This window comes from Leucopleurus acutus (assembly GCF_964270905.1).
Source record: "Leucopleurus acutus genome assembly, chromosome: 1".
NCBI classification, from domain to species: Eukaryota; Metazoa; Chordata; class Mammalia; order Artiodactyla; family Delphinidae; genus Leucopleurus; species Leucopleurus acutus.
In genome coordinates, this window is record NC_139142.1 from 37,459,899 (window position 1) to 37,725,466 (window position 265,568).

Below are 265,568 nucleotides of genomic sequence, written 5' to 3' on the forward strand. Positions count from 1 at the left end.
CGTTAAAACTTCCGCTAACGTAACGTAAAGGGCAGTGCTGTGCAGCGCTATACGGAAGCTGGGTCTACGCTGGCGCAGATATCTTGCATTCGTCCAATCCGGAGAGAGGCCACTCCCTGGCGCTTCTTTGCTCCCCCCGCACAACCTCTTTCCCTTCCCCTGGGCTATGGCCCTCTTCTCTGCTGCTGACCAATCCTCTGCATCCTCCTTTGTGCGTTTATCCAATCAGAGAGGTGGAGGGTGGAGTTCCGGCCGACCGGTCCGCGCAGAGGCTGTGCTCCGAGTTCTCTCCTGCAGCAGGTGTGGGCTCTCTGATGAGGTATATTTCCCAGACTTGCGTTGTGCAGGTTCCTGGGATGGGCAGCTCTCTAGACGGGCAGCGACAGTGCCGGTTGACTGTAGAAAGCCGAAGCCGCTGAGCCTGTAGCACGAGGAGCAGAGGGAAATGGGGAGGAGCTGGGAGGAGAGAACCACGTGTTGGGGCTTCTGGTGCAGTTGTCGGAGCCCCTGGGTCATGCCCGTGCTGTCCCTGCCCCGCGGACCTTCCAAGGGTTAGGTTGGTGTCGCCGAAGCCGCCCCCAGCACTCCTCTGGGTTATTTTTGAGTAAAAACAAAGCGCCTATTCGTCAAGTGTTAGAGGTAGCCAGGACCTATTTTTCCCCTACCCTCATTCCCATCCCTCGCATTCTTAAATTACCCACCTCCTGGGTTGGTTAATTTTCGGGGTCAGAAAGCAGATTTTCCTTGGGGAAGAGACGTGCTGGAGTATATAGTACGAACTCTGAGACTAGCTTTCATGATAGGCACTTTACGTGTATTATCTCATTTAATCCACACAGCAACATCTAAAGGGTTAGGTACTGTTACGGTTCTCATTTTCATGCGAAGAAACAGATATGTTAAGTTACTCGTCCACGTGTTCTCTTCAGCTTTTCTCTGACCACTTAATTGAGTGTGACATTCGGCTTCCACGCACGTAACATTTAAATATGGTATTGCTTGTAAAATGTTGGTCTTGTTTTCTTTCCTAACTTGAAGTTATTTTAGAATTTAATAAAACATACCTAGAAGTAAATCGATTGATGTTATCGAGGTAAAATGATCTAGTAGAAAGGCATAAGAGTAGGAGCCATTTACTAACCTTTGGGCAAGTCACCTTCTCAGCCGCCGCTTCCTCCACTGCAGAATTGAAATCAATTCCAGACTTGTCTACTTCCTTCCTGGAGTCGTGAGGATTAAATGATATAATATGTATAAATTACTGATGTTAACTACATATGACAGTTCTATGCTTTTCAAATTCCTGTGGCAGCTAGACTATCATTAATATGCAATATATATTATAATTAAAGTATTCTGTATATACACACATACAGTGGATAACATGCAGCCTTGTACCACTAGAGTGTGAAATACCTTTTAAGCGTATGTGGCCCACTTATCTGCTTATCCAGGGTTCAGGATAGTATTCCCTGTGAATGCAGAAGTGGTACTTGTCGGTTTGTATTCTTTCCTCAGACTGCTGTAGATAGCATAAAGCAAAAGTAGATCAGCTCATTTAACTGCTTTTCTGAGTTCTGATTACTTTTGGAGACTCTGAAGGGAGGTCCCATTTCCTTGCCTTTTTCAGCTTCTGGTAGCCTTTTATATTCCTTGGCTTGTGGCTCCTTCATTTTAAAAGCACATCACTTCAATCTCTGCTTCCGTAATCATATCACCTTCTCTGCCGTAGTCAAATCCGTCTGCTTTCGTCTTAGTGGGGGCACTTGTGTTTATACTTAGGTCCCATCTAGATAATCCGGAATAATCTCTCCATCTCAAGATCCTTAGCTTAATTATAAAATCCTTTTTGATGTATAAGGAAACATTCATAGGTTCCAGGAATTAGAGCTTGGATGTTTTGGGGGTGCATTATTTTTAGCTTGCCACAAAGGGTATAAAGAAGGGTAAAACATATCCTATCCTAGTGCAGCTTAAAGTCTAGTAGGATATGCTGTAATAGAAAAAAAAAAATGACTTCTGGATTGCTGTGAAAAGACCCTTCTAAATTACCATAGGTTGGTACTTCAGCTTTTCCCCTGGAAAACAGAAGAGGTAAATGAATATTCCTGTGATAATGTGGATACAAAGCCTGAATTAACCCCTTAGAAGAGTGAAATTTCTTTATATTCTAATCTTCTGCCTTAAAAATTCATGTGAGTATTACATTTAATTTCATATTTGTATTTGATACTATTTTGAACTATTGCCACATCATAACATTGCTGTTCTACGGAGATAGACAGTTTATTTTGTGGCTTCTTATAATAGCCAGTTTACTATAGTCATAGGTGTGTCCCCTAGTTTAAGAAGCATGACCTCAGATGATGGGGATTTATTATAAGGAAGCCATCTATGCAGCTAAATACGCTGAGTCTCATTGCTCCTAAGGCTAGAATATGCACTAGGCTTCTTGGAGAACTGGACTGATAGTCCCTCATGATTGATATCCTCTAGTCCCCCCAGCAAGGACATAGTAGCTCTGATGACTTCAGTGTTTTGTTGTATCTTCAGAAGGAGGTAATATTCTGTTCCTCTCATGTCTGGCTGGAATTAATAATTCTCAGGAGACAGAATCTGATGAGTTGGGTTTGTTACCATCCCACCCAGTGTGGATATGTTGGAATAAGATAAAATACGAAAGAACCCAGCTTCAAGTAGGCATTCAGTACATAAGAACTACTCTGTAACAGTCTCTGTGCTTTTTGTGTGGAGATGGAAGGGTAAAGGGCGAGGAGAAGCACATGCGGGACATTTCGGTGGGCCAGCCCTAGAAGTGACATACATTGCTTTTTCTCAGGTTCTTTTGGCTAAGACTGTGTCACATAGCCACACCTAACCAGTCTAGTTGTGTGCCTACCCTAGTGATCTGCTGATGAGTTAGCAGTCTGCTACAATGGGCAGTACCTGTAGCCAACTTCTTAAGACTTGTCCTCAGCCCTTAGTTTCCAGCCTTTAGTTTCTTCACCCTGTGAACTCTGTTGACGTCCAAATGCCTCTAGACAAACCTATTACACAAAGTTCTTTTTTTTTGCTGGCTCCATACCTTTGCCATCATCAGGTCCACAAGAAAAAGTCTCACATCCTTTGCTCTATAAATAACAATGCAGTGCGATGCACCCATTTGTCCTTGTTCTGTTTGAGCAGGTATCCAGCCACAGTCTCTTGGACTTTTCCAGGCATGGCTCTTGTATCAGCAGTCTACAGGGTACCAGATCAAGGTCTGAGTTTGACTGTAATGGCCTATATGGGAAAAGAATCTAAAAAAGAGTGGATATATGTGTATGTATAACAGATTCACTTTGCTGTACAGCATAAAGTAAATCAACTCTACTCCAATAAAAAATAATAATTTTTAAAAAGAAATTTTAAAAAAAGGTCTGAGTTTGAACCACTCTCATGCATGGTAAAGTGGGCCCGAGGAAAAACTTCTGTAATATTTTTCCACAAATAACTTATTCCAAAAAAATTCTTTATCAGCTTCTTTAGTGCTTTTATTCCCTCAAAGTGGTGTCAAGCTAATGATTACAAGACTAGTTTTAGGCCGTCTTCTTTGCAAGTCCAATGTGGGTGGTCTACCACCTAACTTAGGGCTGTGAGGGTATAGTACACAGTTTGTAGCTACAACATTTTTATTTTTGTGCACTTAAGGTACAGTTTATTGGGTGTTTTCTCGATAATTATATAACTGATAATCCAAACCTAAGCTATATTTCACTTATTTGTTAAATGTTCCTATTTGGTTCACCAGCCTTCTCTGTTCCTTGGCTGGGTAGTAATTCAGGTGAAATAGATATAGAGGAATGAACATTAAAAATTTTTTTAAAAATAAATTTATTTATTTTTGGCTGCGTTGGGTCTTCATTGCTGCATGCAGGCTTCCTCTAGTTGCGGTGAGTGGGGGCTACTCTTCCTTGTGGTGCGCAGGCTTCTCATTGCGGTGGCTTCTCTTGTTGCGGAGCACGGGCTCTAGGCGCACGGGCTTCGGTAGCTGTGGATCGCGGGCACTAGAGCGCAGGCTCAGTAGTTGTGGCGCATGAGCTTAGTTGCTCTGCGGCATGTGGGATCTTCCCGGACGAGGGCTGGAACCCACGTCCCCTGCATTGGCAGGCGGATTCCTAACCACTGCACCACCAGGTATGTCCCAGAATGAACTTTTTTTTTTTTTTTTTTTTTTTTTTTTTGCGGTACGAGGGCCTCCCACTGCTGTGGCCTCTCCCGTTGCGGAGCACAGGCTCCGGACGCGCAGGCCCAGCGGCCATGGCTCACGGGCCCAGCCACTCAGCGGCATGTGGGATCCTCCCGGACCGCGGCACGAACCCGCGTCCCCTGCATCGGCAGGCGGACTCCCAACCACTGCGCCACCAAGGAAGCCCCGGAATGAACATTTTTAAAAACGATCTTTGCAACGGATAATCTCTGGGAAGCTAGCATTTAAGTGATTGAGATGAATGGTAGTTAGAAGTGATTTTTTTTTACTTCCTGAAAAATAGTATTATTGTAGAGTTACGTTATTTCACATTTATGCATTTAAAATTGGATTGTTACCTTGTTTGTGTGTGTGTGTGTGTGTGTGTGTGTGGTGTGTGTGTAAGTAACTCCCTATCACTTAGCTTTAAATGCAGATTTTTCTTGGGTTCCAAGTTCATTTTGGCTGAATTAACTTGTTCATCATTTCAGCTAGATAACTTGTACATCATATAATAATGAGATTTTTAGCAAATCTCTTTACATTTTAACGACCATAAAACTTCATTATGTTTTCTGCTATATATTTTCCAAATTTTCTTGGCTGTGAAACAACTTGAAAAGTATAAAGCTTAAAATTTTGGCAGCATGATGTAATAGAAGAAGCACTTGGAGTCAGAAGGTATATCTAGACCATGCAAAATATTTAAGTTTTCTGAGCTTAAGTTTCGTATTTGTAAAATAAGAATAATAGTACTTCTCCTACTTAACTCTCGGAGTTGTGAGAAACAGATGAAATAAGAAATACTGTAGTCCTTTGAAAAATGTAATTCTTTCATAAACAAAATACAAGGTTGTATTAAGTATCTGTTATACCTTAAAAGGGTTCAAATTTAGCATGAATTTTATTGTGAAATCCACTAGTTCATGTGATTTTTTTTAAGTTTTTTGCTGCTTCATAAGATGCCTGGACCAAAAAATGATAAAAATCCTGTCTATCAACTCTTTAAAATTAATATTAGTGTTAATTAATATTATTTTCCCAATTTCATTCCTTTGGTTTGCTAACAGTACAATTTCATAGGAAAATTAAAAGAAACCTCTTCTTCCAAAGACTAATAACTTTTCCTGATAGCATAGATTAGTTTACCATATCAGTTAATATATTTCTTTTACATGTTCCTTTGTATTAGTATGTATGCTGAGGTAAGTGATGGCTCCATTCTCTTTGTGGACATTCATCCTGATCATTAGTACTTTATATTGGCCTAAAAAAAAAAGAATTTCACCATTTCTTGAATTGCAATGGAGCTAGTGGTTAAGAGCACAGATCCTTAAACCTGACGACCTGAGTTGAATACTGGCTCCAATTATAAATACTTTGTAGGCTGTTAGGATTAAATGAGTAAATATTTGTGAAGTGCTTAAAACAGTGCCTGACAAATACTATTAAATAAATTCCTTCCTTAATGATTTTATTCAGTATCATTCATCAAGTATTAATGTGAAATAATAGCTAAAAGAGAAAAAGCTCTAGGGGATGGCTTATATTTTAAATTATATCTTGTAGCTGATACTTTAAGTCTCTAAGCCTATAAATACTTGGAAATTTACACATCCATTCAACTAAAATTTGCACTGGATTTCACATCATTGATATTACCACTGTCTTAAAAAACTTTGTTAAGGCCTTCCACATATTCATGCTTTAAATATTTTAACTTTATGTTGCTTGGTTGTATGAAGTCATTTTGATTAGTGCAAATAAGAATTATAACAGGACTTTACATTTGAATGGCCATTTAAGAATGCTTTGTAAAATATTTCCTTTATATCATTTGAGAGGCAGTATAAGAAAGTATTTAAGAGTGTGGGCTCTGAAACCAGTTTTGAGTTCCAGTCCCTGCTATGCATTTGTGAGCAAAGTGACCTCTGGTGTATCACCTACCTTTTCTAAGCTTTACTTCCTAATTATATAAAATGGGAGAAGTAAGTGTACCTATTTTGTAGGGCTGTCTGGAAGGTTAAATGAGATACAATGCATATAAGGCATTTAGAACAGTGCCTGGATTATAACAAGAGTTCATTATGTCTTAGTTACTGTTAATGTCACTGATGCATACAAAAGTATCAGTAAACAGAACAAGTGGAAATGTGAGGCAACCAAGATTCAGATTGGATCTGTGATTTACTGAAGGTCACGGGCAAAAAAAAGAAAGTAAGCCTCCTTACTTCTAGTGCAGATCTTTTCCCATAAAAACACTGCCTTCATTTCCACCTTTAACACCTTTCAGCTCACTCATATTGACTAGGTCCATCTCAGAGGCACGTTCCTTCATTTTCCATTGTGTTTCCAATTCTTGGCAGCTTGTTAGAGTATTTTTATCTTGGTTCTAATTCTGTCAGACTGCTTCCGTTTCTTCATGAATCCTTCAGCCCTGTATTACTCAGACCTAAAGTTGTTAGCATGCATGACAGGCATCTATTTTCAAGAAAGGAAGAAAGAATAGATACTGAAGCTAAATTTTTCATAGTGGTTAGTGTTTGTTGTTGTTGTTTTTTAATTAATTATTTAAATTTTGGCTGTGTTGGGTCTTCGTTGCTGTGAGCGGGCTTTCTCTAGTTGCAGTGAGCGGGGGCTACTCTTCGTTGCGGTGCACGGGCTTCTCATTGTGGTGGCTTCTCTTGTTGTGGAGCACCGGCTCTAGGCACGCGGGCTTCGGTAGTTGTGGCACGTGGACTCAGTAGTTGTGGCTCGCGGGCTCTAGTGCGCAGGCTCAGTAGTCATGGCGCACGGGCTTAGTTGCTCCGCGGCATGTGGGATCTTCCTGGACCAGGGCTGGAACCTGTGTCCCCTACATTGGTAGGCGGGTTCTTAACCACTGCGCCACTGTGATTTCATTAGCCTATCATTAATTTGTATTTAATGTGGCACTGAATTATTTTTGCAGAGCTATTTTATTCTTTCCAAACTTTCCCTTCCCCTGCCCCCACCCCACCCTGAGGTTGTAAAGTCAAATTGAAGTTATTTCTTAGGAACTAAGAAGGGAGCCTGAAAATCACACAAATACCCTGAGCCATTATAAAAATAGGAAGAATACAATTTTATGAATCACTGGGTTATTTTTTAAAATCTTTAAAGATTATAATGTGGATGTATCTTCTTGGCATCAAAAGCATGTTTGTATCATATAAGCAAAGCACAAAGTATTTAGTGCATTATACTGGAATTTTGAGTTAGTTTGATCCCGTAAAGTATTTTGTGAAAGAAGAGTTGCATTTTGAACATTCTGGTCTGAGATTTGGGTTTGCAGATCTAGTTATTAAATTGCATTCAAACCATCAGGTGTTTGTTGAATACTTTCTGCCTGTAGGGTACTGTGTAAGATGGTAAGATGATGTTCCCAAATCCTAGCCCTTTCCTCAGCTTCCTCAGTTATGCCTTCCTGGTGCTTTCTATGATGTTAGGATGTTGAGTGAATTTACCTCTAAACTGTGGTTATGGATGTTTTATCAATATTGATAATATTACTACTATTTAATTTCTCCACAAAAGTGATAGCTTCTTCTAAAGCTTGGTGTGTGTGTGTGTGTGTGTGTGTGTGTGTGTGTGTGTGTGTGTGTGTTTGTGTGTTTCCTGTCTTTGACTGTCATTGTTTTACATCTATGTGTAGTTCCTTATCTTTGCCTCCTGCCTGCCTCTATTGAGTGTGTTTTGTGTGTGTTTATATTTTTATACTCCTCTTATGGGAAGTAGCATTTCGTGAGGTAAGCTGTGGAGTTAGTCTCAGGCTGGTGGAGGATTGATATTAGAGAATTGGGAAAATACAGCTCCTGTCCTTAAGAAGTTTATACTTTACACTGAGAAAGAAGCAAATATAAATATATAAAACATAACTAGAGATAAATAACACTTTAGTATATTTGGTATATGATTGCTAAATGAATAACAGTTGATCTTTTGGCATTCAGAGGAAGTAGAAACTCACTTTAGGCTGAGTTAAGAAGGATTTTGTAGTACTGGTAGAATTTGAGCTATATCTTGAAGCATGGGTATTATCTAGATAACTCAAGAAAATGATGTAGGGTTCTTGGAGAGAGTAGCAACTCTTTTGCAGTTGTATTGTGGGGAAAATATTTTGCCTAGCCTATTAAAGTATTGATGAGTCTGGGCTTGCTATAAAATATAGTGTGTAATTCACATGTTCAAACATCTGCAGTTCATGCAGAAACAACAAAAGAATGTATGTCGTACTTTATAAAAATTAAGTGTTTAGTTTATATACTTAAATGTTTGTGAAATCTATATTTGCTTTTATTTCTGATATACTGAGTGTCAATATTTTTTACAACATGAAGTTGGCTTCTAAGAATAAAACTCTCACATGATATTTCTCGTGTGGGCAATAAGAAATTTTCCCGTTCTTGACATCTTTGGCCAGGAATCAGATGTTAAGTCAAGTGTTTCCTGTCATGCTCTGTATCAGGCACAGAGGAGGTTATTGCAGTTGCAGGCGAGAGGTAATGGAAAACAGGAGGATAGTGGCAGGACGAACAGTGAGGAGATGGATGTAATGGGTGATTTTCAAGGTAGGCTTTATTAGCGAGGAGAATCTTGTCGTTTGCCTCCTTTTAATCAAAGGTAATTCTGAGATTTTGAGCCTTGGTGACTGAGAAGATTGTGCAGTTAACAGAGATGAGGAATATATGTTTGAGTTACATTTTGAGTATATTTAATTTGAAGTTTTGGCAGCACGTTCGAGGGTAGAGGTCTAGGCAGACATTAGAAATATGGGATTGGAATTTTGAAGAGAGATCAGGGTTGAGGATAAAATCTAGGAGTTCACATAGAGGTAGGAATTTATATTGCTAGGTGAAGAGGAAAAAACAACTTAAGAAAATCTCAGTTATCCTGGGTAACAGTGGAAATTTATTCTGTTTAGAGACTTTGTAATTAAGTCCTGAATGATGTTTTTTGTCATCCTCTAATTTTTGCACCTGTTGCTCGATGGCAGTAGTCATCAGTGCCATGAGCAAAGAAGGCAAGTATTAAAAAAGAATTTGGTAGCTTAAGTCTTCATGTTTAGTAAAGTTAAACTTGACAGTACAATATTTCCAGTCCTTTTTATCCTTCACATCAGATCTATACAGTAAGTGTGGAATTTTTTTTTCCTCTTAATATCCGGCTTTTGTAGCATGGTTCAAGAATTATGCCTTTTGTTGGTTATTTCTCTGATATCAGGATCTTTCACTGTGTTCAGAGGAAAGGAAATGAGTTTAGAACTTAACTAGATTCTGATCTTCCCGTGATATGGCACAAAGTTCTTAAGAGAACTGGTCTGTCCTATTGAATCTTTACACAAATATAAAGCTATAAATATTTATGTTTAAGGGTTTTTACCACTGTTTTGATTTCTATTTCAATAGATCCCTTTTGGATACTCATCTTATTTGGAGTAGTATATAGTGAATCTATACTTCAAAATGTAAAAGAAGATATCTTTAACTATCTATTTATAAATATTTATAAACTGTTGCCTTTTGTATGAGAGATATGTGGACATGATTATAAGCTCTCCAGTATTAGGAAGCCTCATTCTGGCTTAACCTTATTTCAGGCACTGGTTAACAGTGGAAATTAAAAGAATTATTAGTATGTTAAAGTGTTAAAGCATCTTTCTGTTTGGTGACTTTTGGGGAGAACATTTCATACTGTGAATTCACTGTAGAAGTATCTAGTCTGCTTGTCTCCCTGCCCCCACTGCCCCCAGTGTATATATTCAGTTTGATGTCAGTTATCATGGTTAACAGCATGGGGGATATGTGTGTGTGTGTGTGTGTGTATATATATATATATATATATATATATATATATATATATATATATATGTAAAATCTAATAGGTTATTCTGCAAGTTTATCGTTTGACACTTGCATTTCTTTGAAATTCTCTGTGCTGGCACTTCCTGGTCTTTCGGGCCAGGCATCATTCTGAGCACTTAACATGTAGTAATTAGTTTATATCTTATAACAACCCTGTTAGGTTGGAACTGTTAACCTCTGTTTAAAGAATAGGAAGCTGAAACACATAACTAGTGAAGCCAGAATTTTCTTTTTTTAACATCTTTATTGGAGTATAATTGCTTTACAATGGTGTGTTCGTTTCTGCTTTATAACAAAGTGAATCAGCTATACATATACATATATCCCCATATCCCCTCCCTCTTGCGTCTCCCTCCCATCCTCCCTATCCCACCCCTCTAGGTGGTCACAAAGCACGGAGCTGATCTCCCTGTGCTATGCAGCTGGTGAAGCCAGAATTTGAACCCTGACAGTCTGGCGGTATACCCATTCTCTTAACTACTGTGCAATACCTATTTCTCTAAGCCTCAGTTTCCTCACCTAAAAAGCAGCAATAAAAAGATTATCTTTCAGGATTATTGGTAGGGTTAAATGAAGCAATACATGTGAAGAGACTGATACAGGAACCTAGTTATTAATCAGTTAATACTAGCTGTCTATTGTTTGGACACTTTTCTGAGGTTCTTCTGGTTCTTTCTTTGTCTCCTTTATAGTTTTTATTTTTCCTCTGCCCATTCCTTTAACTGGTGTTTCAGGGTTCCATTCTTTTTTTTTTTTTCCTAATTTATATTTATGTATGTATGTATGTATGTATGTGTGTATGTATGTATGGTGGCATTGGGGCTTCGTTTCTCTGCGTGTGCTTTCTCTAGTTGTGGCGAGTGGGGACTACTCTTCGCTGCGGTGCGTGGGCTTCTCATTGCGGTGGCCTCTCTTGTTGTGGAGCATGGGCTCTAGGGCGTGCAGGCTTCAGTAGTTGTGGCTCACGGGGTCTAGAGTGCAGGCTCAGTAGTTGTGGCGCACGGGCTTAGTTAGATCCCACATGCCGCGAACTTCCCGGACCAGGGCCCGAACCCGTGTCTCCTGCATTGGCAGGCGGATTCTTAACCACTGTGCCACCAGGGAAGCCCTCAGGATTCCATTCTTGACCTGTTTTCTTTGTTTTTTTTTGTGGTACGCGGGACTCTCACTGTTGCGGCCTCTCCCGTTGCGGGGCACAGGCTCCCGACGCACAGGCTCAGTGGCCATGGCACTTGGGCACAGCCGCTCCGCGGCATGTGGGATCTTCCCGGACCAGGGCACGAACCTGTGTCCCCTGCATCGGCAGGCGAACTCTTAACCACTGTGCCACCAGGGAAGCCCTGACCTGTTGTTTTATATCATTCTGTATAATTCCCCTTCGGGAGTTTCATCCAAGTCCCTAGTTTTTAACTACTGCCTATTTCCTATAGTCTGATGACCCAGTTTTATACTTTCCTCCTGAGCTGTAAACTGCTGTATCCAAATGTCTATTTTACATCCTCCCTTGGCTACCCCCATATGTCCCTCAAGCCTGATGTGGATAAAACTGTAAAAGGATTTTAATCTAAAATGGAATTGAAAGATATGGAATGGAGAATCTCACACTTGTGCTCTCAGAACAGTGAAACTTAAAGACTGATCGAGACTGATTTCCCATAAATGCCTGATTTACAAAAGAGTGAAACTTAACCTCTGACCAATGAATCTCTCCCCATCTTTGAGCCAGTGAACTCTGCATGGCCCCTAATTGGACCCTCCCCTTTTGCACTCCTTGCCCATAAATGCAGCCCAGCCTAAACCTTCAGTGGACTCACCTGTAGCTTACTGCAGCATGCATGTCCTGAACTGCAATATCTCTGCTACTCCAGGATAAACTCGATTTTCGGTAACTCAGCTTACCTCTTTTCTTTTAGGTTGACATTGCATGGTGTCATAAGTGATCTGAAGGCGCCAACCACTTGAACTTCCGGGATCAAGTGAGGTTCCTGCACTTGAGTCCTTTGCACTGTTTGCTTCTGTGAGTCGCTGTAACTTTCAGTTTGGTAAGTCTCCTCTCAGATCTCAAGCTACCTCCTTTTGGTTGAGCTGTCTTACTTTATTCAAAATCTAGATAGAGACAGATTGTCTTTCTGGTAAGTACTCTTTTGTTTCTGATAATTTTATCTAGTCATCTGAATGTACTAAAGGTGGCCTCCCCCTTGGGGAATCCTAGCCAGTGCGGTACGCGGGCGTCTTACTGTTGCGGCCTCTCGCGTTGCGGAGCACAGGCTCCGGACACACAGGCTCAGCGGCCATGGCTCACGGGCCTAGCCGCTCCGCGGTATGTGGGATCTTCCCGGACCGGGGCACGAACCCGTGTCCCCTGCATTGGCAGGCAGATTCTTAACCACTGCGCTACCAGAGAAGTCCCCACTCAGGTGGCTTTTAATTCCATGTGTATAAATTGCCTGCACAAGGACTTATCCTTGTTGGTCAAAAGAACCTGTATCGAATGGGAGACAGTAGACAGTGTTCACCCCTGACCTTGTCAATCTGCCTAATAAATTAGCTCACACCATAGAAGGTGACTCTAGAAAAAAGACAACTAAGATTTTGAATCTACAACACCAACGGATAGAAGCTCCAAAGCAAATCCGTCCTACAGGACTATGACATTATTGTAAAAAACCTGACCTTGGTAAAAGGATTGCTACAAATTGAAATCCAAATAGTCACAACCTTCTAAGAACCCATGGCCAAACCCACCCCCAATGATGGGACTCCAAGGACACACAGGGACTGTTCCTTGTTCTGCCATTATGTAGACTGGAGGAAACTACTCTCCAGATCAGGGACAAATTCCTTACAGTATTTTTTTTTAAATACACTTATTTATTTGTTTGTTTGTTTGTTTATTTATTGCTGTGTTGGGTCTTCATTGCTGCGCACGGACTTTCTCTAGTTGTGGCAAGCCGGGGCTACTCTCTCTTGCCGTGCGTGGGCTTCTCATTGCGGTGGCTTCTCTTGTTGTGGACCATGGGCTCTAGGCACACAGGCTTCAGTAGTTGTGGCGCACAGGCTTAGATGCTCTGTGGCATGAAGAATCTTCCTGGACCAGGGCTTGAACCCATGTCCCCTGCATTGGCAGGCGGATTCTTAACCACTGCGCCCCCAGGAAAGTCCCACCTTACAGTATTAATTGACACAGGAGCTACTCTTATAAGTGCTCAACCCCACTACAATTAAACAGTCCCTTTCTTGGAGTAATATGTATGTTCAAATAGTGGGAGTCTTAAAAAAACTGCAATGTGTCCATATTTCTCAGCCCATATTTTTTTGTCTGGACCTTTGCAAGATAAATGCCTGCTCCCAAACGTTTACTGGGATGAGATTTTCTGGAGAAATACAATGCTGCCTTTTTTTTTTTCTCTCAAAAGGCAGAAATATCCCTTGAGTTTGAATTCTACACTTAGGAAAATTTAACCCCTTTTGCCATTATTGGCACTCTACAAACCAAGGCAGTCCAAACTTTGTACTCATCTGTCCTATTAAACCTGGTATTCCCTAATATTTGGACAAAATTCTTAACAGAAAAAGGCACAATTCATGGTGCCCCTCCCATTATGATCCAGATTGACCACACAAAACCTCTCCTAAGAATAAACAAATATCCTGTGAATAAAGAAGGTTGACAGGGCATAAGGCCCATTATAGAGGACCATAAGGCCCAAGGGCTTATTATCCTTTGTGCTAGTCCTTGTAATACCCTTATTTTGCCTGTTAAAAAAACAGGATGGGGCTTTCCTGGTGGCGCAGTGGTTGAGAGTCCGCCTGCCGATGCAGGGGACACGGGTTCGTGCCCCGGTCTGGGAAGATCCCACGTGCCGCGGAGCAGCTGAGGCCGTGAGCCATGGCCGCTGAGCCTGTGCGTCCGGAGCCTGTGCTCCGCAGCGGGAGAGGCCACAGCAGTGAGAGACCCGCGTACCGCCAAAAAAAAAAAAAAAAAAAAAAAAAACAGGATGAGGATGGAGATTTGTCCAAGACCGTAGGGCAATAAATAACATCGTAATTCTCTGCCGTCCTGTCTTTTCTAATCCCCACATGCTGTTGGTATCCATCCATACTGGAAGCAACTTTTACATTCTAGTCAACTTATACAGTGGGTTCTTAGTATCCCTGTTGAAGGGGGTAGTCAGTGTCTCTTTGCCTTTACCTGAAGGACAACAGTATATCTGGACAGTCATGCCTCAAGGCTTTACTGAGGCCTTCTGACTTCTCACAAGTTTGAAAGACTGATTTAAATGACATAAAATTCTCTGGAGGCTTTCTGGGACTAGCTGGTCATTCATAATTGGATCCCAAATTTCTCCTTAGTGGTTCAGTCCCTATATGCCTTACTAAAGAACACCAACCTGACCCCATTGTTTGGATGATCAAGATAGCTTGGCCTTTCAGATCTTGAAGGAAAGCCTAATAAATCCACCTGCCTTTGGACACCTAAATTATCAGCTACCCTTTTTCCTTTTTGTATATGGAAAGGAAGTGAATGCCCTCGGATTACTTACCCAAAAACATGGGGACTATCACTGACCTTTAGGTTTCTACAGCCAACAGTGAGATCCAGTGGCCTGAGAATACTCCACCCCCACCCCTTAGAGCGATGCCCGCTTCCACTCTTTTAGTAAAGGCTACCGAAGAGACTGTTATGGGATCCTCCTTGATCATCTTTGTACCTTAGCCTGTTGAGCCTTTCTTAAATTTTGCACCACACTCAACACCTTTCAGCGAGATGTCTTACCACCTATGAAATCCTCTTACTAACCTCCCCTCATATGACTCTTACTCATTATAACAGTCTCAACCCTGCTATCCCTCTTCCCTCTTGCACTGATGAAGTTCCCCATGTCTGTTTGACTTTGATGGATCACCTCTTGACCCCTCATGATGACTTACAAGAAACCCCCTTGGTGAATGCTGATCTGGTTAATTGATGGTTCCTGCCTAAAAAGTGAGAATGGCAAATTCTGTGCCAGGTATGCAAGGTCATTGAGGCTGCACCCTTGCCTTCGACCACTTCAGCCCAACAAGCGGGCTTACATGCTCTCACTCAAACATGTGTTTTAGCCAAAGGCAAGACGGCAAATGTCTGTACAGATAGTTGACATGCCTTTGGGATAGCCCATGACTTTGGAATGTTATGGAAACAGTGGGGTTTCCTTACTTCTAGTGGAGTTAAAATTAAGAATGGCCCTTATGTCCAAAATTTGTTGGATGCCGTACTGCTGCCAGCAGCTCTAGCTGTCATTAAAGTTCCTGGGCATTCCAAGTCTGGTTTTCTGGAAGCCAAAGGAAACCACCTCACCAGGAATCCTGCAAAAAATGCCACCCTTCTGAGATCTATAAACCAAACCTCTGTCATAGTCCAGAAGGCTACTCCCCCTGGCAAGGACCTAAGGGAACTAGCCAGGGAAGTACAACAGTTGGCCTCTGAAAGAGAAAAACAGAATTGGAAAATCAAAGGCTGTTGGTACTGTGAAGTAAAGGGACTCTGGTTTGGACACAGTAATAAATTGGTCCTGCCAAAAAAAATCTAAAATTTCCCTTTTTAACTACCATATATGAATTAAACCATTGGTCCAGTGAGAAAATGGTAACATTTATGAATCAATATTGGTGGAGAAACGTCGGCAAGGCCACAAAAAACACATATCTTGTCCTAAATTCAACCCAGAGGAGACTATCTACAGTGCCTGGGGACATTTTGATTTATCCAATAGACCATTTGAGGTCTGGCAGATGGATTTCATACAGTTGTCCCTGTCTCATGGATATAAATATATTAGACTAGTAATGGTGTGCATGTTTTCACATGGACTGAAGTATTTCCATGTAGAAAGGCAGCTGCCTCTTCTGTAGCTAAAGTCCTTTTAGAAAAGATTACTTCCATTTGAGGAACCTCCCTGGAACTCCATAGTGACTGGAGAACCCACTTTACTGGGTAAGTACTTTCACAAATCTGTGCCATCTGGCCAGTTCTACAACATTTTCATTTTGCTTATCATCCTCACTCTTCAGGACTGGTTGAACATACAAATGGAATTATCAAGATCCATTGGCTAAATTAGTTAAAAATCTCCAGATACCTCAACCAAAAATATTTCTGCTGGTTCTTCTAAATCTTGGACCCGTTCCATTCAGGATTCATAAGCTCTCACCCTTTGAAATAATTATAGGACAGCCAACGCATTTAGTCCCTGCTTCCTTTGACCTACAAACAATAAAAGGGGATATATTTCAGTTTTGCAAAGGTCTGATTAAATCCATTGACAATAATAATGCTTTGGAGGAATAATCTTTCCACAGCATGCTCCCAGGAGACAAAGATGTCAAACACCACCCTTTGCAGCCTGGTGACTTCGTCTGCTGGAGAAGACATATCCATAAAGTTTCCCTCCAACCTTGTTGCAAGGGCCCCTACCAGCTGTTGCTGACTAACCCCTGTGTCACTAAGCTCCAAGGGATGGACTCCTGGATTCATGCGTCTCTTCTGTAAAAAGGCCCCCAAACTTGAGTGGATCTGCAACCTAACTGGTGATTCAAAGCTAAAATTTTCTACTGAACCAGATGACATCAGAAGTAGACAGCTTTCCCAAGATATCCAGACAGGCCTGTGTCATGCTGCTTAAAGTTCTAATTGCCCTTTCTTTGGCTTTCTTGCTGCTCTCTTTAGCTTTAGCGCATCCCTTGGCGCACCTTACCAAAATTCCCTGATTCTGCCAGCCTTACTGATTGTTTGATTTGTGCCAGAGCTAATAACATTCATGATGAACCTGAACTGGTAACCTGGCCATTAACCTTAGAAGGATGGAGAAATCTGTCTGGCAGAGATGTAGGATTTTCCTTTGGTACCTTTGAAGAGGTGCATGTTCTTCCTTGCAGCAAATTGGCACCAGACATAACAGCATTCCATTGGGTGCCCCCTGCCCATAAAGGAATACCCCTTAATCAAGTCTGGACTCTTACCCAAAATCTTTCTTTGTGTTTTGAAAACATTTATGGTACTGGCAAAACTCTGGCCTCCCTCCCACTAAACGCTTGTAACTATACAATTCTATATGACTCAGATGATCATGAATTCACTCCCTGCTGGAATCAAGAAGACTAAATGTCTCCTCCATTAATGTATCTCTGTGGTGGGATAATGAAAATTATAATGGTACCAGGGAATGGGAAGCGGATGTGCTTCCTTTCAATGGTACTTAATAGGGAATTGATCAAAAATCTGGTGAATGGTGGGAACTTAATTCAACTCACCTTCTCCCTAGAGATTCCCCAGACCTCCATGAGAAACTCACCTGCAATAATCAATCTCATCTATTATTCCAAATGTATAGAAATTTAAAATGTTCTTATAGCCATTCCCACCATGCTGACTGTCATGTGCTATGTGTAAATGACCATGTTTTTGATCCTGAGAGCTCTTCTTTTATACCAGGAAAAAAGGGGCCCACTTAACACCCTGTCTTTAGAAAACACTGGTTATTTCTTTCTGTGCAGAAACACTCCTCCTTAAATGGAAGGGACGTTGTGCGGTTGTTGCCCTTCCGCTGCCTATGTACCCGGTCGGGGTTCTTTCTCCTAACAACTTAAAAGAGCACGTCAAAGCTGGGATGGATATAATTTTGGATGGATGCCCACAAATAACCCCATAGTAGATAGAAAGGGGTTTGGGCGTGCCTTTGCCTGAGTCGTCTTCCCCTTGGGTTGGAGTAACGGACTTGAAAAAGCAATTTGAAACCTCTCCGTAGTCATGGCAACTACCTTTAATGCTTCTCTTAGAGCCTTTGAAAATCAACAAACCCAAACAGACAGCCTAGCGGAAGTAGTCTTACAAAACCACAGAGCACTACACCTCCTCACTGCACACTAGGGAGGAACCTGTGTCCTGCTTGGGGAAGAAGGCTGTTTTTATGTTAACAAATGGGGAAAAATAATGCAAGAAATAAAAATGATGGACAGTATCAATCTGTTAACTGAAATAGGCCAAGCTCCAGGACTTGGGACATTCTCAACCTATTAAATATTAGGTAGCTGGGGAAACTGGTTGAGAAGTTTGTTCCAGTCAGTAACCATAACTGGACTTCTGACCCTGGGTGTCATCCTCCTAATGAAATTTCTGCTGTCTTATTTCAGTAGGCAAATGTCTTTCCCTCAGACGTATGTACAAAATAAAGTTCCTAAGGCTTATCATGAGGCTCAATTGACCATGGAAATCAACCTGACCACCTTAGAGGACTATGACTGAGATGCCCCATGTTGTTCAAATGAAGCCAAAAATCCACTTGCCATTTCCCTCTTCGGTGGAACAGAACATCTTAGAATGGTCCTCTGCAGCTCCAAGGGACACACAGCCCAACATCTAATAACATCTCTGACTAAACAAATACCCACGCAATAAGGTTGATCAGCGATACTGTCTGTGAAAGATCCTGCTCAAGCGAGGGAAGAGCGAAAGGATTTTAATCTAAAATGGAACCAAAAGATATGAAATGTAGACCCATTCATGTGCCCTCAGAAAAACACAACTTAAAGACTGAGAGACTGATTTCCCATGAATACCCGATTTAGAGAATTATCAAATTTACAGATTTATCGAAACTTAACCTGTGACTAATGAGCATCCGCCAAGAATCTCTTCCTATCTTCGAACCAGTGACTTGCTGCATGGCCCCCAACTGGACTCTGCTTTTTGGCACTGCTTGCCCATAAAAGCAACCCATCCTAAACCTTCAGCAGACTTGCCTGTAACTCGTTGCAGCTTGGCTGTTGGGAATTGCAATTCCTCTGCTGTTCCCAAATAAACTTGATTTCTGGTACCTTGAGCTTCACCTCTTTTTTTTTTTTTTTTTTTTTTTTTTGCGGTATGTGGGCCTCTCACTGTTGTGGCCTCTCCCGTTGTGGAGCACAGGCTCCGGACGTGCAGGCTCAACGGCCATGGCTTACGGGCCCAGCCGCTCCGCAGGATGTGGGACCAGGGCACGAACCCGTGTCCCCTGCATCGGCAGGCGGACTCTCAACCACTGCGCCACCAGGGAAGCCCGCCTCTTTTCTTTTATATTGACTTTTTTCTTTTTTTGGCTGCACTGCAGCGGCATGTGGGATCTTAGTTCCCCGACCAGGGATTGAACCCGTGCCCTCTGCATTGGAACCACAGAGTCTTAACCACTGGACTGCCAGGGAAGTCCCAGAGATTGACATTTTATTTTCCTAACTGATCAGAGATTGACATTTTATTTTCCTAACTGATTTTCAAAAAGCAGAGAAGTTTAAATTTTTAATTAATTCAAGTTTTTCTTTGCTGGTTTGTGCTTTTGGATTCTAAGAAGTCTTCACCTAACCCAGGGTCATAACTTCTCTGCTTCTTTCCTAGAAGTTTTGTAGTTCTTGCCCTCATTTAGTTCTATGATAATTTTGAGTGAATTAATAGTGCTTGTTCAGACCTCTCCTTTGTTTGATGTTAATAAGCCACTGCAGTGTTGGGCCTGGGATGCTGGAGGGCTTTCCTCATTGTTCTTCTCCACTCGCAACTTTTAGCAGGCACTGCTGGCATGTGCCAGATAGGGGATTTCTCACCATGCTGTTTCTCCTCCAGCAGTAGACTGTTGATGCTTTTTACTCAGTGTGAGAATCGTGATGGAGGCAGAGGGTCATTCTCCTCCGTGATGATTTGTTTGTTTTTTCAAATGTATACATCTGTGCATAATCACGACTCACAGAGTTCTCTTGCTTTCTTCCCCAGTCCGGATTCCCCCAAAAGATAACCAGTATTCCGATTGCCACCATTGTAGATTTGTTTTACCTGTTCTTAAACTTTGTATAAGTGAAATCCTGTAGCAACCTTTTGTGTCGGGCTTCTGTCACTAAACAGTTCTGAGATTCGTCCACCTTGTTGCATGTACCAGTGGTGTGTGGGTTTTTGTTTTGTCTTTTGCTGTGTATAATTTTATTGTATTAATATACCACGGTTTATAAAGACTGTTTAAACAATTGGATAATTGTCTAATTATCTAATTAATCATCTTGTAATTATCCTGAAAGCTTGTAATTATCCTAAAAGTAACATGCCAATGGTCTATTCACTTTGTGGCTGAGGCCAGAAACCTAAGAATCATCTTTGACAATTGTTCTCATACCCCTCTTGAAGTCTAATGAGAAAATGCTGTTTATTCCTCTTTCATAATTGTGGCCTGAATCCAGCCACTTCTCCCTACTCTCGTATCTCTTGCCCAAAATTGTGCACAAGCCTCTTTACTACTTTCATTCTTGCCCTGGGTCTGTTTTCCAGTCAGCAGCTGGAGGAATCTCTTCACAGACGTTTCTCACCTGCTGTCAACCTGCAGTGGCTTGCTTTCTCTCTTGAGAATAAAATCTGAAGTCCTTACCGTGGCCTGCAAAGCTCTTATCTGACTGCAGCTACCCCTTCAACCTTATTTCCTACACCACTTTCTTTCTCTGACTCAGTGTTAGCCGCACTGGCCCACTTGCTATTTTTCTCTGCCCAGGAGAGAAAATTATCTTCTGCCCATTTTTGGATTGGGTTGTTTGTTTTTTTGATATTGAACTGCATGAGCCATTTATATATTTTTGAGATTAATCCCTTGTCAGTTGCTTCGTTTGCAAATATTTTCTCCCATTTCAAGGGTTGAATTTTCGTTTTGTTTATGGTTTCTTTTGCTGTGCAAAAGCTTTTAAGTTTAATTAGGTCCCATTTGTTTATTTTTGGTTTATTTTCGTTTCATTATTTTTCTTTTGGTTCACACGGTCCAATACTTTGCTCCCTCATTTTATTCTGGTATTGGCTCAAATCTCACCTCATGAGAGAGGCTTGCCTTTAATGACCAAATCTAAAAGGCTATTCCTGCCCCATTTCTTGCCTTACCCAATATTATTTTTTATAATACTTATCACTATTTTCATTATTATAATTAGTTATTTGTCTATATATCTGTCTGTCTCCCCACTGCTCTTTGTTGAGAGGAGGGACTTTGCTAAATCCACTGTGTTTTAGGCCTGTCATGTTAGCCATTTGAGAATCATTTCTGAATTACTGAATAGGGATTTAATGATTTTTTAAAAATATTTATTTATTTGGCTGCGCCAGGTGTTAGTTGTGGCATGTGGGATCTTTAGTTGCTCCATGTGGGATCTAGTTCCCTGACCGGGGATCAAACCTGGGCCCCCTGCATTGGGAGCATGGAGTCTTAGCCACTGGACCACCAGGGAAGTCCTAGGGATTTAATGATATTGCTTATCAGTTTTTAACTATAACATAATATTCAAGTGGATTGTTCTTTGATAATGTTAACATCATTCTATTATAGGTCACTACTCTTTTTATTCCCCCTCCAGTTATTACAGAGAGCATCTGCAGTTATTACAGAGTTATTGCAGTTATTACAGAGAGCATTTGCTTAGTTTTTAAAAGCATCTATTGAGAATTAGAAAAAGAAGTAGTAAACATAGAGTACCAATTCAAGAATTGGATTATTCCACATTGCTACTATCTGTTCCAAATTAAGACATCTGGTGACTGAAGAAGTTTGGTTTATTCTCTGTTTGGTTAACCAGCTGGTTGTTTTGGAAGGGCAAAGGCAGTTCATTGTTCTTGTTGAAAGAAGCTGGGTATTCATAGACTTACTATAAAGGGTGACTTTTGGGTGAAAGATTTACTTGAGAAACTGGATATCTCAAGATGTTATTGAGGAAAATGTCTTTGTTTTTTAAAGATACTTTGAATGTTATATCTGGAACCTGAAGGATAATCTCATACTGCATGAGAAAGTGTGTGTGTGTCATTCCTTCCCACCCCCTCCCTCTTTTCCTTGGTAACAAATTCCTGCACTTTAAAAACTGTGCTCTCCCTAAGCATTTTAGTGTATTTAATGCATGAAGTGCCATATGTTGCTGCAACCAGTATCTTGAACATTCGTGTGAACAAAAATAGTATATTCAGGCTCGCTAACCAGGATTAATTTACAAAGACATTGTCTCAGTCATTAATGAATATGATATTGAAAATTACATTGAAATTGTAGCAGATGTCAGTTTAGCATACCTTCCACTAAATATGCAGCACTTCTGCCCAATTTAAAACAAATTGTTCTTTGATAGATTGTTTTAAGGCCAATTATGTGTCAGTTTAAAACATACACACAAATTTCTCTAAATTTTTTTTTTTTTTTTTTGCTGTACGCGGGCCTTTCACTGTTGTGACCTCTCCTGTTGCGGAGCACAGGCTCCGGACGCGCAGGCTCAGCAGCCATGGCTCACGGACCCAGCCGCTCTGCAGCATGTGGGATCTTCCCGGACTGGGGTACGAACCCGTGTCCCCTGCATCGGCAGGCGGACTCTTAACTACTGTGCCACCAGGGAAGCCCTCTAAATTTTTGATATAAAAGTTTTCTTAGAAATGTTCTGCAGAAGTTAAACCAATGCATGCTTTTTATCCCAAGGTACTGATTTCTCTAGGGCATACTGGTAGTGCATATGAGGGACTGTTCTTTAATGTCCAGTATAGAACTTTTGTAGCTAACATTAGATTTTTCCCATTTGCCACTGACCTTGCCACTAGCACATGACATTAGACATTAGCAGCTACTGCTTCCAAATGCTCTGCTAACACGACTTTGAAACTTGAAGAGTACTAGCCAGGTATTTGTAGATTGTCCCTCAATTGAGTTTGTTTGATGTTTTCTCAAGATTAGGCTGGGGTTATGAATTTTTGAGACGAATGCCACAGAAGTAAGCTATCTTACTTACAGAAGTAAGCTATCTTTCTCATCACATCACATCAGAGGGCAAGTGACATCAACATGACTTACTACCAAAGATGCTGACCTTGATCAGTTGGTTAAGGTGGTGTCTTCTGATTTTCTCTAGTTGAATTTACTATCTTTTTACTCTTTCAATACTCTGTTCTTTGGAAGCAAGTAATTAAGTCCAGCCTATACTCCAGAAGAGGAGAACTGAGCTCCACCTCCTAGAGGAGGTTGTATCTGCTTATATTAGTTGGAATTTTTCTGTAAGGAAGATATGTCCCTTCTCCCTCATTTATTTACTTACTCAATCATTTATTTTTATCAGTATGGATTCATGGGTGTTTATTTTATTGTTTGGCTGCTTTTTTGCTCAAACTGGTCTAGAGTGACCAGTGGGAGATCTTGGCTCTTGCGTCTTTTTTTTTTTTTTAAGCACTTCTTTACTTTCAGGCACTATTTGATGCTGTAGGCTCATCTTGTATTTTCCCTGTCCAGACCCAATTTCAGGCCATTTGTCCAAGGAGGTCAAAGGGTAGTTTTAATTTTTTGGGGGGTATAGTTGATTTACAATGTTGTGTTAGTTTCAGGTATACAGCAAAGTGAATCCGTTATACATATACATATTTTTAGATTCAAGGGTATTTTTAATAGGGTAGATCTTAAGCCTTTCTGATTGGTACCTAACTAAAAGATAAGAATTTTGGAGTTCACTGAGAACTTGTTTCACTTCAGTGAAACTATATCATCTTCTAAAACATACTGAAGTTCATTTGCTCTTTAGAAATGTATTTTTCATTAAAAAATTAAAAATTAAATCTTAAAAAGCACCCACTCGGGCTTCCCTCGTGGCGCAGTGGTTGAGAGTCCGCCTGCCGATGCAGGGGACACGGGTTCGGGCCCCGGTCCGGGAAGATCCCACATGCCGCGGAGCGGCTGGGCCCGTGAGCCATGGCCGCTGAGCCTGCGCTTCCGGAGCCTGTGCTCCACAACGGGAGAGGCCACAACAGTGAGAGGCCTGCGTACCGCAAAAAAAAAAAAAAAAAAAACAAACACCCACTCAATTTGATATGTCAGTGGTTTATTCAGAATTGAGAGTTGCTGATTTGATATTCATGTTCATGAAATTTTGCATATTGTTTCATTTTTTAAAAATAGTTTTAATATAAAAGTAACAGAATGCTTTCATTTTTAAAAGCTGTAGAATGGTATTTTTTAAAATGTGAATGTGAAATGAAATAAGGCAAATAAAATGAAGTTATTAGAAAGAAAGGAAATCAATATTTGCTTATTTTCTTTATGCCAAGAATTATGCCCACTACATCCTTCTGCTTTGTGTTCCTGTGTCATCTGATTATCTCTGTCCTTGTACCATCACCCTATAGTGTAATTGTTTACTGGTCTTTCTCCTAACTTCTTGAAGACAGCAAGTATGTTTCTCATCTGAATCTCCAGCATTTAGCACTGTACTTGGCTATAAAAGGTGCTCAATATCAAGTATGTCCATTTCTATCCCCATTTTAAAGATGAAGAAACTGAGGTTGGGTTAATTTGTACAATGATGACTTTGCTAGTTTGTGGTAGAACAAGGGCGTGAAATTAGTATGTTTTTTTCTTAAACGTATTGCTTTTTTATTGTACCACACTGACAGATTATTGACAAGCTGAAAATTACTTCACTGCATTATTTCCAAATTGACAATCTCTGAAAACATTCATAAGAAACTGGTAACATTTGACGACTCCTGGGAGAAGAAAGGGGCTTGAGGACAGAAATGTTCTAAGATATTAGTTTTGGAACCTTTTGAATTTTGAGCCATGGGACTATTTTAGAAATTCAAAAATATAGATAAATTTTAAAAATACACAGAAACTTACCAGATAGAGTGTTATATTAAGTTTTAAAATATTGTAGCATTTCAGAGTTTTGTTTTTTTGTTTTGTTGTTGTCTTTAGAATGAGGGATCCTACCATTATTACTGAGCATAGGTTTTTATAGTCTTCTGACAATTCCTTTGTGTATCATATTTTTTGGAAAAGGTGGGAAAGGGGAGAGGATAGAATGTTCTAAAGGGAACAAAAGATCAAAGTCCCCATCTTTAATATGAATGACATTTGACTTTTTAAAGTATGTTCCCTAAATCTTTATTTGTAGGAGCCTCTTACATTAAGTCAGTACTTGGTGATAACACCCAAGACTTTATTTGATTATCTCTAATTAGTTAGGCTGGTTCTGGCTGCATTAACAAAAACTCCACTGCAAATTGACTTAAATAGTCAGAAAATGTTGAATCTTATACACATGGAATTATAGTTCTTTCCATCAGTTGGATTGGGTACCCTTTAGAATTAGCATTCCACATGTGAACAGATTGTAGTTGGGAGGGGAATACATGCGTGGACTGGCAAAAATGTAAGGTTCCTGAACAATTACTGGTTTAAAAGGATGGCATTACTATGGTTAGGTTAATCAGGATCCATCCCTGGTGCTACAGGCAACTGAAACAATGTTGATGCCACATGGAGGGGGAAGAGGGGTGAGCTGGAGGGGTTCCATCATACTAGATGTCCTCTACAGTTTCTTAATTGCCCTTCAAATAAAATACGATATATGTTTGACCCCTCCACTGCTAATAATAAGTTTTGAGGAATGTAATTGTTCGTGGTGGATAATGGGTTGCGTAGGGGTTTCTTTAACTATTCTTTATTCCATACAAATTCCATAATAAAAAATGGGACACAAAAAAATTAAAAGTGATGGCTGCTTACTGTAACCTTTTTCTGTGTTTGTGTGTTTTTTCAATCATCCTGCTCCCTTTTTTTTTTAATAGATTTATTTATTTATTTATTTATTTTTGGCTGCATTGGGTCTTTGTTGCTGTGTGCAGGCTTTCTCTAGTTGTGGTGAACGGGGGCTACTGTTCGTTGCGGAGCGCGGGCTTCTCATTGTGGTGGCTTCTCTTGTTGTGGAGCATGAGCTCTAGGCGCGTGGGCTCTAGAGTGCAGGCTCAGTAGTTGTGGCACACGGGCTTAGTTGCTCGGCAGCATGTGGGATCTTCCTGGACCAGGACTCGAACCTGTGTCCCCTGCATTAGCAGGTGGATTCTTAACCATTGCTCCACCAGGGAAGCCCCCATCCTGCTCCCTTTCTTTCTCCTCTGCTTATATGTAGAATTAATATGTAATTCTTCCTCTCAAAGCCTAATAGGCATATTCCTTAATTAAAGTTGACACTAATATTTTAGTACTTACATGGAAAAGGAATAGCATAGAATTGAAATGAACACATGTTCACAGGTTTTAAAGTTACAATTTGGGTTTCAAATCAAACTCCCCCTGTTATTACCTATGAGAGCATTGGCAAGTTGGTTTCTCTGAACTTCAGTTTCCTCTGAAAAATGGTGATAATAATACCTGTCTCATAGGGTTAAATGATTAGGGTAAAAAAATTAGATTTATCAATAAGTTTCTAGCACACCGCCTAGCATTTGTTGAACTCCAATTATGATTATTTTCTTCTCTGTGAGACTCAATCATCCTAGCCCAATTTGATAGATATGTTAGCATTATTGTAGTTAAATTATAAGTGTGGATTGTGAAGTTATTAGAGCCCATTCCTGAATGACTTTTCCCATTTAGCTTCTCCCTGCATTGGGAACATTAGCCGAATCTCTGCATTGTGCAATCATCAGAGCTAGTTCCTTGCGGTCAATGGGCAGTATTAAATTTCAGCTGTGGGGAAGTAGTTTTTCTGACCCAGTCTGTTAAATTGTTTCAAAAGAAAACTAGTCCTTTATCCAATGTACAGTTCAAATACAACTCTTATTCTTTAGTAGTAAAAATGTAATAGTATTTGTTAGTTATGCTGTCAGATCTTTCAAGTATAATGAACATTTATTCATACCTGAAAGACAGAAATATATCTATTTCTAAGGATACTGCTCATTTCTGACTTCCTACAAAGTAATATGCCAAAGACTTTTAGTATAGTGCCTTTTGTAATCAGTAGTTTCTAAATAGGTATAAAATGTGTGTTTTCATTTAATGCATTTTTTCATCTTGTTTAAATGAGAAAGAAAGCTACTTCCTCTTCCATCATGGAATGATTTAAGCTACCTAGGCTGTCCTTCAGATTTCATATTCAAACTTGGCCAATTCAGGAATAAGAGCAACACCTAGTTGCGGCTAGATGTATTTAGGATGTACTTTATATATAGAAATAACATTTTATTGGGTTTATTTTAATAGGAAGTAAAATGAAAGAATATTTTGATTGATAAAGATAACTTAAATTTTACTAAGGCAAAAGCCACAAAAGAAATACTTATGTTTAGGGATTTTGTTATCAAGTAACTAACTCTTTATTACCTAAGGACATTTCTTCAGATTAGAGATTAGTCAGCATTTCCCTTCTAATGTGTTTCAAGGTGGCAGTTCACCAAGAAGTTAATATTTTCACCCCCTTGAAGCTTAGCCTAAGGTGTTTGTTTCAGGGTGTCTTTCTAAACATCTTCCAGCTACTGCATTATATTCAGACATGAGAATTCTGTATCCCAGTAAAGACCACAACAGCAGTGGTGGTGGCTCAATGCCAGGACACTGCTGGGGGTCTGCTATTTCCTGATCTGTACCAGGTGGGTCAAGATGAGATATTAGTAATTTTTTCAGAACAGTTAGGCCAATATTTAAATTGGGTTATGGTTGCTTGCTACATCTACTAACTCAAGGACAAGGAATTTTTTTTAATGAAAACTCTTTAGCCAAATGAACCAACATAGCTTCAGACTCTACTAAACTTCCTTTACCTGGACCTCTTCTCCTTGTCTCATGTCAGTGTTGGGAAAGTAAGAACTGTAATATGATCCAACAGGTAGTGGCGGTAACTCCATCCATTACTTTCTCTTTTCTCAGCTGTTCTCTTTTGGCTTATCTTCATTTCTCCTCCCTACTCTTTGCTTTAGTACTCTTTTCCGTCCCTCTCTTTTTGTCCCCTCTTTCATTTGTGTGTGTGTGTGTGTATGTGTGTGTGTATTAATATAAGAAAGGCTCACTCTACATCCTCAGCTCTCACTAGCCTGTTGAGATCTAGAATGCTAACTAAGCTTCCTTTTATGCATCTAACAGAAATAAATAGAGAAAAGATTAAAATTATGGATAATCTTATTTGTTTTCTTTATATGTTTTTGTTAGGTTGAACTATATGAAGTTGTCAATATTGTTTTGATCTACAGAAATAGATTGAACCTTATAGTTCAGTATACTCTTAGTAGCCTTCAGCAGAAGTGAGATTTAGAAATGGATTGGAAGGGAGATCAGCTCGGTGCTTTGTGACCACCGAGAGGGGGGGCGATAGGGAGGGTGGGAGGGAGACGCAAGAGGGAGGAGATATGGGGATATATGTATATGTATAGCTGATTCACTTTGTTATAAAGCAGAAACTAACACACCATTGTAAAGCAGTTATAGTCCAATAAAGATGTTAAAAACAAAAAAGAAAAAGAAAAAATAAATGGATTAGAAGAGAGCCCTGAGTAGGAGAGTTGGATATTCCCCAGAGGTTCTGGCTTAGAGAACTGGGTGGATCAGAGTGTTGTCATGGTGCCAGTACCATTGACCAACATGGAGAACATTGAGAAGCATATTCTGATTTTGTTTTTAAGGAGAAGGTTGGTGGGGGCATAAATAATCAGTTTTACTTTGAGGTGTAGTGGGACATGTTCGAGGAGAAATGGCTAGTAGACACTTGGAAATATGGACTTGTAAATAGATGAGCCCATTGGCACTTGGGTGGCACTTGAAAACATGAATGTCAATGAGGTTGCCTTGTGAGAATGTCAAGTGATAAGAAAAGAGAGCCTATGGCTTATCTTGAGGACTGGGAAGTGGGTCATACAAAGAAAACACAGAGAAGGGCATACATAGAAGTAAAAGGGTTTATTCATCATTTTAGAATGATCCATTAGTATATTAAATTAAAATTAACTATGTAGCCTTGGAAGTTATATTTCAAATATGATTCACTTGTATATTAATGTGTTAAAGCATAAGCCAGAGGTTTTCATCTTTTCCCTAAGAGATTAAACTATTTTACTCTTTGTATCTATGGACAAATGAATATGAACTCTACAGCATGAGAGTGTTGTAGGAGCTACCTACCTTCTAACATCTATCTTTTTTTTGAAGTACTATGCTGCATTTAAACAGTGTGTCAGGTGGACAACCATTGAGATTGTTACCATTACTACTGTCTTAAAAGTGTTTGTTGTAGCGTTCCATCTGGGCCCACTCTGCCTGCCTCATCAATCCCCAGAATCCTTGCAGGGGACTGTTCCGGTGTGAAACAGACTCTCCAGGCAGCACTGTGGAGGGAAGGAGTACTGCACTACTATCCTGCTTGGGGGTAGCAGTGCATAGTCATAGTCCTATAACTTACTATTAGCTTAAAAGTCACATTAAACTTTCTTATTGTTTAAAATCTGATATTTAATATGCAGAGATCAATATGAAGCAGTAGCAAAGAATTGTTTCTTTTGTAATCTCATTAATACTTTGAGTAGTATTTCAAGAATGGGCAGTTGTTTCTATCTGGAATTAAAAAGGATTTTTCCTTGAAGTGTATAGGCAGTACACTCTTAAGTGAACACACATTTTAGGATGTATTTGGAGAGCTTGTAGTAAAAAAAAATTAAGTTAAATAAGTTTTTTTTTCACAAATACAAATTCTTTTTCTATATTTCCTTTTTGTACTTTATTTAAAGTACTGCTAAAGAATGCCAGGGTTTCCCTGGTGGCACAGTGGTTGAGAGTCCGCTTGCCGATGCAGGGGACGCGTGTTTGTGCCCTGGTCCGGGAAGATCCCACATGCCGCGGAGCGGCTGGGCCCGTGAGCCATGGCCGCTGAGCCTGCGCGTCCGGAGCCTGTGCTCTGCAACGGGAGAGGCCACAACAGTGAGAGGCCCGCGTACAGCAAAAAAAAAAAAAAAAAAGAATACCATTATTTTACTAATTTCCATAAGCACAGCTCCCCCTGCAAACACACAGACACATGCAATATCATTTTAGATTTATTCTGTTTCTCCTGGAAGAACTCTTCAGCTCTTAATGCATGAAAGTTAAATCAATTATTCAGTCATGTATTCAACAATCATATTGATAACAAAAAAGCAAGAAAGAGTCAGGTAATAAGTTCACCTCACCAGTAAAATCAGGTTTTAAAAAATACTGAGTGAAAAGAGCAAATTGCAACAAAGATACATATAATTGTGATGCCACTTAAAAAATTTCTTAACCATAGGAGTTGTGTCTCTAAGGTTTCATTTCTTTAAATAAAAACTGAGGCAAATGTGGCAAAATGTTAAATCTGGGTAATATGTACAGTACTTGGGTGTCTGTTTCCTTTTTTCTACACTTCTTTGTATATTTGAAATATTTCATAATTAAGCATTTTTAATTTTTTAATTAATAAAATGGGCAGTATGATAGGGGGTGACAGGCTACTTTAGGTTGGTTGATCAGGGAAGCTCTCTCTGGGGAGATAACATATTGAGACCTGAATAACAGGAAGGAGTTACACAAAAAAGGTACAGAAAGTATTCCAGGCAGAGAAGCAGCTATTGCTGCAGTCCTGAGACAGAAGCAAGCGTGACATGTTGAAGGAGAGAAGGCCATTTTAGCCTATCTGGTTGTAAAACCAACAGTTATGCTGTAGAGATAAATGGTCATTTAGTCTCAGAATACTTGAAGCATGCTCACCATTTTCAGACTTATTCTTGTACAGAGTTGTTCCATTTAGGGCTTACATACTAATTGTGATAATGACATATCAAAAGCACACAGAAGCTGGCTGCCTGAGGAGTTTCTCAGTGGTCAAGTTGAGGACAGTTTGAGCACCAAGAAGAATTTAAGTAAGTGATCAAACTTGTTATTGTGAGTCTCTATGATGTGATGCAATAGGAAGTACCCAGGGCTTCCCTGGTGGCGCAGTGGTTAAGAATCTGCCTGCCAGTGCAGAGGCCATGGGTTCAATCCCTGGCCCAGGAAGATCCCACATGCTGCAGAGCAGCTAAGCCCATGCACCACAATTTGAACCTGCACTCTAGAACCCATGAGCCACAACTACTGAGCTCACGTGCCACAACTACTGAAGCCCGCGTGCCACAACTACTGAGCCTGTGTGCTGCAACTACTGAAGCCCACGTGCCTAGAGCCTGTGCACTGCAACAAGAGAACCCACCGCAATGAGAAGCCTGTGCACCGCAACGAAGAGTAGCTCCCGCTTGCTGCAACTAGAGAAAGCCCGCACACAGCAACGAAGACGCAATGCAGCCAAAAAAAAAAGTACCCAGCATCACCTAAATTTTATCCCTGATAACAATATTAAACTGGAATCTAATCATGAGGAGGAAGCAATTAGAAAAATTCAGAATATGGGACATATTATCAGACAACTGGCCTGGACTTTAAAAAAAATTCAGTGTTAAGAAAACAAAAGATTAGGGAGGTGCTCTGTGTTAAAGTATTTAGAAATGAAGTGATATTTTGTCTGCAGTTAACTTTCAAATAGTTCATCAAAAAATGTGTGTGTGTGTGCTTATAGAGATAGAAGAAAGCAAGTTGTTGAACCTCGGAGGTGAAAGGCTATGTGTGTGTGTGTTCGTTGTACTATTCTTTCAACTTTTTAAGTTTTTAAATAGTCAAAATTTAAAGTTGGGGAGGATGCTTATTCTTTTTTTGAAGCCCAATGCAACTTTTAAATATTTTTTGCTTTTTGGTTTAATTGTTTTGTTTGGAGCCACTCTGATAGATCCAAATTCTTCCCCATGTGGTGTTAGTGGTATTGATAATGGTAATACTGGTCATTTTTACGTAACATTTGTTGAATGTGTATCATGATATGCCAGACACGTTATTTCAGTTAATCCTTCTAACAACTCTTGAATTAGTGTTCATTTCTCCTTGTAAAGACGAAAATACAGACGGTTAAAAAGCTATCACTAAAGCAACAGAAAAAAAAGCATTTCATCTTAAGAATGAAAATGTGAATTTGTGAGGCAGGCTAGAATATTCATTGGTGAAAGCAAGATAGAAAAGTTTGTGATAAAGTCACTAGGCATGCATATTTTTCTGGCCTTGAACTTGTTCTGTATACAACCTACCATTGAGAGGCAATCTAGCGTGGTGGTTAAGAGCAGAGTCCCTGAAGCCAGAATGCCTAAGTTCAAATTGCATCTCCAACATTTACAAGCTGCTACTGCCTGAGAAGCACATCTCCAGAATTCCTACTGGGTACCTCTATTAGTTTTTTATTGCTGCTGTAACAAATTACTGCAAACTTGGTGGCTCAAAACAACATAAATTTATTATAACTCTGGAGTTCAGAAGTCCAAAATGGGTCTCAATGGGCTAAAATCAGGGTGTTAGCAGGGCTGCACTTTCACATGGAAGCTCTAAAGGAGGCTGTTTCCTTGCCTTTTCAGCTTTCTAGAGGCCACCCAATTATTGGCCTCCTTTACCCAAACCAGCAGTGTGTCTCCCTGAACCTTTCTTCCATAGTAACATCTCCCTCTGACTCTCATATTCTGCCTGCATCTTCTACCAGTACTTTTAAGGGCACTGGTGATTACTTTGGGCCCACCCAGATAATCTAGAATAATCTCCCTATTTTAAGGTCAACTGATTAGCAACCTTAATTCCATTTACAACCTCAATTTCTCTTTGCCATGTGACCTACCACATTCATATCCCAGGTTCCTGGGATTAAGGCATGAACATATTTTTTTTTTATGAATTTATTTACTTCTGGCTGTGTTGGGTCTTCGTTGCTGCACGCGGGCTTTCTCTGGTTGCGGCGAGTGGGGGCTACTCTTCGTTGCAGTGCTTCTCATTGCGGTGTCTTCTCTTGTTGTGGAGCACGGGCTCTAGGTGCATGGGCTTCAGTAGTTGCGGCACGCGGGCTCAGTAATTGTGGCTCACAGGCTCTAGAGCACAGGCTCAGTAATTGTGGTGCACGGGCTTAGTTGCTCCACGGCACGTGGGATCTTCCCAGACCACGGATCGAACCTGTATCCCCTGCACTGGCAGGCGGATTCTCAACCACTGCGCCACCAGGGAAGCCCCAAGGCATGAACATCTTTGAGGGACCATTTTTCTGCTAACACATCTATGTTTAGATTCTATAGTTGTTAAGGCAGCTGGGGCCAGGTGAAGATGATCTCAAAGTGGAGATCCTGGCTAATGCGGAGGACTGTGCGTAGGACCAATTATTAGGTTTGAGCTGAAAGGAATTACTAAGCAAGGTATGTACATGTTTTAAAATTCTCTTACTGTCAGTAGATTCAGTATATAAAAAGTGATTGAATTAGAAGTAGGCAACTGAGTTTTAGTTACATCATGGTAGGGAAATGATTAAACTATTAGATTTTAGTTCTGTTGTTTTGTGCCAGCTCTCAGAGGGAAATGTTCTTGATTTAATCACAATGTAGAGACGCTTTGGGTTTAATTTTAATTTTTGTTTTTATTACAGATTTTTACTACCCTTGGATGCACTCCTGATATGGAGAAGATTGAGGAACAATTTGCTAATTTGAACATTGTTAAACGTTCCTCAGAAACTAAAGAGCCTACTTATCTGCTTGGCATAGACACATCAAAGACTGTACAAGCAGAAAAAGGAAACTTGGTTGCTGTTTTATGTTCTAATGGATCAATCAGAATATATGATAAAGAAAGATTAAATGTACTGCGAGAATTTAGAGGATATCCTGGACTTAATGGAGTCAAGTTTGCAAATTCCTGTGACAGCGTGTATTCCTCATGCACTGATGGCACTGTAAAATGTTGGGATGCTCGATTAGCCAGTGAAAAACCTGTCCAGCTGTTCAAGGGTTACCCTTCCAATATTTTTATCAGTTTTGATATCAGCTGTAATGATCATGTCATTTGTGCTGGTACAGAAAAAGTTGATGATGATGCATTGTTGGTATTTTGGGATGCAAGAATTAATTCTCAGGATTTGTCTACTACTAAAGACCCACTTGGTGCATATTCAGAGACACATAGTGATGATATCACTCAAGTATGTTTCCATCCCAGCAATCCCAACATGGTAGTCTCAGGTTCAACTGACGGCCTGGTAAATGTATTTGATATTACTGTTGATAATGAAGAAGATGCACTGGTTACAACCTGTAACTCAGTTTCATCAGTAAGCTATATTGGTTGGTCTGGGAAAGATTATAAACAGATTTACTGCATGACACATGATGAAGGATTTTGCTGGTGGGATCTTAATCATCTGGATACCAATGAACCAATTACATGTTTGAACATCCCGGATGTCAGAGAAGTAATTAATGTGAAAGAAGGGATTTTGGACTATTTGATTGGCGGCCTATATCATGAAAAGACAGACAAATTGTTTGTAGTTGGAGGAACAAACACAGGAATTATTCACATAATGAGCTGTACTACATCAGGATTGGTGCATGTGACCAGGCTTCAGGGAGGGCATGCTGCTACAGTCCGTTCTTTCTGTTGGAATATGCAGGATGATTCTTTGCTAACTGGAGGAGAAGATGCACAGTTGTTACTTTGGAAACCTGGAGCAGTAGAGAAGATGCTTACAAAGAAAGACAGCATGAAAATAGCATCCTCTGTGTACCAGCGAGTTCGAGTTCATAGTAATGATTCTTATAAGAAAAGGAAAAAGCAGTGATGTTACATTGGGAGTTTACTTGACAGGTTTTATAGTTGCAAATAATTATTTCTGTGTACTACCTGTTGTAGACATGTTTAAAGCTCATATGTAAATAAAAACAAGCCAGTTAGCAAACAGTCCTGAAAAAATGTTGAGAATGGTTTAATTCAGGTCTTTGTGTATTCCAAAATTATTTTTTTAAGCCGCCATTTGAGTATGTAATCAGTGAGTTGAAAGTAAAATTACATTCCTCATTTTAAAAACCCATCTGTTGAATTAGTAAATGTTGAGTTTGAAGAAATAGCTTTGATAAAGGCTTTTTAGAAGTAGATGGCTGGTGTGACTTTATAAAACAGGTGGTTTGGGCTGTGTTTTTTAAGCTCAATTTTTTACATTTTAAATCATCTTCATTATTTATAAAACCAAATCAGACTGTTTCTTCATTCGAGAAACTCCTACTTGCTTAATACATATAGATTATGTTGGCATATTTAAATATAAATATTCTAATGAATTTAAATAGAATTAAACCTTTTCAGAAATAGTGACTTGCATTTATTTGAGAAAAGTATATTTAGTAAATATTTGCATCCACACTTTAATATTGTTGGTTAAACAGTAAACAGGTGTTTCACTGATGAAAAGGAAATTACTTTGCAAAATGCTTTTTGAGACTCAAAGTGAATATACAAAAACAAAAGTATTTATAATAGTAGAATGACTTTTTATTTCAAAATATTACAATATTTTGTGATAAATTTTTCTTCTATAGTGTTTCATCCATCCATAATTTTAAACTTGAATTTTTGTTTACTGCTAATTTTCCATCCTTCCTTTTAAATATTTCTCTAAAGAATCTTAATTAAAAAGTTGATCCCTCTAAAGGTTTGGTATCTTATCTCTGAGACTGTAGCACTGGGGGAAATTTTTATTTTTCTATAGAACATTTGTAACTTATATTTAGATATGATTTAGCTTAACTCAAATGAGACTGAACAACAGGTAAGTTGTTGTTATATTAAATATATTAAAAATACATGTTTCTTATTTGGAGAGATTCAGCTATTCTTGGTATTGTCCAAACCATAAACCTGAGGGTAATATAGTACTTTTCCTTTTTCCCTTAACCAGTCAATCGCCAAGTCCTGTGTCATTCCACCTCCTAAAATCTGTCAGCCTGTTCTTTTGACTTTACCCCCACCCCCACCCCCGGCACTACTGCCTTAGATAAGACTTTCATCATTTCTCTCCTAGATTACAGACTCTAATCTGCTCCAGTTCATTCTCCCTACAACTTCTAGACTGAACATCGAAAACACAGATTTGATAATGCCTCATGCTGCTTAAAATATTTGATACATTTTGATCTTTTGATAGAGGACTGTTTAAAATGAAAAACCATGTTTTCAAGATATTTAGGATATGAGATAATGCTGACTATGTTGTAAGTGGGAAAAGTTGGTAAAAAAGACTTTCAGAGACGCTGCCTTTATGCAATAACAGGAAATGCAGCAGGAGTTATAAAACAGCAGAGCTCTTGAAAATATTTAAAATTCAGAAGTAATTATTAGAGCTGTAAGATGCAAGTGAGGAAATACCTCTGAAAGAGACAAAGTGAGAGAAAAGATAAAGGCCGCAGGAGGGGTCTAATATCAGACTGATGGTGTTAGAAAGTGAAAAAAAAAAAAAAACTTTTTAAGGGGTAGGAAGGGATTATTAAAATGAAATAACATAAGAGCCTATCCCAGAACTTCATTCTTTAGGTTGAAAGGCCCAACAAGGGTGTCAAGTGTAATGAATGAAAAAGACCCACACCAAGGCATAGCACTGTGAAGTTTTAGAACTCTAGGAATAAAGAGAAAATCTTAAAAGTTTTCAAAGAGAGGGTGAAAAACAATCACTTAGGAACAAGAATAACATCTGCACTAGACTCAGCATATCTGGATGACAAAAAATGGTAGATCAATGCCTTCAAAGTTCTGAGGACATATTCCTGCTATCTGAACTTATGCTCTCCAAATTCATGAAGATTACAGTAGATTCAAACTATTCAATCTAAACTCGGATTACAATAAATTTTTTTGACACATCCCTTGCTAAGTGAACACTTCCTTCTTGCTCTCTGAAACTCAGGAACCAAATTTATTTAGCTAACAGTATTCGTTGCTAACCAAACTCAATGGCTGAACCTAGGAAATAAAAGAGATTTGGATTTCAGGAGATACTTGCTTTTCCATCCTATAATTCTGTGACCAAACTACCCTCATGTTTTATACTTCAAGTTTAAAACATGAAGAGAAGTTTAAAACATTTAAGACATACAACATTTTAAACTTTAGTTTCTATGCAGCATTTCTCCAAAGAAGATATACAGATTGCCAACAAACACATGAAAGAATGCTCAACATCATTAATCATTAGAGAAATGCAAATCAAAACTACAATGAGGTATCACCTCACACCAGTCAGAATGGCCATCATCAAAAAATCTACAAACAATAAATGCTGGAGAGGGTGTGGAGAAGAGGGAATCCTCTTGCACTGTTCGTGGGAATGTAAATTGATACAGCCACTATGGAGAACAGTATGGAGGTTCCTTAAAAAACTAAAAATAGAACAACCATATGACCCAGCAATCCCACTACTGGGCATATACCCTGAGAAATCCATAATTCGAAAAGAGTCATGTACCACAGTGTTCAATGCAGCTCTATTTACAATAGCCAGGACATGGAAGCAACCTAAGTGTCCATCGACAGATGAATGGATAAAGAAGATGTGGCACATATATACAATGGAATATTACTCAGCCATAAGAAGAAACGAAATTGAGTTATTTGTAGTGAGGTGGATGGACCTAGAGTCTGTCATACAGAGTGAAGTAAGTCAGAAAGAGAAAAACAAATACCATATGCTGACACATATATATGGAATCTTAAAAAAAAATTGGGAATAAAGACGCAGACCTACTAGAGAATGGACTTGAGGACATGGGGAGGGGGAAGGGTAAGCTGGGACAAAGTGAGAGAGTGGCATGTAGATATATACACTACCAAATGTAAAATAGATAGCTAGTGGGAAGCAGCCGCATAGCACAGGGAGATCAGCTCTGTGCTTTGTGACCACCTAGAGGGGTGGGATAGGGAGGGTGCGAGAGAGTTGCAAGAGAGAGGAGATATGGGGATATATGTATATGTATAGCTGATTCACTTTGTTATAAAGCAGAAACACACCATTATAAAGCAATTATAATCCAATAAAGATGTTAAAAGAAGTAGAAAAAACCAAAACTTAAATATGAACACTTGCAAAATAAATAAATTATTAATTATGGCCAAAAAAAGGCTCATCTAGGAAAAAAATAAATAAAAGTCTACTATAAAAATAAATAAAAGTCCACAAAAAATAAGGGAGTAAATCAAGGGAGGCAACAGATACCAGAAATCAGTGCCCCAACCCAGTATAGTGGCAAGATAACATTTGCAGCAGGCCCACAATATTCAGTCCAGATTGGAGGAGGATGAGCTATGGGGAGGGAGATGTCCAGGGAGAAAAATGAACTGACAGGTTACCCAATGCATTTGACCATGGGGAAAATGGTATAAGCGGATTAAACTCACCAATTACAGGAGATCCTATATTGAAAAATTTTAAGTGAAAACCTTTAAAAAATAGAAGTTTTTAAAAGATTAAAAAATAAAAGCAATAAATAAGATTCACTTAAAGGCATAAGTTAAAACATAAAAGGATGAGGAAAGGTAGACCAACCCACAGAATGGAAGAAAATATTTGCAAATAATAGATAAGAACTTGTATCAACTTATTTAAAAAAATCAAAAAAACTTGCCACTCAGTAATAAGACCACCCAGTGACTTCCCTGGCGGTCCAGTGGTTGGGACTCCATGCTTCCACTGCGGGGTGTGCAAGTTCAGTCCCTGGTCAGGGAACTAAGATCCCACATGTGGTGCCTCCAGAAAAAAAAAAAAGAAAGAAAAACAAATCTATTAAAAATATAATAAGACACCAATTTTTTGACTGGTCAAAGGACCTGAATAGACATCTCTCCAAAGAAGATATACAAATGGTCAGTAAACACAAAAAAAGATGTTTAACGTCATTAGCCATTAGGGAAATGCAAATTGAAACCACAGTGAGATACCATTTCACACCCAATAGGGTGGGTATAATAAAAAAATATTGGTGAGGGTGTAGAGAAATAGAAAGCTTCATATACTGCTGTTAGGAATGCAAAATGGTATAGTTGCAGTCTGGCAATTCCTCAGACGATTAAACAGAGTTGCTATTTGATGCAGCAGTTCCACTCCTAAGGCATATGCTGAAGAGTGTTGAAAACAGTCCACACAGAAACTTGTACGTGAATGTTCATAGCAGTATTCATAATAACCGAAAGGTGGAAATCCAAATGTTCCGTCAACTGATGAATGGGTATAAGTATATACGTACAATGGAATATTATTCATCCATAAAAAGGCATGAAATACTAATACAAGCTGCAGCTTAGATGAATCTTGAAAACATGCTAACTAAAAATAGCCACAAAAGACCACATGTTGTATGAGTCCATCTACATCAAAGTTCAGAATAGTCAAATCTATAAAGAGAGCATATATATATATATATATATATATATATATATATATATATATAGTGGTTGCCTAGGGCTGGGAGGTGCGGGGGGGGGGAATGAGAGGGTGTGAATGATAGCTAAAGGGTATAGGATTTCTTTTGGGGGGTGATGAAAATATTCTAAAATTGATTGTGGTTATGGTTGCACAACTCTGAGCATATTAAAAACCATTGAATAGTACACTTTAAATAGATGAATTGTATGGTATGTGAACCATATCTGAATAAAGCTGTTGCCAAAAAAAGTATATGCCAGACAAATATGAACCCAAAAGCCCAGATTGCAATCTTAACTATTGACAAAATAGAATTTAAGGCTAATGTTGATTTCAAAACCAGATGAAAATGAAGAAAAAAGGCCCATTTTGTTTATGAATATATATTCACAGTTAAAAATACTAGCTACCAAATCCAATGGTGTATTTTAAAACACGTGACCGAATAGGATTTATCTCAGGAATACCAGGATGACTCCACATCAGAAAATCTATCAGAATAATGGACAAAAAAGGGAAAAAAAAGTGTGATTATCTTAATTGATATAGAAAAGCATATGATAAGGTTTCACACCTATTTATGAAAAATACAGCATCAAGCCAGCAATGGAATAATTTTTTAACTTGGTTAAGGTTTATATATAAAAAATCTAAACTAAATGTTATTCTTAGTGGAGAAATGTTATTAGATTAAATGCATTTCCTTCAAGACCAAGGCAGTGGATAAGCCTATAATAGTATGGATTCTGTCTAATATCATAAGGAAAGATTTAAAAAAAAACTATAATATGTAAGGATTGTAAGAGAAGAGGGGAAAAAAACTCTCCTTTGCAAAAGATAAATACCTGAAAAAATCCAACAATCAACAAATTATTTGAACTATAAAGAGGTTCAGCAAAGTTGCCAGAAGAAAGTCAGCCTATAAAAATCCAAACATCATTTCACAATAGCAAAAGTTAAAAACTATCAAGGAATTAACCAAGAATATAAGAGATCTATTTGCAGAAAACTCTAAAATTCCAATAAAGACATAGGAAATGATCTAAGAAACATTCCATGCTTCCAGTGAGATGACAATATTAAAAAATTGAACATTCTAAATTTAATCTTTAATCCCAACCAAATTCTAGTTGAATTTTTTGAGGAATCCAAACTTACTTTAAAATTTGTATGGAAGAATGAGGTCCACAAATAACTAAGTAAACTTTAGAAAGGGGGATTTTCTCTATCAGATATTAAGATATTCCACAAACTCATAGCAGTAAGAACTGATATGGCCATAGAACAATGCAAACGAATAGAGCTCAGAGACAGCATGGATATATGGCAACTTAATATTTGTAAAGGTGACATAATAGAAAAGGAGAGTTTTTTATTAAGTGGTTTTGAGCATACTAGCTCACTATTCAGAGAAAAATAAAACTAGATTCCTTAAATGATAGAATTAAATGATAAAAGGTTATAACTATAAATTTACAAGGAAGCATGGGAGAATATCTCTAACCTAGAGGGTGGCAACTGGCTTCTTAAACTTCAAAAGTATGAAGTATAGGGCTTCCCTGGTGGCGCAGTTGTTGAGAATCCGCCTGCCGATGCAGGGGACACGGGTTCGGGCCCCGGTCCGGGAGGATCCCACATGCCGCGGAGCGGCTGGGCCCGTGAGCCATGGCCGCTGAGCCTGCGCATCCGGAGCCTGTGCTCCACAACGGGAGAGGCCACAACAGTGAGAGGCCCGCGTACCGCAAAAAAAAAAAGTATGAAGTATAAGACAAAAACAAAAGGAATTTGATTATATCAAAATTAAGCATTTCTGGTCACAGAACATCTATAGATAAATGACAGAATGGGAGAAAAGATACTTGAAATCAATGAGTGATTAAATGTAGACTACAGAAGGAATTCTGAAAATCAATAAGGGAAAACCAATGGAAATATGAGCAATGAATATGAAAAGGCAATTTCAGAAGAAACCAAAGAAATCATCAAACTCTTTAGTAATTAGAAAAATGAAAACAAAATAATCACCTTGTATCTTTTAGAATTACAAAAGTTAGGAAATTAAATGATACCAAGATATTGGAGACATGTGGGCATATAGGAACCCTCATGCACTGCTGATGGGAGTGTAGACACACAGATACAGCTATTCTGGAGAGCAAAAACATGTGTTCATCTACCCTCTGACCTAGGAATAACACTGCTTGGTGTGATATTCCAAAGATATTTCCATACAGGTCCATTGTCGGTCATTATTTGTGATGTCATGGAGTTGGAGACAACCTGGATATCCATCCCTGGGAGACAGGTAAAAATGTGGTGGATGTACACAGTGAAGTACTCTGCAATACGTACAAACCACAGACTAGATGTACTTTAGCCATATGGCTTGATCATAAAAATATAGTACCAAATGAAAATAGTAAGAAATTGAATACATGTGTGGGGAAAACCATTTATATACGTTTAAAATATACAAAAAGCAATTCACATTTTGCAAGAATATACAGACAATTATACATGTTAATCACGTTAGGGTGGTTGCCTGGTATGGGGAGAGAAGGGAATGGAAGTGGGTTTAGAAATAAAAGAGGAAGGGAGAATGAGAGAGGAAGGAGAGAGAGATAAGACAATAATTTTAATAGGAAAGAAAAGAAAATCTCTTTGAAGGGATAGTACAACCCCACTGGAGAGTTTGAGAACTAATCATAGGCATATGGAAAACCATGCAAATGAAGAGGCGGGGGATAATTTTTAACTCCAAGGGGGGAAAAATTGTATGAGAAAAGAAATGGAATTGTAGTATACTGCTTGACCCCGTGGCGAATAATATTTATGTAGTCATAGTGTAAGGACAATATTGATTTAATCAAAAGTTGTAAAACTATATTGAGAGCAAGGAAGGAAAGTGAAAGGGGTGTGCAAATGCTTAGTTTTCCTTTTCCATTGTAAAAAGTCAGCATTCTTTCTATGGATAAGTCAAGAAAATAGCCATATAAGCATATTTTTTAGAAGTATGTAAGTAAATCACCTGCCAAAACAGAAGAGTTGAAAGTGGTTCCCTCTGGAGAAGAAAGGCAGAAAAGAAAGGATAGGAGACTGCTGTTTTTGTTGTTCTTTGATTTTTGTTATATGCATACCTTCTGGTAGAATATCAGGATACTTTTGGCTGCAAATAACAGCTCAATTCAAATTAACCAAAAAAGGAACATATTACTTTGCATAAGTTCAGAAGTGAAGCATTCCCAGGGCTGGTTGTTAGCAAGAATGCAAATTCTTTCCATTTTTCTGCTCTGCCTGTTTTCATCTTGTCAGGTTCAAGTTCACAAGATGACTACAATCAGCCAATGAGCACATCCATACTCAACAAAGGTTTTTTTAAATATATAAATTTATTTATTTATTTTTGGCTGCGTTGGATCTTCGTTGCTGCGCGTGGGCTTTCTCTAGTTGCGGTGAGCGGGGGCTACTCTTTGTTGCAGTATGCGGGCTTGTCATTGCAGTGGCTTCTCTTGTAGCTGAGCACGGGCTCTAGACGTGCAGGCTTCAGTAGTTGTGGCTCATGGGCTTAGTTGCTCCACGGCATGTGGGATCTTCCGGGACCAGGGCTCGAACCCTTGTCCTCTGCATTGGCAGGTGGATTCTTAACCAGTGTGCCACCAGGGAAGTCCCCTCAACAATGTTTAATGGAGACATTTGCTTGTGATTCTTTTTATTAACGATTAGACACACTTTCTGAGAAGCTGTGCAGCAAGTGTCATTGGTGGAAATTTCATTATGTGCCCAAGCCAAAAATAGTCACTAGCCAGAGAAATACAGTCACCACCAACTGGCCCAATCATGATTCACTGCCTATGGTTTTGGAGATAACATATCTGAAGCACATGGGTTCAGAGAAGGGTATGGAAAAGTAGGTTGGGGTTGATGAATAGTTCTTCTGCAGGTACTAACTACTTCAGTTATGTGTATGTGTTACTTCAAAATACTTTTCACTTTATCATTGAATCAAATAAATAAATGTAAGATATTTGTGAGGGGGAAAAAATGGTTCTGAAGAACCTAGGGGCAGGACAGGAATAAAGACACAGATGTAGAGAATGGACTTGAGGACACGGGGAGGAGGAAGGGTAAGCTGGGACGAAGTGAGAGAGTGGCAAGGACATATATACACTACCAAATGTAAAATAGATAGCTAGTGGGAAGCAGCCGCATAGCACGGGGAGATCAGCTCTGTGCTTTGTGACCACCTAGAGGGGTGGGTTAGGGAGGGTGGGAGGGAGACGCGAGAGGGAGGAGATATGGGGATATATTTATATGTATACCTGATTCACTTTATTATAAAGCAGAAAGTAACACACCATTGTAAAGCAATTATACTCCAGTAAAGATGTTAAAAAAAATTTGTGAGATGATTAACTTGCACTGTTGTAGTGATCAACATGCATTAAATGCAAACTATTATATCTATATATCTATTATATCTTTATTGGACTATTGTTTAGAAGAGAGGTAGACATTTAAAAAATGGAAAGGAAAACTATTATATATAAAATAGATAAACAGGGACTTCCCTGGTGGTCCAGTGGTAAAGAATCTGCCTTGCAATGCAGGGGATGGGAGTTTGATCCCTGGTCAGGGAGCTAAGATCCTACATGACGCAGGGCAACTAAGTCTGCGTGCCACAACTACTGAGCTCCTGTGCCTCAACTAGAGCCCACATTCCGCAAACTACAGAGCCCATGCGCTCTGGAGCCTGCACACCACAACTAGAGAAGAGAAAACCCACATGCCACAGCTAGAGAGAAGCCGGCGCACCACAATGAAGAGCCTGCATGCTGCAAGGAAAGATCCCACGTGCTTCAACAAAGATCCTGCGTGCCGCAGCTAAAAATAAAGTAAATATTTAAAAAATAGTAAAGTAAAAAAATAAAATAAAGTCCAACTGTATAGCACAGGGAACTATAATCAATACTCTGTAATAAACTATAATGGAAAAGAATATGAAAAAGAATATATATGTATAACTGAATCACTTTGATGTATACCAGAAATTGACACAACATTGTAAATCAACTATACTTCAAAAAAAAAAATTAAAAGAAAAATTGAAAAATGTGCCAGATGATTTTTGTTGTCTTTTTCGCAAAGTTTATGTAATCTTCTGCCACTGCAATCAGTAATATCATATTGAATTAATTTATTATTCAATTACTGTCTCATTAGTAAATCCATCTCTCGGATCCACAAACCAACTCTCAATTGTCTGGCTTTGAGATTACTCACACATTAGGTCTTCTGTACTTTAGTGCTGCCTGGGTTTTGTGCTTTTCACTGCCCATTATCTTTTTGATCACGTGAAGTGTCAGAATTAAAATCATACGACTTTGCAGCCTTATCACCCTCCATTCTTCCCACTCTTAAACCTTATGCATAAACCAAAAGAAATTACTTGAAATCCCTGAATACCCCATGAAAATAATGCAACCACACTTTGCATCAGTTTTGTTATCTGAAAAAGAAAGATGAGTATGTGATAGAACATGCTAATTGTCTCCCATTATCTGTTCTCCCTTTCCATACTTATGGAAACCCCACATTTCAGATGGGGATGTAATGCCCGGAATAAAGATTATATTCTCCAGAGTCTTCTGCAACTGTTTGTGGTTATAAGACTATGTGGGGTTGGGAGTTCCCTGGTAGCCTAGTAGTTAGGATTCTGGGCTTTCACTGCCATGGCCTGGGTTCAATCCCTGGTTGGGGAACTGAGATCCCACAAACCACATGGTATGGCCAAAAAAAAGAGACTATTTTGGGTTAATGAGATGTATGTAGAACCTCCATAAAATGACCGTTGAGTTCCCTGTGCTCCCTCCTGCCATCTGGACTGTGGATGTGATGGCTGGAGCTCTAGCCAACGTCTTGGACCAGGAGGATGATGGCCACAACTAGCTTCTAGAGTAGTTGGCTAAAAGGAGCCTGGGACCCTGAGGTTTTGTGGAGAAAGGAGCTATTAAACTACTGCTTAAGCCACTGTTATTTTAGATTTCTGTTGTAAACAGTGGAACCTAACTGATAACATTGTATAAAGTTTTTAAGATTGTTCAAAACATTACGTGAACTGATATATGTCAAAGCTCTTAGAGCATTATCAGCTTTTAGAGTGAGTGCAAAGTAATATTTATAATGTTATACTATTTCCATGCTTTGGTAAGGTTGTTCCCTCTGTCTAGAGGTTTATTTGGCAAACTTGTATTTGTCCTTAAGGCCCAGATTAATCATTTCCTTCTCTCTGAAACTTTTTCTGATCCCCACCTGGGGAGTTAATCCTTCCTTTGCTTTATACTGGTTCTTAATCTTGTGTATACTTTTATAGCAACTTGATATTTCAGTTTACACATTTGTCTCCCTATTAAACCACTCTTTCTCATTCAAAACAAAACAAACAAAAACAACTGGAATTCTCTCTCAATAAACATAAAAATCTCATGTAGATTCTGGTACTGCCCCTAAACCTATTTAATAGGTTTAGATACTGATAGATACTGATAGATACTGCCCCTAAACCTATTTAATACTTTACAATATGAATATGCCAATCCTGCAAACCCCTCCTCACTCCCCACCCCCAGACCCCCGCCAAAATATCCTGATGCACCACCCTTAGAGGAGACATACCACTCCTTCCTTCTCCTGGCCGATTCAGTTGATCAGTTAGGATAAATATCTGTTGGACCGGACACTGTAGTAGATGATGCTGGAGAAAGAGATTTGGTCTCTGTCCTCACAGGGGCTGCAATGTGCTAGATGAGAGAGAGTCTCTAATAATAATAATACGATGTACAGAGTGCACAAGTAGGAGGGATGGGAATATGATTCATTCTGTTTTCAGGCACAGGTTAAGAATAGATGATGCCTGGACTGTATTTTGAAAGAAAAATAGTTTACCTGATAGACTGGAGAAAGGGGAGAAAAGAGCAACAGAAGATAAGATGGGCAGAAGGAACAACATGTGCACAGACGCAGAGGCATAAAATACGTGGTTAATTTTAGTCACGAGCATCGGACTCAGGTCTTCCTGAGTTTCTCTGCAAACACATTCACAAAACATTTCTTAGGGTGAGTTACCTCCGCACATGGCTCATCGCATCTCTTATGTCTTGATTGTTCACTGTTTTAATTCTGAGGACTGTGTTTCCCTGAGCCTGTTTCCTAGCGTCAATGCCACTGGATAATAAGTGAAGTTGTTAATATGACTCTTCTGGAGAAGTGTTCCTCAGTGCCGGTTCAGGGCCTCGCCGTTGACTCATCCTGCAACTGTGCACATTCAGAAGCTCTTCCTTCTAAAGGCTTATGCTCATCTCTGACATTCAGAACATTTGCAAGATTGCTTTGTAAAAACTTCCTGGTTAGTTTTTAGCTTTTCGTTTCTAGTTAACGCCAGGTTTGTTAGTTTTCTACCCTCTGTCTTTAGTCCCTAGCCTAGGGGCAATGCTGCATTCATTTAGATTCAGTCTTCTTGTTTATTTGTTTTTTGGTTCCAGTAGCCTCCTCATTGATTAAACTAGACTGTATTTATGAAGTGGCTTCTGTTCTGAAAACGGGTGACATCCTCACGGTTGTCTGTAGGAGGCAGTAATGTGATCTGTGTGGTTAAGAGTGTGGACTCGGCTTCCCTGGTGGCGCACTGGTTGGGAGTCCGCCTGCCGATGCAGGGGGCGCGGGTTCGTGCCCCGGTGTGGGAAGATCCCACATGCCGCGGAGTGGCTGGGCCCGTGAGCCATGGCCGCTGAGCCTGCGCGTCCGGAGCACAGCGGCAGAGGCCACAACAGTGAGAGGCCCGCGAACCATAAAAAAAAAAAAAAAAAAAGAGTGTGGACTCAGATGTCAGATTGCCTGCGTTTAAGTCCTAGCTATGTTAATTATTGCTTCTGTGGATTTGGGGGGCAAGTTACATAACCTCTCTGTGCCTGGGCTTCCTCATCTGAAAAAAATGGAGCAATTAATAGCCTTTACCTTTTGGGTTGTTATAAGAATTAAATGAATTAATATGGGTGAAGCACTTAGCATAGTACTTGGGACAAGAAAAGTCCTCGATAAGTGTTAGCCGTCAACATCATCATCATCGTCATCACTGGAACCGAGTTTGTCAGGTAGCAGAAGTCAGATAAAATGAGGCCCACGACCATTAGTCACTGATCACAAAAATTTGTGCTTGCACAATGTTTTACAGTCTTCGAAGACCTTTCACATTTATTATCCCGCCTGATTCCATCACTCTATTGGCTGGTATAGCCAGTTATGCCATCTTCATTTTATGGATTCATTCAACACTACTTAGAGAGGCCTCTTATGTGCCAGGCACTGTTACGTTCTGAAAATTCAAAGATGGAAACGTATGGTTCCTGCTCTTTGGTTATCAAGAGCTATCTTTGGGAGTGGGTTTTGGGAGGCCATTTTATTTTCTACACTTTGTTTGAGTTTATATGATAAAAGTATATTAATTTTACAGTCAGAAAAGTAAAAGGTGTGGTGCAAGGGAAGAGTCTAATGGTGAGGCAGGGATGCAAATTAGTAATTATAATACAGTTGTCATTGTGGAGGTACAGATAAGGATCAGTGGACATACAGGAATTCCAGGAGGAAAGTCAGAGGAAAGTGGCATTTAAGCTGGGACAGGAATGTTGAGAAGTTTGCCAAGTAAATGAAGAGAGGAGGGTATTCAAGCAGAGGAAGCTTGAACGACTATGGTGTATCTTGAGGAAACTACGGACCATTCAGTGTTGCCTGTCATGAAGTGAGGGGCAAATGATGTAAGTTAACGTGGGTTAGGTAAGCAGGAGTCAGATAATGAAGGGATGTACTAGACAGAGGTGTTCAGAATTTGCCCTATAGGTGATGGGAGCCCATAAAGAATTTTATGTTAGGGAGTGACAATGATGAGATTTGTATCATTCTGTTGGCAGTGTAGACAAGGGGAACTGATAATTCTCTGAAAGGCTAAAGTGGTCAAATCAATACCAATATCAGAACTCAAGTGTTTTTGACCCAAGTTTAGCAGATTTTCCATTAAACCATGCTGACCCCGCTATAGAGCAGTGTATACAAGGTCCCACTATTTACTGTATTGATTTACTAGTGTGAATTTAAATTCTTAACTAAGAGAATGGGAAAAAAATTCACAAAATCACTGAACAACTTAACCTTGTCTTTCCTCCCTTTGGAAAGACATGCCTATTAGAAGATACTTTTCTGTTGAATTCCATCTCCTCATTAAAATGGAAGAGAGCTACAATTCATTCATTCTTCAGATATGTACAGAGCACAGATTCCACTGAGCAACTTGTTCTGGTGCCTATATCCTTTATAAATTCATGTAATTTTTTAAGTCTAAATTTAATTTTCATTGATACAGTGTAATCCCATTTCTCCTTTCATAAGATTATATATTAAGTCCAAAGATGTATGGACAGCAGCCTTTAACAGGAGAGCTTGCTTTCTCATTGAGACAATAACTACCCTCAGTGTGTTTAATCCTGTCTTTGCTTCTACACCCCTGTCCCCAATAGAGGGCATCAGTCAGCCTAATGCACAGCAAGCTGGCCAACAGAGCATCTTCCACTTGAGGTGACAATGCTTTTGCTTCTGATGCTCTCTACCCACGGCGCATGCTGTCTGGCAGAAGAGAAGGGAAATACAGTCCTGCACTATTAGCGCCCTTTCTTGGCTTTTCCTACCTAGAGCACTGTCTCATCAGTCTGGCAGACCTTAGAATTCCAAGGGTTCTCTGAGCTCCCCAAATCCTCTGAACGCCCCAGATCCTTGTGGTTAGTATGATCCTACATTATCAGCAGAGATTTAGTCTTATCAGCAGAGATTTAGTCTGAATTCATCCTAGGGATGTTACCATTCTGGCAAAATTCATGTCATTGAGTGTTTCTTTACCATCTGTGTTCTACTTCCTGCTTGCTGGAACAAGAAGTGCTAAACTATTCTCTCTCATCAATGACAACACCCACTTCTGGGGTTAAGTTCAATTTTCAAACTATACCCAGAAACATGGTCTTTTGTTCATGTACTTATTCATTTATCCATTTTTTTTATAACATTCCGTTTTTGTTTTTTTAAAAATTTTATTTATTGATTGATTGATTTTTGGCTGTGTTGGGTCTTCATTGCTGCATGCGAGCGGGGGCTACACTTCATTGTGTTGCGCGGGCTTCTTATTGTGGTGGCTTCTCTTGTTGCAGAGCATGGGCTCTAGGTGCGTGGGCTTCAGTAGTTGCAGCATGTGGGCTCAGTAGTTGTGGCTCATGGGCTCTAGAGTGTAGGCTCAGTAGTTGTGGTGCACGGGCTTCGTTGCTCCGTGGCATGTGGGATCTTCCCGGACCAGGGCTCAAACCCGTGTGCCCTGCATTGGCAGGCGGATTCTTAACCACTGCACCACCAGGGAAGTCCCATTTATCCATTTTTTTGAGTGCTTATTCTATTTCAGAGACTGGATTAGTTACTTCAGGCACAGTATTGGACAAAACAGATAGGTCCTTCCATCATGTATCTTCTGATCTAGTGACCCTGATAATTGGGGGGTGGGTATTAAAAGTGAAGAGCGGCTTGTCAACTGAGAATGGGAGGAAATGGAAGTGTCTACAGTTGCCAACATTGTAATTGATGCATCTTAAGTAAGAAGTTTAAACATATTGTAATGGTTGTGTATGAGCATGATTGCTATTTTCAATTTAATTAGAGGGAAGGCAATATGCCACCTCTTAACATGTTGCAGGAGAGTCCGTGAGAATGGGGCTATTTGTTTAAAAGATAACTGGTTCCTTAAAAAACTAAATATAGAATTACCATGTGATCCACTTTTGGGTATATATTCCAAAAGAATTAAAAGCAGGATTTTGAAGAGGTATTTGCACCTCTGTGTTCATTGCAGCGTTACACTATTGCCAAGAGGTGGAAGCAGCACAAGTGTCCATGGACAGATGAATGCATAAAGAAAATGTGGTATAAACACACACTGGAATATTATTCAGCCTTAAAAAAGAAGAAAATCCCATCATATGCTACAACGTGGATGAACTTTGAGGACATTATATTGAGTGAAATAAGCCAGTCACAAAAGGACAAATACTGTGTGATTCCTCTTATATGAGGTATCTAAACAGTCAAAAATCATGGAAACAGAAAGTAGAATGGTGGTTGCCAGGAGCTGAGGGCGGGGAGGAATGGGGAGTTGTTTGATGGCTAAAGAGTTTCAGTTTTGCAAGATGAAAAAATTCTAGACATCTATTACTGAACAAAGTGAATACAGTTAACACGATTGAACTATACACTTAAAAATAGAGGGAAAATGTTATATTATGTGGGTTTTTTGCCACAATTAAAATTAAAAAAATAGTAATTTTAGGGGACTTCCCTGGCGGTCCAGTGGTTAAGACTCCATGCTTCCACTGCAGGGGGCATGGGTTCGATCCCTGGTTGGGGAACTAAGATCCTGCATGCCTTGGGGCTCGGCAAATAAATAAATAAAGATACTTTAAAAAGTTAACACAGTTATCATGGAAACAACCGTCGGTGTGATAAAATGAGTGGTGAGAGGGCTTCCCTCGTGGCGCAGTGGTTGAGAGTCCGCCTGCCGATGCAGGGGACGCGGGTTCGTGCCCCGGTCCGGGAGGATCCCACATGCCGCAGAGCGACTGGGCCCGTAAGCCATGGCCGCTGAGCCTGCGTGTCCGGAGCCTGTGCTCCGCAACGGGAGAGGCCACAACAGTGAGAGGCCCGCGTACCGCAAAAAAAAAAAAAAAAAAAAAAAGAGTGGTGAGTAGGTTTCAATTAGAAGGCTGGAGTTGTAGACCTAGCACTGCCAATTCCTAGCTGTTTGACTGTGAGCTTGGAATTGCATTTAACCTCTAAGTCTCAGTGTCCTCCCTGGTAAAATGGAGATCATGTCACTACTTCAAAGAGTTTTTCAGGGTTAAATGAGATGATGTGTGTGCAAGTTGGCAGACCCTAAAGCACTGTTTTATGGTGATGATGTGGATTTCTCTATTATCTGGCTTCCCCACTCTTGCATCTGGCCATACCCAGGCAGGGTGGGATGTTGAAGCACCATGAGAGATGTTGAGCTTCTGTCTCCCATTTGTCCTGCTATTTTCTCCACCTCCAGATTACAGGTTTTAAAAGTGGAATGCCTAACCTGGTTGCTGATCCTCTTACCAGCAACTGTTCTTACCAACTTCTCTCCAGGCAAGTTCTGCTTGCTTCTCTTTTCTTATTTTAGTTAACGCAATCATAGAATTGGAGAGATTAAATACAAACACGTGAGAAAATTGAATTGCAATGCAAGATAGTGGGATAACTCCTGACTAGGACTCTTAGAGTAGCTAGGACCCCTTCCTTCTTCTTTGAAGGAAGGAAAAGTCTTGAATAAACAAAATAAGGGAATGGAAGGAAGGGTTAGCATTTCTGGCAGGAGGGAACCTCATGAGCAAAGTTTGGAGATAAAAATAGATGACGAAAGCTTAGGGGACAAAGAGGACACAGGCCTGCTTGAAATGATGAGCCTGAAAGTTGAGAAGAGGATACAGATATTGGGGGGACTTCAGTAGTGGCTGAGGATACTGGATTTTGTGCAGTGAGGAGTTTAGTCATTTCAGTTTGACAGTGGAAGAATGATCAGTCCAGTGTGGATTTTAGGCTAAAATAATTCTTGGGCCTAATGCAATTGCAATCAAATCTCAGTGAATTATAATACTTAGGAGAGCTCTACAACATGATACCAAAATTCAACTACACGAGTCATCAGGTGAGAATAAGGAAGAAAAAGACTTAAAAGTGTAATGAAGAAGGACTTGTTGTAATAATAAATGATGGTGGGAAAATTGATTATTTATAAAAAATCAACTTAGGTTCTCATTTTACACCATACACCAAAATTAATTCAAGCTCAATTAAACAGTATAGTGTAAGAGAAAAATTAAAAAAAAATAGAAGATAATGTAGATAAATGTCCACATTCTGGATGAGGAAGGATTTTTTTGGACATCAGAATCTCCTATATACTGCTGGTGAGATTGTAAATTTGTACAAACATTTAGGAAAGCAATATGCCCCTATCTTGTGAAGTTGAAGAGCTCATACCCTATGACCTGATGCCACTACCCACACTGGAGAAACTACAGTACACAAGGAGATGTTCACAGCACCACTGTTCAAGATAGTAAAATGCTGGAAACAACCCAAACATCACAAAATAAGAGGATGAATAAACTGCAGAACATTTGTAAGTAGAATGCTATATAGCAGGGAAAGTGAATGATCCAGAGTACCTCTATCAACATGGTTAAGTTAAAAACACATCATATTGAGTGAATAATTATGTTACAGAAGATAATGTACAGTATAACACCAATTGTATGCAATCATAAAATATGAAAAAAGTACTACATGCTGTTTAGGAAAATGTACTTATTTAGTAAAAATATGACATCATGGGAAGAATAAGCTCCAGATTCAGGGTCATGGTAACCTCTGAGATAGAAGGGATGTGATGGGGGACTGTTACATAGGAGACTTCCACCACGTTGGTATTTATTTCTAGAGTCGTGTGGTTATACTATTGTTATATTACTCATTATGGCTCTTTGTAAGTTTAAAATGTTTTGTTAAATAAGATTTAGGAGATGCATATTCCTTATACAAATTGAAACAGTATCTCAGTAATAATTTAATCTTTACTACCTACCTCTGACTCATGCCCCCAAATATTCACTGTTAACAGTTCCAAGTATATTCTTCTAGACTTTTTCTAGATATTTACCTTTTCTAGATATCTATATAGCTAACTATACATCAGGTTTCTCCTAATATAGAGTACTACTTAACCTAAAATTTTGTAATTCTTGCTTTTTTCACTTAATGTCATAGATACCTTTCCATATGAGTACATATACTTCTCCTGTATATTTAACGGCTACATAATGTTCCATAGTATGAATGTACCATAATTTATTCTACTATCCCTCAACTGATACATATTTAAGTTGTTTATATTTTTTGTTATTAAAATTCTTCAGTGAATATCCCTGGTAAACCTTAGGAGTATTTTTGTTTGAAATATTTCCAGGGGGAGGAATTTTTAAGGCAAAGACTTTCTGAGAATTTATGCTTAGCAATGAAAGAAATCCCAAAGGAAATCTGGTATACTCCTGTATGTAAAAATCAATGTGCAGAAAGCTCATGTAAGTAAATCACAAAAGCATTAGAACTGTAATAGAAAAATAAGCTATGAACGCTAATAGACAATTTGCAGGAAAAGAAATATAAATGACTACTAAACATGTGGAAAATATTTTAACTATTTTAGCTCTGTAACTAAAGAGATAAAAGTGATGATTAGTTTCAAATTTGGGGCCTATCAACTTAGACAAGATGAGAAAGGGAGTGATAGTGTTGGCAATGTGGCGGAACTTAATCAAGGACTTAAGGAATATTCTTATCCCTAGACCATTAATTCCACTATTATAAATTTAATTTGAGGAAAAAAATCAAAGATGTCGTAAGTAGACAATCATTGCATGTGTTCTGGGGCAATGGCTCCTTTTCTTCTTTTTCTTTCCCAGCACACATTGAAACAGCAGAGAGCCCCAGTCACTCATTTTGTGCAACACGCCTCTGATGTCCTGACCATAGTTGATTGGACCAGACATGGGTACCTGACCTAGGCTGGACCAAAGCCCCCTATCCAGGGATTCTAGCCTAACTTCTGGATGCTCTCTTAAAAGGAGCCAATGAAAATGTGAGAGCTTGATCTGCCGTTTTGCACCACGTAGCCTTGTCCTCAGAGAAAACCCCTCTTTAATGAGAGAAAAAAATAGAGTACAATCACAGCAAGGGACAGAGACAAAAAAAGACCTCAGGGCTTTCCTGTCCTGCTGCTAGTCCCTGCTTGCTGATGCTGTGTGTCCCTGCCCAGAATTCTAACAATTCCTCCCCTTCGCTTACACCAGCTAAGTCCCTGGTAAGGCTCCTGTTGCTCTGACTCAAGAGAGAGACCCCTAGATTCTGCCCTATCCCTCAATATCCCAGCACACAGAGAGTGAAGGGTAATGAGTATCCTAATTCTTAAATCTGAAGGTGGCCTAGGGAAGATGTGAAGGAATGGAAGGAAGAATTCAACCCCGGTTGAGCACTTATTAATAAAATGAAAATAATCTATGTGACTCATTTGGATAGTTCCTGGCCTATAAGTAAAGAATAAACAAATGAACAAATAAGATGTCAAGCCAGGAGGGAATGAGAGCTCTGAGTGTCACAAGGTTCAGCTTATATATCATGCCCTTTTTTTCCTTTAAATTTTTTTTTTCCATTTCCCCCTCCTGGTCACAAGGTATTACACTGGGCTCTGGGCTCCCATAATAATTAGCTCTTGATCATAACATCTTGTAATACACTGGAGTGATAGTACTTATTATGTCTTATTCATATTTGAATTTTCCCAGAGCACAGAGTAGTTACTTAAATGTTTGGAATGAATGCATGAGGGAATGATTAAGTGAAATAATGAAAATTTTGTTAGGAAAGTTCTCTGGTATTAAGTGTTTGAAAGGCTTATTGAAATGTACTCACCATGATGATCATGATGATTTGTCTTGAAGCTGAGCACTTGCTCCCATTTGCCTTTGAAGCCAGTGACTTTTAGTTAATTATAACTTTTTTCCTCTAAAGGTCAAGAGAGCTGGAATTTTATACTTTGAATGAGTCTCTTCCAACGCTTGTTCTTCAAAAATACTTTTTCATAAATAGTTTGTTCCAGTTGCCAACTGGTTTGTTAACCGGGTCACTAACCATCCAAATCTGAGAATAGAAGTTTGTTTTGTTTTGTTTTGGTTCTTTTGGCCGCACCGCGTGGCACGCAGGATCCTAGTTCCCCAACCAGGGATCAAACCTGCGCTCCCTGCAGTGGAAGTGCAGAGTCTTAACTACTGAACCTCCAGGGAAGTCCCAAGAATATAAGCTTTATTGACTTTGAAACCCACCCGACAGAACATTTTCAAATACTACAGGTGGCTGCTGCCATTATCCCTGTTTCAAAGCTCTTTAAGACTAAGTTTTCCAAAACAAATCTCTTCAACAACAAGAAGGTTGATTTGGATCCACACTGCAACCTAACTCCACCAGCAAAGTGTGCTTCTCACCAAAGACATAATGGGGCTTCTTTGTTATTTTGGGAAAAGGCTTAAATATCAAGGGAAATGAGCTAGAAAGGTTTCATGTTTTCTACATATTCTACACAGCACTATATACAAACCAGATTGTATAGACCATTTCCCAGGGGGGACAGGCAGTAAAACAGTTTTGAATTTCAGTGCCTGTCTTCTAGTCTTAACTCCTGCCCAAATTCTGCCACTTACTAGCTGTATGACCTTTGAAAAGAAAATAAGCTTTCTGTATCTTAGTTTCTGCACCTGTAAAATGGGATAAAATTACTTACATTAACAGGTTATTTTAAGAATTAAGAGAATACATGTAAAATGTCTGCCATTGTTCCTGGCTTATAGAGTGGGAGTTCATGTTGATGATGATGGAAGACTTGGCCCATCGTTTATGCTTTTTTTTTCTTCTTTATGACATTGTATAAGACATTTAAATTCTGTATCTTATTAGTCTTTCCTTCTGTAAGATGGAGAAAAGAGTAGCCTCATATTCAATTACTTGGCCATATCATTAGCAAACAAGGATTTAAAAATAGAGGTAACTTGGTACAGTGTGAAGAGGACTGTCCCTTGGAAGAACAAATTGTGGTTCTACTAGTTACTAGCTGTGTGGCACTGGAAAACTTCCCTGATACTCACTTTTCTTATATAAATAAGAAAATAAATAAAATGGAAATAATATGTATCTACAGAATTAAGGTTCAAATTAAGTATTGCATAGGAAAGTGAGCTAAATTGCTGTGCACATGTTTGCAGTTATTATTACCAGCACCATACGAGATTGGATATATTGTCCTTATTGGTTTTTTTGTTGTTGTTGTTGCTTGCTTGCTTGTTTTAATAACAGTGTATTCAAATTTAAGTTCTCACCCTCTTTTGGTTGTCTTGCCCCTTGAGAACATTTTAGCAGTGATTTATCTTATGTTCATAGGTTTTACCCAATTTTATTGATATGTTAAAAGCAATGTTTGCTCTTTATGATAGATAGATAGATAAGAACCTTAGATGCAATATTCAGTCATAGGCTGCACTTTCTAAAATATGGCCTTGGTGTTTTAAGTGACACAGTAAAAATGACCTAGTGAAAAGCAGCAGTTTGCTAAGAATAAAGCTTATTTTCGTGTTTGGTAAGTCACTTCACCGTCTCTCCTCATGTAAGTGTATTCTAGGGGAACTTAACTCTGTAGGTGCAATTCTTAAGAATATCTGCCTTGAGTCTTAAAATAAAACCCAACAAATAAATTCGCCTTGATAAATTACATTAGGAAAGAATTTCTAGCAGGATCACTTTAAATGGTTTTCTTTCATGCTTAGGATTAGATTTCACCTAAAGATTTCATTTAGTTCAACCAGTAGAAAACCCCAGATTCAGGGCCTAAGAGTAAACTGAGGTTTGGAGAGGTTTAGTGACTTGGCCATGCCTTATTAGTCAGGATAGTTTTTGGTGTAGGTTATAGACATTCGACTCCAAAGTGGCTTAAACAAAAAACGGAATTCACTGGATCACACAACAGAAACTAGCTTCCAACATAGCTGAATCCAGCAGCTCCAATCATGTTCTTAAAACCCAGCATTTGCCAACGTTTTTCCCACAGTATTGGCTTCCTCCGGGATGGAGGAGAGGGAGGGAGATGATCATAAGTAGCTCCAGCTTACATCATTTCTATGGTTTATTATCCAAAAGGAAGAGAGGCATCTCTCTCCCAGCTTTCACAGAGCAAATTTTGTGGAAGATCCAAGCGATCCCCTTGGATCCAAGAGAGATAACCCATCACTCTTGGTTAACAGTCCCACCAGGATCACATGAAGTGAGGAGTGTGGTCCTCAAAGGGAAAGTGGGGATGCGTGGGAAGCAGATATCCACCACACCAAGGCTAGGGCATTATTAAGGTGGGGCTAGGACTCAGTCCTAGTGCCGTTCTGAAGGTTGCAGTGAGAAAGAGAAATAGGTAAGCTTAGAGCAAAATAGTTTAAGCCTCTCTTAAAGGTGTATAAATTAGAAATGAATATAAAGCTTTGAAGTGATGTTAAGTCAAATGACCATTTTTTTTCTTTTACTTTCAAAAGTATATGGATATTGTAAAATGCAAATCCCCGTTATTGCTAATGAACGCTCCTACACGCACTTGATCATTTAGTGTGGAAGTGGATTGAAAGGCATGCCTCTCATTTCCTTGCTCCTTGTTTTCTTCCTGTCACAGAGGGGTATTCCGGAATATAATTTTGAGGGGAAAAAAAAAGACAAAACTTAAAGAAAAATTTCTAAGTGGATAAAAAGTATTAAAATGTGAAGAAAGTAGATGATTATGGTAATAACTAGTATTTACTTAGCAGTTAACATGTGCCAGGCACTATAGTAAGTGCATAACCTCATTTAAATCTGATGACCATCCTATGAGTTAGGAAGTGTTATTCTGCTCATTTAGAGGCCAGGAATCCCAGGCTGTGAGGAGTGAAAAATTTGCCCCAGCTCCTGGCTCTCAGAGCTGGGATTCCACCTTGGGTATATCTAATTCTAGAGTCTGTGTTCTCATCATTATGCTTATAATTAGTTATAACTTTAATTCATTTAATTGTATAAGTTGACTATTTTACCAAGAAAATTATTGCTTGTGGTGCATTATTTTGTGTTTTATCCTGTGTGAAATAAAGTGCACTTGAAGCTGGCTTTCTCCCCCCCCCCCTTTTTTTTTTGGTCCATTTTCCTTCCCCATCAGTGACATAGGGTCCCTGTTCCTGCCTTGATCCACTAGTGACCGAGGATCTCTCACTGCTAGGAATGGAACTGGAGCGCCTAAACATTTTAAATCTCAAGCTATAATTATACACATTAATCACATGGAAAGCCATGCATGACCTATGACTTTTGAGGCACATCTGAAAATGCAACTGTACTCTTTAAATTGTGACCCAAGAAAATGTCACTGCTGAGGGTGTTACCTGTGTAGATAAATGTGGCTCGAAGAAATATAACACCAAAGTCCCTTGTCTACACTAGCCATGTATGTAATCTTTCATTGCTTTTCCTAAGAGAGCAGCTCTTGTCTCAGGCTTTTTCATTATTCTTCCCTCTCAGCTCACAACCAGTTTAATGTACCCTCCACCCGCACTCACAAATTGGGCTAGTCTACCTCTGATGATGTCGTCTTATCAGCATAGGTCTTTTCCTCCTATACTGGTTGATAATTGTTTTGATGATACTGCTGCTTATTATCTTATCCCTTCTTTAGTTCACCAGTCAGCTACCATTTGATAGCCTACTATGTCTTCCAGTCTCATCACATGACCAGTCTGCCAGTAGGTTCGTGATAAGCTCAGCCTTGATGTCTGGGAAGTGAATGCTTTCATCTGATAGCAATGGACAGTGTTTTGTCACTTGATAATGGCTTCCCAGATGGCTATAATGTATTTCTTTTTGTATTATCTAGAGTAGCAGTCTGCAAACTTTTTTGATCATTCATTCCGATCAGTGTATTTTTGGGGAGCAATTCTTAACCAAATATATGTATATTTATTTGTAAAGTATATATCATCATTAGCTTATAACTCAATTATAATATATGCTCAGGATGAAGTTCATTGTTTGTTTGTTTGTTTGTTTGTTTTGCGGTACGCGGACCTCTCACTGTTGTGGCCTCTCCCGTTGCGGAGCACAGGCTCCGGACGCGCAGGCTCAGTGGCCATGGCTCACGGGCCCAGCCGCTCCGCGGCATGTGGGATCTTCCCAGACCGGGGCACGAACCCGTGTCCCCTGCATCGGCAGGTGAACGCTCAACCACTGCGCCACCAGGGAAGCCCTGAAGTTCATTGTTAATAACAGTGGATATAAATCCACATTCAAATAATCTTGATGAATTCGATATTTTTTAAACCAAAATTTGATTGGATCGTTAATTTTGAAATGTGCTGTCAAAAAACCTGATACTGGGAGAAGTGTCAGTTCCACCATTTGCTTATTTTCCTGTGGTTTCTTTGCAAAGGAGTCTGGTAAACTAACTTGCCCATTTTCTATGGGTTAGTTTAATTAAACCTAGATAGTCAGTAAGTCCACTTAACCTAGCAAACCACAATAAGTCATTACATGTTGACAAGGACTGACTGGGTGGGACCACCACTGCCAACCCCTGGAAATGGGTAACTCCCACCTTTCCTTGAGGACATCTCCTACGATGTTATGGGCCAAGAGACCATTCCATGGGCTGGGTCCCTCATTATGTATATAAAATATTATATAAAATATTTTTCTTTTTCGATTAGAACTAAGCATAAATAGATGTCCTCATATTTTCTTCTCCTGCATCCCAAATGGACTGACTTGCATTCTTCCTGGAATATACATACCCCTGGGATGCATTGCATGGACCTCCTTTAGAAACTGTTGGTCCAAGGAAAAATCTCTCACATAGGCAAGGATGTTTCCATTTAAAAAGACCTACTCATTTCAGTTACTCAGCCATTTTACAGAAAGTGAAAGAGTTCTGAAATGAATCATCTTTACAGATTCATAATTTGCAAGCAAAATCCCCACTCTACAAAATGTGAAATGTTCTAAGCAACAGCTGTGAGCATTTCAAACGTGCACTACTCTTGGACAATTCAATTGTTGCCAAGGGAAATTGAGTTGGCTTTAAAATCTTCCTTGGTTTGAATTCTGCATTTACCCTTAATCAGAAATTGAGCAAACAAGTTCTGCATGGCTGGGGCACTGAACTTTTCACGAAGACTGGTATGGGAAACTGAGATGTGGAAATGTAAGTTTCTTGAAGGTGGGAAGGAGACTGGTATTCTAGCCAGTTTTGTAAGGCCTAGGGGAGGTGAACTTTTCAGAGCAAACACAGACACTATCTATACAGTGACCAATCACCTGGAGTCAGTAGAGGAAGCCTGCTTCCATATAAGAGCACCATCTTTTCCTGTTTCCCATTTCAGTTCAAAACAGGAATTAAAAAAAATTTTAATGGCACAAAAAAAGACCCATTCAAGACCCATTTCTGGGGATGTGCATAGAAGTTTGCAACACTTGAGTGCTAAATAACACAAACAAGAGAAATAACAATGCATATTTTTGTTATTGTCAGTTGTATATATGTTACAGTTTTATTTATACATAGTTCTATTTCCTAACTGTATAGAAAACATGATATAATGCGAAGGGGAAAAACTACAGAACGGAATACACAATTTTAAAGAAAAAAAATACTGGACAGAAGTACACAGAAATGCTAACAGTGGTTATCTCTGGGTTGAAGGATTATAAACGTTATTTTTTGTACTAAGCATTAAGAATTTCTTTCTTCCTTCCTTCCTTTTTTTTTAAACCCTCTCAAAAGACATACGTAGAATCCACTCAAATAGAGCAAGAGTCCAAGAATATTCTCTGGAAATGCACCACTTGGCCTAGGACTCACTAAGGATGCAAACATATCTCTAAATATTTTATCACTTGTTCTAGCTAGAGTTAAGTGAAGCCTTCTCCATAAACTCTTTCGGATCCAACTTTCCAGTGAAGAGCTCCCAAGCTCCCGCAGTTTGAAGCTGGGTTTCCCTGCGCTCTGTACAGCGGGTGGGCCCAAGAGGTTATCTCAATAAATGATCACAGAGCGTGGAGACCGCGTTCCCACCTGCACAAGTTACACTGAACCGGCCCCAACCAGGCTTGCAGGAGCTCCAGGGAGCTGATATTCAAAACAGAGGTTTAGGGAAAAGGAGACTAGGCGAGAGAGAATTCGAAGCGATACCCAACCCTTGGCCGGGCCCCAGGGGTTCAGATTTCCGTGCCAGGCCTCCCACAAGGTGGAGCGGAGAGGACTGCGGGGGGCTTTACAGCCCCGGGCTGCGAGGGGCCCATCTACAAAGGCAGCGGTGCACAGGCTGCCTTTCTTTCTTTCTATGCGGCGCTGGTTCCCGTCCGAATGGGATTCCTCGAGTCCAGAAGGGCTAGCCTCGCCGCTGAAAGGGGCGGAATCAAGGGCCAGGGACGCCCCCACCCTTAGCCGACCCTTGCCCTTGGAATCCTCAGGTTGCAGACGACCGCCGCCCAGAGGATCCGCACAGCGCGGAAACCCATCGCACTGATGTCACGCGCACCCCTCCGGGTTTAAGGAGCTCCTCTCAGGCCTGGCGGCGGCAGCGCATCCCCACTTCAGCCTACCCCACCGCCTGGCGGAAGCGGCGGCAGCGCGGCCGGAGATCGCGGTTGCATCCGGGTCCCTCTCGCCTCAGCCCAATCCTCGGCCTCCTCTCTTCCCACCCTCCTGTTTCTCCGCCCCCCCGCCGCCAATCCCCGATCGGGTCTCAGCCCAACATGCTGACAAGGGAGTGAAGGCGGACGCCGGCCAATGAAGCCTCGCTTCCCGTTTGAAGCCTCCAGTGAGTGGGCGCTGGAGGCGGGCGCTGCTGGCCAGAAGGTTCGGTTGCGAGTGTGCCATGGACTCAGCTGCCCGGTGATATTGACAATAGGAGAGAGAAAGGGGCATTGACGGGGACTCACCGCGGGCACTGAACGGCGGCTCTGGCAGCGGCGGCTCCAGCCCCAGCGGCTCCTTCTCCTTCCTTCTCCTCCTGCTGCCTCTGCGGATCCAGTCTTCCTCCCTCCCTTCCCCCCTCCCCTCGTCGTCGCTGCAGCCGCCGGGTCCGGGGCAACGAGCAGAGGCGCCGCCCGCCGGGAATGTGAGCGAGGAGCCACCGGCGGAGCCGCAGCGGGGTCGGTGCCGATTTGATGGGACGGGCCCGCGGGGGAGGATCGTGAGGCCGCCGCCGCCGCCGCCGGAGCGCTGAGGTTCAGGTCCGGCCGTGAGGCCTAGAGGCGCCGCTGCCGCGGAACCGGAGGGACGCCGCGCCGGACAGCCGTCGCCCCGGGCTCCCTGCCGCTGTCCGGACCTCCCCCCGCACGCCCCGGTCCCGCCACCCGCCCCCGCTGCGGCCCTCTCTCCCGTCTCCCGCCCCTCCGAAACCACAGATCATCTTCGGATTCTTCTCCAGAAGCTTCAAGGTAACTTCGTCCCTCCAGCACCGCGGCTCGTCTGCTTCCTTTCCTCCTTTCCTGCCTTCTACCCGACCTCCTGGGGAACCTGCGGGGCACCGGCCTGGGGAAGGCCTGGCCTGGGCCGGCGAGGGGTGCGATGGGGTGAGGTGCGGGAGAGGGAGCGCCGGTCCCACTTGTCTGATTTACCTGCAAATGCTTCTGATGATGCCTTTCATTCACTCTGCCCTCCACCCCCCTTTTTCTCCACCTTCCGGCATTGGAGGCGTATTCTTGTCCCCCTTTATCCACTGACGGGGGCGGGGGGGAGGAAAGGGGGATTGGTGTAGTGAGAAGGATTCTGTAGCAGCTTATCTTCTCCAGGGCTTGGGGTGGCACGGGGTGGGGTGGGGTGGGTGGGAGCAAACGGAGTATGTGAGCATCCCTACAGACCAACCTTTTCTCTGTCTTTCTCCTCCACCCCAGTACCCCCTTTGGGTTATCCTGTGCCTTGGAAATGCCCCGTGCCCAATGCTTAGAGGATGATAAAGCTTCGGGCGTCCTAGCCCACGGCGAAACCTGTTTCCCCGGGCTTTGTACGGACCCGCTGCTACTGCACGTTCAATTCTGCAGCGCTTTAGGGTTGAGATCCTTGACGTTTATCCTGGGCCGCGGGCAAATGATTAAAACAGAATTTGTTTTTGCTACCAGTAAATCATCTTTAGAGATGGGAGATAAAGAATAAAGGAGAGACAAAAAGAGTGGAGGAGGAACAGGATTTATGGAAATCTTGTGTTGTGAGGGTTAAATGTAGTCTAAATAATTCACATACCAGATTGGAAAAGCAGCCCCTAAATTTACAACATACAAATGTGCTGTGGAGCTTCTTGCAGATGCAGTTATTATGAATTTTTAAGTCATCTCACTTCTTCTATAATCATTCATGGTTTGCAATTCCTTTTTATCTATCACATTTTATTTAAGGCTAAATTAGATTGTTAAAAACTTTTTTAAAAAAGAGTACCAAACAGGACTTCAAAATTCCAAACCTCAACATCATATGGTTTTGTTTGTTTTTTGTTTATGTTTTTATTATTTTTACTTTGTCAGAATCCAGCTAATCCAGGTAACTTTTTATTCTCAAACGTTCAGGAAAAAACTCTTTAACTCTTTTAGAGGTTAAAAAACACTTATGTTATGTATTGGAATGACAGGTGAGTAATTGCATTTCAGCATTTCCCCCATGTGCGTTATTTCTATTCAAGTCTGCCATTAATCTTCCATGGAGCATGGAGCCTCAGTGCCATAGAAATGATGGCATCTGTTTAAATTGGTGAATGAAACTGAGCTTAATCCTTGTTACTTTTAGGAAATAGCCTTCATTTTAATGATTTGAGAATGTTAAAAAAATTCCCAAATAACTGTTCAGTTCCATTAGTTTGATAGAATGAAAATTAATATTTGATGATGAACTTCAAGGGAACTCAACTTGGTTGTCTAAGTAGGCTGTGAATTTGTTTTTATTTCAACTTTGGTGTACCATTTCATCATAGTTTTGTTTATTAAGCTTTAGTAACTTCAGATGGCTTCATTCAAAAAGAAGACTTCTTTGAAATGATTTTAATTATGCCTTTTATGTGTTCTGTTTAAAGTAACCTAGCTTGTCCTCCTTTGTGGTGTGGTGTAGTTTATCATAGCTAACACAGCACATTGCATTAAAAGTCATGTCTTGGTAGGTGAGAAATTGTAAATTTCACCTGGCTGTGATACAGTGGTGTAGATTCTTGAAGTACCATAAGAGTTTCAACTCTAGAGCCCATTCATAATATTAACTATCTTGGGAAAATGTTTGGATGGAAATTTTGTAGCTGTAGAATAGTTCCTCAATTACTTCTGGATCTCAAGATGAGAAGAGCTGTGCAGTTAGAAAATGAGTACATGTTCAAGTATAAATGAACATCTTTTTTGTTTGTTTGTTTGTTTGTTTTGCGGTACGCGGGCCTCTCACTGTTGTGGCCTCTCCCATTGCGGAGCACAGGCTCCGGACGCACAGGCTCAGCGGCCATGGCTCACGGGCCTAGCCGCTTCACGGCATGTGGGATCTTCCCGGACCGGGGCACGAACCTGTGTCCCCTGCATTGGCAAGTGGACTCTCAACCACTGCGCCACCAGGGAAGCCCTAAATGAACATCTTTAATGCATATCGTAGTGGGAGTAGCACAATGCATTAGCATTACAGTATTGCTTATATAGTACTTATATTCTATTTTCCACCAAGTTTTTCTGTTTTCCCATTGAACATGTGACTGCTCTTAATTGATTTTATTTGCTTTCTTTTAAACATACTCCCATTTTCAAAAACTGTGTATGGGAATTTTAGAATTTGAGTAACTCACTTGTATGCTTCTACCTCGGGAATGTGTTGATGATACTTCTTTCTTTTCAGTAGGGATATGTCCTCAGCACCAACTACTCCTCCATCAGTGGATAAAGTAGACGGATTTTCTCGGAAGTCCGTCAGAAAAGCCAGACAGAAGAGGTCGCAAAGTTCCTCACAGTTTAGGTCTCAAGGCAAGCCTATTGAGTTAACACCTCTGCCGCTGCTAAAAGGTAAGGCTCATGACCAGGTGATGGATTCCTTTTCAATTGATCTTTTTGTATCTGTATATAATTTTCGTTTTTGTAGAGTTCCATATTTGTTAAAATTCCGTGTTGCAAATTGAAGAGATGGGAGGTTTCCGACATGTTGAAGTTATTGGTGTGTGATACACCCACTCCCCCTTTTAAAGGGTTCAATTTAATATAAATAGCCATGGACAAATGAAAATAAACTTATTATCAGAGAATCTCTCACATTGATAAGTAGAAAAACTGAATGCCACAGAAACTTTATGAGGTCTGGGTCTGTGTTTTTCTTATTGTCTTCTGTTGACATTTAGATGTATACATCGTATTGCAGTGACAACTACAAATTGTACAGATTTAATCACAGGAGGTAGACCTAGTAGAGGAGATGGTGCCATTAACTTACATATAGAAAATGATGTTTGAAATAATTCATTTTTTAAAATTGAGAAAAAATGGTCAGTAATTGATTACATGCATTTTTGTTTTCAGATAGTACAAATAGAAAAAGTATTTGATGATCATATTGTTTATGGAATTAATGTGAGAACTTTTTTTTCTAAATTAAACCTTTTACCTTTTGTTTGAGTATGTGGGTACTTTTTGTTCCTTTTAATTTTTATCTATTTGCTTTATGTTTATGAACAAGCATTGTTTGAAATGTACGCGAACATAGCATTTATAGCATGGAGCTATTAGAATCTACCGTTGAAGGTAGAATTTTGTCTGCTGAACACTTAAGAGTGAGGAGAAAGGGGACGTGAACAATACAATACACTTTACTGGCTCAGAGGAAATCAAAAAACTTGGTTGCTAGTTAGTTAGTGAACATTTATGTCTGTAACAATTTGTGAAATTGGAAGGTATTAAAAGAAAAACTGGAGTGTGACTAGAAAAGATCCTCAAAATGTAGCCTAGGATATTTCAAACTTCTGTTTTTCCCGTATGAACATTTTTTTTTAAGGGAGGAAGATTCATAAATGAGATTTCCATGTTTATACTTGAAATTGGTAAACATGAAATGAATAGTATTACTGTAAAGATGATATATCTACAGTTAATGAAGATGAGCTCGTATGAGTTTGGGGGGAGAAAATTTTGACTAAAGTTTTTGCTGGTAAAAATGAAAATAGTCTTTATGAGGCTTTGGAAGAAAAATGAAGGAAAAACTCGCTAGGGATAAAAGTAACTGTACTTGAAATACAAAGTTGGGAGGTATATTGGATTCTTTAGTAGTTTATTTAATCTGAAATAGACATGTAATAGCTATTAGCATCTATATCTGGCAACGGATTTTATTCTGAGGAAGCAGTTTAAACTTTCTTAGGGTTAGAACAAATTTAAACTTTGTTATATTAATTTCTTGGGGCCCATGGTAAACATTTAAATTAGAACTTAACTGACCACTCAGAGCCATGGTGTTGGTTTTGTGGGTAGTGAAAGAAGCATGCATGAGAAGAATTTGGCACATGTTTTAATATTTTGTTGTTTCTTATCTCATTAAAAAAAAATTGTAATATATATATATAACATAAAATTGACCATTTTACCTATTTTTAAGTGTGCATTAAGCATGGTATTAGGTACATTCACATTGTTGTATGTCCATCACCACCACTCATCTCTAAGACTTTTCATCTTTCCCAGCTGAAACTCTGTATCCATTAAACACTAACTCCCCATTACCCCTCCCCCTAACCTCTTTGCAACCACTACTGTCTCTGAATTTGACTACTCTAGGTATCTCCTATAGGGGGAATCCTACAATGTTTGTCTCTTTTGTGGTTGGCTTATTTCACTTAGCATAATGTCCTCAAGATTCATCCATGTTGTAGCATGTGTCAGAATTTCTTTCCTTTTTAAGGCTGAATAATATTCCATCGTGTGTGCGTGTGTGTGTGTGTATGTATATATATGCCACGTATTGTTTATCCATCTGTCAATGGATACATGAGTTCCTTCCACCTTTCAGTGATTGTGAATAACGCTGCTATGAGAACATGCTTTCACTTGGGTATATACCCAGAAGAATTGCTGGAGCATATGTTTAATTTTTTGAGGAACTGCCGTACTGTTTTCCACAGCAGCTGTACCATTTTACATCCCTACCAGCAGTGCCCAAGGCTTCTTCCAATTTCTCCACATTCTCACAGACACTTGTTATTTTCTTTTCCTTTTTTTTTCTTTTCGATAATAGCCATCATAATGTGTATGAAGTAGTATTTCATTGTGATTTTTATTTGCATTTCCCTAGTGATTAGTGACATTGAGTATCTTTTCATGTGCTTTTTGGCCATTTGTATATCCTTTTCTCATATTTTAAGTGGAGTCTGATAGTATTGTAAAATTTCCAAGAATTCTGCTCTCCAAGAATATGATTTTTGTGAACTTGTATGTTTTGCCAGCATAGGAGCATTGGAGAGCAACAAGATCATATAATACTAGATACATCCACAAGCTTAAATTCCAGACAGACTAAAAGTGATTCTTGTGTAATAAGCACGTTCTGGGAAAATATTCCGGGAAGCATTCCATAAATTAGATTTCCATATCTGTAGAATAACAAAGAAGTACAATCATGTATAGACTTTAGAAATGTGTATTTGTTCTTGATTATTATAGTGAATGTAAAGAGTTTGTTGAATAACATTTGTTTTCCTTACAATGGATTGACTTTTATTTGTGTGCCTTCTCACAACTTTAGGAGGTGGTTTATGAAATATAAGGAAAACATAAAAGGAATTTTTTTTTTTTTACCATTTCCTTAGGAAAAACCAGAGTAAATTATATATGCATGCCAAAGGGTAGTTATTGATTTAATTTTCTATAGAATTGTTTTGACTGAATTGGAAGGTTTAAGATAATTTTATTTGGGGGTACAATATAAACTGTAGTCGAATTTTGGGGGTTGCTTTAAAGAGTAAAGAAAAAACATGTCCTTAAGGTCTTTAATTTTAGGGGAGTTTGAAAACAGAAATTGTGTAAACATAGTAATTATGTAGCTCATCTTTTTAATATGTAATTTTTGAAAGCTCACAAATTAGGTATTCATTAATCACTTGTTTTGTGTGTTTGCCTTATAAGAATGCTTATTATATGCATGGTAATATTTGACTGACTTATAAGTAACACTGCCATTATTTCTTAGCATTTTAAAAGTCTCTTCACTTGCAGCACTGTAACAAACTGAAAGGAAAGTTTCATCTCCTTTGCTCTTTTCCTAATAGGTGGGTTTTTGAAATTTGTATCAATGATGTTATTTTTCTGTAGACAGCAACACCAGCATGTAGTTTTGTGTAAATATATCAGAGTGACCTGGCTTTTCCTGCAATTGTGAAATTGCAGGATAGACCTTGACATGTAGACATTTGAGTTTTCTCCATAAAGTACTTCTGAAAATATTTTCAGAAGGTCCTAAAGTTTTTGAGCTTGAAGGACTTTTACTCATTTTCTTGATAAGGGGAATTCAGTAGAGGCTGAGTGCCTTATGTGCTTGATAAGAAAGTAAAGACTTGGATGCTTTCTGGGTGCCTGCACAGCAGGACATAAAGCAAGCTTGGACAGTTACCTAGGTAAGTCGCTGAATAAGGACAAAATAAGGACACTTAGGCAAATGGACACACACACATTAGTAACAATAGCAATAATAATAATAACTACTAGGGGTAGTCGTATCTGGTTAGGTGGTTTATGTTTTCTACCCACGCCGTATTTCCTTCTCGTTTTAACTTTAAACGATTATATAAGTTTAGATTTGAGTGAGATGTTTTTGAAAGCTACCACCTCTTTGAAAATGGGATTATAATGAAAGTGGCATCATTGTTGCTAGCCTCACAATTCATCATAAGTTTCTAAAGCATTTTGCTCATAGTTTGGACAGTCAGTATCAAACATTCCAAAAACTTTGATGGCTGGAGGTGCTGTTCAGCAGAAACTCTTTGCCCCTTGGTGTTGAAACCTTTAGATTGGTAACGTATTTCTGTAACACTAATTCTCTGATGTTTTTTTAACTCTACGCTTACGATTCAGCTTACATTTTTATTTTATAGGGTGACAGTTTGTAAGGACTTGAAAAATTCCAAGTTAAAACTAGTTTGTGTGCTTTTAAAATTATTGGATGGGATAATTCGTCTCTTTCATCTTTATCTGCTTTGTATAGTGTAGAGGAGCATACAGATAGAATTCCCAGTTTTATAATGGACTAGTGCTCTAAACTGTATTTATAATGCGAATGATCTCCTAAGAAATAATGTCCTCGATTTTGGTGTTCACTGTCTTCCTTATAGGTTATGCCGTGGTGTCGCATGGGAGGAAGTACACGGGCTTTGTTGCCTGCAAGAGTCCTGGCTAGCTCACTAGCTGTGTTGCCTGGGGCAAGCGAGTTAGCTTTGGAAAGCTTGGTTTTCTTGTCTGTCAAATGGGGATGATAATAAAAATCAAGAGACGCAGCAGTACCACATTCAATATATTACTAACTGTTGTCATTTAACTGGGATTTCAGAAGTTACAATATGAATAATGTGAAATTATTATTTGACTTTTTGTATTTTCCTAGCAAAAAAGTTGAAACTGGAGATTTCTCTGAAAATTATGAAACAAGAGCATAGTTTTGAGGTCATGAACCTTTTTCAACCCCCAAATACGAAGAAACAGTGTGCAAATGTGTTGAATTTAGTAGACTAGTTATTTTAAGCATCTTTACGTGGCGGTTTTTCACCTTCTGCATTGGTATCCTGCCACATTTTTTAGTGTAGTGCTTTTTGACTTATTCGTTTTTTGAATAGATAATACAGTTATATGGTTCAAATTCCAAAAGATACAAAAGGATGTATAATGAAAAATCTTCCTCCCAAGTCGGTTTTCCTAATTAGCTCCCCTTCCCAGAAACAGCCAGTCATAATATACTTGTATTGTAGGTATAGGCATTCTTAAACCCTTGAATGAATTTGAAATGCATTGAGCAGGCTGAAATTATATGCACATTTTGTATGAATTTGTCCATTTTTTAAGTGGGATAATTCCATAGCATTTTTCAAATTCTCAAAGGGGTGTCTGAATCAAAAAAGTTAAGAACCATTGATCTAGTTTGTACCTTAGATTAACGATGTATGTTCTATTTTTTTCTTTCCCATTATAGTTTATTACAAGATATTGAATATAATTCTTTGTAGGACCTTGTTGTCATTTATCTATTTTATATATAGTAGTTTGCGTCTGCTAATCCCCAACTCCTGCTTTATCCCCTCTCCCCCCACCCGTCTTCCTCTTTGGTAACCATAAGTTTGCCTTTTATGTCCGTGAGTCTGTCTCTGTTCTGTAAATAAGTTCATTTGTAATTGATGTATATTCCTTAGGCAACTAAATTGTAGTGTGAGTGTGTGCGTATGTGTGAATGGTTTTAAAAAAATAATCGTAAGCTTTGCTTTTGAACCAGAAGAACATCTTTAAGTTAATAGGTGTTAACATACAGCTTTGCAGCCTTTGAAGCAATGTGGTAATATATTTCTTTGGGGGAAGAAATTATAAGATCTTGCGCAAAACCAGTATCAAATGACACTGTTATCATGTGCGAAAGATTATACTAGTTGTAGTGCAGAGGCATTTCATTCACTTTTAGGTGAGAATTTTATATATCTATATCTATATCTCCTAATAGTTTGTTTCTGTAGCATAGAGAAAATTCCCATACAAAGTCTCATGTGGGCCAAAATAAATTGAGAGTAAGCGTTCCTGATTCGTGAATCATTTAAAAGTAGGGTAAGCAGCTTGCATTCATATCCGTCCCATCTGAGTGTGATAATTACTGCTTAGTTCTTAACTTAGAGTTCATGGATTTCTCGGGGATAGGGTGTGTGCATCGTGGATGGGCTTCAAGTTTCTAAGAACCTCCAAAAATTATATGTAAAGTTTCTGTGTAGGTGCATTTGGTTTTTTTTTTTGGAGGATAGAGTTCATTGCTTTCATCAACTTCTCAAAGCTTTAGCTCTACCATTCCTGCTCTTTCCCCAGAGTTAAGAGCTTTTGGCTTAGACCAAAAGATTGGGAATTATTATTATTATTGTTTTTCCTGAGTATCATGTTAGCTTTATGTGTGTGCAGATGCATTGGATACTTACCAATAAATATTGTAAGCTTTAAACAGAATTCATCATAAAATGGGTCTCTCCAGGATATAACCCATCCAGGGCATAAAAATGTTAAGGTGCCAAATGAAACCTCTCCTAAGGTGAGGTGGTCCTTTTCTACTTAGAACTTTCTTCTCTTGACTTTGTATCATTCTTCAAGTTTCAGCACAAATGGGACCTTCTTAGGGACCATCCTTCATCACTTTTAAAAATAGTCTCCTTTGACGTTTCTATCACTCTGTTGTTTTTTGCATCATATTTATAATCTGAAATTATTTTATCTTTGTTCACTTGTATGTTATCTGTTTTTCCTCCCCCATGAGAATATAATCTTTGGTGTAGAAACCTTGTTTCTCTTATCTCTAGGGGCTAGATCAGTGCCTCATACATAGTTGGTATTCAATAAGTATTTGTTAGTAAATGAATGAACATTGTTAGTTGAAAACATCGAGGTTATTAGTAATAGCACTATAGACATTTATTTTTCCTTTCTAAATATTAAATTTTGCCCCCCAAACCCAGGCCATGCAGATTTTAACTAGTAATTTACACACATTTTTTTTTTTTTTGCGGTACGCGGGCCTCTCACTGTTGTGGCCTCTCCTGTTGCAGAGCACAGGCTCCAGACGCGCAGGCTCAGCAGCCATGGCTCACGGGCCTAGCCACTCTGCGGCATGTGGGATCTTCCCGGACCGGGGCACGAACCCGTGTCCCCTGCATCGGCAGGCGGACTCTCAACCACTGCGCCACCAGCGAAGCCCTACACAAAATTATAAACTTGTTTAATGAAGACTTTTTATTTTTAAAGGATCAAATTGCTGAGTGTTCACTTAAAAAGCTGAGAGTGGTTTTCTTCTCTGGTAATTCTGCATGTTTCAGGTTAAAAACAGAAGTGACATCTTGTGGAGAGAGGATGGAGTGGATTTTATGTATGACAGACATTCCTTTTACTTAGGAGATTCATCACTTTCATTTTGTAGAAGTTAAGACATTAAGTATAGTGAAATTTCTTTTTTCTGCTGGTGTTTGGGGACTGAATTACAGGCTGATCAGATCACCAGGCTTTCTTTCTTTATATAGTTTAAGAGAGAATAGCATATCTGATATTATAATGGACTTTCAGAGCAGTGTTTTATGGTCAAATTTTCTCTTGTCTTTAAAACTTTTATAATAATGTAAGCTCTTAATATTAACTAGATTTTGTAGTGCTTGGAAAAAAAACAGTAAAGTTTCTAGATATTACAAAACGGCTAACTAAAGTAGTTCTTTGGTTTGTTTGCCAGTAATGACATTCTCTTTTACCACTTAAAAATATTTTTCTACCTTTTGTATTGTAAGATTTCATAAAAACAAAACAGGGATCTTATTTTTATATTATAGTAGAATTATGCATAAAGGAACTTATTAATTAAACAGTATAATATTATTATATTATTACCTAATAACAGTATATACCTAATATATGTAACATATTACCTGAGGGAGGCAGGTGGCCTCTCTGAGGTAAGAATGGAGGCTCTGGGGTAACACACACGTAGGTTCGAATTCTAGGTCCACTCACAGCCATGTGACTTCTAAGCACTGGTTTTTTTATCTCCAAAACTGGGAGAGGAACCCACTTCGTAAGGTCAGATTAAGTGCCATCAAGCAGGTAACATTTAGCTCAGTGCTGACGATGTTGTAGGAATTGAAGAATATTAACTATTATAATTATAGGAAGAACTGTGTAGTGTAAAATGTATGCCAGTGTTGCAGTTGATTATTTCTTTAATACATTACATGAATTATTTACACTTAAGGAAGAAAAATATGGAGTATGTGGAGCTGTGAGAATTAGACTTTTAAAGCAAAAAGGAGAACTGGTTCTTGTGGAACAATCTCAGCATTACTGTTTAGTCAACATTAGTTTGAAACTGACTTCTCATTCCAGGAATAAGAACTTAAGGTGGCTAATGTGATTATTTTCAAGGGAAATTCCATTTGTGGAGAGTTAACCAGGAGAAATTATTGTTAGGTAAACTCATTTTGGAAGTAGTCTAGTAGGACAGGATCTGCAAACTTGTTGTGATTGCTTACTCCTATCAGTAAAAATAATGTATATTTCTGTTTATATGTTGTACACATGTGCTATTATACGAATATATAATGCATGTTAAGAATATACACAGACATAGAAAGTTAAAAAGGATGATACTGGAAAATAAAATGCGTAGATGTTCTGAATACTTAATTTTTTTACCTCCTTTTCCCTTGCCCACCTCCCAGCACATTCACTAACCCTAACACATCTTTGTTTTGACATTTTGCTTCATAGAGAGAACCTTCTCTTCAGGTTTTGAGCCTCGTTAATTTTGTAGCATTTTGTTTTGAGCCAGAAAGAGTTGACATTGGAGCCAGATGCGAAGAGTGAATGAGAAAACTTCTTTCTTTATCTTATTGAGGTTTTTGTCCAGGCTTTTGAATTTATTGCACCTTAAAGAAACAAAATCTGAATTGAGGATTTTGCCAGTTTAAGGAGTATCATAGAAGGTTCTTTGTTGAGGGCTCTTATTTTGCTGTTGATGGGTGGGTTTCAGAGTGTCCTTAACCCTCTTGAAATTCCAGGCAGTTTTTGTGTCTCTGTGCAGATTGACATTTTTTTTGGGCAGAGGGTTTAGAGCTTTCATCAGATTCTCAAAGGAGTTTCCCTAAGGGCTAGCAACCATTGCCTTGGGTGGTAGGTGTCAGTTTCCTCACTCAGAGCAGAGAGAGAGAATTTGTCATATAATTCCTTTCTGTAGAAGGGAGATCTCATGTCAAGAGGTTTCTCCTGCATGTGTTTTCTGATTTTTAATTTTTAATTTTTAATTAATTTTTAATTTAATTTTTAATTTTAATTTAATTTTTAATTTTTAATTTTAATTTTTAATTTTTTTAAATTTTTAATTCTTTTTGATACCAAACAGAACTTTAAAAGGTATTTGAGGGTAGAAGTTACTACATGACCCCAGTGTGGTTGTTTGGAAATTTTTGATCAGTGTCATTTGAAAAATTAAGCTGCTTGAATAGAACTACCATTGGTAGAATTGAGAGTGCCTGTAAAATAGCGTTTTCTCTGGAACAGCTGTGGACCTGGAAGAAGTCGGAAGGAGAAACTCAGGTTCTCTTTGCTGGTGAAGAAATAAGTTAGTAACCAGTGAAGGAGAAGAGAAGCAGTATCTCTTGGTCCTGCTGTGTGCCAGGTGAGGTACCACATGGTGTCACATTGAAGCTTCCCAACAACACCAAGAACAAGGGATGTTTGCTGTTGACTGCGGGTGGAGAGAGCCTGAGTTGGGACCCCAGTTCCATCTGGTTCCAAAGCCAGGGCCTTTTCCATTATGTGCATTAGTGGTGGATGAACACAGGTGAGTACTGGAGCTAACAGCCTGCTTGTTCATGCTGTGCTGGGATGATTTATTACGTGAATCATCTTACTACCTCTTGTAAGAACCCTGAAAATTGTGAGGAGACTGAGGTGACGAGAAAGAGAAGTGGAGAATAGAAGCGGGGGGAGCAGCCAGGCTGGCAGTGGCACTGTGGGTGGTGGATGGTGACAGGGAAGAGTTGAGGAAGAGCAGCAGGCCTCACAGACTCAGCTCCTTGGAAAGGCCAAGGCAGTGCCACCAAGAGGCAGACAGGAAGGACAGCTAGCACCTCACGTTGGCAGGGAGGGGGAGATGCCTCTCTGGACCCCTGTGGGACACAAATGCTGTCACCATAAAGGCGGGAGAGTTAGAGTTTGGTAAACAGGTAGCATTCTGGCAGTGGTATTTTTTACCATCATCTTCCCATCTTTGGGAACTAGCATATTGTAGGAAAGGATATGGGTTCAAGCCTGGGTGATAATTCTACGTCTGTGATTTGAGATCAGGTATTTAACCTCTTTGGAGCTTCAGTTTCCACTTTTGTAAAATGGGACTCATACATCCCAAGGTGGTTGTGAGGAATGAGATAATGTGGGTAAACTGCTAATGTGTGGTCGGTGGCCTAATAAATATTCCTTCCCTTGTTTGTCTGTTTGCCATTGATCTTTCTTTGAGTCACTCCTGTGGGCCTGCATCGTGTTTCAGAATACACAGTATGTGAGGGAAGGGGTCTGGCAAAAGTTCCTCCATTTATGTAGGCACCATAAAGGACTTTCATCTTAAGGTGAGGTTACATTTTATGTAATTAACCTGCCGTTGCTAGTGCCTGGAACACTGTTCAAAGTCAAACGTTAAAACATTAAAAAGAACGTGGAGAAAATTGGGACTTGCCACCATTTCAGGAAAAGTACTGTCTTCTAACAAGGAAGATGAAGGCTTTGGAATTAGCCTTTCACCAAAGCAAGCCCAGAAGACAATATCTGGGAATGGAGGGGTTGCGCCTTTGCCATACCTAATAAGGATATACAGTGAGAGTTCAGAGCGGTTTCAGGCTCCAGAGGACCTCTCATACATTCTCACATTAGCAGTTTGGAAATCACAGCTACATTGTACCTTCCACATTATAGGCATGTACCACTTTTCTTTTTGAATGAGTATTTTGAATTCAAGGACATTTGTAGCAAAAATGAAGCTTCTTTTGCGGGTCAGAAGGCTATTTCAACCTTTGACTGATCAAGTTAACTTTTCAGAAAGATATAGTGATGAATCAGAAGAATTGGTGTTTTTCCCTAATTTGTGAGCAAAAGTCAAAATGACTTGAAAGCAGTTTGATACCAGGGACTTTCTAAAAAGTAAAAGGATGTTTCAGTACTCTCTGTTCTGCCTTGTCTTCCATGCATTCATCTGTGTTTGCCTCTTCAACTACATCTACAAGTGGTATAACTAACTGGTGTTTTTAACGATACCTAAGCATTTAGAAATAAATAAAGTTCACTTCACTTTAAGAAAGCTTAAAGATATTTTAATCAATAACAGTTAAGATGAAGTTCTAAAACTTAGTTCCTTCAACTTGGGATGTGGCTGGTTCTTGGAGGCTTATAAGTTTTTAGCTATGAGGAACCTTGATGTAACCTTTGGCTGCTGAGAAAACCTTGTGCTTTACTATCTAGAGTTAGTTATTTCCTAAAGATTTTGGATAGAGCTATACTTTATTGTGTTTAGATTTACATTTTGACATTGTAAAAGGCATTTCAACTAATGGAATTTGTTTAGGCATTTCTGGTTTAGTGGTATGTTCTAGAAATGATATATACTTTAAAATACCCTTGGGCTTAGGAGTGGTAGACCCTATACTCCTACTCTTGAATTATGGTGAGAATCGAATGAAATAAATGGTATGCAAGTATTTTTCAAAGTATATATGAAGCAAATAGCTATGAAAGGAGTCTGCATATGACCTGGCTAAATCAGTCACATCCAAAGGCCTTAAATTCTCATTTTTGAAATTTTTCTGTGGGCTCTGTAATTCAGTTCATTCATTCATTCATCAGATTTCTACTGTGTGGTGTGATGTACTAGGCACTGTCCTGGGAACACAGTGATGAGCAAAACAAGAAGATTGATGAGTTACTTCTTCTGAAAAGGCCATTGTAGCTGGAGGTCAGAGACTGATGGAACTATTTAGGTCATTGGGCCAAATCATCCAGGCTGGGTTAAAGTTTGTCCTTGACTCTGAGGGCATTTGTACATAGCCGTAAATATACAACGACAGAGTATATAAATCACCCACAAACCTCCTACCTAGTCATGAGTATTTTTCCCTCATGTTTATATATTCTTGTGTTATGCTTTAAAAAAATTTTGTTATGTGTAATGATTAATACCATTTTAATTACTTTGAGATAGTCTTATTATTGGAGTTGGAATTTTAAAAAGTTCTTTTTTCTTGTTGTCATCTTATGATACTGGGGTTTCTTTGAAAACAAATTGCTTAATCATTGCTTGCTTTTTGAAAATTATTACCAGTGTACTTTCACACTATAAACTTGAAATGTACAAACTGTAAAAAAAAGGTATCAAGTCCTTTAAAAACTAAATAAAATCCATCTGTAGGTCCAGCTACATACTCTGTAGATGGCACTGTGTTATTAAAGTGCATGATCTTAAGTTTTCATGTGTTTTAATTCACTGTTTTATGAACTGCTGCTTGGGATAGTGGGGAACATAATAGATTAGATTTAATTCATTAACAGAAGAAAGGTTTAGAAAGATCAGAGCTAGCATTATTGTCAGCACCATTTAAAGTTCATTAAATGAGAATGCAGGCAACAGTAAAACCAGTTAGGCAAAGCAATTAACATTAGTAAGTGTTATGGTTACTGCAAAGATTGAGAAAAATAAATAATTGAAAGTATTTTAAATCTGACAAATTGAATGAAGTTAAAAATCGAATCCACCTACTTGTCATTTGCTAATTTAAAATTTTCCTGAGCTATTATGATTTAAATTATTGAGTGTTATCTGTGCTGCATTCTGTAGGTGGTGAAAATTGAGCGGAGTGAGTGCTTTTCAGTACCAGTGCTTGAAGCAGAACTGAATTTGTGATGGTGTACATAAGGAAAAAGCATCATCTGTGATTATCTCAGACTGTGACTTGTGGGGAAATCCAGCAAAATAAGTAAAAGAACTGTAGAGTCTGGAGTTTTTGACAGTCAGGGCTTAAAGAACCACTCTTGTACCTTAGTGGTTAATGAATTTCAAAATGATTTTAGAATCAATGTACACACCTCTAAGTGCAAATCTATACTTAATATTAATATACTCTTGGTAAAATTATATTTTTTTACAGTTTTACTTAATGGAATGTTTTATTTTCTGTGTTAAGGTAGGTAGGACACTTTACCCACATACATTTCCTGGCTAGAAAGATATCCTTTTTTTATTTTGTACTGTCTTTTAAGAGAATAATTTTACATCATAGTTAATGATTTATACTCATTTCTCCATAAATGCAAGGATAATTAAGTAGTTATTTGCCTCTTTCTTGGTGAGAAAGTTGTGATGTTTTGCTTGACTCATTTGGAAATGATGAGAGATCAAGAACTTCTCCACAGGGTGGTTTTGAGGATTGAATGCGTTAATATAACTAATGCTCAGAGCAGGGCCCAGATCATGGCAAGTATTATATAAATGTTAGCTATCTTTGTCATTGTTCTTACGGTTATTATCATTTGTTTATAAATACTACTTAATTGTTTGTATCTTAAGGCTTGGGTTTCAAGTGGATCCTGTAAAGATCTATTTTTGTATACTATGTCTGGGAAATGGGTGTTTTGATTTTTAAAATCTATTTAGTCTACACATAGACAAAATTGTTTAAGTAAAACAGTATAGCACTATGTATTACATTTGCTAATGGACTTGAGAGAACATTTAAAATGAATTTTTGAGTGAAGTAACATTTGGAAGCTGTCAAAAAAAAAAATTACTGAACCCAAGGGCTAGTCTAGCCAAGAGTGAGCTGCATTGCGTTATGTTCACCTAGAGCATTGCGTTCACCTGTCTTCCCCAGCTGGTGCTTTGCGGGGAGAGTGGGTTGGGGAGTTGCATGTGTGTGATGACACTGAATGAACATTGTCACTGTGAAACATTAGGAGGGACCGTAGGTGGTTGCTAAATGGAGTTAAGATGTTGTTGGATGCCACCTGGACAGATAGGAAATAGCTATCAACCTAACATCTTTCATTTAGTGGGAACATTGAAAAATTGTAAAACAAAACAAAACACCAATCTCCACCCCCCCACCCCCCCACCCCACCCCCCAGCCCACCCCAATCTAAAGAGTTTGCTAGGAGTTTTGCAAAAGTATCTTTGGAACAAGTGGCTTAGAATATGAGTTTCAAGTGTATTAGAAGTTTTTCTTCACCTGTGAGTTTTTGCCTAAAGCTATTTTTATGAACTGAGATTATGGATTTGTTGTGCATGTGTAATTTTGATTAGCAGTGAAACCTGTATTTAGTCTTTATTCAGGCCTAGACCTAGAAAGTTTTCTTTTTCCCCCATGGGAAGTTGAGGTTATTACCATGTCCAAAGCACTCTTTTCTCAAACTTAACTCAAGATAATGAGTATTCTCATTGATATGCCTTCAGTTTCTGTTGAGAAATAATGAATTCAAATAAAATAAGTGACCGTGAATTGAAAATATTCATAAAAGCAGAGTGTACGTACATTTGAAGTAGGTATATAATGAGGGAAACCAAGGCTCCAAGAAATCACTGGCAGTTCAAAGTTGAATTGGAATGTTAATCAGAAAAGAACTCTCTCTTCCAAGTTACCTATCTCCTTGAGCTGGTAGATGCTGCTGTTTCTGTTCGACTTTGAATTTTTACTTTTTATCTTAAAGATTTAAAATAAAGACTCAAAGACTGAAGAAAAGAAAGCTTCAGTCAAGGCAAGGCACCTTATGTGTGTCCCATACTCTGCTGAAGCTTGAGACACTTCCCAGACTTTTTTCCCCATCTGTTTAGAAATTCTTTTAAAACAAAATTTCAACATTTGTTTTTCGTTCTCTGTTTCTCTTGCTTAGTTTTTTTCTTCAGGTGGGTTTACTTCAGGCCATATTGAGCTATGGCCAGGTCAGAAGTACAGAGGTAGCATGGGAAGCTAGGGAGACTGATGATTAAGACACAAAGATGTTGCATGTCTAGCAAGGTAGAGTTAATGGAAAGAGGATAGATTTGTGAGCCAGCAGCCAAAAGTCTTGGAATTCCAGTCAGTTTTCTTTGCAAACTGGGTGACTTTGGACAAATGACCTTCTCAGAGCCTCAGTCTACTCATCTGTAAAGTGATAATATCTGCCTTGCGGGATTAGTTTGAGAGGCCATGTCTGTGATATGTCTAGACCAGTACCTCAGACATGGTAGACACTTGGTAATTGACACTCGTCATGATATTTCCATCCTTGGGGTCAGGGCCCATGTCCATTTATGATTGTATTCCCATTGTCTAGGATAGTGCCCCCCCCCCCCCACATCTTCCCTGCTCATTGAGTACTTGTTGAGTGAAGCCATCCTTCAGGTAGGAAAGGAATTCTTTATGTATGTAAAGCAGTGCTGACTCATTCCTTTTTGTTTTTTGATTTGTATCTTAAATATTCTTTTAACAAATGTATATATCAGTATGTATTTTAATGTGTAATGTAGTTGTCTAATAAACTGAGCATAGCTTTAAAGACAAATGTTTATGTAAGTTAACCTTAAAAATGCATTCCAGTATACATTAGGTGCAAACAAATCCTGTTTGATTCCACTTATACGAGGTACCTAGAATAGTCAAATTCACAGAGTCAGAAAGTACATTGGTAGATGCCAGGGGCAGGGGTGGGGGTGAGGGGGTAGGAAGAGGGAATGGGGAGTTAGTGTTTAGTGGGGACAGAGTTTCAGTTTAGGAAGGTAGAAAATTTGGGAGATGGATGATGGTGAGAGTTGCACAACAATGTGAATGTACTTAGTGCCACTGAACTGTACAGTGAAATATGGTTTAAAATCGTATGTTTTATATTATGTGACTTTTACCACAATAAAAAAAACAAACAAAAAAGACAAATGTTTATGATTATGGCCCACTCTGGTTAGCTGAAAAGGTGCTGCTTTGGACAGAGCACAGTCTCTGAAAGGATTATCAAAAGTTGCTAAGTGCTGGACTTCGCTGGTGGCGCAGTGGTTAAGAATCCACCTGCCAATGCAGGGGACACAGGTTCGAGCCCTGGTCCGGGAAGATACCACATGCCGCGGAGCAACTAAGCCCGTGCGCCACAACTACTGAGCCTGCGCTCTGGAGCCCGTGTGCTACAGCTACTGAAGCTCGCGTGCCTAGAGCCCGTGCTCTGCAACAGGAGAAGCCACTGCAATGAGAATCCCGCGCACCACAACAAAGAGTAGCCCCTTCTCGCCGCAACTAGAGAAAGCTCACACGCAGCAATGAAGACCCAACACAGCTGTAAATAAATAAATAAATTTATATTAAAAAAAATGTTGCCAAGTGCTTTGAAAGGCTTCCTCTTCTGGTTTTATCTTTGGTCTCTGCAGCTGTGATTGAGAGCTGGCTGTGACATGGAGTGAGTGTTTATAGAATGAATGAATATGGTGGTCGTTAAGATATCAAAATTTCGTGGGGTCTTCACTGGGTAATTTTTATTTGATCAGCTTTGAAAAGCAGAAATAGTATGCAGACATTAAATGAATTTTAGTACCTCCTTGACAGTAAAACCAACTCAGTTTCCTGTCACATCTCGGGTTTGGACCAAACAGATTTGCTGGTTCACAGTAATTGCTGCTGACACTAACCTGGCACTTTGCTGCTCTCCTTAAAATACACCATAGACAAGTTTCCCCTGAGCTAGAACCTAGGACCTGAAAAGCATCACGTTTGTGTAGTCTCCTCTGGATGGGGGATGTTTGAGTGAAAGAGTGAGCTGTGGGAGAGAATGTGGATGTTCTAGTCTTTTCTCTCACTTTGGCCCCTCTTGCCTTGTAGGGATTTATGTCAGCTCAGACACACCCGTTCTGGCTCACCATGATTAATGAGAGAGAAGTGCTGTAAAAGTTACTACCCTGGTGCTCTGTGTAGTTTCTCTTTCCTCTTAGGTGGACTTTTTTCTTCACCCAGTCTGTCTTTACTTTTGTTTGGTGTGTGTTCAGGAAATCTAAAAAGACTTATTTTAATTCTAGCCTTAAGCAAACATAATTAAAAAGGAAAAGTTTCTGTTGGCTGTTGCAGGAAGCCCTCCCTGCTTCTACCCCCTGCCTCCCACCCCCTATATATTTTTTTAATACTCAGGAAGAAGTGAATTTTAGGTTATTCATGTTTCTATCCCTTCATTAGTGAGTATAATTAAGAGGTGCAAGGATTTGATGTGGCTTGCTAAAGTTTTAAGTAACATGAGAAGCACACTTAATGGTTCATATTTTTGAAAATCCGTACAGTATTTGGGAAGATTTTCTTTTACTAGAAACCTCATTTTCTGGGCTCTTCATTTTGCTATGCATACTTTGATAAGACTCAATCTATCTGTCCTTGTCCTTTGTACTTGAAAGGAGATGCAGTGTATATTCTGAATAGACCAGTCTGTGACCCTGGGAGGCCTTTCTTTGGTGAGCATAGCTTCAGATACGGAGGTAATCAGGATCTGTCACCCAGACTTTCCTTTCTTCCCGAAGCCCCATTTCCAAACGTCAAACATAAACTAAGCCCCTAAACTCTGGCAAGCTCTTTCATTTAACCATCTAAACAGTTTCTGTTTCAGTTCCAAAAAAGGTGATTTGCCCTCACCCATTAAATACTTAGGTTTCAATTTTTTTTTTTTTTGCGGTACGCGGGCCTCTCACTGTTGTGGCCTCTCCCTTTGCGGAGCACAGGCTCCGGACGCGCAGGCTCAGCGGCCATGGCTCACAGGCCCAGCCGTTTCGCGGCATGTGGGATCTTCCCAGATCAGGGCACGAATCCGTGTCCCCTGCATCGGCAGGCGGACTCTCAACCACTGCGCCACCAGGGAAGCCCAGGTTTCAAATTTTTAAGAAAATATTTTGTGAGGGAGAGTGGACTGTTAACAGTGATTATCTTTGGGGAAATAGGAATGGAGGTTTTCACTTTCTACCGTGACATTTAAAAAAATTTAAAAAACAGAACAGGGCTTCCCTGGTGGCGCAGTGGTTGAGAGTCTGCCTGCCGATGCAGGGGACACAGGTTTGTGCCCCGGTCCGGGAAGATCCCACATGTCGCGGAGCGGCTGGGCCCGTGAGCCATGGCCGCTGAGCCTGCGCGTCCGGAGCCTGTGCTCCGCAACGGGAGAGGCCACAGCAGTGAGAGACCTGCGTACCGCAAAAAACAAAACAAAACAAAACCAGAACAGTAGTCCTGTGTCTGTTTTCCAAACTAGTGAAAGTAAGCAAACTAGTGGGAATAAAATGATCCATTTAACATTGGTGATCATTAGATTAAGCCTCAGTTGTAATGTGAGAAAATATATTCAGGAGTCTTTCCATACAGCATAAATGTTTATACTGAAGGTAATTAATAATCGAAAGTATTATTGATGTATGTATGTCTGTCCTTCCATCCTTCCATCCTCCATCCACCCATCATCCATCTACCCATCTGTCTGTATCAGTCAAGGAACTGTGACCTCAACTTGTGATCTCTTTAATATAATTGGTTTCTTTTCTATAAGGAAAGAGCTTTAATTGCTCGTCTATCTGGATAACCTTGAAAAAGCATTATTTTTAACGTTTAGAAGGAGGGTAAAGTACTTGGTAATTTTCAGAAATGTTGTGTAGGACATTCAAAAGGTAAATTCTATCGTGTGAAATCCCTTATTCTCACAGTTTTCTGAAATTCTTATCTTGGTGATTTTATTTCACAAAGAACTCAGCTCCCTGGCTGTCATACACCACACTTTAATGAGCTATACAGTAATTTGTGACTTGTGCTCTCTCCTTTTCTAATCAGCTTATCATCTGATCAACATCATGCCCATTCTGTTACCAGCCTGGCACTGTTTGTCAACCCCTCTTTTTTTTTTTTTTTTTTGTGGTACGCGGGCCTCTCACTGCTGTGGCCTCTCCCGTTGCGGAGCACAGGCTCTGGACGCGCAGGCTCAGTGGCCATGACTCACGGGCCCAGCCGCTCCGCGGCATGTGGGATCTTCCCGGACCGGGGCACGAACCCGTGTCCCCTGCATCGGCGGGCGGACTCTCAACCACTGCGCCACCAGGGAAGCCCCCATCATACCCATTCTGTATCAATTTACTTTAGAATTGAAATTTTCTTTTTGTGTAATGCCATTAGAGAAACCAAGAGAGCTTAGTGGTTTGTTTTCGATTTGCGGGGGGGTAAAAAGATATTGAATCAGCTTTTGCTGTTTAATAAACCATTCCAAAACTTGGTGGCTCAAAACACAGCCCGTTATTTAGCTCACCATTCTGTGGTTTGGCCGCTGGGGCTGGGTTCCGCGACGTGATGGTCCTGGCTTCTGCTGGGCTCACTCTTGCACCTGCAGTCAGCTGGCGCATAATGGAATCTTTCACATATCTGATGGTTGGCTGACCGTTGATTGGCTGTGGCTACAGGGGTGTCTGGGCTGTGTGAGTCTCAACATTTGGCAGGTTAGCCTGGTTTTCTTTCCGTGGTAAGTTGCGGGGTTCTGTGAAGCAGTGAGGGAGGGCAAGCTTTAAGGCTTAAGTACTTTTCAGATCTCTTGCGTTATGTTTGCTGTTATCCCACTGGCCACAGCAAGTTACAAGGGAGCTGAACTCCCAAGGGTGGAGAAAGACTCCACCCCTTTGTGGGAGGAGCTGTAAAATTATACTGAGATGTCATGAATACAAGGAGGAAAAGAATTTGTGGCTATTTTTGCAGTCTGCCACAGATATTCTGAGGACTTCAGATCTTGGTTCAGTGGATATTGTCTCCCTTTTGAAATACACGTAGAATCTACCGCCACTTTTCGCTTCTGGTGCTACCTCTTAGTTCAGTCCATGATCACCTTTTGCCTCCTTACAGGTCCCTTGCTTCCACCCTTGCCCCCTGTGCTCTACACAGCAGCCAGAGCAAACTTTTCGAATAAAAGTCAGATCATGTTCAAAACCTTCCATTCGCCTCCTATCCCTTTCAGAATAAAACTTAAATTCCTTACTAAGGCTGCAATACTACACGATACAGCTCTTTCTCTGACCTCATCTTACATCACTCTTCTCCTCACTCATCCTGTCCTATCCAGCTACACTTCCCTTCTGGCTGTTTCTCAGATACACTAAACGTGCTCCTGTCTCAAGGCTTTGCATTTGCTGTTTTCTCTGCCAGATCCTGCATGGCTCCCTCCTTCACTTCTTTTAGGTTTCTTTTATGTGTCACCTTCTCAGAGAGGCCTTCACTGGTATCCCTACGTATAATAACAGTCTTTCCTACCAATCTCTGGCTGGCTTTATTTTACTCCCTAGCACTTACCACCACCTGACGTGTTTTTCTCTCTCCTCCAGTTAGAACGTAAGCTCCTTGAGGGCTGCAACTGAGTGTTTATCCACAGTGACTAGAACAGTGCCTGGTGCAGGGTATATGCACCCTGAGCCTCAGTGGAATGACTGTTAAGTGAAATTCATCACCTGGTCTCAGTGGGCTCTTCCCTAGAGCTGGTGATACTTGTGTCCTATCGTTGCTGGGCTAGAGGCAACGTCTCTCCTCCCCTTGCCCAGTGCTCAGCTGGACTGGTGTAATGATATTTAATGAAGTTTTTATCCTGTTTCCCTTAGAAATTTTTAAACAATTTAGAGTTACTGGTTTTTGGATCATTTTTCTTTATAAATGTCTATCTTCATGGACTCAGAAATGTAATTATTCTATTTTATCCTGATGGCTTAGGTAAATACATAAATACTTATTTATGTTTTTTTGCAGAGGGTGGCACACAGCAAACTCTCTGGGCTAGACGTGGAGGCTCAGTTGTTGTGGTGTTAATACCTTCTTCTTGTACTCTTGAAATTCCTTCAGTCCCCAAGCCCCTTTTTCTTAGGCCTGTATGCCAAATTCAGGTCCTACTGGGCTAGGCTTCCCTTGAGCTTTAGCTAACCCAGGCATAGGGTTGCTGTCCTTCAGGTGTAATTTGTCTCTCAAATGGCTTTGCTGTAGCTGCCTCTCAGGCCTTGAATCTGAATTGTTAGTCCACAGGAGTTTACCATCTGCAGGTATGTGTTTGTAACAGAGTCAAACCTCTAATTTGGAATAATGAGATGGGACGGGAATGAGTAGGAGGAAGGGCAGTCTGGCTTAGTGAAGCCTCCAAATCACAGAATACTTGAAGACAATTATATGATTTTTAAATTATAATGTATATTATAGACTAATATGTAACTGAGACATAATGAGCTGTGCGAGCGGCAGTATGGAAATATTCACAATTCACAAGAGGCCTACAGAATAAGCTAAGAATGGTAAGCAGCAAAGTCTTTGTGAGAGTTATTTGACTCAGAATTTGAAGGCTAATCCAAAGAACCTGAAGAATCATAAATTTCCTGAAAGCTTTGATTTGAAAAAGTTACTGATTTTTGTATAGAGCGTTCCCAATTAGTGAAGACCTGAAAGTATGCAGGTACAGATGGACTTGTACTTGATCATAATCACATTCTTCAAGTTTAAAGTGGAAATTTGGAAGAGGAGGAGCTGTGACAGGTGGTCTCACTGCCTCAACTTCCTTCCTTGGAAGTTCAGGTAATCCTCTGTGGAAACATCTTCTCCCATCCTAGAAAGTGGGTGGATATGTATTAATTTCTGTTGCCCCAAAGCTGGTTGAGTTAGGAAGTTGGAAAGCAAAACAAGAGGAATTTAAAAATAATTTAGTGGAAAGAGAGTGCTCATAAATGGCAGCAGGGATTGGGGGACTGTTCTGGTCTCTGGCTTCTTCTTTTTTTTTTTTTTTTTGTGGTATGCGGGCCTCTCACTGTTGTGGCCTCTCCCGTTGCAGAGCACAGGCTCCGGACGCGCAGGCTCAGCGGCCATGGCTCACGGGCCCAGCCGCTCCGCGGCATGTGGGATCTGCCCGCACTGGGGCACGAACCCGTGTCCCCTGCATCGGCAGGCGGACTCTCAACCACTGCGCCACCAGGGAAGCCCATGGTCTCTGGCTTTTTATGATGGTATGGACAGGGTTAAGAACATGCACTTTGGAGACAGGCTAAGGTTTTAGTCCAGATTTTGCCATTTACTGTTTGAGTGATCTTAAATTATTGAACCTCTCTACATCTCAGTTTCCTTTGTCATAACGGGGATGCTGATAGAACCTATATTTTAGATTTTTTGTAAGGAATAAGTGAAGTTAATGTATGCAAAAGGCTTAGTACTAGAAAAGGCACATAATATATACTCAGGAAATGTTAGCTAATATATAGAGAAGGCATACTTTTTCAAGAATTCAGAAAAATGATGGTACCAGAAGGGCTTAAAAATGGGCACGAGGACACAGTCTTTTGTGACGTTTTGGCCCCTATGAAAATATTGAATATGTGCAGTTAGTTTGTGAGAGGGACAGAGCGAGCGGTGACAGGGAGAGGGAAGGGGTTGTCATAGCATGCACAAGGCCTGCAGCTGGGGTGGGTAGCCAGTGGTTTAGCAAGGAATGGGCAGGGACTTTGACGTGTGCAAAGTGGCTCCATAGAGAGGAGCGTGAGGTTGTGTGAGGAGAGAAAAGCATATGTGTGGTAGTGGGGGCAGAGAGCTACCGGGGCAGGAGGAGAGCACTGGTGTGTATAGGAGTGTGTTGGGGACCGGGTGGGAGGGCAGGGAGTGGAATAAGGACTTGCAGGCTTCAATCTGGCAATTACATTTGATGGCAAAGGCATTTAGGAGCCATTCAAGCTAGGCCTCTACAAGGAGGGATGATACAAACTAAGGCTCTCAGATCAGTAGGGTAATGCTCAAATTTATCCACTGAGGTGCCTCTAGGCATAAGAGAATTGCTCTTGCCACAATCCTGCAATTTCTTTGAAGTCTTTTTTTTTACTTTACAAATTCAGAGATTTTTGCATTCCATAATATATTAGCTTCTTTTCATTCTAAAAATTGGTGTTTTTAGTAAAGTTTATGGCTCCAGGGAGATGTGCCATGTTTATCCTATGGCTTCTAGAAGACACTCGCGCTGCCCTCCTTGGATCAGTCCAGGAGCAAGATAATTAGTAAGTAGGGTATTTGGAATGCGAGGGCCAAGGGCCTTTAGGAGGGCTTCACACTCAACAGCCTGCAGGCAGGCAGGCAGGCGGGGTCCCTCATTATTCTTCCAGGCCTTGTAGGCCCCAAATCCTTTCTGTAAGGCATCTAGAGAGTTTTTGAAAGCCCACTAACAGTGCTTTAGTGCTTACTACTTCCCCACCTTTATTTTTCTTCTCTTCCCATGGCCGAAAATACCCAGCTTTTTTCTTACTGCTTTTTTCAAGAAATTTTATTGAGATATAACTTACATACTGTGCAGTTCTCCCATTTAAAGTGTTCAATTCAGTGTTTAGTGTGTTCACAGAGTTGTGCAACCATTACCGCTGTCTAATGTTGGAACATTTTTGTTCCTCCTAAAAGAAACTGTATCCATTATCAGTTATTCCTCATTTTCCTGCCCCCACCCCTGCCACCCCTAGTCCTTGGCAACCATAATCTACTTTCTGTGTATAGGTTTGCCTATTCTATTCACATAAATGGAATCGTATGTTATGTGGTCCTGTGTGACTGACTTCTTTCATTTAGCATGTTTCCAAGGTTCCTAATGTTGTGACATGTATCTGCTTCATTCCTTTCTATGGCTGATCATATTCCATGGTAACACGTTTTACTTATCCATTTGTCAGTTAATGAACATTTGGATTGTTTCCATTTTGTGGCTATTACGAGTAACGCTGTGTTTTTGTGTGGACATGTTCTCAGTTTTCTTGGGTAAATACTTTAGGCATAGAATTACTGGGTCATATTGTAATTCTGTGTTTAACTTTTTGAGGAGTTGCCAAACTGTTCTTCACAGTGGTATGCCATTTTGCATTTCCATTAGCAATGTATAAGGGATCTGATTTTTCTACATCCTTGGCAACACTTGTTATTCTTTTGTCTTTTTGATTAGCGCCATCCTATTGGGTGTGATTTGTATTTTCCTGATGGCTCATGATGTTTAGCATCTTTTCATGTGCTTATTGATCATTTGTGCATATTCTTTGGAGAAATTTTTGTTCAAATCATTTGCCCATTTTTGGTTTGTCTTTTTGTTATCGAGTTGCGAGAGTTCCTTTAATATTCTGAGCGCAATTTTCTTATCAGATACATGATTTGTAAATATTTTCTCCCATACTGTGGGTTGTCTTTCACTTTTTTGATAGTGTCTTTTGAAGCAGAACAGTTTTTCATCTTGATGAAGTCCCATTTATCTCATTTTTTCTTTTATTGAATTGTGCTTTTCTTCCTGCTTTTTTTTTTAATTTCCTCTTCTTTTAAAAAAATATTTATTTATTTGGTTGCACTGGGTCTTAGTTGCGACAGGCGGACTCCTTAGTTGTGGCATGCGAACTCTTAGTTGTGGCATGCGAACTCTTAGTTGTGGCATGCGAACACTTAGTTATGGCATGCATGTGGGATCTAGTTCCCTGACCGGGGATGGAACCCGGGCTGCCTGCAATGAGAGCGCGGAGTCTTAACCACTGTACCACCAGGGAAGTCCCTCTTCCTGCTTTATAATCCCAAGCTATTCTGTGGAATGTTGGGATAGGAACAAGAGAACCTGGGTTTTAGTCACTTTTACCACTAATGAACTGATTGACAGTGCGCAAGTCATTGTCTGTTTGCCCTGCTTACACCACTCTGTCGTCCACAAAAGAGATCTTTTTCTAAAAACTCCATGCTGATCATGTCACTTCCCTCTTCAGAAATGTCTGTCTGTTTTGTATTGTCCATAAAGGATAAAATCTAAATACTTAAGTTTGACATTTAAAGCTGGCCCTCTGTTTCTTTAGCACAACCTTTCTAGACATGCCGAGTATCTCACCAATGTTTAAACCTATGCTGAATATCTCACCTATGTCGTACTCTTTTCCTACTTCATGACTCTCTGCTTGTGCTTTTTTTCTTGACTAAGAAATCTTTCCCCATCTCCTGTTCCTCTTTATGTAGTAAACTCCCTACTTAGTCTTTCAACATCTAGGGCAAATATTCATTGTTGTGCCCATGTGGTGCCTGGTACATAGTACATGCTTAGTAAGTAATTGTTGAATGAATGAACCACTATATTTTCTTAAAAGCCTTGCCAGGCTTTTTATACAAAATTGTTAGTTCCTATTTTGGATTTCTAGAGTATATGCTTTTTTATGTCTGTGATAATACTCCCACACAGTTTTGTAATTTGTTTTTAATATTTTTCTCTTCCACCCAGTGATATCTTGGGAAGCAGGTGATATGTCCATTATGTTCCCAGCTAAGTTTCTGGCATGTGCAGCAGGATAGTATAAGGTGATCAGTAAATGTTGCCTGTGAATGGATGAGTTTCTCTGGGGAACTCTGTAAATTAAAGAGGGGATATAGATTGTTGATTCTCAGCTTTCAGAAACCAGGTTAGAGAAAGATTATAAAGCGGATGTAAAAGGATGTGAGGAGTTAAATCCTCAGCAAAAGATATTCCGTCAAACTTTGATAGAGACTGTTTGGAGACAGGCTGACTCCACGGACACAGCCTCCCTTGCCTGGTCTTTTGAGAGTGGGGAAAGATTTGGGGGGGAGAGTGAATGGAAAGAGTGTGTGAGGAGGTGGTTATTATTACGGTTGCATAGTCCCCACTGTTTATGTGGATTTCCTCAATTTTAAAGTAGTTACTACTGAGTTTAATTATCTTTTTAACCTTAGGGATGTAAAGCTGTTTTTGGCATCTTTAGAAACTTCCTTGGGAGTAACCAGATTACGTGATCCTGCTAATGCTATAATAAGATCTTTTCCAGCTCTAAGATTTCATGGTTCAAGACTTTGTCTTACCCGTGAAATATTTCTTGATTACTTTAGTCCTCAATGATCTCTGTCTTCTTCTTTTTTTTGCGGTACTTGGACCTCTCACTGTTGTGGCCTCTCCTGTTGCGGAGCACAGGCTCCAGATGTGCAGGCTCAGTGGCCATGGTTCTTGCCAAGAAAACACGAGGGCTGTTTGGTGAAATCGGAACTTTGAAGTTTATAATGTATACAGTGTGTCTGGGTCTCCCAAGTGGCTACCCAGGTAGTGTGATAGGAATAATCTATACCTGTAGCTGATTTTTCATTTGGAAGAAGAAAAAAAATTTGGAAGTAGCTCATACTCCCTGGCTGTTTACCCAGATTTCATTTCTGAGTAATGAACTTATGTTTTCAAATTTGGGACTCAGGACCCTGGCATGTGATTTTGGTGCTGCATGCTAAATCAGAACTTCAAAGAGTTTTTCTGTTTTGTTTTGTTTTTAAAAACAGGGCGATGCCCTTCCTAGTAAAGCAGAATTTTTTTTTTTGTTTGAGTTGATTGGGGTTTTTCCAAATGTTTTCCCTTGCAATCTGCTATTAATAAGGGCTTTCAAGGCACTCATACAATTCTCACAGTTTCATTATACCTAAGAAGAGATAGACTATTTATGATTGTCATATCATTTGCAAATATTTTCTCCTATTCCGTAGGTTGTCCTTTTGATTTGTTGATGGTTTCCTTTGCTTTGCAAAATCTCTTAAGTTTAATTAGGTTCCATTTGTTTATTTTGGCTTTTGTTTCCTTTGCCTTAGGAGACAGATCCAAAGAAATCTTGCTATGTTTTATGTTAAAGGGTGTTCTGCCTATGTTTTCTTCTAGGAGTTTTATGAATTCCAGTCTTACATTTAGGTGTTTAATCTATTTTGAGTTTATTTTTGTATATGGTATAAGAAAATATTCTAATTTAATTTTTTTACATGTAGCTTTTCAGTTTTCCCAGCACTGGTTATTGAAGAGACTGTCTTTTCCCCATTGTATATTCTTGCCTCCTTTCTCATAGATTGACCACAAATGTGTGGGTTTATCTCTGGGTCCTCTGTTCTGTTCCCTAGATCTATGTGTCTGTTTTTGTGCCAGTACCATAATGTTTTGATTACTGTAGCTTTGTAGTATAGTCTGAAGTCAAGGAGTGTGATACCTTCAGCTCTGCTCTTTCTCAGGATTGCTTTGGCTATTTGGGCTCTTTTGTGTTTCCATACTACTTTCATATTTTCACCTTACTACTAGCTTTGTATGTGATTGATTTACTACCTTTACTGTGTTTTTGCCTTTACCAGTGAGCTTTTTTCTTTTATAATCTTCATGTTCTAGTTGTGGCCTTTTCTTTTTTGCTTAGAGAAGTCCCTTTAACATTTCTTATAAAGCTGGTTTGGTGGTGCTGAGCTCTTTCAGCTTTTGCTTGTATGTAAAACTTTTGATCTCTCCATCAAATCTGAATGAAATTTTTTGTTTGTAAATTTTTACCTTTCATCATTTTACATATATCATGCCACTCCCTTCTGGCCTGCAGAGTTTCTGCTGAAAAGTCAGCTGATAGCCTTCTGGAAGTTCCCTTGTACATAACTTGTTGTTTTTCCCTTGCTGCTTTTAATATTCTCTTTATCTTTATTTTTTGCCATTTTAATTACAGTGTGTCTTGGTGTGGTCCCCTTTGGATTGATCTGTTTTTTGTGCCTCTGTGCTTCCTGAGCCTGAATGTCTGTTTCCTTTCCCAGGTTAGGGAAGTTTTCAGCTATTGTGTCTTCAAATACATTCTCTGCCCCTTTCTCTCTCTCTTCTCTTTTTGGGACCCCTGTAATGCGAGTGTTAGTACACTTGATGTTATCTCAGAGGTCTCTTAAACTGTCCTGGTTTCTTTTTATTCTTTTTTCTTTTTTCTGTTCAGCTTCAGTGATTTCTAGTGCTCTGTCTTCCAGCTTGCTGATTCATTCGTCTGTATCATTTAATCTACTGTTGATTCCTTCTAGTTTCTTAAAAAAATTTTCAGTTACTGTATTCTTCATCTCTGGTTCTTCTTTATATTTTCTAACTCTTTTTTAAAAACTTCTAACTTCTCACTCTGCTCACCCATTCTTCTTCCAAGTTCTTTGATTATCTTTACCATCATTACCTTGAACTCTTTACTGGGTAGGTTGCCTATCTCCACTTCAATTAGCTCTTCTTTTGGGGTTTTATCTTGTTCCTTCATTTGCAGCATATTCCTCTGTCACCTCATTTTGCCCATTTTGCTGTTTTTATTTCTATGCGTCTGGTAGGTTGATTATGTTTCTTTCTTTTTTTTTTTTGATTATGTTTCTTCACCTTAGAGAAGTGGTCTTTTGTAGGAGACGTCCTATGAGTGCCAGCACCCCACTTCCCTCTGGTCACCAGGGCTATATGCTCTAGGAGTGCCCCTATGTAGGCTGCATGGGTCCTTCTGTTGTGGTGGGCTGACTGCTATGGGCAATCTGGTAGGTGTGGCTGGCCCCCAGCCCAGTTGGTTGCCAGACCTTGCCTTGTGTGGAGGCTGCTGGCCACTGGTTGGCAAGGCCAGGTCATGAGGTAGCTGTCTGCGGAACCCCAGGGCGGGTCCCACAGCTAATGCTGGCTCACTGGTAGGCAGAACAGGGTTCTGGAGTGAGTGGTTACAGGACCAGTGTTCCTGGATCTAGTGTAGGCCTGCTGGTGGGTGGGGCCAGTTCTTGTCATGGCTGCTTGGGGGTTTCGGGGTGTTCCAAAGCTGGTGCTGGTCTGCTGGTGAGTGGGGCTGGATCCTGGGGTGACTGGCTGAGGAGTTTAAGGTATTTCAGAGCTGGTGTTTACCTGCTGGTGGGTGGGGCCGGGTTCTGGGGTCTCTGGCTGCAGGGCCTTGGGGGTTCCAAAGCTGGTATCAGCCCACTAGTGGGTGTGGCTGCTGGCTGATGGGCCCAAGGTGTCCCAGAGCTGGTGTTGGTCTGCTGGTGGACAGGACCAGGGCCCTGGGGATCCTAGGGCTTTTGTCAGCCTGCTGGCATGTTGCATGGGTCCTGATATGTCAGTCTGTGGGGCTGCGGTGGTCCTGGGGCTGGTGCCTGCCCACTGGTACGTGAGGTTGGTCCCGGTCTAGTGCTGACCTTCTAGTAGGTGGAGCCAGGTCCCAGAGTCTCTGACTGTAAGCCTGGGGGTCCCGGAATTGGTGTGTTGCTGATGGGCGGGGCTGAGGCCCAGTGAGTCTTGGGGTTGGTACCTGCCCACTGGTGGTGGGGCCAGGCCCAGGGGTTCCTGGGGATGATGCCTGCTCACTGGTGGGTGGAGCTGCGTCCTGGGCCCTCTGGTGAACAGGGCCCTGTCCTGGGGTAGCTGTGGTTTCAGGGGGTTTTAAGGCAGCCTGTCTGCTGGTGGGTGGGACTGTGTCCCTGCGCATCTAGTTGCTTAGCCTGAGACTTCCCAGTACTGGTGCTGACAGTCTGATAGGCGGGTCCAGATCCCCAGTGCTAATAAGCTAGAGGGAGGATTCCAAAATGTCGCTTGCCGACACCAGTGTCCACATGGTTGGACAAGCTCCCAATAATGGTTGCTGCCAGGGTTTGATGTCCCCAGGGGGAGCTCCAGTTGCCTCCTGCGTCTCTGGGAGATTCTCCAAGATCAGCAGGTGGGTTTGACCCAGGCTCCTTTCAAATGACTGCCTCTGCCCTGGGTCCCAGAGCATGTGAGATTTTGTATGTGCTTTTTAAGAGTGGAGTCTCTTATTTCCCACAGCCCTCTGGGTCTTGTGAAAGTCAGTCCCACTGGTATTCAAAGCCGGACGTTCTGGGGGCTTGTCTGCTGCAGGATCCCCGGAGCTGGGGAGCCCGATGTGGGGCTCAGACCTGTTGCTGCTTGTGCAGAACCTCTGCAGTTGTAATTATCCTCCTGCTTGTGAATTGCCCACTCAAGGGTATGGGTTCGGACTATATGGGTTCTGACTATACCACAACCCTGCCCCTCCTACCCATCTCATTGTGGCTCTTTCTTTGTACCTTCAGTTGTAGAAGATCTTTTCTGCTAGATTCTGGTCTTTCTTATCAATAGTTGCTCTGTATGTAGTTGCCATTTTGGTGTACTTGTGGGAGGAGGTGAGCTCAGGATCTTCCTGCTCTGCCATCTTGCCCAAGCTCCTTGAGTATGTAATTCTTGATGTATGGGGTGTACTGCTTATTGGACCATTCCCATATATTGGGCTGCCTTACTAGCATACCTTTCAGGGCTCCCACGTACAGCTTTGCAGATTTTACACTCACTGCATAATGTACAACCTTTTAATATAAAAAATTGTCCATTCTCTTGTTAAGATTTTCAGTTCCTTGGAAGTAGGAATAATCTTAGATTTTTATGTTCTCCATAGCACCCAGTTAATTGTTTATATTCAGCTTATTTCTTCTAATATTTTTATCAATTTCATATAACAAATATGGTGGTACTATTTTATCTTTTATTTAGGAAAGAACTGTACTAACAGAAATGATTTAAGATTAGTCACAGAGTCTTAAATTTGATGAAAGTTCTTTTTTAATTTTTAGCCACCAGTGCTTCATTTCCATTATAATTTAGTATGTGATGAGTAATGTTTTAATAACCATTAAAATTAAAGTACTATTGATTGAATATTATCTTTTGGAATATACAGCTGCTAAAGGAGATTTTGACCTAACAATTCCAGTTAGAAGCCTTGAGCTAAGTTTTTCTGAACCTCCCCCCACCACCCTCCAAATGTACAGATTGTTCCTCTGTGAATAGTTGAATGTGTTTTTTGCTCTTCTTCTGAAAAAGAAAAAAGGAAACTTTTTCAAAGTTATAAAAGTCATGCATATATCATTATAGAAAATACAGATGAACATTATAGAAGGACATAAAAATAATCACCTATTCTCAGCTCCAGAGATGATTACCATTTCAAACATTTTGTTGTATGTTCTTCAGGCTTTTTGGAGGGGAGGGGGTGACTCTGTATGGGCTCATGGTCTTGAAAATAATTCTGAATTTATTTATTTACTTATTTTAAAATTTATTTATTTTTACTTATTTATTTTTGGCTGCGTTGGGTCTTTGTTACTGTGCACAGGCTTTCTCTAGTTGTGATGAGCGGGGGCTACTCTTTGTTGCAGTGCGCGGGCTTCTCATTGCGGTGGCTTCTCCTGTTGCGGAGCACGGGATCTAGGTGCGTGAGCTTCAGTAGTTGTGGCATGTGGGCTCAGTGGTTGTGGCTCACGGGCTGTAGAGCGCAGGCTCAGTAGTTGTGGCTTGCAGGCTCTAGTGTGCAGGCTCAGTAGTTGTGGCGAATGGGCTTTGTTGCTCCACGGCATGTGGGATCTTCCTGGACCAGGGCTCAAACCCGTGTCCCCTGCATTGGCAGGCGGATTCTTAACCACTGCGCCACCAGGGAAGCCCCTGAATTTATTTTTAAATTAACTACATTTTTTTGGGAAGGGCTAATTCTATCTTATCCATGACTGTGAGTAATTTATATTAATTTGCCTTTTTTATCAAGTTACATCAAGTAATTGACTTAGCTAAATAGTAGTATATCTCTTGGTTAGATCAGTGCTTGTTGAGCAACAAGACTGAAATATAAAGAACATAAAGCAGTGCTACTAGAATATTAGGTCGTATGTCCTCTGCTTCATTCAACTACCCATTTTGGGAACCACTGACTTTCTTTTAATATTGGAAACTGAGCCAGAACATTTTTGCTTGTAGTTTGAGGAAGGAGAGTACTCATGCTCAGCTTCTCTGCATTTTGGAGAATGATGATTTATGACATAATGTGTACATTTCTCCAGTTCCCTTCTCACCCTTCCATCTTCCTGGCAGAAGGAATCCAGATAACTGCTGACTAATGCCAATACAAAGATTTCTTGTATTCATAGAGGGAGTATGGGGGAGTGGAAGAGAACAGGCCTTGGTGATTTGCTGCTTTCTACCTGTGTATGACCCTTGGCAAGAACTTAACCCTTTTGAGTCATAGTTAACTCATCCATTACAGTCCTTGCTCCAGTGGTCATCTCTGCTGTTATCCTGGCTGTCTTTCCTCACCTTACGTTTCATTTGGTTCTCATGGCAGGTGAGGGAGTGAGGAGGATGGGTGTTATCATCCTCATAATTTAGATAAGGGAAGTTGCAGGTGGTAGGAGGCAGGCTCAGCACCTCATGCCTCTAGCTCTGGTACCTTCTACTTTATGCTGTGTTGATGCTTCCATTAAAGACAACAACAACAACAAAAAACCCAGAACTTAAAATAATTTTAGATTTAAAGTTGCAAAAACAGAGAATTCAAATTGCTTCCCTAATAGTAGCAATTTACATAACTGTCATCTCCATTTTTTTCTACTATATATGGTTCAGTTTTGAATATATTTCACCACCATCTTTTCTTTTTTAAACAGCTTTATTGAGATAAACAGTTGGCCCTCCCTATCCTCAGGTTCCAAATCTGCGGATTCAACCAACCGTGGATTGAAAATATTCAGGAAACAAAAATTTCAGAATGCTCCAAAATGCACAACTTGAATTTACTTCATGCTAGCAACTATTTACATAGCATTTACATTGTATTTACAACTATTTACATAGCCATTTACCTTACGTATTATAAGTAATCTAGAAATGATTTGAAGTTATAAGGGACAATGTGTAAAGGTTATATGCAAATACTATGCCATATATGCAAATACTATGCCATTTTACATAAGGGACTTAAGCACCTTAGGATTTTGGTATGTGGGTGGGGTATGTGTCCTAAAACCAATTCCCTGAGGATACTGTGGGATGACTATTATATGCATACCATACAGTTTACCCGTTTAAAGTATACAGTTCACTAGTTATTTAGTATATTCACAGATTTGTGTAACTATCACCACAGAATAATTTTAGAACATTTTTTTAAAAAATTTATTTATTTATTTATTTTGGGCTGTGTTGGGTCTTTGTTGCTGAGCGCGGGCTTTCTCTAGTTGCGGTTAGCGGGGGCTACTCTTCGTTGCGATGCACAGGCTTCTCATTGTGGTGGCTTCTTTTGTGGTGGAGCACGGGCACTAGGCACGCAGGCTTCAGTAGCTGTGGCACATGGGCTCAAGAGCGCAGGCTCAGTAGCTGCGGTGCATGGGCTTAGTTGCTCCGCGGCATGTGGGATCTTCCTGGACCAGGGCTCGAACCCGTGTCCCTGCATTGGCAGGCGGATTCTTAACCACTGTGCCACCAGGGAAGTCCCTAGAACATTTTTATCACCTCAAAAAATAACCCTATACCCATTAGCAGTCACTGTCCATTCCTTTCTCTACCCCTTCCCCCAGCCCCAGGCAACCACTAATCTACTTTCTGTCTCTCTAGATTTGTCTAGATATTCTGGGCATTTCATGTAAATTTTCCACCATCTTTGTGTCTTGTTAGCATTTCCTATAGAGACTCTAGAGCTACACTTTCTGAGTTTAAATCCCTTACTAGCATCTGACCGTGAGCTCATCATTTAATTTGTCTCTGCCTTGTTTTTTTAGTTTGTAAACTATAAGATAATGATAGTACCTACGTATGGGTTTTTTTGATATTTATTTATTTATTTGGTTGTGCTGGGTCTTAGTTGTGGCAGGCGGGCTCTTTGTTGCATCTTGCCAGCTCCTTAGTTGCGGCAGGCGGGCTCCTTAGTTGTGGCATGTGAACTCTTAGTTGCGGCATGCATGTGGGATCTAGTTCCCTGACCAGGCATCGAACCTGGGCTGCCTGCGTTGGGAGCGCGGAGTCTTAACCACTGTGCCACCAGGGAAGTCCCCCCGACATGTGGGGTTTTAAAAATTAAATGAGTTAACATGTGGAAGGCACTTAAAATTGTATCTGTCCCCAGTAAGTACTCTGTAAATTTTAGCTGTTGTTATTGTGCTACGACCTGTCATATTTCTGATTAATTCATTTTGAAGTTTCTTTATTAGTATTTATTGTTTCTGTGTTGTTAACAGCTAACCTTAAAGTTTATAAAAATTATTCAGGTCAGTTTTAGTATTGTGTCCTAACTCCAGAGTTTAGAATTTAGTCATTGTAAACTGTTTCCTGTCACAGAGACTTAGTTGGTTTAAAAAAAAAAAAAAAAAAAAAGCCTGCAGCATTTGGCAGTATAATTATGCATCTTCATTTGGCACCTTGATGTGTTTATTTGAATGGGAGATGATGCACCCATCTGATATAGTTAAAGTAAAGTAAATCTAGGTCATTGGTTTCTGAAAACCAAATTGGACTTCGTTAAAGTAAATTTGTTTCTTGAAAAGTTGCATTTGAAACTGGTTTTTTGGACACATTTGTTTTTCATATGTTCTTATAAGAAAAACTCCCAGTGCCCAAAAAACATATCCACCACCACCACTTCCATAGATGGGTAAACTCTGAGGCTCAATTTAAATGATCTGCAGGATAGTAAAATGAAGTGTGAGAAAGTCTGTTTAAAGTAGTTGTCAAGATAATTTTCAATATAAATGCAAATCAGATCTAGATTAGGACATGTGAGAGGGATTGTGAAATACCAGATAAGACACTAGAGATGCTGCACTAGGAACCAGAAGTTCTGGGACTACGACTTGCTATCAGTTGTCAGCTGAGCAACCTGGAGCATGCCACCTATGTACTTGAGTTTTCTCATCTGTAAAATGAGACAGTGGGTCCAGGATAGATGGTCTCTTGGGACTCATCCAGAGCAAAAATTCTTTGGTTTATTTCTCATTTGCAATAAACAAGATACTACCAAACAGCGATCAATTCTCTGTGCATTAGTAAGGGAAGGATAGGGCAGAGAAGTCACTATATCTGTGTTTTTATTGCTCTTTCCCCCATTCTTATCATTACTACCACAGCTGTTCTAGTTTCATGGTGAGGTGGCTGTTTTATAATTTGTATTTATGCATTTCTGCCATGTGTATTTGTCTCTTTCACAAGCAGCTCTGACTTGTGATACCTTCAAAATCTTATTAAGATTATAGTTACAGATGGTCTGGCGGGGCAGTGTAGCTCAGGACTAAAATCAACCTTCCCTCGGTGGTGGTAGAAATGGAAGCTGCCTTGTCCTGTGTTCCAGGGTGTCCTGAAGCCTTTTTATGAGTAATTGCATTTCTTAAAAATTGCCTATGAAGTAAATGCTTGTATGTAAATGATTTTTGTGACTAATTTTGATTTTAAATTTGGAATTGTAGTTTTAGAGGGAAAAAGCATATTCATACCTAACACAATAAATTGTCACTTCAGATTCCAAATACTTACTGTAGAGATCTATACTCTTTGTAACTAGGCAGTTTTCTATTTCATATTCCCTGCCAGTGGTTCCCAACTGTGGGCTTTAAAAGATGAGCGATATGTAGTTATTGTGAGGGGTTCAGTCATCTATGCAAACCCCTAAGCTGCTGACTAAATAAATAGGCCTCGGGCATAAATGTACTAGTGTTTTTCAGATGTATATAGGTGCTTGTGATTAGTAAAGCACAAGTTTTTTAAAAAACATGTACTGAATTCAGAAAAATCTTTTGTCCTTGTATTTTCTTTAATGATATTAATGATACAATCACTAGCATGTAAAGATCCACAGACACTTAAAACCCTTCCAAAGGTTCATGTACGTAAGCTTGAAAAACATTCTTCTCTAAAACCATGTCAAGAAGGTAGTGAAATGGTCAGCTGAACCCACCTGATATAGATTTGTTGAGAAACATGTCTATATTAAGTAGTTTCTGTTTTAAGTAAAACTTAATTTAAGCAAGCTTTTGCCTTTTCACTTAATAAAACCCACATTATTTGTCTCTTTAATGGATTTAGGGCATTTGGTCTCAAGACAAAAAGACAAACATTCAAATAGCCCCTCAAGACTTGGTTGATCCTAACTAAAAAAAGCTATCTAACTTATAAGGGAAAGATATTAACTTCATTTCTAAGATGATTATTTTGTTGACTGAATTGGTATCACGCTTAAAATAAGACATTAGCTATAGGAATTGAATTCAGTTATTGCCAGAGGTTCACTAAATGTATTATCTTCTCCTAGGTGAATAAGGAAATGAGATTTATTGATATTTGTGACAAAAGAAATATGAACAATAGAGATGTGGTACCAGGTGTTGCCACTAAAATGAGTGTGTTTCTGGCCATGAAAGGAGCAGTGTTCTATGACAGCTTGCAGTAAGCAGTGAGTTACTTTCCAGTTTCTGGGTAAACTTTGAGCAGCCTCATGTGTTTCTACCCAGTTACTTACCCTGTACTCTGTTAGTTACCTTTGGAGAGTGAAGGGCTATGGTTTATCTAGAGATGGTGCTTGTCAAGAAAGAAAAGGATTGTGACCTTTTGATGTGGACTCAAGTTTTATGAAATCCCATGGAGCCAGTCTTCAGATCCAGGGTTCTAATTGAATAAAGACCTTCAAGGTTCTTTTGTCATATTGTTCTTTAAATGGAAAGGAAATAGTATCACACTCATATTTATGCATCTCTGTGTAAAATATTTAGAAATGGTATCGTATGGATGTAGTATATTTGTGATAAATGCCCGAATAAAGGTTAAAATGTCTTGGAAAAATGGGAAAGCTTAAGCAGGAGGAAATACAGTTTATTTTTATAATTTAGAATGTTCCATTTAAAAGCAGTTAAACTGGTTAGAACTGAGGTAGAGGGACGGGTGCTAGGATGGTTTAAAGGCCATAGCTATTACCGTGAGTGCCTGACATTTTGTTTTGAACTGTGTCTTCTCGTTTATTGTAGAACCAGAAATTTTCTACTGTGCACCCAGAGGAAATAGTTTGTTATTTAAGTCTAGAATTGAGGTTTTAATTTTTATTAATCTTCAGGTCTGTCAGTCCTTCACACGTTTGACTTTGGTTATTCATTGGAGATTTAAGTAGGAAAGGAAAAGCCACATCATTAAGTATTGATCATTTAGATCAATAAATTGAAAAAGACAATTAGAATCAAATTTAAATTTGACTGCCTAAGATCAGAGTCTGCTAAATTAAACAATAAAACATTTATTAAACATTTCATAAAAATTAAAAAAAATTCTGCTAAATTAAACTACTTCTTTCTGGATATGTCCTTAATTGTCAACTGGTTATGGTTCAGGAGGGCAGCTTGGTGAGGTTTCTTACCTCTTTGAAGCTGGTTTGGCAAATTGAATTAAGCCTATGTGACTTGCTTTGAAGGCATAACAATGTCAGCATAATGTTGGTGAACAAACAGTGGACACCAGTACATCCCAGTGTGTGATATAGAATTATCCACAAAGCTTGATTTATCAAAGAAGTGACACACAGAAAAAAACAGTTTTTAGGCCTTAAATTTGAAAAATGAAGATAGCCTGTCTAATTTTAAGTCTGTGTCTTGAAAATTACTGTTAATGGCTTAAAAAAGCACACACTTGTCGAAAAAATGAAAACAAGTTGGTGTGTATTCTTTCAGATTTTTTTCTTTGTCTGCATCTACACAAATATATACATGTTTATTTTTACAAACATGAGACCATACTCTTTCTCTCTCTCTATATATATATATTTCTTTGTACATTTATTTTCCACTTAACAGTTTGTCTTATTGTTGCTTTTTTAAAGAAAAATAGGTATACAGTCTTCCAAGGTGTGAATATACAGTAATTTATTTAAAACTATTTTCTTATTGACGTTTGAAGTATTTCTAATTTGTTGCTGTCATAAACAGTGCTATGGGAACTGCTTAATGCATACCTCTCCTCGTGCAGAGGTGAGCACATCTGTAGGATAGATTCCTAGAAGTGGAATTTTGAGAAAAAAGTTTGGTAGATGCTGCCAAATTGCTTTGTAAGTAGCAATTTACATTCCTAGAAGGGTATCTGAGAATACCTGTTTTCCTACATTTCCTGGATGTTCTCAGTCCTGTTAATTTTTTGGTAATTATATGGGTCACAAAGTGGTACCTTATTTATTTATTTTTAAAAATACTTGGAGACTTTTTTTCCCTCTTATTTCTTTTTTTTTAAAAAATTTAATTAATTAATTTATTTTTGGCTGCTTTGGGTCTTCGTTGCTGTGCACAGGCTTTCTCTAGTTGTGGCGAGTGGGGGCTACTCTTTGTTGGTGGCTTCTCGTTGCGGAGCACAGGCTCTAGGCATACAGGCTTCAGTAGTTGTGGCATGTGGGCTCAGTAGTTGTGGCTCGCAGGCTCTAGAGCGCAGGCTCAGTAGTTGTGGTGCACGGGCTTAGTTGCTCCACGGCATGTGGGATCTTCCCGGACCAGGGCTTGAACCCGTGTCCCCTGCATTGGCAGGCATATTCTTAACCACTGCGCCATCAGGGAAGCCCTCCCTCATTACTTTTATTTATCTATTTATCTATCTATTTATTTATTTATTTTTGGCTGCTTTGGGTCTTCATTACTGTGCACGGGCTTTCTCTAGTTGTGGCAAGCGGAGGCTACTCTTTGTTGCAGTGTGTGGGTTTCTCATTGCAGTGGCTTCTCTTGTTGCGGAGCATGGGCTCTAGGCGTGCGGGCTTCAGTAGTTGTGGCAGGTATGTTCAGTAGCTGTGGCTCACGGGCTCTAGAGCGCAGGCTCAGTAGTTGTGGCACATGGGCTTAGTTGCTCCGTGGCATGTGGGATCTTCCCAGACCAGGACTCAAACCCACAGGCAGATTCTTTTTTTTTTTTTTTTTTTTTTTTTTTTTGCGGTACGCGGGCCTCTCACTGTTGTGGCCTCTCCCGTTGCGGAGCACAGGCTCTGGACGCGCAGGCTCAGCAGCCATGGCTCACGGGCCCAGCCGCTCCGCGGCATGTGGGATCTTCCCGGACTGGGGCACGAACCCGTGTCCCCTGCATCGGCAGGCGGACTCTCAACCACTGCGCCACCAGGGAAGCCCCACAGGCAGATTCTTAACCACAGCACCACCAGGGAAGTCCATGGTACCTTATTTTTATTTAAAACTATAGTAAAAAAAATAACAGTCTGAGTTTAGGTGTTGGAACATCATGTCTTCTGAATAATTATTGTTGGTTAATCTAATAAAGAAAAATGTTTACAAACTAAATTAGTTACTGAGGCAGGAAGCTTCACTTACACTGTAGTTGAAGAACCTTGTGTCATGTGAAGCTCGGCTGGTTTTGATCCCTAGAGTACTTCATTAAGTTGTTATCCTTCATGTTTGGTCATATCTGAAACTTCGTCAGAAGTATTTCTTACGCGGTACACGAGACCAGCTGTTTGAGTACAACTTAAAACCCTACGCGCAGAGAAAGCTGCCTCTGATACGGCGGCCGCTGCAGCTTTTTCCAGGTGCTTTGCTCTCTACCAATGATTCTTGGCCAGGGGCATTTTTTGTCTCCCAGGGGACGTTTGACAATGTCTGGAGACCTATTTGGTTGTCACAGCTCGTGGTGGGGGTGTGTGGGAAGGAGATTACTACGGTATCTAGTGGGGAGAGAGGCCACGGATGCTGCTAAGTATCCCACAATTCACAGAACATCGCCCTCAATAAAGAATTCTCTGGCCCCAAATACCACTAGTGTGAGATTGAGAAACCCAGCTCTACACAAAGAAGTTAGGATGTTTAGCCTTAACAACTATTTGATTCCTTTTCTTAAACTGTACCCCCACTTCTTGCAGCTTCATGCCAGGTCTATCTTTAATATGTCAGGATTCCTTACTTAGAGTGACTGGCTGGCGGGTGACTCTATGGCTACCCTTAGCTGCCTTTGGGGACTTTGTTAGAATTTCTAGCTTCTTCATGTTTTGCTCAGACGTAGAGACAGGCAGAGTTAAGTAGAGCTTGACAAAATAAAGCCTGGTATAAAGAGTCGACTTCTGAGTTCTAGTGAGGACTCTGGTAATTTCTGCCTTGGAATTGGCTATTATTATTTTGCTATTATTTTCCACTCAAATGGAGAAGTAAAACAAATACTCCCCCTCCCCCAACAAAAGAACAAAACCCAAAAACCCAACCAAACAAAAAACTCCCAACAAACAAAAACAAAACACCTGGTGAACAAGGAGAGCCTAAAGTAATTATCTTTATCTCACATTTCAAGTTTGTACTTGACTTGGGCTAGCATAAAAGAAAACTAACTGGTATGACTGTCCTGAGGACATTTCCAGTGAAGAGGCTGGGAGAGTCCAAAAGAATGTTTTGAGTCATCAGATCCTTTTAAAATGCCAGATTCTTTCTGTGGGGTTAATTTAAACCTGTTGTGACCCTTTAAAAAATCTTCACAAGAGGCCTCAGAGTTGTAACAACATGGAATACTGCTTGTTTAGTGGAAGTCTTTCTAAAGGGCACCTTTATATTTGGCCACATTTCTTACATTATTAACCATCACGTAAGAGAAAAACAGATAGGAATTTTGGGGTCCTCAACAGGAAAGAACAGTTGCTTAGGGTAGAGATTCTCATGAAGTACATTTCCTTTTGAATAAGAAGGAAGCTCTCCCATTGGGAAATAAGGCATATTCTTCTTTCTTCCTTTTCCCTGACAGTTTAGGTTTAGGCTAAGTGTATGAAGTGTCTATCAAGGTGTAAAAATTCAGTGTGCTGTTTATTTAAGGTTTGCCTGCAATTCTTGTTCAGAGGTAGTAAGCTGTAAGTCAGGTTACTGAAGAACAGAGAATGGTTGAGTTTCTTTTGTGACCACAGAGTAGAAAGGTTCTGGGCTATTCCAGGTCCAAGGGAATGGGGAAAGTTTTCCCCTTTGTTTTTTGTTGTGTCAATTTGTCTCTTTTTCTTTTGCTGCGGTTAGTTAAGTGCTTCCCCCCTCAAAATAGGATGCAAACCTCAGAGTGAGCCACATACATAATTTAAAATTTTCTAGTAGCCAGATTTTAAAAAAAGGAAAAAGAAACAGGTGAAATCAATTTTAATAATGTTTTCTTTAACTCATTATCTAAAATATTATCATTTTAATATGTAGCTGTTATAAAAATGAGTTATTTCTTTCTTCATACTCAGTCTTTGAAATCTCATGTGTATTTTATATTTATAGCACACCTCACTTAGGACTAGTCATATTTCAAATGCTCAATAGCTACATGTGGGCTACCGTATTGGACTGAACAGTTTTTTTTTTAAAACTGAAGTATGATTGACAAATAAAAGTTATATGCATAATTAAAGTGTACAATGTGCTATTTCGATACATGTGTGCATTGTGAAATTACCAGTCAGGCTAATTAACATATTCATCACCTCACATAGTTACTGGTTTTGTGTGTATGTGTGAGTGTGTGTGTGTGTGTGTGTGTGTGTGTGTGTGTGAGAGAGAGAGAGAGAGAGAGAGAGAGAGAGATGAGAACACTTGAGATCTATTCTTTTAGAAAATTTCAGGCATACATTATTATTAACTGTAGTCACTATATTACATATATTAGGCCTCCAGGAACTTATTCGTCTTATAGCTGAAAGTTTGTTCTCTTTGACCAACATCTCGCCATTTTTTCCACCCCCTGGACAGCACAGTTTTAGTTGATCTGTTTCAACTTTGTAAGAATTTTTATTACTTATTAGTTACAGGGCATTCAGACAAAGGCAGTCATATACTAACACATATAATTTAAGAAAAAAAACATAACCACTCTTGTTTAGGATACTCCAAATGTGTCTGTCATGTTTCAGCATTGTAGTTGATGGCATAAATTGGCCTGGATTTCACTGTGTTTGTGGCTGTGCAGTTTTCCTGTGACGGGTAGTCTTTAAAACCAGTTGTGAAGCTGAGAAAAGCGTCATCTAAGGAAAAAATGACTTCTACTTGAACTAAATTTTAATGTACTGTGATAGAAACATTCTAAACCTCAGTGTCCTCAGGAACTTGTTGATAATTAAAATTAAGAATTTTGGTATTTGGTAACCAGCATTGAGTGTGGTACTGTAGTACAAATCCATAAAGAAGAAAATGGATTCTGCCTTTATTAAAACTTTACAAATTGAAGATAGGACTCAGTTGGACTTAAACTTACACTTCTGTAAATGAACTCTGAGTTTTGAGACATATAATTTGTCCTGGATAAGGGTCTGTGAAAGGCAGTGGCCCTTTAAAAGTGAATCAACAATATTTTATGCTCATCTTTTACTTTCCGAATATTCTACAGTGAGCTTGTTCTATTTTTATAATCAGAAACACACCCCCCTCCCCTCCAAAAAGGGGAAAAAAACCTAGAAGGGAAGAGAAGCACAAAAACAAAAAACCAAAACCACCAGTAGTACTCAAAAGTGAGGAGGTTTGAAGACCTGGTTCTAATCCTGGTTTTGTTGTTAATCATCTATATCATTTGGGGCAAGTCAGTTAACGTCTTTGAGTCTTTATTTCTTCACCTGTAAAACCAGAAATTAAGTTGATTAGTTTCTTTAGAAGGAATGTGTAGCCTGAAGAGAGTCTTGAGAACTCCTTCTGAAGTCATACACTGAATGAATGTTTATTAAGTGCCTCCTAAGTGCCATGCAGTGTCCTTTAGCTCTGAAGAATTTGGAAAACATTGTCCTAAGTAGTAGTGGTGATGGTTGAGATGGGGGTAGAAAGGAGGAATGAAGGACAAAAATGAGGACAAATAATAGAAAAAAAGTGAGTATGTACATAGTATTGTATAAATTTAAAAGTACTTTTTTGTTTAGTATCTCATTTAACACCATTTAATGTTTTGGAGACATGGGAGAATATACGGAAGTAGTTGGGACCGTGTAAAAGGTAAATAAATAAGAGGAAATTATTAAGAAAACCTTGAGTACTATAATAAAGCAGTATTTGGAATAATCTGAGAAAAGAATATTTTGACTGAATCTGAGAGAAGAATTAAAAAAAAATGATTGTGTTGAGCTGACAAGTGTGAGGATGGAACCCTGAAATTAAGTGTTGTTGAGTTTTAGAGATAACAGGAAGGGTTCTTTGGGATAGTAAATATAGAGAGAGTATACAGTTGAGTTTATTACTGAGTTTAAAAAGTTTTGAAAGCTGAATGACCAACTGGTGAAGTAGAAAGGATTAAAATTACAAATTTGTTAAGACCCTCAAAACATAGTCCTCCCAGGTTCATACAGTAGTCTCTGAAATGCTTTTCAGAAACCACTCGATTGATTTCTAAACGCCTATATCCTTGGCACCGACCCTGTCCACTTATCCACATTTAACCACTGTGCTTCCCTTCTGCTTTTTTTTCAAATTAATTAATTTTTTAAAGTTTGTTTATTTATTTATGGCTGTGTTGGGTCTTCGTTGCTGTGAGCGGGCTTTCTCTAGTTGTGGCGAGCAGGAGCTACTCTTGGTTGCGGTGCGTGGGCTTCTCATTACAGTGGTTTCTCATTGTGGAACACGGGCTCTAGGTGCGCGGGCTTCAGTAGTTGTGGCACACGGGCTCAGTAGTTGTGGCTCGCGGGCTCTAGAGCTCAGGCTCAGTAGTTGTGGCGCACGGGCTTAGTTGCTCTGTGGCCTGTGGGATCTTTCCGGACCAGGGCTTGAACCCGTGTCCCCTGCATTGGTAGGTGGATTCTTTACCACTGCGCCACCAGGGAAGTCCCCCTTCTGATTTTTAACCATTTTCAAGCCCCTTTTCTTCTTCAGATGACTAAGCTGAAAAAGAAAATCATCTGTTGCTCTGGAGAAAGACCAAACATTTGAGAGAGGCAGGATAAATGGTTTTAATTGTTTAATTATTTTAATTCCAAGTCTGATTTCCTTGTGGAATATATCACTTTTCTCTTATTTTAAAATTTCGTAACAACTTGAGCTAATATTTATTTTCACTTTCAAGTCATATATTTAGTTGGTGGCATTGTGGAAACTGAGGCAATGTGTTAAAATACTTAGGATATTTTTTGTATATATTTTGTATATGGTTTTGTATTACTTTTCTGAATGAATAACTTGCTTCTCAAAGAGCCGGGGTACCCGTGCAGCTTTATGGGTAGCTGTATCTAAAATAAATTATTTGCTACAGAAACACGTGGGTTTCAGACAGCTTAGCTCTATTCATGTTATGTGTTAGTCTCATAGGGGCTACAGGGTACAAATATAATTAAATATAATTCCAAGAGGGCAGATATTATTTTGTCCTGTAATCTAGTTGAGTGCAGTAAGAGAGGTACAATCAAGGGGGCCCTGAAGTTCAAAGGAGGGGAAAGATCACATCAGGTTGAGGGAATCACCAGGAATGGCTTCATGACAGAACATTGTGAAAGTGACATTTGCGGATGCATGGAGATAGAGCCTGGAGGGGGAAGGGGCCAGAACAGGGAGAGTGAAGACTTGCTGGGGGTCTTTTAACTGAAACACAGGTAACAATTTGAATGGGGCTTGGAGTTTATATGGGATGATGGGGAAGGAGGAGGCGGGAAAGCAGAGGAGGGATAGGAAAGAAAATGGGAGGGGAAGGAAATGGTGGAGCATGGTGGATCTCATGATTTTTCCAGTTTTCTACTCTGTTATATCCCAAATGATGGTGTTGGTAAACAGTTTGTGATGAGAATTTACAGTGTGTAACTTAGTATGTACATCTCAAAATAATGTTGGCAAAATGTAAAATACTGGCATATATACATAATAGATCTTTCTGTTTGAGAGAGAGAGCAGAGAGAGGGAAACGCGGAAAAGAGTGTGTCTTTTGGATTTGTTAGAGAACCTCTCATTTGTGCAAATGTTTCCACTTACAAGCATCATGGAAAGAAAATTGCTTCATGGTGAAAATGTTAAAGAATGTGTGTGTGTGTGAGAAAGAGATTGGAGGAGTCGGAAGTTAGGAGAGGATGAGGGGGAGAAAGGTGAGGAGGAGAGGAGAGAAGTAAAAAGAGCGGGTGCGGAGCGTAGCTAGTACTAAATGTAAAGTGCACACATTTTTAAAATTTTTTTCTTTCCTTGCGGTACGCGGGCGTCTCACCACTGCAGCCTCTCCCGTTGCGGAGCACAGGCTCCGGACGCGCAGGCCCAGCGGCCACGGCCCACGGGCCCAGCCGCTCCGCGGCACGTGGGACCCTCTCGGACCAGGGCACGAACCCGTGTTCTATGCATCGGCAGGCGGACTCTCAACCACTGCGCCACCAGGGAAGCCCAAGATGACACATTTTTTAGAGGAAATGCCTTTGGGAGGATTCTCCACCACCAAAGTTTGTCAGTATACACACGGATTGCAAATTAATTACAAGTTAATATGTTACTAAAAATGGAAACAACTGTAGCCTTTTTTTTCCTACCTTAAAAACATAAAAAAAGGTAAGAGAAACATGGAAGAGAGCATTCACATTTCATAGTTCCTCTTGTTGAGCTATGTGTGTAAAAAGTATGTTTTTTTTTTTTTGCGGTATGTGGGCCCCTCACCGCTGTGGCTTCTCCCGTTGCAGAACACAGGCTCCGGACACGCAGGCCCAGTGGCCACGGCCCACGGGCTCAGCCGCTCCGCGGCATAGGGGATCCTCCCGGACCGGGGCACGAACCCGCATCCCTTGCATCGGCAGGCGGACTCCCAACCACTGCGCCACCAGGGAGGTCCTAAGAAGTATGTTTTTACTTGAATACCGTAGCAGTACCAGCTCTTCTGTGAGTCAGAGAGATAGCAGGCCAAAACCCTACAAAAGGAATTGATGCTTCTTTTGGACAGAACATTTACTTTTGTGAAAACAAAGCATGTGAAAAGGCTATTTAAAGACGAGAATGGTTCAGTTTGGATATAATAATGGCTTTAAGAGAAAGATTTTTCCCCCCTTCTCTTGAAGCGCTGAAAAGTAGTTTTTAAAATAAGAGGTGGGGTTCCATTGTCCCTTCCTACAGGAGTGTTGTCAGAAGTGCTCCCTCTGAGGAGAGATGAGCAAAGCTGCCCAGTTTGCTGCGGGCAGCTCTGCTTTGCTTCCTTGGTCTCCTGCAAATTTAAAATAATTTGTTGGCTTATCTGTTTTCATTGTAAATTATTGAAGAATTAGGCCATAAAAGTTGAACTTCACTGTGCCCTGGTAGTGTTTTTAAACTTCTTGTGTCTTTGACTAGCCTGAGAACACTCTGAAGGACTCAGCAAATATACTTGGCCTAGATTTAGAACCTTGTTGTGTCTGGCTTTCCTGATCTTTTGAGTATGCCTCATTCTTAAGAAGTTGCTTTTTGCTTTGGGGTAATTGTGGGTGTTTGAGACAGTGTGTGCTTAGGACAAATGAAAAAAATGTTAAGAGTAGTGTTGTTGCAGGCTACTTCTTTCTGAAAAAGGAAATGATTAGAAGTCGTTGGTGCTGTCTTTATAATTGATAAAATCGTGTGTGTGTGTGTGTGTGTGTGTGTGTGTGTGTGTGTGTGTATGTGTGAGAGAGAGGGAGAGGGAGGGGGAGGGGGAGAGGGAGGGAAAGGAAGGGAGGGGGGGAGAGGGAGGGGGGGCGGAGAAAGAGAGAGAGAGAGAGATCCATTCTGATGCCTTCAGCTGCCCCTCCCAGGCTAGAATTTTCCCTAATCCAGATCTGCATTTCTAGCTACTCTGTGGTCCGTTTCACAGGTACCTCACATTGAGCATGCCCCAAATCTCTCTAGGGTCTCTTCTGAGTTTCCCCATTTTAGGAAGTGGCACCTTCATCTCCATTGTGGGCCTCACTGCATCTATTTGGGCTCCGACGCTTCTACTTCTAGCTGCTCAGTAGATGTTTGAGTCTGTCCTGTCCTCTCCTTTCCCCATCCTGCCTCGGCTCTTTCATTTCTTGCCTGGTCCCATGTGAAGCTACGTTTCAGAGCTGCCTCTATGAGCTTTCTGTAGCACAGCTCGGTGGTAGAAAGCCCCCCTGCCCCAGAAGATGGAACTCCCGTGCTCTGACCCCTGCCTGCCTCTCTGGGCTGCCTCTTCGCCATCATGTACACTAGGCTTCGTCCCGGGAGGCCGCCTGCTCCCAGCGCTCTGGGCTGTTGCTTCTCTCTGGGCCGTGGCACATGCTGTTCTCTGGGCAAGGGGAGCCTGTTGTCCTCTTGTGCTTCTGGCCACCTTTTCTTGCTCTCTCAAAAACTGGCCCAGGGGCTTCCCTGGTGGTGCAATGGTTGGGAGTCCGCCTGCCGATGCGGGGGACACGGGTTCGTGCCCCGGTCCGGGAAGATCCCACATGCCGCGCGGAGCGGCTGGGCCCGTGAGCCATGGCCGCTGAGCCTGCGCGTCCGGAGCCTGTGCTCCGCAAAGGGAGAGGCCACAACAGTGAGAGGCCCGCGTACCGCAAAAAAAAAAAAAAATTGGCTCAGATGTTCTTCCTCTGGGAGGCAGAATTAAGTGCCTCCTCCTCCTTCCCTCTGAGCCTTGATCAAATCTCATGTAGTATCTATCACATTGATGTCATAATTAGGTAAATGTCTGTCTTGGCCACAAGTCTGTGAGCTCACCCTACTTAAAACTGTAACCACGCCGCCCTCCCCATTCCTCTTTCCTTGCTTTCTTTTTCTTTTTCTTATTGCACTTATCCCCTTTTAACATACTAGCTAATGTTCTTATTTATAATAGTATCTGTGCCCGCTGCTAGAACATAAACCCCACCAGGGCGGGGCTCTTCATCTCTTCTGTTCACTGCCGTATCATCAGTGCATAGAGCAGTGTCTGATACACAGAAAATACTCAAGAAATATGTGTTGAAGGAAATATGTCGGGGCCCAGCTCACAACAGGCATTGGATACGTTAAACTGTTGATGAATAGTTTATTCTGTTATACTTGTCAGGAGGTGTATGCCTGTGCCCTTGTCTGGTACGTAGAAGTAACTATAATTAAATACTTTTTAGGATTTTTATGCATTCAAGTAAATTTGCTCTTTTGTAAAAAGCTGGCTTACTCTCTATTAGTTTCAGATGTCCTAGCTGGTGAGATGTGTTTCGTGCCAATTTATATTTACCCCCGTTTATTATATAAGCCAAAACTCAACAACTAAGAAAATATTTCACCAAAACTCATGCTTTCAGAATACCCTCTATATAGAGTCCAAAATCACACATACCCCATGGCAACAGTTTTCAAACATTTTTAGTTATATAAACCTGATAGAATTTTGTAGAACATTGAATTTTTGAATTGATTCTGACATTTATCTTGTATGTTTAGATAATTACATAGTGTGTAATTTCCAGGATATTATGAATATTGACATTTAGAGAATGTCAGAAAGAGAAGTTGGATGATGGGTACATGGGGGTTTATTATATTGCTTTTCCTTTTGAGTATATTTTAATACAAAACAAAAAGTAAAACAAGACAAAGCATGTGTATTCTGGTGTGAGACCACTGTCCTTTGATGCTACTAATATCATTAGCCTTAGTGCTGTTAACAAAGTAAGGCATTCTCTTAGGTTGAACCAAATGAAATTGCCTATGTTTCATATAGGCCTAGGACCACTTTTGACTTATAAAAATGATAGTTTTATATAATTCAACATAACAATATTTGATCGTATGTATTGTTCCCTCCATACCACTTTCATTTCACTAATTGGAACAGAGCTTGATGGCTCAGGGAGAGTTTTTTTTCAGGGTCTTTAATCCTTATAGACAATTTTTTTTAGTTAAAATTTGTCAAAAAGATTCTTAATTTGCTGTCAGTATGGTGTTCGGTGCTATATAGCTTGAGTTAAACATGTAGCCTTGTCTTACCTCTATGTACCAATTACTTAAGTTACGTTTTGTTCAGGTCTTTATTCCTAAGTGTGGGCAAACAAATGGGTCAGTTCATTTAGTGAGGTGTTAAGTGAACAGAAGAGAATGTTCGGGGCCAGACAGATGGAGCTGTCACCTGAATAGTACCTGACAAGTTGACTTTAGAGAGAAATTAATCTCCTAAAGAGCTCAGAGTGTGTGTCTCTGTGTTTTTGTCTTTGTTGTGAAGTATGGGAATAACAGACTGGAGATAGATACTGTTCTTAATGTTTTCTTTAGCCAGAAGGAGATTGGGATCTAGAGAAGGTAAGTGATTTAGTGTGCTATCATGGTAAATCAGGGATAGAGTCCGCTTCTCATGGATTCACAGTGTTGTATGCTCCATACCCTAGACTAGTTGTACTCAGAGTATGCTGCGTTAGCCAGCTTGGTCGTTGTCACCCAAGAGTTTCCTGGCTCTCTAGTTAAATGTGTTACTTTTATGCTTTTTAACTTAATAGAGGATAAATATTAAGCATTTAATATTTAAGCATTTAATGCATTTTTTTTTTTTTTGCCTAGTTAGGTATCATATGGCACAAGTTACAACAAAACTCTGGCTTTTGTGATATATAGATTTAGACTCTGAATTTTCTTTTTTTTTTCTTTTTGGCCACACCACACGGCATGTGGGATCCTAGTTCCCCAACCAGGGATCGAACCCAAACACCCTGCATTGGAAGCACAGAGTCTTAACCACTGGACCACCAGGGAAGTTCCCTGAGTTTTCTTTTTAGAAAGCTCAGTAGAGAGCTTTGCCCACAGTACAATTTGCTTTGATACTTTAGCCTCACGATAGAGAATCTCAAGCATATCATATGATGATTTTGTGGTATCTCACAAAAGAATAATAATGCTCAGAAATTATCTTGAGTTTATAGTAAAGTACGTTTTGTGTTTTGGATGGGACAGAAAAGTTACTGTGGTTTAGAACTGCTAAGCCGTATGATTTTAGTGTCAGCTGAGTTTTGTAGGGTGACTTCCTTGGTGTAGTTTTGGATGTATGTTTCAAGTTCTAGGTTTCATGTAGGTACCATGTTTGTATTTTCAAAACCAATAGTTGGAGCTTAGGGTCTGGCAAAGATTTAATTTTTCTTCATGATTTTTGATACACATATGTATAAAACTCAGATCCTATTTAGTTAATATACTTCATTTCACCTTTACTGAAAAATACAAGATCACATAAAAGTGGAACTATCCTAGAAAATCTAAGATGGTGTTCTTCTGATTTTGTGCTACCTGCAGTAAAGAATTCATTTTACAGTTTGACCGCAATATATGCACATCCCCCCCAATTAATGCAACAGTGTACATGTAACCAATATAAAAGTTAAATGAAGTAGAACTTATACTTACTATGTTAGATGCACTTGTTTATTATGTTGTTTCTGTTCTACTTCATTTAAAAATACATGGTGTTGCAATTCCCTAAGTTGATTTTGAAAAAAACAATGAAATGGTACATATTGTTACTGTACATATGGTATAAGTGCCTTCTAGAAGGAATTTTGAAAAACTGTATTGAATATCAGTTCTTCTGTTCATTATTTGTGTAATCTTTCTTTCTTTTCTCCCTGCTTCCAGTATTTAATGGCTACTCTATGCCAGGCCCTGTACAATACCAACTGTCTAAGGCAGATACAGTCCTCTCCCCCTAGAAGGTTGTATTCATAATGATAACAATGATAACTGTCATCTTCTGAGCCACCTGCAAGGAGATTGGAGTAACATTAAAACCAATAGCTACCACTTATGAGTGCCTATTACTTGCTAAATGTTGTACATTCTGTTTTCTTTATTTCTCATCACAGCTTGCTGGGAGAGTGGTATAATTCTCCCGTTGGATAGTTAGTCAGTGAGGGAACCAGGATTCTACTCCAAGTATGTCTTATTCCAGTATGCACTTGCTTTCCACTGGACTGTTTGGCTTTTTTGTGAGACTTAACCGCTCTGGGTTTCAATTTCCTTATACTTTTTTTTTTTTTTAAAAAGGGTTGGATGTTGGATATTAGGTTGCTGAAGACCAGAAGTTGTCATTTGATGTTTAGCAGTTGAAAACAGTAGTCTCAGTGTTCAATTATACAGGGTAGGTGTCCACATCATAAAAATCTTTATTTGATTTTCCCTTCTTTGGTTTCCTTATTATTATTTCAACAGATGACCAAGTATTAAATGAACCACGTATTAAATGAAATTGAGCTATGTCTTTTTTTTTTGTTATAATTTCCACATTTGAGGCGGGAAAGCAGCCTCAAGTGAGTATTGGAAGGATCTCAAAGCTAAATCAGATTGATTCATTTGCCCATGTTTTGCTTAAGAGCAGTACCAGTTGGAATTCATTGTTTCTCTCATGTAGATTTTCGGGCTTTTAACTCTATTATACACATTAATTAGGTACTTTTTCTGTAGGATCCAGTAGTGGATAGATTAGAGACTTAACCTTATAGCTATTCTATACTTATACTTCCTTTGAAAGTGCCTGCCTTAAAATTAGGGTTTGCATTTATTTGGCAGTTAATTTTTACCGATAATGTACCTAACTTCTCTTTCCCTCATTTTCCTTATTCCTTCTTCTCCCCTTTCCATTTCCTTTTTCTATCACTGCATTCTTTTTTTTTTTTACATAAATAAATCAGTAAAATGAAAGAAAAACACATTTTATTACAAAGAGATAAACCTTTGGAGAGTCATCATTGAACTTGGCCATTCTTTCTGAGAGCTTTGACTTGTTTCTTCTGGAGGTGTTATCTGTGGATCTATTTTCTTCTCTCTTCCCAGTTTCCTTATTCTTTTCTTCTACTGTTTTTATTTTACTTGATTGTTATGAAGACTGAGTCATATTGGTAACAATTGTTAGCATTTATGGAGTGTTATGTGCCAGACATTGCTCTGAGCACTTTACTTAAATTAGCCCATTTCACCTGCACGCGATGAAGAAGGAACAGAGGCTCTGGTGATGGGTTTCTCCCTGACTGCCAGTGTGACCTTGGGCAAAATGCTTAGTCTCTGGGGATCTTAGTTTCTCCGTTTGTAAAGTGTGGTGTAAGGAGGTCATTTCTGTAAACCACAGAGAACATTGCTTGGCTCTCTTTAAAGGCTCAGTAAATGTGAGCTGCTATTATTTTTTTGTTATTGTTAAAGCAGATTGACAGTTCCTGGAATGTATCAAGTGCTCGGTAAATAGTAGTTATTCATCTTATTTAATATTATTGCATTGCATATTTGCTGTTAGGTGGTGTATCGAGTTTGGCTGAGGCAGATGTGAAGTACTAGTAGTTTTATATGCTGTCTTAATTTCTAAATGAGATTTTTTGTTTCTTAGGAAATGATGCAGATGCTGGATCATGGCTACGATCCATACATATTTAGTAGATATTGTGGACTTCATAAAGGATACTCCTGAGAACAGCCATTAAATTAAATGAGAAGTAGGGAGAAGATTTGATACTGGTAAAATGGCATTTCAGGTTGCAAATCTAGGGCTGTTTGAATCATAATGTATTTCCATGCCCTGTGCTCTCTTATTTTCCTAGAGCCAGAGTGTGAATAGCAAAACACTGGGGTCCTGAAAGGGGAAGCAGGAAGGTGTCTCAGTGGAGAAAGGGAGAAGAAGAGGAGCATTAAGGACAAAGTTCTGGCACCTGCTAATTTTGCCTGGAGCCTTCCTTGATTCCTTTAGATATGCTCTGTCTATTATGGTAACCACTGCATGCATGGTACTATTGAGCACTTGAAGTGAGGCTAATACAAATTGAGATGTGCTGGGAAGTATAAAATGCACACTGGATTTTGAAGACTTAATATGAAAAAAGAATGCAAAATATCTCATTAATATTTTTATATTGATTACATGGCAAATGATAATATTTAGATATATTGGGTTAAATAAAATGTCCTATTAAAATTTAAAAAATGATTTGATACTTGTAAATAAGCATTTTAAAAAATAGAGATCTATTTGATTTTTTTTTTTTTTTTGGTGTATGTATAAGTCACAAAACAGACCCTCTAATACTTTATAATCTAAATGATTCACCTCATTCTTTAATTTTCAGCTATTATTGGTCTCTTAGTTAGGTTTGTGTTAAATACATTGGTATGATCTTATGCCTGAATGTCATGAATGAGTAATTTATAGATTATGACTACTGATTGTTAATGGGTTTGAAATCAGTGGAACTTCTAAGAAAGGATGGAAACACAGTGACCACCAGCAGTCTTATAATGAGTTCATTAGGAAAAATAATAGCATAATGAATGAACTGTCAAAATTGGCTTTCTGGTAATATACCAGTATAGGAGGGCATCTAATGCCTCAGAACTGATAATCAAAGCCTGGTTAATATTATTACTTGGGTGAATAGTTGAGTCTGTTTTAGAAGTCACAGTATTTTATGTGATATTTGAACCAATTCCAGCAGGGATTTGAAACCCTTTAATTAAAGGCTATATTAATGTAAACTTTGGTATAGGGAGAAGTGGACCTCTTGAAGCCTACAAGACATAGATTTGAATATGGTCCCTGTTACCTCCTATGTGTATAATTTTGAGCAAATTGTGCATCTTTGGTACAACTCAGGTTCCTCAATTGCAAAATTAGTATCAAACCTAGCCAGTCTAACTCATAGATTTGTTAGGATCACTAAATGAATATATTTTAAGGATGCCTTGAAAATCTTTTGAGTACTATACAAATGTAAATTAATGTCAGCTCTACTTTCAAATGCAAAGGCATTGTTTGAAGAGTGTTCTGGCTCCAGCTTGTGTTTATGGTTTTAAGTTTTTGTTTAGGTTCATCAGTGAGAAGTGTAAGCTGCAAGTATCATGATCCTCTATTTTTTTGACCACTAATTGAAATGAAGGATGTATGCATTTGTGTCTGGCTATATAGACAGACATAAGTACATGATAGCAGTGCTGTTCATGACACTATAGTTAAGCATTTGTCAGAGTTTCCACTGTAAACTTCCCTTTAGATGTTTTTTTTTCTTTCTTTCCTTCATTTTAGCTTAGCTTTCCTGTGGGATGAAATTATAGGGCCCAAATGTTTTTGGTTGGAAACTTCTTATTTTTCCTTTTAAAAATAAGGAATGAATGCATGCTATTAAAAACTTTTTCTTGCACTTTATAACATTTTATCGTAAAAGTTTTAAAAACACGTGTACATATTTTTTCTTTAATGATTAAAAAATGTATTAGATAATTTCCCTCCATATTCATAAGTAGTTTTTCTTTGCTGTTGTAGTTTTTCCACTTAAAATGATCACTGTCTCCAGTGTATTATCCAAGGTAAAAGAATGTAAATCGTTTTTATAAACTTACGATAAGATCTAAAAACAATGATATCTTGAACACCTGGATGCTTATCCCAAGTTAAGAAAAAGTAAACTGCTTATAATATATAAACTTTCTTAGACCTTCATCAGTAAAAATATTCATTGATCTTTGTTTTAAATTTGAGTAAAGTATATTAGAGACAGGCCAAGACTTAGAATACCCATTATATCCACAGACCCTCTTCTAAAGGATGTCGTGTAGAACCTTGTGGTCTGGTCTCAGATGATTGAATCAGTGGCCACCTGATCCAAGACCATCCAGTGGATAGGCAGGCCTTTGACCCAGGCAGTAATCCTACCCAAAGTCTCTACCCAACAGATGAGAGTGACGTGTTGTACCAATCAGAACCCCTAAGTTTGAACTTGGCACAGAGCAGTTGAAGGCAGGGATAGAAGCTGAAAACAGAAGAAAAAACAATTATGTTTACAGTGGGGCCATAGGGTAGGATTCCATAAATTCTTGCTGTTGTGTGGTTCTGCCTTTATTGTTGCTTTATTGAAATTTCTTGTCAAGGCCACCTCCAAATCCTGATGAACACATGTCTATCCGCAACACCTGATAGTTGTCCGCATTCTCCTTGGGGAAACATACTCTTCTTTGGCTTCTGTGACACTCCTCACATTTTCTTCCTACCTCTCTCTGTTTTTTCTCATTTTCTTTGCTGGTTCTTCCTTCTCTACTCCACTTGTATGTGTTATATTTTTCAGGGCTCCTTGTACTTCACTTTCTGCACTCTCACCATAGGTGATATCATCTATGCCATTGGCTTTAAGACCATTTATGTACTGTTGGCTTCCACATTTCTATCTCCAGCTCTGACTTAACTTCAAACTTTGGTCTTGTATATACAGTTACTGACTGGACATCTTCAGGTATGTGTCTCCTAAACATCTCTAACATAACGCAGTCTCAGTGGAACACTTGATTTCCCCCGCTAAACTATTTCTTTTTTACTAACGACTCCTCTGTTCACCCAGCTATTCCAAGCAGACAACCAATAGTCATCTTTGATTCCTCTCTGTTTCTCACTTTCAAGTCACCTTCATACCCTCCCCCCAGAACGGTTACTATCAGCAAGTACTTCTGATGCCATGTCCAATATATATCTCTAATTTGTCCATTTTGTCTCCAGTCATTATAGCGACTCATAGTGGTAGCCTTTTATATACCAGTGGTCTAATTGGTTTTCCTACTTCTTCTCTTGCCCCTTTTCCATTCATTCAACTCATAGTGACCACAGTAATCTTTTTAAAAGTAGAAATCGTATGCTATGTCTCTCCCTCAGGCTTTAACATTACCATGGGTTTTCACTGCATCTGGAATTAAATCCAAGGTCCTTACCTTTACCTTTTGCTCTTCTCTCTTCACCTTGGCTTTTTTCGTGCAATTTTTTTGACATTACTAATTAAAATTTAATATTGAAATCAAAAGCATGTAGGTTAAAACTCCTGAGTGTCTAAGAGCTTGAATGGACTTGATTTTTTTCCTCTTTCATCTTGTCTCGTTTCCCTCTTGTTTCTTCTCTTAATTTGATAAAAAACACATCAAAGCCAAATTACAACTAGCCCTGTCCCAGTCTCCCAAGTCTTTGATTTCATTGGGTATCTCTCAGACCTCTTTGGGAACTTGTTTTGTTTGTTTCATTAGCATCAGGAGAATTTCTTTAAGACTACAGAGGAAGTTTTTTCCACTTGTATGTCTGTCATACACTGTTAGCATTGGATGTGGATTAGAAGCTCTACTTACTGTTTTTGGTTGACACTTCATCTTCTTGGTCCTCTGTCCCATGCCACACTGAGCTTTCTGCCTCGTTGTTGAGTTTTCTTTATCTTGTTTCTAGCCACTTTATGGTTCTATTTTTAACCTTCTGTTCTTAGTTCTCCATTTGCTTTGTCATTGAGCTTATCTGTTTCTCTAACTTTCACCTTTATGGGAAAATTCTGGAATCTCTATTCTCTAGTTTAGCCCCATGTTTCCAATGCTGTCATGAATTTCTCGTCCGTTGCATGCCCTGGAGTTAACCTCACACTCCATTGTCCCCAACACTGAAATACATGAGCTTCCTTTATAAACCCTCTCTGATGATTCCATTTTTATCAGCAGTATCATCATTCTCTCAACCTGGAAACATTAGTAATCTTTGACTGTCTTTCCTTTTCATTATATCTAGTATGACCAAAAAAAAAAAAAAAAAAATCCCTTTGTTCCTGTCTTTTAAACGTATCTCAGACTTCCTTTTCTTCCATTCCTCCATTGCCATCAGTGTAGTGTAGGCTGTCATAACTCTTCATGCTTGGTTTTGGTGACAGAGTTTTAGTTAATTTAATTGCCTCTGTCCAAACCTCTCTAAAACACTTATCGTGTTTGCTCCTGCCCAACAGATCTCTGTTGTCAGCTGCATGAAACCCAGATTATCATGTAGATTATTATCCTTTGAGGCCAGGTCTGTTCTAACCCTTCACTCTGGTTTCCTACTCTTCCCAATCAACTATCCCCTCTATCCAGTCAGTCTTGCATATCTTCTCATATTTCCCATATAATGTGCTCACTCTTTTCTTTAAAAAAAAAAAAAATTATTTATTTATTTTGGCTGTGTTGGGTCTTTGCTGCTGCACGCTGGCTTTCTCTAGGTGCAGCGAGTGGGGGCTACTCTTCCTTGCGGTGCGCGGGCTTTTCATTGCAGTGACTTCTCTTGTTGCAGAGCATGGGCTCTAGGCACGCGGGCTTCAGAAGTTGTGGCATGAGGGCTCAGTAGCTGTGGCTCACGGGCTCTAGAGCACAGGCTCAGTAGTTGTGGTGCACGGGCTTAGTTGCTCTGAGGCATGTGGGATCTTCCTGGACCAGGGCTCGAACCCATGTCCCCTGCATTGGCAGGCAGATTTTCTTAACCACTGTGCCACCAGGGAAGCCCCAGTGTGCTCACTCTTAACCTCCATGTTCTTCTTGCCTAAAATGTCTTCTTACCTTTCCTTTGTTTATTCCTTGTCCTATTCGTGCTTCCCTTAAGTCGCATTGCCATCTACCTGCTGGATGTCTTCTTGACCTTAGGCCCTGCCAGTGATAACAAAGGGTTGAACACTCAGTTTGACTCATCTTATCAAAACATATGAAGGATCAACAAATGTCAAGTGTTCCAGAACAAAATGCAACAGCTAAACCTCTGTGTCATTACATTTCCCTGAAAAGTAAATTAAAGCCAAACAGAAAGAATGTTGAACTCTTTAAGGTAAGGCAGCTTAGGTGCAAAGGAGAATGTTGGAAGGCCAGAGAAGACTTGTAATCATCATTTGAAAGACTTAACACCAACATAAAGAGGTCCTTTAAATATTAACAGAAATAACAAGCCAGCTAGAGAATCTGTATAACCCCTGGTACTTGCATTTTGTTTGGTCAAAGTGGAGATAGATCACTGAGCTCATGCCTGCCTCAGTCTATATTAAAGAATCTATTAAGAGGATTAACCTTTTCAGATAGTCCCTCTAGTGTATGTTGTAGGTATGAGATGAAACAGCAAAGTGGTTATTGATAAGCCAACTGATGTTACTCTCTAGCAGAGGTGATACAGTGTACAGGTGCCAGATTGCCTGAGTCTGAGGCTCAGCAGGGCTCCTTTCCAGCTGTGTGACCAAGAGCAAGTTACTAAATCTCTCTGGGACTCAAATTTCCTGTATGTAAAATAAGAATAATAATGCCTCCTGCACAATATTGTAGAAAGGATTACATGAGTTAATACATGTAAACTGCTTAGAATAGTGACTGTCTCAGAGTAAGTGCTTACTGAGTTCTTACTATTATTATGTATACATGATATGGCTGGGAAGGGGTGACTCATTCAAGGTTTTCAGAAAGAACTATTTATTGTGAGACAGGAAATGGCTCTTGAAAATGTGTTTCTTTTTTTTCATACCTGATCTGTCCTTGGTGGCTCTTGTTTATTTTGATTTATTCATTCATGAACTAATATATTTTGACATTGTTTATAGTGTTGCAGATCCTAAAAGGGCAGATTGTCTGAAGGAGATCATGGTATTTTCAACAGAGAATGGATTTTGAAAAATACTCTAATGAGAGTTGTGTGAATGAGGTTTTCCTGGCCCATCTGGATCCATGAACAATCTATATAGATAAAGCATCTGGTTTTATTGGAAGTTGGAAACATACACATTTTAGCATGTGCTTTCTATTCCCACAGAGAATCTGGTGCAAAAATTTTTTTTTTTTTCCAATTTAGGTAGTATGAGAATTTCCGAGCTCTGGATGAAGGTCATTTAATGTCATTCAAGCTCTGCTGAGCTTGCTGCACTTTACCCTTTCAAAGAGACATTGTCGTTTGCATGCAGTGCTTGGTAACTCTCAAGACTTTGGACTTCAGGGAAGGGCAATGGCTCAGAAGCTATTGCTTGGTTAACTTTGTGAACTCAGTGTGCACTAATGGTATGAACGAACAATGTAAAATTTTTTTTTTTTGTTTGCGCGGTACGTGGGTCTCTCACCGTTGCGGCCTCTCCGTTGCGGAGCACAGGCTCCGGATGCGCAGGCTCTGCGGCCATGGCTCACGGGCCCAGCCGCTCCGCGGCATGTGGGATCTTCCCGCACCGGGGCACGAACCCGTGTAGTCCACCCGGCAGGCGGACTCTCAACCACTGCGCCACCAGGGAAGCCCCAATGTAAATTTTTTAAACTTCAGAATATATATTTCATCTTTTTAAGGCTGAGGTGAGTGAGGGTGAGGGAAGGGGAATTGGGTAAAGGCAGCCGAAAGGTACAAACTTCCAGTTATAAGGTAAATAAGTACTAGGGATGTCATGTACAACATGATAAATATAATTAGCCCTGCTGTGTGTTATATGTGATAGTTGTTAAGAGAGTAAATCCTAAGAGTTCTCATCACAAGAAAATAAATTTTTTTTCTATTTCTTTAACTTTGTATCTATATTAGATGATGTTCACTAAACTTATTATGATGATCACTTCATGATGTGTGTAAATCAAATCATTATGCTGTACACCTTAGACATGTACAGTGCTGTATGTCAATTATATCTCAATAAAACTGGAAGAAAAGAAAGATATTTTCTCTTTTTATCAAGATGTGTTCTTTTATTCCTGCCCAAGATCTGTTGATAAGGCTTGCCTTACGATGACGTGAAAGTAATACAGATGTCACTGGAGGGGCTCCAAGTAACTTGCCCATTTTGTTTGAAATTTCCATTATTCAAATTAGACCATTGGATGAAGCCATTTTGTTATTGTTTATGAAGTCTTTGCAATAGCATAAATATGTTTCTTTGTGGGGGTAAACCCATTAGCCCTTTAGCATTCAGGGTAATCAACCATATTTTCAGAGGACAAGGCAGATATTTGTGAGTGTGGAAAGGTCATGAGCGCAGGGTGTGATTGTGAAAATACCGTGTGCCTTGGAGGGTTGGAGGTGGGCTGTAAAAAGGGAAGTAGAGGATGAGGAGGACAGATTCATTGCTCTGGTCTCCACATTCCTGTTGCCACATATATCTGTCCAAATTAATGTCAAAGAAGGATTCCATTTTGATGTAAAGTTATCATAACTTCCGGTTCTGTATAATGAAACTGCTTCTACACCACGGTTATTGGCCCATACTAATAAAACTGAATATCTTGCAGCCTCAGTTTTCTTACCTGTAAAATGGGAATATTAATGCCTACCTTTCAGGATTTTTGCAAGGCCTCAATGAGAGAATACGTGGAAGGACCCTGGCTGGAATATTTTAGGTCCTCGCTAAATGCTTTTACTTTCCTGTCTTTTAGTCCATGACATTTAGGTACTTCATTGCATTTTTCTTACATTTTTTGCTCTTATTTATATATGTTAATCTTGCTTCCCACCAGACTGAATTTTTTTGAGGACAAGCACCACTTCTTTTTTTATTCTCTGCAGTATATGCTCTTATAGTATCTTGTACCTTTTCTTCATAGTGCAGCCTGTTTTATATTTATGTATATGACCGTTTAATTAGGTTTTCTTCCTTTTCGGTCTGTAAGCTTCATGAAGGCTAGAATCTTGTTTGATCTTGCTCAGAAATGTGTACTTAAGGCCTAAACTAGTGCCTGGCATGTAAAAAGTGTTCTGTAAATATTTGTGGAATGAATGAATGAATGATTGATTATTAAGTTAAACATAGTAGATTCTAAGTGAATACTTGTTCTGGGAAGGCTGAAACTACCTATCATATTCCTTCCAGACTTAGCCTGAAGCCTTGTAGGAGGCTATAAAAAGTTTGCAGAATTTTAACTAACACCTTAGATCTTTAAATAACAGAGTGTGTGGAAAAGAAAAATGGTTTACAAAATACTTTGAAGTGGTTCAGTACTTGATGTTATTTTAGTGGGAGGTCAGTAATGTTTGTTATAAATATGTTATTGTAAAGAACGCTTTAAGTGTAAATTACTGTTATTACTTTTAGCTAAAATTTATAAGTATTAACATCTGTGAATACTAATATTATTTTAAAATTTAGGCTTGAAGGACAAAGCTGTGAAACACTGTTTATTTTTCTTTCCTTTGCGAACTTTGCATAAACCTGATTGTATCTGAAGGGATCTTTGAGAATGTGTGAGAACCTGGTGGGTCCTGGTCTTGGCAGTGCTCCTCCAGTTTGTTGTACTTCTCATAAATTCTTGCTTTTCTGTTCCCAGTGCTCTGTTAGGCCATCATTCATTCATCCAAATGCTGACTCTCTTCACCCTTCAAGATTTTGACACATTGCTGATGCATGTCCTGACGGCGGAATCATTTCACATATTGAATTGAGTCAGCATCTTCACCTTTCCTCTAATCAAATTACAATTTTATTTCGAAGTAATCTCACTGGATATTAGTAGTTCAAAAGCTCAATATTATTTTCTTCAAATATGGCTTACACAATTGGACACACACACACAAAAGGGGAGGAAAGAAACCCTACGTGTGTCATCAATTTATGTTGTTCATTTGTTAGGTATTTTTTAGAAAGCTGACATATATGGAACATTTTCCATGTGCCAGGCATTGTGTGAAACATTTTATGTATTATGAAATGTTTGAGCTGTCACTGTGACAGAGCTACTCTTCTTAGATTCATTTTGCAAAGGATAGTCTCAGCAGTGCTTTTTTTTTTTTTTTTTTTTTTTTTGCGGTACGCGGGCCTCTCACCGTTGTGGCCTCTTCCGTTGCAGAGCACAGGCTCCGGACGCGCAGGCTCAGCGGCCATGGCTCACGGGCCCAGCCGCTTCACGGCATGTGGGATCCTCCCGGACCGGGGCACGAACCCGTGTCCCCTGCATCGGCAGGCGGACTCTCAACCACTACGCCACCAGGGAAGCCCAGCAGTGCTTTTTAACAGCAACAATGTAGCAGCTAAAGTTTATTAAGCACCTAAAGTGTTCCAGACATTGTTCTATGTGTTTTTATTTTTATTCACTCACTTAATCCTTAAGTCAATCATTTGAGGTAGGTACTACTCTTATGCCCTCATTTACCTGAGGAAACGAATGCACTCAGTCTCACCTCTGGTTTTCCACCTAGGAAGTGGCGAAGCCAGGCTTGGAATCCAGCATTCTGGCAGTCTGATTTTGTAGCCCATTGTCTTAACTGCCATCCTACTCCCCAAATTGCCAAGCTGGTACACCGTGGAGCCTGATTAGAACCTAGGCCCCATCCTACTCCCCAAATTGCCAAGCTGGTACACCGTGGAGCCTGGTTAGAACCCAGGCCCCTGACTTCAAAGTGTGGGACCTGAAGAATAATCTCAGCCATTTGGAAGAATGGAGAATGAGTTTATATTTTTTTCAAGTTTCCAATTTTTAATTGTGAAAGAAATTGTGCTGAAAGAAATCAACTTAATTTGGCATTGTAAACATTTCTGTGATGTTCCTCCAGAATTACAACTGACAAACTTTTGAGATAGTAGACTTAGGTGCCCTGCTTAGTGTTAATTTTATTACTCTTATTAACGCCAGATCTTATTTTGCATATTTGGTCTGGCTCCTTAAGTGGAAGATACAGTTGTAGAATATGTTTCCTAAAAGTCATTTTTAGCATAACTGAAGAGAAAATGTTTGTACTACCCAGTGGCATGTTTAGCTAAGCCCTGGGGTACCACATTGGGTATAGAATGCTGAATTACATCTAGATTCAGTCAAGAGGCTTGTGCTTAGAATTGCCTCATTAGCATGCTTATCTTCAGGTTTCAATGACTCTTCCTACCTTTGGTGACAGATATTTGTGGCCAGGAAGTCAATAGCAAAGAAGGGACTTATGTCATAAATATTCTGGTTCTAACTCCTATCATATCTTACTATTTAGTGTTTTAAAATGCTTCTCTGCTCTGGAGGTGTTAAGCTTTCCAGATACATTCTTCGTCTTTTACAAAATTTCTGTACTACTTTTCTCTAAGTTTCCATTTTGGAGTCATGCACTCACTATTATGCATACATATGTACATAATACATGGGTACGTACATGTAAGTTCCTGTCTCTCTGTTGTTTTATACTTGACAGTACTGTTTTTATACATAATAAGAAATAAGGTTTCAAAATGGATTTCATTTTTCTTAGTATGGTATTTCAAATCTGAGTTTTGGATTTCCTCAAACCTTATATATGGGCTTTACATTTATATTTAATTTCTGTTAGTTTGTATGAATCATAGGCACATTCCATAATTAGTGCGGTATACTACATGCCATCACTGGATTTTATTGCCCAGATTATGACTTTAATTGTACATATACACTCTTTATTACTCTTGGGATTAGAGGCCATTCCACTGTACTCACGCAGTCCTCTGTCACTCTCGGGAGCTTAAGGTCTCATGTTTAAAACTCTCAGCTGAGGTTCAGAAATAGCATCTCTAAGCTGGCATTGCAACATTGCATTGACTCTTTTCTGTGCTTTAAATCTTTTTTTTAAAAAAGTTTAATGATATCTTTGGTGTCAGCTATAAGTTGTGAAATAGCAGACATGGGCTTAATTGATGTTAATGTGATATATATCTAACTTGTTTTTAAACCTCATATCATACTGTTAAAATAGCTGAGGTTCATCTCATTCTGAACTGATTCCCCCTGATGTTAATCCTCAAAACAAATGGAAAGTAGATAGGCCATTTTTATCCCTTGCAGAAGTAATCCCTTGGGAAGGGGTTTGCGTGGGGGCGGGTCAATTAGCTGAATACTTGAAAATAATGTGTTCTTTAATTGCAGTTTTTTCTTTTTTTGGTGGGGGAGGGTCAACTGAAGGATAAGTGCTTGCTGAAAAATCTATAATCCCATTAATTTATTTCTTACCTTATAATCATGGCACAAGTGAAAGTAGTCTTTTTGAAGATTTTTGTTGCTTATACTTTTGAACCTGGCTGAAAATTGGGCTTTAACAGTGCTGACTCTTGGGCACATCCCAGAAGTTTTTTCTATTAATTACTTTTTAATCAGATTATGATTTTATGATTTACTCCTTATTGTAAAAGCCAAATGTGGGAGAGAAGACAAATTGTGGTTATCTGAGGGGTTTTTTTTAATCAATTTTTTTATCATTGTGTTCTGAATTCACAGCATTTTTAAGAACTTTATTTTAATTTATTTTTGGCTGCGTTGTGTCTTTGTTGCTCTGCGCGGGCTTTCTCTAGTTGCGGTGAGCGGGGGCTGCTCTTTGCTGCAGTGTGCAGCCTTCTCATTGCGGTGGCTTCTCTTGTTGCGGAGCACAAGCTCTAGGCGCACGGGCTTCAGTAGTTGTGGTGCGTGGGCTCAGTAGTTGTGGCTCGCGGGCTCTAGAGCGCAGGCTCAGTAGTCGTGGCACATGGACTTAGTTGCTCCTCGGCGTGTGGGATCTTCCCGGATCAGGGATTGAACCTGTGTCCCCTGCATTGGCAGGCGGATTCTTAACCACTGCACCACCAGGGAAGTCCCTATCTGAGGGTTTTAAATAGATGGCCTTTGTTTAATTGAACTTTGGTATTATTCGATAAAATTTCAAAAATTAATATTTCAAAAACTTTATTTCAGAATTTATTTTGTAAATGCTTTTAAAGTAATTTTGAAGATGTGCCAAAAAAGTAAATGTAAGTCTTTCTATACAGAAAATAGTTTTAATAGGAGTTATAAAATAGGGAATTGATTCCATACTGTATGTTGTAGATATTTGATAGATGTTTGTCAAATAAAGGATAACTTTTTGAAAGTACTTTTGGAAAGCACTCTACAGCCTACAAAACACTTATTCATTTACTTGTCACTCAACCCTGTGCAGTACATTTTCTCAGTTTTACAGATAAGGAAACTAATGCTCAGAGAAGTAAGTGGTTTGTCCAGTATCTCCTAGTAAACCATAAAGGTGTGATTCCATTTCAGAACTGGAGTCAAGGACAAAGTCCTTACAGTGTTTCCCAAGGCCCAACATGATCTCCTACACTCCTCATCCCTTACTCTTCTGACCCATCTCCCTACTTTCTGCTCAGGCTCCAGCCATGTTCGCTTCTTGCTGATCCTCAGATTGACCTGCACACTCCCTGCTGCCAGGGTACCTTTGTGTTTACTATCCCTCTGCTCAGGCATTTTCCCCACAGATATCCTCTTGGCTGACTACCTCATCTCCTTCAAGTATTTGCTCAAATGCCATCTTTCAGGTTAATATTCCACTTAAAATCATACCCTCCAACCCAACATGCCTCATCCCCCTTGCCCTGTATATTTTTCCCCCAGAGCATATACCATACAATGTATTTATTATTTTTAGTTGCTGTTATTTATCTATTGCTGCTGGAATGTAAAGCTCTGTGAAGAGAAGGGGTTTTTGTCTCTTTTCTTCGTTGTGATATCCCTGCAGTGCTTAGACCTCAGTGAGTGTTCAGTGAATATTTGGTGAATGAACGCGAAGCCTATGCTCTTTGCACCAGATCTCCCACTTTTCATTTATTAATGATACACTTGACAAAATTATTAGTATATTTTTGCTATGAAGGGCATTTCAAGTAATACTACTTCATTAGTTTTGTGCATTCACCTTCATTTTGAATATTTTTTTCTGTTGCATTTTTCTCTCATCCGTGAATATAAACCACTCTGTTTGTTTTTAAAAGTCAGCCAGATTTTTTTTTTAGAAAGTGTTAGAAAGTAAGACATTATCTTTTTGGATATTAATAGGGGTAGATAGCTCAAAGAACTAAAGAATCATGCATTTTTTAGTTAGGTTTTTGTCAAGTCAGCTGGACTTTTTTTTTTTTACTTTCATAAATGTATCATTAAAAACCATCCTATTTTAAAATTTTATTTATTTATTTCTAGTTTTTTTGAGATATAATTGACATATAACATTGTGTAAGTTTAAGGTATACAGTATGTTGATTTGATACACTCCTATATTGCCAAATGATTACCACCATGGTGTTAGGTAACACCTCCATCTGGTCACATAATTATGATTTCTTTTTTGTGGTGAGAACATCTGAGATCTACTCTTTTAGCAACTTTCAAGTGTATAATATAGCCCTATTAACTATAATCACCATGCTTTCATCAGATCTCCCAAATCTTTTCATCTTATAACTAGAAGTTAATACTCTTTGACCAACATCTCTCCATTTCCCGTACCCTTCCACCCCTGGTAAGCACCATTCTAGTCTCTGTTTCTAAGAGTTTGACTTTTTTAGATTTCACATATAAGCGGTATCCTACAATATCTATCTTTCTCTGTCTGACTTATACTTAGTCCATCTTAGTTTTAAAATTTGCATTTCATGACTTGGTATTATTAAAATATTAGGAAATAATTTATTCTATTAAATATGTTATATTAAACCTTTTCCTCTATTCTTCAGTATAATTTTATTTCTAGAGGAATAAAGTTCTAATTTACAGTTAAAAATATGGGGAAATAAGATTCAATATGTAGAATTTATTGACTCAACCTGCATTTATTATGTGCCTACCATATTCTAGAAACTTCTTTTAGGGGCTGGGTATTAAAAGAAGAACAAGACACATGATTCATCGGTTAAAAAAAAAAGGTCCCAATGTAATGTGGCAAATCCTTGAATGGAGTTATGTATAAAGTTTTATAAGGATTTTTATGTTACAGGATTTCTAAGGGCTCCATGGCTGCCACAGAGTGAGGTACTTCTATACTAATGCAGGGTATATGATTATCTTCTCAGCTTTTACAGTCGTCTAAATACAATGGAAATTAGTACTGTCATTACAGCTGGACGTCTGTTATCCATGCTAGAAATGTTGGAACAAAGGAGTGATGTGGCTCAGAGATTCCCAGATACAGACTAGTGGAAAAGTTGTTACTGGGCAAAGTGAAAAAGAAGTAGAAGGGAAGCAAGATCGAGAGAAAAACACATCTCTGTGTGTGTATGTGCTCGCATGTGTGCAGGCGCGCACGCGTGTGTACCTATGTGTGGAGGATTGCCACCCTCCTTTTTAAGTAAGGATTTCTAGGTTTGTCCTTTCTCTTCTTTTACTATCCTAAGGTCCTTTTGTTTTATGAAATTATAGTGGAAATAGGTGGTGGCTAGTTATCATTTTAATTCCTTTTCCTGAAATAAAAAAAATTCAACCTGCTCTTTTTAATAATTTTACTGGTAAAATCCTCAGAGGGAGCCACTGTCAGGGATACTTTAGAACACTGTATAATTAATTCTTGCAGCCCTTATTTATTTATTTTTTTTGGTATAGCCCGGCATGATTCAGGAATTCCTTATATTCAAAAGGCCCTGGTCCCTATACTCCTGGTGTCTCACCTCTGCAAAAAAGCCTGTAGGTAATGAATTGATAGTAGAGAGGTTGACTGTGTTAGTCAGAAGCTGTGGTGGCTTCTATCCTGTTGGTAAGTTTGGTGGCAGGAAAGTAATCCATACCTATAATTAGGAATTGATCAATTTTTAAAAATAAATTTATTTATTTATTTTATAAAGAGTTTTTGGCTGTGTTGGGTCTTCGTTGCTGTGCATGGGCTTTCTCTAGTCGCGGTGAGCGGGAGCTACTCTTCGTTGCGGTGCACGGGCTTCTCATTGTCATGGCTTCTCTTGTTGCGGAGCACGGGCTCTAGGTGTGCAGTCTTCAGTAGTTGTGGCATGTGGGCTCAGTGTTGTTGCTCGCGGGCTCTAGAGCTCAGACTCAGTAGTTGTGGCGCACAGGCTTAGCTGCTCCGCGGCATGTGGGATCTTCCCAGGCCAGGGCTCGAACCCGTGTGCGCTGCATTGGCAGGCAGATTCTTAATCACTGCGCCACCAGGGAAGCCCCTAGGCATTGATCAATTTTTAAATGTTTTATTTTTCTTGTGCTGACAAGTTTCAATGACCACCATGGCATTAGAATGTAAAGCATGAGGGAGAATTATGAAAGGTTGGAAACAGAAATATTTATTAGAAATGGGTATGTGTGTGTGCATGTGTGTGTTTCCTATTTATTCTGATTAGAACATAGTGTCAAAACAATGTGAAAGCTCTGAATCCTGTGACTTTGACGCTGAGGCCACTATTCTGCGTTAGTGGTCACCTTTGGGTTTTGCTTATAAACTGGAGTGTACCTGTTTGTCAGCTTTTGGGAAAGGATAACTGGAGAGATCCATGAAAGAATAATAATACATGTTGATTGTCCAAGCTGGGAGGAATCATTAATGTATGATTATTATTTAAAACTTTAATTTACCCACCTACTATTGTTCACTCATTTAAGGCTAATTTTGTGCTGTTTAAGTTTTACAACGTGTAAATACTTGGCAGAAAAGTCAACCAAATTTTCCTTTAGTTTCAGATTACATCTTTTCTTAAACAAATAACCAGCCATGACAATTTACCCATTGCTCCAGTGGTGGTGGTGGTTGTTAGCTGCTACTATTTATCACAGTCATCATCATCATCATCATCATTATTGTTATTGGTGAGGGCACTGGAGTAAGACTACCTGGGTTCAGATTCTAGCTGCGGTCCTTAGTAGTGGGTGATGTTGGGTAAGCGACTTAGCCGTCTGGGCCTCTTCTTTTTCATCTGAAAAACTGGGATATTAATAGTGGCCACTCATAAGGTCTTCTGAGGATTAAAAGGGATAATGTGTGTCAGGAGCTTAGCACAATGCTTTGCAGTAGTAAATGTTCGTTAACATTGTCATCATTCTTTTTTACCTTGAAATATCAGTAGTGGCCTTATCTGGTTTACGGTTTGTTGTTTAATTAATACACCTTGGTTTCCTTCTTTTGATACTTTTTTTATTGGTGTAGTAGTTCTATGAGACATGTTTTGACCCTAAAAAAAAAAAGGTGTATGCTAATAATCAGCAAAGTGTTTTTCGATCTTCCTAATAGACTGCGAAGAGTTCTAAAAGCAGCCAATTCTACATTCACATATTTATAGCCAAGGCAAAGAAGGAATGCTTTCACTGCTGTAGGTGTTGCCAGGGACCTGCCTTTGCTTGAAAACCAGAAATTTTCACTGTTAGCTTTAAATAAACTGAGAAAGAGAATTTCAAAGGTGAAGGAGATGAAAGAAGGATTTGAAAAGTTATTACTTTAAAAACAGTGGTTTTCAGCTGTGGTCACACATTGAAATCACATGAGCTGCTTCTATAAAATACAAATACCTTGTAGTGGAAACACACCACCACTACCACCACTATCATCAACAACATCATCAACAGTAATAAAGTAATTGGAATGGTCAGGTATTTAATACTTATTTTAGCTCACATGTCAGTTTCTTATTTGCTTATTAACATGGAACTATGTTGTGTAACCAACATGGTATACTTGGGTTCAGTTCATAGTACATGAAGCCTAATTTTCTTATCTGATTCATTGTAAGGATTTATAGTGGTCTTCTTGTTTTAATGAAATATTGTTGGCTATGTCTGTGATTTTTTTTCTCAAGTGTCAAAAGCAATTTGTAATGGAAGCATAGTTCCACAAATAAAATTAGGATTCTTTTTAGGATTTTTGAAATAGGTACAACAAAAAGGGAATGCTACCTGTTGTATCTATGTTTAGAAGTAAAGTTGGTGGCACGGGTTTAGACAGACCACATGGACAGGCTATTAGGCATTTTACCACATGTGCTAACATACCACACTTTAGTCCTTCAAGGCTAAGTCAACTTAATATTTTAGTGCTAAGCTCTTCTCAGTGCTGTGAGACTAATTTTCTGTAAATATATTCTCATATGCATATGCAGGTACAATTTTCATTGACTTTGTTGAAGTTTTGGAGGGTCGTTTGTGAGGGACTGATCGCATACTTGGATGGGGATGTGTTCACCTTAAGGAAAGTTCTAAAGGATGAGGTGGAAGGGGTCAAAGACCACATTTACATGCTCAATCTCTGCAGGTACCTTCATTTTTTGTGAGAATAGGGGAAATGGATGTAGAAGGGCTAAGTGTGTAATATTGTAGGGCATTTTCAGGTGAAAAGCATTGTTAATTTAGAAGAATATTTTTTCCATTTCCTTTGAATGGGAATAACCAGCTATAAATATTGTTCATGAGGAGCTCAAACAATGTTACTGCTTAGCTTCCAATGCAAACATGACCATTTTATGGAAAATTTATCTATATACATTTAAACAGCTTATGTGTAAATAACTTATCAGCCCACATTTTTTTTTTTAAACCAATCTTCTTTCTTCCTGTGATATTGTGTCTAATCAATTTAATGTTGTGGGCCTTCTTTATTTCCTCGGTTGGCACATTTGCAGGTTGCAATGATTTTCAACAATTTCATTTGATTGGAGTCCCAGAGCACCAAACCCAAAGGACATTGGGCTCATGTTTTATTTCTTGTACCTTTGCTACTTTCTGCTTTGCAAAGTCTTGACTGAGTCAGGCCCCAAGGGAAGATGGGCTGATATTGGATCCATGACTGTACGCCCCAAACTTTAGATGGTATGGAACAATGAAAGCTCTTGATTAGGCAGGAAGGAGCTTCTGCCAGTTATAAACAAATAAATAATCAATAAACAACCAGCCCTTAAAATCATAATGAGGGTGAGGGGACGGGTGTGTGTGTGTGTGTGTGCATGTGCACGCGTGCACACATGTGTGCTTGTGTAACTAAATGTGTATAATACATGTTGACTGTTCTTTAGACACAGGAGAATCTTTGTCCCTTAATCTGTACTTGCATCCTCCCTTTACTGTTGAATTCTGTGCCCATTTTTCCATTACCTTTTGCACTTGTAAATTTAAAAATTATTTGGTTGTGAACACCTTGGAGGTGAGAGTAATCATTTCCCCAACTTACTGATGAAAATTGATAGGAGGCTGTTGAGAGATGGTGATAGAAAAGCACGTGTGAGAAAAGGACTAATGCTGAAAAGGAAAGAGAAGGACAATACAGTAAGAAATGCAACTGCCAAGAGCATCGACCATTTAGCTGGTCAGTACATTATTTCCTTGGGTGAGAAACATATTCTGGAAATTAAATTAATTCTAAGAGTTTTTCCAGAGCAGTGGAATCTGACCTTATGGAATCTTATCAAGCTGTGATCATTAGATGAGTTACTCTCCGCATTAAATGAATACTAACATTGGACGGGTGGGTTGTTGTGCTAATGACCTGCATGGTATTATATAACCACTTACCGATTCCTCATTATTTATGGTTATGATTCTATGGGATCCCTCTCCTGCTGTTAGGGACGGCCTGTGCAGGACAGAGGTTTCTGTTGGAAGATAGATGACACAAGCATCCATTGCCTGGTTTGCTTTGGGATTCTGCGATGACCCTTAATTTTTCTAGTTTACATTTATTTTGAAGGTCTCTATATATTTTTCCTTCATCTAAGTTACTAAACATTTAGATTTTCAGGTGGCTTGGATTTGGGAGGTGGGTAGCTTTGAGTTGTTAAAATCTAGTGTTACTGCATGTGGTCAAAATGTACTGCTTGTCTGATTTCTTCTTTTTGTCATTTATGAGATTTTCTTTATGGCCTAGTACCTGATACATTTTACAAATGTTTCTTTTTTTTTAACATCTTTATTGGAGTATGATTGCTTTACAATGGTGTGTTAGTTTCTGCTTTATAACAGAGTGAATCAGCTACACACAAACGTTTCTTTAAAAAGAATATTTGTATTGCTACTGGGACTGGTTCCATAGACATTAAACTTGTATCACTGGAACCTTCTGCACTACTCAGAGTGTTCCTTCTCTGATCCTGGCTGGTCCTACCTTTTCACATTCTACTTTTTTAATATCCCACTGGGTCTAGGGAAATGAGGGCAAGGAGGGTGGGAGCAGCACAGCTATGTGGGGCAGTCTGAGGGCCAAACATTATAGAAAGAGCCCTATGCTTGGACTGTTGTGAATTAGGTCATCTTTCAGCACGAATGAAAACACAATTTAAAGAAGTTGTTATAATGGAATTGGCTCTTTCAGGACTCCATTCCCCTTTTTTCTTTTGGTCAGTCTTGATTACTTAAATTCTTTAACTTAGGTGAAGCGAGTTATTTTAGAGGAATTTAGTCTGTGATAAAGGATAAAGCATAGCTTGTTGCTGTATGTGTTCATTTCTGGGGAATGGGCTAGAGGGGTTCAGCATGATACTTTATAATGAGGGCATGTCGGAAATGAATTGGCTGATTTCTTTCTGTTTCTTCCTCTTTTCTCTTTGTACATACCCTCTTTTATGGAATATGGTATCACTCTTGTGTTTCACTGAGGTTGATTGTTGCACAGTGGTGAAGAGTTCAGGCTCTGGAGCCAGTTTGCCTGAGTGGGAATCCTGTCTCCACTGCTTATTAGTTCTAAGACTCTGCGCAGGTCACTGACTCTCTCTGTGTCTTGGTTTTCTCATCTGTTAAATTGAATAGTACCTACTGCATAGGGTTGTTGTCAGGACTAAATAAGATATAATATATGTAAAGTGCTTAGAATAGTACCCAGTGCTCAATAAATGTAAGCTATTATCATTATTCCATTGGTTAGGTAGATAGCCTGCCTCACATTTGTCTATGACATTATATCAATTTGGATAAATAAAGAATAAATTTCAACTGTCTAACATTAAGAAAAAGAACTAAATGTTAACTGCCTGAATTTTTTTAAGTAGCCAAATGTGAATCTCTTGAGTATCATTGCAGTGACCACAAAGAGTAATCATTGTTGTCACTGCTTAAATGATGGTTTGCTTTTTGGAGGAAAAGCTATCATTTATAGATGCTTTTATATATGCTGAGTTAAGGAGTTCTCCATGTACATGGTCTGACTTTTTAAGCATTATTAAAGTTACTGTATCAAAAATAGGATTAATTAAAATTTGTCCTGAAGACTTTAATGTAACATTAATAAGGCTTTTCTTGTTCCCTTGTTTGCAGTGTCAAAACTCCCCTTCAGATTTGAGGTATGGAATCTGATTTAGAACTTAGAAGACTTCAGTAATTAACCATGATGGTCGTGTACATATAATTAGCCATTGGTTAACGATATACAGTCATGTTGATGAGCAGCCTTGTTTAGTTTTTGTTTGTTTATGTAAATACCTGAAGCAAATAGCAATTAAAGGGAAAGCTTGGTTTGTCTAAATTTAGTTCTTATAAAGCTTAAAATGTTTCGGAAGTGATGAAGGCTAGGGTCATAAGAATAAGACATATGTCATGGCTGAAATCAAATCCCCAATTCTTTGACTATAAGATACATTAGGCCTTTGGGGATTTATGGGGTGGAAGGGGCAACTCATTGGTTGAGAATAATTTCTAAATATGTAACTTGTTTTTGCTGAGAGTAGCAGTGGTGCTATATACCTTTAAAAACATCGACTACTTCTTGTTCCCTTATATCTGGTAGGGAAATGCTGTACTTTCAGATGCCCATTGCACCTCATCTAGGCTTACCCCAAAGTTGATGTCAGTAGGTGGTGTTTGGGGAGAATTATCCATGAGGTCCTGGGTACATGGGCTGGCGCTTGGGTTGTGGGCTGTGGGGAGGCAAGGGGGTTGTGGACAGGAGTCATGTGGATCCTGTGACTAGGAATCTAGCCCTCTCTCCCTGCTGCTGGTGGCTGTAAGACGGGTGCTGTTAGCCGTTGCACTTACCTCCAGGGAGCAGGTGGCCCACGCTGTGAGGCCACTGTAAAGCACTTACTGGGAGGCTGGCAACTGAGGATGGTAGCAAGTGACAGGTCAAACATTGTTCAAGTCCTTCTTGAGTTGTACGGAAGGAATGTGGGAGTGTGGTTAGAGACCCAGGTGCTGAGCCCAGCTTCATAACTCATTCACTGTGGGACCTCCATGATTGTCTCTAATTTTCTCTGTGAAAAATAGAGAATAATAAAATGATGCCACGTGCTTACCTCAAAGAGTGTTCTGAGGATTAATGAGTTAATCGCCTTGGATGAAGGCAGCAGAGGTTCTCTTGTTATAATTTCATCACCTTTCCAGAGAAGCTCCAGTTTGGTGGAATAAATAAAGTAGTGGAAAGAAGATAGGAGTGGAAAGAGCTATCGACAACTTAGTTGGTGTCTTTCAAGTCTAACTGTAGGTCAGGTTTCCATTCTCGCTGGGGAATTTTAGTGTAAAATTTCTACATATTTTTTAGAAACGACACCAAACCAAATGTCTGACCTGCTGCCTGTAGGAAAAGAACAGATGTTTATTCTGAGAACATATTAATAAAAATGTTAGTGGTTTTCTCCCACCATAAAGGAAGAAGATGGGTCAAAAGGGAGAGCCTAGATTTTAGTAGAGTTCGCTCGCATTGTTCCATTACTGATGTGCCCTTTTTGAGAGAGTTGGTATTGCTTGATTTTGTTGATTTTTCGAGTTTCTTTGACAAAGAAGCGTCATAGATATCAAGCCAAAACAAAACAAGAAATATAAACTCACACACCCAACAGTTGCTTTAAATACCAAGGATGTCAGCATGAAATTAAAATGAATCAACTGACATTTCTGCTTTGAATTTTTTTTAGTAAAATTAATTTAAACCAACAGTGAAAACTTCTGTGTCTACCTTATAATGGAAAGTTTGACCTTTTTCAGTGTTTTTGGCTTAAGGGTGTTGACATTGGGGTGTTTTTGGTTAAAATTTGCTTCAACTCTCTAACAGCTCTTGGGATTTTGGTCAATCTTTGGTGGCTGAATAGCAAATGCTGTCAATTGTGTTGGTACCATGTAGTTTCCAAAGACAAGGTCTCTGAAGTAGTGGATATGGTATCCCCTCCTGCCCATGTGTAACTGTTTAAAAGAACACTGTTGTCATGTGAATTCTTATTTTTTTGAGCTTGCTTTTGAAGTTAACTTTCACAGAGAATTCCTGTTACCTAGAAATTGATGACAGACTTACACCATTTCCTTTTTTTTTCTTAGACGTTCCATCCTCAGAGCAGCCTGAACTGTTCCTAAAGAAACTTCAGCAGTGCTGTGTCATTTTTGACTTCATGGACACGCTATCTGATCTTAAAATGAAAGAATACAAGCGCTCCACTCTTAATGAACTGGTGGACTACATTACAATAAGCAGAGGCTGTTTGACAGAGCAGACTTACCCTGAAGTAGTTAGAATGGTGAGTTTCTTTTTTTCGCCGCGGACACATTTAAGCACCTTCCTTAGGGACTCACAGGTGTATTTACTGCAGGGTCAGGTCACTGGAGGTCACCTCCACAAATGAGAGCCAACCTTCTGAGAGCTAAGCACAAGTAGTTGGCACAATACTAAAATTTGAAGAGCATGATTTCATGAGAATGAAATCCAGAACTTTTCACCTACAACAGTATTGGAGGAATCAGTGACTTCAAAATACGAAGAAAGATTGCCAGGGTGTTACTGGATTTCTGGCATTGGGAAAAGAAAAGACACAGGAGAATCAACAAAAGTTTTAGATCTGTGTTTGAAAAATATTCAAGCCTGTTGGATGTCTTGATTTTTTTTTTCCTCCCTATTCACTGTGGTATATTAGAAATGGCTTTAAGCTTAATGAAATCGTGATATGTAGAATCTAGGTAAAGCCTCTCTTGGCTTTATAAACTACTCATTCTCTTTATAATCTTAGAAACAGGAGTGATGTCTTTCATTATTTTTGAACAGCGTCTTGTAATTTGTGTGGTCGTTAAGAGTTATGAGAAGAAACATTATTAGCATAATATGAGTAATTATGTTCTTATTGTGTCAATAATTATATCAGTTTTTCAGAAGCTGAGCCAAAATATAGTTTTCTGTTAGATTTCTGTGGGAGGGTTGCCTTCCTTGGCATCCTAGCAGATCTTGGATCTAGAGAGCACATGATATCTGGAGGAAGTGGGGCTGGTCTACTAACTCGAGAAGTTATGCTGAAGAGATCCAAGGGGGTCAGTGCATCATGGGAAGCCCACTGGGGAATCTCGCCCACCCTCTGTGTACTGCTGAAAATGTACTTAGCCTTTCTTTTTCACTTTTATCACTTGTATTCAACAAATGCAGAAAAGAGACATCTGTGATGGGGTAGCTATGGTTAAAAATGAATAGTTCAGATTTGGGAAGGGACCTGAATTATCACAACTTGAGAAACTATGACAGATATATGAAGGTCATTTCAAAACAATGTCCAATATATTCCTCAGATCCATATTGGAGTGTATATTGCATTTGTTAATTTATAGGAACGTAAAACAGGGTTTTGTATGCTAACTGTTGATATTGTGGTTCTTGAGCAGTGGCTCTCAACCAGGGGCGATTGCCCTGCCAGGGCACCTTGGCATTGTCTGGAGACATTTTTGGGAGTCTCAACCAGGGGTGGGAGGTGGGGTGCTACCAGCATCTAGTGGGTAGAGGCCAGGAATGCTGTTAAACATCTTACAATGCACAGGACAGCATTGTACAACAATTTTGTAGATTGTTCTACAACAAAGAATTGTAGATAATTCTACAACAAAGAATTATCTGGCCTCAAATGTCAATGATGCCACTGTTGAGGAACCATGCTCTAGAGTTTGCATGTTCTCTAAACCTCTTACCCTGATACTTAGGATATTCTCTAGCCCACCTGCCTTCTGCAGAGCACAGTCCCTTGGTTTTAACCTACCCATGTCCTCAGCTAACAGAGGTATGCACCGTTTATAAATTTCTTCTATATCTTTCCATGGATAGTCCGTGAATATTGAAGCATATACAAGCATATATGTATAAATATTGTTTTTTGTAAACACACAAATGGTAGCATAGTATACACACTCTCTGTGCCTTGCTTTTTTTACTTAGCAGTATATAATGTACATCAGTACATATAAAGCTGCCTCATTCATTTCTATAGCTGCATTTCGTTGTGTGGATGTGCCATAATTTATTTAACCACGACCCCATGGATATCCTCCGACACACCTCAGTTCGCCCTTCTGCGAGAACATCTGGGTATTTGTGGATTTGTTTTGTAATAGCCCTTTTCCCTGTTCCTGGACCTTTGTGAATTCCCTGCCCTCCTGCCTTTAATTCTGATTCGCCCCTTCCTTTCAAGATCTGGCTTACAGTGCTACCACTGGTTCCTGAAAAGCCCAGAGTTTTCTCCTTCCTTCACTTCTACCGCTTCTTGGCAACTCACCCTTTTAGAATTTGTTCATTTGCTGCTATTTAATCCTTTCACACGTTTATCCGATTTTTCTAATTAGGCTGTAAGTACTCCTAAGCAGGAACTGTTCGGAGTTGTCCTGCACATCTCTGTGGCCTCTGTAATACCTCCTAGCCCAGGCCTACCTGGAGATTGTGGAATGAATAGATGAATTCCCTCTTAAAATAGGGGCATTTTAGGCTCTCAAATTAGTATGAAGATATTGGATGTCATTGGATTAGATTCAGCTTTAAACCCAGTAGCTGGCATAATCCAAAAACCCATTCATTCCTGTGAACCAACTTGGTCCTAAACCAGCTTGAGTCTCTCAGAGGAGACCATTTTCTCTTCTTACCACCTCCCCCCATGCCCCTCTACCCCAACAAAAAAACTTTAAACAAAAGACTCCTGGGCTTCCCTGGTGGCACAGTGGTTGAGAGTCCGCCTGCCGATGCAGGGGACGCGGGTTCGTGCCCCGGTCCGGGAAGATCCCACATGCCGCGGGGCGGCTGGGCCCGTGAGCCATGGCTGCTGAGCCTGCGCGTCCGGAGCCTGTGCTCCGCAACGGGAGAGGCCACAACAGTGAGAGGCCCGCGTACCGCAAAAAAAAAAAAAAGACTCCTGTCATTCGTGTGGGAATGTGTACTTTAAAATGTACTTAAGCCCTACTTTAGGAAGTATTGAATCTGTAGCATGCATGCTATTCTAGGGCATTAGATAATTGACTTTCTGGGTGATAGTTTAGGGTTCTCAGAGGTGTAATTTATTTTTCATATTTTGTGATTTGTGAAATTGCTACCTACTAATTTTGCATGGTTCCTAGACAAAATGGCATTTACAGAGAAGGAAGTAGCGTGGCAGTGTAGAAAGAGAAAGGGCTTTGAAACCACACAAACGTGGGTTCAAATGCCAACTCCGGCCACACTTACTTGCTTCATCACTGCGGACAGAGCCCTCCATCTTTGGAGTCTTCAGTTTTTGTGAGGTGCTGAGAGGTGTGTGGCCTTGGGGGAAGGGCAGCCACAGTCTCTCCTGCCCTGCTCCATGAATAGTCCACCTGAGGAAGATCGTGCTTTGTTTGTACATCAAGGTTCTCACCACCTCAGACACACATACAACCTAGTAAACAGGGATTTATGTCTCTTGAAGAAGGGTTGGAACCAAGTCCTTACTTGCCCTCTACTCCCTTCTGTTTTGCCACGTGTGAGCCCCTTGTGTGTAGAAATCCTGGTGCTATTACTGCTCGCTTTCCTCATCTGTAACGTACCTACCTTTTGGGTATTTTGTGAGGATTGGCGATGATGTATGTAAAGCTCTTAGAACAGTCGCTAACACGTGGCAAGCATTTAATCAATGATACTGTTACTATATTTTGTGATTTCATTATTAGATACTTGACTTTATAATCATTGGGGGAACCCAGAGTTCCTGTTTGTGGACTTAAAATGCTCTGTTAGCTCGATATGCTGTACCCCATTGCCTCAGTGGTCCTCAAATTCTGTAATTCCAATCCTGCCTGTTGAATAGTTACTGTTCCCACCTATTCCTCTTTCTTATTACCGTAAAATGAAACTACTTCACTAGGATTAATGAGGGAAATGGTAGTGCTTTTAATGAAATATCAATGAAGCGATAGCTAGGTTTTACAAACCAGGATGAGTGATGACTTAAGATGGCATGTTCTAATGTCAGTATTATTACCAAAACCTGATGGGACTGTACTTTGAGAGTTGCTATGCCTGTTAGGGTAAGAAAAGAGTAGAAGATGAAAGTAATCTATGAGTGTGGAAACCATTTTTAGCATTTATATAAAGTCTAGACACCACCTACAGACTCTTAGAATTAAGAAAGACAAATAACTCTTTATGTGTAAACAAAATAAAAAAAAATATAGCACCTAACTCACCTGCAGAAGGGTAGTGTGGGATAGTGGAAAGAGACCCAGATAGAGAAAGTAGAAGCCACCGTCCTCATTTCTTATCTTCCACTTAACTAGTGGTGAGACTTGGGTTCCTCTCTAAGCCCCAAGTCTCCGCTTGTAAATGGAGGGAGTTGGTGGTGGTCTCTCACATCCTTCCAGCTCTGAAAAATACCAGCTCCTTCGTCAACACAGTGTAAGAAATTTAGAATGAATTCTGCCATTCTTTTTTTTTTTCTTTTCTATTATTATTATTATTATTATTTTTGGCCACGCTGCATGGCATGCAGGATCTTAGTTCCCTGACCAGGGATCGAACCCGTGCCCCCTGCAGTGGAAGCATGGTGTCTTAACCACTGGACCGCCAGGGAAGTCTCTGGATTCTGCCATTCTTAAAGTTTACAGAACACTGTCCAGAGTAGTTGCTTCTGCTCTGTAAGTGGTTTCTTCCATGTGTTTCTTTCTCATGGGGTCACACCTGATGGAAAAATGAGAACCAGGACTGTTAGTTCCTTAGGCTTTGGCACATTTTGCCGTGCATCATCTCAAGTGTCAGGCTTCTGTCTTCGAGGCAGTATTTTTACCACATTATGCTCATGTTTTGTTTCTGATTCTGTTGCCATGCATCCATTTAAAAGATTTCTTAGAATTTCTAGCTCTCCAAGTAATCTTGGGTTAATTTTTTTTTTTTTTTTACTCAAACTTAAACTGTATTGTATACTCTTTATATTCACACATCTTCCTTTTCAAAACCATCTCTTTGGGGGATAGTTCAAATGTGAGAGGAAATCTTAACGGGTGAAGACATTTTAATTAATTCCAAGTAATGTTTATTGAGTGATTTAGAGCCATGTTTTTACATTTTGATGATTAAAAAAAGACAGGACCCTGCTCTGTCAACAGACTCACAGTCTGGTAGAGAGGGCACTCGTGTGAACAAATAATAAAATACGTCATACGTGCATTAACAGAAGTATGTAGAAGGCAGGGAAGGAGTAGAGCAAAAGGGAGGTTAATCCGAGGAGGGTAGGGGTGGTCAAGGACGGCTTTACAAAGTGAGGAAAGCCCGAGTATTAAAAGGTGAAAACATGTTTTCCAGGGGCTGAAATCGTGTTGAAATGAAAAAGAGAATTACATGATGCAAAGGAATTCCCAAACCGCATGATATATTCAGAGGAACACAAGCCGTGTTGTGTTGTTACAGCATTAAGTGTGCGTGTGTGGGTTGATAATCATTGAAAAGTTGTAAGCAGGGGAGTGACACAGTCAGATTTGTACTGTATGGCAGTGAGTCAGGTAGATTGGAGGGGGCTGAACTTGAAGGCAGAGAGGAATTGATTAGGGGCCTGTTGTATCAGAGAAGTTGTTAAGAGGGCCTAAACCAAGCACGGGGTGAAAGTAGAGAAGATGAGGAAAGGATGGCATTTAAGACTCACTAGGAGGTAAGATTGAAGGCACGTAACATTTGCATTGATGTTTGGAGTGAGAGAGAGAGGAAGCAGTCTAGGATAGCTTTGGGAATTTGGTAGTCATGGTGCTCCTATTTGAGAAAGGTACAGCAGGAAGGGGAGCAGGTTTTTTGGGTGGAAGCTGGGTTGATTTTTGATGTGTTAACTTTGAGGTTACAGGAGTCCTAGATGGGAAAGTTGGAGATTGAGATTGGTAATTATTAGCATGAGAGTAGAGCAGGGGAGAAAGAGAACAATACTGGGACCCCAGGTGATGCAGAGAATCCTTGTGCTTCAGTGCAGCGGGTTCGGGGGAGGTAGTATGGGAAACATGAGGAAGTTGAAATGACGGCTGTAGATAATGATTGCACGTACAGTGGTGGAATCTTGGGTGTACTGTCCTCATTAGAGTAAAACCCTATCACTTCTTTCCTGCACAAAGTATATCTTGTTGCACTGGTCATTTGCTGTTATTATTTTCATATTTTCTCTTTATATCTTGGCTTTTCTTGATTTCAGAGTCTGCCCTATTCCTACCTCATCTGTGGTTAAATCTCTGTATATCTCAAACTGTAGAATATATGATTTTCCAAAGCGAATGTAGTTTTAAGATAAAATATGTTGTACAACTTTTTCTTCTTTTTTCTATTGAAATCTTTCCTTGAGTCCTTTATATTGTTTCTTGGCCACACATTAGCTTCGTTTTTTCCCACTCTCAAATTATGTCCTGTCACCTGGTTATCTAAGTGCTTTATCTTTTATACATTCTGTGACTTAACTGGAAATCACAGCTCTGGTTAGCCTCTTAATAGGATAACATGGTTTTGTAGAAAAATATGAAGTCGCAATTAAAGGTCTCAGAGTGTGCCTACACAGACTCTTAGGAATGCTTTGTTAACTTCATTGCATCCTCTCTCGGCTAAAGGATGGAGGATTTCTTTTCATAAAATAACAGCTATCTAAAGGTAGCCTTGGGAATGATAACTACCAGGGGGAATATGAAATTTCCATTTTTCATCCTCCTGCATCTGATAAGGAATATAACTATACATCCCGGCCAGAATTTGCCTTGGAGGCGACTCTTTAGGCCCAAAGGAGATAAGATCTTTTGGTGTGAGCCACTGGATGTGGGATGGGGGAAGGTGGGCTGCTTACAAGATTGGAAATATAAATAATGGGAAAGAATTGAGTGACATCTGGGAAAGTCATTTAGGAAGTGATGAACTTATTGGGGAATTTTTATGGATAGGATAAGTCTAAAAGATAGGACCTAAGAATTAAATTAGAAAAAGAATTCCTTGGTACTTTGAAAAGAATTTAAGGTTATGATGATGAAGATTACCAAAAGATACTTTTAGAATGAGGTCAGGAAGAATTGCTGCTCAAGGTTAGGAACAGATTGTTACCATTTGTAATTTATCAGAGGGTAGAGAAACTGGCAGGCGCTCTGTCCTTTCCTTAAACTGTCACTCTGTGCTACTTCAGTTAATGCTCATTTAACAATATTCATTTAGCATCTTTGGGTGTCCATCAGTTGGTTTCGTGGGGGTCAGTGGACCTCCTGATGAGTGCAAAATTCTGTGTTTTGCCTCTTTTTGTGGGAGAAGATCTGTAGCTTTTGATTAAATTTTCAAAGATATAATCTGACTCCAAAATGGTTTAAGCTCGATTTTTACATATGCAGTGCTCTGCTTGACGCTGCTCTGTTGGAAAATGTAGGATGAGATTGGAAAGGAGCAGGGTCTTCCCGTTTGTGGCAGTAACTAAAGATGAAAAATGAAGTTGTAAGAATGATTTCACCAATGAAACCATCTGGGCCTGGAGTTTTCTTTATGGGAAGGTTTCTGGCAGTGAATTCTTTTTTTTTTTTATTTTATTTTATTGAAGTATAGTTGATTTACAATGTTGTGTTAATTTCTGCTGTGCAGCAAAGTGATTCAGTTATCCATCTATCTATCTATCTCTCTATATACATTCTTTTCCATACTCTTCTCCATCACGGTTTATCACAGGATATTGAATATAGTTTCCTGCGCTATACAGTAGGACCTTGTTGTTTATCCATTCTATATATAATAGTTTGCATCTGCCAATCCATCCCTCCCAGACCCCCTCAATTTCTAAAATACATGTCTGACTATTCAGATTTTTTGTTTTACCTTGTGTCAATTTTTGTAGGTTTTTATAATGGTTATACAGTTTAGAATTGTGGTTGAATACTTAATCTTTAGAGGTTCTTCATAAAGGTGTGCACTAACAAAAGAAGGTCACCAGCACCTGTACACCTTCCATTGTTAGCAGCATAATAATCTGCAGCAACTACTGTGTGGATGAATTCAGTCTTAACAACAACCTTCTTTTGTATTATATAATTATATTATTTTATATTATATTATATTTTGTTCTAGTATTATTATATATTATGTTATAGATGATGTAAAGGAAGTAGAGAGAGGTTAAGAAACTTGCCCAAAGGTACTCACCTGGGTAACTGGCAGAACTGAGGTTTGAACCCAGTCTTTGTGGCTACAGGGCCCATCCTCTTAACCGCTGTGCCATAATGCTCTCCTGGGATCAGTCTTTCTAATAGGAATGAAGACTAAAATCTCTAAATTTGGACTGTTGCCTCAGTACTATGTTCTCTTCCTGAGCCCCTCTGAATAAGTCATAAGGCCTTGATGCTTTCCCTCTACCTTTTCCTTGCTTGTTATTTTATCAAATAATAGGCTCTGGGGTTAAATGTTTGTTTTTGCTTAAGAAACAGCTTCCCTTTCACTCCGTCTCCCCGCACCACCTCACTATCCTATATATAATAACTACATTGCCTTTGTGTTATTCTCAAATTAACACTTTTTCTCTGCCCTACCACTCCTTCCCAGTACGCAGGAGTACATGGTGATTGGGGGTGAGGAGGACCTCAGGAGGAAAGCTGTGTAGTTCAAAACTCTCCTCTGTTCCATCCTCGAGATGGTCGTATCCCTTAAGTTCATGTGCTCCCGCCATGCTACTTCTCTCTCTGCCCCACCGTTAGAAGCAGGCAAGCTATGTCAGCAGCCAAGGGATCCCTAAATTGTTTGGTTAGCTTGGATTGGAGCAAGGGAGTTAGATGATTTAAATGTCCCTCCATCTCTTGGGCTTCCCTGGTGGCGCAGTGGTTGGGAGTCCGCCGGCCGATGCGGGGGACACGGGTTCGTGCCCCGGTCCGGAGGGGCCCCTTTTCCGCGGAGCGGCTGGGCCCGTGAGCCGTGGCCGCTGGGCCTGCGTGTCCGGAGCCTGTGCTTCGCGGCAGGAGAGGCCGCAGCGGTGAGAGGCCCGCGTACCGCCAAAAAAAAAAAAAATGCCCCTCCATCTCTATGTTGGCCCCTAATCCTTGGAAGCACTTAACATTTGTACAGCCTGCTTTTCCTTTTTGTGGTCCTCCCTGGGTCTGTGTTGTAGATGTAATGACCTGGGCCACTTACCTAGCTGTGTGATCTTAGATGAGTCTTAATCCTCTTAAAGTTGTTACCCACTGTAACTTTATAAAGGTTGTTATGATGTTGTTACTGTTATCATTATTCATAGTACCACCTTTGCCACCTCTGCTAGACTTAACCTTTTTTGTTTGGATGGATTAATCAGTTTTTCTGGTTACAGTGAAGTCTTGCTAGCCTGAAAGCTTTTTTGTCTCTTTAAGATGACTTTCCATATCTTTGACTGTTGATTTTAAACTTTAATTCTCTCTGGGAAATTTTATTCTCAAGTCTTTTTTTGAGGGTGTGGGGAGAGCCCTGTTAATCTGCAGGTGCCCGTGTGTGTATAACTATATATATACATGTGTATATATGCTGCCCTACATAAAATTTTTCCTGATATTACTTGCATAGTAATGTCCACACGGTATTAATAATTTACCACTTCTCTCCTGCAAACATTCTCTCTTAAAATATCAGACAGGGATTTTAATGGGTTTAGTTTTAATTTAAACATTTTAAGGAGCAGATTTTTACTCGGGAAGCAATGAGCTACTCATGATTGCTGTTTGCTTCATTTACAAGCTGTAGTCCCTGTGGCTTAACTGCTTTACAGATTGTTCAGAGTTTTCAATATACCTAAAATGGTTTGACAGCTGTGACTTGTCTAGCACTGATCTATCCAATACTATCATTTCACGGAGATGAGAATATTCCCCTTCTTTCTCCTTCCCCCACGCCCCCAAGCTGGCAGCAGAGTTTTGCAGGATAAGTTACAGTATTGCATTCAAGTTTTGATTCCTCTTTTATCCCACCTTTTAATTTAACCTTGAAACTGAAAATATGGTTAGCGGTGTAAGCAATACTTCTGGAAAAATCTGCCAAGAAAATGGGTGATATAATGATTGGGAAATACTGCCTGTGGTATATATAAGTGGGTCTTAACCTCTAGCGTAGGAATTGATGTTAGTTTATATGGCTCAGTCTTCTCTTTACTGAGGAGAGACAGAAATGAGAGAGAGGTATTTATTGGTTGACTCTCTAAGGGGAAAGCCGGTTACGCCACAGTGGTGAATTATTAGCAGGAAGAAATGGAGAAAATGAGTGTCCGCCATGTGGCATTCTCAGAGACAGTAATGCTTGAGGCAAGAATTTGGCAAGAAAACAACGCAGGTCATTTCCAGGAGGTAGGTGGCTTCTGACCAATATTAAAAGCCAAACTTGGGCTTTCCTGGTGGCACAGTGGTTGAGAGTCCGCCTGCCGATGCAGGGGACACGGGTTCGTGGCCCGGTCCGGGAAGATCCCACATGCTGCTCCACGGGAGGAGCAGTGCAAGGAGGGCAGAGGGTGACATACAGAAGAGAGGATGTTTCTGAATAAAAATAGGACCTGTTATAACTATTTGGTAAGTTGGAGAGTGAGTTTACTTTTTAATAAAATGGATAAGCAAGGTATTCTGGAGAGTATAATGTTTCCTGGCCCTACAGAAAGGTGGGTTACAAACAGAGAGCGGGGGCTGGGCAGGTGCTCCATGGGCTACCTTGAAATACCATGGAATTTCCCTTCCTGAAGAAGTTAAGGCATTTATGAGAATAGAGTAGAATAGAGTAGAACATTCTGGAATAATGCAGGCCTCTTCCTTTTGCGGGACATTTGGCTTTTTCTCTTAGAAGTTAGAAAAATGTGTTAAGCTTATACAGTAGATAAGGTGCTAGAAAGTTGAGTTTTGTATTTGTGCTGCCATCAGGTACAAAGTGGGGAGTTTGTCATGCCCTATTCTGGAAAGTAAGTGTAGTTATTTGAAGGGTGAAATAATTGGAAGGCAATGGTCTTTAAAAGCACATTGAAAATGGAAGCTAGGGACTTCCCTGGCGGTCAGGTGGTTAAGACTCTGCACTTCCACTGCAGAGGGAATGGGGAACTAAGATCCCGCATGCCTCGCGGTGTGGCCCCCCCTAGAAAAAGGAAGCTAAAGGGGTTGGTGGGCAGTACCTGCCCCTAGAACCCTGTCTTGGTTTCTTTCCCAGGAACTGACACCCACGCTCCTGTCTCCCCCTCCAAGATGAGGCCAGCGTGCCTCAGTGAGGCTGGTGAGGGAGAGCTGTCTGTCTGGAGGGGCTTCTTACTCAATTTATTATGAAGCAGTAGTATCTGGTAAAGGGTGATGTTAATCTCTGGTCAAATGTAGGTCAGGTGTGTTTTGTTTTCACTGCTCACCCTTTAGCTCAGGGCTTTATTTTACTAATGAAGGGTCACAGAGACAGAGACTTACAGACAGACACAGAGTAAGGGGCAGTGACAGTTTTGACAGTTCCCTGTTTATTTTCAGTGATTTCATATAAGAACACATACTCAATAGCCAGAAACTCTGCCTCAGGAGCCTCAAGTGTTGTGTGCGTTTTTTAAATTCAAAATTCAAGAGGTTTAAATTTTCTTTTAGCATTAGCTGATTTTGAACCGTAAAGTGTTCAAAGCAGATGTTAAAGGACTATACGTGTTCTCAAAAAAGCCCCGTGTTGTTATTGTTTTATCAACTTGTGCACTTTGGCTCTTACCAAAATGACTTAATTTACCAGTTTTAGTACCTTTCTGGGATGTAGGATCCGTAGTCCATGCATAATGATATGTAGCAAAAACCTGGTATCACAGGGCTAGCCTGTGTGTGGGACGTGAGTGCTTGACTGCCAGCAGCAAGATGGCCTGCTCCGTATTTATACACAGTAAGCACTATGACTATTGCAGTGTTTACACCTCTATTTTTGGATTCCAAGATTTAATATCAACAATCTTCACTTTTGGATTCACTGCTACATTTCCAGTTTTGGAGGCAGTGCAATATAGTTGTCTCTCTGTGGGAAATATTTCCTGGTGATGGTTCGTGTGGGGATAATAGACTCTAGAGAGAATTAATTTAACATTACTGTCAGCATTTCAGCAGGTAAAAAGTTGCCTCTTTGAGCAAAGTTTAGTCTTGAAATAGAAGCCTAATGGGACTGGAGGGTTCGTGGTTGGAATTTGTGGGTAATAAGATGGAGTGGCAGGGATGGGTCTAGATTACAGAGGTCTTGGCAAGCTAAGTAGAAGAGGTTAGACTTAATCTTATGGACAGCAAGCAGAGAGTTGCTAAGGTTTTTGAATAGGAGGTGAAATGTAAACGATATTCTTATTTTTCTTTCTCCTGCCCCACAAAAAAAGCTTCCTGCCAGCTGCTTTACAGAGATTTTTGGCTGGCAGATTTAACCCAGGATGGCTGGTGGCAGAAGGCTGTTGTCCTAATCTTGTCAGATGGTAGCAAAGGAAGAGGAACTGGAAAATAATATGTAAAGGGACTCCCCATCTTCTCTCTTTTTTTCCTGTGCTCATAAAAGAAAGTTTGGAAACCAGAGAAAAAAATGATCCATAGTTTCATTATTTAAATTCAATCATTGTCCACATTTTGTCCAGTTTCCTCCTAGTCACTGTTTTAAAATGAGATTTTTCCCTTAAATAAAAAATTTTTAGATATGCTTACATGGAATACAATTTTAAGAACAGGGCTTAGACAGTGAATGTTCAATGAATTTAACAATTCTATACACTCATGTAACGATAACGCCAGATCTAGAACATTGCCGTCACTTAAGAATATTTCCTTGTTCCCTTTCCTGTTTTCCCTTGTTAAAATTTTTTTTCTAATCTTACTATGTATTTAATTTTGCATTAAAAATTTCTTTAGAATTATGACGTAAACATGCTTTCATGTAATTAAATATATTTTAAAAACATCGTTCTAATGTCTGCCTCATACTCCATCACGTGGATATACCATTGTTTACTTAATGCTTTTCCCATCTGGGGACATTTAAACTGTTCTCAAATTCCACTATTAAAAGTAACACTGAGACTTCCCTGATAGTCCAGTGGTTAAGACTTCGCCTTCCAATGCAAGGGGTGTGGGTTCCATCCCTGGTCTGGGAGCTAAGATCCCACATGCCTCGTGGCCGATAAACCAAAACATAAAACAGAAGCAATATTGTAAGAAATTCAGTAAAGACTTTAAAAATGGTCCACATCAAAAAATATTAAAAAAAAAAAAAAGTAACACCACCATTAGCCCCAAGAGACGTTGTGAAGGAATAAATAAAATGACTTGTTGATAAGTTGCATAAAGCAGATAGCGGAGAGGAAGAGTTAAAGAAAATTCCAAAGGGTTAGACAGATGAGAAAGGTGAGAAGAGAATTCTCTTTCAGGGGGAAATAGAGGATGTGATTGGTTTTGACTAGAATGAATTCGAGATCTAATGAGATGTCAGAATTGCTCTGTACATAACTGGAAATAATGGAGTTAAGGACATCCTAGTGCCCTGGAAACAGAAATCATAGTAGAAGAGATGACAGAGAACTGAGTATTGAGACAAGAGCATCATGCCAAGGGTTCAGCTTTGCTCGACCTTGAGTTGTAGTGCTGATTTTTCTTTTGAGATTTGTGTACTTGTTCATTGGGTGAAATTGATGACTTTGAGGCATTCATTTGACTTCTTTATTCGGTATTCCAAGATCCAGAACGTGCTTTGCTTTCTATTTTGATTCACACTAAGATCTTTTACTGTGGTTGGTGCTAATTCTGAGAAAGGAAACTTGATGTGGGCATCTCTCACTTTACCTTGGCTGAGGTTAGAGCAGCTGCCGTTTAGTTTTCTTGTCGTTCTGCTGGATTCTTTCCCACTAATGGGGGATTGACATTTTTGCATAAGAAAATTAAATTGCCTGAATTAGCAGAAGTTACTGGAGAATGAAAGAAATAATTTAATAGGAAACAATTGCTAACTTTTGAGTAAATAGTGCGAATTGAACACATACATGCGTTATGTTTACTTGCTTTATCTCTGAACCCACACAAAAATTACTGAAAGGAAATAAAGCCCACAGGAACAAAGCCAAACGGAGAGGACATCTCAGACTCAACATTTTGGAAGCCAGAAAGCAAATGAACCTGTGGTCACTACCTTGGCTGATTAGAGACAGTTGAACCCTAAGCAACAGCAAGGACAGTTCAGAAGTAGCCAACTCATACCGTATTAACCCCTGGAAGGTGCAGAAAGGTACTTTTCAAAGTAAGGGTGCATGGGGGCAAAAATAGGAGACTTGGTGGAAGGTCTGTGTAAGAAGTTGTTGGAACTCCTGATCCTACCCACTCCCCCCAAACCAGGTAGCCAGATGACTGTGCCCTCCAACTCCCAGCAGAAGACTGAAGGGCTACTCTCTGGAGAGGCTAAACTGGAGGGAATCTAGACTCAGGGATATTAGGCACAGTTCAGAGCAATGGTACCTTTCTGAAAGCAGGGAATCATGTTAAGTGGAAGGATCCTTAACCCTCTTCCCCATCCCAGCTCCCAGATCCCTTTTGCCGCTACTCTGGAGATGGATGTTTCTTTTCTGGAGAATCAGACAAGCCCAAGAGAAAAGACCCAAAGGCACCAATAAAAGGAGAGTTCCTGGGAGGACGAAAGGGGGGTTGTGGTAAAGAAATGGCCCAGCCGGTCTCAATGCCACCCTCTCATACAGGGCTCCCATTTTAATATGCCTGGATGTGGCACTGTGAGTAAGAGCACAGATTTTGTGGGTTTGGGTCCTCTCTCCTTGCTCTGTACTGGCATTAATGCTATTAGTTAGTTTTGTGAGATTTTGAATTTTATATAAGTGCACATGGAGGGGGCACTGCTCAGATATCCTCCTCTTTCCCATGCATCCCCCTACCCTCCCGATCTCTTTTCCTGCTATTGGCGCATTGCTGTCTTCTTATGGGCATGTGGTAGGTCAGAGAGAATGGAACAAAAGACAGAGATCTTTCGTTCACGCGCTTTCTCCCTTTTGTCTCCTTGTAACTAAATGTTGATGTTATTCCTCAAAACTGTACCTAGTATTTACGTTTGATCTGTATTCAAATTCTATTGATCCTCTGGTCTTAATCTCTCGTGGACAGATCCCTTTCTTCCCATGCAGTTGTCAGTGCTCTGATCCTTCTAGAAACTGATTGTCTAAAGGGATCAAATTATTTTCAGAAAAATCCAGTTACACCAATTGATCATAACAGTTATCATCTAAATACTGCCACCACCAACAGCAGCAGTAATAACATCAATGAAAACAGGTTTTTTTTTTTGAAAGAAATACTTAATGAAGGAAATATAAGTAAAAATGATGGTATCATTGTGAGTTAGGAAAATAGTACATGACCAAAATTTCTATTAATTTAATCTTGTCTTTTGAATTTGTCTACGTATTTAAAAATTCTAATTGGGCAACTTCCTTTTTTGTTGTTTGTTACTCTCTTTCTTCAACTGACTGCTAAGCTTTTCATCATTTTAAGATGTTCTTTCTGCCTCATTTCAGAAATCAGGTTTAATAGAATGGCTGCTATGTCCTAGAAAGCCCTGTTAATACAGACTTAAGGTATGAAAGTGAATGGGTAACAATTATTAGGTTGTAATCATTGACTTTAGAAATCTTTCAAATCCTCGTTTAGATTTCCGAATGTTGTAAAACAAATCTCACAACTGTCACAAGTACGTGTTTCTTAGTCACGTGGAAACAGTGCTCTCTGTCTTTGGTTCTGGTTCGGTGAATATTTTCTGAAAGGTATAGAGCTTTGTACACAAAGGTGGTTTTATGATAAAAACGTGAACAACCTTGCTGCAGTAGCTTGACACACCTATGTATCACAATATTTTAGTCCTTATTGTGTCGCTAGGACGTGTGCTTGTGGCACACACCAGCATTGCCGAGGTGGTTTTGGTTCAAGGAATCATATTTAACTCAAGTGAGCATGTTTGAATAATAACTTGTGGAAACGCTTGTCTGAACATTTTAATTGTATTGATAGTATTACATAGCAATGACAGTTACATATTTAATATATTAGAGAATAAAGTGACACCTACAGTGGATGGCTCATAATCTAGGAAGTTGTCATACTGATTTAGTTAAATTTCTGCTCTTTAGAGTTAGTGCTAAGGACTTGTCTTTATGCTAGAATAAGGGATTTTAATGGTTTCACAACTTTTAAACAGCCTCATCCATTCACGTAGACAGTGAGGTTTAAAAAGAGAATTTATACCTAGTCTGAAGACTACGGTAGATTTATTGCGGTAATTAAAAGACATAGTTTGGCTTTAGAAACAAATTATTGATTGAACAAATTGCCAGTGAATTAAATTAAGTGCTAATTGAAAGTTTGAAAATGTTGCCATTTGTTTCCTAATCAGAGCATCAGCTTAAAAGGTATTTATCTGCTCTAAATTCCTTGAGTGTAATTACATGTGCTTTGGGATTTTTCCCCTTGCTTTTTTTTATGAGTAATTATTTATCTATAATTATTTAAAAGGGGCTGAGAGTCAGGTTTGAAATGTTCTTTATCATCGGGACCGTTAAGAATTCTTAAATTTGGTGCTGCCAAAAGTAACTTGACATTATGTGTATAAACTATTTATTACTTTGATGTTACAAAACATACATAGCATAGCAGGGTATCTAGGCAAATTTTATTGGAATTTTAGTTCTTATTCTTAGAGTTTGAATATTTAATACAAATCCTAGTATGTTTGGAAATAGTCTTCTCTGTTCAAACTTCTGATTTAGAGATTTAAAGTAAGTTTTGTATATGTTCACACTTTTGTTTTAGATGTAATTATTTTTGAAAATTGCATCCATGGTAAATGTTGATGAACTACTTATGAGGTTTTCCTATTTTCTTTCAAGATTTAGTTTTACTATATCTATTTAGATGCATCTATTGGGCTAACACAAAATACGATGAAAATAATGCACGATGACCTAGCTTCAACATTGCATTTACTGGGTCCTCCCTCTGATTATAAATGCTGGATTAAATCATTTGTTTCTTTTCAATAGTTGATGGATTATGGAATGAATGAATGAAGAACTGGATGAAAACCTCAGGGATATCACTGAAATTGTTACTTGCGTGAGGTCTTAATACAAGTAGTGCTAGAGGAATAATGGCACTTTGAATTTTGCTTGAAGGTTCTCTATTTAACATTGTTCATATAGTTCTTTTTTGTTAGAAAATTTGCTTCTTAGATAATCCCAAGAAAATGTATTTTATACCTATGATGTCATTTTTATATTTACAGTTGGTATACTTGCAGTATTGCATAAGTGTATGAAATTATAGTTTCACAGATGAAAGAGGGAGAAATCTTTTTGATATCAACAAGTTCACCTGCTTTTATCAAAGAAAGATGGTACTTAATCATCTAGAAAATATTTTAAAGCACAGGGAAGATGATTTAAGTTGCCTTGTTATGCTGTGGTGAAAGTGGTCCCTGATTACATTATATGCCTGGTTTTCCCAAGCCTTAAGTATTAATAGTGCTAACAAATATATAACTAAAGGAAATAAAAAGTATTCCTTTAATACTTTTTAAAAATACTTTTTAATAGTCTTTTAAGTTAAATAGTTGTGTTTTTTTTTTAAAGTAATACTCACTCTATTGTCCTTACCTTCTGTTTTGTTCTTTATTAATCCTGGCAGATATTTAGTGACTAGCTACTAGGTGCTAACACATTCTGTTCTTTTATAATGTGCTAGTTATTTTCCTTAAACAATAACAACAGCAAGATGTCGACCAAAATCATGGTGTAAAGTTAGTAGTTTCTTTGGAGAGGAAGGGATTGAGGACAGTGAGTTTTTATTTATTTATTTATTTTTCTGCAGTGTTTTAAGTAACTAAAATATTAGTAGTTGTATTTTAATATCGCAAGTTAAAAAGTAATAAGTTGTTTAATCAAAAACTGATAAAAGTATGCCTAAACACTTCTTCCTCTTTTGCTTATCGGGCCATGCACTTAGGAACCTTTTAGTCTTCTCTTTCACGTTTGGCCAAGAGTTCGAAATTTATTTTTTTATGCCATAGTTAACAGTAATCAGCAGGAAACTAAAGAACTGAAAGGTAAGAGAGCAGCCAGTCCTTCAAAGCAAGACCCTGTTATGTTCTAGGCCTTGCCCGCAACAGTATCCCCGTCTCCTCCTCTTCCCTCGTATGTTACAGCGCCAGTCCTGAGTCACAACTGAGTTGTAACCAGTAGAGGTTCTTAATTAATACTGGTGTTATTTTAGGGTTGTCAGATTTAGGAAATAAAAATATAGGGCGCCTAGTTAAATTTGAATTTCAGATAAACAATGAATAATTTTTTTTCAGTCCCCTTGCAGTATGTGGGACACACTTGAGCAAAAAACTATTTGTTTATGTGAAACTTAGACTCAACTGGTACACTGTATGTTATCTGGAAACCCTATTTATTTCCATTTATTGTATATCAGGCTCTAGGCATTCAGAAATTAGTGAAGAGCCCCTGAGGGGCTCAAAATCCAATTGCGCAGGTGAGAAGAAGGGATGTGAGGAACAGGAACACCAGAGAGGAAACCACTGCCGTCATCTAGGTGTCTGATGATGCGGAGCTGAACCAGACAGCAGGCGTGCACAGCGTGTTTTATTTCTCTGTTAGTGCCGGGCAGGGTCATCCATCAGCTTAGGCCTGAATGCTCTCAGGTAAACAATGCCTATGGATGCCATTGAAAACCTAAGAAGGGGGTGATGGGAAAGGAGGGATGGGAAAATGAGAGAGTAATAAAAATGATAAAAAGAAATGATGGGGGGAATCAGAGAAAAAAGAGAGAGAGATATAAAGAAGTCGGGTCCATACATGGTCTTCAGGGGTTGGGGTAGAGGTGATGTGTCAAGGAAAGAACCCCCAGAACTCTCTGTGCAGATCACGGTGCTGTGTTACCTTGAAAAACTCACAAGCTCTTTGGACGTCACTTTTCTTATTTCATACAAATGGAGCTGGGTTAGGTAGTCTCTAACATGATCTGATTCTGGAAGCAACTCAGTGGAATCCTTAATCCTAGGTTTGCTGTCTTTGAGGAGGGCCTTTTTTTTTTTTTTTTTTCCGGTACACGGGCCTCTCACTGTTGTGGCCTCTCCCGTTGCGGAGCACAGGCTCTGGACGCGCAGGCTCAGCGGCCATGGCTCACGGGCCCAGCCGCTCCGCGGCATGTGGGATCTTCCCGGACCGGGGCATGAACCCGTGTCCCCTGCATCGGCAGGCGGACTCTCAACCACTGCGCCACCAGGGAAGCCCGAGGAGGGCTTTTAGCATTCCAGATTTTAATACCCATTCCTCCCATTCCCCCAGCTTTGCTTTCAGTCCTTATCGTCACTTTCTGGAGGCCAGGCCAGTGCCTTCAAGCCTTTTAGTTTGATTCCAACATTCAGTGTTTATTGGCATATCGTTGAAATGAAAATGAATTAGACTACCTCAGGGACACTTCTTTCTTTCTTTTTTGTTTCTTCTGGCATCACAGAAAGATTTTTATTACTTTTTATTGTTGTTAAATGAGAAGGAAAAAAATTTAAACGGTTCAAGTTTAAATGGATGGTTCTTAAGTAATCATTTGGAAGACCAATATATCATTTTACACTGTGAACTATGTGCCCATATGTGTGAACTGGAAACCACGGGGAAGGGACACTTATTTCTTAATTTTATTTTTCTTTGCATTAACCCCAGTGTAGATTAAAATAAAATAGTTGAAAAATAAATTCTTCTAACATACTTTAAAAACTTATTTTGTTCATTTAAAAAAAATTGGAATATAGTTGCTTTACAGTGCTATGTTTTTACTTTCTACTGTACAGCCAAGTGAGTCAGCTATAGTATACATATATCCCCTCCTGTTTGGATTTCCTTCCCATTTAGGTCACTGCAGAGCATTGAGTAGAGTTCCCTGCGCTATACAGTAGGTTCTCATTAGTTATCTATTTTATACATATTATATCAATAGTGTTTATATGTCAATCCCCATCTCCCAATTCATCCCACCCCCCACCTTCCCCCTTTGTATCCATACATTTGTTCTCTTCGTCTGTGTCTGCTTTGGAAATAAAATCATCTATACCATTTTTTTAGATTCCACATACACGTGTTAGTATACGATACTTGTTTTTCTCTTTCTGACTTACTTCACTCTGTATGATCTTCTCTGTGTCCATCCACATCTCTGCAAATGGCCCAATTTCGTTCCTTTTAATGGCTGAGTAATATTCCATTGTATATATGTATTACCTCTTTATCCATTCCTCTGTTGATGGACATTTAGGTTGCTTCCATGTCCTGGCTATTGTAAATAGTGCTGCGGTGAACATTGGGGTGCATATGTCTTTTTGTTTTTAACATCTTTATTGGAGTATAATTGCTCTCCAATGGGGTGTTAGTTTCTGCTTTATAACAAAGTCAATCAGCTATACATATACATATGTCCCCATATCTCATCCTTCTTGCATCTCCCTCCCACCCTCCCTATCCCACCCCTCTAGGTAGTCACAAAGCACCGAGCTGATCTCCCTGTGCTATGCAGCTGTTCCCACTAGCTATCTATTTCACATTTGGTAGTATATTTAAGTCCATGACACTCTCTCACTTCGTCTCAGCTTACCCTTCCCCCTCTGTGTGTCCTCAAGTCCATTCTCTACTTCTGCGTCTTTATTCCTGTCCTGCCCCTAGGTTCTTCATAACCTTTTTTTTTTTTTTTTTTTTAGTTTCCATATATCTGTGTTAGCATATGGTATTTGTTTTTCTCTTTCTGACTTACTTCACTCTGTATGACAGACTCTAGGTACATCCACCTCACTACAAATAACTCAATTTTGTTTCTTTTTATGGCTGAATAATATTCCATTGTATATATATGCCACATCTTCTTTATCCATTCATCTGTCGATGGACACTTAGGTTGCTTCCATGTCCTGGCTATTGTAAATAGTGCTGCAATGAACATTGCAGTACATGACTCCTTTTGCATTATGGTTTTCTCAGAGTATATGCCCAGTAGTGGGATTGCTGGGTCGAATGGTAGTTCTATTTTTAGTTTTGTAAGGAACCTCCATACTGTTCTCCATAGTGCTTATATCAATTTACATTCCCACCAACAGTACAAGAGGGTTCCCTTTTCTCCACACCCTCTCCAGCATTTATTGTTTGTAGATTTTTTGATGATGGCCGTTCTGACTGGTGTGAGGTGATACCTCATTGTAGTTTTGATTTGCATTTCTCTAATGATTAGTGATGTTGAGCATCCTTTCATGTGTTTGTTGGCAATCTGTATATCTTCTTTGGAGAAATGTCTGTTTAGGTCTTCTGCCCATTTTCGGATTGGGTTTTTTGTTTTTTTTGATATTGAGCTACATGAGCTGCTTGTAAATATTGGAGATTAATCCTTTATCAGTTGCTTCATTTGCAAATATTTTCTCCCATTCTGAGGGTTGTCTTTTAGTCTTGTTTATGTTTTCCTTTGCTGTGCAAAAGCTTTTAAGTTTCATTAGGTCCCATTTGTTTATTTTTGTTCTTATTTCCATTTCTCTAGAGGGTGGGTCTAAAAGGATCTTGCTGTGATTTATTTCATAGAGTGTTCTGCCTATGTTTTCCTCTAAGAGTTTAATAGTGTCTGGTCTTACAGTTAGGTTTGTAATCCATTTTGAGTTTATTTTTGTGTATGGTGTTGGGGAGTGTTCTAATTTCATTCTTTTACATATAGCTATGCAGTTTTCCCAGCACCACTTATTGAAGAGGCTGTCTTTTCTCCATTGTATATTCTTGCCTCCTTTATCAAAAATAAGGTGACCATATGTGCGTAGGTTTATCTCTGGGCTTTCTATCCTGTTCCATTGACCTATTTCTGTTCTCGGGCCAGTACCATACTGTCTTGAGTATTGTACCCTTGTAGTACAGTCTGAAGTCCGGAAGCCTGATTCCTCCAGCTCCGTTTTTCTTTCTCAAGATTGCTTTGGCTATTTGGGGTCTTTTGTGTTTCCATAGAAATTGTGAAATTTTTTGTTCTACTTCTGTGAAAAATGCCATTGGTGGTTTGATAAGGGTTGCATTGAATCTGTAGATTGCTTTAGGTAGTATAGTCATTTTAACAATGTTGATTCTTCCAATTCAAGAACAAGGTATATCTCTCCATCTGTTTGTATCCTCTTTAATTTCTTTCATCAGTGTCTTATAGTTTTCTGCATACAGGTCTTTTGTCTCTTTGGGTAGGTTTATTCCTAGGCATTTTATTCATTTTGTTGCAGTGGTAAATGGGAGTGTTTTCTTAATTTCTCTTTCAGATTTTTCATCATTAGTGTAGAGGAATGCAAGAGATTTCTGTTCATTAATTTTGTATCCTGCCACTTTACCAAATTCATTGATTAGCTCTAGTAGTTTTCTGGTAGAATCTATAGGATGCTCTATGTATAGTATCATGTCATCTGCAAACAGTGGCAGCTTTGCTTCTTCTTTTCTGATTTGGATTCCTTTTATTTCTTTTTCTTCTCTGATTGCTGTGGCTAAAACTTCCAAAACTATGTTGAATAATAGTGGTGAGAGTGGGCACCCTTGTCTTGTTCCTGATTTTAGAGGAAATGGTTTCAGTTTTTCACCATTGAGAATGATGTTGGCTGTGGGTTTGTCATATATGGCCTTTATTATGTTGAGGTAAGTTCCTTCTGTGCCTACTTTCTGGAGGGTTTTCATCATAAATGGGTGTTGAATTTTGTCGAAAGCTTTCTGCATCTACTGAGATGGTCATATGGTTTTTCTCCTTCAATTTGTTAATATGGTTTATCACATTGATTGATTTGCATATATTGAAGAATCCTTGCATTCCTGGGATAAACCCCACTTGATCATGGTGTATGATCCATTTAATGTGCTGTTGTATTCTGTTTGCTAGTATCTTGTTGAGGATTTTTGCATCTATGTTCATCAGTGATATTGGCCTGTAGTTTTCTTTCTTTGTGACATCCTTGTCTGGTTTTGGTGTCAGGGTGATAGTGGCCTCATAGAATGAGTTTGGGAGTGTTCCTCCCTCTGCTATATTTTGGAAGAGTTTGGAAGGATAGGTGTTAGCTCTTCTCTAAATGTTTGATAGAATTCGCCTGTGAAGCCATCTGGTCCTGGGCTTTTGTTTGTTGGAAGATTTTTAATCACAGTCTCAATTTCAGGGCTTGTGATTGGTCTGTTTATATTTTCTGTTTTTTCCTGGTTCAGTCTTGGAATGTTGTGCTTTTTTAAGGACTTGTCCATTTCTTCCAGGTTGTCCATTTTATTGGCATAGAGTTGCTTGTAGTAATCTGTTATGATCCTTTGTATTTCTGCAGTGGCAGTTGTTACTTCTCCTTTTTCATTTCTCATTCTATTGATTTGAGTCTTCTCTCTTTTTTTCTTGATGAGTCTGGCTAATGGTTTATCAATTTTGTTTTTCTTGTCAAAGAACCAGCTTTTAGTTTTACTGAACCTTGCCGTCGTTTCCTTCATTTCTTTTTCATTTATTTCTGATCTGATCTTTATGATTTCTTTCCTTCTGCTAACTTTGGGGTTTTTTTGTTCTTCTTTCTCTAATTGCTTTAGGTGTAAGGTTAGGTTGTTTATTTGAGATGTGTCCTGTTTCTTAAGGTAGGATTGTATTGCTCTAAACTTCCCTCTTAGAACTGCTTTTGCTGCATCCCATAGGTTTTGGGTCGTTGTGTTTTCATTGTCATTTGTTTCTAGGTATTTTTTGATTTTCTCTTTGATTTCTTCAGTGATCTCTTGGTTATTAAGTAGTGTGTAGTTTAGCCTCCATGTGTTTGTGTTTCTTACAGATTTTTCCCTGTAATTGATACCTTGTCTCATAGCATTGTGGTCAGAAAAGATACTTGATACGATTTCAATTTTCTCAAATTTACCAAGGCTTGATTTGTGACCCAAGATATGATCTATCCTGGAGAATGTTCCATGAACACTTGAGAAGAAAGTGTATTCTGTTGTTTTTGGATGGAATGTCCTATAAATATCAATTAAGTCCATCTTGTTTAATGTATCATTTAAAGCTTGTGTTTCCTTATTTATTTTCATTTTGGATGATCTGTCCATTGTTGAAAGTGGGGTGTTAAAGTCCCCTACTATGTTTGTGTTACTGTCGATTTCCCCTTTTGTGGCTGTTAGCATTTGCCTTATGTATTGAGGTGCTCCTATGCTGGGTGCATAAATATTTACAGTTGTTATATCTTCTTCTTGGATTGATTCCTTTATCATTATGTAGTGTCCTTCTTTGTCTCTTGTAATAGTCTTTATTTTAAAGTCTATTTTGTCTGATATGAGAATTGCTACTCCAGCTTTTTTTTGATTTCCATTTGCATGGAATATCTTTTTCCATCCCCTCACTTTCAGTCTGTATGTGTCCCTAGGTCTGAAGTGGGTCTCTTGTAGACAGCATATATATGGGTCTTGTTTTTGTATCCATTCAGCCAGTCTGTGTCTTTTGGTTGGAGCATTTATCCATTTACATTCAAGGTAGTTATTGATATCTATGTTCCTATTACCATTTTCTTAATTGTTTTGGGTTTGTTATTGTAGGTCTTTTCCTTCTCTTGTGTTTCCTGCCTAGAGAAATTCCTTTAGCACTTGTTGTAACGCTGGTGTGGTGGTGCTGAATTTTCTTAGCTTTTGCTTGTCTGTAAAGCTTTTAATTTCTCTGTCGAATCTGAATGAGATCTTTGCTAGGTAGAGTAATCCTGGTTGTAGGTTTTTCCCTTTCATCACTTTAAATATGTCCTGCCACTCCCTTCTGGCTTGCAGAGTTTCTGCTGAAAGATCAGCTGTTAACCTTACAGGGATTCCCTTGTATGTTATTTGCTGTTTTTCCCTTGCTGCTTTTAATATTTGTTCTTTGTGTTTAATTTTTGATAGTTTGATTAATATGTGTCTTGGTGTGTTTCTCCTTGGATTTATCCTGTATGGGATTCTCTGTGCTTCCTGGACTTGATTAACTATTTCTTTTCCCATATTAGGGAAGTTTTCAACTATAATCTCTTGAAGTATTTTCTCCGTCCCTTTCTTTTTCTCCTCTTCTTCTAGGACCCCTATATTTCGAATGTTGGTGTGTTTAATGTTGTCCCAGAGGTCTCTCAGACTGTCCTCAATTCTTTTCATTCTTTTTTCTTTATTCTGCTCTGCAGCAGTTTATTCCACTACTTTATCTTCCAGGTCACCTATCTGTTCTTCTGCCTCAGTTATTCTTCTATTGATTCCTTCTCGAGAATTTTTAATTTAATTTATTGTGTTGTTCATCATTGTTTGTTTGCTCTTTACTTCTTCTAGGTCCTTGTTAAATGTTTCTTGTATTTTCTCCATTCTATTTCCAAGAGTTTGAGTCATCTGTACTATCGTTACTCTGAATTGTTTTTCAGGTAGACTGCCTGTTTCCTCTTCATTTGTTTGGTCTGGTGGGTTTTTGCCTTACTCCTTCATCTGCTGTGTGTTTCTCTGTCTTGTCATTTTGCTTAACTTATTGTGTTTGGTGTCTCCTTTTCACAGGCTGCAGGTTCATAGTTCCCGTTGTTTTTGGTGTCTGCCCCCAGTGGCTTGTGTAGGCTTCCTGGTGGAGGTGACTAGTGCCTGTGTTCTGGTGGATGAGGCTGGATCTTGTCTTTCTGGTGGGCAGGACTGCATCAGGTGGTGTGTTTTGGGGGTGTCTGTGACCTTATTATGATTTTAGGCAGCCTCTCTGCTTATGGTTGGGGTTGTGTTCCTGTCTTGCTAGTTGTTTGGCATAGGGTGTCCAGCACTGTAGCTTGCTGGTCATTGAGTGGAGCTGGGTCGTAGCGTTGAGATGGAAATCTCTGGGGAGTTTTCACCGTTTGACATTACATGGAGCCGGGATGTCTCTGGCGGACCAGTGTCCTGGGTTCGGCTCTCCCACCTCAGAGGCACAGGCCTGACACCCAGCCGGAGCACCAAGACCCTGTCAGCACACGGCTCGGAAATAAAGGGAGAGAGAAAGCAAGAAAAAAAAAATAAAATAAAGTATTAAAATAAAAAATAATTATTAAAAATAAAAAAAATTTAAAGTAATAAAAAAAGAAATAAAAAAAAGAAAGAAGAGAGGAGCCAAACCAAAAAACAAATCCACCAATGATAAGAAGCGCTAAAAACTGTACTAAAAACAAAAACAAAATAATGGACAGACAGAACCCTAGCACAAATGTTAAAAGCAAAGCTATACAGACAAAATCACACAAAGAAGCATACACATACACACTCACAAAAAAGAGAAAAAGGGATAAAAATATATATATATCATTGTTCCCAAAGTCCACCTCCTCAATTTGGGATGATTCGTTGTCTATTCAGGTATTCCACAGATGCAGGGAACATCAAGTTGATTGTGGAGATTTAATCCGCTGCTCCTGAGGCTTCTGGGAGAGATTTCCCTTTCTCTTCTTTGTTCGCACAGCTCCCAGGGGCTCAGCTTTGGATTTGGCCCCGCCTCTGCGTGTAGGTCACCTGAGGGCATCTGTTCTTCCCTCAGACAGGACGAGGTTAAAGGACAGCTGATTTGGGGTCTCTGGCTCTCTCAGGCCTGGGGGAAGGAGGGGTACGGATGCCAGGTGAGCCTGCGGTGGCAGAGTACGGCATGACGTTGCAACAGCCTGAGGCACGTCATGTGTTCTCCCGGGGAAGTTGTCCCTGGATCACGGGACCCTGGCAGTGGCGGGCTGCACAGGCTCGCAGGAGGGGAGGTGTGGATAGTGACCTGTGCTTCCACACAGGTTTCTTGGTGGTAGCAGCAGCAGCCTTTGTGTCTCATGCCTGGCTCTGGGGTCCACGCTGATAGCCGCGGCTCTCACCCGTCTCTGGAGTTCCTTTAAGCAGCACTCTTAATCCCCTCTCCTCACGCACCCTGAAACAGTGGTCTCTTGCCTCTTAGGCAGGTCCAGACTTTTCCCGGACTCCCTCCCTGCTGGCTGTGGCGCACTAGCCCTCTTCAGGCTGTGTTCACGCAGCCAACCCCCACCCTCCCCGGCAGGTGAGCAGACAAGCCTCTCGGGCTGGTGAGTGCCGATCGGCACCGATCCTCTGTGCGGGAATCTCTCCGCTTTGCCCTCCGCACCCTTGTTGCCGCGCTTTCCTCCGTGGCTCCGAAGCTTCCCCCTCCGTCTCTGCCAGTGAAGGGGCTTCATAGTGTGTGAAAACTTTTCCTCTTTCACAACTCCCTCCCACTGGTGCAGGTCCCGTCCCTATTCTCTTGTCTCTGTCTTTTCTTTTTTCTTTTGCCCTACCCAGGTACGGGGGGACTTTCTTGCCTTTTGGGAGGTCTGAGGTCTTCTTCCAGCGTTCAGTAGGTGTTCTGTAGGAGTTATTCCACATGTAGATGTATTTCTGATGTATTTGTGGGGAGGAAGGTGATCTCCACGTCTTACTCTTCCGCCATCTTGAAGGTCTCCCTCACATGTTTCTTTCTGAATTATGGTTTTCTCTGGGTATATGCCCAGTAGTGGGATTGCTGGGTCATATGGTAGTTCTATTTTTAGTTTTTTTAAATTAATTAATTAATTAATTTATTTATTTATTTTTGGCTGCGTTGGGTCTTCGTTTCTGTGCAAGGGCTTTCTCTAGTTGGGGCAAGTGGGGGCCACTTTTCATTGCGGTGCGCGGGCTGCTCACTGTCGCGGCTTCTCTTGTTGTGGAGCACAGACTCCAGACGCGCAGGCTCAGTAGTTGTGGCTCACGGGCCCAGCTGCTCTGTGGCATGTGGGATCCTCACAGACCAGGGCTCGAACCCGTGTCCCCTGCATTGGCAGGCAGATTCTCAACCACTGCACCACCAGGGAAGCCCTAGTTTTAGTTTCTTAAGAAATCTCCATACTGTTGTACATAGTGGCTATACCAATTTACACTGCTACCAACAGTGTAGGAGGGTTCCCTTTTCACCACACCCTCTCCAGCATTTATCGTTAATAGATTTTTTTTTTTTTTTTTTTTTGCGGTACGCGGGCCTCTCACTGTTGTGGCCTCTCCCGTTGCGGAGCACAGGCTCCGGACGCGCAGGCTCAGCGGCCATGGCTCAGGAGCCCAGCCGCTCCGCGGCATGTGGGATCTTCCCGGACCAGGGCACGAACCCGCGTCCCCTGCATTGGCAGGCGGACTCTCAACCACTGCGCCACCAGGGAAGCCCCGTTAATAGATTTTTTGATGGTGGCCATTCTGAGTGTTGTGAGATGATATCTCATTGTAGGTTTGCTTTGCATTTCTCTAATGATTAGTGATGTTGAGCATCTTTTCATGTGTTTGTTGGCAATCTGTGTATCTTCTTCGTAGAAATGTCTATTTAGGTCTTCTGCCCTTTTTCGATTGGGTTGTTTCTTTTATTTATTTTTGATAATTTGTGTTCGGAGGAATAAAATAGAAGGCTTAGGGCTAGAGCCTCATATATTTAAATATATTAATAGAGATAGTTTGTGACTTTATAAATACCTGGATGCATTTTCTTCTAGCTATATAGACTCTTTACAATACTGCTCTGTGGTGAGGAGTGATGCTGGTGGTTACTTGTAGTCATGATACATTTTCATAGCACGCAACTAGCATTACCTATTTAATAATGTTAGCTACTTAATAATCCATTTAAAACCTGGGCTATAAATCAGAAGTGGCTGCCATCATAAAGGAAGATTTAATGGATGCAAATTATTATTTTGTACCGTGGTTTTTAACCATTTTTAGATCTTGGAAGTCTTTTGAAAATCTTGTGAAGTCAGCTGGATCTTTTCTCCTGGGCTCACACACACACAAAGTGTTGCAGAAAATTCAGGAGATTTAGAGGAGTCCCCTCTCCCCCGCCCCTTTCCCCCAGCCCATTCAAGGATGACCCAATTTTAAACTCATGATTTTGGAGCTCAAATGTATACTTAAAGTGGTCCAGTCATTCAGTCCTTCAACCGTTCATTCATGAGCTAGACTCTAGGCATTGTGAGCAGCACTAATTTTTAACTCTCCTGACGGTAATAATCTTGTTCAAATTCAAGAGCGCATTTTCATCTTGAAATTAAAGGTATAACTCACATACTGCATGTCGATACCTTATGCTTTTTATGGATTTAGGACTAATTTGGTGTGTCCCAAGAGGATAAACAGCAACTACTGAGTTTTATCCGTATTTCTCTTGCTTTAATACAGCTTTTCTTAATTTCCCTTTAGTTATCCATTTTCATTCTTATCTTTGTAATTAGTCACACCGTTATAGTCACATCATCTTTCCCCCTAAATCTTTATTTCTAACATTTCTTTGTGCTTCAATATAGCAATCATCTTCAGTGCTACACAGTGTTCTACTAAATAGATATATGTCTCTAATGTTGGACATAAAGGTTATTTCCCGTTTTACACTCTTTGGAGAATGTTGCAAATGACTGCTTTAAGTAGTTTTTTCAGTCTTGTCTTAGATTAGTTTCTTAGGATAGATTCTCAAGGATGAGAGCAACGGTTCATTCATTCATGACATTTTTATTAAGCACCTGTTATGTGCTAGGCACAGTCAAAGGCTTGGCCTTTTCCATGACACTTGATTTGCTTTGACATTCTTTCCATTTGTGATAGAGAACTACTTAACCAGTTGAGCTGACTATTAATTGTCCAGCCTAATAGATCCTTGCTTCCTCATTACTCATGGTGAATGCTTAGTAGTACACTAAATGTTTAGAAGTATACTAAAGCGTTGTAAGGAAGGCAGATCTGAAGATATGGCAGTGTGTGGCTAAGTGAGATGTACATGCCTTTAGAACTATTTGCTGTTTGGATTATTTACACAATTCAACATTCTTTTGATGTGATGAGAATTGAGAGATGAAGCTTTGACCAAGAGAGGTTTAGAACACTGTGCAGAGTTAAACATCTTAGGTTAGATAATCACTAAATCACTCAAAACTTTAAATTTGGTTAAAGGAAAACCAAAACATACAGTTTTATTATATATCCAAACCTTTATTTTTTGTGAACATTTATTGGATGCCCCATATGTGCCCCATATGAACCCCATATGAACATTTGAACCATTTATTGGATGCCCCATATGTGCCCCATATGAACATATGAACCCCATATGAACATATGAACCCCATATGTGCCCCATATGAACATTTATTGGATGCCCCATATGTGCTTTTTGTGAACATTTATTGGATGCCCCATATGTGCCAAGAAAACAAATGTGAATATGACATTGCATATTCCTAATTAGCGGGAAGAGACATATATGGAAACAGATACTTGCTGCAGCCCATGATGGGCACCATCAGAGTGTTAATGTGTCAGAGAGTTCAGAGAAACAGAAGATTGTGTCCTTTTACCCAGCTTTTTTTTTTTCCCCCCCGCCCCGTACGCGGGCCTCTCACTAATGTGGCCTCTCCCGTTGCGGAGCACAGGCTCCGGACGCGCAGGCTCAGCGGCCATGGCTCACGGGCCCAGCCGCTCCGCGGCATGTGGGATCTTCGCGGACCAGGGCACGAACCCGTGTCCCCTGCATCGGCAGGCGGACTCTCAACCACTGCGCCACCAGGGAAGCCCGATTTTTGCTCTTTTGATTACAGTATGACTGGCTGGTTGAAAGGAAGTCATTGGTTGATGATTATTTGAAAAGTCACCAGTTTCTTTGTAAACATAATTTTTAATAATCATTGGAAGGAACCAAAGTAAAATAATATAAATGTGCATGCTGTAATTAGCCATAGCAAAAATGTTCTAATATGATCATTTTTTTTTTCAGTCATCTAAGCTAAAGGAGAGCAAAAGAGGTAGTCTGCCCACTTTTCTAGAACACTATAGTGGAGCCTGACAGCTCCACTATAGTGTTAGTATAGTAACCAGCAGCTATGACTGGGTTCAGTCATAGCTGCTGGTTACTAATGGTAACCTCAGATCTCCACATCCATGCTTCTAGTTCCTCAGCGGTAAATTGGGGAATGGCAGTACCCACTTCAGTGCTGCTCTGTGCTCATCTTAGTCCACCTCAGAACAACATTTGCTGCTGTTGTTCTCTTTTTCCTTCTTAAGACACTCTTCTCTCCTAGCTCCTAAGACCCCCCTACTCTACTGTTTTCTTCTCCTACCTCCTACTCCTTTTCATTTGCCTATTTTGGCCTTTTTTTTTCCTGTCTGGTTTCTAAATGTTGGATACCTCAGGGTCCTTTCCCTTCTTTCTATTCATTCCTTTCCAAGGAGATCCCTTAGTCCCATGGCTTTAAATATCGTCTGCATGCTGCTGCGTCCCTGTATGTCTCCAGTCCTGACCTGTCCAGCTCTGAGGTACAGATTCATGTGTCTGATTGGCTCCTGGATATTGCTCCTTTAACATATTTCTAACTGGATCTCTGGATCTCCCCACCAAGGCAAGGAAACAAAGAAAACTTCCCTTTCCCAGTCATCTCCATCTTTGGTAAATGACCTTATATCTGTGACTCATCCTTGAATCTTTCCTTTCGTTCACCCCATACATCCAAGCCAGCAGCAAATACTACCTCAGAATATATTTTGAATCCTTCTATTTCTGTCTTCTCTGCTAGCCATCATCGTATCTTGCCACTTCCACAGACTTCTAACTTGTACCCTTCCTGTCTGTTCTATACATAGCTGCCAGAGTGATTTTTTTTTTTTTAAAGTAAAAATCAAACCATGTCACTTCCCTGTTTAGATCCACTGGTGTCTTCCCATTGAGCTTAGAATAAAATCAAATCTTCTTTCCAGAGCTTACACATCTGGGTTTAATTTCCATATCTAGAAAATAGGGATAATCATGACTTTACCTAGAATATGAACTCCTGGAAGGCACAGATTTTTCTCTGCTTTGTTCATTGCTATTGTCCCAGTGCCCAGAACAGTGTGTGCACATAATGGGCACTTAATAATTATTTGTTGAATGAGTAAACACATTCAGATTATATGGGTCTCCAGAAGCCTTTCTTTTTCCCTCTTTCAGAGCAACATATCATAGCTTCATATTTTCTACTTTATACAGGAAGTCCAGCAAAGGCTTCTGGTGCAATCTCTCCCCCCCGCGCCTCCTTTTTTTTTCCTGGCCCACAGCGGCGGCTTGCAGGATCTTAGTTCCCCAACCAGGGATTGAACCCGGGCCCTCCTCAGTGAAAGCTCAGAGTTCTAACCACTGGACCACCAGGGAATTCCCTCCCCACCCCTGTTTTATTTTTTAGATCTGAGGATACATTTGGGTCATTAGGAGAGGATAGATAAGTAATAGAACAAGAAACAGAATAGAAATTGGAAGGAACCCTGGGTAGGTTACTGCAAAATAGTAGCAACAGCATTTTAAAAATAAGCATTTTGCTATAGAAATCTTGGAATATATGCAGAAATAGTAGAATAGTATAATGAATCCTCGTCTCTTCATAGCCCAGTTTCAACAGTTATCAACTCATGGCCATTCTTTGAGCATCCAGGATTTAATCTGGAAATTTCCCACGGTAAAGAAATACCTGGTCTATAGAAATTTGTATTACAGATGTATCTTACCCTGGGCATTGTTACTATTTTGTAAACCAACTGAGAACAGATTAGATATGATTTTAAGAACTTCAGTTTCTGAAATATCTTTTCTGATTTGCTTTTTGTAGATGCCTGAAATTTTACTATTAGTATAACTGTAAATTTGCAAATCATGAATAAGCCTGAGAAGGGAAATACATGAAGCCCATTAACAGTTATTTATATTTTAGTGTAAACTGATTAATTAGGAGCACGCTTGACTGATAAGTAACGAAGCACAAGCTTTGATAGGAGGCGTAAGATCACAGGGACCTGGGTGGGGGAGGCCTTATAAGGACTCCAAATACTGGTCAAGAGGGTGCTGCTCTGCTGTTTTCCATCTTTTCCTGGAGGTGGTTCTGGCCTCAAAGCCTATAGAAAGAGTTTTCCTTCCAGTCTGGTGGTGTTCCTGTCATCTGTCGTCTGGGTTCCCTTCTGCTGGCTGCAAAGACCTTGTGTAAGGCTGCTGAGGAGGTGATTCCATTCCAGCTAACTCTGCTGCTTGTTTATTTTTAGGTGTCTTGCAATATATTCAGAACTCTCCCTCCTAGTGACAGCAATGAATTTGATCCAGAAGAAGATGAACCTACCCTTGAGGCATCGTGGCCACACTTACAGGTACTTTGAACTACTATTTGTTATAAAAGAAAGATCCATTAACTCATTAGCTGATTAGCATGGGAATTCCTTGAAGGCCTTATTCACCAAGAAATCAAATTAGAGTACATTACTGGAAAGCTAGAGAATGCTTTTTATGTTTCTTACTGTTGATAATTAGGATGCCAAAAGAATAAAATAATAAGCATTATAATGCTTTAGGGTGGGCCCTCCTGGGTTGCATGCTCAGCCAGTGATTTTATTAGAGCTTCTATGTGATCCTTCCTGCTGGAGGCTCAAACAAGAACAGAACTATTTTCCATTAATATTAGTTAGATGTGATTAGGTCACAGAGTACGTACCTCATTTTCAGCAGTTAGGTACCCGGGGGACTTTGAATGCCTGTCTTCAAGATAACCACGAATGTGTTTCTTTAGCCTGGAAGGGCAAAATCAAATTGCAATAGCTATTTCACAGTGTTGTAAGGAAGAGCAATAGCTGAGAAAAATCTTGTGCAAAGGCCAATTTTGCACTCTTGCACTGAGAAGGCCATGTTTTCCAAGCATCCTCATGTGCCAGGACAGATTAGGACCACCCCTGCCTCTCCTTTCCCATTTGTATCGTATTTACTTATCCATACCAGACCTTTTCCATCCTCCTTTCCTGGCTGCCTTCTTTCAAGGCCAGCATTTCTCAAATGAGTAGAACAAGGAAATGTGAGTGTAATGAACCTCAAAGCCATTTTTCCATTCAGTTAGAATGTCCTCAGAGGCTGTGTGACAGCTAGTGAGGAGGGAAGGGATGGTAGAGAAGGAATATGACCATGTCCATTTTCACCCTAAGGCAGAAGTCACTGCATCTTTGTAGAAGTGTGCTCACGGTTACTAGTTGACTTTCTGAAGAGCAGAAAACTATGCAGCAGGGAGATAAGGCCTAGAGATATTCTAAGGGTTTATTTTTTTTCCCCACTTCAGAATTATTGACATAAATTTGCAGCTTTCCCTGTCCTGCTTTGGAAGCTCAAGGTTGCTGCAGATATACATGTAATGCTCTTTCCTCTAGTTATGTGGAGAGCTTTCAGGGGCTGTGTTTTCTCAACTCTTACCTAGGCAGGTAATACATATGTATTCCTGCTACCAATGCCAAAATACAGAGTAAATTAGTTAAAACATTGTAGTTGATTTACTATCTTAGATGCTTTATTTTTTTTATAAGGTGCCAGACATACTATCTGTAATCTAAGAAATTTGCAAAACTACTTGTGCTTTTCATGGTGTATCCCAGATTATGACAAAAAATCCAAAAAGAAAACAAAAAATGGAATTACTGTTTTGAATGGATGGACTTTTTGTCATGTCTTATTCTTGATGCTTGGCACCAGTTCACAGAAGTGCAGTATAGTCTGGAAGAAATTTAAAAAACAAAGCAAACAAAAAAGATACTTTTCTCAGAAAAGTCCTGCATCTTGTGGTTGAAAAGACAGGGAAGGAGATGTCTTCAAAGCTTCAACTTGTTGTCTTGTCTACCTCCTGAAGAAGAGAAAGTAGACCATTCTTGCCATTTGCAGGAGCTTTTTGAATACTCTAAATCATGATCGCCATAGATATAAATTTCCCCTAAAGTATGATAAACTTTATCATACCCAATATTTAACTCAGTATTTCAGTTAATCCTTGCTAAGCTTAATGACTCTATAAAATATGGGTCTAAATTAATTTCTAAAGCTGTTAAGCAGAATTCTGCCACCAAAAATCTTGAGCTTACACTGTGTCTTTACTACAGGAACATTAACCATTAGTTCACCTGCAATGCTTAAAACCAAAGCAACAGTGAGGAGTGATGCTGAGACCTGTACCCTTAATGGATCTGAAGTCACAAACTGTGTTCCAAAACAGGCTGGTTTCATCTGTGTTGACATCTTGTTTCAGCCTGTAGTCCTCTCTCCCCTTCTTTAGCTCAGGGGGAAACATGACATAGGCTGGATCAGGTAAAGAAGCCTGTAAGAGAAAAGAATGAATATATGTATATGTATAACAATCACTTTGCTGTACACCTGAAACTAACATAACATTATAAATCAACTGCACTCCAATAAAATTAAAATTAATTTTTTAAAAAAGAAATCTACTCTTAAAATTCACAAATGAACCTTCATTCATAGCAAAGGCCAAGTCAGAAGGCACTATCTTTTGCTTTATGGAAGTATTTGTACTGGCTCCTGACTTGTCTCACGAATTCTGTGTTTTCTTTGTATATTCTGACTCCACAAATCAGTCACCTTTCCATTTTCACTAATAAGTGGTTTTAGTACTGGCAAGAGCCCTCGTTGAATGTTTAAGAAAACTTTTCTGTTCGTGATAGGTCGTTCATGTCGTGGTGACCCATCACTAAATTCAACATTTTACTTTATGATTGATCCAACAATCGATTTTTCCAGACCCAAACAGCACTTTCTTCAGCTTTTTCACTTTTTCTTAACTCCAGCATTAGCAGTGTGCTGCTGATTCTGGCCCACATTTTGCAAGGAAACACGGTGTTTATTACCAAATCTCTGACAATAGTAGAGAACAACAAAATCACATTATGGTTGTTGGGTGGTTGGCTAGGCTCCTTGCCTCACTGTCTGCTCCTGCACACTCTGATTTTAATTGTGGCTCGTATAAAGTTACTCATTACAACAAATCATGGATCTTTGAGGATATTTAAAAATAAGAAAAAGTATTAAATCTACAAATTTTTAGTTCACATATGTCAAAAGATCTACTGTATGTGTGTCATTTGATCTTTTCTATTATCTGCGTTGGTATCTTTTAAACTGGTATCCCATGGTTATTTTTTGCGTATTTTTTGAAATTGGGTCTGTTTTTATAGTAGAATACAATTTTGTAGGACTTCCATTTACAATTAAGGGATTGTTTTTAATGCTTTACACTGGAGACTGAAAAACCAGAATACTAAAGTCTTTTTACTCGTGTTCCTTGAAGAATTCACTTATGTGACCTTGAAAAGTAATTTATCCTCTGCAGTCCCTAGTCCTTCCCTTTAGAAACTCAAGGGAGATTTTTGATTCTGAGGTAAAATCTGTCTCTTAAAGTAGAGAACATTTATGCTTATTAATTAATATGTCTGAAGTGTTTCCATCAAATTTTTTAAACCATAACTGCTTTCAAGGGACCAGAGGGGAGAGGACATTTTGCCAATCCCACTGGAAAGCCCTGCTTGCCCACAAGTCAGGCCTGGAAGATGAGAATCTCTCCACTTTGTAGGAATCAAAAGAGAGATGAAACCCCTGTTTATGGGTTATTTGAACAAGGCTGATGTTCTGTTTGTAAAACCAAGAGTTGAAAGATTAGTTTATTGGAAAAAGAACAATCCTTCTAGGGGATATTTGAACTCAGGCATTATTATGACTAGAAGTACAACTTGGCAATGTTCAGATAACTGGGAAAGAAGTTTCTTCTGAGTTCAGAGAGAAAAACATAGTTTTATAAAGAAATAAAATCCTAATGTGAATACCTAATATTAAGTGTTAGAGTCTGAAGTCACAAGGTCACTGTGTGACACATTTAGGTTAGTGGTATCTGTAAACTCTTAGGGGGGACCTGAGACCTAATTGTCAGTGGCCTGCAAGGTCAAAAGTAGTTTTATAATAATACTGTATTATTTGCTTCTTTCACTGTGTTGACATTTTCACTAATATTTGTAAAAGCAGTGGTGGTTGAAATTGCTGTTGTGTTAGCACAAATAAGGCAGTTGTGCCCAACTGGTCTAGTAGTCATATTCTTCACTGCCATGCACTTACAATTAAAAAAAAAAAAGCCAATTTCAATCAAGAATGTCCTTGAAGAAGCAGCAAAAATTATTAATTTTATTAAATCTTGACCTTTGAGTACACATTAAAGATAATATTCTTCATGATGAAATGGAAAGTATGCATAAAGCACATCTGCTGCATACTGAATAGTTGTCTTGTGCTAAAACATTTGTGTGATTGTTTGAGCTGCAAGCTAAACTAGCTGTTTTTTCATGAACTGTCATTTTTACTTGAAAGAATACCTGACAAACTATGGTTTTTCTGACTTGGGTATTTGGTGGATGTTTTCTCTAAAACAAACAAACAATTGTTTTACTACTGATAAAATTAAAGCATTGAAGAAAAATTTAGAATTAGAATTTTGAAAAGCTGTATCTTTCCTTTATCTGTTACCTTGAGCTTTACAGCTCCCCAAAGCTTAAAGCCTTTTTTTTATAAAGTTAGAGGTATTAAGGAATGTGACTTTTATTGATACTATGTATGTATGTAATGAAATGTATCAACATTTGAAAAATCTCCATAACTCAGTGAACCAATATTTTCCAGTTGGCCAACGAATGATGTTAGGCAGTCATGCATGGGTAAAGATCATCCAAAGTGCAAGAGAGATGATTGGAATTTAGTTTAATGGTATGAAAAATTCATTGATACAGTTTCAGATTCTACAACTGCAACTTTTCTTCAAGAAATGACTGTCAAGTTCTGGTGTAGTATCAAAGAAAAGTATCTACAATTATGTGAAGAAACTATGAACATACTCTCCCTTTTTCATACTAGTAGATTTGTGTGAAGCTTGATTTTCTTTATATACTTTAACCAAAACAGTATATTACGACAGCTTGAATATGGAGACAGATAAGATTCTGTCTTGTCTTTTGTTTTTTTTTTTTTTGCGGTAGGCGGGCCTCTCACTGTTGCGGCCTCTCCCGTTGCGGAGCACAGGCTCCGGACGCGCAGGTCAGTGGCCATGGCTCACGGGCCCGGCCGCTCCGCGGCATGTGGGATTCTCCCGGACCGGCGCACGAACCCGGTGTCCCCTGCATCGGCAGGCGGACTCTCAACCACTGCGCCCCCAGGGAAGCCCAAGATTCTGTCTTTTCATATGCTGTTAAAGAGATTTACAAAAATAAAAAAGTGCTTCTCTTCCTAGTAACTTTTTTGGAAAATAAATTTGTTTTTCACAAAAATATGTTAGTTATGTTAACATGTGATATATTTTATTGTTCTAAAATAATAAATATATTAAATTTTCTCAATTTTTATTTCTACTTTCATATATATATCTCATGTAAACAGAAAACTTTTTTGAGTCTTCAATAATTTTTCAGTGTAAAGGAGTGAGACTAAAAAGTTCGAGAATGCTGTTTTAGGCAATAATGACAGTAATGACAGTGGTGATATGTGTTAACCACTGTGCAGAGGGCAATATATCTATAAAAAATCACATTAATCTCAGGGATTATCATCCCCATTATACAGTTGAAGCAAAAGACTTTTAGAGAAATTAACTTGCCTAGGGTCACACAGTTAGTGAGGGGTAGAGCTAGGCTTTCAACCCAGTGTCTACCTGTCTCTTGAAAGTCCTGGTTTTGATATACTGTTGTGTACTACACCAGGATTTAATGTATACTTTAACATAGATTTATTTTGCAAAGAGCATAAACAGTGATCCCCCATGGTTTATTAAAACGGTTATTTGAGGTTGCCTCTGCAGATGAGAGTATTCTTACTCTTTGCAGATGAGAATATCCTGATACACCATCATATATTGCTTAGAGGAGTGTAAATTGCCATAAACTCTCTAAAAGGAAATTGGTAATGAATGTTGAAAATCCTGACGTGTTTGGATATCTTTTGATCTAACAATTCTACTTTTAGAAATATTTCCTCATGAAATAATTGAACACGTGCACACTGATGCATGTTATATAATGTACATTCCGGCATAATTTAATAGAGAAGTAATTTTAAAACTACTTAAGTGTCTAAGCATAGGATATTGGTTAAATTAATTATGAGTATTGGAATTATTCATTATATATATGTATAATGGACTGCTTGTAGCTTGAGAATGATGGCTTAGATATTGTTGGCATAAATTGTCCACAATATATTGTTTAGATGGTAAAAGTAGTTTTAAAACTATATTTTATATATATATATATATATTTATAGTACATTGGTATATTGTAGAAGTATAGAGAAAAATTGAGAGTTTTATACATTAAAGTGTTAACAGTGGTTAACTCTTAATGGTGAGATTATGGGATATTTTTATTTGCTCTCTTTGGCTGTGTTTCCAGATTTTACATTTAAAAAGTTAAAAATCACAGCAGCAGCTGTGAGCTACAAGAAAGGCTGGCACTGCTAGTTGAATGATATTAAAACCTACTAAACCCCTTGTCAGTTTTAGTATTAGAGCTTTTTAACGTTTTTGATACTATTCTCAGTGAATTATGTTTTGAAATTAACGATAACCTATTTGTTGCAGCTTGTATATGAGTTTTTCATACGATTTTTGGAAAGCCAAGAATTCCAACCCAGCATTGCCAAAAAATACATAGATCAGAAATTTGTATTACAGGTAAGCACATTGTTGTGGTTGCATGTATTTGTTTTTCAGTTGATAACACTTTATCTCATTTTCTCTTGATGTTTGTTAACAAAATCTTACAGTGACAGTTATATCACCCTGTAAACAAATATATACACATAAGTTATTTTTCATTATTGCCCATTAAAAGTAATAGGTATCTCTTTAGTTTATTGTGCTGGAAATTAATTACATTTTAAACAACAAGGAATGCTAATGCCTAAATCCCTGCAGTTTTCTTTCTTAAAGTTTAATTATAAAGGAATTTCATTTGTATAACCCTAGTTTGTGTGAATCCTATGTAAGCTTGAAAACTTTTATTTGCATAAGGATTTTAAACTATTTCATTCATCTGTTAAAACTGAGTAGGCATGGTCTAGAGCATAGGGAAGCTTTAATAAATAATCAAAGTCAGGGTACTGGTGAGCTTCCACAACTAGGAAGTAGCACAGCTTAACACCTTAAGATTCCCTTGAAGAGATTAACTCTCACCTATCTGTTTGGAACTTTTCAGGATACCTACGTACTTTTCTTGATTTGTAATTTTACATTTTATAACTGTAAATCATATATTTTTACCCCGGAATTGGGTACTTTCATGGCCCTGAATATTTAGGTAGTATCTCCTTGCTCTTGTTAACATTCATCTATAAAAAATGCATACTTGAGCCAACTGATGTATGGATTGTTGTAACTCCTTTCTAAGTGATTAATGAGATGCCTTATGTGGAAAAGAATAAATATCTCCTAGTGAGCCAATATGCAGAACTTCAAATTTAAAGCATTACTTTGGAGAAAACTGATCTCCTATGCTTTACTTGGATAAAGGTTGATAACCTCAGTGATGACCTCGTTCCTTAAATTAATACATTTAGAATTCTGGACATACTAGGTTGAGAAGTCTTGGAAAAGTGAGATTTGATATATAGCTAGAGAGGTAGTAGATAAATAGGTAGATTCACGGATCACTGGGAAATAGGTTGATCCAGACCCTTATCCCAAGTAGGTAAAATGCATTTCAGGCAAAACAAAAGCAAGACATAACAGGTCTGTGTTTGTATTGGAAAGTCCTTGCATTTCTGTAGCACTGTATAGTTGTCAGACCACCTTTACATGCATTATTTAATTTGATTTATACAGCTATCTAGAGGAGACATGGCTAACTTTTGTGCCCATTTTATAGATGAATAAATCTGAGGTCTAGAAAAGTTATCCAGGTTTCCCCAGCACACTTCCTATTCTGGTTTCCTGTCCATTAAACCATGATGCCTCCTTGTGATTCCCTTTACCATAACTTGGAATGACTTCAACGCAGGAGTAGCCCCCGTCTCTCAACACTGATGAAAAACAAGGTTCTCTTACATTTATGGTAAATTAAAGTGCCCGAGAGGATCGGATAATGATTCAACGGTAGACACTGTGTTTAGCTGACATGGAAACAGTAAATCCTGCAAAGGGCCCAGTCAGTGTGCTCTCCGTGGTTGATGGGTACTGATAAAGCTCCTAAAATTAAAACAACAGACATTGGGCTTCCCTGGTGGCGCAGTGGTTGGGAGTCCGCCTGCCGATGCAGGAGACACGGGTTCGTGCCCCGGTCTGGGAAGATCCCACATGCCGCGGAGCGGCTGGGCCCATGAGCCATGATCGCTGAGCCTGCGTGCCCAGAGCCTGTGCTCCGCAACGGGAGAGGCCACAACAACAGTGAGAGGCCCGCGTACCGCAAAAAAAAAAAAAAAAAAAAAACAACAGAGAAACCCAGACTTGGAAGGGACATTTTGGGTTGTCTCTTCTAGTTCTTTACGCCGTGAATCAGTTTTCTTTGAGATCCTGATGAGGGGTGTCCTCTCCTTGCCCTTTTTCAGTGAGAAAGGGCCACATACTCAGGTAGATTGTTCCATTTTTGTTAGAAAGTTATTTTTTATGTTGAATCTCCTTATACCTGATACCTTTTGGCCTTATTTCTTCAGAAGAGTCCCTTAGTATATCACTAGCCCAGGCATAACCTTTCAGGTCTTAGAACACAGCTTTTGTATTTACCTCTTGCCTCTTTTTCTCTAAAACAGCAGTTACAACTCAAATGCCTATAGGCTCATTTATAATAGTCTGGTGGCCAGATGTCAGACAATAGGAGGCAGACCAGCTCCTACTGAAGGGAGCTTTGACTATACCTCTTTCTTAAGTATTGCCAGACATTTTTTTTTTTCCCGAAGAGAAATTTTTTTCTCCCAAATTCAGTTTTTTTGTGAAATTTTCTGATAGTTTTAAAATCCTGTTCAGAATGAATTAAAGCCATCTGCCTTCTGGATCTAGCCTACCAGCTGTCAGTGTGTGTTCTCTGCTCTAGACTGAGTCCTTAGTTCTGTCAACCCTGTCTCATTTGTCAGTTTTTGGTCTTCAACATGTGTCCATTTGTCTTCAAGGATGACATCTATGTCTGAAGACAGTGCCCTGAGCCTGGTCAATCCAATGCAGCTTAGAGTTGGGGGTCTCCATTCCCTTGCCTGGATGCTAGGCTTCTTAAAGGGGAAGTCTCATTAGCTCTTCTTGCTGTTCCATGACACTGCTAACTTAGGTTAATAAGCTTGTGGTCTTAACTGACTTCTAATTTCGTTTTACACATGTTGTCATAAACCCGTTTTCATTTTCCCTTGTTCATTTTACAGTTTGCTTTTTTATCTAGGTGTAGGATCTGACACGTATTCCTATGGAATATCTTATCTCCCCAGCCTTCTGAAGTCTTTCTGGATCTTGATTCTGTCATCCACCTTATTCACTGTGCCTTCCAATCACATCTGTGATTACTAGCGATTGGTCTCATTGAAGTCATTGATTAAAATTGTTAAACTAGCCAGGACTCAGGATAGAGGCCTGTGGCACGCCTTTAGCAACTTCACTTTATTTTAGCACAGATTCACTAATAACAGTGTTTGGATTCCCTCCTTGAGCCGGTTAGAAATTTACCCTAGGATGGGGGCTTCCCTGATGGCACTGTGGTTAACGATCCGCCTGCCAATGAAGGGGACACGGGTTCGAGCCCTGGTCCAGGCGGATCTCACATGCTGCACAGCAACTAAGCCCATGCACCACAACTACTGAGCCTGCACTCTGGAGCCCACGAGCCACAGCTGCTGAGCCCACGTGCCACAACTACTGAAGCCCGTGCACCTAGAGCCAGTGCTCCGCAACAAGAGAAGCCACTGCAATGAGAAGCCCGTGCAGCACAATGAAGCAACTAGAGAAAGCCTGTGCACAGCAACAAAGACCCAACACAGCCAAAAATTAAATAAATAAATAAATATTTTTTAAAAAGTATCTTAAAAAAAAAGAAAAAGAAATTTACCCTAGGATGTCCTCATCCTCGCATTTAAAATTTTTGTTTATAAGGAGAGTGTAGAGACTTCATCAGATGTGATGGTAGAAGCCAGGACTTCATGTTTACAGCATTCCCTTCCTCCATGGGCCTTGGAACTTTATCATAAAAGGAATGCCAGAATTTCCTGGCTCTCCAGTGGTTAGGACTCTGCACTCTCACTGCCAAGGGCCTGGGTTCGATCCCTGGTTAGGGAACTAAGATCCCTCAAGCTGCGGGCACGGCCGAAAAGAATAATAATAATAAAGAAATAAAAAGGAACGCCATTCGTCTGCCACGGGGCATTAGTGAACTTCTGGGGGCTACTATTGGTTTACTGGTAATATTGCCCTAAGTACTTGCAAATCATGGCACTGATCATCTGTCCCCAAGTTTTGTGAGAGACAAGTAATAAAGTATAAATAGTGAAGCTCATCTACTTATGCTTTATGTTTTCAGTCCCTGCCTCATTTTTTCAACTTTTTTGCCTTCTTTATCCTCCCTCTGCTGGACCTGTTGATCAACTCAGCCTTTAGACCAGGGCTCACCTCAGTGCCTGCATCAGTTATGAAAGGGTCAGGCAGGGTATTGGTGGAATTAACGGCACCACTGAGTGGTACTTGAATGTAATCCTGTGACTAACCAGTGCGCTAATTTTCATGATGGGGAGAAGCTCTGGTTGCCTATCAGCTGCCGACTTCCAAATTACCCTGTTCATTCATGTCTGTAACCTGTAAAGTTGGCCTCCTATTCCTTTTCCTTCCCTAAGTTTGCCCCAACACCTTCTAGGAGTGGGGACTCAATCCCCTGCCTGCTTCTCCTAAGCTTCCTTCCTCAAGAGTTTTGGTCCCGACTTGAGACCTGATGGCAATGGGTGAGCCTTTTGGAGCTTGAGCGTTATTGCTGAGATACTATCCTGTTATCCCCCATCCCACCCTACCGTCCTCTTCCTCTGACCACCATGCCTTAACTGTCCTTGAGCTGGCAGGTCCTTCGTATGTCTGTACCGTCTAGTCAGCTCATTCATTTTGCGTACCCTCAGTTTTCCCTCTTTTTTCTCTACCGCATGGACTCCCAAGGTGCTACCTGGTCCTAGCCTGGTTTTCTTGTGCCATGGGAACCCTCATACTTTTCCCTATTGCAAATCAGGATGACATTCACCTTATTCCTTTTCTTTGAGCAGATTTCTTATTCTCTGTGGATTCTCAAAGATCTCAAAAAGAGTTTTCAACTCAGAACTCTTTTATTTAGTAAGACATAATTTATTCTAGCCACAAGATTTACACTTACTTTCTGTAGCAGCTAGCTGTATTCTTTACAGTCTGTTCTGACTCTGATTCCTGCATCCCCCAAAGCAAAATAAGTGGGCTATTTTGGGCTTCCCTGGTGGCGCAGTGGTTGAGAGTCCGCCTGCCGATGCCGGGGACGCGGGTTCATGCCCCGGTCCGCGAAGATCCCACGTGCCGCGGAGCGGCTGGGCCCGTGAGCCATGGCCGCTGAGCCTGCGCGTCCGGAGCCTGTGCTCCGCAACGGGAGAGGCCACAACTGTGAGAGGCCCGCGTACCAAAAAAAAAAAAACAAAAAAAGAATTGGGCTATTTTAACAGGATGTAGTGAAGAGAAACTTAGAAGGCTCTGGATTGGAATCCTTACTCCCCTATGTACTCTAAGTATATTTTAGGAGCTAAGAATATGAGCTGTGGGATAAGAAGAAACTGCATTCAAACCCTGGCTTTTCTGCTTACTTGCAATGTGACTTTCAGCAAGTTAATACGCTTGCTACCAAGCACGAGTTTCCTCATTCATGACATGGGGATAACAGTATAAGTGAGATACTATTCAGTAAAATAAGATATACCCCCAAACTGACAACTGTTAAATCTTCTTAATTGAATTGGCACTATGTATACAAACACAGGCTCCCTACCTTCAGTCTTAAACAGGTACTGAAAACTTGGGCAGATAATTGACTATTCTGAGCCTCAGTGTTTTCTTCTATAAAATGACAATAACAGTCGTCTTTCTTACAAGTTACAAAAAAATAGGCTGTTATGATGATAAAATAATATGACTTGTATAAATGTCTGCTGGTAGCGTATATGGGGCCTAATAATTGCTCATTAAATATCAGTTCCTCTTTTCACATCCTCATATTATGTTACCTGTCCATATTGGTAGGATGTCTTATTTTTCATGATTCCAATATTAGTTTTAAAACTTCCACATTTTGAAACAAAATTTTAAAATTTATGTGAAACTTACAATAAAAATTTTGCAAAGAAGGCTTGAATAAATGCAGAAATGTAACGTAATCCTAGGTGGGAAGACTTGCCATCATAAAAATGCCCATAGACTCTCCAAATTAATCTGTACATTTAGTGCAATTCTAATTAAAATTTCAGTAGTTTTTCTATTTGAAAATTTCAGAGTTCATGAAATAAAAAGTTTTTGAAAAAGAAAACTAGTGATACTTTATTAGACATTAAAACATACTGTAAAGATACATTAATTAAAACAGAATGGTATGGGTACAGGTGACTGGAACATAGTAGAGGCTTGGGTGGAAAAGACCCTTTTTAGTATGCTATAAAACTCATAAAAATATATGAATAAGTAGATAAGATAGATACCTACCTACATACATATATATTAAATTGGTATAATGCTCTGAAGAGGAGATCTGATAGAATTCTATTGACTTAGATTGTGACTGAGCAATTCTGTGAGAAGTAGATGTGTACACCAAGCTATATGTACAAGGTTATTGAATGTATCATTGTTAATGATTATTAGAAAATTGGAAACAATTTGAAAGTTCTTCAGTAGGGGTTGGCTGAATAAGCTGTGGACATTCATTTAAGGAAATATTCATCAGGCTATAAAAAGAATGAGATAGAGCTACACATGATCTGTTTTTAAGTGAAACATGCACATTATGGAACAGTATGATATTTTGAACCCGAGTCTGTTATTTTAGGGAAAAGGAATGTTTGTCTCTGCACTAAAAATTTTGGAAGGAGATACACCACGTTTTTATTAATTGTCTGGTGGGGTGTAAGATTATGTGTGATGATCTTTACTTTCTAATTTCTATTTTTTGCATTTAAATAGTGAACATGTATGTTATAATCAATAAGAATAGTCAAAATATTTCAACTACAGCTACATTCTCATTTTGTTGCCTTGCATTTTTGTAAAACTCAGCCGATTCTGTTCATTAATCTTCCCAAGACTATGTTTTATAAGACTATGCCATTCTTTTATACTTAACATTTTTTTGTATTTCCTTCCTTTTATCATTTGTGCATGTCCTTTTAAAGTCTGAAGCTCAGTGGCAAGCTTCTTGTGTTGCCTCAAGGGCCTCTTTCAATACCTCTCTTTTTAATTCCTCAGCAGGAAGCAATATAGATTAGTGGTTAAGTGTATAGACTGGTTTGGATTCAGACTCTACCATTTTTTAGTGCATGTCCTTGGGGAAGTTATATAACTGCTGTATGACTCAGTTTCCTCATCTGGAAAGTAGATGCAAAATATCCATTATATGATAGTAATTATGTTGTAAGGTTCTTGTGCAGATTTAATAAGTGTATACGTATGTAAGCACTAAGAACAATTCCTGATAATAGTAACTGTTCAGTAAATGTTACACTGCTGCTGTCGCTACTATCTTTATTAGGATCAGTTCCTGTATTTAAGACTTTCTTTACCATTATTTTCTAGAACAGCCTCAATCCAGGAAGTTACATGATGTTAGTCTGTCATGTCTTACCTAGCATGTTATCCATTTTTTGAAATCTAACTTTTACCATTCTAAAAAATCAAAAAACCCTTTGGACTCTGCTTATATGGTTCTTCGTGGGCTGTTGGGATTTTTAAAGATGTTAAATATGGTCTCTTGTCCTTGAATTCTCATCAGTTCCACTTCACCAACTGATTTCTTCCAATCAGTGTTAGAAGTAAATGTTTAATCAGTGCCAGGAGCATGTACTTTTTAGTGTGTAAGAACCAGGGAAAGCGCATTCAAATCTTTACAGAGGCCAGACAAGTGATACATAATGAAGTAGTCTGGGTGTAACAGAAAGGAGTTGATGGAAACAGTGGTGACCTAGAGAGCTCGGACCCTGCTGCCAATCTGTTCCTGTTAACTGTTGGCTGATTGCTAAGTGGGCCAAGTGTTGCTAGATTCTTCTGATTTTTTAAGAGAACCTGGAAATCTAGATTTTTGTAATGGGCCAGTCAAAATCGTCAGTGACTTGTACCTTTGAAGGGTTTGCTCTTTTTTATTTCAGAATGGACTACTTTGTTTAAATTTCGTAGTAATTTTTGTTAAATCTAGATTTACATAACCTTTAGCACTTCTTATGTACTTAATCTAAGTCTTTACATAAGGAAGCTGTCAGAGACTTATCAAAGCTAGTCGATTGATTAAATAGTGCCCTTGTGTCCATGGTAATGTTGTTGATTTTAGACTTAGGTAACTTAGCTATAAGTGTGTTGGCTTGTCTAGGCTTTGGAAACAACCTTGTCTATTCCCAGTAAAGATAATTTTCATCTGCATTAGGGTGGTTGAGAAAATGGTTTCTTTATGACACTTCCCTCCCCCAAGACCAAAAATGAATTGCCAAACCTTGAATTACGTCACTGGGTGAATTGTCGTGGTAAGAGTTTAGTAGCATATCTCTAAAGACTGCGTTCAACCACTCTGCAAGTCTGAAAAGTAGTCAGTGGTTGCTAAGAGATGTACTATTCAAGTATCTCCATAAACATATGTACTGCTGGAGGTGGCTCCTTAGTAATTTGTACTTCACATTTGTGGTTATATTTAGCTGAAAGGTACTGTAATTATCATGCAAATTATGCAAATCATCCAGCCTGTCCTTAAAAGTGACCTTTTGTTATTGTGTTTTAAAAACTGAAGACAAATTGGACATGATACAAAACCAACCCATGAAAAAATGTTAGGTTCTTAACTGAAATAAAGTTCACGAGGCCTTGAATCTCAGCTCTACAAGTTCCTTGAATATGTCAAAATGCTTACATTTCTCTCTCAGAGTCTATAGCAAATAAAACTTTAGAGAGTTTATTTCTACCAGGAATTTTATCAGATAGACATAAGCAGTTAACAATAAATTGCCCCATCCCATCCTGTCCAACCTATAACTCAAAAACCTTAAAAAAGGGCTGTACTGCTCTGACTTCTGCATCCAGAGCCAGCTTGGTAGGCAAGCAACTCGTGCAGGGGCAGCGGGCCCTGTGCTTAGAAGGACCTTTTTCATGGTTTAACGCTTTGCTGTTGCTGTCTTGAAATTCTTAGTACTTTTTGAACAAGGAGCAGTACGTTTTCATTTTGCGCTGGGCCCACCAATTATGTAGCTAGTCCCTGCCTGTATCCCACTAAGTGCATGATTATGTACCATAGCAACTCTTTCTTGAAATGCTGACCGAATTAAAAATTTAAATCGCAGGGTTTTCTTGAATCAGTTGGAATAAGTGCTTGAGGGAGAATAGAATGGACTTTTCTACTTTGTAGGAAAAATGCTGAAATTAGGAGAGAAATAAAAGCCTGTGACTTGGTAGAGTTGTTCATGTTTGTATGACTGACACCTTTGAAATGTTTATACGGAGTTATAGGGGTCCTGAAGTCAGAACTGCTGGAAGCTTATAATGTGCAACATTTTGATTCCTTGTCCACGCTGTGCTCGCTCAGTGGTTGCCCATAGGTCAGTTCATTTCATAATGTTGGTCCTCTTGAGTTGTTACGATTCATGGGAGTCAGGCTGCCGCTGGCTCTTCTTTCTTGGTTCTGGGCTGTTTTCTCCAGGTGCTTTATTACTTGATCGAGATGAAGGTATTAGGAAGATAATTTTTTTTCACCTAGCAGAGTAGCTTAAGTGAAAAACAAAGCCAGACATGTAGAGATCTGATTTTAGTTTGGTTTAAAACATTGAGAATACTAATTTCATTGATTATTTACTCTTTTTTTTACATGAAATAGCGCTGGGCAGTTGCTTCTTTATGTAGAAGAGGGTAATGGGCTTTTTGTTTCAAGTCTTTTGCTCATATGGTTTATAAAGAAAAATAGCAAGCCCTGCCTGATCCTTCCCCAACCCAGAGTCTCATTCCCTATAGGTAACCACATTCAAGTCTTCTAGCTGTTTCCTCATATGTATCTCCATAATTCTAAAGAGCACTCTTACTGCCCTTTGTTGATTTTTTTCATCTGTTCCTACTATAAGCCACTACATGTCTCCCTCTATTATGTCTTTCCAATGCAGTTATGTCACAAAATTTAATTCAATCAAATTGTAGTGTTTGCATTAGTATGACTGTGTATGTGTTGTTCAGAGCCAAGACACACATTATGCTATAATTACATTTCTTTTCTTGTAGGGCTTTTTTTTTTTTTTAACCCCTAGAATTAGTAGTTGCCTTATTTTTCACTTGCTTGCTTTCTTATGTAGTCGTCATTAGTATATCCCTTAGTTCTCTGAGAGCACCATACAACTCTTCCCAGTCTGGCCCACGCTGATAACTAGTCTTTTTTTTTTTCCTCTTGGAGGCCTTTTTTCTGGAGCTCCAGTCATCCTGCTCTAGTTGGCACTGGTTGCTTTCTCTAGGCTGTATCTGCAGTGGCCATCCTGGGACTTAGCTTTTCTGGACTATGTCTTTATTTCCTTGGTTTCCTCTCTTTCATTTTGGTGGGATACATACTCTAAATGCTTCCTAAGAAAGCATGAATGGGATGTAAATTTTTTGAGCCCTGCTTCTCTGAAAATGGCTTTATTCTACCCACATACTTGGTTGATGTTTTGGCTAGGTTTGGATTTCTAGGTTGGCACCCATCCTCCCTCAGCGGTTTTAAGGAATTGCTCTATTGTCTTCTAGCTTTCAGTGTTGGTGTTGAGAAGGCCTGTGCCAGCTGAATTCCTTATCCTTTATAGTGACCTGTTTTCTCTGTAAGCTTTTGTGATCTACTCTTTGTCCACAATGTCCGGAAACTTCAAAGTGTTGTGCTTTGTTCATTTATTGTGCAGAGGACATAATGGCCCTCATCTGTATTGAAACTCATGTACTCATGTCCTTTTTTCCTAGAAAATTACATTGAATTATTTCTCAGATAATTTCCTTCTCTTTATTTTCTCTGTTTCTCTGTCTCTGTACCCATTTAAAATGTCTGTTAGTCATGTGTTGGACCTTTTGGATTGATCCTTTAGTTTTCTTATCTTCTTTCTTCTGTTACAATCTTCATCGTTTGGTTATACTTTCAGCATAGATTTGCTCATTTTAATGTGCCAGTCCTTCTGAAACTTTTATTTCTGTTACATCTTGAATTTCCAAAAGCTCTATTTTATTTTCTGAATATTCATCTGTAATAGCATTCTGATTTTGTTTCAAGTATCTAGTAGATTTGTTTATTTCTGGGGATGTTATAGGTTCATTTTTTGCAGTTTTTTTCTGCTCCTTGTAGTATGGCTATTTCCTCTGAGTTCTTTATGATGGTTTGTTTTGGTCTCTACCTTTTATGTTAGAGTGTTTGGTGATCTTTGACAATATTCATAGTTATACGTTAGTCCAAAAAAAGCCTCCAAGAGGGCTTCCCTGGTAGTGCAGTGGTTGAGAGTCCGCCTGCCTATGCAGGGGACACAGGTTCGTGCCCCAGTCCGGGAAGATCCCACATGCCGCAGAGCGGCTGGGCCCGTGAGCCATGGCCGCTAAGCCTGCGCGTCTGGAGCCTGTGCTCCGCAACGGGAGAGGCCACAACAGTGAGAGGCCCGCGTACCACACACACAAGAAAAAGCCTCCTAGAACCTGTGTCTGTGAGTGTGAGTGTGAGTGTGTGTGTGTGTGTGTGTGTATGCGTAAGTGGGAGACACTTGGCACATTAGGCAGAGGCCTTGCCATTTCATTGAGAAACCTTCAAATTTTAGTATATCTGTAGGTGTTTTCCTCTTGAGGCTGTCAATTTCCCCAAAAAGGGACCGTCTAATCTCCTGCCTCAGTCAGAATTGAGAGCTTAATCAGGGAAGGGCCTGGCAAAGGTCATGTTCTTCAGCATGCAGAATTTTATTAAACCCCATTATTTTCAATAACTGTTTTACTTTAGCTATATCTGATATCCCCAAGACTAGAGACTTACTCATTTATTCCCTCCAGACCTTGATTTTCAATCTTCAGTACACTGCATGGGACAGAGGATCTGGGAGGTCTTGTTACTCTTTCTCCAGGCTTTCAGTCAGTTCTGCTGTTTGTAGCTCCTCACACCCTTGACATCAAATATATCTGGTGGCTTCAATTCTTATGCCTTTTAATGGTTCCCTGGTATGAATTGGCTTGCTTCTTGTTGGCGTCCCTCCCTGCTGGCAGAATGGAAAAACATTTAGCAGAGTGGAGAAAGAGGAAACCTAAGATAGTTACCCCTTGCCATCTACTTTCCATCTTTGAGAGATGTACAAATTTGTCTAATCTTCTCTCCAATCCTTTCTGCCCCATGGATTTCTTCCATTTTTATTCTTTTTACTCTCACTTCAGGGAGTGTTCAAGAGGAGAGAGGTTCAATCTCCCAAGTCTAACTGAAAGACCCTAACTACCTTTTTCATTTTGCCCTTTTAATTTCACTGTAGATTTATTATGAGGTTCAGGGGAGGTTCTTTGGCTAAATCACTAGGCAGTTCATCACTGTCTGTTAGTTTCAGGAAGGCTGATTTTGTAAACTAGGAGACAGCATGTTGACAGGTCTGTCTTTGCTCTGTAATCACCCTGGAAACTCCAGCTTCGCTTCTTTGACAACAAGTTGCCTGTTACACTGTAGGGAGCATAGTCTACCTAGGCATTTACAAATACTGGATTATGTTTTTCATTGCTTTTTTTTTTTGTGGGGAGTGTTTGAAGTGCATATATGACTAAGCACACAAATATTACTTTGTTTTGGAAATTAGAGCTCATCCCACTCTCTCCTCTGTTTGGACCTGTGCACTGTTCTACCTTTTCTTTTGTCTCATACATCATGAAATCATCAAGAGTGTGTTCTGTAGAGCAGCAGAAAATTAGTTTATATACTGCAATTCATCTTTCTCAAAGAACATAGAATATATAATATTTGTGGCTTTAAAACTCACTCAGGTTAGGTGCCTGGTAATACATTTTCTTTGAGGACCTAATGGAAACATTAGTTAAATAATTTTTGTTTAATTATTATGTGTTCATTAAACTCTTAAAGATTAACAGTACAGGGCTTCCCTGGTGGCGCAGTGGTTGAGAGTCCACCTGCCGATGCAGGGGACACGGGTTCGTGCCCCGGTCCGGGAGGATCCCACATGCTGCGGAGCGGCTGGGCCCGTGAGCCATGGCCGCTGAGCCTGCGCGTCCGGAGCCTGTGCTCCGCAATGGGAGAGGCCACAACAGTGAGAGGCCTGCGTACCGCAAAAAAAAAAAAAAAAAAAAAAAGATTAACAGTACATAAGCATGGTTGATTCAAGTTTTGCTAAAAGTACACCCCCTCAAACCTTCTCCTACGTTAGTTGCAAATTACTCATTAAGCCCTTTTACAACACTTGAAAATAGAAACCAACTAAAAAAATAGAACTCAAAGGATAATTATTTCTATTAACAAGGAATGGAATGAGTAGGTTAGAAATCTTCTGTCATTTTATGCAGGCATTAGGTAAGAGATACTGAGCCGGTGGGGCCTTTTTTGCCCATAGCGTTCACATCTTTCTTTCTTAGACCGTTTCTTGTGGAAATGTGTAGTTGACTTGCTCATTGCTTTCCTGTGGACTCCAAGTTTGTTCGTGTGTGTGTGCACGCGTGCATGCGTGCAGCAAAGAGGACAATCCCTGGTGTGTGCAGAGATTGACTGATTGACTGGTTGATTCATTGCATGACAAAGTAGGCAGAGAGATGGCAGGTATTTTAACCACATCTTCTGTTTAGATAGGCTGCTGGTGGAGGTATGTGTTATTGAATCTGCCATGAACACTTCCTTCACCTCTAACTCCTAATTTCTTCATGGATGTCACTTCCTATAGCAGCCTTCCCTGATCACTCCACTTCTCCCAAACAGAGTAGATGTGTCTGCTATGTATTTATATAGTATTCTGAGCCACTTACCATGCTGCTTATTTCCCTGTATCCCTCATTGCGTTAGGCTCTGTAAAAGCAGTGTTGCGCATCATTGTATCCCTGACACCTTGCCCAGTGACTGGCGACATGCTCATTTGAAACATTCATTGTTTGAATGGATGCATGACATTGTACAGTCAAAAATTTTGTCTGTCTCACTGCGCAGTTTTGAAGACTATTCTTCAGTTTGTGCTTTCTGCCATTATGTAAAGGGATTTTTTTTTTTTTTTTTTTGTCTGTAACTCTGTCTTTTGTTCAAAGAAAAGCTCCAAAGTAGATGATTTATTTGATTACTGCCCACTGCGTTCTTCTGCTGTCGGTCTCAGCCTCAGTCTTAATCACCTGAAATCATGCTTTAGTCTGTCCTGATAGCTTTTTTTGGTAATTAGGGTAGTCTCTTCATTTGTATGCTCTCTATATGCTCTTGAAATGTTTTGCTATGAAGTCAACATTAGAACTATGAGTTTTGTTTTATTGCAATGATAATGAAGGTATGAAGAACTCAGTAAAATTCAAACCAGTCTCCAAGTTTGTTCTTCAGCTAGAGGAACCTGCCCACTTTTGTTTAAAAAAAAAAAAAAAAGGCAGCTTAATGAGATGTAATTCATATACCATAGAATTCAGCCTTTTAAAGTTTACAATTTGATGTTTTTTAATATATTCCACAGAGTTGTGTAACCGTCACTGTTATATGATTGCAGAACACTTTTCATCATTTCCCAAAGACACAGCCTACTCATTAGCAGTCACTCCTCGTTCTGCTCTCTGTCTCTATGCATTTGCCTATTCTGGACATTTCACATAAATGGAATCATACAATATGTGGCCTTTTTGTGTATGGCTTCTTTCACTTGGCATGGTGTTTGAGAGGTTCATCCATGTGGTAACATATTTTTGTATTTCATTCCTTTTTACGGCTGCATAATATTCCACTGCAAGCACACTTTGCAGCAGTTGATGGGCGTTGGGGTTATTTCCACTTTTTGGCTGTTATGAATCATGCTGCAGTGAACATTCATGTACAAGTTTTTGTGTTGACATATGTTTTCAATTCTGATAAGATGGGATCTTATCAGGATTCAGTTATTGCCGTTAGATTACAAATGATTGGGAACTTAAAAATAATGTTATTCATGCATAACATACATATGGAAATCGTAAGTGTTTACCTCAGTGGTGAACACACCCATGTAATAAAAGCCAGGATCTAGAAAGAGAACATTGCCAGTATCGTTGGGAACTTTGATGCTTGCTTTGGTGTGGGTTATCTAAATTTACTTGAATGCTCTGGCAGAGCTGAAAGCTTAACTATGTATTTGGAACATAAGCTCAGTAGATGGCTTATTGTATAGAATTGCGGTGATTGAGGTAATGGACTCTAGGGTCTCAACTGCTTGGGTTCAAATCCCAGCTCTACTGCTTGAGACCATGCGCAAGTTACTTAGCATCTCTCTGCCCCAATTTCCTCTTCTGAAAAATGGGAGTAAGACTACCTCCTAGGGAGTATTAATATAAGTAGATTGCTTAGAAAATTGCCTGATGATCATACTAAGTGCTGTATATGTGTTACCTATTATTATGATTATTGTTATGATTGTTATTATTGTGTATATCTTCTCTAGAGTATAAGCTACCCTTGTCTGACTTATTTATCACTGTATTCCCAAAGACTAGCACCATGCCTGCCACATAATAGATTTTCAGTAATTTTTTGAGGAAGGAAGGGAGGGAGGGAGGGAGGAAGGAAGGAAGGAAGGAAGGGATTTTAAGTGAGTGGCAGAATTCCCAAATCCTTTTCTGAAACTGCTTTTGACAGCGACACTGTCTTTTATTTACAACAGCTTTTGGAGCTGTTTGACAGCGAAGACCCACGGGAACGGGACTACTTAAAAACAGTCTTACACAGAATTTATGGCAAGTTTCTTGGTCTTAGAGCATTTATCCGAAAACAGATTAACAATATTTTTCTAAGGTAAGTGGAGGGTGGGGGGAGAAGGAGAAGTAAAGTTGGTGGTTTTATAGAAGTATTAAGTAAACCTCAAATATTTGACCATAGTGTACTGACTTTTTCTCTTTCTTCTTTTTCTTTTATCTCCTCTCCTCCCCTCCCCTCCCCTCTTCTTTTCTGTCTCTTTTTAGGTTTGTTTATGAAACAGAACACTTCAATGGTGTAGCTGAACTGCTGGAAATATTAGGAAGGTAAGCACATTTTTATCTCATTGCTAATCTCAGGTGAATGTCGTTGTGACAGGTTCAGGTGGCACAGGGAAATGCTACGCCAAATCCCTTGCTTGTATGTACGTTGGGTCTCATCTGTGCTTATAGCATGTTACCCAGCTCACTCTACAAGACACAGTTTTGTGTTTCCCTTGTTCCATAATTATGAATTGCTATTTTTTTGGAATGACTGAAAGAGCTAACAGTTTATTCATTATTCATCTAATTGCAGTCAGGCCAGTTACATCTTATTCTTGTCAGTTTCGTTTCTAGGCTACCTCTCCTCTGCCATAATTTTTGAAAGTAAGTTTATAATAAGTTAGAAAGATTGCCATTTTCAAAGAGTCCATGTACCCAAGTCAAGTTCTTGAACAGCTGCTGCCTGGAGTAGTGGAATGAATTGGAAAGAGACAGCTGTTGTGTGGGTTTCTACACACAAGAGAGCTAATGTAACTGGACGATGTGATTACTTAGTCTCTCCTCGTAATATGAGGAGAGAGGGAAGGTGGAGTCACACGGTTCTCTCTGGGACTTCCCATAGTTGGGCTCTTTACCCAGGGGTAATCTTGGCCTGGGCCAATTTCAGGAACGGGAAGGAATGATGTCTGGAAATGGAAAGGGTCATGAGTGAGCAAGGCAGGCGATTATTTGGGGAAGGAAAAGAGGGAAGGAAAAATAAAGAGTTGTTGATACAAAAGCTTTTGGGAACTATCCAACTAGGTGTGAGATCTCAGGAGCCTTTGCTGGGAGATCAGAAGCAAATTTCCTTCCTACTTAAAGATATTCTTTAAAGCAACTAAGAAGTCTTGAATGCCACTGGGGTGGGTTTTGGGTTGTTCTGGACTAAACATAAACTGATTAAGATTTAACCTAATCTCACAAGAACAGTGTCTCAATTTAGCTTGTTGTGGTAACATTGCTAATTCATGTCTCTTTTCTTTTTCCTAGTATTATCAATGGCTTTGCTTTACCTCTTAAGGCAGAACACAAACAGTTTCTGGTGAAAGTGTTGATCCCTTTACACACTGTGAGGAGCTTATCACTCTTCCATGCCCAGGTAGAATTTTGTACAACTACTTTTGGAAGCAAAATAAAGTTTGTAAACCCAGTGTTTCATTGATATTGTTATTTACTTAATTTACACAAACAAAATGCTTGTTAAAGCTTAAAATATTCCCCAAGGCAAATAAAAATGTGTATATATTTTCCTATGTATAGGAGTATCATGGGAATATTTTTCACGTGGGAGAAGCATTTGTTTAATCATATCATTTTACAGAGAGAACTTAGATACTTGCCCAAGTTCACACAATTATATACTGAACAGGTTGCATATAATAAAATGTAATGGGCTTTTCAGATTTGTACCTTTGGACATGTGTAATCATTTTGGGATGTTCTTGAATCTTTTAGCTCATCCTCATTTTGCATTAGTCTATCCTTGCCCTTTGCCCCCTCTTCTAGTTCATCCACCATTTCTTTCTCACTTTCTATATACAAATAACACTCTCACAAGTAAACAAATCAATCAGTATTTTCACTTACTTTTATTTTTAGCCTCCATTACTTTAAAAAGCACACCCTGTCTAGTCCCCACTCTAATTTCCCTGCTAAAACTGCCTTGCATGGTAAGCATGTCAGTAGGAGGTAGATAAATGATCTAGTGGCATTTTAATTTTACCAGTTCAAACCTCTGACACCCTCCTCCTTGCAATGGGAATGTTTTGGGTTTGCATAAAAATGTAACACATTTTTCAGAGTGGTGTTCCTCTTTAAATGTGAAATGCTGTGTTTCGAGGAAAAATTAGTCCATATGCTTCTAATTTAGAACACCATCAAAATGTTGTTTCGCAAGGGTGGATTTCTTGTCCAAGAATCTTTACGAGCCCTTTTGCAGATCTTGTCTCTAGTTTTTGAAATAGGATATCACACTTCATGATCATTTACAAATTCTTACCTCGATGAGTTAGCATCAGATGTAGAACTCTTCATGTTTGTCCAGGGCTCTACCTGTGGCAGGTACAACCTTTTATCTTTCCATGAAGCTGCTTCAGTTTGCGCGTGCCATTTCATGCCACCAGCAATGTTTTTAATAAGTGCCTGCTTCTCATATAGGGCTCTTCTGGAACCACAGTAAACCCCAGTACTGTTGATGTTCCAGCAAAGAGAAAAGAAGCCCATGAGATGTAGCTCAAACTATATGTAGATGAGATACTTTCAGAATATACTGGATGTGCTGTTTCACCTCTGCTTTTCATTAGCTGAATATTTCATGTCCCAATATTCTCTTTAAAAAAATTTCCCTGGAGCCTTGTTAGTGTCAATCTTTGGCTTGAAAAAGTAGCTTCATATTTTGCTTTATATATATTTTATTTTAAAAATGAATTGAATGTGAAGTTATTAAAACCAGACTCTGGAAACTTTTTAGGGCTTTTTAATAATACATCTCTGAGCCCTGAGTATATAGAATTTCCAATTTTGTCTTTTGTCTGTTCGTTTCTCCAGCTGGCATATTGCATAGTACAGTTTCTGGAGAAAGATCCTTCACTCACAGAACCAGTAAGTATTTTTTCCACAATTTCAAAAAACTTCAGAAAGACCACTTTTCATGGTGTATAGAAGAAAATTAACTGCAATTTGTTTTTCTCCTTTTCATTTTAGGTTATTAGGGGATTAATGAAATTTTGGCCCAAAACATGTAGTCAAAAAGAGGTAAGTGCTCAATGTCAGTGTGTTAATAGCTCACTAGAGCACTGAGATAATAAGCGTGTGTAAAAATGCATTATCTCCTCTAATCCTTATTGTGACTCAGCAAGGCAGGACTGTAAATATTCTCATTTTACTAGTTAGGAAACTGCTATTTAGAGGTTAAGTAGCCTACCTGGGTATGCTAAGCACAGGTGATTAGGCCACACCCCGCCTCCCTGATGCTTGAACCCTGGGCTGCTCAGCCCTGGGTGAGCCCAAGGCGGACCCCAGTCATGTGTCCAACTGTCTAGCTCTACTGATGTCCCCTTCCTAGTGACCACCTACATAATATGAAGGTTTTCCTGTCACTGTTGATAGATGCTACAGCAAGCTGCCCCAATACCTACTTTAAAGCATCATGTAGGTGGGATCTCACTATGCACAATCTTAAAATATACTACAGACCTTTAGTTTCAGCTGTTCACAAGTGGCCCTGGAAATCTCTGATCTACAATCATTTGTACTTTTGCCAAGACCTAAGTGAGCGTGTGCTGTGTGAGGTTTCCGTGGAGGAAGTGAAGCTCTTAGCCTCGCGGTGAGCCTAGCTGGCCACCAGATCTGCACGCACTTTTCTGAAAGGTTAGAAACCGTATGGAAAATGGCCCACAAACAAAGGTCAGCTGTTAGTTTTTCATTTGGAGAGTATTTTGGAAGAACTTCAGAATGTTTCTCAACAAATGGCAAGGCTCGACTATATTTCGCTTTTAACAGAAACACCCTCCTTCTCAAATCAGCTACAATTCTCCAAAACCCTACTTTACACATTTTCAGAAAATCATCTAATTTCTTAATACCTGTTAGGTAAGATTAAACTATGCATTGCTACCCAGATGCATCTCAAGATATGAAAACGTCATGTTTTGTACTTTAATTGCAGGCTTAATTTTTTTTCTAGGCAATTATTTCTTCATGCCTAAATAGGAAAGTGGTTTTAACTTCTCTGTCAGTTTTCCATTATATTGGAAACGAGTGACCCTACTATTGATTTGACTCCATTTTGTGATCTAAAAGCTGTGGTTTTGGAGGCAGATGGTACTGAGGTCGCAAGATTCATTGTGCTCTGTAGCGAGTGAGTGTGTTCATATGTATATGTGTGTAAGTGTGGAGATTGGGTCCGTGTGTGCTGAGGGGTTTAAAGTGGCGTGTGTGTGTGGCTGAACTTCCTCATTTGTCTCTCTGACTCTGTGTGTTCTGCGAACTGGTGTCTCTTAGAGGAGCGCCTAGCACATAGCAGGGGCTGTAAACGTTTGGCAAATATCTGCGTGTGCTGCCGCTGTGAGCTTTGTCCATCGTGCCGGAGGGCCACTTGCCCACTGTTTTAAAAATATGGAGGAGGGGAGGAGAGCCCCAAAGGGATAGTCCCGTTTCCCAGGGCCCTGCTGCAGTGTGTAAGTACCCCTCATTCTGTATAATAGATGTAGCACATAGAGTATTTTTTCCAAAGTAAATAGAATCACATTTTCAATGCCGAAGGGAATTTGTTCTTAACAAGTACTCTCTGGTGAATTCCTTGTGAAATGAACATCTAACATAAGTTAAACCCTGATTTGTTTTGTTCATGTTTGGTTTTATGTATAAATTTTCATTATATTAAAACTGCGCAAAACCCTCATTATTCCTCTTTGTCCATATGGATTTTTTAATCAAGCACCTGACACTTTGTGTTTTGCCTGTACTTCCAGGTTATGTTCCTTGGGGAGCTGGAAGAAATATTGGATGTGATTGAACCTTCACAGTTTGTTAAAATCCAAGAACCTTTGTTTAAACAAATTGCCAAGTGTGTCTCTAGCCCCCATTTTCAGGTTAGTAATAAGAGGATGTGAGCCAGAGTGGCTTATAAAACATGTATTATTTTGGTAAAGTTTCATTGGTATTGAAAGAAATGTAATGGACACTAACTAATGTAATGGACACTAACTGTTGTGGGGGTTTTTTGTTTTATTTATTTATTTATTTTTGCGGTACGTGGGCCTCTCACTGTTGTGGCCTCTCCCGTGGCGGAGCACAGGCTCTGGATGCGCAGGCTTAGCGACCATGGCTCACGGGCCCAGCCGCTCCACGGCATGTGGGACCTTCCTGGACCAGGGCACGAACCCGTGTCCCCTGCATCGGCAGGCGGACTCTCAACCACTGCGTCACCAGGGAAGCCCTACCTGTTGTTTTTATTGGCTGATTTTTCACACGATAACAATACTTTTGGTAATCACCACCTTCATCTTGAACACTTGCTACATGACAGCCGCTGTGATGGTGCTTTCTGTCCAGTAACTTGAATTCTCATGACCACTCTGCAAGGAGGGCATTATGATTTTTACAGATGTAAACACTGACCCTCAAAGTGGTAAAATAACATGTCTCAAGTAAAAGGGCTGAATAAGAGGTGGACTGGTAGGGCTCCTATAGTGTGTAAGAGAGAATGCTGAATAAAGCTTAAAAGAAAAAGGGAATGCTGATATTCTAGACTGTGCTAGATGTTTTACATACGTTACTCCTAAACTTCAAATTATCCTCTGAGGCTTTCCCCCCACTTTCTAGATGAGAAAAATGAGGCTCAGAGAATGATTTGCTCAAGTTCCCCAGTTAATAGGGAGTGGGGAGTCACATAGGCGTCGCTCCTGGTGAAAGCCCGTGCCCTTCCTGTGGCACCACTCTGCCTCCTTGTGGCCGCTCTGGGAGAACACAGGGAGGGTGAGCCTGGGCAACCCTTTTCTCGACTGGGGACATTTTAGCAGTGCTGTGGGACCCACACTGGAGAGAAGAAGGTGATCTTGGGTGAAACACGTTAGGTTTTATACTTTGGCTGTCTCACCAAAGGTCCAAGTCACAGACCTAGAGAACTGACTCTTTATATACTGCCTATTGATTTGAAGAGACTGTTCAGATTGTATTTGGCAGCACAGAACCCCATTGCTAACATGGGGGACTTGATGGTGGACTTTTCTCTGAGCTGTCATTATCCTGCATAGTTAGACACTGGCTGTAGTTGTTGTTTTAATTTTTGACCTAAAGACATCTTAGTATGTCAAGTCAGTGATCTTATGACAACTTTGCGATTGTACCACAAAGCCAAAAAAACAAAAAAAGAGTAGAAACCATTACATGAACCATTACCTTCAGATGATATGACACGTCTAGATTTTTTTTAAAATGCGGGACACTATGTACATGTTTTACATATTACACATGGCCTGTGGTGCTCAAATATCTGGATTGTTTACCTTATTTTTCAGTTTTTATCATGTGTTTGTGGTAATGGAGGGCAAAGAGTGGGACTCTCTTTTCAAACGAGTACCACCAGGAAGCCTTAAATGAAGCTCAGAAGCTTGGAAAGGAGACAGACTGTCATAATTAGCTAGGGCTGTGTCTTAGGGCTACTCTAACAAAATACCACAGACTCTGGTGGCTTATAAACAACAGAACTTTTTTCTCACAGTCCTGGAGGCTGGCAGTCTGAGATCAGAGTCGCAGCACCGTTGGGTGAGGGCTCTCTTCTGGGTTGCAGACTTCTTGCTGTATCCTCACATGGTGGAAGGGGCTAGGGAGCTCTCGGGAGCCTCTTTTAAAAGGCACCAATCCCATCGTCTTTGGAAGTTAGGATCTCAACGTAGGAGTTTTGGGGGGACACAAACATTTAGACTGCAGCAGGCTTCCATAACAAAACACCCCACACTGTGTGGCTTAAACAACAGGAATTGATTTCTCATAGTCCTGTAGACTGGAAGTCTGAGATCCGAGTGCCAGTGTGGTATGCTTCTCTGAGGGCTCTTTCTGGCTTGCACATCTCACTGTGTCCTCACATGGCCTTTCCCTCCTGCATGCTTGAGGAAAGAGAAGGAAATCTCTCTCTTCCTCTCCGTATAAGGCCACCAAGCCTATCGTATTAGGGCCCCACCCATATGACCTCATTTAACCTTAATCAACTCCTATCTCCAAATGCACTCACACTAGGGGTTAGGGCTTCAGCATTTGGATTTCCTGCAGGAGGGGGAGACGGGGATGGAGGTAGGGGAGCGGGAACACAATTCAGTCCATAGCAGAAGGAAAAAAATTTTAAATTCTTGACAGAAGTAAAACTGAGAACAAAAGAAAGAAGGAGAGTAAAGAAGTTCTTTGTTCATTAATTGAGTGTTCATTGGTTCATCCAACAAACATTTATCGAGTGTCACTCTGTGTAGTCAGATGCCGCTCACTACTTGCCCAGGTGAGGCATTGCGGTTAGAAGGCTCTGAGCTAGAGACACTGCACTGTGTGTGTGTGGGAAGACAGTGGGTCCCAGGAAAGTAGTGGTTCTGTCCTGCTGTCAGACATGCTAGTTTTCACTTTGCATAAGCAGTGCCTTTCCTCTTTAAAGGGCTTTGCTGGATACTGACTTTCTTTCTGTAAGTGATTTTACATATTGGTAAATAGATACATAGAGCTTAGGATACTTATTAGCATTAAGTAGCAGGTAAATATCAGACTCATAGTTGGATATAGGAAAAGCCTAGGTCTCTCTGCCTTTACTAGCATCCTCTTGTGGTCTCTTTAAAAATTTCTCCTATGGGTTGTTTTCAGAACAGCCTCATGCCTATTCCTCCTCTTCACCCTGCCCTTTCCTTGCCTTGTGCTCTACCTGCCTCAGCCACATGTATGCCTCATGTTTCTAGACACATTGTCCATGTTGGTGCCTCTGCCCCCCTTTCCTGTAATTCCTTTGGCTTCTTTCCTTCATCCTTCAAAGCCCAGCTTAGATGCTATGGCCTATGGTACATTTCTGCCCCTCTCCCTCTCCCCCGAGTCATCTGGATTGTTCTTTCTGCTCTTTCCTCTGGCTCTTTATTTCTAGATCTGATACAGCATCTATCACAGTTCATGTTGGATTGGGGATCGTGGAACCCCCTTTCCCTACCAGCACACGAGCTCCATAGGGATAATAGAGTGAAGAGGTTAAGCAGGGACTTAGGAGTCTGTCACTTGTTAGCCATGTGACATTGAGGCTATGACTTATCTCCTCTGAGCCTCAGTTTCCTCATTTGCAAAATAGAAATAATGGTACCTACTCTGTGTGTTGGTTGTGAGGATTAAATGAGAAAATATGTAAGTGAAACACTTACCACAGTGCCTGGCATATAGTAAACATTCAATAATAGTGAATTATTTTCTTTGTACTCTTGAGTGTCTAGTGCCTTATGAGACCCAGGAATTTTTTGTGAACCAAATTGAATAATGTAAATGGAAAGGTTCTAATTTCCCAGAGTCTATTGGTGGGCACAGGTTGTACCATTTTATTAAATTAAATGATTACATTTAAGTAAATTTAAATTTATTTAATTAAAACATAATTTCTTAATCTGTATGAATAAAAGAAGCTGCTCTTTTTTCCCTTTCCCCATATAACTACTCTTTTTAGAGGTTTTTAGATTTTTTATTTTTTTGAGACTTTGGTTTATTGAAATTATTATTGTTATTTTAGATTACTTTTTAGATTTTTTTTTGGAGGGCTTCCTCTGAATTCAGAGAGTCAGTTGATAAATGTGGCAGTCCGAAAAAAGGGGTCTGAGATAGCAAGCGAATGTATGTACAGCCAGTATCCCGGAGTCCTAAACTGAGTGACTTCCTCCTGGCTTACCCAGTTCAAAGGCAGGGACCAGAAATGAACTCTGGAAAGAGTCTGGGCACTAGACTCACATCCCAGTTTATCATTGACTAGCAGTGTGGCTGTGGCCAGGTTCCCAATCTCTCTGAACCTCAGTGCCCTCTTCTGTACAGTGATTGCCACTCCTTGGATGGTGGTAAGGATGACACATTCTGCCTGCAGGGTGGGCACAATGCCTGGCCATAGGAGGTGCTTAGCAAATGCGCCTGCTCTGCAGGGATGGGCAGCTGGGTTTTCTTCAGCAGCTACTGACTGAAGGCCAGCCACACGCTGCACCTTGTGGTTGATCTACAGTGTGCGGGATGAAAGAGGTGAGCCAAGAAGGGGATTAAAGTGATGGGGAAAACAGTGTAGCATATAGAAGTAGGGTGAGGGTGTCTGGAGCTTGCGAGCTGTGTAGGGAAAATGTGGAATCAGATTAAATGGGCATTGTTAAAGGAGAATATAAATAAGTAGGTAGGAAAACTTCTTTTTCATCCCCAAATTGATGAACCACTTTGGAACTTTCTGAAAGATTTTAAACCCACAAAAATGTAAAGTGTGATTAATATTTAATTTTATACTTGATTGAATGATATTAAGATCATCTTAAAATACTTTTGTTTGAAGAGATTATAATTTTGTTTTATCTTTCTCTCTTAACATTTTATTTTTCTTTTCTCAAAGGTGGCAGAAAGGGCACTCTATTATTGGAATAATGAATACATCATGAGTTTGATAGAAGAAAACTCTAATGTCATCCTTCCCATCATGTTTTCCAGTCTTTATAGGATTTCAAAAGAACATTGGAATCCGTAGGTTTCCACAGTTTTCCCCCTCCGTCCCTCCCTCTTCCCCTTCCTTCCTTGCTTCCTTCCTTCTTCCCTCCCCCCTCCCTCCATCCCTCCTTCCCTCCTTCTCTCTCTCCCCGCTCCTTTGGCCTCTCTTCCTCCCTCCTTCTCTTTTGCTTAATAAAATGTCTTGCATGTATGCTATGCGTCAGATGTTGTGCTTGATGCTGAAGATAGATATGTGAAAAGATAAAATCCCTAATTTTAGAAATTCACTGACTGGTTGGGGAGACCCACAAATAAACAGATATTTCATAAAACAGTGTTTTAAGTGCTGTTATATTCAGATATATGTTTACTTGAGGGCTTCTTGACCTGTCTGTGAAGGTAGCTGAGGTATTTTGGGGATGCTCTGGATCAAGAGGAGAAGTTTGTGGATATTGCTAGGGTGATGATGCTCAAACCGAATCTTAAAAGAATTTGGCAGGTGGATGGGATGGAGAAGTCCATTCAGATAGTGGGTCTACCCATCACATAAAAAAGGCACAAAAAGGTAAGAAGCACCTGTCATGTTCTGAGACCTGTGAATTTGGGAGGGCTGAAGCACAAGGGCATTTGGGGAGGTTGCTGGAAGGTAGGGTTAGAAAGTGGAGTGGTGCCCACGTGAGTCTTCACCCACTGGATGATAAGGAAACACTAAAGAGTTGTAAGAATGGAAGTGCTCTGAACTGATTTGCATTTTAACAAGATCCATTTCTTAAAAACCAGTTCAGTCACTATATGGGTTCTCTAGGGGGAAAAACATTTTAAAATGTTCGAAGAGGAGTTTATCCTCTAGTCTTATGAAAGTTAAAGCATTCTGTATTTGAAGAGCTTTACATATTTCTCTGTGGAATAGAAAGAAAATTTAATGTGGCATTAAAAATTAGAGATAATTTAGTATATTCATAGTATGTTTGTCTAAAAGTTTTACATACAACTATAAAATACCATATTTCTTACTTTTCACATTTGTCAAATTTTATGACTAAAACTTACAAGAATAAAGAGCTAGCAAACAAATCTCATTATGTAGATAGCCTCTTGAGAACCTAGAGAGTGGTTCTAGCAAGTGTCTGTAACTGCTCAGTAGCTTGTATTTGGCTCTTCTCCATCACTGCCCATCCTATTTGAGAAGGTCGTTCCCCATAAGTTTCCCTTTTAATGGACACAGGGCAGAAGCAACACAGCAAGTCCACTTTCTTATAAATGCTTTAGAAACATCAAACCCAAGGTTTATTATATGGCCTAACTTTTACCAATGCCTTTTTCAATGGTATTCGAAACACACTAAAGGGAAGTAATGTCGTGTAGTTTTGCAAAGGGCAGTGTTATTTAGACTCTAGTCTGAATATACCAAGCCCGTCACGGCCGAGTCCTCACATTGCCAAGAGCTTATTCTTCCACTTGATAAGCATAGGCAGCCGTTTGGCTCTTTAGCTGTTTAGTATTCCACAGCTAGTAGCAGCCATCACCAGCTTGCCAGTTACCTTACCAGCCTGTGTATTGGGTCAGCAAGGGGACAAAGGAGTGGATGGACTGATGCAACTCCCAACTAGAGACGTAACTCGTATTAAACTGCCCAGCTTACAGAGGCTTGGTATCATCTTTGAATATGAATTATAGATATATAAAATTTGTTACCATGGGAACAGCCTTTGATTTTGATGAATTATGTATATTATCACTTTAAAAATAAAATTCTATGCAAATTCAGGTCTCGAAGGTTGGTCCTACCACAGGTGCTCATTCTTAGGGTGAAGTTGCTTTATTTTTATACTTGCCTTTTTATTAAATTAAATTAACAAGTGCCCACAGGCAAGTCTATTCCGGGTACCCATAATTAGGAGGGCAAAATTAGATTTTGTTTTTCTAATCCTGCCAACCCCTCAGAAAGATATCTTACCTAAAGAATGTAGCTCTCTTGATGTGGAAGTGAATTGTAGGTCATTTCTAGTTGTTCCAACTAAAAAGGGAGGGAGACTGCAGTGTGAGGAGCTCATTCAGATAAAGGCTGTACATCCGCTCTCTTCATTCAGCGTCCCATTATGTAGGACTAACCAATACGTTCCCTTCTCTCTGTGCTTCCAGGGCTATCGTGGCACTAGTGTACAACGTGTTGAAGGCGTTTATGGAAATGAACAGCACCATGTTTGATGAGCTGACAGCCACATACAAGTCAGATCGTCAGCGGTAACTTTTTAAAGCTTTTTTGTCAGCCGTGCATAATACCATTGAGTTCTTTTTTTGCTCTTTGCTGAAGTTGCCTAATTGTACCTGAAATCCTAAGCAGCACATTTTATTTATTTCCATATTCATTTTCACATGATCATTAGCTGTGACTTTATTAGTCTGCCACTGGGTAACAAAGTGTCATTTTGAAAAAGGTTGCTTTCCTTCTTCCCTTCCACAATGTTTCTCTTCTGCCTCAGGGTTAAGAGCCTGGCACATAACTGGTATCTCAGGTCCACTTAAGGGGACCATCAGGTAGTTTGCCATCTGGAGTCACTCCCATTCTGAACTAGATTTCTGAACTGATTTGTACTTCACTCCAGCAGCAGGAGAGATGAGGCACCGTTTTTGTTTAGCTCTTTGGCCCAGAACTTACTTTCTATACTAAAACCCAACAAATTCCTTATGATTTAGAGAGCAGTGAAAAGAACAAGGAGGTACGTGTGTTATACAGATCTTGAAATGTTTAAGATCAAAGGAGAGCAGAAACCAGTTGAACTCTTTATCGTAAATGCTCTGGTTTAGTAGGCCTTTCTTGAGTTCATTTACATGATTCTTCAGTTTTGATATTTCTTGTTCAATGTGTTCACTTTCCACAAGATGTTGTCTTAGTCTGTCTGGGCTGCTATGACAAAAGACCACATGGGTATTTTATGGGTAGCTTATAAAGAACAAAAATGTATTGCTCACAGTTGTGGAGTCTAGAAGTCCAAGAGCGTGGCACCAGCATGGTTGGATGAGGGACCTCTTTCTGGTTCATATCTGGTCTCACTATGTCTTCACATGGTGGAAGGGACAAGGGATCTCTGTGGGGTCTCTTTTATAAGAGCACTAATCCCATCCATGAGGGCTCCACCCTCATGACCTAATCACTTCCCCAAAGCCCCACCTACTAATACCGTCACCTCTGTGGGTTAGGATTTCAGCATATGAATTTTGGGGGCACACAGATATTCAGACCCTGGCTTGATATACTTGGAGAGATTGAGGAAAGTCTGGAGAGCTTGTTAGTAGTTGAGCTTCTGGGTTGGCTTTTCTCATCTAGAAGAAAATGTCAGCTTTGTGTATATCATAAAACCACGGACTTTCAAGGATCCCAGAGTTTTCATACTCAAGACCTGGCGGAACCTTCTGAGCAAAACTATCTATGGTTCCCTTGCATCTTTGCCCAATTTTTAATGTGTTACTTGGATTTTAGATAAAAAGAACAATGAAAGGAAAGGTTTGGTGGCAGGGACAAAGGACCTTCACAGTGATTTTTTTTTTTTTTTTTTGTGGTACGTGGGCCTCTCACTGTTGTGGCCTCTGCCGTTGCGGAGCACAGGCTCTGGATGCGCTGGCTCAGCGGCCATGGCTCACGGGCCCAGCCGCTCCGTGGCATGTGGGATCTTCCCAGACCGGGGCACAAACCCGTGTCCCCTGCATCGGCAGGCGGACTCTCAACCACTGCGCCACCAGGGAAGCCGATTTTTTTTTTAATTACCAGGATGCAGTATAGAAAAGTAACTTAATTATGGAATATGGCGAGTGTTTAATGGTAGAGAGAAGAGACTGAGATTTTTTATGCCACATTGAAATAAATACCAGTTATTGGATATGTTGTACCATACCTAAAGAACTTTTAATTTACTATACAGTATTTATAGTTGCTGCAAATCATTAAATTTATAGTAACCCTCCATGTTCCAAACTTAAATTAAAATCTTTAAAAAAATGTTATTTAAGTAAAGGAGATACAGGACACATTTTTATACTGTGACATACAATTAAGGAGTGCATTGTACATAATATCCTTTCTTTTATGGTAAGTAAAAACCCATTTTTATTATCCTAGTTGAATAAGGATTAAATCTGTAGAATTCCATTAAGACTATTAAAGACCTTATTTCTAAAATATTCAAATCGATTGAATTAAATTCATTCATTTCTGTTGAATTTCAGAACTGTTTTCTGATCATTTATCATTTAAACTAAATAGGCCAAACTCTTGAAAAAGATAAGAATGAACCAAGGGGACCAGGAATAGACACTATGAAGCTGATTCTGATAATCTGGTAAATTAAAGCGACTTATAGTGAGTGGACTTTCTTAATAACAGAAGGGTGTTTTTAAAGCCAGGGTAATATTTTGTCAAGTGAGCAATAGAAAGTTGTACTGAATAGTTGGAAATACTGGTTTTTCCATGGATGTGGGAAGAGAAAAAGAGACTAAAGAGATTTATTTGGTACTGTTAGACAAGAAATGAAAGGAGGATTTCACTTCCGGAAGGCAAGAAGTAACTAACTGTTTCAGTTCAGATCAAAATTTTTTAAGTATTACAAATCTGAAAACAGGTGGGTGTAGTAAGTAACACTCATAGATATTGATACATATGCCAACATTAGTGCTCTGTGAAATTGAAATTGGAAGAGAGTTTGACATTATCTCTAGTATGACAACTTGGTGGAGTTTTAAATTGCCACCTACAGGGAGAGAGAAAAGTGGGAAAGTATGGGGGTGACAGAAGCTATCTCAGAAATATTTAGGATTTTTGAAGATAAAGTTGTCAGTGTAAAAGATGTATGATAACTCAGCAAGAAGTTCATCTGGAAGAAAAGCCCCACAGGATAGACTGCGATGATGCCATGCAACTCTTGATCAAAGACTCGTGAAATGCTTCAGTAACAAGATGAGTGTTTTAATCATGTCAGCACTTAATCTAAACTGCAGATTAGGGCAGTAAGAACCTAACATATGTTTAGCTGTTTTTTAGTTGGATAAGGTCTCTAAGCCCTTGCTTACCATCTTCTTCCTCCTCCAAATAGGAAGATCAATATGCATTGAAACTCAGCAGGATCTGTAGAATTTACTTTTAAATCAGTGTTCTGTGATAACATTTATTTAGACCTAATATTATCCCCAGACTGTACTGAGAAACCGAAAGTGATAATTTAACAAACAGCTTGCTTTACAGTTAAGAATCTAGTATCCATAATGGTTGGAGAATTATCTAATCTTGCCCTTGTTACCCTATAAATAAAAATTTTCAGGATCAAAATTACCAAATAGGTAATTGTTTGAAAAACTATTACACTCACTGAAATTCATATTGTGCAGATTGTATTTGAGCTGGTTGGAACTAGTTGTAGTAAACAAGGCTTAAATGACCGAAATAATAATTATAAAATGATAATGTTAATTACCATATTATATAATTAAATGTTCCCTCAATACCCTAGTGGAATGAGGTTATAAAATTCCTTAGATATTTCTAGAGACATTTTGGCAGGGGGATGAAGATTAATTTCTGTTGCTGTAGATATCAATATAACTTTTAAAAAATTGGTGACAATAAAAAATATGAGGCAATGGAATTATATACACATTTCACTTAACCTATGTGGATTTCCTTCCCTGAGTACATATTGTACTGTAGTGAAGTACGAAATTCTTACTAAGTGAAGTTAAATTCTTGCCAAGTGAAGTTGCATAAGGACCATAATCTGCCATGCCTGGGGTGGCAGAGCCCCTGTTTTCAGGATTTATCTGAACTTATGGATTCACAAATGTTATCTGGGTCTGCTGTTTACTGGTTCGTCACAACATGAAGAAACTAGGGACAGTGTAGTGAATTATTTTTAATAAATATGAAATTATTTAATGTATAGTATAGCCATGTGTTCCCGATTTGTGTACTTACTACTTCATTGATGTTAAAGTTAACGTTCTTTATTTTATAAAAATATGGTAATCTAAAAATGTCCTTGGCAAAATAAAATTTGTTTACTCTATCTATCTATCTATCTGTCTGTCTGTCTATCTATCTATCTGTTTATTTTTGGCTGTGTTGGGTCTTCGTTGCTGTGCACAGCTTTCTCTAGTTGCGGTGAGTGGGAGCTACTCTTCGTTGAGGTGTGCAGGCTTCTCATTGTGGTGACTTCTCTTGTTGCAGAGCACGGTCTCTAGGCACATGGGCTTCAGCAGTTGTGGCTCGCAGGCTCTAGAGCGCAGGCTCAGTAGTTGTGGCGCTCGGGCTTAGTTGCTCGACGGCATGTGGGATCTTCCCGGACCAGGGCTCGAACCTGTGTCCCCTGCACTGGCAGGCGGATTCTTAACCACTGCTCCACCAGGGGAGTCCCTACCCTATTTTGAACATCTAGTTTTTTGGTAAATTTTACCAAACAGTGAAATCTGAAGATTCTGGAAGTCATTAGTCAAATTGATATTGAGCCAAATTTGAAGGCTTGGAACGTTACAGATTTAATCCCCAATAATATCAACAAAGTTCTGTCCAGAATTAAAACTGAAATCACAGAAGACTGTTTAATTTGTCCATATATATAGGTATAAAATAAGTTAGTAATGTGGATTTTGTGGTTTAATACTTGTAAGAACAAGATTCTGCTAAAGAGTTTACATATACATAATGTAAGAAAAATGAGTAATAATAAAGAGGAAGTATATTTTCTTGACCTACTACATTCTTTGTATCAGTGTCATCTCTATCAACCCTTTTGAGAAACTATTTGGAGACAAAAAGAAAATCAGATTTGAACTAGACCCAAAGTAAAAATGAATAATGTACCATTGGTTTTAGGATAACAGATACATAAAAATGATCATCATTTTTCTTTCTTGGTAATTTTGAAGTTAATTTTCTTTATTAAGCTAAGTATAAAGGAATATTAATGTAAAATATTAAAATATTCTTGTCATCTCCTACTCTAGTTTCTGTCTATATAAGTGTCAAGAAAAAATAAAAAGCGAGAGAGAGAAAAACCAAAAATGCCACACTTTTCAGAGACCTTTAAAAAGTCTGGGGAAAAGTATGTCAAAGGGGCAGTTATTGTTGGATAATCTCTTTAAACTTTCTCAGTTGTTTACCTTGTATTCTATTTTTTCCCCAGTGAGAAAAAGAAAGAAAAGGAGCGTGAAGAATTGTGGAAAAAACTGGAGGATCTGGAGTTAAAGAGAGGTCTTAGACGTGATGGGATAATTCCAACTTAACAGAAATAATGACAACAACCTTACTAACCTGTGGAGTCACACATTTACGTAGTAGAAGATGGAACAGCAGTTTTCTGTATTGTGCAACTTTACAGTAGATTTCACATTTGTTTCATTATTACAACAGCACTGTATATACCTGTCTCTAAGTAAAGGAAAAAAAAATAAGGACTTCAGTCCAAAGTTTGGACAGTAGATGGACTTCTCAGAACTTGGCAAACATAATCATTGTTCTAACCCTCTTTTAAAAGAAAAAAAAAAAGCAGTCTTCAAAGATCTGTCAATGAAATTTGTATATTAAAATTCCATTATTGGGAGTTCCTTATTTATCATTAGCAGAGAGTATGAAACAATTTTCAAATGTGAACAATCTTAAATTTAGCTTGTCTTTCTGCTAAGCTGTTAAGTGTATTTATAGTAAAGGAAGGGAAAAAAAAAGACTGTCATTTCCTTATAAGTTTGTATAACATCCTTCTCTGGGTAACTTGACTGTAATTTGACATCTTTTCCTTTTGCACATCTTCATGAGTTGAATGTCCACGTGGAATGGGGCCATGAATTATAAAGGTCCCTGATAAAAGTTTTGTTCACTGGAGTGAACATCTTTCCAGTAAGCAGGTAGTCCTGGTACTCCTTTAGTTTTAAAATTAGGAGTAAAAGAGAGCAGGTGATAAACATAGTAGGGAAGGGAATTTTGGATTCACGCATCAGTTTATGGTGACTCCAAATCAATGTCTTGAATCCTTTGAAAACAGGCACTGGGACATCATAGGGTTCAGTACCTGACCAGTATTAGTTATGTACGTCATTGAACACACAAACCAGAGATGTTTTAGAAATGTCAGAAGACATCCTTTTGGACCATTTTGAAATAAGAAAGACAAACACTAAACAGTACAACCATGAAATTGATCACCAGGATTGCGAATCTAATTGGGAATAGAGTCGAGCAAACAGCTTGGACTGTTTGGAGTTGTTGCCTTACTTTTTAATATGTATTTATAAAGTATTCCAGCAAAAGAGGATGAAGCCTCTGGGAAAAAAAGAAACATATTACAGTGTTTTTTGTAGATTCTCATTCTATATCCCATCACAGCGCCAGCCCTGTTTTTAGCCAGAAAGGATTCAGGATAAACATTATTATGCATTCTGAATTGAATGCGTGTTCCTAACTACTGTATTTGTTACCAAAAGTGGTTCTACAAATGCTACTGAAAAAATCTGGAAATTCCTAATGTCCTGAGTGTTAATAATAAAGTTTAAAAATGCTTTTATATCAAAGGTGCATTGTGACCAAATTGTTTAAGAAAAACAAAAAACAAAATCTAAGGCTGTATTATAGATCTATCTTATTGGCTCTCTGCTTTGTATTTAAAAGAGGAAGCTTACATCTTGGGGAGTTAAAATGCTGATAAAACTTGTGTACATTATGTACTTACCTAAAGCAGTTGCATTATTATGTACTGAAAGATATGTGTTTTGGGATTTATTTCCAGGATGCTTTTGCTTGTTATGGACTTGGCAGCAGTGAGTTGATAATCCTAAACAATCCCTTCCAGCAGTATTCGTGGTATAGAGCTGATTCTGCGTTCATGTGTTGAATTGTGATAGTAGCAAACAGGAACATATGAACTGTTGTTGCTCTTAATAGAAATATGGTATCAATATGGGCTTGTATATTTTCTTCCTTCCATTTAAAATATAAGGTAGAATATGCAGTTTTATTCTTTACAAGAAAAAAGGAAAAAAAAGAAGCCACTGACCTTTCTCCCCTACTAAGCGTTTCAGGATTATCAGGTCACAGTTTGTGCGTAAAAGTCAGCTGATTATGGATATTGTCATCTCAATAACTTTGTAAAACAAAAACAAAATTTGGCATTGTTAATTCTGAAAAAGAAACAGCAGTAAAGGAGTCATATGCAATACCAAACACAACATGGTTTAATGGAATTAATAGATTTTTTTTTTTTTTTTTTTTTTTTTTTAAGGAACGTTAATGGGAATTCAATGTAAAGCTGGCAGAGGCTGCCAAAGATGAAAACAACTTACTTTAAAAGTACTGGAGCAAAGGTGCAAGTTCAGATGCTAAAGATAAAAATAAATTTGTAACGAATCATCTCCTTTAGCCCTTTGATTTTAGCCTGTTAGTTTTAACTCTGCTTTACATTTAATTTTGATAATATAAACTTTTGTTTGCCATTAATTCATCTTCTTAGATTGAGGACATTACAATCACAGGTTTATGAAATATCTCTGCCCATTAGAATGAAATGCAGTCATTTGAGATGAGAAAGACCAGGATCCTTTTTTGCACCTTACCCTGTCCTCAGAGTTAAGGTGAGAGCTACACCGATATCCTTGATGTCAATTTCATATGTTGATCATTCCAAACTGAGAAGAATAAAGCCAAATTTTAGACATATTTAAAGTTATTATAGATATATGTCTAAAATTCATAGGGCAACTTCTGAGAAGAAACACTGTCTTTTCTTTTTTAACTGAAAGTGACAATGTGGCATTTGTCACGTTGTGTCCAGTGATGCACAGTAACTGAGGTAATCTGACTGTTGCACTATGTGACATATTTAAGGACGTACTTGCTGCATTTGCAGCAGCCCTCTCTTTGTCCTTTCCCACATTTCTGCTGTTGCCGCAACTTGAGTTAATTGTGACAAATGCATCTTTGTGTTATATTTTGTTTGCTTCCTAATTTCCAGAACTATATATAAATATATTTTTTAAATAGCAAATATTGTAGTTAGTGAGTGATGATCACTCCAACCTTATCCCTACCATATTGGTTTCAGGGGTAGGATTAAGAGTGTCTTTGGAAGAAAAAACAAAAAACAAAAACAGAACCCTGTGGTTTAGAAGGATGCTGAGGCCTTAGGCTGTGGGCCTAGAACAACCATGTGAGTGAATTGACCCATCTCATACTTTGAATCAAGCATGCATTCCTTTTCTCGTTGTGCAGGTGTCTCTAGTTGTTTTCCTTCAGTGTTTTCGTCCTTTTAAATTTTATTATATTTTGCTCTCCCTGACATCTGTTTTTTATAAAATAAAAAATAAAAAAAGTAAGACATAGATAATACCCTCAATGCCTCTGGATACTCACAAGCAGGGTTATGCTCCTTCATCTTGGGCTTGCTTGCCTAAATGGAAGGGTTTAATTTATTTTGTACCTCCTTCTATGCGTGGGACAGTCCAGGGTGCAGAGGTAGGAATTGCTTATAATTGCACCTGCTATACTTAAATGTATAGCCCTAGGCTCAATCACACTATGGAAAGAAAAAAAAAAAGTATATTTAGAGCTTTAAAAGCTTTTTTATTTTTTTGTGGGGATCGGGGGGTGGGAAAGGGAAGATGTATGGATGTTATTGGCATTTTTAAATGTTCAGAGGTTTTTGTTTTGTTTTGTTTTGTTTTGTTTTGTTTCTTCTGTTTTGTTTTTTCTTCCCTTTAATTGGATGCACTGACCTGGCCCAAGAAATGAAGAGATTCTCTCTTTTGATGCTATTACCAATGTTACAACAAAGTGACAGTCACCTGTAGCAAAAAGGTGGCACCAGACATGATCAGTGATATTTTATTTGCACATCAATATTTTTATTTTTATATTCTGGCTCAGCTGCTTCTCTGAGTGGAGTTAAGGAATGAGCCACAAAGGATTTTTGTAGTAGCTATATTGGCAATGCATTTTATATTTCTCAGTATTTAATTTTGGAACTCTAAAAGGATTGTGCATCTTGAGAGAAAGTTGAGCAAATTTTAATCTAGTGTTAATTTTTGCTGCTTCTTGTGCACGATAGCAGCAGTAGTATCTCTCTTGGAAATAAACATCCCATATTATGATGTCTATGAATATAGGTTTCCTTTTCTACCCTCCCTTCCTCCCTCCTTCCCTCCTTTCTTTCCTTCCTTCCTTCCCTTCTCTTTCTTTACTTTTTTGGAAATCACTTATTGTATATAAGTTGTAATCCAGACCTCATGTATCAATGGGGAACTTTAAATATAAATATTACCAATACATTTTCTGGTTGTTGTCTGATTTTTGATTGAGGTATAATGAGAATGACATGTCCATTGCTTTTGGTTTGAGGATTTCGCTTTAGCTTCATAAATCTTTTGGTATTTTAGTATTTCATTGTTTTAGCAGGAGAGGGCAGCAAAAGTTCATTTTTCCCTGTTAGAAATGCTGTGGTTCATGATTGGTTTTAAATTTAGTTGTGTGTGTGTTTTTTTTAAACAGCATCTGTTTGTGGGTAGAGGTAAAAATGAAACATTTTTGATATGAAAAGTTGCATATGAAAATTATAGACTGGTTCAACCAGACAGTGAAGACTTCTGATCCACATTAAAGTTAAAATGCCACAAAGCAATCTTCCAGCGCTGGCTAAAATATGCTACTTCCTTTTCAAACACAACAAAATGCAAGCCGAGTCTTAAAACATTTGGAGTTTTAAAATGTCTTTCTTTGAAAATGATTTACTTTCTTCAAAGTGGTAACAGAAACAAAAATGAAGGTGCTCCCAAAGGGAAATGTAACCTTCCCCTTTCACAGGTGTGTGAGAGGTTCTGTACTGTGGGTGCATCCTAATAAAGAAGCAGTGAAGAGTTTTCAGGTGCCTGGCTGTGTGTATTTGTTTGTTTGTCTGTTTCTGATGTCCATGGCCTTTTTGAACCATACTAATGGTAGATGTGATCCATGTAGCTGTGAGGCAGTGGGGTTGGTATGTTCAGGCTTTCAACTTGAGAAAATCAGTTTGTGATTAGGGAGCGATCCAGTGTCTATTGCTGGATAACAAACTACCCCAAAACTTGGTGACAGAACATTTGTTCACAAATGTATGGTGTGGGCAGGACTTGGCAATAATGTCTTGTCTCTGCTATTCAAGTATCAACTTGGGTTTATCGAGTGGGATAGGAGAATTCATTTCCAACATGGCTCACTCATATGGCTGTTGGCAAGGTGGTGCTGGCTGTTGGCTTGGGGTTCAGCCAGAGGCCTCAGTTCTTCTTGACATGGGCCTCCTTATGGGGATGCCTTCTTGGGCTTCCTCACAGCATGACAACTAGGAATGAGTGTTTTAAGAGACAGGAAGTGGACACTGCCAATACTTTAAGGCCTGGGCCCAGAAACTGTCATGGCATCACTTCTGTAATATTTTCTTGGTCAAACAATGACAAGGTCTGCTCAGATACAAGTGGAGGGGACATAGGCCTCATCATGATGTGTTGAGAGGAGTGTCATCTGTAGCCAACCATGGGATGTGCTTTCTTTGTAAAGCATTTGATTTAGGTGTGCTTTCCTCTCTTGGCTAATTAAATCATATCAGATTTGGAACCATGTAGAGTTAACCAATTACTGTTTCATGTTCAGTTAAACTCTGACTTGGGGAGGGAAAAATCTTTGTAAATTTAGCAGTTTTGTATTTCAAAGCATGACCATTTTAGCATCTGAAGGTCGTAAGTTATTTACCAAGAAGAAACTTGTAACAAAGAAGGGTTAAAAGAAATTTAGGGTTCAAAGAAATTTAAGAGTTGATTTTCATGAAATATCTAATCCTTTCTATAACGTTGCCTCCTGCCTGTAAACACTATATTATAATGGAGGCAAAGTTAATGTACAGTCCAATTCCTATTTCCTGGAGTTTTATATAATATTGTGTCCTGGTGGTTTCTCTTAGATCAAATTCACATTAGATTTTTTTTTTTTTAACAGAGACTAACTATGGGATAGTTAACCAAGACTAACTATAGGATAAGGGGAATTAAAATTAGATTTTTTTCTGATTGTGATACATGTTCAATGTATAATTTATTCTTGAAAAGAAAGATTTTAAAGAACAAGTTTAATAACTACATGCTGTGCCCCATACCTAAAAGTCCACTGCAAGTCATGTGCATTCATTGATTGATTGGAGCAGTGTTTATTGATTACCTCTGTCCATAGTCTTGCCCATTCTCTGATGTGCAGATTTCCTGCCTCTTTCATGTCTCATTTAATTTATTTCACCTCTTGCAATCAAAGTCTGAATTAATTGTACAATTTGAGTCACATTTTGCTGCTACCAGATGATATGAGGCCTCAGAACCAGGATGGATATCAGCCACGGCCCCCTTTGTCCTCCCCAAAGCTCTTCAGGCGAGATGTCTCTGTCTAGAGTCACCCAAGGTGACGGCCGTGGACTTGGAAATCAAGAGACTCTTGGAATCATTTGGCTTCTGACATTTATCAGCTGTGTGACTTTGGGGAAATCGCTTGATCTAAGCTTCAGTTTCCTTTGTAAAATGCAGGTAGAATGGTGCTTATAGTGTTGTTATATTCCATTAGGTAATATATGTAAAGTAGTTGGCATAAAGCTTGGCACATGGTAACCTGAAAAAATATTATTACCTTTAATAAATGCTTATTTTATTAAATCCAAAAGTTAAACCCAAAGTTAACAAAAGGATAGAAGTAATAAAGATTAGAGCAGAGATAAACAGAATAGAGAATAGAAATCAATGAAACCAAAAGTTGGTACTTTGAAAAGATCAGCAGAATGAACAAGCCTTTAGCTAGATGGACTAAGTAAAAGATGACTCAAGTTACTAAACTCAGAAATGAAAGTGGAGGTATCACTGCTGATTCTACAGAAATAAAAAAGAGTATAAGAGAGTACTATGAATGATTGTATGCAAAAAAAATTGGATAGCCTAGATGATATGATTAAATCACAGTGAAATAGAAAATCTGAATAGACATGTAGGTAGAGTCAGTAATAAAAAATCTCCCAATAAAGAAAAGTCCTGGTCCTGACAGCTTCACTGGTAAATTCTACCAAACATTTAAAAAAGAATTAATACCAATCCCTCTCAAATGTTTCCAAAAAATTGAGCAGGAGAGGACACTTCCTAACTCATTCTGTCAGATAAGCATAACCCTGACACCAAAAATAGACAAAGATACTACAAGAAAACTAAATGCCAATATACCTTATAAACATCGATGCAAAAATCTTCAGCAAATTACTAGCAAACAGAATTCAGCAGCATATTTAAAAGGATTATACACCATGACCAACTGGGATTTGTACCTGGAATGCAAGGGTGATACAACATACAAAAATCAATTAATGTAATACACCACATCAAAAAAATGAAGGGGGAAAAAAACTCCACACAATCATCTCAATTTATGCAACAAAAGCATTTGAGAAAATTCAACACCTTTTCATGATAAAAACACTCAACAAAATAGGAATAGAAGGAAACTACCTCAACATAATATTGAGTGGGCCAAAAGGTTCGTTCTGGGTTTTTTTTTCCCGTAAGATGGCTCCAGTAGCACTTAGTGGTCTTTAGCTTCATTCAAAACAATTTGTTAGATTGTGTGTGACAGCTGTAATATCAGTGTGCATTTTAAAAAAGACATAAATATTGGTGAATTTTTGTGTAGCCATTTTAATATTGAAGATGGAAGAAAACATTTTCGACATATTATGCTTTATTATTTCAAGAAAGGTAAAAATGCAACTGAAACATACAAAAAGATTTGTGCAGTGTACGGAGAAGGTGCTGTGACTGATCAAACATGTCAAAAGTGGTTTGTGAAATTTCGTGCTGGAGATTTCTCGCTGGACGATGCTCCATGGTTGGGTAGACCCCTTGAATTTGATAGCGATCAAATCGAGACATTAACTGAGAACAATCAGCTTTATACCATGTGGGAGATAGCTGACATACTCAAAATATCCAAATCAAGTGTTGAAAATCATTTGCACCATCTTGGTTATGTGAATCACTTTGATGTTTGTGTTTCACACTAAGTGAAAAAAACCTTCTTGACCATATTTCCACATGCGGTTCTCTACTGAAACGAAAGGAAAGCGTTGCGTTTTTAAAACAAATTGTGATGGGAGATGAAAAGTGGATACTGTACAACAATGTGGAATGGAAGAGATTGTGGGGCAAGCGAAATGAACCACCACCAACCACACCAAAGACTGGTCTTCATCCAAAGAAGGTGATGTTGTGTATATGGTGGAATTGGAAGGGAGTCCTCTATTATGAGCTCCTTCTGAAAACCAAATTATTAATTCCAACAAGTACTGCTCTCAATTAGACCAACTGAAAGTGGCACTCGATGAAAAGCATACAGGGTTTGTCAACAGAAAACATAATCTTCCATCAGGGTAACGCAAGACCGCATATTTCTTTGATGACCAGGCAACTGTTACAGCTTGGCTGGGAAGTTCTGATTCATCCGCTCTATTCACCAGACATTGCACCTTAGGATTTCCATTTATTTAGGTCTTTACAAAATTTTCTTAATGGAAAAAATCTTAATTCCTTGGAAGACTGTAAAAGGCACCTGGAACAGTTCTTTGCTCAAAAAGATAAAAGGTTTTGGGAAGATGGAATTATGAAGTTGCCTGAAAAATGGCAGAAGGTAGTGGAACAAAAGGGTGAATATGTTGTTCAATAAAATTCTTGGTGAAAATGAAAAATGTGTCTTTTATTTTTACTTAAAAAACTGAAGGCAATTTTTGGCCCACCCAATAAAAGCCATGTGTGAAAAATCCACAACAAACATCATATTCAATGGTGAAAGACTGAAAGCTTTTCCTCTAAGATCAGGAAGAAGGTGAGGATGCCCACTTTAACTACTTGTATTCAACATAGTGCTGGAAGTTCTATCCTGAGCAATTAGACAAGGAAAAGAAATAAAAACCATCCAGATTGGAAAGGAAGAAGTAAAATTATTTGTTTGCAGATGGTATGATGGTATAGAAAATCCTAAAGACTCCACAAAAAGTAGTTAGAACTAATAAATGAATTCAGCAAAGTAGTCAACACACAAGAATCAGTTTCATCTCAAAAAAATGTTTGGAATCTTAACCAAGTTTTTTTCAGAAAATAGATTTAAAAAAATTTATTCCCAACTTATTTGATGAAGGTAGCATTACCCTGATACTAAAACTAGTCAAATGTATTAGAACACTAATAGTACAGAATACTACAAACCGTTAACTCTCATAAATGTTAATACAAAAATGCTTAATAAAATATTTGCAAATAAAATTCAGCAATATTTAAAGAAAAAAATCAGTTTCATCTCTATACACAATGAATAATTTGAAAAGGAAATTACAAAAACAATTTCACATACCAATAGCATCAAAAAGAATAAACTCCTTAGGAATTAACCAAAGAGGTAAAAGACTTGTACAATGAAAACTATAAAACATTGCTGAAAGAAATTAAGACCTAAATAAATGGGAATATATTCCATGTTTATGGACTGGAATACTTATTATTGTTAAAATGTCAGTACTACCCAACATGATCTACAGATAGAATGCAATTACTATCAAAATCCCCATGAAGTTTTTTTTGTAGGAATTAAAAAAAAATCCATTCTAAGATTCATATGGAATCTCCAGGGAGCCTGAATAGCCAAAACAATCTTGAAAAAGAACAAAACTGGAGGATACACACTTCTTGATTTCAAAATTTACTATAAAGCTACATTAATCAAAACAGTGTGATGGTTTTGGCATAAAGATAGATATATAGACCAATGGAATAAAATAGAGAGTCCAGAAAGAAACTCATATATATGGTCAAAAGATTTTAAATAAGTTTCCAAGATATTTTGAAAAGGATAGCATTTTCAAAAAATAGTGTGTGGAAACTGGATATCCACATGCCAAAGAATGATGTTGGACCCTTATCTAACACCATATACAAAAATTAACACCAAATAATAAAGGACCTAAATGTATGACCTAAAACAATAAAACTCTTAGAAACATAGGACAAAAGCTTCACAACATTGTATTTGGCAATGACTTCTTGGATATAACATCAAAAACACAGGTAACAAAAGAAAAAAAATAGACAAATTAGACTTCATGAAAATTAAAAAAAAAATTGTGCATCCTAGGACACTATCCACAGTAAAAAAAGCAACCCACAGAAAGGCAGACAATATTTGCACATTATATATCTGATAAGGTGTTAATATCGAGAATATATAGAGAATTTTCAAAAACTCAACGATATAAATACCAAACAACCCAATTCAAAAATGGAGAAGGATTTAAATAGATATTCCTCCAAAGAAGATAAATGAATGACCAACAAACACATGAAAAAATGCTCAACATCACTAATCATTAGGAAAATGCAAATCAAAACTTCAGTGAGAAAACTCCTCAGACCCATTAGGATGGCTACTATCAAAAATCAGAAAACAACAAGAATTGGCAAGGATGTGGAGAAATTGGAACTTTTATGCACTGTTGGTAGGAATGTAAAATGATGCAGCTGCTGTGGAAAACAGTATGGCAGTTCCTCAAAAGATTAAAAATAGAAATACCATATGATCTGGCAATTGCACTTCTGAGTATATACCCAAAAGAAGAGAAATCAGGGTCTCAATGAGATATTTGTACACTCATGTTCGTAGCGTCATTATTCACAATAGCGAAAATGTGGAAGAAACCCAAGTGTCCATCAACAGATGAATGGATGAGCAAAATGTGGTATACACATAAAATGGAATATTATTCAGCCTTAAAAAGGAAGAAAATTCTGAGATATGCTACAACATGGATGGACCTTGAGGACTTTATGCTAAATGAAATAAACCAGTCTTAAAAGGACAAATACTGTTTGATTCCACTTACATGAGGTACTTAAGTCAAAAATTACAGAAAGTGTAATGGTGGTTGCCAGGGGCTGAGAGTTGGAGAGAATGGGGAGTTATATTTTAATAGGTATAGAGTTTCAGTATTATAAGATGAAAGAGTTATGAGGATAGATGGTGGTGATGGTTGCCCAACAATGTGAATGTATTTAATACAAATGACCTGTACACTTAAAAATGGTCAAAATGGTAACTTAATTTTATGTGTGTTTTACCTCAATAATTAAAAAAATACTACCAAACCATTTTCTACAGTGGACATGATATTTCACAACCTCACCAACAATGTATTTGAATTCCAGTTGCTTCACATTCTTGCTAACATTTGGTGGTGTCACTTTTTATTATTTTAAACATTCTGGTGTATGCATATAGAGATGCCTTATTGTGGTTCTAATTTGTATTCTAATGACTAATTATATTGAACACTTTTTTTTCATGTGTTTTCTGGCAATTTGTGTATCTTCTTTTGTGAAGTGTCTGCTCAAATCTTTTGCTCATTTTGCTTTATTGTGTTGTTGATCTTTTTATTATTGAATTGTAGGGGATCTTTATATAGCCTGGATAATAGTTCTTTTCAGATAGATGTTTTGTGAATATATCACAATGTTTTGGGAAATTTTCTCCCTACCTGATGAGCAAAAGGTTTAAATTTTATGAGACCTAACTTAACATTTTTTTCTTTTTATGATTATTGTTTTTTGTGACGTATGAAATCTTTCTCTTCCCCTGCTTCCTTTCCTCCCTACCTGCCAGACCAAATTATACTCTCTTATGTATTCCTTTTAAGAGCTTTATAGTTTTTACTTTTATGTGTATGTTCATGATTCACCTTGAAGTTCTTTTGTGCATAGGTTTTAATATAAAAATCTAGATTCCTTTTTTCTGTATGGATAGCATATTATTGCAGCATCAATTATTGAAAATTCTCCCCAAATAATTGCTTTGGTGCCTTTGTAAAAAAAAAAAAAAAAGGCTACCATAAAAGTGTGGATCTAAATTTAGGTTCTCTATTCTATTTCAATGGTTGACATTAATTTTTATACCAGTACCACAGTCATGATTACTGTAGCTTTAAAATAGTCTTGAATCAAGTTGTCTAAGCATTTCAATTTTTTATTTCTTTTTCAAGATTGCCTATTATAGGTCCTTTGTATTTTAACATAAAATTTAGAAGAAACATGTCAATTTCTACAAAAGAAAAAAAAAACCTTGTGGGATTATGATTAAAGTTGCATTGTATCTCTAGATAATTTTGGGAAGAATTGACATCTTCATAATATTGAGTATTATAATCCAGGAACATGGTATTATTCTTCATTTATTTAATCTTTAACTTCTCTCAGCACTTTTTAAATTATTTTCAGCATAGATATCCTGTACATCTTTTGTTAAATTTATTACTAAGTATTTTATGTTTTTTGAAGCTGTTATGAATTGAATTGTTTTTTAAATTTCATTTTTCAATTGTTTGCTGTTGGTATATAAAAACACAGTTGGTTTTTGTAGATTAACTGCTATCATTAAACTTTGTTAAAAGCAGTTATTAGTTCAATTAGTTTTTATAGATTGTTTAGAATCTCTATGTAAACAATCATGTTATCTGCAAATAGCAAGTTTTACTTCTTTATTAATGGTCATTAAATTTCTATTTTATTTCCTTTTTCTTGCCTTGTTGCAATGGTTCAGACTTCTAGTATAATATTGAATAGAAGCATTGAGACTGAGCATCCTTGCCTGATCTTAGAGGGAAAGTGTTCATTATTTCTCCATTAAATATAATGTTCACTGTAGGTTTTTTGTAGATGCCCTTTATCAGATTGAGAAAGTTCTCTTCTATTTCTACATTACTGAGAGTTTTTATCATGAATGAGTGCTGAAATTTGTTGTATGATTTTCCTGCATCTATTGAAATGATCCTATAATTTTTTCCTTTATTCTATTAATATGGTGAATTGCGTTGCATTTCTGGGATTAAAGATATATATAGTTTATACATCTCTATAGTTGACTCTTGAACAACCTGGGTTTGAACTGCACAGATCCACTTATAAACAGATCTTTTTTTCAGTAAAAAATACAATACTATATGATCTGCAGATATGGAGGGCTGACTATAGGACTAGTGGATTTGGTTATCCATGGTGGGTCCTGGAACCAATCCCCTGCAGATACTGAGGGATGACTGTAGTTATATGTATACATGTTAATTCTGATGACAATGCAGTGTTTATTCAACTTGATATTTCTCTAAATATAATGTGTCATTTCTTCTGGATATTTTCAGGATTTCCTTTATCTTTTGTTTTCTATTTGCTTCTGATGTGCCTAATGGTTTACTTCATAATTATCATGCTTGGAGATCACTGAGTTGCTTAAATCTCTACATTTATATCTGTCACCAGATTTGGTAACTATTTTGGTCGTTATTTTCCAGCTATTTTTTCTGTCCCATTCTCTCTATTTTTTTTCCTCTGTGACGCTAATTAATATGTACTTAAATCTTTGTTATTATAAGTCACAGTGGTACTACTGTTCAGTTTTTAAATTATATTTTATTAAGATAGAATTCACATAAAATTAACCATTTTAATGTATACGTTTTACTGACATTTTGTACATTAAAAATACTGTACAATCTTCATTTCTATTTCGTTCCAAATTTTTTCACCACCCCAAAAGGAAACTCTGTACTCATTAAGCAACCACTTTCCCATTCCTCCCTCCCAATCCCACAACCACAAATTAGCTTTCTGTATTTATGTATTTACCTATTCTAGATATTTCATATAAATGGAATTATATAATATGTAAACTTTGTGTCTGGCTTCTTTCACTTAGCATATTCTTTTTGAAGTTCATGTTGTTACATGTATCAGTACTTCATTCCTTTTTATTGCTGAATAGTATTTTATTGTATGATATACCACATTTTGTTTATCCATCATCAGTTGATGGACATTTAGGTTGTTTCCACCTTATGGCTATTGGGTATAGTGCTGTGATGAACATTATGAGTTTTGTTTAAATATGTGTTTTCAATTCTTTTGGTAAGTAGGTAGGAGTGGAATTGCTGGGTCATATGGTAACACTATGTTTAACTTTTTGAGGAACTGTCAAGCTGTTTTCCACAGCAGCTGCACTGTTTTACATTCCTGCCAGCATGTATGGGGGGGGGGGGGTTCTGATTTCTCCACATCCTTGCTAATGCTAGTTATTTTCTGTTATTATTCTTTATTATAGTGACCCTAGTGGATGGTCTGCTCATCTCTTAAAAATATCTTTTTTTCAATTTTCTTTAAATTGAATAACTTATTGATCTACTTCGTGTTCACTGGCTTTTTCCTTTGTCATCTCTATTAAATGTTATGCTCCTAAAACAAATATTTTTCTTTTAGATACTGTATTTTTTTAGTTTTAGAATTTTCTCTTAGTTCATTTTTCTATTAGATTCTATTCCTCTGTTGAGATTTCTATCTTTTCATTCATTGTGAATATGTTTTTCTTTTTTAAAAATATTTATTTATTTATTTATGGCTGTGTTGGGTCTTCATTGCTGTGCACAGGCTTTCTCTAGTTGTGGTGAGCAGGGGCTACTCTTTGTTGCAGTGCACAGGCTTCTCATTGTGGTGGCTTCTCTTGTTGTGGAGCACAGGCTCTAGGTGCACAGGCTTCAGTAGTTGTGGCATGTGGGCTCAGTAGTTGGGGCTCCTGGGCTTTGTTGCTTAGTGGCATGTGGGATCTTCCTGGACCAGGGATCAAACCCATGTCCCCTGCATTAGCAGATGGATTCTTAACCACTGAGCCACCAGGGAAGTCCCAATGAGTATGTTTTTCTTAATATCATTGAGCATAATTATAGTAGCCATCATAAGATTCTTGTTTGCAAGTTCTAATATCTGGGCCATCTCAGGACCTGTCTCTTTTAATGGTCTTTTTCTTGAGAATCTGCCACATTTTTCTGATTCCTCATATATTGAGTAAATTTGAATTTTTGTCCTGGATATTTTGAATATTATGTTATGGGAACTCTGGATTATGTAATATTTCTCTGAAGAGTATTAATTATTTTGTTTTAGCAAAGACTAATTTGAAAGGACTCAAACTACAAACTCCAACTCTTGGGCAGTAGCTCAAATCTTAGTTCAATTCTTTTTTCCTTCTCTGGAGTTTGTCCCATGCATATGAGGGTCAGGCATTAGTCATAGATTTAGGTTGAGTTATACACAAGATTTGGGCTCCTACTGTCTAGTGCTGTCCTTTCTGTGATATTACCCTCACTTTCCAATGGCTGTGGTTGCCCTGAACTCTGTCCTCTGGTTCTTCAGGGAAGAAAAACAGTTTTTTTTATTTGTGTTCTCCTGCTTCACCTAGTATTGACTCTCAGGCTAAAACACATTAAAAGGAAGATTTACCCAGTGTCATCTTTTTTCCCCAAGTGTTGAGTTTCCTCCAGAATATGACATTTAGTGCTTTCAAATTGTTTTCCTCTTGCTCTCGCTCTCTCTGTACTTTGGCTACATTTTCCCATTTTAATCTGCATGAGGAGGTCTAGCAGAATTTTAATCATATATTCTTAAAGCAGATCTTCACTCAAGGGCTATCATATGGGGACACATGATTCCCTTCCTCCCCCACCCCAACATATTCTGCATATCAGGCATTGTACTAAGTCAAGATTAATATTTCTCACACATCAGTGATTTATATATCACTGTCATGAATTTTGCCACTTGTAACATTACACTTGCAATCTTTTTTTTTTTTTTTTTTTTTTTTTTAACCACGCTGTGTGGCTTGTGGGATCTCAGCTCCCTGACCAGGGATTGAACCTGGGCCATGGCAGTGAAAGCCTGGCATCCTAACCACTAGTCCACCAGGGAACTCCCTACCCTTGTGATTTGTTAGCTATTTTTAAATGATCATATTTTCATTCAATTTTATTTATTTACTTGCTTTTTAAACTTTTTATTTTTGAGATAACTGTAGACTTGTATACAAGAGTTGAAAAATATTACCGTGAATTCCTGGATACCCCTCTCGCAGCTTCCCCTTATGTTAACATCTTCTATAACCATAGAACATTTATCCTTGGTACAAGTATCCTAGGTATAACACTATCAACTAAAATACAGAATTTATTCAGATTTCACCAGTTTTCCCATTAATGTCCCTTTTCTAGCATCCAATCCAGGACTCCATATTATATTTAGTTGTTACGTCTCCTTAGTCTCTTCGACTCTGTGACACTTCCCCAGTCTTTCCTGATCTCTCATTACTGACAGTTTTGAACAGCACTGGTCAGTTGTTTCTTAGAATGTCCCTCAGTTTGGGTTTTCTGTTGTTTTCTTATGGCAAGGTTGAAGTTATATGCATTATTTCAGGATATTGATAGGAGGATTCAGAGATGGCTTCTCCCTCAGTGCATGATATCAGGGAGTACATGATGTCACTGTTTATTATTAGACTATAAAGAATATTTACATACTCATATTAATGCAGTCCCTGATTATTGATTGATTAATTATTGTTTATTGATTAAAATAGTGATATATTGGGAGGATGGGAGAGGGGAGACACAGGTTGTGCACTGAGCTAAATCCTTGACAATGTCTATAGAATTTCCAAATCAAGAAATAGCAGCACAAGCAATTGGAAATGTGGAACCTATTTTACTGATAGCTTACAGAGGTAAAACTGGCTAAAAGTAGTCAAGGGGAGAAAGAGAAGAGACATCATGAAGAAGAGGCATAACTGTCTTTTACCAGAGTCTCAATGCCTGAGAAATAGGTCAAATAAATAGTGTGCATTCTTTTTTCAAAAGCTTAGAGGAGCAGACCTTAGAAAACCTCCCCAGCAGATTGAGACATGCCTGTTGGTATAAAAGGGGCTTTCTTCAGGCCAGGGTGATTACATATGTATAGATAAAGCAGGTCCAGGTCAAGCATTAGGAAGTAACAGGCCGAGCTGATATCCCCCAAGACACATAATTATTTTTCTGAGCTTTTGAGAATGCAGGGGTCAGGAATTGACCTCTGCCACTGTTTACTCTATCCCAGATTAGAAAAAAACCTGGCACAGATAGACTTCTAGTTTGCTTGAATAAGGAAATGTGAACATCAGATGGTGTTAATTAGTTAGGCGTTTACAGGCTATTTCACTGACACAAAAAGGATATTATCGCTATTCCCCCTTGCACTTCAGCACCTGGATTGTCTCAGACAATAGTGAATTCACATAACAAGCAATCTGAAATGGTAAGTGATTATGATTGAAAAAATTGGGCTTGTGGAATCTCAAAGGCAGGTTCATTTCCTTGTTAGAACACTGTCACTTTAGAAAGCCTACTTCTGGTTCCAGAAGCTCCAGCAATCCAGGAGGGGGACACCTGGAGGGGCCTGTGAGGGGGGCAGTCAGGAGAGGGAGAAGAACTTTCATTATTTCTTCTGCAGACTCTGAAAATCTGAGGGTGCAAAGGTCATGAGGCATCCTTGTGGGAGTGGAATCCTGTACTCTTCTTATTGGTAATTTGATGGGGAAATCATCACAGGGAGAAACATCTGAAAATCCATAAAACACCACATGAACAGTTTAGCTAAATTACAGCAGTGGGAGAGGGAAGGGAAGTGCTGGGGAGAATCATTTTAAAAGCTCACAAATAAAAAGCATATCAATTTTGCAGCCTTTATTTTCATTATGAAATTATATGTACCCTTTCATTTTTACTATTTATTGAGGTATGCTATCCTTGCAGAAAAGTGTACATGTCACACATAAACAACTCACTGCATTTTTACTGATTTCTTTTTAGAGATAAAAACAAGAAACCAAAGTGAGAAGTAGAAGACAGGTTGGGAGAGACTATTCTGCTGTCACCATCTAGGGACAAGTGGCTTGATGCTCTGATGTATACCTGATGGCCAGGTGTGGCTGCATCTCCCTGGAATTGTCTCCACTCCTCTAAGGACCAATCAGGATTACCTCAGGCATGACCCCCTGTGAGGATGCCCACAGCAACGGTAGCCCTGCCAACTTCGTGGCTGCACCCAGCAACACCTGGGAAGACAGTAAGTCTTCATGTATAGGCTATAAAAGAAATAGGGCTATGAGTGATTAAGGGAATAAATACAAAGTCCCTGCTATGGTTTTTCCAGGAGCCTCATGGTTTGTTTCCATCCCATGACACATCACTGATTCAGGTAAGTGAAAGAAAAGGCAGTGGAAGAAAAGGCAGTGGAAGCTGAAGAAAAGGCAGAGGATTGCTCTGAATATCATATCATGTCGATCCCCTTCCAAGAAACCTTTCCATGACTGCTTGATACATTAGGAATAAAATCTAGACTCCCAAGAGTGGTCTCCAAGGTGCCAAGTTATCTGACACTACCCAACTCCCTGACCTTCTCACCTGCTACTCCCCATCTTTACTCACTGATCCTAACTCCACTGGTTGCCATCCTGTTCCTTGGTTCTGCCTCAGAGCCTTTGTACTTGCTGTTTCCTCTGCCCTAGAAACTTTGTGTTGTTGGCTGCTTCTCACTTTTTAGTGCTTTGCTTAGATGTTACCTCATCGGTGGACTCCCCTGACTGATCTACATAAATGAAAGAGTCCCTTCTTCCGAATCACTCCTATCTCATCATCCTCTTTATTTAATGAATAGCTTACCACAGCTTGAAACTACCTTTTATTTATTTGTTTATCTGCTTCACCGATGGCTATAAAGTAGCCCCTAGAATAACAGTGCCTGGCACGTAGCTGGTGCTAAGCCTGTATTGAGTGAATGCGTAAATGAATAGTGAACAATATGCATAATAAATGTATCTATTAGGCTAAGGTATTTGCAAGGAATGAGCCAATGCTCTTCTTATCTTTGGAAGCACCCCCTGGGGTGCTGAGCATAGAGGTCTGAGTGCTGTGCCCTACATGTAGAATTCTGGAAAGCCCAGGCTAGGTTACTAAACTCTGTATTAGTTATCTATTGCTGTGTAACAATTTACCACAAACTTAGAAACTTGAATCACATTTATTAGCTCCTATAGTTCCTTTGGATTAGGGGTCTGGGCATGGCTTAACTGGGTCTGCTGCTCAGGATTTCTCATCAGGCTGCAATCAGGGTGTGGGCCTGGGTTGTGTTGTGTTCTCAAGGACTGAGTGGGAAAGGAACTGCTTCCAGGCTCACGTGGCTGTTGGCAGAATTCAGTTCCTTGCAATTGTAAGGCTGAGGACCTCAGTTTCTGGCTGGCCATCGGCTGGTGCTGTCCTCAGTTTCTGGTTGGTTCTTGGCCAGAGACTCTCCTCTGTTCCTTGTTATGAGGGCCTCCCCAACCTGGCTGCTCGCTACGGCTAAGACAGTGAGGGAGGGAGAGTCTGCTACAAGATGGACGTTACGATCTTACCTCATGTAATCGCAGAAATGACAGCTCGCTTCTGTTGCCATATTCTAGTCTAAAGCAAGTCACAGGTCCAGGCTGCATGCTAGGGGAGGAGATGACCCAGAATGTGAATGCCAGGAAGCAGGGAATCCTGGACCATCTTAGAATCTGCTTGTCACTGTCCAACTTCTGGCTCCCAACGGTTCACACCCTCCCGCGCATCCCTCCCCCACACAAAATACATTCACCTCCTTCCAAGAAGAGCCACGAGTCTCACCCATTACAGCATCTGTTCAAAGTCCAGCATCTCATTATCCAAATCAGAAACTGCACTCTGGGTAAAATTCCTCTACATTTATCAATTTTTAAAACTAAGAGACAATATGGGAATAGAATCTAAAAAAGAATGGATACATGTATACATGTAACTGATTCACTTTGCTGTACAGCAGAAACTAACACAACATTGTAAATCAACTATACCCAATAAAAATTAATTAAGAAAACGAGAGAGATAACTTTATCCACCTCTTGCCCCTACACCCTACAATGGTGGAATATAGGCATAGAATAATAGCTACAGATATTCCTGTTCAAAGAGAGGGAAACGGGAGGTAGAAAGGAGTGCTAGGAATAATCCTCATTGGTTCTGTCCTTTGGGTTCTTGCTTTTATCCTCGGAATGATCCTTCTTTTTTTTACTACTGTAGTAAAATGTACGAGGACACAGGTGAATTGGGTGGAAACTGTTAAACCAAGAAACAAGACTTAATGATTTTGAAAATTATTAGACTTCTTACATGTCAAAAGATGCTAAAATTAAGAAATGTTTTCCTTGCACTGTCAGGAAAACGTGGCATGGAATAAAAGCCAAGTCAATTTAGGTTTTCTCCCCCATGTGCCTCAGAATTCTTCCAGGCTCCACACAGCTCCAAAGCCATGCTCATATTTTCAGGTATTTGTCACAGCAGCACCCCACTTCCAAAGACCAAAATCTATATTGATAAATTTTGTGTATGACTCTCACCAACCTGAGTTAAGGGAAGATGACAGTTGACTCACTTTGATTCCCCAAGAGCTGAGTAACCTACCATACTCCCAGCAGCATGTTAGGTGCAAGAAAAACTACTTGGTGGCAGTTACCTTTTTGGGCAAGGTTGGTCCTGTTGTCCTGACTCTGTTATTCCATCATTGTGGAGAGATTTCTTTTCTCTGCACATTTATATGCCTGTGGGGTTCAGTCTGCCTCTCTCTGCTGAGTGAGTAGAGCAAATTGAAGCCAAACCACTGGGTGTAGATATGGGCTTGGGGTTTCCGGGAAATATTAGCAGCAAGGAGTTCACAACTAGGTGAGAGTGGCTTAGAGGGGTATTAGGGATGGACCGTTTGGTGGTGGGTTTGTGCTCTGTGATCTTCAACCCATTTGAAAACGTGGATTCCCCAGCAGGCTATTGGGCCCCTGCCTGCATGTTTCCTCCAGCAGTCTGACCTTTGAGAGGATGAACACTTCCTATAATGGCTGTCCCCAGGGGTGGCAGCCAGGGTACCCAAGCATCCTGCCACATGATAAAGATGCTTCAGGCTAGAAGACCCTACTGGCAGCCCTGTTCTGCTGCCAACAAGCCAAGCTGGCAGTGGGACTCCATGACTTTGTCTACTTCTGGGGATACACCCTGAAGATGAGCCTTGGGATCCCCGCTGGAGGTCTCCCACAGCTCAAGAGTGTTGCTTGGCATTCATGCTTGGTCCCTACTAATCTGGAATGTTTCTCTATAGCAAATACCAGGATGACAAATATATAGAGATTTGAGTGCCTTAAGGAACATGCCTGTCTAACTCGTTACGTATCACATGAGCTTAATTCAGCATGATCTCATGAATGCCATGGGCATGCCTTATACCATAGTGTCTTAACATTTCATTTGACTCATTCTTTTGCATGGAAAATTGCTACTGCATGTGCAGCATCCATCCTTACACATGTTTCCATTTCATCTAGGTCAATATATTCCTCAGTTCCAGCCAGGATCCTATTCTCTGCTGTCGTATATATTCTTTCTCTTTTGAAAGATTCATTTTTACTCCTTCTCTATTAGGAAAGTGCCCTCAATCATGGGTGGCCCTGCCTTGTATTATTCCTAAGAGCCTTTGTCAAACTTTCTGATAAACTCTAATTAAAACTCATTGTCTGTTTTACTTTTCTGGGTGGATGGGAGGCAGGGTTCCCAGGAACAGTGTTGTTTGTTAACAATAGTTTCAGCTGATGTGGGAAACAGGCAGTCTTAGAGTCTCTTCCTAAGTAGAAAATGCCAATTCTTTAAAAAAAAAAAAAAGACAAAGGTACTTTTTGTTTTATTAGCTCTGTTGGAGTAAGTTCCTATTCAGGTCAAGTTATATCACATTATTTTTGATCATCAAGCCTGGAGTGTCACTTGTCCAGAGGCAAAGAATAAGCTGTTTTAAGCAGAGGAAAGTGTACCATTTCTTCATCCCTGCCCGCCTCCCTTCAAGAGAAGTTAGCTCTTCTCGCTTCTCTTTTCCTAGTGTGTAGTGAGTTGTATCATGCCCCCACTCAAAGATATGTCCAACCAGAACCTGTGAATGTGACCCTACATGGAATGGATCTTCACAGAGGTAATTAAGTTAAGGATCTTGAGTGAGACCATCCTGGATTTAGGGTGCGTTCTGAAACCAATGTCAGGTGCCCTTAGAAGAGAAAGGCAAAGGGAGACAGAGACAGAAATTAAGCTCCTTGGAGTTCTAGGATGAAAGATTGGAAGCTAAAGGGATCAGGTTGTTGGCCATGGGGTTAGAATACAAGTATGCTTATACTTTCCTCCTGATCAGGAGGTGAAAAGCTAGGTTTAAGAAGCAACCACTATAGAGAACAGTATGGAGGTTCCTTAAAAAACTAAAAATAGAGCTACCATATGACCCAGCAATCCCACTCCTAGGCATATATCTGGAGAAAACCATAATTCGAATGGATGCATGCACCCCGATGTTCATTACAGCACTATTTACAATAGCCAGGACATGGAAACTATTGTCCATCAAGAGAGGAATAGGTAAAGAAGATGTGGTACATATATACAATGGAATATTACTCAGCCATAAAATGGAAAGAAATAGTGCCATTTGCAGAGATGTGGATGGACCTAGAGACTGTCATACAGAGTGAAGTAAGTCAGAAGAAGAAAAACAAATATCATATAATATCACTTATGTGTGGAATCTAGAAAAAATGTTACAGATGAACTTATTTGCAAAGCAGAAATAGAGTCACAGATGTAGAGAACAAATTTATGGTTACCAAGGGGGGAAGTGGGGGGCGAACTGGGAGATTGGGATTGACATATATGCCCTACTATGTATAAAATAGATAACTAATGAGAACATACCGTACAGCATGGGAAACTCTACTCAGTGATCTGTGGTGACCTAAATGGGAAGGAAATCCAAAAAAAGGGAATATATGTATATGTATGGCTGATTCACTTTGCTGTACAGCAGAAACTAACACAACATTGTAAAGCAACTATACTCCAATGAAAATTAATTTAAAAAAAAGAAATCACACATAACACAAAAAGATGGTATTCTTAGGTTCAGTGCACGTGAATGTAAATAAGTACTAAAAGCAAAATTTAAATGCTAACCACACTGTTGAAATACAAGTGAAATAAACCACACGTGAAAACCTTAAAAAAAAAGCAGTCATATATGTGCTCAGTTATTCATTAGAGCATGGTTTGTGGTAGCAGAAGATTGGAGACAATGAAGCAATAGGGACTGAAGGACTATACTATGGCATACCATGCAGCTAGTAATAAAGGATGAGGGAGATCTCTATGAACTGATAAGGTGAGATCTCCAGGATATACCATTGGGTGAAAAAAGCAGTATTGAGAAGAGTTTATACAGTATGCTTACACTTTTTAAAAAAGAGGGGAGGGATTCCCTGGTGGCGCAGTGGTTAAGAATCTGCCTGCTAATGCAGGGGACACGAGTTCAAGCCCTGGTCCAGGAAGATCCCACATGCCATGGAGCAACTAAGCCCGTGAGCCACAACTACTGAGCCTGTGCTCTAGAACTCGTGAGCCACAACTACTGAAGCCTGCGTGCCTAGAGCCCATGCTTGGCAACAAGAGAAGCCACCGCAATGAGAAATCCGTGCACGGCAACAAAGAGTAGCCCCCGTTCTCTGCAACTAGAGAAAGCCTGCGTGCAGCAACGAAATCCTAACGCAGCCAAAAATAAATAAATAAATAAATTTATTAAAAATAAAAAAAAAGAGAACAACTTGTATCCTTAAAAAAAGGGGGAGCAGGAATAATATTTCGGGGTTATTTCTCTGTATTTGCCTAATGAAATAGGAGGATAAATAAGACATTAATATAAATGATTACCTATAGGGTGTGAGGGCAGAACTGGGTGGATGGGGACAGGGTGGGAGTTAGACTTCTAATATTGATTTGCTTTTAAAATAATGTAAATATGTTACTTTCTCAAGAAAAGGAAAGGATTAATAAGATTTAGGTTCTCTTTCTTCAAATATAACATATAAAATCTATGATATATAATAACATATGATAATATATTGTATATAAAACTATATAAATGTGTATATATACACATATATATAGCCTATCATTTATCCATCCAGAATTTTAAAATTCATCCTGACAATTTAGTCTTTTACTTAGAGTAGAGGCCTTGAGAAGATGGGTGTCCAGAGTGAAGAGAGAGGAAGGAGCAAGGCTGGTGAGGGAGGTGAGGGCTAGACCACACACAGCTTTGCAAGTTGTATTAAAGCATTCGGATTTTATCCCCAAAGCCATCCAAAGCTACTGAAGGGGTTTAAGACAGGGAAGGACTGAATACAATTTCTCTTTTTTTAAAACATCTTTATTGGAGTATAATTGCTTTACAATGGTGTGTTAGTTTCTGCTGTATCACAAAGTGAATCGGCTATACGTATACATATATCCCCATATCCTCTCCCTCTTGCGTCTCCCTCCCACCCTCCCTATCCCACCCCTCTAGGTGGTCACAAAGCACCGAGCTGATCTCCCTGTGCTATGCGGCTGCTTCCCACTAGCTATCTATTTTATATTTGGTAGTGCTGAATACAGTTTCTATGTATCACCATGGCTGCTCAATTTTTTGGCCATTTCACTGATAGAGTAAATTGAAGTTCTTTGCAACTCCCAATACCATCTCACAAATCATTGTGAATTCACCATATTGCAGGAAAAAAGACTTTTGAAACTTAAATAAAATCCAGTGCCATTAACAGATTAACCATCGAACATAGAGACAATTCTTTCAGTTAAAAGAGCTTTGCTTAAAAACTATAGGAATTTGATTTTGAGATTCAGGAAGAAATCTTGGTATTTGGTGCCAGTCAGTATGTTACTGATTTCATAAACATTAACGAAAGTTGGTGATCACCTCATTGAAAATGTATTGAGATTTATTTTAGTTCTACCATGAATAAGTTTAGGTAAAAAATGATAGTGATTTCTAGAAAGAATTAACCAAAAATCAAATTTCTCTTTCTCTTTCTCCCTCACCCCAGCTTTCTAGTCTAAGTTTAGTCTAGCTTTACGTAGGGTGGTGCTTCTCAAAGTGTGGCCTTTAGACACTGAGAACCTTTTAAGAATATGCAAGGTAAAAACTATTTTCAGAATAATATTAAGATGTCATTTGCTCTTTTCACTGTGTAGACATTTCCACTGGTAGTGTAAAATCAATGAAAGATAAAAGTGCTGAATTAAGGTACTGGACACCAAACCATAATAATAGTAATTGAAATTTTCATTACCACACATTCTTACTTAAAAAAATAATGCTAGTTTCAATTGAGAATGTCCTTAATAAAGCAGTAAAAGTTATTAATTTTACTAAATCTCAGTCCTTGAATGATTTTAATGTTTGTGTGATGATGATATGGAAAGTGTGCATAAAGCACTTCTGCTGTATATTAAAATATGATGGTTATTCTGAGGAAAAGCACTTGTGTGACTGGGATGGGAGCTGAATTAGCTGATTGTTTTTCATGGGGCACAATTTGTACTTGAAAGAATGACAAACTGTGGTTATTTATTTATTTAACGTATTTATTAGAGTATAATTGCTTTACAATAGTGTGTTAGTTTCTGCTTTATAACAAAGTGAATCAGTTATACATATACATATGTCCCCATATCTCTTTCCTCTTGCATCTCTCTCCTTCCCACCCTCCGTATCCCACCCCTCCAGGAGGTCACAAAGCACCGAGCTGATCTCCCTGTGCTATGCGGCTGCTTCCCACTAGCTATCTATTTTACGTTTGGTAGTGTATATATGTCCATGCCACTCTCTCACTTTGTCACAGCTTGCCCTTCCCCCTCCCCATATCCTCAAGTCCATTCTCTTGTAGGTCTGCATCTTTATTCCCGTCTTGACCCTGGTATTTCTGACAATTTTTTTTCTTTTTACATTCCATATATATATCTGTTAGCATACGGTATTTGTTTTTCTCTTTCTGACTTACTTCACTCTGTATGACAGTCTCTAGGTCCATCCACCTCACTACAAATAACTCAGTTTTGTTCCTTTTTATGGCTGAGTAATATTCCATTGTATATACGTGCCACATCTTCTTTATCCATTCATCCGTTGATGGACACTTAGGTTGCTTCCATGTCCTGGCTATTGTAAATAGAGCTGCAATGAACATTGCAGTACATGACTCTCTTTGAATTATGGTTTTCTCAGGGTATATGCCCAGTAGTGGGATTGCTGGGTCATATGGTAGTTCTATTTTTAGTTTTTGGAGGAACCTCCATACTGTTCTCCATAGTGGCTGTATCAATTTACATTCTCACCAACAGTGCAAGAGGGTTCCCTTTTCTCCACACCCCATCCACCATTTATTGTTTGTAGATTTTTTTTTTCTTTTTTTTTGCAGTACACGGGCCTCTCACTGTTGTGGCCTCTCCCGTTGTGGAGCACAGGCTCCAGACGCGCAGGCTCAGCAGCCATGGCTCATGGGCCTAGCTGCTCCGCAGCAAGTGGGATCTTCCCGAACCAGGGCATAAACCCGTCTCCCCTGCATCGGCAGGCGGACTCTCAACCATTGCGCCATACAGTAAGCCCTAGATTTTTTGATGATGGCCATTCTGATCAGTATGAGATGATATCTCATTGTAGTTTTGATTTGCATTTCTCTAACGATTAATGATGTTGAGCATTCTTTCATGTGTTTGTTGGCAATCTGTATATCTTCTTTGGAGAAATGTCTATTTAGGTCTTCTGCCCATTTTTGGATTGGGTTGTTTGTTGTTTTGATATTGAGCTGCATGAGTTGCTTGTATGTTTTGGAGATTAATCCTTTGTCAGTTGCTTCATTTGCAAATATTTTCTTCCATTCTGAGTGTTGTCTTTTCGTCCTGTTTATGGTTTCCTGTGCTATGCAAAAGCTTTTAAGTTTCATTAGGTCCCATTTGTTTATTTTTGTTTTTATTTCCATTTCTCTAGGAGGTGGGTCAAAAACGATCTTGTTGTTATTTATTTCAGAGTGTTCTGCCTATGTTTTCTTCTAAGAGTTTGATGGTGTCTGGCCTTACATTTAGGTCTTTAAACGATTTTGAGTTTACTGTTGTGTACGCTGTTAGAGAGCATTCTAATTTCATTCTTTTACATGTAGCTTTCCAGTTTTCCCAGCACCACTTATTGAAGAGGCTGTCTTTTCTCCACTGCATATTCTTGCCTCCTTTAACAAAGATAAGGTGTCCATATGTTTGTAGGTTTATCACTGGGCTTTCTATCCTGTTCCATTGATCTATATTTCTGTTTTTGTGCCAGTACCATACTGTCTTGATTACTGTAGCTTTCTGGTATAGTCTGAAGTCCAGGAGCCTGATTCCTCCAGCTCCATTTTTTCTTTCTCAAGATTGCTTCAGCTATTCGGGGTCTTTTGTGTTTCCACACAACTTGTGAAATTTTTTGTTCTAGTTTTGTGAAAAATGCCAGTGGCAGTTTGATAGGGATTGCATTGAATCTGTAGATTGCTTTTGGTAGTAGAGTCATTTTCACAATGTTGATTCTTCTAATCCAGGAACATGGTATATCTCTTCATCTATTTGTATCATCTTTTTTTTTTTTTTTTTTGCGGTATGCGGGCCTCTCACTGTTGTGGCCTCTCCCATTGTGGAGCACAGGCTCCGGACCCGCAGGCTCAGCAGCCATGGCTCACGGGCCCAGCCACTCCGCGATATGTGGGATCTTCCCAGACCGGGGCACAAACCCGTGTCCCCTGCATCGGCAGGCGGACTCTCAACCACTGCGCCACCAGGGAAGCACTATTTGTATCATCTTTAATTTCTTTCATTAGTGTCTTACAATTTTCTGCATACAGGTCTTTTGTCTCCTTAGGTAGGTTTATTCCTAGATACTTTGTTCTTTTTGTTGCAATGGTAAATGGGAGTGTTTTCTTAATTTCACTTTCAGATTTTTCATCATTGGTGTATAGGAATGCCAGAGTTTTCTGTGCATTAATTTTGTATCCTGCTACTTTACCAAATTCATTGACTAGCTCTAGTAGTTTTTCGGTAGCATCTTTAGGATTCTCTATGTATAGTATCATGTCATCTGCAAACAGTGACAGCTTTACTTCTTCTTTTCTGATTTGGATTCCTTTTATTTCTTTTTCTTCTCTAATCGCTGTGGCTAAAACTTTGAAAACTATGTTGAATAGTAGTGGTGAGAGAGGGCAACCTTGTCTTGTTCCTGGTCTTAGTGAAAATGCTTTCAGTTTCTCACCATTGAGGATGATGTTGGCTGTGGGTTTGTCATATATGGCCTTTATTATGTTGAGGAAAGTTCCCTCTATGCCTACTTTCTGGAGGGTTTTTAACATAAATGGGTGTTGAATTTTGTCAAAAGCTTTCTCTGCATCTTTTGAGATGATCATATGGTTTTTCTCCTTCAATTTGTTAATATGGTGTATCAAGTTAATTGATTTGCATATATTGAAGAATCCTTGCATTCCTGGGATAAACCCCACTTGGTCATAGTGTATGATCCTTTTAATGTGCTGTTGGATTCTGTTTGCTAGTATTTTGTTGAGGATTTTTGCATCTATGTTCATCAGTGATATTGGCCTGTAGTTTTCTTTCCTTGTGACATCCTTGTCTGGTTTTGGTACCAGGGTGATGGTGGCCTCGTAGAATGAGTTTGGGAGTGTTCCTCCCTCTGCTCTATTTTAGAAGAGTTTGAGAAGGATAGGTGTTAGCTCTTCTCTAAATGTTTGATAGAATTTGCCTGTGAAGCCATCTGGTCCTGGAGTTTTGTTTGTTGGGAGATTTAAATCACAGTGTCAATTTCAGTGCTTGTGATTGGTCTGTTCATATTTTCTATTTCTTCCTGGTATAGTCTCGGAAGGTTGTGCATTTCTAAGAATTTGTCCATTTCTTCCAGGTTGTCCATTTTACTGGCATATAGTTGCTTGTAGTAATCTCTCATGATCATTTGTATTTTGCAGTGTCAGTTGTTACTTCTCCTTTTTCATTTCTAATTCTGTGATTTGAGTCTTCTCCCTTTTTTCTCGATGCATCTGGCTAATGGTTTATCAATTTTGTTTATCTTCTCAAAGAACAAGCTTTTAGTTTTATTGATCTTTGCTATCATTTCCTTCATTTCTTTTTCATTTATTTCTGATCTGATCTTTATGATTTCTTTCCTTCTGCTAACTTTGGGGGTTTTTTGTTCTTCTTTTTCTAATTGTTTTAGGTGTAAGGTTAGGTTGTTTATTTGAGATGTGTCCTGTTTCTTAAGGTAGGATTGTATTGCTCTAAACTTCCCTCTTAGAACTGCTTTTGCTGCATCCCATAGGTTTTGTGTCATTTTGTTTTCATTGTCATTTGTTTCTAGGTATTTTTTGATTTTCTCTTTGATTTCTTCAGTGATCTCTTGGTTATTAAGTAGTGTTTTGTTTAGCCTCCATGTGTTTGTATTTCTTACAGATTTTTTTCCTGTAATTAATATCTAGTCTCATAGCATTGTGGTCGGAAAAGATACTTGATACGATTTCAATTTTCTTAAATTTACGAAGGCTGATTTGTGACCCAAGATATGATCTATCCTGGAGAATGTTCCATGAGCACTTGAGAAGAATGTGTACTCTGTTGTTTTTGGATGGAATGTCCTATAAATATCAATTAAGTCCATCTTGTTTAATGTATCATTTAAAGCTTGTGTTTCCTTATTTTCATTTTGGATGATCTGTCCATTGTTGAAAGTGGGGTGTTAAAGTCCCCTACTATGATTGTGTCACTGTCGATTTCCCCTTTTATGACTGTTAGTATTCTCCTTATGTATTGAGGTGCTCCTATGTTGGGTGCATAAATATTTACAATTGTTATATCTTCTTCTTGGATTGATCCCTTGACCATTATGTAGTGTCCTTCTTTGTCTCTTGTAATAGTCTTTGTTTTAAAGTCTATTTTGTCTGATATGAGAATTACTACTCCAGCTTTCTTTTGCTTTCCATTTGCATGGAATATCTTTTTCCATCCCCTCACTTTCAGTCTGTAGGTGTCCCTAGTCTGAAGTGGGTCTCTTGTAGACAGCATATATATGGCTCTTGTTTTTGTATCCATTCAGCCAGTCTGTGTCTTTTTGTGGGAGCAATTAATCCATTTACATTTAAGGTGATTATCGATATGTATATTCCTATTATGATTTTCTTAATTGTTTTGGGTTTATTATTGTAGGTCTTTTCCTCCTCTTGTGTTTCCTGCCTAGAGAAGTTCCTTTAGCATTTGTTGTAAAGCTGGTTTGGTGGTGCTGAATTCTCTTAGCTTTTGCTTGTCTGTAAAGGTTTTAATTTCTCCATCAAATCTGAATGAGATCCTTGCTGGGTAGAGTAATCTTGGTTGTAGGTTTTTCTCCTTCGTCACTTTAAATATGTCCTGCCACCCCCTTGTGGCTTACAGAGTTTCTGCTGAAAGTTCAGCTGTTAACCTTATGGGGATTCCCTTATGTGTTATTTGTTGTTTTTCCCCTTGCTGCTTTTAATATGTGCTCTTTGTATTAAATTTTTTATAGTTTGATTAATATGTGTCTTGGCATGTTTCTCCTTGGATTTATCCTGTATGTGACTCTCTGTGCTTCCTGGACTTGATTAACTATCTCCTTTCCCATATTAGGGAAGTCTTCCACTATAATCTCTTCAAATATTTTCTCAGTCCCTTTCTTTTTCTCTTCTTCTTCTGGGACCCCTATAATTTGAATGTTGGTGCATTTAATGTTGTCCCAGAGGTCTCTGAGACTGTCCTCAATTCTTTTTGTTCTTTTTTCTTTATTCTGCTCTGCAGTAGTTATTTCCACTATTTTATCTTCCAGGTCACTTATCCATTCTTCTGCCTCAGTTATTCTGCTATTGATCCCTTCTAGAGAATTTTTAATTTCATTTATTGTGTTGTTCATCATTGTTTGTTTGCTCTTTACTTCTTCTAGGTCCTTATTAAAAGTTTCTTGTATTTTCTCCATTCTATTTTCAAGATTTTGTGTCATCTTTACTATCATTATTCTGAATTATTTTCAGGTAGACTGCCTATTTCCTCTTCATTTGTTAGGTGTGGTGGGTTTTTGCCTTGCTCCTTCAGCTGCTGTGTGTTTCTCAGTCTTCTCATTTTGCTTAACTTACTGTGTTTGTGGTCTCGTTTTCACAGGCTGCAGGTTCGTAGTTTCCATTGTTTTTGGTGTCTGTCCGCAGTGGCTAAGGTTGGTTCAGTGTGGTGTGTAGACTTCCTGGTGGAGGGGACTAGTGCCTGTGTTCTGGTGGATGAGGCTGGATCTTGTCTTTCTGGTGGGCAGGTCCAAGTCTGGTGGTGTGTTTTGGGGTGTCTGTGGCCTTATTATGATTTTAGGCAGCCTCTCTGCTAATGGATGGAGTTGTGTTCCTGTCTTGCTAGTTGTTTGGCATAGGGTGTCCTGCACTGTATCTTGCTGGTCGTTGAGTGAAGCTGGGTCTTGGTGTTGAGGTGGAGATCTCTTGGAGATTTTCGCCGTTTGATATTACGTGGAGCTGAGAGGTCTCTTGTGGACCAGTGTCCTGAACTTGGCTCTCCCACCTCAGTGGCACAGCCCTGACACCCGGCTGGAGCACCAAGAGCCTGTCCTCCACACGGCTCAGAATAAAAGTGAGAAAAAGAAAGAAAGAAAGAAGAAGATAAAATAAAATAAAATAAAGTTATTAAAATAAATATTAAGAAAAAAAAATTTTTAAGTAAAAAAAAAGTGGACAGACAGACCCCTAGGACAAATGGTAAAAGCAAAGCTATACAGACAAAATCACACACAGAAGCATGCACATACACACTCACAAAAAGAGAAAAAGGGAAAAATATATATATATCCTTGTTCCCAAAGTCCACCTCCTCAATTTGGGATGATTTATTTTCTATTCAGGTATTCCACAGATGCAGGGTATATCAAGTTGATTGTGGAGATTTAATCTGCTGCTCCTGAGGCTGCTGGGAGAGATTTCCCTTTCTCTTCTCTGTTCGCACAGCTCCCGGCGTTCAGCTTTAGATTTGGCCCCGCCTCTGCGTGTAGGTCGCCGGAGGGCATCTGTTCTTTGTTCAGACAGGACGGGGTTAAAGGAGCCGCTGACTCGGGGGCTTTGGCTCACTCAGGCCGGGGTGGGGGGGGGGGCGGGAGGGAGGGGCACGGAGTGCGGGGCGGGCCTACGACGGCAGAGGCCGGCGTGACGTTGCACCAGCCTGAGGCGTGCCGTGCGTTCTCCCGGAGGAGTTGACCCTGGATCCGGGACCCTGGCAGTGGCGGGCTGCACAGGCTCCCAGGAGGGGAGGTGTGGATAGTGACCTGTGTTCGCTCACAAGCTTCTTGGTGGCGGCAGCAGCAGCCTTAGCGTCTCATGCCCGGCTCTGGGGTCCGCGCTTTTAGCCACGGCTCGCGCCTGTCTCTGGAGCTCCTTTAAGCAGCGCTCTGAATCCTCTCTCCTCGCGCACCAGGAAACAAAGAGGCAAGAAAAAGTCTCTTGCCTCTTCGGCAGCTCCAGACTTTTCCCGGACTCTCTCACGGCTGGCTGTGGCGCACTAACCCCCTGCAGGCTGTGTTCACGCCGCCAAACCCAGTCCTCTCCCTTCCTCAGACCGAAGCCCGAGCCTCACTCCCAGCCCCGCCCGCCCCGGCGGGTGAGCAGACAAGCCTCTCGGGCTGGTGAGTGCTGGTCGGCCCTGATCCTCTGTGCGGGAATCTCTCCGCTTTGCCCTCCGCACCCGTCGGCTGCGCTCTCCTCCGTGACCCCGAAGCTTCCCCCCTCCGCCACCCGCAGTCTCCGCCCGCGAAGGGGCTTCCTAGTGTGTGCAAACCTTTCCTCCTTCACAGCTCCCTCCCACTGGTGCAGGTCCCGTCCCTATTCTTTTGTCTCTGTGTTTTCTTTTTTCTTTTGCCCTACCAAGGTACGTGGGGAGTTTCTTGCCTTTTGGGAGGTCTGAGGTCTTCTGCCAGCGTTCAGTAGGTGTTCTGTAGGAGCTGTCCCACGTGTAGATGTATTTCTGATATATTTGTGGGAAGAAAGGTGATCTCCGCGTCTTCCTCTTCTGCCATCTTGAAGGTCCTCTCTAGTAAGACTCTGGCCCGGGGTCCCAGGGACTGTCGTGGCTTCGGCTGGTGGTTCCCCTCCAGAGCCGGCAGCCTCAGTGAGGCCGCTCTCCCCTCGGGCTCCGGAGCATTTCAGTCTGTGGTTATTTAGAATTGGGTATGTGACAGATATTTTCTGCCAGAAATTTCAAGTGAACCTGTCACTTCAAGGAAAATAACTGACAGTATTTGTTGGCAAAATGTAATTTGAGATTTTAAGGGGAAATTAGAATTTTGAAAAACTTGTATCCACCACTGTGAGCTTGTCAGTTTCCAAAAAAAATGTAAAGACTTTTCTGGTGAGAGTGCTGGTGAAATTAATGAATGTGATTTTTTGATATTGTATGATGAACATGATATTGTATGAACACTTGAAACATTTGCACAATTTAGTCAACTAATGTTTTCTAAATGACCAGTGCAGTATGTGACAATATCATGCCTGGGTAAACGATCCATTTAAAGTGCAAGAGAGACAAATGGATTTTAATGTAACTCATTATGAACAGTTCATTGATGTGGTTTCAGATTCTACATTATAACCAGCCCTTAAGGAACTACCACTTGTTGAGTTTGGGTTTTGTATCAAAGAATACTCATTATCATCACAGCAATATGTTTTTGGATCCGTCTTCTAGAGTAATGGAGGTAAAAACAAAAGTAAACAAGTGGGACCTAATTAAATGTAAAAGCTTTTGCTAATCATTAGAGAAATGCAAATCAAAACTACAGTGAGGCATCACCTCACACCAGTCAGAATGGCCAGCATCAAAAGGTCTACAAATAATAACTGCTGAACAGGGTGTGGAGAAAAAGGAACCCTCCTACACTGTTGGTGGGAATGTAAATTGGTGCAGCCACTATGGAGAACAGTATGGAGGTTTCTTAAAAACTGAAGGTAGAGCTACCGTATGATCCTGCAGTCCCACTCCTGCGCATATATCTGGAGAAAACTCTAACTTGAAAATATATGTGCACCCCAATGTTCATAGCAGTTCTACTTATAATAGCCAAGATAGGCAAGACATGGAAACAACCTAAATTTCCATTGACAGATGAATGGATAACACACACACACACACACACAAACACACACACAATGGAATATTACTCAGCCATAAAAAAGAATGAAATAATGCCATTTGCAACAACATGGATGGACCTAGGGATTATCATATTAAGTGAAGTAAGTCAGGCAGAGAAAGACAAATATCATATGATATCACTTATATGTGGAATCTAAAAAAACGATACAAAATGAACTTATTTACAAAACAGAAATAGACTCACAGACATAGAAAACAAACTTAGAGTTATCAAAAGGGATAGCAGGGCTGGGACGTGGGGGAGGGGAAGGATAAATTAGGAGTTTGGGATTAACATATACACACTGCTATATAGGGAATAGATAATCAAGGACCTACTGTATAGCACAGGGAACTATATTCAATATGTTGTAATAACATAATGGAAAAGAATCTGAAAAAAGATAGCTATATGCACATATGTATAACTGAATCATTTGGGTGTACACCTGAAATTAACACAATATTGTAAATTAACTATACTTCAATAAAAAAGTTTAAAAAATACACATTATTTGAGAAGAGTAATAAAATATTCCTCTCATTCCCAACTATGGGTCATTGTGAGGCTAGATTGTCTTCATATACATCAACAGAAACAATGTATCACAGCAGATTGAATGTAAAAATACTTAAGAGAATCCAGATGTTTCTATATTCCAGCTATTACAGCAATTTGTAAATGTGTGAAACAGAACAGTTTCTGTTACTACTGTTTTTTGGAAAATATTTTTTTCCCACACAATGTGTTATTTATGTTAACCTGTAATGAGCTTACTATTGTTATTTTAAAACAAATTAGTAGCCAGATATTAAAAATATCTATGGATATTTACCATGGTAGAACTGAAACTAAGGATTTAATGGATAGAACATACATAAACAAAAGCTCTTGGGAGTCTTCAGTATTTTTAAGAGAATAAAGGCATCCCGAGATCAAAGAGTTTGAGAATTTGTGGTCTAGAAAAAGCCTATGTTCCTTCATATGCATATCCAATATTACTCTTGTGCTCAATGATTTCAAGTTAGAAAGTCTTTAATTTCAAAATTCTCAGTTGAAGTGAAGCACAAACTATTATGTACATAGAATAGACAATAGTTGAGATATTTAAAATTTTAAATATCACTCTTGGTAGTTTATTATTCTCTCTTCCTGTAAAATAGGGTTAACATCACCTTATGGGGTTGTTGTATGTAAAATGCATGGCATGATTCAACTTGCCTCTCAGTGGGTTTTTTTTTGTTTTTTTTTGTTTTTTTTTGCGGTACGCGGGCCTCTCACTGCTGTGGCCTCTCCCGTTGCGGAGCACAGGCCCCGGACGCGCAAGCTCAGCGGCCATGGCTCACGGGCCCAGCCGCTCCGCGGCGTGTGGGATCCTCCTGGACCAGGGCACGAACCCGTGTCCCCTGCATCGGCAGGCGGACTCTCAACCACTGCGCCACCAGGGAAGCCCTGCCTCTCAGTGTTCTTGATTATCATTTTTCAAGTAGATATCTAAATATGCTTAAGTATGTTGACTTTATCTGGGAATTATATTCCTCTTTGATGGCTTTATTGGCACATTCCTGTGTGGTATCTGTAGTCCTGCAGCTCTCCCCTCATTGTCAAATGAAAATTCCATATAAGGAAAATTCTAGATATTTTTCTTCATGCCCTATAGGGAAAATGAGTCCAAGTGGTAACCTCTGAGCAACAATTGTTGCTTTTCTAAACAGAAAAAGTGATGAAGCCTGCTACAGAATATTCCTTATGGAGAACTGGAAAAGCTGCTAAGACACCACCTTATTCTAAAGCCATCTTGGAACCTTAGTGAATTTGAGTGACGAGTTCTTAAGAGGAGAGATTATGCAATTCTATTATTGCATTGAAAAATCCCTACTCATGACCTTTTCTTTTTCCTTCCACTTGACAAATTATTCCTAAAAACCATTGCCATTACTACTATTTTCTGATTCACCTACAACCCCTCTCAAAAATCCTTGGCTGTGATGTCTGAGATTTCAGAACAGTCTGGCTCATTATTGTGGCTGGAAACCAGATAATGAAATTTATGTTTGGCTTAACTACCAGGGAAAAAGCATGGAGAAATAAGCCACATGTAGTCCTTCTAGTATTTTCCTTTGATCAAATGTCATAGTCATGAATAATAGAAATCCTGGTTTAGTTGGAAAGTTGACTAAATAGCACAGAGTTACTATGTTATTCTAAAGTAAACAAATGTGTCTTTTGTTGTCTCTTTACAGATGGATTTTAAAAAGTTTTATATTTTAATGGTATGGATTTCATTACCATTGATGACATCTGATTGGCAGCTTACAAACATGAGTTGGAAGAAGATTAATTCCCTAGGGGAAATTTTGGAAATGACTTGAGAGTATTTTGTTAACAGGTAGGTATCCTTTCTGAAGGAAACCTTCTCAATATCTAGTCATGGGAGAGGTGAGATAGAAACCCACTCAGAGCCTGCTGGAGAGAAATTGGATAACAGAATTGGAAGAAACTTACATAAAGTTTAAGTAAATATTAACTTAAAATAAGCTAATACTTTCCATATTAGCTTATTCTAAGTTCTGAATACGTTGACTTTGCCTAAGTACTGACTAATTTATTCTAACATTGGATTATTGAAGTCTCTTTTCTGTCTTTCTCTTACTTTCTGATATTTGTATATTTCATTACTCATAAACATTTACACCAAAGGATGAGATTATAACAGAGAAGAAATTTACAGCAAGATGGAAGTCTGATGGTTACTTTCAGCTTGCCTTTCCTCATTTATAAAATGAGAATGATAATATTCCCTACCTCATAGTGTTGTTCTAAAGATTAAAGAGGTAATATGTGTAGAGTGCTTAACATAGCAGCTGGTACAAGGAAGATCAACACATATGAATTGCAAATCATTTTATGTGAATTAGTTTTATAGACTGAGGGGAAGAAGGGGTCAAATTATTGAGTGAAATGAGGCTTAGATTTTATCTATGTTTCCATCAGTTTCTCCTGAATTAGCTGGTCAGAAATATTGTCAATAGTATACTTATGAACTCACCTAAGTTATTGTGCTTCTGAACTTTCTGACTTAAATACATGAATATTTCAATTTAAGTGAATTCAATGCTACCTCCTTGTTACAGCAGTGTCGTGTGAGTTACAGCCTACAGTTGAGTGATTCTACTCTGTTGGTTTCATTGTATCAGGTGAGATGGGGCTGCAAAGAACAGAAAATTGGATTAACAGTGGCTTAAATAATGAAAATACTTATAAATTTACATAATAAGAAGTCTGAAGATTGGTTACTTTAGTGGAACAATGGGATGCAGGGACTTCCATCATCACACTGCTGTCCTCATCACACTGGCTTTTGTTCACAAGCTTGTCTCCTCCTGTTTACTAGAGGGCTGCCTCAGCTCCAGGCATTGTGTCCTCATGTTACTGCATCCAGAAGGAAGAACAATTTCTCCTTACAGGTCTCTTTTCATTAGAGGGGAAATTCTTCCCTAGAAGCCTCCCAGGAGACTTACCTGCCTTTGCTTGTGTTCCCCAGAATGCAGAGTCTGAGCATCAAAGTATTCCATCTTAAAGGGTAGAGCAAGGGAAGCAAAGGAGTACCCATCTAAGGCAACAAGAATTAACAAGGATGAATAATAATGGTGAATTTTGTCTAATGATGACCCTGGTCTTCTAGTATGTAAGACTCTCTCTCTTTCTCATTCTCTGTGTGCATCTGTTTGTGTGTACACTCATGGGTGTGTATGAATTCATTCATCCATTTCTTTCATTCATACATAAATTCAATATGTACTGAGCATTGACTATGCTGTTTGCTGGGATTCAGAGACAAATGTGAAACAGCCCTTGATGCAAGGACTCCATGGCCTGTCAGCTCTCCCTTGTCCCTACTCACTCACCCAGGTCAGACTCCTGCTTCACTTCCTCATCCACTTTGTTGACAACCTCTCAAGCCCCTGCCTTTTAGCAGTCCTGGAAACCTCCCAATCTTGCCTCAATTTGACTCTCTGCTTTCTGCAGTTTGGCTGACCTTGGTCACTGATTTCTGCTGAATAAAATGCAGACCTAGGGATTAGTGTCTCTACTAATGTGTCTTTTCAGTCCTATCTGAGCTAGGAATAGCTGTGATTCTTTGGAGCAACTTTAGTTTGGATATATCTATATAGATCCTTAGGGATATATACAAGTATGTCCTTATGGATGTTTAAGTCTTCCTTGCACCTTTGCTTTGGATGAAAGAAAACTCAGAGCTGAATTTGTGCTTTACTGTAGCACTCGAGCAGGAGCTCGCTGTGTGTACAGAGAGACACACCGGGAAGGGCCTCTGGCTGCCTGGCTGAGGGGAGAACCTTCCCACGGCAGGAACATAATAGCGGAAGGAGCCCTGGGCTGGGAGTAGGCACCCTAGAGGGTGGTCCAGTTCTGTCCCTTGATGGTTGTGTTCTGGGGCAGCTCGTATCAAACTTCCTGGCTAGTAATGCAATATTGTACATCTTCAAATCTTCTACTGTTCCCTGTCATTCATTACAAAATCAGTTTTGATTGTTTTTCATGAAAGAGCTTATAAATGCTGGATAATATTCAGGCTCATGTCATGTGAGTAAACAGTAGCCCTTTTGAAGAAGACATCCTTGCAAGACAATTAGAAAGAAGCAAGAAAGTTTTACTCAAAGTCTTACCTTTTCTGTGTTGCCTTTGCTATGGTTGTTTGCAGCCTCCAGCACTGGGGGTCAAGAAGGAGGCCAACTTACAATAGTTTGGACATATCTGATCTGATGTTGAGAAAAACAGCATTTTCAAGACATGTGAAATAGTCACTCCAAAATGTCTTAATATAGTTAGTGACAACTCAGCTTATTAAAAGGAAAATAATTATATGGGATTTAAAGTATCTCAGTGAAGGAGTCACAATGTAAAAAAATGATCGAATATTTTCCAGGAAGGATACATTAGAAGTTGGTTTGTGCTTTTGCCCCAGGTTAAATAGGATATTGTGACACTGTTCAAACGGTAGGCAATACTTCAGATGGTTTGCAATGTCTCTTTGAGGCTCTCTTTCCTGGGAGATCACCCTAATGCAAGAGTTGTGCCTGGAGCAACTTTTAATCATACTATTGGTTTACCAGTTTAGGGTATCTGGCTGGTGATGTGTCCTCAGTAACTTACAGCCGGGCTCATTTTGCTGACAAAATATTTTCTCCTGTGTTGAACTACTGCCTTTCTTCACGTTGCCTGAATATGAATTAAATGACCTTTAATTTCTGTGGAGGAATATTGTATTTTGTAGATGCTTCATGTTTTGATACTGATTTGCAAAAAATGCTCTCTGGTGAGATGTGTTTTGCACTGCAGTTTCCATCTCCTTCTCCCTCCCAAGAAAGGGGTGTATTTGGCTCTCTTTCTCCCAGTGCTCAGTCTCTCCCAGGAGGAAGATTTTTGAGGCAGCTCCCCTGTCTAAGAGTGGTACTTTACTCAAGACATAGCACCCCCCCCAAATGATTGTGTTTTAAGACCCCAAGAGGCTAGTTACTCTATCAGAAAGGGTTCCCTGGGCTTGAGGAGTTCTCTGAAGTCAGAGATTGTAGTGGTCATGGCTGGTTGTCTAAAACAAAGATCCACCCACTCCTTCCTCCTGCAACCCATGTGAGGCAGTGGAGGCTGACTCTAGCCCTTCTCCAGGGGTGGGTCCTAATTCATGTGAGCCAAAATTGGAATTCAATCCTCCTTTTCAGTGATTGGTTCAGGGGTGGGCATGTGAACTAAGGGGGCTCAATCAGAGTGAATGGAATGACTTTTATTTCATGATGGTGGGGAGGGATCATAGTTAATTTTATGTGTCAACTTGAGAGAACTCTGACTAGTATAGGGGGAGAGTCTTGCTCTCTCTCAAATGGACATGAAAGAGAAAGCACATTGCTCCAGGTGCTGCTGCAGCCATCTTGTGACCACGAGGGCAGACTCCTTCTGAGGATAAAGCAGGCTTGCTAAAGAGGGAAGACTATAGAAAACTGCAGAGAAAGAGAAAAAAAGCCTTACTTTTTCCAGGAGCTTGTCCTACCTTGGGGATTTAGCTTTGTGAGAAAATAAATTCCTTAGTTGTTTAAATCTGTGTGAGTCAGATTTTCCTATTTTTTTCAACAATGTATTTAACATATTACCTACTTAGCAGCTACTGCGAGCCAGGCGCTGTCCCAGGTACTGGTGAAAAGCATGGTCAAAGTGGCTACCTTCATGAAACATGCCTTCTGTTAACAGAAAAAACAGTACGCACATTTATACTTAATATGATATCAGGTAATCAAGCAGGGTGAGGAGTTAGGGAGTTTTGATTGGGGGTCGTATATCTGAGAGGTATGCTATATGGTCAGGGAAGTGAATAAAGTGAGAGAGTGAGCCATTAAAACATTTGAGGAAAGAACTTTCTAGGCAGGGGGAACAGTAAATTCAAAGGTCCCAAGGCAGGAATGTGCTCGGTATGTTTTAGGAGAAACGTAAAGCGCTGGTACAGCTGAATGAGATGGAGATTGGTGGTAAGAAGGAGGCAGTGGTGAGAACATGTGAGTTGATAGACTTGGAACTGCCTGTTTACGTGAAGCAAAGCTATTGGAAAATATTGAGAATGGGCGTAATTTGCAGCTCAAAGCAGCCTAATGGGTATAGAGGTAAAGTAACTTGGACCTGAATGTACAGTCTGCAAAGATCAGGACACACTGATAGCAGGATTTGCCTTTGAACCTTTGAATAGTCATTGCGCCCATTTAGTCTTCAAGGAATTCATCAGATCAACTAACTGTTGTTGCATTCTTATAGGTCTAATAACCAAAGTTCAATATAACTGTGCACATATGTGTAGATATACAGATGACATTGAGAAAATACCTATCTTTCCTATTTTACTAAGAATTTAAATGTTAGTTTAAATTAGGAATAACTGCTGTATTTGTTTTGTTACATGCAGCCTCTGTTGAGATGACATCATCTGTTTTTCCTCTTTTGATCTATTAATATGGAGAGTTATATGAACAGATTTCCTGTTATGGGATCATCCTTGCATTTCTGGAATAGACCCAACTTGGCCATGGTATATTATTTGTTTAATATGTTGCTGGATTCAATTTACTGATATTTTATTTATCATTTTCATATCAGTATTCATAAGAAAAATAAGATTATAGCTTTCTTTTCTGGTGCTCTCTTATCCCAGTTTTATATTAGGGCCTTTGTAAAGGCACTTTGTTTTTCTTCTCTCTCTGGGATAAAAGTTTCAGAATTTTCTTTCCTTGAAGATTTGAAATAATTTGACTTTTATGGTGAACACAATCTACTCAACTTAAAAATTATTCTTAATATGGCTTTCCAGTTTTTGTCCACATGCTGGCATAATTGTTAAACAGATATACTAATATTTATTTTGTACAATTTTGCATTCTGATTTTTTCCCCTTTGTTTCAAATGCTTTTCCACATGCTACAGTCTTTATAATAATTTTAATTGATAAATATTATTCCATTGTGTGGATGGACCATAATTTAACACTTTCCTGTCCTTGCATGATTAAGATATTTCCTGTTGCTATTTTTGTAAAATAATGCTGCAATAAAGGCACTTTGCAAAGTTGTATTCTAATTTTAGATTTTTTTCCCCATTAGGATAAATTCCCAGGAATGAGAAGGTAGAAAACTTTCTATGACTTTTAAGACCTATGGGCAAACTATTTTCCAAAAGTTTTGTACAAATTTACAAGGTCTCCAGAATTTTGATATGTTATTTGCACAACATTTTTGTCAGCTTTGGATGTTATTTATATATACTTTTTCTGTTGTCAGGTGTGAAATAGCATCATAAAAATCTAATCTCCAGTCTCAGGGGCAGGAGAATGAGGAGAGTACTTTCCATTAAACGCTGACCTTCCCGCTGAGATTCCAGGGTTGACTTAGTTGCTGTTGTTTCTTGGGTGTAATAAGAGTTAGTCATGAGCTTTGTCTGAGACCAGGACCCCAGCTCTTCGCTGCATTGTACTGACTGAAGCCAAGGTCCATTATTCAGACCTGGTCACCTTTTTGTTTTTATTTGTTTTGCTTTTTAGTTAACATTCATTGGGCTCTTACAATATGCCAAGCACAAAGTCTTAACTGCGTTTTCTTATTACCAACCAGGACACATGGCTGGAGAACATGAGGACTTCTTTTTTTTTTTTCATATGTAAATTTTTATTTATTTTTTGAATTTTATTTATTTTTTATACAGCAGGTTCTTATTAGTCATCCATTTTATACATATTACTGTATACATTGTCAATCCCAATCTCCCAATGCATCCCACCACTGCCACCACCACCCCCGCCACTTTCCCGCCTTGGTGTCCATACTCTAAACATGAGGGCTTCTGTGGGCACATGGAGCAGCAGCCTGCCTCTGGGGGCCTCTTTTCAAAGACAAAATGCCTTCCAGCTTTACTTTCTCTCAAACTCAATTTAGTGACTATAAACACAGATCGCTGTCTTCTGAGTAGGCTGGTAGCTGGCTCAGGGAAGGGAGAAAAATCTTGGCTCTCTGACACTGAACTTGAGGTTCTTCCCCAGTTACTCTGTGTGAAACAAAACACCACTTGCCACCTCAGCAGAGGAGACCTCTTATTTTTGGAAATCAAAGTACTTTGTAACCATGACGAACTTCTGATGTCAGTAAACTGTCCCCAGAGAGAGGTTCTGATTACAAAAGCCTCACATATAATAACCATGCTGCTGGAATTGTCACGCAGGTGCTGGCCCCAGGAGGGAGTCTGATCTCACCGTACCTGCCAGGGGCCTTAGAGAAGGATTAACTGAAGAGCAGAAACCAATTAAGACCATTTCTATGGTATTTAAATTTAGTTTTAAAAGTGAGCCCAGGCAATTCAGAAAAAGAATACTCCTGTTTTCATGATGATAGGAGAAAAGCAAGCGGTAGAATCTAAAAACCAGATTTCTGCTCTTAAGTGAGTTAAGAGAATGAGGGGGCAGAGAGAAGAGGTATGCTCTTAGATTAAAATTCTTCTTGAGTGACATGCTAAAGCCTGGTGCTTTCCTGAATTTGAAGCACATCAAACTTGCTATTTTTTGCCTCTTCCATGAACTATGAGTATACAATCATTGTTTAATAAACACTTACTGAGCATGTAGAATATTCTTTTTTTTTTATTTTGCGGTACACGGGCCTCTCACTGTTGTGGCCTCTCCCGTTGCAGAGCACAGGCTCCGGACGCGCAGGCTCAGCGGCCGTGGCTCAGGGGCCCAGCCGCTTCGCGGCATGTGGGATCTTCCCGGACCGGGGCACGAACCCGCGTCCCCTGCATCGGCAGGCGGACTCTCAACCACTGTGCCACCAGGGAAGCCCAGAATATTCTTAATTATGTATGTATTTAATCCTAGGGATATGAAGTCAAATAAGATTTTGTCCTTACCTTCAAGCTGATTGTGTCTAGCACAGGGGAAAAAAGTACATAGTCATAACAATGATGGATGTTAGGTCAAGGTGCTGTGGGAACCTTGAGGAGATAAATACTTTGGTTCAAATGAGCCAAGTATTAAGCTGTGAGGCTCCTTATTTGACCTCCTGCCCCTTATTTTTTTTTTTTTAATTTTTATTGAAGTATAGTTGATTTACAATGTTGTGTTAGTTTCAGGTGTACAGTATAGTGATTCAGTTATACCTATACATATATTCATTCTTTTTCAGATTCTTTTCTCATATAGGTTATTACAGAATACTGAGTAGAGTTCTCTGTGTTATACAGTAGGTCCTTGTTGGTTATCTATTTCATATATAGTAGTGTGTGTATGTTAATCCCCATCTTTGCTACATATCTTTTCTGGAAGATCTTGTTCACCCCCAAGTGCTTGCACCACTGCTTGTGTGCAGATGATTCAATTGTTTTCTCTCTTGCCCTGATCTTTCTCTAGATTGTAGACCTATGTGTCTACCCGTGAGTAGATGTCTCTATACAAGTGTCTGGCAGATATTTCAAAGTCAACCCAAAGTGAACTCATCTGCCCCCAAACCTATTCCCACACAGTACCCTGCTAGCCAATGCTACCACCATCTACCGAGTCACAAGGCAGACACTTGGGCCATCTGAGATGCTTCCCCTCCTTCATCCTTTATACCTAAATCCTGTTGAATTAACCTCTCAAATAGATTTTAGTTGCTCTCCTTTTTTATCTATCCTTCCATTGTCTTAGTCCACACTCGGGATTCTCCCCTCGTTACCTCAGTGGTCTCATGTCGGGTCAGGGTCTTCTTTCTCCAATCTCACCCTCCCTCCCCTACCACACACACTTTAATTCCCTGGGTCAGAGGGATCTATGTGAAACTCATATCTGATCATATCACTCCTCTGAATAAAATCCTCCAGTGTCTGCCCAGCAGAACCTGGCCCTTGTTCCCCTCTGGCTGTGCCCTCCATCTCCTGTCATTCCCCCCATACCCAAATGACTTTCGATTCCCTGACCCTTCTGTGTTCTCTTTCACTTCTGAGCTTTTTTATGCTCTTTCTTCTACCCAGAATGCCATTTCCTTTCCCTTAACATGTTCACTCCTATGTCCTTCAGATGATCAAAGGATGCCTGGGAATCAAAGGATTCCCAGGAAGCCTATCCTCCTTACTCCAGGATGACTTAAGTGTCCCTCCAAACCTGTAGCCCCCTATCCATATCATAGCCCTTATCACTGTTGAAATTACTGACTTATTTTTCATTCTATTCCTCTAGACTAAGAGCTCCTCAATGGCAAGAACTGTTAATATGTTCTTCATGTCTGTCCCCTCCCCCCCCATACCTAATGGTGCCCAATAGATGACAACAGGATGAATGTTGTTGAAGAGACAACTGAAACTCCCGCATCCAAAAAACGTGGTCAAGTATTTAGGACCAAGTAAATGACATTCTAATAGGTCTTACAGAACTAACAGCAGAACCATTGCTAGAGAACTTTTGGAAGTTCTGGAAGAACAACAGAACCATTGCTAGAGAACTTTTGGAAGCAAGAGAGCCAAGAAATGAACAAATGTTGCCTGAAAAAAAAATCAAAAGGTGAATTATTGAAATTAGGTAAGATTGACAGGTGTACCAGCACTTTTGAAGGCAATACTTATGGGTGACCATCATGAGCTCACCAAACAGTCCTGTCAAACTAGATAAGGAGGATATAGAGCATAAAGATTTCAGAAAAATGCCTAGAATGTCTTATTTTTCCTTTTTTGGCAAGATGGAGGAGAGGTCCAATATGGGTGGTGGTCACTAGTGCTATTACAGAGCCTCTGTTCATGGCCTCATCTGTTTTCCCCTCTTCCCTTGAACCTACTCAGGCAGATGGGACCACTGACCAGTATTTTAAAAAAGAATTGGATGAAAGGGAAAATACTCTGCTAGCGGGTTCAAAGAAGTTGTCATATTAATGCACATTTGCCCTGTCCCATTCTTCCCTTCTTGACATTTTGAGGTCATCATGAGGTTCTTGGGGGAAGCTTTGGGGAGGATGAAGGAAAAGATTATGAAAACTTCTTTATCTCTCTTTCCTCTTTGTTTAAAAAATATGTAAGTTTTTAGCCAAGAAATACATTATATGGTTAGAAACTCAAATACTATATGAAGAGTTAGAATGAAAAATGGCATTCCCTTGCTCTACCCCGCCCCACTTCCAACCAACACTTTTCAGTTCTTTTTAACTGTTTCTTTTGTAACTTCTCCATTTCTAAGTAATATGCCTATACTGTAATTTCTAGATTTATAAATTTTAGATGTTATTTTGTTGACTTCATATAATGAAGATGAGGGAGCAGGGTGGTATAATAGAGCACACTTATATCAGCAGCCCCCTTTCCCTTTCCCCACCTTCAAATGGGGTCACTCTACACCCTTCTTCTCCAGTTTGAGTTTGTTGTTCTCTGGGCCTACTGTATGGCTATTATTTCGGGACTTCTCTTCAACTCTCTCCTGCCTTGGATCCCTGATTCCTGGATTTGATGTTTTCTTCTTCCTTTATTTACTTCCTTGTTTACGTTCTTTGGTAGCTTCCTGAGAAAGGGTACATGGGGTGTATACTTTTTGAGATGTTGCATGCCTGAACATTTCTTTATTCTACTTTAATGCTTGATTGAAAATTTGTCTAAGTGTAGAATTTCCTAAGATGAAAATACTTTTCATTTGAATTCTGAAGGCATTTTTTCCATATTACTGTGGAGAAGCTCTGGTAATAACAATATTATGTGTTCACCCAATTTATTTCATTTTCTTCTTGGGCGTGCAGGACGGCCTTGTTCCTCAGCCTTATTTGCAGTTAGGTCAGAGCCATAAGATTGAGTTATGGCCAATGGGATGTGGGTGGAGGTGATGTGCCCACTTCAGGCTGCACTGTCCTCCAGGCTCTCTCTTCCCCTTCCATGGTGGTCCTCTAGGCCACACCTTGAAGATGGTGTTATCGTAAGATGGACCCTCTGTCCCTTAATGATGGCAGAGCCCTGCCCTCTGCTTCTGCTGACTGTGAGTGATTTTATTTGGTAAGCCATTGAGATTTGGGCACTTTTCTTAGCTGATCCTGATTAATAAATAAATCCTATGCCATTCTGATTCTAGTGCCTTCTTATGTGACTTGTTTTCCATGTGACCTATTTTTCTCTTTGGAAGACGGATGGGAAGAGCACAGCATGGATATGACATCTGAGCACATGCCTGAAGGAGGAGTTGGAGTCTGCTGGGCAGAAGGAGCTGTGTAAGGTGGAGCACAGCAGCTTGGTTGTATAATAGAGTAAGAACATTTGAAGAACAGTGAAAAGTCTGCACAGGAAGTCATTCATTCATTCTTTTTTTTTTTTTTTTTTTTGTGGTATGCGGGCCTCTCACCGTTGTGGCCTCTCCCATTGCGGAGTACAGGCTCCGGACATGCAGGCTCAGCGGCCATGGCTCACGGGCCCAGCCGCTCCGCGGCATGTGGGATCCTCCAGGACCAGGGCACGAACCCATGTCCCCTGCATCGGCAGGCGGACTCTCAACCACTGCGCCACCAGGGAAGCCCCATTCATTCATTCTTTAAATCTTCATTGAGTGTCTGTTTGCTGTCAGATACAGTATTAAGGGGTGGGAAGACAATGGCCCTTATGGATTAGTGGTAGAAATAGAAATGTAAACAAAAATTTAAAAAAATATTTAAATACTGTAGAGGAATATAACATAGTGGTCAAGGGCATGGGCTCTGGTTACAGACTGCCAACATTCAAATCCTGACTCCATTACTTTTAGCTGTGTGACCTTGGGCAAGTTACTTAACTCCAGTTTTTTTCATATGTAAAATGGAGATAACAACATTTTAACAATATTCTTGTTGTGAGGGTTAAAAGAGACAATAACATGTAAAGTGCTTCATATGTGTTGAGCACAGAGTAAGACTAAAAACATTAGCTGTGAGTGGAGGCTGATGCTAGGACCTTTTATAAGCTGTGTCAAGGCGTTTGGGCTGTATCCTGTAGACATTAGAGATCGTTTCAATGCAGAGATGAAGGAGAGATCCATTTTTAGTGCCTTGTCATTCTGCTTGTCTTAACAAAACTCAGTTTCAAGAGAATAACAATTTTCCTAAACTCTCGTAAGCCCATTACATGGCTACTCTGAACAACAGGCTTGGGGCATATTCACAAGTTCCTATTTTTATTAAGCTGACACTGGCTTCAAACTTCATCATGATTTACTAGTTTTGATTCCTTAAGGCCAATGTAAGTCAATGTGAGTAAAATTGTTTCCTTTCATAACATTTCTTAGGCTGATTGTGATTTGATTCACTGCTTGGAGACATTTGAGTGCACAGTCATAGGACCACAGACTGTCTGGGCTGGAAGGGGCTTCGGAGATGCTCTCATCCAAATCTCTCGCTTTGCAGATAAAGAAACTGAGGGCGGTGGTTTATTTTTCTATGGTCAGCTGTGCTCCTGGCAGTAACTGTTAGTGTTTGAGGGTAATAAGTAATCATGACTCTCTCCTTGCTCTGAGCTTGGAACTAATAGAAAGATAGGATGCAGGAATCTGATAGGAGGAGGTACAAATATTGGCTTTCCTACTGAATGAGGTTAAATTAGAGAGCACAAATTGACATGGCCTTTGCTCTGACTCAAACCAACACATGTGACAGGCACTGGTGGTTGTCTACCTGACACACCAGTAGGTGCCTTTCTCCCTTGTGAACAAAGCTGGTCTTCCAGCTGCAGACAAGGTACTCCCATTCCCAGCCTTCCTTACAGCTAGTGCCTGATTGTGTGGCCTGATTCTGGCCAACGTGATTAAAGAGGAAATCGGAGGAAACTTCTGGAAGACGTTTTCTCCCTTAAAAGAGAAGTGCTGTGACAAGGTATCATACTTTCCTCTCCTTATTCCCTTTCTTTCCTTCCTTCCTTCCTTCCTTCCTGTTTCCCTCACTCCCCCTCTCCCTCTCCCTCCCTCCCTTCCTTCCCTCCTTCCTTCCTTTTTGCTTTTGGACACTTGTTGCTTAAGGACACTCAGTTTGGAGCTGGGGCAGGTCATGAAGGGAGGCATGTCAACACGCTGGGGATCGCAGACCAGACACATGAGCAGCGCCTGGGTCCTTGATGACGCTGTTGAGCAGCCACACCAAAGCCGGATCGTCCTGACTCCGGGTTTCTTGTTACTTAGGCTCAAGTATGCTTATGGTACCTTCAGTGGCTTGTTATGTGCAGCCAAAACCATCCCAAGTGATAAATCTACCTGAACTCTAAACCTCCAGGATGCTGAGTCACCTTGTTTATTTCCCAATCTCATCATTGGATCAGAAGAGAAACAGAGGGTGGGAGTGTGGAGTAGAGAGACAGAGGGCTGAATTGTTCTATCCATTCTCTCCTCTTGCCCACTACAGACAAGTGAGAATGGGAGATAAGCATCCCTTCCTCCCAACTAACCCCAATCATAACATTGGAAATTGGAGTCTAAAAATACAAGGGCCTTGTAATTCATTTTGAAGAGTTAGATCCATGCTTTTTACGTGATGAACAGAGTAGAATTGTGTGTGTGTGTGTGTGTGTGTGTTCTGATAGTACTTCTAAAGCTTCACAGGCTCAGTCTTTTGCAGGCCTCATCGGTCTTCAAGGCAGTGTAGAAAACAGGGCATCAACAACAGTGTCAGGCATGCCTGAAATATGCATCTCGTTTCCAGAGTCCTGGACATGAACAATGCAGAAAGGATGAACCTAGCGACCACATATTTGAGGCACAGTAATTTCATTATGAAGTTTCCTTCTTTACTTTTGCCCCTGAGGGGAGAGGATTATTAAAATTATGTCCTTGCCCATCAGGCTGTCAGAAAAGCCCAAACTCCTTTTTCCAAAGAGAGCTACAGAATAGCAGAAGTGATCGAAGCAAATAGCTGTCTGCCAGTCAAATCTGATTTCCATAGTCTCCACATTTCTTTGATGAGATACTTCAAGCTGCAAAGAAGGAAAATGTTTTTTCCTTTCCAAGTAATTGTAGTCATAAAACTCAGCCAAACAGACCAAGGTGCCGAGGAGTTCCAAGGAGCAGACATGTGCCCCGCCTGACCACTCACATGGAGGAATCTGTTCATATTGGTAGGGGGTGGAAGCCAGCAGGTTTAGTGTCCTGTGATGGGAAAGAAGATAACGGGAAAGTGGGTGCGACCCTGCTCCCCGGGCCTAATGCTTCCAGAACTGCTTGTTGCCTGGGTGAGTCCACACCCCTACACATGGGCCCCACATTGCACTAACTCAAACCTCGTGGCATTTCATGATGACCCTGCACTGTCCCACTGAGTTCTCATTTAGATATGGGAAGGCAGATCTTGTTGGATTGACTATTTGCTTTTCCAGAAATATTTGCCAAACTTTAATGGAGGTTCACAAAGTTTTGAGTTGGGGGAAAATGGGAATAAGTGGTATTTGGTGTTCTCCACAAACATTCAGTTTTCCTCATTTACTTAAGTGTATATTGCCTATTCTGTACAAGCGCTGAGGATGGAAGGGTGAACAGGAGAGTGACAGGGCAGCTACTTGGAGCTTACAATCTAGTAGGGGTTGGAGACAAGTGAACCTCTGATGATGGTCCCATATGAAAGGAGCTGCAATAGGGGAGGCACGAGGCATGATGAGAGCTCACGTCTTGGGCATCCATCTCAGACTTTGAGGATCAGGGAAGGCTTCCTGAAGGAAGCAAACAGCTAAGCCAAGTCCTAAAGGATGAATAGGGGGTGAAGCAGAGGTAGGAACTGGGGAGAGGAAAGGGCAAGTGTGAAGGCCATATGGGAGAGAGGGTGGTCCTTGGCTCATGCAGAGAGACCTGAACTTGGAGTGAGAATGGGGAGGGGCTAAGGAGAGAGCTTTGTTAAAGAGTTTGTATTTTGTCTTGGGTGCCATGGGGAGCAGTGATCAGTTTAAACCAGAATGTACAAATCATGTACTGACATTGATAAAAGACCTTTCTAGGTACAGTGAAGAGAGAGGAAGGAGTCAGAGGCATAAGTAAGAAGGGTCTTTAAGGGTTTTGAATTAGGAAACTGAGTCACAAGGTATTTAGGAGATAAAACTGATAGAATTGTATGTGGGTGGGTGGGGGAGGCAGGGAGGTGCTTAGAATGAATCTCAAAGGGTTTCATTTACAGAGATGGAAAATGCCAGATGAAAGGGGTGGGAAAGACCCTGGAGAAAAAGATAAAGAACTTTGTTTGGGACATAATGAGTTTGGGATGTTTCTGTGACATCCAAATAGAGAGGTCATGTAGATAGTGAGGAAGTCAACAAATGGTATTAGACGTTTGTGTACTTAATATTCAGACTGTTTCAGCTTCATGTTCTCGGCCTTAGTTGGCTTTCTATCCATGGCTTGTTAATTCAGATTCATGGGTTTGAGACTTTTACTTTATTCAGCTCTTAAACATCTCAAACTACATCTCTAATCCTTGGCCAGCATTTTGCAAATGTGGGTCACTTGTTCCAAGAGACACCCAGGGCCCAGGGGCCACAGCTACAGAGAGAAATGAGTCTTAGGTCAGCCTTAGAAATACTGCTGTTCACTATATCCATAGCCATCATGGCTTCAAGATCTTATATCGTATCTTCCTTCCCCTCAGCCTTTGCCTGTCCAGCTTATCCTTTAGGCTGGTGATTTGTTTCAAAGCCTATCCTTTATTATGAAGTTCTTCCATTCCCTTGATTATATTAGTGTCCCGTCTCTGGACCTGAATACTATTCTGGCTTCATCATTCACTAAATGTCAGGGCCATCTCTACTTAGAAGAAATTTCTCCCCATAATTTATTTTGATGTGAGCTCCTCAGTGAGGTTAAGGTAAGAAGCAGTGATTCAGTTAGGCAGACCAGCACATTTCTAAAGACTGAGACTCTCAAATCAAGTAATTAGGCTCAGCAGCTCAGAAATCAGGTTCTAGATAAATAAGCATTTTGATAAATTCTGAAAAAAAAATCATCTCTTTTATGGACTCCTTGCTGCTTCAAGCTTTGAAATTTCACATGCATCAGCTGCACGAGCTCAGTTGGCGAGGGCTCAGATGTTTCCATAAGATTGATCTTATGATCCCTCACTGCAGGCCAAGGTTTCTCACTGGAACAGCATAATAAAGTGGCTAAAGCGGCTGCATAGAGGAAAAAGCAGTCAGTCAGAGCTGAATTTGAATACTACCTCCATCACTGATTAGTTGGAAGGCCATGGTCAATTTGTTTAACTTCTTTGGGGCTCAGTTTCCTCATCATAAAGGTAGATGATGATACTTCATAGGATTGTCATTGCTGTTGTTGTGAGAATTAATAGTCGTGCCACATGGAAAGGGTCTAGAAGAAGTTCAAACAATTATTCCTTGCCACTGGGTAGCACCATCTGTGCATTAGACCTATGCTGTTCGATATGGTAGCTAGGGCATGTAGCTCTTAAGCACTTGAAATGTGGCTGCTTTGAACTGAGATGTGTTGTCAATGATACATATCAATACAGATCAGACTCCAAAGACTTAGTATAAGAAAAGGATGTAAAAAGAGTATAAAGAATTTCATGAATAATGTTTTATATTGATTACATGTTGATTATATGATAATATTGGGTACAATCTTATTTCTAGATTTTAACATACTGGAATTAATTATTATAATTAATTTCACCTTTTCCTTTGATTTTCTTAATATGGCTACTAGAAATTTAAAATTGCGTATGTGGCTTGAATTCTATTGCTATTGGACACCTCCGTTTTGGACATAGGACTTATACTGAAGGACTTCTAACATACGAGACTGTAAGCAAAGGACTCACCTGGATCACCACAGCAACCTCCCCAGCTGGTGTCTTTGTTCCAGTCTGTCTCCTCACTGTGCTCACAGGATCTTTCTTGGCTCCTGCTTTATGTTGGAATAAAGGTGGAGCCCTTCAGAGTACCTGACCTGTAGCCCATCTTCTGTAACCATTCTCATCCCTGTCTATCCTCCTAAACACACTCTATGCTCAACCATGATGACTCCTTGTAGCTTCCAAAACTCACCACATCCTCTTGCACATCTTTATTATTCATTCAGTGAACAGTTTTTGATAATTAACTGTGAGCCAGGCAGTGTTTTAGGCCTTGGAGAAATAGCAGTGAGCAAGACAGATGAAGAGTCTGCTCTTTTAAAATAATTTTTTTTGGAATATAGTTGATTTACTATACACAGTAATGTTGTGTTTTGTTAATTGCTGTATAGCAAAGTGATTCAGTTATACCTATACATACATTCTTTTTAATATTCTTTTTCCATTATGGTGTATCACAGAATATTAAATACAGTTCCCTGTGCTGTAGAGTAGTACCTTGTTGTTTATCCATTCTATGTATACTACTTTGTATCTGCTGACCCCAAATTCCCACTCCATCTCTTCCCCCTCCCCTTGGCAACCACAAGTCTGTTCTCTATGTCTGTGAGTCTGTTTCTGTTTCATAGATAAGTTCATTTGTGTCATATTTTAGATTCCACATATAAGTGATATGATATGGTATTTGTCTTTCTGAATGACTTCACTTAGTATGGTAATCTCTAGTTGCATCCATGTTGCTGCAAATGGCAATATTTCATTCTTTTTTTACGGCTGAGTAATATTCCATTGTATGTATGTATCACAACTTCTTTATCTATTCCCCTGTTGATGGACATTTAGGTTGTTTCCATGTCTTGGCTATTATGAATAGTGCTGCTATGAACATAGGGGTGCATGTGTCTTTTTGAGTTATAGTTTTGTCCAGATATCTGTCCAGGAGTGGGATTGCTGGATCATAGTGCAACTCTATTTTTAGATTTTTGAGGAACCTCTATGCTGTTTTCCATAGCGGCTGTACCAGCTTACATTCCCAACAGTATAGGAGGGTTCCCTTTTCTCCACACCCTCCCCAGCATTTGTTATTTGTAGACTTTTTAATGATGGCCATTCAGATTGATGTGAAGTGTAGTTTTGATTTGCAGTTCTCTAATAACTAGTGATGTTGAGAATCTTTTCATGTGCCCTTTGGCCACCTGTATGTCTTCTTTGGAGAAATGTCTATTTAGGTCTTCTGCCCATTTTTCAGTTGGGTTGTTTGTTTTTTTGTTGTTATTGTTGAGTTGTATGAGCTGTTTATATATTTTGGAAATTGTTGGTCGCATCGTTTGCAAATATTTTCTCCCATTTTGTAGGTTGTCTTTTCATCTTGTTTATGGTTTCCTTTGCTGTGCAAAAGCTTATAAGTTTTATTAGGTCCCATTTGTTTATTTTTGCTTTTATTTCAATTGCTTTGGGAGACTGACCTAAGAAAACATTGGTAAGATTTATGTCAGAGAATGTTTGCCTATGTTCTCTTCTAGGAGTTTTATGGTGTCATGTCTTATATTTAAGTCTTTAAGCCATTTTAAGTTTATTTTTGTGTATGGTATGAGGGAGTGTTCTAACTTCATTTATTTACATGTGGCTGTCCAACTTTCCCAACACCACTTGCTGAAGAGACTGTCTTTTTCCCATTGTATATTCTTGCCTCCTTTGTTGAAGATTAATTGACTGTAGATGTGTGGGTTTATTTCTGGGCTCTCTATTCTGTTCCATTGATTCATATGTCAGTTTTTGTGCCAATATCATGCTGTTTTGATTACTGTAGCTTTGTAGTATAGTCTGAAGCCTGGGAGGGTTATGCCTCCTGCTTTGTTCCTTTTCCTCAGGATTGCTTTGGCAATTCTGTGTCTTTTATGGTTCCATATAAATTTTAGACTTACTTGTTCTAGTTCTGTGAAAAATGTCATGGGTAATTTGATAAGGATTGCATTAAATCTGTAGATTGCTTTGGGTAGTATGGCCATTTTAGCAATATTAAGTCTTCCAATCCAAGAGCATGGGATATCTTTCCATTTCTTTGAATCATCTTAAATTTCCTTTATAAATGTTTTATAGTTCTCAGCATAAAAGTCTTTTACCTCCTTGGTCAGGTTTATTCCTAAGTATTTTACTTTTTTGATGTGATTTGTTTTTTTACATTCCCTTTCTGATATTTCATTGTTAGTGTAAAGAAGTGCAACTGATTTCTGTATGTTAATCTTGTATTCTGTTACCTTGCTGAATTTGTTTGATCAGTTCTAGTAGTTTTTGTGTGGAGTCTTTAGGGTTTTCTATATATAGTATCATGTCAAAAGAGTCTGCTCTTAACTCTAATGGTGGAGTTGTGTGGTTTCCTCTGCCTGAGATGAATTCTCTCCCAACTTGCTAGAGTCACCTCGATTGGAAATAATCTAAGGTCTCCTAGCACCCTATCTCCATTTTTACCACTGCACTTATCCCACTTAATGTTATATTGATTTATTTTTTTAAGCTTCTAATTCTTTTTATTTCTTAACAGTAATACTTAAAATTAACTTTTTTTTATGAAGAATACTTTTTTCATTAAAAAATTGAGATACATTTGACATTAACATTGTATTAGTTTTAGTGATACATGATGATCTGATATATAAAATGATTACTACATTAAGTTTAGTTAACATCCCTCACTACACATAGTTACAAAATTTTTTTTCTTGTGATGAGAACTTTGAAGATCTACTCTCTTTTCAACTTTCAAGTATACAATACAGCGTTGCTAACTATAGTCATCATTATGAACATTACATCCACAGGACTCATTTATTCATACAGAGACATCCTGTGTCCCATTCATCCAGTTTCCCTCAGTGTTTTTTGTACTTAAAACTGTAGTACAATATTATATTATCAGGGTATTGACATTGATATAATCACCCATCTTGTTTACATTTACTCAGTTTACTTATATCTGTGTATGTGTGTATATTTAATTCTATGCAGTTTTATTACATGTTTTGTTCATTTATTTACCACCATGGTCAAGAGCAG

General features: G+C 39.3%; 2 protein-coding genes across 2 annotated transcripts; both read left to right on the top strand.

Moving 5' to 3' along the window:
• Positions 1–249: 249 nt before the first annotated feature.
• On the top strand, positions 250–34,953 carry WDR89 (WD repeat domain 89). Its single transcript, XM_082840857.1, has 3 exons — positions 250–319; positions 12,024–12,152; positions 33,427–34,953. The coding sequence occupies exon 3, from the start codon at positions 33,457–33,459 to the stop codon at positions 34,615–34,617; it is 1,161 nt and encodes a 386-aa protein (XP_082696983.1). The 5' UTR covers positions 250–319; positions 12,024–12,152; positions 33,427–33,456; the 3' UTR covers positions 34,618–34,953.
• Positions 34,954–62,316: 27,363 nt separating this feature from the next.
• On the top strand, positions 62,317–214,269 carry PPP2R5E (protein phosphatase 2 regulatory subunit B'epsilon). The gene is made up of 14 exons (XM_082840868.1): positions 62,317–62,448; positions 64,865–65,028; positions 138,834–139,030; positions 171,779–171,880; positions 178,165–178,257; positions 193,575–193,705; positions 193,873–193,932; positions 194,899–195,007; positions 196,456–196,509; positions 196,612–196,662; positions 198,381–198,500; positions 203,000–203,127; positions 205,234–205,335; positions 210,261–214,269. Exons 2-14 carry the CDS (start codon positions 64,872–64,874, stop codon positions 210,358–210,360), a joined length of 1,404 nt encoding a protein of 467 aa, XP_082696994.1. The 5' UTR covers positions 62,317–62,448; positions 64,865–64,871; the 3' UTR covers positions 210,361–214,269.
• Positions 214,270–265,568: the final 51,299 nt, after the last annotated feature.

Excerpts from the sequence above, each read along its gene's own strand:
- WDR89 (XM_082840857.1), top strand. The coding sequence starts at position 33,457 with ATGGAGAAGATTGAGGAACAATTTGCTAATTTGAACATTGTTAAACGT.
- PPP2R5E (XM_082840868.1), top strand. The coding sequence starts at position 64,872 with ATGTCCTCAGCACCAACTACTCCTCCATCAGTGGATAAAGTAGACGGA. Across the intron at positions 171,881-178,164 it reads CATCGTGGCCACACTTACAG|CTTGTATATGAGTTTTTCAT; the intron begins GTACTTTGAACT and ends TATTTGTTGCAG. Across the intron at positions 195,008-196,455 it reads TATCACTCTTCCATGCCCAG|CTGGCATATTGCATAGTACA; the intron begins GTAGAATTTTGT and ends TCGTTTCTCCAG.